Source organism: Pan troglodytes, chromosome 17 (genome assembly GCF_028858775.2).
Source record: "Pan troglodytes isolate AG18354 chromosome 17, NHGRI_mPanTro3-v2.0_pri, whole genome shotgun sequence".
Lineage (NCBI taxonomy): Eukaryota > Metazoa > Chordata > Mammalia > Primates > Hominidae > Pan > Pan troglodytes.
The window spans coordinates 34,749,102-35,010,102 of NC_072415.2; the positions used below are offsets into that span (position 1 = coordinate 34,749,102).

Consider the following 261,001-nt stretch of genomic DNA (forward strand, 5'->3'; position numbering starts at 1 on the left):
AGGTAAGTCTGTAAGACTGTTGTATATGATATTAGTATACTTCTGAGGTTTAAACCCAGGCCCTTACCTTATCTAATTTCTTCTTCATCTCAGCTCCTCTTCCCAACTGAGTTTGGGACTGTTTATGCAGATATCCACTGTCACCACCCACCTCTACAAGTTCTGTTTTGAGTATGTTTCCCTCCCAAATACTCTCTAGTTCTCATCTTCTCCATTTCAGCTATTGGTGTCACTGTTTTCTTTACCTCTTTAATGCTAAAGCCAAAGAAACCTTAAAAATAGCTTTCAGAGTTCTCTCTTGATTACAAAAATGATATATGTTCATTGTAGAAATTAAAACAAATATTTTTTAAAACCAAGAAAATAAAAACGACTTACTTTCTAAGGAGAAATAATCATCATAAATATTTTGGTATATACAATTTCCAACTTTGTCTATGCATACATCCACATTATTTTGAAAATGTCATAGAGTTTTGCTTTCCTTTTTTTAGTCAACATTTCTGTTACAGGGATTTTTTAAATAGAGAACTGTATAATGAATAATTATCAACATTTTGTCATTCTTGTTTTACATGATTCCTTTACTTTTGACCATTGTAAAGCAAATCCCAAAGTTCATATAATTTTATCCTTTAGGATCAATTCAGTATATATCTCCAACACAGAAAACTTTTAAAAATTATAACTAAAATGTCATTACTATTCCTAACAAAAGTGACAATAAATCCTCATTTTCATCTAGTACTGAGTCCATATTTTGTTTTTCTGATCATGTCAATAGAGTCTTTTTACAGTTAATTTTTTTGAATTAGAATCTAAAGTCATCTACATATTGCATTATATATATGCAGATTTTTAGAAAATTAGGAAGATATTGTGCAAAATGTTTATAATCTCTTTTTACTTAAAAACATGCACATTTTCCCACATGTTAAATATTTTTCTTCAGTGATTCTAATTTCCATACAGTAGTCTCTACTTTTTACATCCAACATCTTATTATTGAGCATTTAGCTTATTTTCAATTATATCTCCCATGAGTAAGGCTTTGATGTGCATACTTAGACATGAGACCTGGGCCCAGGGTGAATAAATATACTGGTTAGCTTTTTGATACTGCTAAATTGCTGTCCAGAAGGGTTACATTAATAACCTTCCCATTAGCAGTGTATTAGTTGTAAACACTCATTATTATCATTGAAGAATCATTATTATTTTTACCCAAATCAACAAGCAAAAATAGCTTCTTATTGTTTTTATTTACATTCCTTAGTGTAGGGAAACATGACTTCATATGTTTAATAGCCATTCAGATTTCCTTGAAAAATTGCATGTTCATATCCTTTGTCGTGTTTTTAATTTGTTTTTCATTTTATTATTGATTTGTATGGGCTTTGTACTTTACTGAGGCTGTTATAAATGTTGTAAATATTGTATTTCTGGAGTTTCTTGTCAGCCCTTTCTAGAATTATGTTTCTTCCTCCCTCTCATATCTTTAATCTACCCTAATTTTTAATCACTTGTTCTTTCACAAATTCTTCAATATGTCAACTTCTTTCTGATATCACAATGCTGTGACTCTAACTGAACTTCTTGATGGCTCTTCCTTCTGATTGATTTGTGTGTTTTTTTAACTCCATTCTCTTTCCTAGTCCATTGTGAAGGCTGCTGCCTAATGAATATTTCTCTGATCACTTTCCTCATACTGCTCCTCTATTCACAACTGGACAATGGCCTTTTATTGTACATCAGATGAAATCTAAACCCCTCAGCTCAGCATTTAATAACATCTACGGTTTGACTTAAACTCTCCTTTCTAAACTTATTTCTCATTCTTTTCCATAGGGGCCATCCATGGAGGGCTGGATGGTCTCCTCACTCTCCCATCACACAGCTCTTCTGATGATGTTTTTGCTTGTCTTTCTGGAAGTTCGCTGTGATCCAAAATTACATCTGCAAGGGGCAGCTGAAGTCCATCGGTTCTGTGAAGTCTTCTGGGAGTTGCCTCAGCCTAGAGATCTCTTCCTCCATTTCTCCAAATATTTCAGTTAGCTCTAAATGAACAATTAGCATCTCCTAATTGTGTAACTATTTAATTTTGGTTTCCTCAACCAAGGAGTTAATCCCTTTCTGAGGGCAGGTACTGTCAGCTTCTTTTGATTTTTCTACACTGCATTTGGCCATCCCAGATAACTCACTAACAATAAATTCTTGATGACATGACTCTACATGGTAAGATGGCACTACTCACTTGCCAAGAGCCAAACAGATATTTTGGAATCATTTCCCAGATAGTGATAAAAAATGGGCACAGACCATTTGTAATCTTTCATCCCATCTTCCTTTTGACTGGTGTCATCCCTGTAAACCATGAATGATCAGGATTACATCTCTACATTCAGCAGGAGTAGAATAGAATTTCCATTTGCACACAAAACTGACTCACTGAGAGCAATTTAGTGATCTCAGTAGATGGGCCTGCTGCATGGAAAGGCAGCCAACAGATGGGGAGTGTCCCTATCTTAGCCAGAGGAGGGGAAAGTATGGGATTCAATCTGTTTCTTTAAAAGCTGAAGGATAAACTGAAGATGATGTTCATAAAAACTGTATTTCCATTGTTAAGGAGAAACATAGATAGGTAAGCTCAGCCCTCTTTTGATAAAAGTTGAACAGAGAGGTGAAAAAGGGAATCCATTTGTTTATGCACTTATCCTAAAGAGAACATTGAAAGTCAAGGGGGTATGTCCAGTGGTTTGCAAAGTGGTGTCTCCAGGGGACATTTACAGTCAATGTCATCTACAGAAAGTTGCTGTCTTTGCTATAGTGAAGGGCAAATCATCTCCCAATTGCGCTGCTTTTCAAGATTCCATGATGAGCTCTACTCTTGAAAATTTCTGAATCAAAATAGAATCTTAAGGAGTCTAATTCTAAATACAAACTTCATGTGTAAGATTCTCGCCGTGGCTGTATGGCAGGTTTTTAAAGAAAGTATGAGAATGGTGTATTTTATCCAAGTGCTTGTTGCTGTTTTGCTCACTGGTGTCCTAAGCACCTAGAAAAGTCCTTGGCAGTTTTTAGGTGCACAATAAGTATTTAATTTTATTATTCCTAAATTATTGGTTCGATGGTTGGGTGTATACAAGTGCATATGTGGATATGTGCATTTGAATGGAGAGAAAGAAAAAGTACGTGCTTACTCTCTGTGCTATAATGTCTCAAATATTAAATCATGACATATGATAATAATGGTCATTTTTAAGTTACAAAGTTCTTTCACCATTCATTCATTCAGTTGTTATTTATTGGGTGCCAAATTATGTACCAGGCAGTGTGGTGGGATACCAGGGATACAGACATGCGCCTGCCTGTATATGTTTACAAATCTAGGTGGAAAAAATAGGTAAATAAATAGACTGCTACAGTGGGTTGTGAAATACAATGGTAATTAAAGGGGGCGTAGGGCATCAGGGATGGCTTCCCCAAGGAAGTGCTGCTCAAGCTGAGATTGAAGGTGGAAAGCCCTACCTAAGGGTCTGGCCCAGATGGAAAAAAGACAGAGGTATGTCTGCTCTCCTGTGCAAGGAGGGTCCCTTTCCTGTTCTTTCTTCAAGAATCTGCTGCCCCTACTCCCCACTCTCAACTGGTAAATTCTGCCAATGCCCTTGCTAGTTTGGCACTCCCAGTTCTGGGCAGAGGAGGGTACTGACTGAGGGTGGCTTGGTATATCTGTAGTCTGCCGCTATCTCTCCATCCAGTGCCCAAGACCAGTGGCCATGGCCTGCAGGACTCCTCTACATGCTGGTGGGCAGTGCCACTGTTCCTGCCTAAGTGCTGTCCCTGGGCTCTTGGAGCACCCTGGTGCCATCGTTTTTTAGAATAGTTTGCTTTCTGCTTTAGCCTCCTGAGTAGATGCAGGCAGGACAGTGTCACTAGTGAGATCCTCATCCTTTTCTCTACTTCAGGAAGAATGGGGAGACTAATGTATTGTGCTGAGCTCATTTGTTTGAATTTGAGGGGCCTAGAGTTCTTTCCTGGTCTTCCTTCCCCTCAGGGGTCAATTGAAGCCCTCATGTGGCCTCTCTTCTCAGCTGCTATGTGGAGGAACAATTAAGCAGAATGTGGTCCCTGACTTACCATCTGTCGAGTGAAGGAAACATAATAATAAGGACTGTGATTTAGTGAGCACCTACTATGTGCCAAAAACTTGGCAATCATGAGCTCTAATGATATCAACAACCTAGCAAAGTAACTATGGGTATTAGGTGAGACTCAAAGAAGTGTAGTCATGTGTCCAGGGTGATACTGGGGATTCAAATTCTTCTGCATCTTGCTCTAAGGCTATGGTCTTCGTAGAATGTCATGAGACTACTCACACACCTCATCATACTCCTAATACCTCTTTGCAATGTAGTATAGAAAATGCAACAATAGAATTATGTGTTAGGGACAGTGATAAAAGAGATGCAAGACTAATTATGCCTAGGGACAGTGGAGAATTCACTAAGAAGATGATGCTTGAGTCAGACCATGAAGTATGAGTAAGAGTTTGAGGAGCAAATAAAGGAGAGACAGAACATTGGAGACAGAGTTAGAGTAGAACTCAGGGTCCAGTCCTGGCTCGGCCAACATGGTTTGTATATACAAGAATAAGACACTTGGCTGTTTTGGGTCTCCATCTCCTCTTCACAGACAAAATGTTACAATAGCTACCTACAGATCTTCACTAAGGTCCCTTCTGGTTTGGAACATACGATGCTACATCAGAAAACCCTAGGCCAGTTTTCTTGTTTCCACAGATAAGCATCAAACTCCTTGGCCCCACTCTTCCCTGCAGTGGGAAGGGCATTTACCCTTTCAAACTTCCAGAAGCCCATTTAGTAAATTAATGCTGGAGCTACTGTGGGATTGAATCACAGCTTGCTGTTGTCATCAGCTTAGCACTCCTAGAGACAGGCTCACACCCAGGCTATCCGGCAGCCAGCTTAGGCGAGAGGGGCTAATTGTCTTTCCCATTTCCTCCTCTGATTATAGGGATCCTCTTAATGATGAAGGTGGGAAATGCAGCCATTCAAAAGGAAGGAGCATTTAATGTTGTAAAGTAACATTTCTACATCTAATGGCAAAAGCTAAAGATTTTCACTGTAGAAAAGGATGAAAAGTAACAGCGAAGAAAAGATCACTTGTCACTTCTTTACTATGAGATGATCATGTCAATATCCTATTTTTCAGGCATGTATTTTAGAAAAACATACAGAGAACAATAGTGTGTGATACAAGCTGTTTGTAACCTCTCTTTTTTCACTTGAGAGTATGATGAAAAAATCCCATCATTAGTGCTCCTCTGAGGCAGTATTTGTAATGACTTCATAACGTTCTATACCTTATATGGTTTGTTCTTGATTTGTTTAACCAGTCTTCTATCACTGGGCACGAAGATTGGTTTTGAACTTTTCACAGTCATAAACAACACTGTGATGAACATCTTGCAGCTAAATCTTTGGGTCCATAAATGATTACCCCTAAGCCTAGGAAGGGTGTTAGGCAGGAAGGCTGGATTTAGAAAAAGCCTTGTGCGAGGCTGCAGGAACAGCAGCTTGGTTTAGAAAGCATTGTTTTTCTGGTTGCATGTGCTTAGGATGATTGGCCAGCCCAAGACCCATGGCACACCCCACTGAGCTGCGTCAGTCCTGCCACCTGGCACCTCCCATGAGCTCTGAAACCCTGCCAGGGGGCTGGTGCCTCCCAGTTGAGAGTGCAGCCTCGCAGGGTGGGAAGGCACCATGGGGAAAAGCAGGAGAGGGCCCTCAGCAATTTTTTATGACACCAGGCTTCTGTTCAGTGCTTTGGATAATTAAAAACAGACCCCCACCCAGGCCACATCTTTAGTCTAAAACGTACTGCGTGTGGATTTTGGAATTGGCTCCTGAGGGACAGGGCGGAAGCACGTTTCTCTGGGACATCTAAACCAGGCTGGAAAAAGTGCTCCTAGAGTATTGTGTGGAGATGAATCCTCCACAGGCAGTGCTGGGAGAGATGACCTCATAGGTCCTTCCCATCTGTAATTCCTGTGATGATCCGAACAGATTTTACAGTGTGACCAGATTCAGAACACAGGCATTTAAAAAACAAACCAGCCCCTGTGGAGTTACAGACAGATCTTCCTTCTCTATATTTTCAGCCCGAAAATCACCTCTGCTCTCCCTGATACCTGGGGCTGGCAGCATCCCTTCCTTGGCTTTGTTGGTGGGAGAAGCACTGTCTTCCTGCAGAGATGGCAAAAACACATTCTAGAGTCCACCCTCCCCGGGCCATGGGGTTTACAATCACTTCCTACTGTAGTCCTTCCTGAACAAGGGAGGAGGAAATGAATCCACAGCCCACCATGGCCACCATTGATAAACTGGCCCCTGATATAACTGGGGCAGTCAGGGTGGGGCTGCAGACTTCCTGCTTCTGCCTCTTGGAGGCTTGATAACATGTCCTTGGCTTTTTTTTTTCTCTTGGAGTGAAAACCACAGCAGGGACACACATGTGGTTGTGAGATGGTAGTGATGCTGCAATAATAATATTGGTATAGGCCTGGGCTGCGTTTGTCCAAACTTCATTCATTTGACAAATATTTCTCACTAGAATAGTATCAATTCATCTATGTATCACTAAAGTCTTCGAAGGTAAGAATCTTTAATTTGCTTACTGCTGTATCCCCAGGCTTGTAATTTGCTCTCAGTAAATATTTGTTGAATGGATGAGTGAGTGAATGAGTGAACCATGTCCTATGGCACATCGTTTTGGGTTTCACTCTAGGTTCTGAGCCTTCGTTTCCTCTTCTGAGAAATGGGAATAACAATGCCACCTCCTCGGGAGGTGGTGGTGATGAAATCCCTTGGTCACGTGCCTAGCACAGCACCAGGACTCAGGAGGCCTTGACTGAGTCCTTATCGTCCTTCTCCTGATGCGCATTCTGGACTGTGCAGCTCCCGGAGGGTTGAGCCAGGCTGGGAAGACACAAGAAGGGACGGCTGGCTGTTGATGTGTTCCGCCGTCCCTCCCTTGTACCTGGTGGAGGAAGCTGGCTGTGCCTATACTAAGTCATCAATCTTTTTTCAGGCCACACACCTGGAACTGTGTGCACTGAGAGGCATCCGCTCCAGCAGCAGCTGGTTCGTCTTATAGCTACAGCCCAGACACACGGAGAATTTAGAAACAGGAGGAGGAGGAGGAGGAGGAGGTTTTTCTTCCTCTCCACAAAGTCTGAAGCCCCCACTTTTATTATGTGCACTAGCATATTGGCTTGGCAACTGATGTGTTTCTTTTATAGCATTGCTCTGCATAAAACTGCATAATTCCAACTTATGGTACACCAGAGTTTGATTATATTTAAAAGTCAAACATGCAAGATGTCCATTGTCCACATCAGGGAGGAAGGATAAGCAGCACCATGAATCACTATTCTTTGTACACTTTTATTCCCCAAACTAATTGCTCATTTGCTTAAATAAAAGGCTCCACTATGAGTGTCTGTCATTAGCAAATGAAAGCTGATTATATTTCGTAAGAACATCGGAACTTCTTAAACCTTATATTTCATACCAGAAACCTAAGCTGAAATATTTCCATGTAGTGACACTTCTGATAGAGGAAAAATAATTTAAACAAATAATTAGTCTTGAGAATAAAAGTGTACACAAAAGCACAATTAATGAATTTACTAATTGTTCTTCCCTGCTGTGGACATAGCTCAAAGTTGAATTTTAAGCTCTTGCATAAATATAAACTACTGTACAAGCCACAAAATGGGATGACTCACCATCAGTCATTAATGTTGCCTTAAAGACAAACTCGAGCTCTCGGAGAAAATGCATTCACCTAGGCAGACATAATTTTGAAAATAAAGCAAGTTTTAGATGATAAACTGGTCTTTGAGTCTTTGGGAAAAAAACACACACACGAGAGATTTGCAAGTTTTAATGCCCTATGTAAATATCAGACAGGCAACATTTACCTTACTCAAAATTCCCCATTAGCTGAATAGGAATGAATTTGGTCTGTCCTGACCATGTAGTCAAATGTGTCTACCCTTCCTCCCTATCCCACCCTTTGCTGAAATGGAAGTAAAATGTGAATTGCAGTGCCTTTTGTCTGTGATATTCTCTATTTGTGATGAAGGCAGCTTCTTCCTTTTCCTCCCTATCCTCCTTTTCTTCATCTTCATCTTTTCTTCCTGCTTTAATTCCCACATAAGTAGTGTTTTCTGGATTTGCCTAGAAGGCTACAATGTATAGATTGTAAAATAGAAATGGTTCTCATTTTCCCAGCCTGGGAACAAAAGTAGGAGAAGGCAATAGAGAGATATTCCAGTTAAATTCCTAGCAGAACTGTTGTATATTTTCTTAGAACAACAGCAAAAACTTGTATGATGGTTATTTTTTAAATATGGCTCCGAAAGATTCTTATTTCTAATTGTTATATTTTATGTTAAGAAACACCGGAGCAATCATCTATAAGCAATGCACTTCAAGGCAAACCTACTTATATATAGAATTGCTCACTTATATCTATGACTTTGACATCTTAAAGGACTCCATGTTGACATCAACCCATAAAATGGAATATCCAGACACCCATCACATTGTAGATTTTTCTTTCCTCTCATCTAAACTTTATAATGTAATGAACTGATCTATAATATTATAGTCTGATCTTTTTTTGTTTGTTTGTTTCTTTTTGAGACAGAGTCTCGCTCTGTCGCCCAGGCTGGAGTGCAGTGGGGCGATCTCAGCTCACTGCAACCTCCACCTCTCAGGTTCAAGTGATTCTCATGCCTCTGCCTCCAGAGTAGCTGGGACTACAGGCATTTGCCACCACACCTGGCTAATTTTTGTATTTTTAGTAGAGACAGGGTTTTGCCATGTTGGGCAAGCTGGTCTTAAACTCCTGGCCTCCAGTGATCCACTGGCTTTGGCCTCCCAAAGTGCTGGAATTACAGGTGGGAGCCACCGAGCCCGGCCTTATGGTCGGATCTTAATGGGGAAAGTTGCAAATAAGAAGAGGCCCTGGGATTCTAGAAGTGGCTTAGGAAGTGTAGGGATGGCATATTCTGAGGGGAAAAACAGGAAATGAATGGTCTAAAAAGGAGTTCAACTACTAAACATTATTTGAAAACACTGCTTTGTGAGATTTCGTGGGGTGGGAGGGTGAAGGCTGTAGAGTAGCAGGGAAAGAGAGAGGAGGGCACAGGGTGGTGGGCAGGAAGTGCCTCTTCTCTCTCCAGCCAGAGCAAATCTCCATGTTGTCTTAGACTACCGTGGTCTGGTTCCACGAGGCTGGGGCAGGGAAGTACAACGTAGTAATGCAATTTGCAGGGCTTCATGAAGAGCCCTCTCTCCCCACCAGCATGAGGTTTAGATTAAAAAGTTTGTTCACCTCTCCCGCTTCTCCCATTGGCTCAGAGCAGAGAAGGGAGGCGGGGAGGGAAAGGGGAGGGAACCGAGGAGAAGGAGGTGCTCTTGCCTAGGTCTTTACCAGTGACAGTGTCAACGAGGTCACGATCTCTTCAATTTTGTTTGTCCAGACAGTACAGTTCTGGTGATTTTGGTAATTTCAGCAGAAAAGAGGGCCTGCATGATGTGCACGGGAGGAGGCAGGGCAGGGGAGGAAGAGGGTGGGGGGGATGGGATCTGGCTTTGAGTGGACAAAGGACACAGAAAGGAGACGGGAGAGACAGGGAAGCCAGGGTATTTTTCAATCTTTACATTTTGCTCAGGGCCATCCAAGTCCACCAGTGCAAGTCCCGGTTCCCCTGAGATCTGCTGGAGAGCAAATTTCTACAGGCAGAAAATCTAAGCAGAGAGGGCTCCTCTCAGCTGCGCGCAGCTGGGAGCGCTCCTGCCGCAGAGGTGCCCTGTGGGAGGAAGATGCCCTGGGGGCTCTGAGCATTCTGCCTCAGAGCCGGTGTGGGGGCTGCGTTTGCTGCTCTCTGATGGTTCCGGTACTCAGGATCCCAGAGCAATGGCTGGGTGCCCAGGCTTCCTGCCTCTTGCCTCCCTTCGGATCCTGGCTCCGGTCATCTTTCACCTGTGTGACCTTGGAACACAGTTATTTGACCTCTCTGCATCTCAATTTCCTTCTCTGTAAAGTGGGGGTAACCATAGGACCTGCCCTATAGACCTGCTATGAAGATTAAATGAAGTAATCAGTAGAAAGCTCTAGTAGAGTGTCAGGTACCACGTAACTATCATAAATGTCAGCTAAAATCCCAATTGCTTTCTCCTCCAAAGAGCACAAAATTCGCCCTTGTATCCCAGTGAAGAATGAATCAGAACTGCTTTGATTTTTTTTGTTTCCTGGAATGGTTTCCAGAATGATTTGGCTTCTGGAGAGGGAATTACAAGGCAGCTGAACTTCTCTGGTTCTGTCTTCGACTCATTATCGTGCAGGAGTAACACAGGTTAATCGCATAGCTAATTAAGAGATAACATTAATGGAATCTGAGTTGGTGCCCTGATAAAGCCGAGCCCTGGCAGATAAATGCTGAGGTGGAGCCAAGCCATTTATTTGAGGAGCAGCAGGGCTCCTATCAGGGCACCAACTCTGCTTCCATTAAAGTTATTGATATTACACCCCAATCTACAACTGTAAGAAAATTCAATGTGTCTTTTTTTCTGTTTCTGTTTTCAGAGGCAGCTCAGCATTTGCCATGCTGGCTGAACAAATGCAGCAGAAGCTAGGTGATATAGCCTCTTTTATTGAACAACACACTTAATAATGAATTAACAAATAAATGAATGAATGAACATTAAAGAACTTCATTCACAGCAAACACCACTGCAATTAATATGCTGCCATTCGCAGGGGGCTGTTGACAGGGCATCTAGCAGAGCACAGTCCTCTCTGGATTGATCAGCTAATTTTTTTTTCAGGGCTCTGCCTTAGAGCAAATCAATGAAGAACCTAAAATACCATTTCTATATTTCTCTCTGTCTCCTTCCAGTTAACTTGATGAAAGGGTTTTGGAGATTTCCTCCCCTCCTTGCTTTAATAAATTCTCTCATGGCTTTTTTAATTGTTGCTTTTTTTACCTTTCTGGGGGAATAATGATCAATTACTGCATTCAGCTAGCTGATGGCTGACAAATTCTATTTGACATAATGCAGCCATGATTTAAAGGAAGAGTCATGGTGCTAACTACGCGGCTGCTTCCTGAGGAACAATGGGGATTGGACTGTACCCTCTGTGATGGTGGGGGCTTTAGTATCCTGCAATTAGGCAAGTGCATTTCACCGAAAGCCAAAGATAGTCTCAAAGAGAACTGGACTCTATCATCTCTGGCCATGGATCTGGGGACATCTTCACCGTCTACATCCTCACAGAGTCCTGCACACAAGCTGCTGGTGCCCCTTGTCTCTACTCCCTGAAAGCCCCCACACAGGCAAATTCCCTTCAGAGTCAATAAGCTTCAACAAAGGCCTTCACCAGGCTGAGGGGCGTCAGCCACTGAAGAAATGAGACTTCACTTGGCATTCCTGTGCTAAGAATGTTAAATACCAATTCCATAATGAGAAGTAAACACTGGGGCTGTCTGAGAATCACAAATCAGTACCACACAGGCTCATCCACGGTACAGGCATAACTGTGAGTTGGTCAGAACTGCGTCCGGAGAGCCACTCTGCCACTTTTATAAACCTTGAAGTCTCAGAGGCTTGGGAGAATGTGTGCCTAAAACACGGTGCCTGGAATGGGTAAATGCTGAACACAGTGTAGCTCCTGTTATTATTGCCGTGGTTGTTGTGATGGTCATATGCACTTGTTTTATAGCCCAGGCTTCAGTGAAAGCAAAGCCGAATTCCCAAAGAGTGTCAATTAGGAGGAGAGAAGGAGCTATCCCATCCCAACTATTAACTCAGATAACAAAAATTCACAGCCAGGGGTGGTGGCTCATGCCTGTAATTCCAGTACTTTGGGAGGCCGAGGCGGGAGGATCACTTGAGCCCAGGAATTCAGGACCAGCCTGGGCAACATAGTGAGACCCTGTCTCTACAAAAAAAAAAAAAAAAAAAAAGAGCAAACAAACAAAAAAACCCCCACAAAATTAGCTGGGTGTGGCGGCTCCTGCCTTTTGTCTCAACTACTGAGGAGGCTGAGGCAGGAGGATTGCTTGAGTCCCGGAGGTCAAGGCTGCAGTGAGCCACGATAGCACTACTGAACTTCAGCCTGGGTGACAGAGAAAGATCTTGTCTCAAATAAATAAATAAATAACAAAAATTCACTCTAGACAATATGAGCTTGATATTTTGTATTATGATGTCACGTAGGAGTGAATTTCAATTTAAAGAAAGTTCTGTCATATTTTTAGCTATATAAATTAAAAATAAGTTGAAAATCGAACATTCACACACTGTGTTCTTCAAAATTCTCATTTGCTGAGTCTCAAAAGCAGATATACTCATTTTAGCAATTTGCCAAGTAAATCTGAAAACACCTGAGACATTGAAACTCAAGGGGAAAATTCTTCTTTTTCTCTTGAAATTTTAAGCAGCAATTTTATAATAAGGTTATATGTCATAATTGTGTCTGTATATATGAAGGTCTGTCATTAAGCCTTATAAACACATGATTACATGATTTATTTTCATTGCCTCATTAAACTAGTAAATCCTAAGTATATAAATATGTGATAAAATAGTCTATGAAAACTACATGCAAAAGGCCCTCACGTTAGGAAAAGGAACTTGCAAAATAAAGAAACTCACAATTAAGAATTAAATCTCTAAAGTCTACACACAAAGCAAACCAGAGTTTTATGGAGATGATGACCTACCGTGCCTATGTACTAAAAAGTAAATTCTATTCTGTTCAGCCCTTGATAAATACACACAATTTCCATGTCAAGCTAACTCTAATTACGGACAAAGTCAATATGAGGTGCGTGCCCAAGAGCACAGAATAGCTAGTGGACATGAAGATTTTCTTGATTTTTTTTTTCCAGGGGACAAAACTTGAGTTTTTTTTTTTGTTTTTTTTTTTTTTGAGACCCAGTCTCACTCTGTCGCCCAGACTGGAGTACAGTGGCGCGATCTCGGCTCACTGCAACCTCCCCCTCCCAGGTTCTAGCGATTCTCCTGCCTCAGCCTCCCGAGTAGCTGGGATTACAAGCACCCACCACCACACCCGGCTGATTTTTGTGTTTTTAGTAGAGATGAGGTTTCACCATGTTGGCCAGGCTAGTCTCAAACTCCTGACCTCAGGTGATCCACCCGCCTTGGCCTCCCAAAGTGCTGGGATTACAGGAGTGAGTCACCGTGCCAGGCCAAATCTTGAATTTGTGAGCCCCAAACAGGCCACTGCTTTGTGTGTATGTTTCTCCACATCTCTTTCCATTTAAAGTTATAGCAAGATGCTCTAAAAGAGTGGCTACATTGGCAAAAAGAAGCATCTGACTTCCTAAAAATGTGCAAAACATGTCAAAGTTAGAAACTTGCTACCTGACCTAGTCCGTCTCGCTGCGAGGAATCAAAGCTTCTATTTTCTGTGGTTCTCAAAAGCCTTTATCATATCCATATTTGCCTTAGTTTTCTGCCTTAGTTCATCTCTCTTTTTCACACCTTGACTTCTACAATATGTTATGCACCATCTGTATTCTTTCACCTAATTCTTTGTGATTCCTTTCAACCCAGTTTTTATTTACTTCGTGAGGGCAGAAACAGTTACATTTATTTCTCCCTATTCCCTGAACCAGATGCACAGTCTCTAGCATAGAGAAGGTGTTTCTGAAAGTGTTTATTGAATTGAATTACTGAATGTGGCCCTCTAATCATCACTTCTCATTTCGTGTGTGTGTGTGTGTGTGTGTGTGTGTGTGTGTGTGTCCTCTGGGATTCCTTAATAAAATGGGTCTTAAAAATTACCCTTTCCTAACTCACTGCGAACTCCGACATACCTTTCTTGCAAGTGGTCAACTTCTTCAGCTCTGCTGGGGCCTCAAAATGTCCTCAGTTCCTGTGTGTGGGTCTCTTGTACTTTTCTTTCCGCCATAATTTTTCACTGAGAAATTGCCTCTTGTCTTTGCTCACAAGTGACCTGAGTGGCTTCTGGGCCAACCTTGTTTTCTCCTGTGCCTACCATGAATATGAACTGTTGAGAGACTAAAATCCCAATCTGCTATGGCCACGGAGGGTTTTAACAGTGATTCACAGGAAATGCCATGGACTCTAAGCTTCTGCTCAATGAGGGATGCATCTTGAGCCTTGGTCCTTGCTAGAAGTTATTCTTCCCACAGAAGGAGCAATAGAGACCCATCTTCTCTACAGCATAGGCGGGCTACCAGACCATCCACAAAGTAGAGGGAAACGACTCTTTACTAATAATTAACTGGCTGCAGATATTTTAAAGTGAGAAGGACAAATGCTCTTTAGCAATAAATTAGCATAGTCCCTGTTCTTTTTTTAAATAAAAAAATCACATATGCTCTCTAATTATTTTCTCCAAATAATAAGTGCCTTAATCAGCTGGAATCCAGCCAGAGAAACAGAGCTCATATCAGCTCGATGGAGGGAATTTTATATGGGGTACTGGTTATAAAGGTGTTGGAACAGTTAACAAAAACAAAAACAAACAAACACATAAAAAATGGCAGGAAGGCAAATCAGAGATTTACAACAACAGGAAACCTCTAGGACTTGAAGGTCTGAGTTGAGGCCATGGTGTTTCCAGAACCCAGATGCTGTCTGATGGCAAGTGAGGTCACAGAGGGCAGGCCTGCACCAAGGATCTGGGACTGCAAGGGAGATAGAAATGCCACCTGAAGCAGAAAGAGAGGGAAGAAATACCTTGGATTTTCTTCCTCCCTCTCTAAATTACCAGGCTCAGAACCCAGAGCTTTGCAATGATTGCAATACAAACTTCCTTGGGCTAAAAACCACATGAAATGCATTTCAAGATGCTTAGAAGCACCTGGACAATTTGAGAAGAAAATAAATCCCAACCAAATCAGAACAAACCCTCTAGTATTATCCACAACCATCCATGAGGGTTTTTTTGTTTTGTTTCAATTTGTTTTTTAACCACTCTTTTAATGAGGAATAAATAGAACTTGATAACAGAACCCCAGTATAGATTCATGTATGATTTCTTGCAATAATTCTATTTCATGATTTGCCCCATATAGTTCTCATTTCATAAGCACAGTCATTTCAGTTAATTTTTTTATTGTCTTCATAAAGTCCAACATCCACAGATTCTTCCAGGTATTGTCACAGATAGATATTTGAGTACAAGGTTGTTCCTTGTTGACCAGTACAGAAATAATATTGGTGCCCAACTTAGGCAAATAGGTTGTGACCTTTCTGGCATTTATTTTTGACTAGAAAAGCCACATGTTACACAGCCATGAACACATTTCTCAGTTCCTCTTATCTTTTAGCGCAGGTCACCTGTCTGACATTTCATTCCATTAAACAAAGCAAATGGAGATTTTTTTTTCATCTCTTGAAAAATCTTATCCAAACCTTCATCAAACTACGAGACATTAGAAAGTTCTTATTCTCCTAGAGAGTACCTTAGGTCTTCCTCCAGTTCCCCTTTCCTTCTCTTAGTCTTTTCTCCTTTTCCTTGAACATACTTCTCTCTTCATAACCAAGTTCCTATCTCGGGCTCCAATTATCTTCTATATCTTGACTCTTACTGTTTTCCCTCCAGAAACTTCCTTTTCTTTTCACTAATTAATTAGAAGGGAGTGTCCCCCCTTATCACCCATACCAATCCTACTGATCAGGAATCCTCCCTCTTCCCATCCCTGGGATCTCTACCCTACAAAGTTCTTGAAACTTACTCTTTTTACAGCACAGAGGGAAAAATATCTTGTCATTTGCACTGTCAGAGAAAAAGCTCTTTTTAAGTTTTTTGAGAAATATTGACAAATCAACTTGTTCATCATGTTCAATATTTGGAATAAGCAACCTCCATGGCTTTGTTTCAATCCTCATTTCATTTCATGAAATGGAAGCTGTTCTCTTTGCAGACTCCCATAGTAAGTATCTTCCCCAAAGTACAAATCACAACAGCAAATCCAGGTTAAAGCAAGCTCTGTGGCAATGTGGAGCCTCAGACCAGACCCCAGACTCCTCCAAACCCCAAAACTGGTAGCCAAGGAAGGGGAATGCCCATGATTTCAGGGGCAGGGACCCTCTGCGGAGATTTCTCAGTCTCCTGTCTTAATGAGTTTAACTCCAGAGATGGGCAGCTCCAGGCTCCCCACTGAGCGTAATTACCGTGATGGGGCACCTGGGGAGAGATTGTCACAAAGATAACTGGGTCTCAGGCTATTTAGCGCTTTACAGATGAGAGTAAGGTGGTGACTTGGAAAAATGGGGTCTGGTTCGGATAGGAAGACTGCTATGGTTCATTTTCCTCCCTCCTGTGGAAGCATACACTGTTGTGTTTTTAATTGATGTACGTGAGCCCAGGGCACAAAATGGACTCACGTGAGAAATCACAGGATACCAAGACCGGATGGGACTGGAGGGGTCATCTCGTCTACCCTCAGCCTCAAGGCAGGACTGCTTACAAGCTATCTTGGAAGGAGGGCCGACTGCCCTTTTCATCACTACCTCCGGAGGACTGAACACAGCAGATAACCAAGGGCTATCTGGGCACCAGTGCACACTGCAAAGGACTATTTGTCTGTGTTTATTCTGGCTCTCCTTGCTTAAAAGCCATAGTCAGGGTCAGGATCAGGTCCCCAACACGGGCAGCTTAGAGCAGCACACCGAAATGTCAAAAATTCACCGGACAGCATGAATATACTGAAGAATACACAAAGAAAATATATTGAATCATCTTGTGCAAATTCACACCTCACCGAGGTGCTGAATGAGGAGAATGATCTCTTAACCACTGTCAGACTCTTCCTGTGAGTGCAGCAGGATGGGATAGGATTTCTGCTTTCCCCTAAGAAAAAAGTTCATGGAGGACCTAAAACAGGGAATGGTGGAAGGGGGATTGGACAGCTGGTCCTGAGGCATCTAGATGCTGACATCCAGGCTCCTGCAGAAAGGCAGCACCTAACCATGCAGGTCAGGAGGAGGTAGGGGGTTTGGGAACTGCAGTCCCATTCTGGTTTTAGGGCCTCCCTTGCCTGTATTAATGTAATAACATGGAGAGAGGTTGTGTTTAGGGCCCGATGTAGGCGAGCCACAGGGTGCGGGCTCCAGGAACTGGCAGAGAGAACTGTCCTATGGTGCTGGCCAGACTAGAGGACATCCGCCAAGAAGCCTGGGCACATTCCCATGATGCCAGGGCACAAGGGAAAGTTGTAGGGCAAATGGGCCCTGCTCCCTGCAAAGAACCGAAGTGGAGATTTCTCTCTAGACTGTCCACACCTGAAGCCACTGGATTTCACATGTCTCTGAAGCCTCTAGAGGAGATGAGGGAACCCCTCCTCTTGGCCAGAGGTTCACAAACTATGGCTCATGGGCCAAATCTAGCCTGTGGCCTGCTTTTGTACAGCCCGAAACCAAGAATGCTTTTATATTTTTAAAGAATTGAAAAGAAGAAGGATATGCAATACAGACCATATCTGGCCCACAAAGCCTACGTTATTTACTCTCTGGCCCTTTACAGAAAGAGTTTACCAACCCCCGTCTAGGTCACTGATTCTCAAATTTCCACGTTCATAAAAACCACTTAGGGCACTTATTAAATCTGCAGATCACCCCGCCCGATATCTGAGTTAGTAGATCTTGGACTGGGCCTCCCATATCTGCATTCTAAGAACTACAGAAGCTAATTCTAATGTAGGTGAGCCTAAGATAACCTTAGCAACATTCCCTTTCGACTAATCACTAAGTCTGTATTTTATAATTTCTATGTGGCCTGCACTCTACTGAGTGTGGTGGGAGACACAATTTGTGGATGATAACTCCACTCCACTCCATCACACAATGCACGATCTTAGGTGGGGAGAGGAAAGTCCTTATATGAGTGATTACTCAGGGCCAAATGGCTTGGGGCCAATTCCACATCAACTGAGAGTTTGGGTGCAGGGCCACTGTATCATTGTAGCCGCCCTGAAGGCAACTGGTGCAGAACGGGGTGTTTGAGAAAGAGTAGGCAAGTTTGGGATATGCAGAAGGTTTCACAGACGTTTGCAAAGGCACAGAGCAGGAAGGGGCTTTGGGGACGATAGCTATGGAGGTACAGGCAGAGAGCAGAATGGCCTGACTGTGGAGCACTGTCTGGAGGGCAGCACTGCTGGGCTTCCTCTTCACAGCAAGAAATACTCAGAAAAGCAGCTTTTCTTCCTTATCTCCTGCTGAAGCCTCGTGAGATCCTAAGCCATGGCAATCATGATTCTGTATCTATCTTTCTACCTAAACTGCTTTTGCCACTTTTCACTCTTCCCCTCCTTGCATCCACATATCCTCTCTAAATTCTTAACCTCATTGAGAATTTTTTCATCACGCACTACGAAGTTATGCCTTTATTTCTTTGCAAATGTTATTCTTGTAGACTAGATTGTTCTTTCTATATCGCCTTCTTATTTATAGAGAAAATTCTGTCTCATATCTCAATACTCAATTTAAGCATCATATTCTCCACGAAGCAAAATTTTTCCTAACCTTATTCCTTCTACACAGAGTTCAGTTATTTTTTATTTTGCACCACCCTGGTATCTTGAGCAAGGCAAAAGATAGGGCTTATATGTATTAGAGCTGTTTGTCTTCATTTCTATCTTCTGAATGAGACTATGACCTCTTTGATATCAAAGACCATGTTTATCTGCCTTCATTTCCTTGGTGCCTACAACAGTGCACACAGCAGTGATCAGTAAACATTTCCTCAGTGAATGATTGAATGATTTATGAGCAGGGCATTTTCAGCTTGGGAAAGCCCCTAAACATCAAAGGGGTGTGGCCTTGCTGATGCTATCAGTTCTTAAATAGGGGATGATTCTGTTTTAGGTTACTTATAAAGAAAATAATATGCATGGGAAGTGGGAGTCTAAAGATGATTCGTTGAATAGGTAAGAAGGCTGGAGCTTCTCCCTAGAGGAATACAACCTCATACTTTTATAATAACCCCTTGGCATCCCAGCATCTTTAAATTCAATAAATATATCTGTAGAGGAAGGTCACAGGTGAGATCTGAGCTAGACACTGTCCCATGTATATTGTGCCTTGGCTGGGCCGTGTGCTATTTGATAACCTGAGATTTCAGATGGAATAATATGGGAAGAGCTGCTGGTGCCCTGGAAGTTCTAGAAGACCAGAATAAATTTAAAAATAATAATCACTTTAATATCACCTACACCTCTAATCTCCCAAGTCTATTTAAATTAGACCTTAAATCTGCCCACAATAGGATGTGGTCCAGTAACAACTTATTTACCTTAAGGACAAGAACCAACACTACATGCAGAGAAACTGGAGACGTTCTAGAAAACAACCAGAAAGTACAAAGACAAAGGAAAACAGGTCTATGGAAGTTCTGTAGAAGATGCTAAGAGGGAAGAGATGGTCTAACAGGCTACGTGGAAAATGTCAATGGGCAAATGTCGGTGACGGTTGGGTTTCTAAGCCGTAAAGAGGAGATTCAAAGTAGGTGGGAATGTAGCAATTTTTTTCCAATTGGTGGTTTTAGGATTCTGAGTGTTGTTTGTCAGGGGATGTGAGTATTATTTAGGGGAATATGGTAGAGCCAACTATGTGGAGTCCAAGGATATCCAGCCAGGGTTTTTATTTTCCTGACTCCTCACATCTTCGTGGGACCAACTGGCGAATGCAGGCCAATGGAATGTGAACAGAAGTGGCAGGTGTCACTTTCAGGCAAGATGGTTAACTACCTAATGTGCCTTCCCCATACTCTCTTCTGCTTCTACAGCCACCGGAGAGGCCCTCGATTAAAGTTGGAGACATCTCAAGATGGGAGAAGCCTAGATCCCCATGTCACGGCTTGAAGGAGAGCCACCAGGAAAGCTGCCAGAAGAGAAATATCTTTATTGGTCTCAGCATGCAGGAGAAATTAACTTTTATTGGATTAATCCTTCGAGATTTGAGGTTGTTCCTTACAACTTATTAATTCAGGGTAGGAGGCTAGATTTCCAGGAAATTTTCAAGGGCCTATCAAGTCACAGCCTAAATTAGCATTTTAGGCAGGGCACGAGCAGGATAGGAAAGTCCTGGGTGGTCTTGGGGCAAATAAAAATGTAGGAGAGATCTTGGCCAGCAGTCCTTTTCCCCCATTGATTTTTGCTGGGGGCAGCAGCCTTCGACTCATTGATTTTAGCTGCTGATTAAGTCATGCTCTCCAGCCTGTCAGCAGTCACTTCATTTCCTTTCATCTTATGTTTTCACCTGCTTGAAGCTCCACAACAATCAGGATGTTGGTTTCACAACTGAACATTCAGGAGGGCTTTAAAAATGGCTCCCATCCCTGCATGGCAGTTTTCAGCCCAGACTCTCCCTCTCTCCTCCAAGACAATTGTTCTCCGGGCTGATGCCTGTTAGCTGCAGGAAAATGCTAAAGCCAGAGGCAGCTGGTCTTCACAGAGGCTACAACAGGGCAGAGTTCCATCTGGAGGAAGCTGGAGACCGACTGGGAGTTACCTCAAGACCGAAATGCTCCTTTCTCTTCTGCAGAACTAGCTGTGAAGATACCCAAGACCCAAAGCGAGATTTACAGCAAACAGGAACTAAAGAGCAGACGGCAGGTGGTAGCTCAGATGCCAAAGCAAGCCTCATTGCAGTTGAAGAGGGGCACAAAAGTAGAATCGAATGTGGCCCAGAGTGCTTAGAGTGGGAAAGAAGATTCGAAGCCTCGGGACAGATCTGTAGGGGAGAGAGGGGGTGGAAATATTCTCCTCACTCACTTGCTCTCTCTCTCTCTCTGTCTCTTTCTCTCTCGCATCTGCGGTTGCTTAAACAAATAAACAAAACAAGATGGCTGTTGATGGACAGCTGTCCCCTGCACACCGACAGAAACATCTTCGTGCTAGGTTTGCCCAGCTGAACACATGCCACAGCTGATCCGTCTGTTGAGCAGGCCGCACACCACTGCTGATCAATCTTCACATGCCAATTATGTGATGTGGAGTGGGCTGGGAGGAGCATGCACAGGTGAGGGGGGCTTGGTGCAGGGAGAAAATCACTCTTGGGATTCTTCTCTGTGCCCCTGCTCTCGCCTTTGTCCCTGCTAGGAGACAGTGAGGGGACAGTGAGGGGTCCTTTCCTCCCAGCACCACACCATCTTCTATGTAGTGCCCCACTAGATGATGTTTGGTGCCGCCTCCATCCACCTCTGAGGAGGGCCAATAGAATCCAAACATGAGAGCTTCGGATAGACAGGAGATTGGTTCCTGTTTGTGGCAGATGCAAATTCTGTCACCAGGCTGGAGAAAAGCCAGCCACTGTGCAGTCTTGTTGGGATTTGTTTGTTTGTTTTTTGCTTTTTTTTTTTAGATGGAGTTTTGCTCTTGTCGCTCAGGCTGAAGTGCAATGGCGTGGTCTTGGCTACTGCAACCTCCACCTCCCAGATTCAAGTGATTCTCCTGCCTCAGCCTCCCAAGTAGCTGGTATTACAGGCGCCCACCACCACCCCCGGCTAATTTTCTATTTTTAGTAGAGACGGGGTTTCACCATGTTGGCCAGGCTGGTCTTTAACTCCTGACCTCAGGTGATCTGCCTGCCTCAGCTTCCCAAAGTGCTGGGATTACAGGCACAAGCCACCGTGCCTGGCCTTTGTTAGGATTTCGACAGGGATAGAGATTCGTTTTGTGCCCTCTCTTTTCTTCTTCTCTACGATAATAGGCACACCAGAAGCTTAACTCCCTGCACAGAGGGCTGGACTCTGCTGTCCTCAAGGAGGTCAACTCCCTTGGCAGCCGAGCCCCAGACATACTGATGGTGGTGTCGGTAGGGGAGTGGCCAGTTTAGCACGTGTGTGTGTGTGTGTGTGTGTGTGTGTGTGGTGTGTAGTCAACACATCTTCTCAATTTTTCGTTACCAGTTCAAGTAGCCGTCTGAGGGGCTCCCAGGGAAAGCTGGCAGGACCTAGCACATGAGAAGCCCCAGTGTCTAGATGGCAGTGTATGGAATGAAGAGCTCGTGGAAAGCCTGGGTTATGCTCCTGAGCCCACAGAGCAGCACACTCAATGCATTTCTAAGATTCTTGTCTTCTCCTCTCTAAACCAAAGCCTGCATAGCAACGGCAGAGGTCCTCTTGTCCTTCCTAAACTCAACTCTTCTTTCCTCTCCGTAAGCATTGGTTCATGCATCTTACTTACCTGCAGGCCAGAGTCTAGCCTGCTCTCCCTTCATAATCTCTTCCATCGCCTTAGCCAGAGGGACCTCTTCCTTCTCTCTATGCACTTTATTGTCTGAATATCTCATAGAATTCTGCTGCACACGATGTGGTTTGTGAATGCCACTAGATCATTACTCCAGTGAGTTCAAGTCCCTGTCTTGCACATTTTGGTGTTCCTGCACAGCGCCAATAATAGTGCTATTCAACTACTGGGCTTGAAATATATATTCACTAAAATGAGGGAGTTCTCAGGAAGTGGCAACTTGAAGATTTGCCCCTGCAAAGTATATGCCTCAAAAAAAAATATTAGCAACAAAGACCCTTACATGTATGCCACACTCCCTGCCTTCAAAGTTTCCTCAAGAACCAGGAAGTCCCGTTGACTGATCGGTTTCACAGTGGTTCCCTGGCCATTGCCCTCCTGCTGTGAAGCCACTGGAAACTTCCCTCATTTGCTATTATTTGTTACAGGCCCCAAAGTCAGAATCACTCATTGCTAAGTTTTGGTTTTCAGGCTCATGCAGAAGCATTTTCATTTGTGTCCTTTTTCATCTGACTCTTTAAACTAATCCTTCTTGACTTCAGATCTTTGCACAAACCTCCTGTGTCATCATCGGGGAGCTCTGGGCCCAGAGCAAAGGTAGGAGGCAAAAAGCCCCAAATCTGCACGTTTTATTTCATTGGTACATGTATTTAATCCATCTGCAAACTATTCATTGGATAGCATTGTAGGCTTCCCTCTCTGGGAACACTAAGGTATGTGTATTCAACAGTGGAAAATAAACATAAGATTTTATTACAAAGTGCCACTGCCGCTCCTGGCATGAGTAATTTGTGCACCTGCATTTTTAAAATGTTTCAAAGTTTTTCCCCTTGGTGGATTCCGTGGTAACACACATTAGCTTCCCGGCTGTCACAGCCTGGTTCTTGTAGGCCCCTGTGACTTCTGCCCATGCGATCCAGACGTCATTGTTTTCAGAGTAGTTAGTTAGCAAACAAACGTGATGACTGCCCCTGGAAGCCTTTGAGAGTGCAGGTTCCTCTTTTGTCCTGATAAATGCCTTCCTCCCAAGAATTAGCAAAGCTATGGAGTGGCTTAATGCCAAATCCCAAGAGGTAAAGGACAGATTATCAAGGGAGGAATAAAAGTCAGGCTTTATCCCCAAAAGACATGGGGATGGTTTTAGAGACAAAAGCTGAGTTGATCCCTTCTGCCATGCTCTTTGCCTTGTAGTCTGCTGTTTCTTAAGCACAGAAACCAAGCCACTTGCAGCTCCTCACTGAGGTTCTCCAGCAAATCAGGCAACCCAGTATGATCTAGTCGGAACTGAGATGCCCCATTAGTGATGGAACCTGGCTCCAGGGAGCTTCAGGTTTGGAGAATGGTATGGAAGCATTGGAAGGAGAGAGCAGTATTACTTGGAATGGGACACAGCATCTTGGCTTTCTTTTATCTTTTCCTTTCTCTCTCTCTCTTTCTTTTCAATGATTCTGATTTTTGCAGGTGTCTAAAGTCAGCTTTGTGTACACAGTGCTAACTAAACAATTTCCCCTGTGATCTCTGTAATCTCCTGGAAATGTTTATTGATTCCTTCCAATGTCCCCCACAACAGCCCAGAAGACTGGCAATTTCAAGTCATCTTAGGCATGTTAATACTTTCTTAGAGTCATATTGCAGCATACTGCACACTTCTCCCTCAAACAGTGGGTCTCAGAGGAAGATGATAATGACCCACTGCTACATCAACTTGATCATTAGAGTTTCTGTCTCTCTAAGCAACATCAGGCAGATAACTTGATCTAAAGAATATTTATTTATCTGTCCAATGCTGCAAATGGAGACAGAGAGAGCTCCACTGATAGAATCGCTGGGTGTGAAATCTTCATTGTTCAGTGTGATCGAGAGCAATGGAATGCTTGTTTCATTTAAATAATACCAAGTTTTCCAACACTACACACCATCTGCCTTGGCTGCTGCCTGGCCCAGGCACAGAATTTAATGTGTGTGGCATTTTTAATGGTTTAAATGCAAGTTTGTTCTGGTTTTAGTCCAAAGGGTGGTAGTGAAGTAGTAGGCAGTGTTTTCACTGCTGAGGCTCAGATTCTTCATTCTTGCTGTAGATGAGGGCTTCATTGGCCAACTGTCCATCTCTGAGCTTGACAGTCTAGGAAAATAATTTTCCAAGAATATATTTTTTTTTTCTGGGAGAACAGGAAGAATCTTGCTTTGATATCCTCTGTGATTTTGTACACTAATACTTATAGTCAAGTCCCAAGTTTAAATTCTGGGAAACATTTCTCAAAGAACCCCCTAAAACTTTTGAACCAGGTTCTCTGATTAGTTCTGCCTTCCATGAATGTATGGACCATTGTCTAAAAGGAAAGACTCCTTGAATTGTAACTAAAACCAAATATAAAATGCGCATGCGCACACACACACACACACACACACACACACACACACACACACACACACACGAGTTTATCTGGAGAGAAATCAAAGACTTATTTTGACAGAGACCTCTTGTGCCCAGGTTGCTCATGAATGTTATTTTGTGTAAAGAATACTAGAAGCAGGCTGGGTAACAACACAGGAAGTAAGTGCCACATTCATCTGTATTGTATAGTGAGTAGCATTTGATAAATATACCTTGTCTTGGATTCAATATTGCTTAGGCTCTGTCCACAGTTTTAGGCAAAGAAACTATTTGGACTAATTATTTCAACAATCCAGGGTAAGGATACTGTATCAGTATAAGAAACTCTTAACGGTTCAAATTAACAGCTCTACAATTTCAGCACCTTAACAGAATAATGGTCTATTGTTCCTCCCACCGCTGTTTTAGTATGAGTTGGGGGTAGTGTAAGGCTCTGCACCATGAAGTCATTCAGGGATCCAGGCTCCTTCCATCTTTTGTCACCTCCATCTTTACCATGCAGTCACCAAGATAACCACAGAAAACTAAGAGAGAAATAGAATGTGGAACCTGTACCCTCACTCCTACTGTCTTGGTCCCAAAGCCCCTCCTCGGTACAAAAGGACTGGACATGTAATCTGGGGCCAGTCTTTGCCACACCACATGCCATTGCCTTCATTACTAGATAGTTCGTGTGAAAATATCCAGCTGCAATCATAGGGAATTGTTCCAGTTCTCTCCATCTCATTGTGTCTTGGAGCTGGTGGAAGGAACACTTACAGAGCCCCCCTTCCTGAGGTACTACTTCATGAGTCCTAAGCCAGTGTCCTCCACAGGAGCAATGGCCTCATGGTGAGTGGTTGTGAACGGAGCTGATGACGTCACCATGGCACTCATGCCTGAGGTGTTCTTCCATCAGTTTCAGTGACTCCAGTCTGGTTTAGTTATTCCTTAGAGTAGCAGGACTTCTTTCATTTGCAACTTGAAAAAAAATGCATATCAAAATTAGGCCATAAATATTACTTAATTATATTGAAATAATAAATACGTTAGTAAATCCTAGTTTATAATTTTATAATAAATTAGTAAATTACTATTTTCTAATTTATTTGTTATAAATTAGTAATATTTATAATAAACTAACTTACAATAAATTGTTTATAATTTATAATAAATTCTCAATTATCAATTTCTTATACAAATTTGTTATACAATAGTATACATTTGTTATATAATATTCTTTATATTACTTATACTAATTTATTATTTATTATTTACCATAATTTATGATACAGTATTTGTAAATTTTATTTATACTAGCATAAAATATTTTATTCTAGTGTTAAAGGTGCTGTGTTCTGAATTTATAGCCACATGCAGTACCAAATTCTTTCTCATTGCTCATCGTGTAAGCATTTGAACTTGCCTCTGACCTATCTGCTCCTAACACAATACTTCTGACCTACTGGGCCTACATTGTCAAAAACGTTAATAGATTTTTTTCAGTCACTCTAAAATATTTCTTATATTTGTGACTTGTCCTATTTTTAAAATTGTAATAGAAAACAATAGAACAATGGGATTACTTCAAAAATTTTGCTAAAGGGTATTTGAACCACTTGGAGTAGAAGCTACCTCACTGCGTTTATATGAATCCACTCCCTTGTGCCAGAGATAAATTTGTTGTAGTCTTTGTCTCTATTCTAAGTGTGCTATACAAACAGGGGCCTACTCCTCAGAAGAATAACCAAGCCAAAGATGTCATGTTCCATCTTTGTGATGAAATGCAGATTGGTCGTTAAAAGGCAAAGTCTTCATTTCCAAAAGCTGAATTTAAATGACGCTTTAAAAGATTTTAGCTAATGAAATTTAGTCCCCTCTCCTTCAAAAAAGAGGAATTTAAGAAAATGCTCTGGAACTTAGCCAGAGTATTTAATTTGGTTTCAAAATGCATACATTTTCTTTTACTTCATGATCTCGCCTTATAGTATTTTGTTATCTAGAGGCTTGCAGACAAATGTCAATAGCCTTGTTGAGTTCAGCATTACTGCCTGCTTGGTTTGTCTGATTTATTTCTGTGCCTCGTGGTTAGTTAAGCATAACCTGTGTGGTTTCTGGCTGTTCCAATAGCGAAAGGCTGTATGCACCAGGAATGGTGCTGCCACTCGGCACACTGGGGGTGAACCCATCATCACTCTGGCCAGGTTCCTCCTCTACTTTGCAGCCCTTTTCTTCATCTTCCTTGAACTAATTTGTTCAAGAAGGGATGACAGAGATGCCCTCTTCCTCTCCAGTATTTCTATCAGTTGAGGCTGATTTTTCAGTCTGGACTCTGCTTAGGAGGTTTTAGGTTTTGAGGGGGTTTAAAGATTCTTCCAGGACTCACCAACTAGTCCTGAAAGACTTCAGTTTTGGGAAACCTCTTCCATCAGTTCCTCACAAATGTCCAAGCACGAAAAATCTCACTTGACTCCCTTATTTCTGTTCCCCTGGCTCGGATGAGTCACTATGGAGTTGGGTTGCTGCTGTGGGCTGGCCAAGGAGAATTGGATGAATGAACCCCTGTAACGCCATTCAATATAGCTGCTCTCAAATAACCAAAAGCTCTTATTGGAGTGGTAGCCATGTGCAAAGGCAGATTCTGCTTCCTGAAGCTGCCAGACCTTCAGGAAAATGCAATAAATGCAGTGACCTAGGAGAGACAGTCACTTTCTTTCCTGTGGGATGCTGGAGAGGCAGGCATCACATCTAACACCTTCCAAGTTGTTTTGCTATAAACTCCAGTGTGGCTTTGGAAAATTCAATTTCAACCTGTCCCACGCATTCCTCACCCTCAAGACTATGAGTGGAGAAATTGAACCCATGGATTCATGGTGATGATGGTTGAGGTAGAACAGGTTGACAAAGGTGGTTTCTGCATGTCCAGGTCTCCTCAATGCCAAGGAATGCAGATGAAACATTTGTTAAACTAATCTGGTGGCCTCCAGTGCACCCACCAGCCCATGCCATGGTTCTGCATAAATGCCCGTGGGGAGACAGGCAGCAGTAATCCAGACATTGGAGGATGGCACTCTCTTAAAGTGAGATTATGTAGCTCACCCTGGATGTGAACTTAGATGAGGAAAAAAACTGAATGACATTCGCAACCCGAAGTGATTCCACTTCATCATTTTGTACACATACATTCATGATGTGCTATATGTTATATATAATTTACTAAAGCATGCTTTTAAAAATAGATTTGAGGAGCATGGAGACCCCAGAAGTGTATGTTATTGTACTGGGCTTGAGTTTCTCTTTCCCTCCCACAGGGGACCTCTGAGGGTCTATTTGAGGGCATGAATATGGAAAATTCAGCTCCAGCTCCTCCACCCCACTCCCTGAACAGCACTGCAGAACTGTGCTAAGCTCTTGTGGCTTGGAAAGAACAGATGCAAGAGACATAGTAAGTATAAAAGGAATTTGGGGAATGGGTCCTAAGAATCACCATGTTTCCTATCACTCTCAGAAAATGCATCTATTTTCAGGGGGTACTGTACATCTGTGTGGCTCCAAACCACCAATTATTTTTCCAAGCAACATAATAACAGCTTTCTTCTGAAAATGTCAAACACTCAAATGAAATACAGCTTCAGAAATTTTCACTTAAGTTGATTTGTTCCAATTACTCAGACCTGCCTTGCACCCCTGCCCCCCAACACATAAAAGGCAAGTTCTGTTTTTATCATCCTGTTCACTTTTTCCAGATAAATAAAGAGACAGGAAACAAGAAGGCAGGAAGGAAGGATTGCAGGAAGGAAGGAAGGAAGGACGGAAGGGAGCGAAGGAGGGAGGTAGAGAGAGAAAGAAACCACCTGAATTCTACATATCCTATTAGAATACAACCACCCAGGACAGGAAATATCATTGAAGAAGGCAAAGAGAATACTGTCCCAGTGTATATCTGCACCCCTTTGTCTGTGTGGGCACTGAAAGGTCACAGATACCACTGGCCTTCCTGTTGAGCCACTCTGAATGTAATCTGTTGGGTTTGATTTGCTGAATGTATATGCACGTCAAAGATTGTGAGCATGGATTATTTATAAGATGTTCACTTCCAATTAGTGCGGCTTAAAACGTGAGCTTCAACTTGGCACGCAGGAGCTGCAGCAGCCTGTTCTGAGAAGGTTGGGCAGGTCTGGGGGTAAGCAAGCCTCTTGCTGAGCAATGGTGTGAGCCAGTGGCTAAGGTAACATTTGGGAGCAGCCCTGTTTTGAAACAGATTCTTATTTCAGATAAACGGTCCTGCAAGTGACATGATAAAATACATATAAGGGTACATTTTCCAAGGGATGCCCAGAAAGCAATGCATATAGGCCCAGAGACTGTTAGGTCACTTTGACCCATTACTCCTCAAGTACCCACTTGGCAAATTGATGGAGTCACATTTAGGACCCATGTCCACTTTGGTGGAAACCCCATTTTGTACCTTGATGGAGGCTCACAGATAGTGGCTTCTAAATTCCAAGATCTGGTATGAAGGAACAGCTTCTGGGAAAATCAGTTTAATTTACCCATTTTTAAAACCAAATCTAATTAACCAAATTTAATTAACCCATTTGCTGAGGTTAATGAAACCCTTGTTAACCTGACTCAGAAGGAGGCTGGAAAGGAGACCTTTTAAGCTAAGATTCCTAATAGGCTCCATGCCTCAGGGAGCCACGAACCCGTCAGAGACAGGGCACCAGGTGCATGCTCTGAGGCTGCTGACTCTGTCCTGGAAGCCTGCAAGGGGCTGTTTTGAACAGAGACCAGGATCAGAAGTGTGACCAGCACTCTAGACTCTCGTGAAGTTATTCAAAACCCGACTTTGTTATTTAGTCTAAAACAGAGTGGACCTCCAGAATCCTGACATGTTCCACTGAAATTGCGGCCGGGCACTCCAACACTGAACGGAAATGATTTGGGGATGATGTACACCATCGATTAGCCGACCTGCTGCTCCATGTTATGGGGGCCTCCTTCTCCATCAACGGTATTGGCGAGGCAGCCATAAAGACCCAAAGCTATGATTCTCTTGCCTGAAGTTTAGTGTCAGTGCAGTGAACTGACAAGCTCAGCCTGTTTTGTAGTTGCCAGGAGTCACTGTTATAAAACTCCCCTTCATCTGGCATTGGCCAAAAGCCCTGTCAGCTGACTCAGCCAAGAAGGTTTGCACATCGTGAAAGCGGGTGCCCTTTCCTCCCTTGCAATGGTGTTTCCTTAGCAGTTCTTTACCCTGGCTGTGTTTTCTGACCCTTCGGGGACAGTTATCATGCTAAGCCTGTCCTTGTCTGGAGAGTGGTTCATTTCTTTCCTCAATGCAAAGCTTGTGCTCAGGAGGTAAAGAATGGGCCAAACCTCTGCAGACATACAGAGAGAAGAGGCTAAATAGGCACTTTCTGCAGTCAGAGAACATTCTGTCAGGACACAGAGGAGCTTGAGAGTTCCAGAGGGCACAGTATCAGGAAACCATGGAGGTCTTTTCTTCTCAACTCAAAAGATGGTGAGATCAGTTCAGGACTGGCCTGGCCAAGTGAAAAGATTTGGAGACATCACACATTGCTGCATGCAATGAGCTCAAAATCTAAGGTTGAGAGAGGAGGGGTTCACAGCGGCATGAGATGCACTTCCTCCCACACTGAAAGCTGCTGCTTCCAATTGGACCCTCCGTGCCAGTGACCTTGAGGTAAAAGAGCAGAAATACAAAGTGAAGCATTTCTACTGCTTGAAAGGAATACATTTAGCAAGCCCCTTCCTCCTTCGATCTTTCGTAGGAAGACTGTGCCAAATGCTAGACGAACAATTTTATTCCTGATCCACCAAAAAGGGAAGGAAAAAAAAGCAACTGAGGCTTATAGGAAGGATTTCTACAGAACAACGTCAGTGGGAAAACATTGTAACAAGACTTGGATCAGATTTACAACAGGAGCAGAGCTTTTTCTTTATTGATTATTTTAAGTTTTTTTCAAAGAATTTTCCTGGGACTTCTTTAGAAAAATTCAATGGAAGACATTACTTATTTGCTTATGGGTGGAGATGGCACTTTTTCTAAGAAATATATGTATACATATATTTCTAAATAATATATATACACATATATTTGTAAGTAATATATATACACATATATTTCTAAGTAATATATATACACATATATTTCTAATAAGTAATATATATACATATATTTCTAAGTAATATATATACATATATTTCTAAGTAATATATATACATATATTTCTAAGTAATATATATATACATATATTTCTAAGTAATATATATATACATATATTTCTAAGTAATATATATATACATATATTTCTAAGTAATATACATACATATACATATATTTCTAAGTAATATATATACATATACATATATTTCTAAGTAATATATATACATATACATATATTTCTAAGTAATATATATACATATATTCCTAAGTAATATATATACATATATTTCTAAGTAATATATATATACATATATTTCTAAGTAATATATATACACATATATTTCTAAGTAATATATATACATATACATATATTCCTAAGTAATATATATACATATATTCCTAAGTAATATATATACACATATATTTCTAAGTAATATATATACACATATATTTCTAAGTAATATATATACATATATTTCTAAGTAATATATATACATATATTCCTAAGTAATATATATACATATATTCCTAAGTAATATCTATATACATATATTCCTAAGTAATATCTATATACATATATTCCTAAGTAATATCTATACACATATATTCCTAATATCTATACACATATATTCCTAATATCTATACACATATATTCCTAAGTAATATATATATACATATATTCCTAAGTAATATATATATACATATATTCCTAAGTAATATATATATACATATATTCCTAAGTAATATATATATACATATATTCCTAAGTAATATATATATACATATATTCCTAAGTAATATATATATACATATATTCCTAAGTAATATATATATACATATATTCCTAAGTAATATATATATACATATATTCCTAAGTAATATATATATACATATATTCCTAAGTAATATATATATACATATATTCCTAAGTAATATATATATACATATATTCCTAAGTAATATATATATACATATATTCCTAAGTAATATATATATACATATATTCCTAAGTAATATATATATACATATATTCCTAAGTAATATATATATACATATATTCCTAAGTAATATATATATACATATATTCCTAAGTAATATATATATACATATATTCCTAAGTAATATATATATACATATATTCCTAAGTAATATATATATACATATATTCCTAAGTAATATATATATACATATATTCCTAAGTAATATATATATACATATATTCCTAAGTAATATATATATACATATATTCCTAAGTAATATATATATACATATATTTCTAAGTAATACATATACATATATTTCTAAGTAATACATATACATATATTTCTAAGTAATACATATACATATATTTCTAAGTAATACATATACATATATTTCTAAGTAATACATATACATATATTTCTAAGTAATATATATATACATATATTTCTAAGTAATATATATACATATATTTCTAAGTAATATATATACATATATTTCTAAGTAATATATATACACATATATTTCTAAGTAATATATATTTCTCTATATAAATTTATATTAGAAATTTATATATATAATTTTAATAATGTGGGTGGAGATGGCACTTTCTTTTTCTAAGAAGTATATATATATATTTCTAAGTACTATATAGGTGTGTCTATGTATATATATACCTATATAGTACTATATATGTGTCTATATATACCTATGTAGTACTATATATACTTCTAATATATAGGTATATAGTATATACATTATAATATATAGGTGTATAGTATACACATTATAATATACAGGTGTATAGCATACACATTATAATATACAGGTATATAGCATACACATTATAATATACAGGTGTATAGCATATACATTATAATATACAGGTGTATAGCATATACATTATAATATAGAGGTATATACTATATACATTATAATATATAGTATAGAGTATATACATTATAATATATAGGTATAGAGTATATACATTATAATATATAGGTATATAATATATACATTATAATATATAGGTATAGAGTATATACAATACATTACTTAGAAATTTACATGTAAATTTATAAATTATATACATGTAAATTTATATACATATAAATTTATATACATGTAAATTTATGTACATGTAAATTTATATACATATAAATTTCTAAGTAATATATATTACTTAGAAATATATAATTATATTATATATAATATATAACACCAAACAGAATATATAATATATAATAAATTTAATATATAAAATTACATATGTTTATATGTAGTGTGTGTGTGTACATATATATATATATATATATACACACACACACACAAAAGCACAGAATTTGGCATTACTTAGCATGGTAAATATAATATTTTGGGGGTGTTTTCCTAAAAATGGCCTAGCCTTTCAAATATAAAGCATCCTTTTCTTAAAATGTCTTAAGTTTTAGCCATCTCCCTCATTCTTTTCCAGATAAATGCCTCCAAATAACTTAGTCCTCAACCTGAAGCCAAAGTGATTTCGGTGTACCAGGATTGAAATACTTCTGTGTTCACAACTGAATGGATAAACGGGCACTCCTTGTGGCTCCTCATTGTATGTCCCCTAGAGGGTCAGCAAGGCCAAGAATTGGTTTGTGGAACAAATATCCATTACTACAATCGGGGATGAAAAAGAGTACACGCCATGGATTTTGCTCTCGGGAGTGATTGATTCAGCGAGTGAAATAAGACCAACATGCACGGAAGGGTTGATGATGCTAGAATCTCCCACACTTTGCCAGCCACAGGGAAGTCAAATCAGTATTGACTTTGTTATTCAAATCAGCACCAGACCGGTCACTTTTAGAAGTGATACCATGGGAGGCAATTAAACCCAGGAAAATGCTGAGCACTAGAGTGACCATGCAAGAAGGGGCCTTAGAGATAGATCCTGTACGTCTTCACCTGATGGCGCCAGGGCCAGAACAGAGGCCTGCAAGGGTAAGAGCAAGCTCAGCACCACAGAACTTGTAGGTAACAGAGCCGGGCTCAAGTGCATGCTTCCTGACTGCAATTTCAACACTCCCATTCAAGGTGAGAGTGAAAAATATTTTCCCCTAGGCTTTCTCCAGTGATATTCCCCTATGCACCAGCAGAGCATGAGAGTATGAGACGAAGATGCACATCCTAGCCCTAGCTTTGCTACTGACTAGCCACGTGTGTTTGAGCAACTCACAAAACTTCTCCAGCTTTCAGACTCCTCATCTGTAAAATAAAGTCATTTGATTTGTCCATTGCTCTCCATAGTTCACCAAAGTGCCCCTCGTAGGAGAGTGGAATGGATGATGTTTAGAGTAGAAGCTTGGAGATGTGGCAATAAGTGACCTTGTGCAAGTGAGAAATGCACTCAATATATTGGAATTTGTCTGTCTTAATAATTTGTGTGGCTTCTACATTTTACTTAGTAATATATCTGTGTTTGCTTTCGGGTGAAAATACTGTTTGAAATGTCTTACTATCCATGAAACTTGGTTCACCAAAGAGGGCCTGTTTTCCCTGAGGTACAAGGACTAGAAGGTTTTAGAAGGTTTTCTGAGGCCACCCCCAGCCCCCCATTCATTGATTTCACGTCTTGTTTGTGTTTTTTATTTTATCACACCCTCCTATTTCTGGTTCCCAGAATGTAAGTAGTTCTCCCTCCACAATGTTCAACAGTCCTCAATAATGCCCGGCTATGTGAAGATGGAAAGGTGAGGGAAAATTAGCACCATAAGCAGAGTCTGGAAAGGTACACAGACATTTAACAGATGGAAACAGGAGGGCTGCCATTCTAGAGAGATATGAGGACTGCTCATCAGCCTGGCTTCCGCTAGAGGAGATCTACTTTGGTGTCTAGCCAAATTTTGATCCTTTGCCTTAAATCTTTTCTGGAAAGAGATGAGCTATGAATAAATATTTGGATTTAGGAGGAATTAGTTTAAACATCTCTGAAAAATACCACATTATCTCTTCTTCAGATGCAAATCTTTTGAGTACCTAAGAGTGGATTTTCCTCTCTCTGGAGTCAACCCCAAAACCAAGCCTAACTTTGCCTTGGTTCTCTGATTGTGGCTCCCATCACCTCTGGAACTGTGGGGTGACTGGGAATGGAAAGCATAAAGCTGGGGGATGCAAAGAAAGATGGTTCTCACCCAGTCTCTGGGCATTTATCAGAAGAGAGGGAGGTCAGCCAAGTTCCTCATCTGCTACAGCAGCAAAGGCGATCTCCCCAGTGACTTTTCCAGATGGAAAAGTGCTCTGAGCTTCTGACCATCTCCCAGAGGATAAAGGGAATTTGATGAGGAGAGACTTTTGCTCTTCGAGGCAATTGTGCCTGCATGCATCAAGCTGTTGGCTGGCATCTCCAAGCACCTTGCACATAGTAGGCACATGATAATGATTTGTCAGATGCACAAATCAATACCATTCTTCCACCAAAAAAGAAAAGATGGCAAGTGGTTTATGAAAAAGAACATTCCATTACAACAGAGCATCTCGGCCCAGGTTTAGTGTTCAAGCCTATATGTAGAGAATAACAGACTAATCTAGAAGAGGATGGAACTATTGTGTAACCAAATGATTTCCACTCTGGCTGCATGTTAGAATCACCTGGTACGCTTCTGAAAAATGCTGATGCCCCACTTGAGAGTAATTGAATCAGAAACTCTGGGGAGAAGCCCAGGCATTGGTATTTATTTGTAATTTCCCAGGTGATTCTGGTGCACAATGAGACTGTGAATGACTCATCTCTCCAGGCAGGTGGAATGATTTACCCAGGATCCCACCAGGCTGGTGCGGGGCCGGGGAAGAGAATCCAGGTCTCCCCATCCAACCCTGTGTTCTTTCCCACACACCACATCAACTCTCCTTTGGCCCTGTGGCCTGTGGGATAACTTGCACTTTTCCACTGGGAATAGGGAGCCGCAGTTGACCCACTAACCCCCTGGAAACAAGTGCCTCGGCACCATGGGAATTTTCCTGGTCCTATTTGTGGAAATGCTCCAACCTTGGATGTTTTTCCAGTAAAGGATATTATGAGCAGGGTCCCTTTGGTAACTATCTATAAGCATTATTTGTGAGGCATGGGAAGATTCTGGCCCCAAAATATCCTCTTTGCCTTCAGTTACTTATGCTACAAGGCATGTTATAAGAATATTTTAGGGGGTTAAGAGATATTAGTTATTAGAATGTAAATAAAGCTGTGAGTAGCCCCTTCTCTCTTGCTAGTCTAAATGAAGTGTTGAAGGTTTAAGTACCTAGCACAGTGCTTAGCTTTAAGTTTCACAGTACTTAATGGCAACTACCTCTTATCCTATTCTTGTTATGTTTGAATAAACCATGCAGGGTCTTATGTACATTCTCTAATTTAATTATCACTCAAAACTTAGGAGGCAGTTTATATCCTTGTACTAAAATGAAGACACTGAGGTGCACATTCTAATTATGATGCCTATAGGTTTGAATGAAACTGGAAGTTCCTATTAGCTTGAACTAACCCCTTCTGCTTTACCTACGAGGAAAATGAGGCCTAGAAAGGTGCTGTGATTTTCTCTGGGAATATGTATCATGTTCAATTGTTTATCAGTGATTCATGTCATAATTAATGTATCAGTTCCCTTCAAAATTAGAAAAGGAAAGGCCTTTGAGTCTCTCTGTTTGGTGTTCAAATCCTGGTCTGACCATTTTCTGGCTGTGAAAAAACTTACTTAACTTGAAAGAACCCCACCTTTGGAAGGAAAGGAGGAAGGCAGGGGAAGAAAAAGAAGAGAAAGGGAGGAAAAGAAAGAGGAAGGAAAAATGCAGAGAAGGAGAAGAAAAAGAAAAAAAGAAAAGAGAAGAGGCAAGGAAGGGAGGGAGAGGACCATTCTCTACACAAGGCAGAGACAGAAGATACATGATGAGGAAGTGGTTGGTGGTGCCAAGCCACTGAAGGTCAAAGAGCGCTTGGTGTTGCCTTCTAAAGGATATTTTCTTGAATCCAAGATTCCAATCAGAAGTCCAGAACCTGCTGCAAGAAGGAGGAGAAGGCTTGAAACTGGGATAAACAGAAGGAGGAAAAGTGTAAGTGAGAGTTTCTACAGAAACAGGGCAGGGGAAGAGCTGAATTTGTTCCAGAGAAATTCAGGGACAAGGAAGATGTGAAAAGAAAACGCCAATGTTGGGTTCATGAAGGCTCTGAATGGCTTCCCTATAGGACTGAAGCAAAGGGCGTCGTAGGAGTCCGAGGCATGAAACAGTATATTCCACCAGAAGAATGTACATCTTTGAAGTACCCCGCCCCACCCCCCCGAAAAAGGTCCATCGCGGACTATAGCTTTTGAAGAAAAAAGAAGGAAAAACCGGTGAAAGTGAATCAAAGGAAGTGATAAATCTGTCAGTGACCCTCTCCTGAAACAAAGCACATGATGCTTAATTAATGCATTTAGCTGCCTGACCAGAGGAGCCTGGTAGTCAGGCCCACCTCCAGAGCCTCACCTAGTTCTGGAGCTCTTTGAAGATGAAAAGCACTTTTAAGTGTGGACTCGGACGATGACCACGAATGCTGTTAACTCCATGGGGAAAGAAATAAAAACACATATTAAATGTGTTATAATACTTACGAGCACCCTTTGAAGGCAGTGTCCTCTAAACATAGGAAGGCATACATAAGGAAGTAGAGAAAAATGAGAAGGGGGTTGAGGGAGGTGGAGAGGCCAGGGCAGGCCTGGTAGGGGTGCTCTCTAATGCCACACACTGGACAGGGTGACAAAGAAGGCTTTAGGCAGAAGGAGGAGGGAACGGTGGGAGAGAGGACACTACCAATATGAAATGTCAAGTGCCAGGAACTGAGAAGAGAAAACTAAGGCCACTGTGAGACTGGGCCATGTGAGAAGAAAAGAACTGTGTCATGGTGAGGTAGAAGTCATTAAATGTCTAGAGAAGGTTCATTACCCACATTTAAAGGCATCAAGCACCAAGGCTTTACTACTAGCCTGGGAAAACAGTGAAAGAGGACGTGAACAAGAAATTCTCAAAAAGCAGAACAGCGCTCCTGGATGAGAAACTCTGTAGAAGCTGAAAGCTGCTCCTCAATGGCCTTTCTCTCCCTGTCTCTCTCTCTCCTGCCTCCGTGTGTCTCTGCTATCTATCCAACACTCATCAAAGTTAGCTGAAATGACAATAGGCAATACTCAAAAATGAGGAAAAGCAAAAAGTGGCATCCAGAACAAAGGTAGGGACCTGTTTACATGAACCATATGTATTAGTGTATCTCTTTTTCTTTTTTTTTTCCCCACTTAGGGAGATTTCTAAGGTAGCAGATGGACCATTCAAAGACTTAGAAAATGAGGCCAAAGAGATGAATAAATGGTGAGAGTAATGAGTCTTGCTTTTAAATGGAATTCGTAATTTCTTTCTTTTTTTTTTTAAATTAAATTTAATTTTTTTTTTGAGACAGGGTCTCACTCTGTTGCCCCAGCTGGAGTGCAGCAATGCAATCACGGCTCACTGCAGCCTCAACCTCCCAGGGGCAAGCATTTCTCCTGCCTCAGCCTCCTAAGTAGCTGGGACTACAGACACATGCCACCATGCCCAGCTTTTATTTTCTTGTAGAGACAGGGTCTCGCTATGTTGCCCAGGCTATTTTATTTCTTTTAATTATTTGATTCAAGAACATAAGAGCATATCTGAAGTTTACTCATAAATTTGGGGAGACTTTCATGCCATCGGACTAACCCCGCAGAGGAGAGCAAGAAGAGGCCAAGTGGTATGGCAGAAAGAACATGCAAGTGGCGGCCCCAAGCTCCAACTGCTTTTATTTGCTCCTCTGGGGACATTCAGCCTTGGCCTGTTACCAGATTCTGAGGTTCAGTTTTCCCATTTGTGTCAGAACTATGGTATCTCAAAGACTGGACTCAAGAAATCTCTTTTTCTGAATTGACATATCACCAATACTTTGTGAATAAAATTTTGGAGCTTTGCCATTTTCATTACCTCCTGATACCTGTTTCAAAAAAGTACTGCTTTCCAGGTATCAGCTTATGAATCTGGGAGAAATCGCATCAGCTGTACTTAAGCCTTCCTTCTGCTAACTTCCTGGTCAAGACATTGTTGAGTTTGACGCTTCTTTCTAGGCAGCCCCAGTACAGTTTCTTGGGACGAAGTATGTTCAAGGCACCTTTCCTATTCTACCCTAATAAAGTAAGTGGATAGGACCATCTCTCAAGTGTTCCTGGGCCACCTCTTCCTGTGTACCTTGGACACATCCATTGGGAAGGCCTCAGAGCATGGTGAGGCTAAGACCTGGGTATAGACTAGGCCCTCTCATGCATCAGCCGTGCGGCTGGAGCAGATGTTACTCTTCTTGTGCCTCAGTTTTCTCATCTATGAAACAATCATAGTAAGTGTGCTTCAGAGAGTTGTGAGTGTTAGATAAAATAGTACATAAAAAACACTTGGCACTATGTCTGTTTTAGAGTGAAATCAATAAACGTAAACTATTATCATAATGTCATTGTCATTAATACAATTACCAGGAGCTTATTACATAATGAGTAGCCACAAATTAAATTCTGCTCACTGCTCTCATTGTTCATGACTCAGATGTTTTTTACATCCCCTTTCTGATTCTTATTGCTGGGTAGTTTTTTTTTTTAAATTAAAATATAACAAGCCAGATATTGTTTAACGATAACAGTTAATTCAGGAGAATTATTTTTTCTCTTTTTTAAACACTTTAATTCATTCCACCTACCTTTATATTGGGGTCCTCAGGGTTAATTAGGAGCAACTTTGTACTTGGATAGTTGGTTAATCACCAAGAAGAATGTTGGAAGAAAGCTACTCATATGCTTTTCATCTCAGCATCCAATTCCCAGGAAACCTGGAAAAAACCATTTTACTTGTCTAAGGCCACCTACAGTATTAGGTAATTATTAAAGCTGATTGCATATCAGAGCCTAAATACAGTGCTGCAGAACCGTGCTCCCCTCATGCTCCCCTCACGGCAAATGAATCAGAGACGCTGCCATGTATTTTTGAAGAGTAAATCTTTGTGCTAATTAATTATATTAATATCAACATGTTGATATTGATATAATTAGCACAGTGGATGACACTGATATAATTAGCACAAATATTTACTCTTCAAAAATAAGTGGCAGTGCATATGCATATAATAACGTTAATAATAATACTGAGCTGTTATAGCATCACTTTCTCTGAGGAGTTTACAAAATACATAAATAGCAAATAATTAAAACTCAAACTCCGTTGAGAGCTTTGATAGCATCATTGAGCAAAGTTGAAGGGGTTTATGCAGTCAGAGTAACCTCATAAATACATTCTGACAGGGGCATTTTTTGCCCAAACAGAAGTGACTCTCTAAGCAGCTATCAGTAGGCCTAAAACTAAGAGATATACCAAATTCTGTAACTGAATTGAAACTGAATAGGGCCCTGTCTCTTTCTTTACTCTGATTCATGTTCAACTAATCTAAAACCACAATTATTTTATTCTAAAATGAAACAGAATTGGGTAAAAGCAAGGATGCTGGGATACAAGACAGAAAATATATTCAGGTGTCCTTGTCCCCAGCGTCTTTTACGTAGAAAGACCATGGGCTTGCTAAATCTATCCAGAGGCCATCTCTCTTTTGTTTGAAAATGTAGACTCCACACCTCATCGCATAATTATATGTGGTACCATGAGAAGAGAGGTGGCATGGTGCCTAATGGTTCCATTGGCACTCTCTGCTGTCAGGAGCGATGAGAACCAACTTTCCCACTGTGTTTGTGATGGGAGATATTAATCTCAACCAATTTCTTATTTCTTTATTTCTGAGAACAGGCTAATTGAGTTTCACATTATCTTACCATTACAAGTATATTTACTGCCACCAGCACAGCATATATGCACAGAAACACACACATACATATCTGCACATGCAAACAGATAAACATCACACACAAAACAAAACATAACTGTGAGTTCCAATGAACCCATTGATAAGCATGAAAGATAGATACAGGCCAGGAGACTTTTAAAATATGTTGCATTTACAGAACATTGTGCTTACTGGCAAACATCGGAAAAGTAAAATTGGCTTCATGGACTGACAGAAAGAGACATTAGTTATTTTAACCCTCTTTTCCTCTAAGCACTAACTTCTATAATGGAGCATCCCAGATGTTTTGCTTCTTAGTGCCTCTTTGGATGTGAAGATTGCACAGCAGGAGGCAACATCTGGGGGAGAAAGGAGAGATTGTGTAAGAGACTTAGGATATTGGTGCGCACCCGGTTGTGATTCTTGGATATGTTTCAGAGAATTTTTTAAAAAGGCAGCCTCCATTGTAATTATCATTTATAATTAATTTCTGGGTGCAATAGCAGAAGAGTATTTCAATATTCCAGTTTTCTAGAGAAAAAGGATTTTTCTTGCATTTATGCAGATTTAGAATTTCAGCTGTAAATTGACCTCCTCCTTACCACAAACCATATTGTTTTGCAACCTCTTAATACATAAAACTGCTTTGGTCCTTCAGTGAAAGATGTCATTTTTACCATAATGAGAAAAACTGGAAAGTCTCAGCATCTCATGAACGTCATTGCTCAGACAGTGCTTGGTTCAGGGAGGGTTTGAGGTTCAATCCTGATGCTTATGATTGTCTCATTTCACTCTGACATCATAATTGAGACTAATCTCCACTGATTTTTTCCCTTACGTTCGTTCTTGCTTTCAAGTTTAATCATCCACTACAATTTGGACATAACAGCAGTGGAATGGGTGTTTTCTGAAAAACACACATTGGAATCATTTTGCATTGTAGCTTCAGTTCATGATGTTTTGCTAAGCAGGTATCCAAAGGCACACACTGAAATCATTTTGCCAGCATACTCTTGCCTTTTAATAGCTTCCTAACAGGGTATCTGAAGAAACACTCTTGAAACATTTTGCCCTCCTAATTTTATGTTGTAATGACATCAAAATGTCGTAAAGCAATTACCGTCCCAAGCACAATGATCTTTAGAAGTTACTTTCTCTATAGGCTCATTAACTCCTTTCTAGCTTTAATATCTTGATTGTTTAAAAAAATGTTTAATACTAATTGAGAGGCTTCATTTAGAACTGAATACCATTTATTTAGCACAATCTCTCTCTTTCTCCCTCTGTCTGTCTGTCTGTCTCTCTCTCTCTCCCCTCTCTCAACCAAATTGGACTAAGCTGACAGAACCCTATATTTATAGATACACACACACCTTCTGACTGCTCCAGTTAAGATTCAAAGTGGAACTGATCTGGTACAAAGCAAAAATCAGCCTAGTGGATTGCTTTGGAGTCAAAGGAAACAGTAGATAGTGGCTGTGTCCTTGGCAGTGAGCACATCCCAAAGTTTCTGCACTGCCTGAAAAACATGAGGCTGGGTACTCATTATGGGGTCTGGAAGAAATGTGAGATGCTTAACTGGAGAAGTTCTACGTGGCAACACGACCGTCTGATTCCAACCACACTTAGTTCTAATGACTGAGATCCACCAGGTATATTTCTCCAAATAAAAATGCTAAATCAAGGGAACAAACAATGACACACTGGATTCAGTTATTCTGTGATATAGGCTGTGATTTGCAGCTATACCCTCCTGAAACATCTGTAGGAAGAGTTAAAGCTTAAGTTTTCCTCTGGGCCATTTGAAATAAGTAAAGAATAGCCACCAACCTCTATCACCTTTTCTAATATAAACATTAAAACAAATGTGCTTGTCTCACATGTGCCAGATAATATTCATAACTTAACCTTTAACTGTCTGAGCACGTTCTCATCTGGATAATGGAAGGGTTGGAAATGAGCTCAACGAATTTGCACAACACAATGCCAAGGATGTAATGGCTTCTCTACTCAAATCAAGAGATAAGATGGTCTCTGACTTTTTCTATAGACTCTCTGTCCATGACTAAACAACATAGCTCTGTTCTTGCCAAATATTTTTTTTCTGTTTTAAGCATCCTCAAAGGTGACCCATAGAGTTCTAGCAACCAGTTTGATCATAGAAAAGAGGCAGAATGATTGGTTCAGATGTCTGAAAGTAAAGCTAAAACTGGGAGGAGCTACTTGGTTAATAATAAATAACAAAAAAGATAGATGAATAAAAATAAGCATCTTAATGATTTACCATTGCTATGAAACCAATAGGCTGGTAATCCAATCCGATATCTGCAAATTTGTATAATCCTCAGGGCAAAACAATTTAATGGGCTGTCTCTTTTATAGTTACAAAAGGCCTTTCATGTGATCAATTATACATAAGAGTACAATAAATGTAACTTTCTTCATACTAATCACATCTAACTTAAATTCTCTTGTTGGTCTTTGGAGTGTATGTGGCGTTCCCAATAAAGTTTTTAGTTCTGACTCTTACCAAAAGTTAATCTGCCCAGAACTTCCAAATAAATCCTCAGTATGAGAGCCTTTTTTTTTCACACTAAATAAAACTGTTCAAACAATACGGTTTGTTAGAAAACTGCCACCTCCTCCTGTTCTGGCCCCTTCCTCGACACAACAATCCTGCTGCCTCTGTAAGCCAGTGGGCAGTGGGGGGTTGGTTTGATTGTTTTTCTTCTGTTTGGTTTTGTTTGTATTTTGTTGAAAAGGCAGCCTAACACTGTGTTAACACCGTCACTTGAGGCTAACAAAACTTGGCTAAGAGATGGAGATTTCCAGTCCTCACTCCAGTGACAGGTCCCAGAAGGCCCTCAGACCCTCCCAGATTCGTATAAAGTCTAAATTCCCATCTGTTTTATTATACGTTTAATTGGTTTGCTCCTCTATGGAACAGGAAAGTAAAATGAAACCCCTCATCATGTGCCACTTAAGTTAGGGGTAAAGGTCACGCTGACTCTCAAAGAAGTGTAAAAAATAAGAAATGACTAAATTCCTCCCAGTTGCCTAAGTCAATCAGTTGATGCCTGACTCTGAGTTGGTTGATTCAATAAATTGGTTTTTTAGCTACTATTAAGTACCAGAAACTATTCTAGATGCTGTAGATATGGTTATAAGTAAGAATTAACTCTGTATTTGCTTCCAAGAGTAGAATGGACTTTAAGACCTCCCCTGTTCCTAGACACATGATATACAATTCATTTCACAATGGGAAGCATCTCAGGACATAAAGTATAGGACTGAGGAAAAGAATAGAGAACATCAGTGGGTTATTTTCTTCAAGCATCCAAGAAGAAAAGGAAAGGGTTCTTAGAAAGGAGATTTCTTAAGGTCCTAGTTGGGGGATTACTTAATCCCTAGAGGACCCATTTTGGAGTTACACATCCTGAGAAAGTTGCATGTATGTGAATGTTTAGGAAAATCCAGGCCTAACTACTAAAATAAAAGGTGAGAGAGTTTGTGTGTTTGTGTGTGGGTGTATTGTTTGCCCAAGAGTACCTAAGAAAACATATTCTGAAGGCTCACTTGCTGCCTGCTCCATGATTGTGGCCTTTCAAGTGTGGTTTGCTAAAGAAATCAGGCACAGTACAGCAAATTGGAAAAATGAACTGGAACATCATAATCTACCTCAGCTAGAGCAAAGAAAAAGACATCTGGTAGACCACTTGGAAGCCAGCCAATGACGAAGACTTCAATTAAAATAAAGAACGTGTCCTCAGGAGAGCATCTCCGAGCTCAAGAAGTTATAAGTCCAGTGAGCTACTTGAAAGCCAACTACTAGAAAAAGCCATTTTCAAATAAAACCACCAAAGTGAGCAGGCTTTGAATTCTTCCAAGAAACCTCTTTCTGCATGTCTGTCCTAACTAATGATTTAATAGGAGTTAGACAGGCCACTACTCAATGCTGGAAACAGGCTGTTATACAAGAAGAGAAGCTATAGGTCTGCCTGTAATGTTTCTGGGGAAATTCAAATATTAGCATCCAGTTACAGGGGGTGCTATGGTGCGGCAGAGGGTGAGCTGGACTAGGAATTAGCAGACCTGGGTTCCAGTTCCAGCTTTGCCACTTTTTACTTGTGAGACTTAGGCAGGAGACTTCATCCTTGTGGGTCTCAGTTTCCTCAGCTGAAAATGAGGTTACTAAAACCTGCATCATAGAAATAAAGGGAGAAGTACATGAAATATTCCACGGAGAGACGCTTAACACTAGTGCCTGGCATATAAAATGCTTACAACATGTTAGTTAAGGAGTATAAACCTGATAAAAGATAAAAATCATCTTTGCTAAAAATCAGCTATTGATGTTCATATTGGAGTAATGGAATCTGATATAAAGAGCATATATGAAATAAATACTCTAACCCTTAAGATAATGTGTTTTCCTGAAGAAGAATCATGTGACTATGGAAGGGACAAAAATAATTTTGTAGAGTCCCAGAAACAGAAACAACTGGACACCAAGGCATCGAATCTCCACTCAATGAAAGAAATAAAGGGTCGGTGGTTGCAAATGTAATGAGGGTTCTGTAGACTGAAGTTGCACAGAAATTTTCAATAGACATGCAGTCTACTTGCTTCTTGGTATATCAATAACAGAGTTTTTTGTTAATATTCTTGATATAAAATTTTTAACAAGACCATTTCTATATTATAATTATTCCCAGAAATGCCAGTAACCATGAAGTTAAACATCTGAATGAATTCAAGAGAATTAGCATAGATTATGACCCTAACTCTTTTAAAAAATTTATTTTGACTTAAAAACTGTTTATCATGTATAACATGTTATTCTAAAACATAGTTAATTATTGTATATGGTATGAGATGAGGGTCTAACTTTATTCCTTTGCATGTAAATATCCAGTTGCCCAAACACCATTTCCACATTGTTTAATGGTTAAGTCTACCTAATTAATGTGTGCATTACTGCGCATACTTATTATTTTGTGATGAGAACAGTTAAAATCTACTTTCCTAGCAATTTTCAAGAATGTAATACATTGTTAACTATAGTCACCATGTTGTATGATAGATCTCTTAAGTTTATTCTTCTTATCTAACTTTATTCTTTTGCATGTAGATATCCAGTTGCCTAAACATGATTTAGACACTGTAAAACGTATATTTTGGATATTAACCCCTTAATATTCAAATGTGTAAGGGGTTTTTGGATGTAAACCCTTAATATCCAAATCTCCAGAGGTATGGTTTGCAAATATTTTCTCCCATCCTGTAGATTGTCTTTTCACTCTGTTGATTGTTTCCTTGGCTGTGCAGAAGTTTTTTAGTGTGATATAATCCATTTGTCTTTTGCTTTTATTTTGGGGTTCATATTTTTAAAAATCATTACTCAGACCAGTGATATGGAAATTTTCCCCTATGCTTTCTTCTAGAAGTTTTATAGTTTCAGGTCTTACATTTTGTCTTTAAATCATTTTGAATTAATTTTTATATCTGGTGTGAGATGAGAGTCTAACTTTATTCTTCTGCATTTGGATATCCAGTTGTCTAAACACCATTTATTGAAGAAACTCTCCTTTCCCTATTGTGTTTTCTGGCATCTTTGTCAAAAATCAATTTGCTATAAAGGCATGGGTTTATTTCTGGGCTATTTATTCCATTCCATTGGTCTACTTGTCTCTTTTTATGCCAATACCATGCTGTTTATGCTGTTTGGATTATTAAAGCTTTGTAGTATATTTTGGAGTCAGGTTATGTGATACCTCTAGCTTTGTTTTTTGGGGTTTTTGTTTTGTTTTGCTCAAGATTACTTTGGCTATTCAGGGTCTTTTGTAGTTCCACATAAATTTTAGGATTTTTTCTATTTCTGTGAAAAATGTCATTGGGATTTTAATAGGGATGGTTTTGAGTTTTTAGATCACTTTGGGTAATATAGACATGTTAACAATATTAATTCTTCCAATTCATGAACATGGTATGTCTTTCCACTTATTTGTTCCTTCATTTATTTTTATCAATATTTTATGGTTTTCAGTCTTTCTTTCACATCCTTGGTTAAATTTATTCCTTTTCTTTTTTTTCTTTTTTTCCTTAGATGGAGTCTCGCTCTGTCACCAGGCTGGAGTACAGTGGCGCGATTTTGCTCACTTCAACCCCCGCCTCCCAGGTTCAAGCAATTCTCCTGCCTCAGCTTCCTGAGTAGCTGGGACTACAGGCATGCGCCACCATGCCCAGCTAATTTTTGTATTTTTAGTAGAGACAGGGTTTCACCGTGTTGGCCAGATGGTCTCAATCTCTTGACCTCGTGATCCACCCACCTCGGCCTCCCAAAGTGCTGGGATTACAGGCATGAGCCACCACGCCCGGCCGGTTAAATTTATTCCTAAGTGTTATGCCTGTAACTCTTGAAAAAGTAATTCTTAAATAAACATCAATTAATATTCTAGAGAGAATTTGTTCATTGAGACTTTCTTATTCACTAAGCACAAACAAAACCCATCTCTGCCAGGCCTTCTGTATTATTATAACATTTAAATTGATCTGTGTTTGTGTATCTTTCTCTTCAGCCAGTCAGGAGTGTCTTGTAAGTAGAGGATGACGGTTACTCCTCTTTAAATCTTCAGCTACTATCAGAAAGACTGGCATATAGTATATGCAAAAAAAAAAAAAAAATGTTCAATGAATGAATGAAAGAATTCACCAGGAGCAATGCCTTGTGGAGCGGGATATATAAGTTTTGTGGCTTGTATATCTAGATAAGGGCTGGGGAAGGGGAGGAAAGGGGCATTAACAGAAGGTAAATGATAGAAATAGACTCACCTTATACTTCAGAGTTTAGCTTGGAGGAGATGGTCCTTACATTCCCAAATCCAAACAATTGCTTTATTGGGCTGCTGACCCCAGGAAAGATAAAGTTCATTAGTAAACACTGTCTTCCTATTTGAAAACTGATGGATAAAGTCTGAAATAAAGATAGGCCAACTATGACTCCCAAAACTAATGACTGCTGATTACAATAGAAGAAATCCCCCATCCCCTGCTACAGAGACAGCCTGCCCTCCAGCAGATGTGGAGGAATAATGCCTTTGCTCTCTTGGGAGATTCAGAGGGATCTGAAAACTGTCAGGCCTTGAGAAGTGGGAGCAGGTTTTTTGTGAAGCCAAGGATATGTGGATTCCAGGAGTCTGTGCCAGAGAACCAGGGCCTGACAAAGAAAATCCCCTTAAAAGTGGTAAGAGAAAAGAAACCAAAACCAAAACATGAATAAAAAGCACAGAAAAAAAATGGAAGAAGCTAGTTTTTTCGCCAGCTTTGCAACTGTACTGAATACAGTTGTGAATAATAAGAAGAGGAGGAAGTCTAGGATCCTTATTTGATAAGGCCTTGTAAACATGTCTCTCATTGTTACCTTTCTCTTCTGACTTTTAATGGAGAGAAGCACATATAATAAATGAGTCTGCATCATCAGATGGAGTATTAGCATTTGGGCTGATTTCTTCCTAATGCTTTAACACACATCTTCAATTCAAAGAAGCCACATGTGCAGATGCCTTTTCCACAAGAAAGAAAATTGAGAGAGAATAGAGGCATTGTCCATCCCACTGCCATAACCTTTCACAGCCAGAGATCATAAAAGCCCTTACTGTTGGCCAAATGCTGGTCCCTTCATCTGGGAGTGGGCAGCACTTTGAGGAGGAAGGAAAGATGAAGGTTTCTCTAGGGTATCTCATTATCACACCAATTGGAAGGCCACCCTGAAAGTGAGAATCTACAGTGCCCAATACACACACATGGAATTCATTAATGAACTTGTCTTTTCTATGAAAGTCCCCTTCACTCCATTTTGTCTTAAAACCACACTACCTGCAGCACTGGAGAACAGAAAGGAGCCACACAGTTCTGGGGTCTGACCCTGGCTTTGCCCTTCACTGGCTGCCCCAACTTAGACAAGTTCATTACCTTCTCTAAGGTTGTTCAATCTTTCTAAAGAATACAGAGTGTGTTACCTCTCTTAAGGGTCACCTAGAGGATTGAATGAGCGAGCCTATGTGAAAGTGCCTGGCAGGTGGTGAAAACTTAATTAATATGAGTTTCCTTGATGCTCTTATTCCAGAGCAGAACTACTCACCAAGGGGACCTGTCAGGCTTAGCCTCTTTATTCCACATTTCTCCCCACTCACCACAGTAGCTTGGCCAATATTATGGGACAGAAGTTACCTAGTCCATGATGCCAAATCTCATGTCATTTTCTAGAATGTCTATTATGAAGTTTGTGAGGCCAGGCACAGTGGCTCATACCTGTAATCCCAGCATTTTGGGAGGCCAAGGCAAGAGGATTGCATGAGCCCAGGACTTCAAGACTGGCCTGAGCAACAGAGGGAGACCTTGTCGCTCCAAAAATTTTTTTAAAAATTAGCTGGGCATGGTGACACATGTGCATGGTGGCAGGTGCCTGTGGTCCCAGCTACTTGGGAGGCAGGAGGGAGGATCCCTTAGGCCCAGGAGTTTGAGGTTGCAGGGAGCTATGATCACATCACTGCATCCAGCCTGGGCAACAAAGTGAGACCCCGTCTCTTAAAAAAGTTTGCTCAGCCCAGTTACTCAGGAGGCTGAGGCAGGAGAATCGCTTGGACCCAGGAGGTGGAGGTTGCAGTGAGCCAAGATCGTGCCACTGCACTCCAGCCTGGGTGACAAGAGTGAAACTCCGTCTCAAAAAAAAAAAAATTGTGAGCCCCCAAATTGTCAGCTTCAGGTAAGTATGGCAGAGCTACAAAACCCAACACCATCCATGATTTTGGAATTCTCTTGGCTCTTGAAAATAACATGAATAGTAATAGCAACAATAATGAAATTCTGCTACTTTTAGTAGCTTATAAGTAAGTTAAATAGTTTGCTAGGAATCTTATGTAATAATTATAACTTAAAGGAGTTATTATTTTTGAGCACTTATGTGCCATTGTAATGTGTATTACCTAATAACAATCATATAAATAATAATAGCTAATATTCACTTAAGCTCTTAAAATCTGCCTGGCACTCCCTCCCCCCTTGTATAGGAAGTTGAGGCTCCAAGAAGGAAGCGGCTTGCTTAAGGCTACACAGCTCATAACTGGCAAAGCTGGGATATCAATTTAGGACTAATTCCAAAGGGTGTGCTTTTAATCACTATACCTTGCTCCTTTTGTGAGAAATCAGTTTCAGGTGAGATAACCACAGAACATGGAATGTTCCCAGAGCCATAGAATGACCCTGGAGATAAAGGGCTGCCTTAAATCAGATAGTATCTACTTTGGCCCACTCTAAATTTAGGGCCTCTGAACGCCCCTGCTCTTCAATCTGCACCCTCAAAAACATGCCCCTTAAGGGAGTGGCTACAATCTGAGAGTGTTGTGTCCCTTGATCCAGCCCAGGATTAGACACCATAGATTTGTTTTGGGTGAATACCCTTTCTTATTTCCCAGTCACAACCAACCAACCTACTGTGGGACCTGGGACTGCATCCTGGGAGGACTGTTTTAAGGAGTAACTTTTGGGCTGGGTGTGGTGGCTCACGCCTGTAATCCCAGCACTTTGGGAGGCCAAGGCGGGCATATCACAAGGTCAGGAGATCGAGACCATCCTGGATAATGCAGTGAAACCCCATCTCTACTAAAAATACAAAAAATTAGCAGGGCGTGGTGGCAGGTCACAGGCTCTTCCTCTCTGGAGGACAGTGCCATATTTCTCGGTTTTACGAGAAAACTCCCTGTGATTCTAGGCTCCCAGACCTGTTGTCCCAGCTACTCGGGAGGCTGAGGAAGGAGAATGGCATGAACCTGGAAGGTGGAGCTTGCAGTGAGCCAAGATTGTGCCACTGCACTCCAGCCTGGGCGACAGAGCGAGACTCCATCAAAAACAAAAAAAACCAAAAAAACAAAAAAACAAAAACAAAAAAAAAGGATTAACTTTAGCAATGGCAGAGGTGCAGTCACTTATAATTGTCAATTCCAGGACCTGGAGTAGGTGCAGTCACTTATAATTGTAACTTCCAGGATCTTGATAGTAGCATTCTCATGCTGCTATAGAGAACTGCCTGATACTGGGTAGTTTATAAAGGAAAGAGATTTAATTGACTCACAGTTCCTCATTGCTGGGCAGGCCTCAGGAAACCTACAATCATGGCAGAAGGCACCTCTTCACAGGGTGGCAGGACGGAGTGAGAATGAGTGCCAGCAGGGGGAATGCCAGATGCTTATAAAACCACCAGATCTCATGAGAACTCACTCACTATCAGGAGAACAGCGTGGGGAAACCACCCCCATGATTCAATTACCTCCCACTGGGTCCCTCCCACAACATGTGGGGATTATTACAATTCAAGATGAGACTTGGGTGGTGGGGACACAGAGCCAGAGCATATCAGTTTCTTTTTTCTGAAATGCCTCATCCACCTTCTTACTGTGGTCTGGTGCTTCCCTAACAAGTGAAAAGTCTTCACTGTGGGAGGTGATTGGTCCTGGAAAAGAGAACTTAAATGCAAACCAAGGTGGAAATACCCAGTGTGTTTCTATATTGGAGATTTCTATATTGGGAAGGAGAGGGAACTTGGATGCCTAGAAATGGAAAAGAGAAAAGGATGTACTTAGAAAAGGCCAGAGACACCCCCAAACAATACACCTCTTATAGTCGAGCCAAGAACAGAGCCCACCCTGAATTAGTGTGACAGCCTGCAACAAATGGCTGGGAGCCACTGGATTATAGGAACGTGGCTGAGGTATGGGAGGTGTGACAAGGAAACCAGAAAAGTTAAGAGCCCTGGCTCTGGAATCAGATGAGATTTCAAATCTCACTTTTGCTACTTGACAGCTGTGCATGACCATTGGGAAAGTGTTTTATAGTCATTGAGCCTGTCTCCTCCCTCACAAAATGGAGATGGTACTAATACCTCTCACTCTCTTTGCCAATGAAACAAAAAAATACACATAAAGCATTTCTAACAATGATTGAGAAACAGTTGGTGTCTGATAAATGTTACTGACAATGATACTGTTAGTTAATACCATTAACTTTCGCCAGCCTCCCAACTCTCCCTCATTCAGAGGGAGTGATCTCCCTCATTCAGAGGGAATGATTAGGGAAGTTCATCTTCATGGGTTTGGAGTGCTGACAAATGTCCTGTGGAAAAAGACCATGGAGGAGCAAGGGATCAGGAGAGGAAGGCAGGAGTGTGGATTCCATTAGCATTGGGGTCTGATGACCATGGGGCTTCAGAAGCACTTCTGAGAGCAGCTAAGACTCCAGATGCTTCATTTTTTACAAAGGTGCTTAATGCAGAGCACAAATACTTTATTATTTCCACTGAAAACTCCAAACTTTCTGCTCCTACCTGGTAGGTAAATATTCTCTTCCCCATTTGCAGGGTGGTAAAAACAAGGCCTGACAGACCCTTGCCAGGGTCTGAGTGTGCACAGCGGGTCCTGAGGCTGCTTTGTCCAGGGGCGCAGCCCCACATCTGCTGGCTCAAGCAAGTTGATTGGCTGTCGGAGTAGCTCGTCTTTGCCTCGTTCCTGAGTCCTGAGAAAATGATCAGCCGCCTGAGAGGATGTGTTACAACTCAGTGCTTTTTAAGCTCCCCCAACACTGTTTCTGCAAAAGTTGCTCAATTTCAAAATGATCTTTTTACCAAAGCTTGATTTCTACAGGTTGAAGCCTTCCTGTGACACATGGCAACCAGGCTGGAAGTCAAGTGGTGTTTCCCTTACAAATTACCCAGAATGCTAAGAATGATATATAATCTGTGCCTGAGCCCTCGAGCTGTCTCAGACATGGTGATGGAAACCAGGTAGCTGTCTGCTCGCAGGCAGTCACACATGGCTCTGGGTGGAGCCTTGAATCACAGGGAGATTTCTCGTAAAACCGAGAAATACGGCACTGTCCTCCAGAGAGGAAGAGCACGTGACCTGCTTTATTGCTGTGCCTTTGAGCCCATGAGTCGCCGATGAACTTCAGTGGCTCTTCCTGGCTGACCTGTTGCATGTGGTGTTCATCTCCAAACAGCTTCATAGTTAACACAGGAAATTCATGGTGTTGATCTGTTTGAGAAGCAATTTAAGACTTAAGGTGCCTGTGCTTTCTTCTTCCCATCATCATTTCTTCTGTGGCTAATATACTATCTGCATACTCCCTTTCCTCATGGCACCTGCTGCTTTAGCCAACATTAATTCCTATAAATTACTAGAAAAGAGAAGCCTTCCAAGACAGAACCACTTAGGTCCAACCTAATGCTCCAAGAGGGCAGGGTTTTAGTCTAACTTGGTCACCACTGTCTCTTCAGTGCCTAGCATAGCACCTAAATCAGAGTAAGTGCTGAATGCAAATTCATAATAAACTAGGGACTCTTGGGACTCACTTTCTGAAGGTAGAAGCTACCAAAAATTACCAGGACCAAATTATTGCCTTTTATAAACCAATGCCAGATCTACAGTTTTAGTAGTTAGGCTTCACTTTAGTTAACTACTAGATTTAAAATCGCAGCAAAATGATAGGTAATATTTTACTGCATGAATACTGTGCTATCTCTTAAAGGTTTGTCATTAGGACCTCTTAAACACTCTTGGAAGGGAGCTACTTTAGAACTAGTAGGTCTCTCCTGTCTTCTTCTGATTATTACAGAAAAACTCTTCTCTCTGTATCACGAGTCCCCACACCCCCCCCCCCCCATTGCTTCACTTGACAACCAGAGAACTCTCCATTCCTGCTAACCAGAAGGCAATTCTTGAAAGGCGCCTTGGGTTATACTCATGTATAAAGAAAGTCTGAAATTAAGAAGTAAAAGAACATGTTAAGGTTGCCCAGTGTCAGGTTGGGTTCCTCCAAAACAGACCCTGAGATGAAGATATGTATAAAATGAATGTATAAGATGCTCCCGGGGAATCTGGTAAGAAAATGAGGGAAACAGAGTAGGGAAAAGGAGGAAAGCAAGCAAGCAAGCATGTGGCTCAGCCAAAGCCCCACAGAGGATCTCACCCTGATCTCTAAGGAAGTTCTGGAGCCTGAGTTACGCCTCAGCATTGTCTGCTCTAAGGGACTTCCGTCTCCATCTGTCATTGGTTAAAAGATGCATCAGGGAGAATAGGAATCTCCAGGTGTTTCAATTTCTCATGAATGTGGGCAAAGCAGGCTCTGGTAGCCTAAGTGTGGACCCCCAGAGGACAAGGACAGGTGTGGTGTGTGAGTGGGGAGGGTGGGTGTGATATCCATAGAAGGGGACCCCAGGGGACTTGTGTGGCACAACTACACCCACTGCCTGGGCTTCTGGCTGGTGATCACGACTCTCCTATCATCATGCAATGCAGCTCCCAATCAATAACCAAGTCTTTTCCAGAAAGTCTGACTCTATGGTCTCATTTTCCAAAGGCTGAGCTATCAAAATGCTTTCAGGAGCCGACCAGGAGTCATGGAAGTGGAATGTTTTGAGGGGCCCCTGCTAATTCCTAATTCCTTGCCTGAAACTCCACTGTTAGATATTTCTTTGGCCTAGGGTAACCTGTGTCAAAATATGTTGTCTGGAAGGGGCATTCCACTAATGCAATCACAGCCATGACTCCTTTCATGAGGTTCATTGTTCCAATTCTCCAGTCAGCTCCCCCTAAGGAGAATAAGCCTTGATGTGGTCAGGTGCGATGAAGTGAAAGCGTAATGGGAGAAGTGAGGGTGGGGAAGGTCCCCAGGGTTGAGGTGCTGTCTGGAAGGGAGCCACAGAAGAAGGAGCAAGACACAGGCACCTAATGGGGCAGGGGCAGTGGATGTGAAAGGAAAGGATTTGGGGCAGGAGTGAGTGGAGCACAAAATGATAGGGTGCCAGAGAGGGACAGCACTGTCACAGAGCAGCTTATCCCACATTTCTGTTGGGGGACAATCTGTTGGGGTAAAGCTTATCTCACATTTCTGACTTCCCATCCATTGGAAGAAATGTACAGTCCTTAAACAGAAATCTGGCAAAATAGGTTCTGCCTTCCAGGGATTCTCCCTAAGGCATCCAGATACAGTTACATTCTCCTTTTGTATAATATGTGTTCTCCTCTTCCTCCTTAGTAGGAGAGCCCTGATTCTGTTGAGTGTGCCAATGTTACCAAAAAAGTATTTTCTCCTCCCTAGGCTTCCTTGTAGCCAGGGGTAGATTTGCTTTGGTTCTGGCTATTGAGATGTAAATGGTCATCCAGATAGGGCTTGGGGTAAAGCTTGCTAAAGGAGGCCAACTCAACTGACAAGTCCCTTTTCAGCTTTTGCCTTTGGTTCTTCCCCTTTTTCCTGCCTAGGACTAGATGTGATGACTGGAGGGGGAGCAGCCATCTTGTGTCCATGAAGACAGGAACACAGATTAAGGAGGATGGAGCAGAAAGGCGAAGGGAACTAGGACCCCTTATGGTCTGATGGCACTGCAGTGCTAACTCTGGACTGTCTACATCTGGAACATGTGTCAGTGAGAACAATACTACATTTTGGTTAGACTATTTTTCCTGAGTTCCTGTTACATATGTAATCTGTCTACCAAAGGCTAAAGATGGAAGAAGGGGCTAGGTATTCACGTTTCAGTTCTTTTTGGCTCTCCTCTTTTTTTCAAAGTGGCCTGTCCTCAGGATATAGAGATTCTTTGTTTCTCCTTGCCCCATGCTCACTATGTGGGTTCTACCCCTGTTGGTGGTGACAGGGAATAGTCTGCAGCTAGGTGGGTAAGCTCAGTTCAGAGAGGAAACTGTGAGGAAGCCCAATTGTGGCCACACATCTAAGCACTCTGTAATCTTTAAAATCGCCTTATCAGAGACAAAGCTCATATGTGGCCCTCCATGTGCCTAATTTCTGGTCCATCTCTTTTTTTTTTTTTTTTTTTTTTTGAGACAAGATCTCACTCTGTCAACCAGGCTCAAGTGCAGTGGCACGATCTTGGCTCACTGCAGCCTCGACCTCCCAGGCTCAAGCGATTCTCCCACCTCAACCTCCCAGGTAAATGGGACTACATGTGTGTGACTCCACACTCGGCTAATTTTTTTGTAGAGATGAGATTTCGCCATGTTGCAGGCTGGTCTCGAATGCCTGAGCTCAATCAGTCTGCCTGCCTTGGCCTCCCAAAGTGCTGGGGTTACAGGCATAAGCCACCAGACCCAGCTGTGTCCATCTCTTAATAGGTCTAGAATTTGGAGAAGAATCTTATGCGAAGGTGCTTTGGGCCCCTCACACTCCAGAACCGTTTTGCCAACCGACAAAGCTGCCTTAATGGCTTTACAAACCCATTTCTTAGTAGTCTATAGGTTGGTGCCAAAGTAATGGTGGTTTCTGCCATTACTTTTGCACCAACCTAATAGATCCCATGTATGCCACTGAGAGAGAAGTAGAGATTGAATATGATCTTTCTTATTGCTGTATGCACACCACTGCCACCCACACAAATGCTCAGAGCACATGCAATGCTCTCACACAAATATTCTCTCCTACAACAGCTTGAGAGGCTGTCTCCTGAGAGATGTATGCTTTACAAGCCTGCATGTGGAATCCAGTCCATTTACTAATAGGTACCCACTGAGCATTTCCTTATTAAGTAAGTTCCTCTACTAGATATAAGCTCCATGAGGGCAAACTTGGTCTAGCTGTTTACCATTGTGTGCCCAGAGCCTGGAAGGGAGGCTAAATAAGAAGTGCTCAATAGATAATATATATATAATTTTACATATATAATATATAATCTATGTAATATATATTGATATATGATTATATATAATTACATATAGTTTTACAAAGGCAGTTTAGTTTTGGGACTATATATTATATATGTAATATAATATAATAATTATATATGTAATATAATATAGATAATATACACTTATGTGTATATATAATATATATAATATAAATATATAATATAGATAATATACACTTATATATATATTGCTTAAATGAATGAACAAATTAATGAAGTCATCTCCAAGTAAGCTAAATTATTTAGTTAGTTTCCATCTATCTAAGTGAAAACTGATTTTGGATGATTTCCTCTACTTTTTAGTCAACTCAGCACTGTTCTTTAATGATTCAATATCTTGAAAGTACCTTCTTATGGGCTTGGTTATTTTATTTATTCTGTTTTGCTCAATCACAGATAAATTTGCATTCGATTGGTCCTAAATGGTTGGCAAAGACCGATCCTTGGCTAAGACTCATCTAACCATAACAAGACAAGCTGCATTTGGGCACTTTTCCACAGAAGCAAAAAAATATTTCCCACAAATATTCAATTCTTCATTTATGGGTGGACTGTTCTGCATGAATATTATCTATATGTTTTGAATTCCTTCTTCCAGCTTTCCAGCATTTGAGATTTTCTTCTAATAAATGATTGGAAGGGTACACGAAAGGAGATGCATCTCAAACCAGTTTATGTTGCCAAGTAAAAGTAGTTCAGTTACCTGCAACTCCTGCATATTGAACTCTGACTTCTGCTTTCTCCTTCTTGCATGCATGCCCATGAGGTTCTCTCTGAAATCCAGTCCTCTCACTCATTTTTATATGCAAACTCTGTCTTTCAGGGCCCAGTCCATGGGGTGTTTTCTTCATGAAAACTCTCTGTAGACGGACTTAAATGCTTTCACCTCTCTGCACCCAAAAGCACCAGATTTGAAGGTTTCTTAGAATGGATTCTTCCTGCCTTTTGCACAGACAAAATCAATTCACTGAGACCACAGTATTGCAGTAAGGAAAGAGTTCAATTAACACAAGGCTGGCCACACAGAAGATGGAGTTATTACTCAAATTGTCTCCCGGAAGGCTCAGAGGTTAGGGTTTTTCAAGGATAGTTTGGTAGGCAGAGGTTTAGGAAATGGGTGCTGCTGCTTGGTTGGGGATGAAATCATAGGGGTGTGGCCTATGATTTCACGGTCCTTGGGCACTGTGTCTGCCTCTGGGTGGGGCCAAAGGACCAGTTGAGTCACGAGTCACAGGTCTGGGTGGAGTCAGCTTGTGGTTAGCAATGCAGAAGTCTGAAAAGACATCTTAAAAGTCCAATCTTAGGTTCCACAATAGTAATGATAACATCACTACAGGAGTAACTGGGGAAGTCACAAATCTTGTGACCTCCAAAACAATGGCTTGTTATCATTTAACTATGCCTACATTTTAGCAGAATTTGGGCCCCTCTCACAATCCTAACTTTGTGGCCTTTTGTTAGTTTTACAAATGCAGTTTAGTTTTGGGACTATAAACTAAATTCCTCTCAAAGTTCACTTGGCCTACACCCAGGAATTACCAAAGACAGCTGGGAGGCTAGAAGCAAGATGGAGTCAACAGTGTCAGGTTCCTCTTACCATCATAATTTTGCAATGGAGGTTTCATTAGCACTTATCATATTTTGATGGAAATTCATCAGAGCGATTAAGCACATAGGCTTTGATCCAGACTCACTGAGTTCAAATCCTGGCTCTATGCCTTACAGGCTGTGTGATCTGGGGCAAATGACTTTATCTCTCTCTGCTTCAGTTTCTCATCTTTTACAAAAGAAAAGGATAATGGTAGCATTGAGCCCAGCATGGTGGCTCAGGCCTGTAATCCCAGCACTTTGGGAGGCCAAGGTGAGAGGACTGCTTGAAGCCAGGAGTTCAAGACCATCCTGGACAAAATAGTGAGGCTTCATCTCTACAAAAAATAAAATAATTATCTGGGCATGGTAATGTGTGTCTGTGGTCCCTATTCAAGAGGCTGAGGTAGGAAGAGCACTTGAGCCCACGATGTCGAGGCTGCAGTGAGCCATGATTGGGCCATTGCACTCTGGCCTGGGTTACAGGGTGAGACCCTGTCTCAAAAAAAAAAAAAAAAAAAAAAAAAAAGGTAGTACTACCCACCCCATACTTTGTTCTGATGATTCAATGAGTTAAAACGTTTTTAAAAAAATCAAACCCAAACCACTTAGAAGAATGTCCAGCAGGTAACCAGTGATCAATAAATGTTAGCTTTTAAAAACATTATTATTGCTCTTTTACATGTTTGCCTCATCAACTAGATGGTGATCTCCCAACAGGCCTTGATCTGTGAATTTGGCATCTTTCTACTTCTAAGTCCTAGAGCAGTACCTGGATCACAATTGAAGATCTATAAATGCCAAAGCAATGAATAAAAGCTAGCCATTGTATATGGAGATATAAGTAAGGTTTGGACATTGTCTGCAAGTGAGTTGCATATCTTAGAAAACTCTTGTAAGGGGCTGTATTTCATGTAACTGCATTTATGGCCATGGTAAAATGGCCAGCCCCAGGTCAGTTTTTCTGGGAAAGGCCCTAAGTTCTGAAGCTGGACTAGTGTCTCATCCAGGGAACATGCTCATTGGTAGGTGCTGAACCTCAAAGCCACTCCAAGATAACAAGGACAATTTTGGCAGGTGGTCCACTGGGGTCGATCAGGTGCTCATTGTATTTACCAAGGCATTTATTATGTGCACATAATTTAGGCTGGTGTTCAGAGGGGTTGGGATGGAGACTTGCCTCTGGTTGCTAGTAAACTATATTTTATAGGTTATTCCCAGCATTCCTGTGGCAGAGCTCCATTCTCCCCTTCTTCATTGCCCATAGAACTGTAATTTTCCTTCTTAGGTCAGTGATATGTTTGGCCCAAGACATTGGATCATGTTTGGCTTAGGCCAAACATGGAAATTGCTTTTTCCCTTGTGATATAATCACTTTTCCAGATTCCCCTGTGACTAATGGCCTTATGATACTTTTTAATGAAGTTTAAGAGAAAGTCTCCTGGGGGAGACTTCTAGAAAAACTTTTGCTTTCTTGTTAAAAGGATAGGCACAAGAGAAGAATTATCTGGCACCACCTCTTTCTCTTTCTTAAACACAAAATGTGATCTCTGGAGCTATGGCATCCATATTGCAACCATGAGGCTACAAGCATGAGGATGAAAAACGAACACAAAAAGGATGAGTAAGTGCAGTGATAGAAAGAGCCTGGATCCTTGATGGCATTGTGGAGTTGCAAAACCAAGAGGCAGGACTGAGAGTGCTTGCCTTTGGACTTCTTGTTATAGTTTAAGCTATGGGTTAGTAAGCATTTTCTTAATAGGCCAGATAGTAAATATCTTAGGTCTTTTCACCACAGGGTCCTCATAGTCATTGCTCAAGTCTGCCATTTTATGCAAACTCAACCATAGACAGTATATAAATATATGGGTGTGGCTCTTTCTATTTCAATAAATCTTAGTTTACAAAAACAGGTATTGGCCATGGACCTTAGTTTTCCAATCCCTGGCTCAAGCCACATTTGGAAGGGTATTCTTTTATTTGCAGTTCAATGAATTCTAATCATATATTCCTTCTCCCTAAATTCTACTCACTAGCTTCATTAACATCTAAAATTACGCAGTTAGCACCCTACTTCTTGTTTAAGTGAAAGCTCACTGTCCCTGTTGTGGTATAAATGGTACTAAAGGGAATGAAACACCAATCTTTATCAGATATTTATACCTTAGTATAAATTATTTTAATAAGCCCTTTGTTAAGCAAAGAATGTTGTAGGCTAGATCAGTTTTAAGAAGTATTTACTCCCTCTTCTCACCTCCATAGAAGATGGGCTTGGCCATGTGACTTGATTTGGCCACAGATATGGGTAGAGGGGATAGTGCATCTGTTCTGACCCTTAAGAGCACTGCCTCCTTTTTCTCATCTGTCTTGTGACTTAGTGCCTCTCTATTAGTATAAATACCCCATTGGCCCCAGAATAGGGCAGACCTGAAACCTACCCAAGACAAGCTGAGATTAGCAAAATCTAGTCAATCTGCTGATCCACAGCAGGGCCTAGAGCTCAGTGAGCTCGGTGAGCTTAGGTGCTCACTTCAGTAGCGCCTAAAACCTAGACCGTCTGCCTAGAGTGGAGCAATCCAAGATAGCTGTAGATAAGTGAATAAGAAATAAATGCTTACCATTGCTGCCACTAAGATTTTGTGGTGTTTTTCATGTAGCATTGTTGGATATGGGTAATTAAGGGAGAGTAGGAGATGCTGAAACATAGGCTAACTCTACCTCCTTTATATTTTTGTGAGTGTTGCCCCAAGCTAAGCTTAGAAGGCTCTATGTCTCATGGCCTATAGGAAAAAGTTGCAGCCTGCCTCTATTTGCAATTGTAACACATAGAAAGAGAAATCTTGCAGAATTCCTCATGCATATTTCCCACAGGGGGAAGGAGGAAATTTGGGAGAATCCCTTCTCAATAATAACCAAGTACTTAAGAGACGACTTAACCAAGTACTACCTATGTAAGTTGGAAATGAAACCTTTTGGTTGGAGTCAGGAAGGGAAATAGATTGCTTCAAGCATTGTGAGTAAAGCCCCAGTTCTCCAAAGGCAACATGGTGGAGTAGAAGGTGTAAATCGGAAGGACTGGAGTCAATATGATTTGGTTGGAAACCTGCTTCCATCAGGGAAAATTATGTAACTTTATTGACACAATTTCCGCATAAGCAAATTCAGGGTAGCAGCATCAATCTTGCACAGTTATTTAGAAGAGTAAATGAGATGATCATGTAGATTCTATGGTTCATGGTAGATGGTCAATAATAAAAAAACAGTGATTTGTGGTATTTTTCACCAAATTTCTCATTTTCCCTTTTTACATGAAAAGATACTATAATTGATCTAATGACATAGAAACATATACATATCATAATTTAATTATTTATATTTAAAATCGAATGGTAATCATAGCAGGAGGTATCTGGTTTTCCCAGCAGTGAATAACACTGCTCCAGTCCAGACGAGTTTAACTGGAAGGTGGAGATGCTGTTCCTCCCTTTCTCACTTTGATTGTTACGGAGGAGAGGGAAGGCCTCAGGGAGGCTAAGTTAGAGTATGGAGCAAGTCCTAGGCTTCCCAAGCATATGGAGACTTCTGCCAAGACAAGGCACAGTATTATTAAGATTAACGGTTTTCAGATGGAGTCAGGCTTTTCCACTGACTCAAGTCAGAATGACTGGTAATGATGTTCATAAGATGCCATTTCCTGCCAAACAGTAAGATGTGGAATTTGTTAAATTAAGCCATGTGATGGGTCTGAAATGTATTAACTTAATCCATAATGAATGTCACTCCATTCCTTTTAACATGCTTCCCCAATTAAGCTATGTAGGCCTCAGATATCTAAAGAAATTGAGCTGTCCTGCTTGTTGCCAATTGGTTAATTCCTTGATGATGGATAAAAGCTACCAGCAGCTTTTGTTTTTAATTCATTTTTTTCTTCAGTAATAGCAATCTTTTAATCAGCTGCTACAAAAAAAATCCTTAATATTCCATAAATAAATGCTCAAGAAAGTCAAACAATTAGTAAGATTAATGTAAAGAGGCTGCCTGAGCACCTCTGATGGGCCCCAATAATGGGCTGCCATTACAGTCAACGGGCCACATGAAGGAGCTGGTGGCCATTTTTATTTTATTAGCCCCATGCTGGACACACAGTAGATGTTCAGTGTTTATCAGGCTGAAGTGAACTAAACCCTGGAGGACTCTTAAGGTTTCTGACAAGGGTCTTTCCATAAGACAAGCATTTCTGGATTTCTGGCACTCCTTCCCATTCCCATGGGAAATGTGCTAGAAATTCTTAATAAGAGCAATATGCCTCTGCTGCACCCATAGGAGTTGGGGGTGATTTGGTTTGGCTGTGTCCCTACCCAAATCTCATCTTGAACTGTAGCTCCCATAATCCCCATGTGTTGTGGGAGGGACCCCATGGGAGGTAATTGAACCATGGGGGCGGGTTTTTCCCACGCTGTTCTCATGATAGTGAATAAGTCTCACAAGATGTGATGGTTTTATAAAGCACAGTTCTTCTGCACATGCTGTCTTGCCTGCTGCCATGTAAGACATGCCCTTGCTCCTCCTTCACCTTCTGACACAATTGTGAGGCCTCCCCAGCCACATGGAACTGTGAGTCCATTAAACCTATTTTTCTTTAAAAATTACCCAGTCTTGGGCATTTCTTCATAGCAGTAAGAAAATGGACTAATATAGTGGGCAGTCTTTACATAGGGAGGCCACTGCTTCATGTCCACAAGGGACTTAGGCAGCTTAGGCTATACCTGCTTCAGCCACCAAGGCAGGCATGAAGCACAACAGACATCCAGAGACTTTACCTCCTTTATATTTTTGTGAGTGTCGCCCCAAGCTAAGCTTAGAAAGCTCTATGTCTCATGGCCTATAGGAAAAAGTTGCAGCCTCCCTCTATTTGCAATTGTAACACATAGAAAGAGAAATCTTGCAGAATTCCTCATGCATATTTCCCACAGAGGGAAGGAGGAAATTTGCGGCTTCTTTTGTGGGCAGTGTGTTATTTGCCCACAAAAGCATGGTGCAATCTTGCACTGTGTGACCTATCAACAGATAATAAGGTGAAATATTTCAGCTTATGAACCTCACCTTCAATGGTGGAACATACCAATTTGAAGGAAACTTTTAGATAAATAGTTGTCAATGGTAAAATCACTAACGAATCTAATATTTCTGTTGTTTTGTTATCTTTGGGGCTCACCTGATATTAGAAGACATAACCTATTGCCAAAGCCTCTTCTATATGTGAAGAAGCCAGATGGGGAACTGGGGCAGTTTAGATCAGAGTCAGTATACTACAGCCTGTGGGCAAATAAAGTGTCATTGCAATATAACACAGCCATGCCCATTCATTTGTGTATGGTCTATGGCTGCTTTTGAGTTATAATGGCAGCGTTAAATAGTTGGGACAGCAGTCATATATTTCATAAGGCCTAAAATATTTACTATCTGGCCATTTACAGAAAAAGTGTGCCAATCCTTGGTTTTGATTTTTCAAATATATTCACTCTCTTTCTCCCTTGTCTCTAATAAGATTATGCTTCTCTCACCCGCATTGATGTTGGCTTGCCATGTGACATGCTTTAGCCTCATGGTGGACTAGAGGGCATGTCTATACCCCTTGACTTAGGGTCTGCAGTGGACCAAACTCAATGTTTCTGTCCACTGGCTATTCAATTAACAAGAATATATGCGGCCTGAGAGAGACTTTGCAAATGAAATTAAAGCTGCAGATCTTAAATCAAGAAAAGTAACCCAGGTTGTCCAGGTAGGCCAAATTAATCACAAGAGCCCTTAAAAATGGGGAAATATCTCTGGCTGGTGTCAGTCAGAGAAATGTGGCAGAAAAGCAAGGTGGAAGAGACTCAGTACAAGGGAAGTCAGAGATATTTGAAGCACAAGAAGGACTTGATGTGTCCTTGCTGGTTTTGTAGATGGGGAGGAAGGCATGGGAAGGAATGTTGGAAGGCACTAGAAGCAAAGATGAGCCCTTGCTGGAATGTCAGCCAGAAAACAGGTACTTCAGTTCTGCAAACCAAAGGAACTGAATTTGGCCAACAATCTGAATGAAATTAGAAGCGGATACATTTCCAGATCCTCCAGTAAGAAGCACAGCCCTGCTAACCCCTTGAGCTAAGCCCATGAGACCCATGGTGGACTTCTCATTTGCAGAACTCTGTGAGATAATAAATTTGTGTTTTAAGTCACTGAGTTTGTGGTCATTTGTTATGACAGCCATAAAAAGCTAATCCTAGGTCTACCTTGCTTTTACCAATAGGATGTAAAGAATCAGGATTCATGAGAGACACCAAATGTGCCTAGGTTTCTACCATTGCCATAAGAAGTACATGATGAAGCAAACCTACTAGTCTAAAGAGATACACATACCAAATCTGGACCCAACCTGCAGCCTGGAGTGGAGCCCAACTTAGCCCAGCCTGGATCAGCCAGCCCCTAGGCAACCCACAGATGCATAAGCAACATGACTGTTTTTAAAAGCCACTGGATTTTGAGATGGTTTGTTATGGAACATTATGGTAGATAAATGATGAATACAGGAATGCATAATAGGTTACTTCCATAACGAAAATCTAAAATATGTGGGAGCCGGATAGTAACTGGTGTAAAAGCTACCATAGGGAGCTAGAAAAAAAAAAATGGCCAAAAACAAACCAAAACAGAAACAGCCATGCAAACACATGTTGCAGGAGACTGAAAAACTGAGAGCGTATGGTATGACATGAGCATGCACATGTTAACACCATGGCAAACACTGGTAAGCTATTGCCGGCAATAATCTGGAAGGTTGAATATGTACTTAATGAATTTGTAGATTTGAGGGAGGAGATAGGAAGCAGAACGTTGAAAGCTTGAGCTGTTTTGCCTAGCTGCATTTGACAAACTCTGAGAAGGAGAAGAACTCAGAAAATAGCTGACTATTTTTGCAAGCAAAATTTTGAGGAAATATAGAAAATCCAGAAATCTCAATGTAGAAAATAAAACTGACTTTTTACTTAACCAAGGGTGTGGTCATGATGATAGAGACTATGAAAAAATCAAATCCAACTGCCAAAAAGATATATTCTCAACATAAAAACCAAATCAGAGGGATGGCTCTTCCACACTTTGTTTGAGCTACAAAAGAAATAAGATGGTGTCTAACATGCTTTCTCAGCGAAGCAAAAAGGCTTGTAGGAAGATTAGGCATAGTTCTACAGACATCTAATGAGGCCAAAATACTCCTAGTTGATTCTAGAGAGAGAGGCCTGTCTTGGAAATAACTAAGAGTGAGTTTTGGGCACATGGAATTGACTGGAATCAAATATACAGAAAACCCACACAACTTTTGAGAAACGTACACAGTGGTTTCCTCTTATCTGCAGAGGTTATGTTCCAAGGCCCTCAGTGGATATCCTAAGCCATGGATAGAACCCAACTATATGTATTCTATGTTGTTTGTTTGTTTGTGACGGAGTTTCACTCTTGTTGCCCAGGCTGGAGCGCAATGGTGCGATCGCGGCTTACTGCAACCTCCGCCTCCCGGGTTCAAGCGATTCTCTCACGTCAGCCTCTTGAGTAGCTGGGATTACAGGTGTGCACCACCAAGTCCAGCTAATTTTTATTTTTAGTAGAGACAGGGTTTCACAACATTGGCCAGGCTGGTCACGAACTCCTGACCTGAGGTGATCCACCCGCCTTGGCCTCCTGAAGTGCTGGGATTACAGGCATGAGCCTCCGCACCTGGCCTCTATGTTTTTTTATACATATATACCTACAATAAAATCTATAAATTAGGCACAGAAGGAGATTAACAATAATAAAATTAAACAATTATAAGAATAAGCTATAATAAAAGTTGTGTGCGTATGGTCCCTCTCTCTTAAAATATCTAATTGGATGTAATATTTTTGGGCCATGGTTGACGGTGGGTAACTGAAATCGTGGAAAGTGAAACCGGGTAAGAGAGAACTGCTGTATTGGCAAAAGCACTGCTGGACATAGAAAAGGACTGAAATTGTTTGAGCTATAAACATCCCTTCTCTGAAGAAGCTACTCAGCCTTTAAAAAGAGTTTCTTTTCTTGTCTTCATCAGAAGTAGCCAAAGAAGATGTTGAGAAAAAAAAAGAAAAAAGACCTTCCAGAAGGTGGAGCCAAGAGTGGTGGAGAACAGCGGACACAAGGTCTACCCCTAAGGAGCAGAACTGGGGCCTGGAGGAGAAACATTACTAACCCCAGGGAAGGGCTTGGACACTTTTGCCCAGCAGACTTTTCGTCTTGCTGTGAATGAGAGCAGCAATAGGCCACTTATCCTTTCCTCTTCAAAGAGGAGAGGGCCTGTCCCTGTTCTACCATGTGTGTTAGGCAAGGAGGGAGCACATATCTTGCCTTTTCAGTTCTTTGGTTCTTAAATCAACCCAAACTTGATGTGGTTTAAGAAATCATGGGCTTTGAGCCCGATGCCGTGATTAGATGAGGCTTTTGAGGATCCTGAGATGGGGTTTCTCCCACTAATGGCACCTTTAACTTTGAGTTTGGATTTGACCTTGCAATTTGCTTTGGTCATGTGGGAGACCAGAATATGCCATCCCCAAATATGAAGGATGGTTGGACTGAAGATGATTAGTAAGAAGCAGATACAGGAATGCTGTCTGCCATCCCTCTATTTGCCTTTACTTGTCTAAAAGCAAGATTTAGATTTACCAAGACATGAGGGTATCCTGCCCCTCCACCCTTCCCTTCTACCAAAGAGAGGAAAGATAAACCACTGAAGACAACCTGAGATCCTTATTGGCTTTGACACATTACTAGAGAAATTCACATTTGCTAACTTTGCTAACTAGCCTTTATCTGCCATTTACTTGCCTTCCTCCAAGTTACTTATCCTAGAGTCTCAAAGTCTTTTTATGTCTTGTCATTTCTCTAAAAATTTAACTTTCTTTGTTGAAGATGCTATATAAGCAGGAATTCAAAGCCACTACTTTGAGAACTACTCATTCCCTGGGTGTCTTCCATGTATGTATGAAATATACATGTTAATAAACTTGTTTGTTTTTCTCTTGGTAATCACTTTTGTTACAGGGGTCTGTTCCCAACAAAGAACCCATGGGGGTTATTCTTCCCCTAGAGTTAATAGAATGCCATCAGAAGTGACACAAACAAGAGATGTGAAATGTCCTTGGGTGGTTAATCTTATTCTCCTGTGCTTCTTCCATTACCATGATAAGAGAATGCTCTCACTGGTCCACTGGTCCAAGGAAGATGAGAGACATATAGACCAAGCCTGGTCCCAAACTGAAGTTTGAAGCTAAGCCCAGCTGAGCCCAGCTTGAATCAGCCAACTTCCAGCTGATCCTCAGATACTTGATGGTTGTTTTAATCCACTGAGTTTTGGGTATTTGTTACAGCATTACTGTAGCAAAAGCTAATGATACCAGGATTTCTCTTTTCTTCTTTCTCCCAAGAATTTCATTATGAACACCAGTGGTAAGTCCTGTGTTTCCTGCTCTTTTTAATATGCTTCCCAATTAGTCTTGTAACAGACAGACCTCTACTTTGGGAGCCAGAATACTTAAATACCAGCTCTGCTGTGTACTGGTTGTATGATCTTGAGCCCATAAATTAATACTCTGTTGGACTCAGTTACCATATCTATGAAACAATGATAATCACCCTAACTTCATACGGTTTTGTAAGAATTAAATGAAACAGCAGATTTCACAAAACAGTGTATTGCCTGACATAAAGCAGGGCCTCAATATGAATTGAGCCTAAATCATTGGAATGAGCTACTGGATGCTTTCCAAGTTTTCTTTCAGCTCAACAATACCATGATGTTAAGAGATTTTTGGTTTTCATCACAATACTTGCTCACTGATGCTTGTTTAATGATGACAAACATTTTGATTTCACTCTTTGAGATCATCCTGACACTGGTAAGATGCCTGGAAGGGTCAACGCATTGACTTAAATTTATACTCTATTGTGAAAGGCTAACACCAGGGCACATTTTAATATCCATGAGAAAGACACAAAATATTTGGGTTTACAAATGAGTTCCTAGCACATATTAGGTCAATGTGTGGAAATGAAAGAGAACATGTTCAGTTAGTTTACAAGCCGGGTAACATCTCTATAGTGGCCATAGATATAGATATCCTAGAGAGAGATATCTAACAGCATGTGTATATTTCAGAAAAGACTCTATAACCACTTCAACAAAACACTGAAGTCTAAAGCACCTATCCAAATAAACTAACAAAAATTATCCCAACAACTCATTTAAATCTTTTTAGAAATGCATTATGTGTTGCTAAGTATGGTAAAAATCCTTATATACTAAAATGGAGCTTGAGATTTCTAATTTAAAATCTTTAATTTTTGCATCTTTTTATTCGGTCTTTACTATTGACAAATGTGTGTCATACATAAATTTGCTTTATTTTAGGAAATGGAAATTCATAAGCTTATTTTTATTTTTATTTGTGAATTCTGGGTGCTGCTTGGCCTCTGGGTCATCATTATAAATGGGAAATCTCATAGGTAAGGACTGAGGACATAGAAGGTACCAGAGCTGGGAATAAATCTCTAATTACATTAAATGTCCTGAAAATGAATTTTTTGATTAAGCCCCAGACAACACTACTATTTTCCCCCAAAGCTGAATATAAATAGAAGCAAACAATAGCAAATAAACAAACATATAATTCAGCTTCTTTAGAGATTCTGTTTAACTGGATTTCAGTTAATTGCAGTTTTGCTGTATTTCCTCACAATGCCATTTTCCTTACCATAACTCTGTAGATTACCAGAGTGGACTATTTCATGCACAATTTATTGCAGAGACAGGCAGTATTTATCAGTTCCTTCATGGCAAAGAAGAATCATCTGCTTGAAGGCCATCACTCACACTGCTGTCAGCAGAGTGGCAAAGAGCTGAATAATAAAAGAAAAGACCCCCACAAATACTGGATCTGGGATAACTCCATTAATTTGAGAATAAGAGGACTTTTAAAAATGGGGAGAAAATATCCAACCTTTTAGCAGCATATCCTAGATAAGATAGAGCCCAAGCCTTGGCTCATCCATCATTGTTTAGAATTAGCTTTCATGCACTTGACCTTAACCATCACTCTTTTTGTCAAGCCTGGGTGTCAACACAAAAGAAATTGGTTCATGGATGAAAGTACTGAATGAGCATCTGATCACACTTCTTTCAGGCGCTTACCTTCTCACAGTAAGGGATCAATTAAAACCAAATGGAGCAGATTTCTCTGGATATCTGGGTCGTCAATGTGGAATGCTATGGTTTGGGTAAAGAAGCATTTAACTGAGAAGAGAGAGGCTCCTGGCCCGAGCACAAGCAGGCCAGGCATGTATGTCATAAGCTGCGGGATGTAAACACACTCAGCACTGGACACAAAAGGACAAGGACACAAGAGACTGTCTGTCATGTCATTACCTGAATATCTAGCTGTATTATTTATAAACCAACTTGCAGCAGATGTTGTCTTTTTTAACACAAATTCTCCTTCCAGGGCATTATGCATGAGGCCTAATTGTAAATGCCTATATTGTTTCTTTCCCCTACTGATTTATTGTTCTATAGACATCTACATGGGAACGCAGTGTGGAACTGCACTGTTTTCTCTATTAATTATTTTCACTCTTTGATTACTAATTTCAGAAGACAAACTTTTCACTGTTGACCTCCTCAGGAGTGGATTGTTTTACGAGACTGTATTAGGGAAATGAGTCCCCAGTGAAAGCAGAAGGGCATGAAAACCTTGTGTCTTATTTACATTAACCCAAACACAAGTTTCTCAGTCATTTCCCTCTTAAATCTTTATCTACTCGTGAAATAAAAGTCACAGATCCAGGAACAATGCTTCCACTGGAGTGATGGCAGTTATTGCACAATACTGGAGCTGTTATAATAGAATCAAAGTCTGCAAAAAAAATTACTACTGTTAGACAATAAGACATGTATGCCTATCTCTGTGCCAAAGATGTAAAACCGCCAAGCACTACCCTGGGCACCCAGTAGGTAGGTGCTCAGATATTAGAAGTGTTCTTCAAATTTAGAATCTGACATGATTTCCAAAGTAAGTGTTCATGATACAATAAGTTACAATTTGGGAGAGCCTGGAATTCTTTCCCAGAGAAGATTTTGAAGGCTTTTGTTAAGCCATGGGATTTTGTTGGTTCTTTTGACCAGACAGCCCTCTGTATGTGCAATTGCCCATCCTCCTGCCTACTGGGAGAGAATTGCAGTCCCTGGGGAGCATCCAGGGAGCCTGGCCCTTTCCATCCCTTCCCTCTCACCTCCTCTCAGAAAGAGGGCGCACTCCGTACAAGCCAGGACTAAAATGGAACATCCAGTGGCTCCTGGGGGCCATTGTCCTGAGCCCTGGTGGGGAGACAGAGATAGAGATGACAAGGTGAGCATCTGTTGCCTGTTTCACAGGCTGCCCATCTCTGCCTGGGTCTCACACCTTTCTCAGGAGTCCATTTTGACCTTGGATGAAGTGTGTGCATTGAGAATCTAGAAGGTTGGGACAGACCATCTATTGAACTCAAGTCTCTAAACTGAGCATCAATCCCTTCCATCCTACGTCATTTAAATGACCACCCAACTTCTGTAGGGATGCCTCTAGGGATGGAGACACACTCCTCCTCAGGCAACAGCTCATTCTCTTTGGTGAGAGCTCTAACAGAAAGTCTTTCATTGCACTAAGGCTTTGCCTAGAGAAGACCGTAGTTTCCACCATTCTGTTCTATCAGCTTTCTGGATCCACACAGAGTCCTTAACTGTTCTTCCCTGTAACAGATATTGAATGATTTAATGAGATTGTGCAGGGCTATCAGCCATATTTAATTTCTGTGCACAGGGGAGATAGTTACTTTCTGCCCACTGTGCCTAGTTCCTCTCAACTTTGTCAAAAATGAGCAGAGGTTTTTCCAGCCTGGGGCAGATTGAGTAGCTAAGCCTGGCTAGGGCAGGCAGGGCTGTCCACCATCTGGAGGGAGGATGAGGGCATAGGTAGTATAGAACTAATATTCCAGAAAGAGTTCACATGGATGGTTCATCTTGAAACTTGATTGTTCCCAGGCTGATGTTTCTCATTCTACTCCAGTGGAATTACTTCATTTCAGGTATTAAATATCTGGCCTTGGAGGTCTGCTTCAGTTCTGAAGGACACCCACATGCTCAAAAAGGCTCAAAGAGGCTTTGTACATAGAAGATCTGGTGGCTTCCCTCTTTTCATTGTGAAAGTAGTCACCTGCTCTTTAGAGTAGGGATATAGAGATAAACCATACTGACTCTCAGGGTCCCCAACACTGAAAGACACGGTCACTATTATTATAATCATGGTTGGTTTATTGCTCCAAGCCCTGTTTTTATAGTCAAATGTAGCAACCACACTATATATTCAGGTTCTACCTTCTGTTGCAAACCACTAAGCCATTTTGCTGCAAAAAGGACAACTCTGCCTCCCCTGCCATCCAGATGTTGTGAAAGGTATTTCATTTATTTTAAAATTCATCCAATCATTCATCCAATGTCTACTCTCAGCAACATGTGTGAAAACCATGCTAAATATACATCCTCAGTGCCTGCCACCTTAGTGGGTCTGCAGTAAGTTGTCTATTGAGAAAAGCTTGGGTGCTGTAGTCTTATCGTCATTAAAAAGTGGGCAGGATCTATAAATAGCACCCAAATTTTAAACTACTTTTCTGGAGCAAAATGTTTGCTTAGTCTCGCCATGCAATATTTAAAACTATTTATTTTGAAGTAATTATAGATTGGCAGGAAATGGCAATGATAATATAGAAGGGTCCTATAGACCGTTCACCCAGGTTCCCCTAATGGTAACATCTTGTGTAACTATAGTAGGACCAGGACATTGTCCCAATGTCAATTGCAGGTCTCACCAGCTTTACACATACTCATTTGTGTCATCACACATTTGCTGATTGTCTGGCATTCAGTACACAGCATATGACTTCTATCTGGTGTCTTAGAAGAGCTTACTTAGAACTTGTAGAGGCACACCTTTCTCCTAAGAGTCCATTCATGGTAGCTTCTAATTGGGCTAGTTTCTCAAGATCTCAGAGTCAGTATACTCTCTCTCTCTCTCTCTCTCTCTCTCACTTTCTCTCTCTCTCTCTCTTTCTCGCTTTCTCTGTCTTTCTTTCTCAAGAACACAAGCAAATAGGGTTCTGATGTGTAGCGGTAATGAAAAGATAAGAAGGTCTGGTACTTGTGGCTATTGATTAAAATCTGTGATTGGACCCAGCATAAAGCCAGGAGAGGGTAGAATTATACAAAGCAAATAGGCTTTATTCCAGAGGCTGAGGAGAACCTCCGTCCCTAAACAGTGTGGCAAAAAAAGGAGCATGAGGAAGAGAAGAACTAGTCTGTAACAGGCACATGCTGAATATTTCCCAGCAAGGTTCCATGTGCTGGGTCAGGAGGCTGGGAGCCCAGACAAACCCTGCACCGTGGTTCCAGCACTTTTGAGTTTGAGCTCCCTGCTTGCCAAGCTACTGGTGATCCAGAGGACCTCAGGAAGATCCAGACAGTGGGGAGGGGGTGGGGGGAGAAGAGGTGAGGGGGAGTTTTCCCAGCCAAAACCTACTTCAATGGATCAGCCAGCCTCTGAATAGCAGCTTTTGACATCTCAGTGGGTTGTGAGGGAGGTGTGGTCATCACAAATGAAACAGACCACAGGGGGTGCAGGAGACCTCTGCAGGGCCCCTAATCAATTACTAAAAACACGGAGAGGGTCCTTGGAAAATGAGTGAAGGAGACAGATGCATGCTGACACTCAGTGGTATCGCTGGGCACCAAAGGAGAAACTGGGGGATTTTCAGCTTCACAGAAGATGGGGTGATTGTTTCCTTTCATCAGCCGTTGCCCTCAGAAAACAAAACAAAAACCAGAAGAGAAACATTGCCTATGGAAAAAAAATACATATAGAGGCTGAAAAGGAGGAAATAAAAGGAATGAAATTTGCTTTTACGAAATAATTTAAATAGTCTTGAATGCCCAGAGGGCCCAGGCACTATATTATGTGTTACAGAGAGGTTGCTATCTCCCAAAGGGGATATGAAATGGGAGATGAATATTATTAATCATCCCTATTTGCTATATGTTAGGAAACCGAGAAAAAGTGAAAATGAGTGATTTTTCCTTCAGATTCACATGCTGTGGCAGCCACAGGGCTGGGATTGACAGACAAAAGCATGACGCTCTGCAAAGCAGAAGAGACACCAGCAGGCTGTGGGGGCTCGTGCAGTTGAATGCAATGATGCCCAGGATCCCCATACGCCACCTAGCAGCGGGGTCGTCTGCTGCCTGAAGTACCCTGTAGGAGTGGCTGGGGACTCCTTTGCTGGGTCATGTCCACCAGCAGTTCACCTGCTTGGCTCAGGCTGGCTCGAGTTCACTTAAAGGGACTTTAAGGGATTGGGTTGATGTTGAACCTCATTGATCAAACTGAGATTACAGGGAACAGACTAGAACATCAGATTCACTAGACAGGAACTGTCTTATTTAGTTTACTTCTATATCCCCAGGACCTGGAACATTGTCTGGGGCCCAATCCATATGTGTGGGATAAAGGAACAGATCATATTGCCACTTTCTCGGTGCTGGTCATGGTGACAGGCACTAGAAACAGAGAGATGAATAAGTCAGCCCTTCCTGAAGAATTCTGTGAGCACCTAAGAGGTGTTATGAAGGGGTAGGGAGGAGGAAGTTCTTTGACCAAATAAACATAAGAAGTTTGGTTTTATTTCAGAAGGATTTCTCATAGACTTCAATAAGTGAATATGGCTTGTGAATTCCCAAGAGGGGCATATATTTGCATCCTTTCTGAAGTATAATTGATGTTAAAAACCCACTCCCTGTTCTGCACACACCTTTACAGTGTATACTGGGACTGGTGTTTGTTCCTTGGGGAAAGCATGGCACCTGCCCTTGAGTAGCTCCTGATCTCTTGGTAGCCACTTCCATCCAAGGTCTGCCAAGCAATAACTCAGTCTTCCATGCTCACTGGTCTGAGAGATGACTGGATCACTGTAAGACCACGACTGCCAACTACTCTACCCCAGACATTTTTGCCTACTGTGGTCCCTAGATAGTCGTTACCTGGATTCCCACCCCCAGGCCCTGGAACATATGGGTAGAAGTCCTAATCTCCTAAAGACAGTCAGTTCTAAATCTAAGCATGTGCTCATGATCTGATATTTAAAGCTGAGATAGACTCAGAAACCTTGAAGCCAGTTCTGCTCTCAGTAATTCTGACCTGGTAACACAAAGTCTAAATCCTGCCACCATGCCCATCATCGACACAGGGATGAATAACAAAAGAAAACCGCTCTTTCAACCCCACAGCCAGAACATGCCTTCATAAGACAGAGCCCAGAGTTTGCAACGTGTGGCATTCAAAGTCCCCACATTTCAGCCTCGATCTCCCACGTGGAGGGCCGTGCATTCTCTCGGGCAGTGGACTCTACCCTTGCTGTAGTCCGAATAAATCACCAGTGCCCTGGTACTGAAGGGAGTTAATTGCGTTTGGAAATACTCCAGGTACTGAGGTTGGTTTGGTCAAAGATGTGGGCAAGGGTAGGGTAACATATGCATCCACTTTCATGAAATACACGTTAAGAATAGTGGGCTCTGTGTTGCCTAATTTATAATGGATCCCACACACACTCCTCCCTGCCTTCTTTTCCTGGCGAAGAATGTGAGGAACCATGGCAGTATTTTTCTTTTAGGTATAACAGTCTGTCAGTATCAAATTCTCTCAGTCAGTGGGGAGCATATAGTGTTGATTTACTGAAAATCTGGGATTATGTCTGCTCTGTGGTGAGTAGATTTAAGAGAGGAGAGGTAAGGGTCTCGGAAAGGTGAGGAAAAACACAAATGAAAGCTAGCAGGGAAAAAATAGCTTGACAGTTAAGATACAGTGCAGCCACCATCAAAATCTTCTAGAAGGAGAAGCCCAGGAAGGAACACACTCACATACACATGAACACCCACGTACATCCGTTTCAAGTCCCATGTACTGGAAGGTTTGCAACCTTTTCAATTAACCCCTTTCTCTTTGGGGCATTCCGGATGTGTCAATGAAGGCTTAAATACTGTCATGTTTCACGCTGGAGAGAAATTGTGACAACAGACACAAAGTTTTGTTTCAGTTTTTAAGAACTGGCTTAAAAAAAAAAGATTTGTGGCGAGTAAAGGGAATTCTTTTCTTCAAGGGCCCTTTGACACTTGACTACATTCCCGGACCTTTTTGTCACCAACATTTCATTATCCTGATCATATCCCTAGCCTCCTGCTCTTTCTCTCCTTTGCCTCAAAATAGCTGTCACCCTGTGTTACTTTACCCCAAGACTATTCCCTAGGAGCACCTCAACCTTCCCTTTCTTCTTTTACTCTTCCTCCTCTTTGTCCTGTTTTGAAGTGGAATACAGTAACTAAATAGAATTAAAATGTGGGGAAAATAACACAAACCCCGTGGCAGTATCTGGGTGCTTTTGAGAAGAGATTTTGGTACCTTTCTCTTTTCTGGGGCAAGGCTCCCGGCAAGTGCTGGGAAGGATAGAGTCGTGGAAGTGGTAGCAAGTGGGTGACGGGAGTTCTGGGGTTGATTTCACCCCCTTCCTGCTCCCTGACCCTCACTATCTTCAAGAAAATTTCCTCCAAGGCTTCAGGGTGGTTGGCAGGGGTGCAGTGACTTTTGTCATCAAGCATCCCAGCACTGATGCTGTGACTCAGTAGCTCTAGAAGAATCAGATGAGAAAGGCAAGCACTGAGGCTCCCATCCGATAGCTAGAAGGGATTCAATGTGTCTTTCTGAAGGCCACTGGCAGCTGCAGAAGTGAAGGATGTTGGGGATGGGGAAGGACCACACTTGTAAACCCCGATTGCTGTGGCCACCAAGAGACACAGGCACTGCTGAGTGTCTCAGAGCTTGAAAAGAGAGATGAGGAAAAAGAAAAAGAGGAAAGAGGGGATAAATAATAATAAAGAAGATGCCACTAGCATTCTGTAACTCTAGAAAAGAATACAGAGATATCCAGTTGTGAATGAAGCAACATTTTGTCTCTTTATTTTATTTAAATTATATATTCTTCACCTGCATACTTGGGGTTCCTGTGATTTTGCTAAGTGGACTGTCTTAGCCTGTGACTCTCCAAGACCTGCCTCCGAGTTTAGGGCAGGGGTCCTCTGTGAGGAAGCCTGGGTTCTGCTGTTAGAAGCTGTAAAGCCAGCCTGCCTGTTGAGTCACCATGTGCCTGGAATAACCCTGGTTTATGCCTGTTGTCTCTGAGTGATTATGACTAATACCCCCTTTCACTAAAGTGTCCTGATTTTAATGAGAAATTACATAGTCAGTCTACATATAGACAAATTAAAGACTTCTTTTAATAGGACTATCAACCACGCCTCCCACGTTCATTGAGACTAAAAACTGCCTGAAAAGAGTTACTGCAAAATGAAATTCCAGGGCAAAGAATAACTCCTTCAAGATCATTTCTCCTCCTCAGAGACAAGTGCAATTAGACTTCAGAAGAGGCTCCCATTCACACATACTTGGGCCCTATTTGGATGGTATTTCTCTCTCCCTCTCTCTATTTTTTTTTTTTTTTTTTTTTTGCACATGGATCCAGCTATTCAAAATGGCACAAGAACCTGGTTGTGACCAATGTCATTCACAAAGCAGCATGACAATGACAAGTGTAATAGCGAAATCCTACATAATAGTGGACCAGCAATGGGGCCCACAGGGCTGGCCAGCTTGGGGTTCATAGAGGGCCCTTTAAAAATTTAGCCTTAGGGGTGCCTTTCACTTTATTATCGAGACCCAGAAAGAATGCTAGGGCCTATGAAAGAAACAACTGCAACTCCTCTCAGATTCTCTTCATACTGCATGCTGCAACAAAGCCTGCCTTTTTTACATTTCAAAGAGGCTGCTTTCTCTTTAAAAAGTAGGAGCTACTTGGTCTGATGCGGCTGCCTTTATCAACCATGAAGTTCCCAGCAAGGTGCTGTTAGTGCCTGATTAAACCTCATACCAACCCATGTCCCCCATGGTAACCCAGAAGACATCTGCTGAGACCGGGAGCACTGATTCAGTTTAATTGCCCAGGCTCTCTGTGATGACCGGATTTCTTGTCTCTCAAGGCCTGGAATGGAAATCCATGTGATCAGATGAACTATCCGGGTGTCTTGACAGATCTGAAATATGAATATGGTGATGGTGTTGTGCTCCGCAGTGACTTATGAAACCCCAATGGTAAAATATGATCTGCCATTGAAACAATTTCAGCCGTGTGTGCATGATTCACATAAAACTCATTTTCTAATGGAACACTAATTATTAATAAATCAGACCAAAAATGGAACAACAATGTGTGTATACATACACGTGTAAGATGTACACATATGTATAAGATATACATAAGTATATATTTATACACATATGTCTATTTCTTTACCTATATATAAAAATATATAGGGACCCATTTAGACTGTATCGGTCTTTGTATTCTTGCTTTTCTTGGACTAATAAGATCATAACAACTTGTATTTACAAAGTATCCTACTCCAAGGAATTTGAACATTGATAATATCTGGTTTATTCTCCCTCTTCTGCAGGGAATGAAGAAATAGATGGTGTCACCTCCTTTAATTTCCTAGAAAGAGAAAACAAGGCACTGATGCAGCTGGCGATGAGCAGGAATGGGAACCTGCAATCTCCCTGGAATCTGCAACACATTTCTGCTCTATCAGAAGAAGAAATGCAAGGAAGAAGTCAGGTAAGATGCTCTAACAATCCTTGGGTCACTGGATTCCTCCTGGAACCTCCCTTCCTTCTGGAAAGCCATCAAAAGTAAAGGCACTGGCCCTATAGGACCACAGGGTCACTTAAGGAACATTACAGAGCAATGATTCTTGACCTTCTCAGCTTCAAACTCCCTTCTAGAAATTGCACCCCCTTCCCCACCTCACAATATTTGTTCCAAAGGCTTTTATCTACCAAAGTTGATGGGGGGGGGGGGGGGGGCTCTAAGAACAACTTGAGATTTACTGGTCATACCCCAGAGTCCCTGTGCTGACAGCGACATCTTTCCCATCCACACAAATTATCCGTCATTAACACACGGACTTGCTATATTTCTAACCAAATCAAAGAAATTGTGCTGATCTTTTCTGCAGCCTTATTCTGAGTAAATATGTGATTTCCATTAGGCTTTTTGAAATATGTAAAATATATAGACTCCCATTACCACCTTCACGACCTCTAGGTGTTTGGGGACCTTTACTAGGAATTCACTCCTATGCCCAAAATGAGTTTGAAGATGAAAATTATAGCTGGGGGGGAAAGAACTGTTGGTGTAACAAGATATTTAAAAGCAAAAATTTTTCCCCACCTGGGTAGGTCAGGGCCTAGCATTGGAGAAAGGGATGTTTTCAAAATGAGAGTAACTGCTAAAGCAAAATGTGTAAAACTGAGACATTGGGCAAAGAAGGGAAAAGAAGGGAAGGGTGTTGGCTTATAAGAGAAGACAATTCTACTGTGTTAAACTGTTTCCCCTGAAACAACGTTTCCACTCAGCTGGGAAATTTTCTGGGCTCCCGAAACTTCATTAGGTTTCTGGCAATTACCCCAAGGAGACCCCCTAAAAGGTAGGCAATAGTTACACAACTGACATGCATTGTGTGACAGAAATAAAGGAAGCTGCACATGCTTTTATTCATTAACGTATTTTTTTCCACAGTGCCATAAGGAAGGAAATTGTAAATTTGTAATCAGGCAGATCTCTAAGTTTTCCAAGAATGGCTGTTCTCTTCCCAACTAGGGTTAAAAGACAATTTGTTGCACTCTGGGCAAATCCCGACTTGGTTCCTGTCTTACTTAAGTAAGGTTTCAGAAATAGTCATAAATCTTTTAAAATACTTATTATTAATTCATTTTGGGGCAGCTTTTATGATTCTAAAACTTCAGGATCTGTTTGAAAGTTTCCTGAGTCTCAAGTTTCATGGAGAAAGGCTGACAGGGAACCAAATTCCACCAGTGGTTTGGTGGTGTGTGAGCACAGGCCATCAGCCAGAACATTCTAACATGTCTACAAAGGGCATGATTTGGGGTCGTCTCTGCCGAGAAATTCTATGGACTAGGGGAAACACTTTCTTCTTTCCCCCAGTACTATTTGGACTAGTTTCTAAAAATGGACAGAAACACCCTGTCAGCCTTGTGAGAAATCCAATCACCTTGTTAATAAACAGAAAAGGGTACTATCAACACGACTTATTTTCCACTAACTAGTTAATGCAAGTAAGACAAGCTAATAGGCAAAATTCAGACTTCATTTCATCTATTGCTTTACGCCACACCAAATGTAAATGTAAAAGGCTCCTGAATTGGGTGCCTTATAATCTCGGTCCACTGACAGATTATCTAGAAGCAGACTCACATTTCCCCCAAAAAAGAACCCTGTAAAAATAGCCATTGCTCTGTGTAGATATCAAATCTGTGCCTCCTGCAGGGAGTGCAGTGGATGCAGAAACCCAAATCCACCTTCAGGAGAGGCAGCCTGGAGGAGTAGCATGAAGCAAGGAAAGAAGAGTTGGTGGATGGGTTCTCAAAAAATCTTCCTTACAGCCAAGTCTGTGAGGCCAGGGGATAGTCTCCCAAAGGAAGTGGTGGGAGCCCCACAGTTAGAGGCATTTAGAAGGGGCCTTGATGGAAAAATGGAAATGTAACCCTAGGTTAAAAACTGTGCCCTGAAAAGGGATAGGGGAGACAAGCTTAAAGAGATTCTTTCAGCTCTAATTTCTAAGAATCCCATTAGACTACAGAGAAAAAAAATAAAAGAAAAAATGAAACAGGAAAAAAAGGAAACAAAAGCCAGAAGAGAAAATAATGTTAAGGCACACTGTTAAGAAACACACCAGAAGACCCTCATGATCTCCCAGCTACTGTTCCATCTGAATGCCGTGTAAGGGTTTGCAAGCTGAAAATCAAGTGAGCAGAGGGGAGATCCCTCTCAACTGACTGTGAACAAACCCTGCGAACTCCAGAGCCATTTGTCTAAACCAAGTGCTGAAAGAAAGGAAGCCCGAGATGGGGTAGCCACGAAGATTCATTTCCTTGTGGAGTTTGGCTATTCCTCCTCACTTTTAATCAATGCAATCCTGTCTAAATAGCCTACTTTCCTTAGCAAAGAAGTCTGGATTTAAGCTCTGAGCTTGCTTTTTTTTATTAAAGGCGTGTTGGCAATATCATGGTACATGACTTCCCTGATTTCTAGCAAACAGAGTCATAGATAACCTGAATACCAGAGTGCTAGCTGCTTCACCCCAGTTGAAATCAGCCTAGAATAAACATGTTAAGTCATATAGTATTCCAGCATGAATAAACACGATCTGTGTATTTATAATTGTGTGTGTGTGTGTGTGTGTGTGTGCATCTGTGAGTGTGAGTATGGTGAACAGCAGACATTTCCATGCTTAGGATTTTTTCTTTTAACTGGTGAAAATAACTGTGACCTGAATTGAGAATGAACCAGGCTCCAAAAAGGCAGTTTTCCTGAACACGTACAGACAAAGGAAATAGTTTCCTTACCAGAAAGGAGTCACTTGAAAGCTTTTAGGCCAGACCGTGCTCGGGCTCAGATTTCTTTTCTTTCAGCCCTTTGATGAACAACTCATATGGAGATTCAAGCGTCTTGTGCCTGGTTTGAATTTAAGCTGTTGCTGACTTTAGTGGAAAACTTTCATAAACTCAACTCAGGCTTTCTTCCTTTCCCCACGACTGCTGACCAGGTTTTGATATATCTTTGGATATTCATCTTGAGTCATTCATTCTCAGTGTGATCATTATTATCAACTTGACGGAAAACAATTTTTCTGCAAGAGAGACTGAATTCAGTCTTCTTTCTCTTGCAGCTCTGAGTTCTGTCATTCTTCTGGAGCAGTGGGAGGGTGAGGCGGGGCTGGGAGACTACTGGATGCAGGAAGGAGGATGGAATGGGAGTGAAGCCTGCCGACAGCTGCTGGAGATCGCATATCTCTGTGGCAGAGTTATTGCTGGGACAATACCACATGGATCCCTTCCAGTACCCTAGCAAGAGGGCATAATCTCCACATGCCAAAGCCCTTCTTCAGGAATGAGCTGCATAGAGAGTGTAGTTTTCAAGAAAAGCCTTGCCCTCAAAACAGGACTCTTCCTGTGGCTCACTTGAGAATAGTTCCCTGAAGGATTTCCCCCAATTTTTGCTGGGCTTTTTGGTGAGAGTTGAAAGTTTGGAATGCCCAGAACACTTTGTTCAGGAACCTGTGCTGCCTTCAGAATTGTGCAGTGAAAAACAAGAGCCTTGGAATCAACCCAGCCTGGATTTGGAGCCCAGCTTTGCCACTTACATGGGTAACTTTAATAACAAGTCTTCCTGGTCCTCAGTGTATATGTGAATTTAAGAAATCCTCAATTTCTGGATATTGGAAAGATTAAATGAGATTATGCTTCTAAAGTTCACTGTCTCTGCTTCACTCTTCCTCTCTGACCCTATGCTTTTGTTGATAACTTTGCAAATTCTCCTGGTCCTACGTAACTAAAACAATTGTGTCCCGTCCAAGCATAGAGGATCCAAGAATGATCCCTAGGGTGTGTGGGGCCCGAGGCGAATCACATGGTGTGTCCTCACTCCCTACATGTTTACAAAGACACAATCAGATTTAAGCGATTTTGAGGGCAGGTTTGAGTTGAAAATGAAAAATATCACAAAAAAGGAGAAGTCTAAGGAATATGTGTGGAAGCAGGAAAAGGGGGCATCCTGTTTGGCCTCAGGGTGGCTGTGTGGGGCACTGTAAGATGCTCCACGCCCAGCAGCACTGATCTCCAGAGGCCCCCGAATTCAGCTCAGCACTTGCTCACTGCTGCAGCCATCCTGATTGGCCAAGACCTCTGGGAGTGGCTCTCACAGGAACCCTTCTCTCTTGCAGTTCCTGAACTTCAGGAGGCTCACTTGCCACAGTTCTTGCGTAAACTTTGTTGCAAATGAGCCAAGTAGTTTGTATTTGTTTTTATAATGGTGCAAATCCGACAGGTAACTACCCACACAACCACTTCATTTAAAAATATATAAGACCAAGCCAGGCACAGTGGCTCATGCCTGTAATCCTAGCACTTTGGGAGGCCAAGGCGGGTGGATCATTTGTGGTCAGGAGTTCAAGAACAGCCTGGCCAACATGGCAAAACCTGGTCTCTACTAAAAATACAAAAATTAGCCAGGCGTGGTGGTATATGTCTGTAATCCCAGCTACTTGGGAGGCTGAGGCACGAGAATCACTTGAACCCAGGAGAACCCAGGAGACAGAGATTGCAGTGAGCCAAAAATGCACCACTGCACTTCAGCCTGGTTGACAGAGCAAGACTCCGTATTAAATACATACATATATATCCATTTATATATATATATATACACACACATATATATCCATTTATATATATATCCCATTTTAAAAACCAGGCTGTGTGTGGTGGCACATGCCTGTGATCCCAGCACTTTGGGAGGTCGAGGCAGGAATATCGTTTGAGACCAGGAGTTCAAGACCAGCCTGGACAACATAGTGAGACTGCACCTCTATCAGAAAAATTAGCTGGGTGTGGTGGCATGCATCTGTGGTCCCAGCTGCCTGGGAGGCTGAGGCAGGAGGATCATTTGATCCCCAGATGTTGAGGCTATAGTGAGCCATGATTATGCCACTGTACTCCAGCCTAGGCAACAGAGTGATACCCTGTCTCAAAAAAATAAAGAAAAAAGAAGAGAAGAGAAAGAAGAGAAGAAGAGAAAAGAAAGAGAGAAAGAGATGAAAGAAAGAAAATGAAAGAAAGAGAGAAAGAAAGAACAAATGAACAAAAGAAAGAAAGAAAGAAAAGAAAAAGAAAGAAAGAAAGGAAGAAAGAAAGAAAGAAAGAAAGAAAGGAAGAAAGAAAGAAAGAAAGAGCTATAGAATGTAACCACATAGCTGAGGCTTCCCTTTGAACGTAACCCACTGGTGTACTCATTTCCTAAGGCTTCTCCTACAACTTACCATGACCTAAGTGGCTTAAAACAACACAAATGTGTTCTCTTGCAGTTCTGGAGGCCAGATAGAGGAACTCAGTCTTACCAGGTTCAAGTCAAGGTGTCAGCAGGATTGGTTCTTTCCAGAGCCCCTAGGGGGAGAACACGTTCCTTGCCTCTTCCAGCTTCTTGTGGCTGCTCCATCCCTTGGCTTGTGGCTACATCTACTCCAGGCTTTGTCTCTGGGGTCACATTGCCTTCTCTTCTTCCGGAATCAAATCTCCCTCTGCTCTCTCTTATAAGGACACTTGCAATGGCATTAGGGCCCATTCCAATAATGAGGATAATCTTTCCATCTTGAACTCCTTGATTTAATCACATCTGCCAAGTCCCTCCTGCCATATGAGGTGACATTCATAGGCTTCAGGCATAAAGATGTGAACATCTTTGGGGACCTTTATTTAGCCTACCACAGACGGAAATCCCCCTTCATTAACAACAGCCAGCAGTTGCCTTGTTACGAAGTGTTTCTTGCCCAATAGAATAGAAAAACAATAACTCTTTGGCATTCTATTTTTTTTCCATTCTAAATCTATAATACAGACCAGTATATTACATGGGCGCATCATTTCCTGCTACTGCCATTGTCTCTGCCATCTCAGGAAAGGAGCTGAGAAGTGGATTCTAAAGATAGTGACAGTTCCAAGACCTCATTCTCCTTTATGCAGAATGACTGAACACAAACATCCCAGACCTTTTCCATCATGTTAAAATTGATGATGTGCTCCAAGTCTGGCCAGAAAGCATGTGCTTTTCCAGACACACAAAAAACTAAATGTATACCGCCTTAAGGGACAAAGAGTGGCATTAACGCCGGGAATGGTTGCCCAGTTGAAAAACAGGAGGTTGTAAGGGAACAGTTATTTAAAAGTCACTCTGATATGACCTGTTCCCCAAACAATTCATTGCTGGGTCACAGTCATTGTTGCTAGGTGGCATAACATTTATTACTATGGTGTCCTGGGCCCCCTGGATTGGTAACAGACACATTTATTCCTCAGAGGATGAGCAAAGGTTGATAATGTCCTCTTACCCTAGGCGAGCTGAACTTCAACCGCCAAGATACTGGTTGACATTAAGACTTTGCAACACCTATCATTGTCTGTCACCTCCCGAGATAAACTCTCTCGTGACTGGTTTCTCCCGTCACCAGCCACTGATATTTTATTCTATCTCTTTTGTAGACTGGCTCTTGGGTCCCTGACACTGTCTGGCTAGATTTGGTCATATGCTCAAAGCTAAATTCACAGACCTCCAGACCTCACAGTGTGATGGGATAGGAAATAATCAGAGAGGCCTGGACAGAGTTAGACTGTCAGAGAAACTGCAAATCAGCAAAAGAATGAAAGCCCCTTGACCCTGAGCACATCTGCCACGTATTTAATTCTACGTTCTTGCCAAGCCCTGAAAACCCTGGCTGGGGAGACTTGGGAGCGAATGGGGTTATGAAGTCTAGGAGAACGTAGAGGTGAGAAGGCTGGCAGGTTGCCGGCTGCTGCGCTCCCCTCCTGGGTCAGGGACCAGGCGTGAGATTGGTGGTGGCGAAGTGGACACTGTGAGCCATGAAGATGGTCAGGGACACAAATGTAACCAGCTATGTGCGGGTGTCTGGATGACCCGCCACAAGATGTACTGCATCGATTTTATTTGCTCGCTTCTTTGCCAGCTGGCTCCAGACCAGAGGAAGCAAATGAGCTTTTCCCTGTTCCTTGGGGTTTCTGATCTCAGGGCTACGTTAAGGAGATCCCAACATTTGGGAGGAAGTGAGCCTATGAGTTCCTGAATTCCTGAGTGGCTTCTCATTTCCACATCTTACGGTCAAATTAGAAATGGGTGCAGAAAAGTTTTGTTTGGGAAATGGCAGAGGGACCTTCCTGTTAGGGCTGCACCTACTTCTCCAGCCTCCTTCTCACCTCCTGCAACCTCCTGCATTTTAGTTCTGGGAAGACTGAGGATCTGCTATTGGTTTCTTTTCACTGCTCTTCACATTCCCCAGCTTTCTCATCTGGTTCAAATGTCACTGTCTCTTGGAAGCTTTCCTGGATTTCCTAAGCAGACTTAGATTACCCTTCCCAGCTGTCTTTTAGCATACCTCATATTCTTCACTATGTGAGGAGCTAGAATAATTCATTGATCTATGTTTCCTACTAACCAAAAAGTGTTTGAAGATAGAAATCCCATTATGTTCCCAGTCTGGCACATGACAATGATTCAATAATTGTTTGGTGAGGAGAGGACATTCCTACATTAGACACTAGTTTTCGATATAGACCTGGGCTGTGGACCTTTGGTCATGGTAACAGACTGTGTGTGATGGATACACCACAGGGGAAAATCTATGAAGCCTCAGGGATTTTTAAAAAAGAAAAATGGCCCCAATTGATTTTTTTTTATGTTAGTTGCTTGGGTACATTGTTTTGGGGAGGCAAAGCTAGAGATGCTGGATGAGCACAAAGCAATCGTATATGTACCCAGCACAGGAAACTTGGCCACCTTGGAGATGCCAACAGGAATTCTGCCCAATTCAGGTGCTCCACACTGAATGCACCTATGCAAACTCAATTAAATCTCTCCTTCAGAAAAATAAAGAAAAGTCAAATAAAGATCAGAGATAATAAAGTTCTAAAATACTTTGTGGGCATACCTACTTTTCTTATACTCTCATTAGACTGAGGCATATGATGTTTTCTGGTCAATGGACTGCAACTGGAACATGCAACACTTCTGGGCCAAAGCATATAAAAGTAGGCAGAATTCTCCAAGCACTTGCTTCCCTGCTGTGGTGATCATGGAGGACTCATGTTGAGATGGTAGAGCAAGAGGATCAAAGCAGCCTGGATCACTGAGTCACCGCATGGAGAGTAGCGGTGTCTTGGAGAGTTGCCCAAACCCACAGCAGAGTTTGAGTGAAAAATAAATGTTTACTGTTATGAGCCACTGAGTTTTGGGGTGGGAAATAGCCTATCCTGACTAGAGCAGGCAAGTTGTTCTAAAACACTTTCTTGCATGCTTATGAAATAGACCACTACTCAGTGTCAGAAGGATTCAGCTGATTGTTTCTTCAACTTCACGGTGAGTAATTAGCACTCATCTTTACTTGAGAGCCCAAGGAACCTGGAAGGCTGATAGGCTCAGGGTGAATTCAGTGAGCGTGTTGTGGAAAATTCAGAGGAGAAGCACTGACATATGGGGCTATAAACATCTGTGCACCTTCCTTACACAAATTCTTGAATTATAGTCTCACAAATCAGTCATCAGATGACAGGGACAGAGATGATGGAGGATAGCAGTGGGCTCATATATTTAATGCTTTGGGATACCTTGCCATAGGCCTTCAAAAGCCCCCACCCCTTACACCATTATTTGACCTCTTTTGTGTGTTTATTACTTAATACTTATTAAATGCTTAATAACCACATATTCTTATTTGGTTCAGGGATGTTTTCTTGGCCAGGCTTCTGAATGCATTCATCCCATATGGATATTGCTTAGCCTCCATGACCCACTATTTATTAACGTAAATATCAGACCTCTGAATAGAGCATGTATTCAATACGTATCCTTTGAATGAACAAATCTATTGCACTCTTATCTTACCCCACCTTAGAGCTTGCAAACACAGGATTCACTCAACTGAGCTAAAGAAAGTAATTACCTTTTAAGTAAACAGCTACCTGATTGTCTATTTCAAACTCCATGAGAAATATTCTAGAATTTCTTTTCCTCAAAAATATGTAATTATTACACAGAACTAGAAGGGAAATGGCTTAATTTGCAAACAACCTTAAAATACACAATCTTCTCTCTCTCTTTTCCTCTGTAGGCTCCATGAGGCATTTCCTATTAAAAATTTCAGCTCTGCTTCTTATCACCTTTGCCCTCTTCTCCGCTCTGACTTTAAATTCAGGAGACGGTTTCCCTGGGGAATACAGATCCTAGTGCCATGTGATCTGGCCTAAAGGGTAGTGTGACAGAGCGAAACAAAAGAGGATGCTAACCTTGCCTTTCTCCCATTCACGTGTGCACTTCCCCACTGAATGCCAGAGACCGGAAGCGAGTAATGCTCCACCATCTCAGTAAAACCTATTAGTTTATGTGATTCAATCATTGGCAAGACTGACTCTGAAACAGAAGGGTGACAAGGAGTTAGCAAAATTTCTGGTGTTTGAAACAGACTAGTAAGAAATGTAGTGTTTTAATGGCAATTACTGCTTTCATCTTTTCTTACTACAGAATTATTGCTCATCATGGAAAAAGCAAAAAACATACAGTAAATCAAAAAGACAGAAAAATCATTTTCAATCTAATCCTACAGATACTGCTATTAACATGTTGGTTTGAAACGTTCTCTGTCTCTCTTTCTCCCTCGCTCTCTCTCCCCTTTCTTTCTCTCTTTGAATGCCTGTGTACTCAAGTGTAACTATTTATCTATAATTTAATATCTCAATAACGTTAATTACCTTAAGAAATCAGAATTTCTCTGAATACAATAAATACAATAACATTAGGAAACTGTCTTAATATACTGCTCAAAGTTAGATAGTATGACACTAAAATCACGATTGACAAGAGACAACTAGACCAAAGAGATGGTTAAACTGCTGATACTCAGAGGTGGAGTTGTAAAAATGGAAGAGGGACATTTGGAGCCACTTTAGGGATATCTAACATTCATTTGGACTTTTCTTCTATGTGCAGCTGAAATGTAATTCTTCTCACTATTTTTTCAAATCTCCAGTGCCTTCAGTGATCTTTCTGGAAGACATCAAGGAAAGATGCTTTGTCTCACTCCACACTTCTGGGGTGATATCCTGTGATGTCAACCCAGGATGGCAAAAAGGACAAGATTATCTACTCCCTGACCTACTTCAGCGACTGCATAAGCTCAGGGTCAGAAGCACTGAAGAAAGCAGTAAGTGGCCACCCCTCCATCCTGAGGCCTGGACCTCAGGAAGAGAGTCCCTGGAGAGAATTGGAGAGAGACGGAGAATGTGAAATGGGGTTGGAGTGAATTTAATTTGAATTTCAAAGGGTAAGGTCCTTTGAGTTTCATCTATGTTGCACGTACATAGTTTTAAAAAGTGGTATCATGCTGTTTCTGTTATTTCACACTCTATGGATTTTCACGTAACAAATATTTGAAGGCCATTCATGACAAATATATATATATCTCCATAAACATCATGATGTTGGGGGTGGCTGTGACAGAGACTGACCACTCGGCACAAGTAACAGATGCTGCCTCTGGGCGGAAGGAGTGAAAAGACCAGGCATACTTCTCCAGTTTCCCCCTCCCTGTTCTAGCAATCATGGAAGAGGCTTCGTATTGAGATGATGGTGCCAAAAGATGACAGTGGTCTGTGCTGCTGAGTCATCATGTGGAGGACAGCTGCCTGTAGTGCCATACAGACTTGTGTGGGAAAGAAATACATGTTGTTGGTTAAGCCACTGAGATGTTGGAGTTGTTACTGCAGCATTAGTAAGCCTACTCTGACTAACATATTGGTCACCAAACCCATTTTCTCCTTTTCCTGGTTACTTAGCTAGATGACATTCCCAATTCCTTATAAAAAACTAGATCAGACTTGGTGACTGAATTTTAGCCAATGAACTGTGAGCAAAAGCTAACCATGTTACTTTGGGGGTTGAGATGAGTAAGAAGTATGTGTACCTTCTCTTCCTCTTTTTCTCCTGATGACGATGAAGCCTAGGAGATGAAGGAGCCACAAGTTAAAAAAAATTGTGGATCCTTGAAAGACTGCTTATAAGAGAGCTGCCCACCATTTGGGAACACTTGTGTTGGACGTTATGTGAGTGACAGTAAATTTCTATGGTTTTTGAGCCATTACACATTTTTTGTTTTGTTTACAACAGCAGACCACATTAACTTTTAAAGAAATTTGTATTGTGAAGTAGAGTGCTTTCATAACCAAAACCTGAAATCAATGTCATTTGGCCTAGTGATGGAATGGCAGGAAGTAAAGAAACAAGCGGTATCCTTTCTTTGAAATGAAGGCTGAGTGCCTCATTATATGTTGGCAAAACATTTAGCAAAGTTGTTGCCTGCAATAACTTGGAAGGCTGACCATATACATACCAAGACTGTTAACTCAAGAAAACTGTTGGCAAGAGTCCGTATAAGTATGTGATGGCTACTACTATCTGGTTTTAGCAAGGCTTTATAAGAAAAAGTGATGCTGAGGCCAGAACTGGCTAGTTTTCAAGTGCAGATGAAAGACACTGGAGATAATTCAGTTCTGGACTTAATGAAATAATAAAACTTTTATCATGTGGACATTTTTGGTTTTGTGTTTTTTATAAAATCTATCACTTTAATTAATATTGCTGCAGAGTATTTTATTGTATGACTATCTCAAATTTGTTTAAACAAATCTCTACTGATGACCATTTGGGATGTTTCCAATTGTTTTGCCATTGCTAAAAGCTCTACTTTGGATATCTTGATACTACAGTTTGTCCACTTTTCCAATTATTTTCTTACAATTAATTATTGTAATTGGAGGTGCAGGGTTAAAGAATATGGACATTTTAAACTTAATGCATTCTGCCCAGTATCCCTGAAGAAAATTTACATCATTTTGAAATCCCACCAACATATCCTCAACATCAGAGGCATTATCACTATATGTATCTTTAAAATAGATGAGCAAAACACATGATGTTCCATTGTTGTTTTGTTTTCCTTTTGTAATTAGTGAGGTCTAACATAACTTCATATGTTCATAGCCATTGCATTTGGTCATTTGTGAACTGCATGCACTTCTCTCTTGAGATATCTGTCTTACTTATTTACAAGGACTCAGTTTAGTTTATCTGGGGAAGTCCTACATTACACCTGGTCTCCTGGCATAAGTACAAATAGTACCTCCTTTCACTCTCCAAAGTACTTTGGTCTGAACAATAAATTATATGGGTACCCTGGATATAACCCCTTATTTTGCCAACCTGTTGCTGTTTTTACCCAGCTTGTCATTCATCTTTAAGTTTGATTAAATGTTTATGTTGTAAATTTTGTCCAGTTTTTCTTTATGATTTCCAGCTTCAGTATCAGACTTTGAAAAAAATCCTCATTTCAAGATTTCAGAAATAGGCACCTAGCTTTTCCTGTATTCATGTTATGCTTTTGTTATTGACATGGGAGCACAACGATGCTCTCTCACACTCTTGAGGTCTTCACTCAAATGTCACCTTTCCAGTTAAATTGCATCCCACACCTACCTACTGGGGAAACACTAACTCTATTCATGGCTTTATTTTCCTTCATAATATTTGTCACCATTCAACCTACTATGTATTTCGCTTATTTATTTCACTGTTTCTCTACTACCACTGAAAGGTAAGCTCCATGAGGGTAGGAATTTTCGAGGTTGTTTTTGGTTGTTGTTGTTAATTATTGTATCTCTAGGAGCTGGAACATGGCATATACTAAGTGTTCAACAAAACATATGTTTAATAACTGAAATTAAAGCTTCAACCCACCTGATGCTTATTTTGTTGTAAGTTATAAAGTAAGTACTCAGTTTACTTTAGTCCTTTCCCTTATTGAATTAAAATCTCCTTTAGCCTATACTCCCTCTATCTTCTGGTACTACACATTTTGTTACATTAGTCAGTTTCTCTATTATATACCATTAACCTATTTCACAGTGTTTTGCAAGAAAAATTATTCAATAATCTACTTTATTTTTAGTTTTTTATATCTCTGTCTTCAAATATTTACTAAAAGATAAAACTTACAGACATCTGTCATGTTTCCATTGATACACTATTGGGGATGATTGGGATCATATTTAAATTATATATTGATTTAAAGAAAATTTACATTTCTATGTTTAGCTCTCTTGCCCAGAACAAAGTACAAAGATCCATTTTCAAGGTCTGTGTGTGTGTGTGAGTGTATGTGTATGTGTGTGTGTGTGTGTGTGTGTGTGTGTTTTAGTTATGGTAACACTAATTGCCAAAACAGGTAACTTCTAAAAATGTAGTGGCTTAACACGAAAAGTCCAAGTGAATATTCACAAGGCTGCATGCTAGTCAATGATGCAAGGATCAAAGGTTCTTTCATGGTGTCATCCTGTCCCTCCTCTCCCTTACTTCAGCATCCTCTGCCAGGAGATGGAGAAAAAACAGCAAAGAGGATATACCTGTTTCTTAACCACTTTGGCCCAGAATAGGCATATATTATTCCTACTTTAGATCCTACCCAATGTTTTAAATAAATTAAAGAAAAAATCATAGGAGTAAGAACTGGAAAGGAAAAGATAGGCAGTTATCATTTGTAAGTCACAGGACCCTTACATAGAAAAAGAAGAATCCATGGACTTTACATCTAATGGGTTGCCTGATCTGAGATCAATTTAAAAGAATCAGTAGCATTTTTCTACATCAGTAATACCCAAATACAAAATATAACAAAAAGTTATTTTTCTTAATAGCAAACCAAACAAAGATAAACCCCCACAAAATGATAATGAATACACAAATTGCAGCAAATACCTAAGACCTCTACAGAGAAAAATTCAAAATTCATAGAAGAACATAATTTTAAAGACCTGAATAAACAGTCATTACATGCTCTTGGATGGAATGACTTAACAGTAGAAAAGTGTCAATTCTTTCCCAAATTTTATATGTATATAAATTTTATGTAGCTATTATATAAATTCAATGCAATCTGAAATAAATTCCAGCTACATTTGTTTAGGAACCTGATAAGAGTATTCTAAAAAGCATATAGAGGCCAGGCATGGTGTAATCCCAGCACTTTGGGAGGCTGAGGTGGGCAGATTACCTGAGGTCAGGAGTTCGAGACCAGCCTGGCCAACATGGCAAAACCTTGTCTCTACTAAAAATACAAAAATTAGCTGGGTGTGGTGGTGCACACCTGTAGTCCCAGCTACTCAGGAGGCTGAGGCATGAGAATCGCTTGAACCTGGGAGGTTGCAGTGAGCTGAGATCATGCCACTGCAATCCAGCCTGGGCAACAAAGTGAGACTGTCTCAAAAAAAAAAAAAAAAAAAAAAAAAAAGAAAGAAAAGAAAAAAACACACACCATACAGAGTAATAAAGTTAAACAAATTTGAAAAAGAACAGAAAAACAAAGATAAATTGCTTCATTCTCTATAGTAATAGAGTCAATAGAACACAATGAAGAGCTCAGAGACAGACACACAATGTAATGTCTTATAATGGTGTCATCACAAAGATATAGGGAAAATATAGACAATTAGTAGATGCCATTCAGAAAAATGGATGACTATATGAAAAAACTAAAAGTTAACATCTACCTAACACCATAAACCAATATACAGAGGATTAATAACCTAAGTATAAGCAAAACACTGAAAAAAAAAGAAACCAGAAGAACATGTAGGGCAATACCTTTGTAACCTAGGAGTGAGGAAGAATTTCTTAAACAAAATCCTGAAAGTACTAACAACAAAGTGAAAAGTGACATAACTTGACACCAGTGAAATGAAGGCTATTGCTCAACAAAGAAAACTATGGATAAAACTGACAGATACATGAGACATTTGCAATTTCAAAAACAACCAAGGGCCTTGAATCAAGAAAAGAGATCTTGAAAAACCAACAGGAAAAAGACAGGAACACAATAGAGAAAGGGTTAGATTGACTAAGAAATTTCTAGAAAATGAACCTTAAAAGGTGACTAGTAAATGAAGATATGCTCAAATGTAGTATATTTTGATAACTGTAAATTTAAATGGCAGTGATAGACGTTACACACTCACATTGGGACAAATTGGAAGACTGGACAATGCCAGGTGCTGGCAGGTGTATGGTGATAGGGCAAGCTTCCACCACAATAGGGGGTAGTAGAGACTAATGCAGACATTTTGGAGAACATTCTGTTAACATTTGGTCAAAATATGTGTATGTAAACCCCATGAACCAGCAATCTCACTGCTGGGATACATCTCAAAGAACTTCACACAGTTCTACTTTTCTTTTTCTTGCCTTATTGCTCTGGCTAGGATCTCAGTACAATGTAAAATAGATGGGGTAAGAACAGATTTTTTGCTGTGTTCTTAACATTAGGAGGAAAATATTTGATCTTCTCCATTAAATATATTATCTGTAGGTGTTCACTGATGCTCTTGATTAGCCATCATTTTTTCAAATATATTTTCTGTCCTTTTCTCATTTCTTTTCTTCTGGGATCCCAATTACATGTATGTTATGCTACTTGATACTGTCCTACAGGTCACGGAGTCTTTATTCAAGCTTTTCAGTCTTTTCGTCTCTACATTTCATTTTGCATAATTTCCATTGCTGTGTTTTCAAATCCGTTGATATGTTATTATGTAGCATATAATTTGAGGTAAGTTTCATTCCAGTAACACTTTCTTTTCATATGTTGTATTTTTTAATTTCTAGAATTTTTATTTTGTTTTTTCCATATGTTCTATTTATTTCTTCATGTTTTCCTTTAAATCCTTGAACATATTTACACTTGTGGTTTTAAACATCATTTTCTGATAATTTCACCAGCTCTGTTATTTCTATACCCGTTTCTATGATTGAATTTTTTCTCTCCATTATGGGTCACGGTTTCCTGCTTCATCTCTATCTTATAATTTTTGATTAGATGATTAGATGCCACACCTTATGAGTATTATGTTTCTGAGTATTTGGACTTACTGGTTTTATTTTAAGGAGTATTTGAATTGTGAGAGGGAAACAGCTACATTACTCAGCTTACTCCGTTTGAGATTTGTTTTTAAATTTTATTAGAGCAATTCTAGAATAGCTTTTATGATTTTTCTTCTTTAGCCCTTACTGCATAGTTTGCTTTTCTCATCACACATGGTTTTATTGTGAAAAAAATTTAATATATAGAAAAGCTGACAGAATGATATGCAATGAACAGCCATATACTCACTGCCTAGATACACTGATTATTAAAATGTTACCGTGTTTAATTAACCTATCTGTAATATTCTGTATTTATTTTTTCTCACCATTAGAATGTATTCTTTTTCTCCAATTTTTCTAAATGTTACTTTTATATCTTTATATACTTGCTTAAACCTACCAAACATTGCCATATCTTTTAATCTATTCACTGAACAAATGAGAAAAAATATGCATTTTTTTCCTGCCACTCACCCCCTTGCTTCCTGGTATGTGTGTGCACGTGTGTATTTAGGTGTATTGCTTTCCTTGAAGGTTTTGTCCATATCTATTGTATTTAAAATATTATTTTTATTATATATGTATTCCATCAAAAATTTAAGATTTAATTTTTGTTTTATAATCACAATGAACATAGTTATTTAAACTTAGATTTGTGTTTAAAATGGGATTTGTGATCTATGGATTCCAAAGTAGGCCATGGATTGATTTCCATAGATTTCTGAATAACACCAAGTAGAATGTACATTTTCAGGTATCTGGAGTGCACTTTCTTCTGAGAAGGTCCATGTCTTCCTCAGAATCTCCTAGGGGTTAAGAACAAATTAATTAAGTAATCCACATGCACAGTCCTTTTATACCATAACTTCCTATTCTTTTTTATTCATCTTACACATTGCTAGAAAACTTGTGCAAATGACCTTTTCCAGGAATTGTTCATTGGTAATATACTTTCCAAATTCTTGCTTTTGTGAGTATGCCTTTCTTTTGCCTTTACAAGAATAACAACTCGACGGTTTATGGGATATTTGGCCACAGCTTTCCTTTTAAAATTCTCCTATACTGCTAATGTGAATCCTGGACTAGCCTGATGATTCCCATTGTTGGTTACATATTTTCTCTGGCTGGATATTTGTGACAATAGATGGCATTTACCAAGTACTTATTATGTGCCAAATAACAGGCTAAGTGCGTTTGCAAACATTTTTGTATTTCATCTTCATTATAATCTTGTAAGTTACATACCACCTGCTTAATATCACAGCAATGCAGCTTGTACCCAGGTAATCTGACTGTAGTCTTAAGCAGTGCTATTCTGACTTAAAGGATTATTTTTCTTTTCGTCCTTAAAGTTCTATACATTTGCTCAGAGACACTTTGGGTTTGACAAATTCTTTCCATTTGGCTACAGTGAGCCTTCGCCACCTGTATATTCCTCTTTTTGTGTTTGTTTATCATTTCTAACTTCTGCAGGCACACAAACTATGTGCTGAATCTTCATTGTTTGATTTCCATAGCTATTATCTTCACACTGATCTTTTTGTTTCCTTTGTCTCTCTTTCTTCATTCTGAGTGATTATTTTCCCAGGATAGTTCTCTATGGATTCTAGTTTTTAATGTCAGTTCTGGCTTTGATTCTTCTACTGTAGTTTTAAGTTCCATAATAACATTATTTTTCTCCTTTGCTTTTTTTTGAACTCACCTCAGTAGTTTCCTTTTCATTTTGTTATCTTCTCCCGTTTTTTATTTAATAAGTCCATTTATCCTTTCCTCTTCATAGGAGTGTGATAAAGTTATATATATTTTCATTATATCTTTTTGTATAAAATTTATGTCAAATTATGCCTTTTATCTCTTACCTCTCTCTTATATGTTGAGCTCACTTCCTCCCTTTTCATTGTGTAATTTTTCTAGGTCTCAAGCTTCTGTTTTTATTTGCATTTTCACCTTTGAAAGGGGAACTTGTAGCTCTGAATTTGCCATCAATATAGAGAGAACCAAATCTTCTAAACTCTCATTCCATAGGATTTAATATGGACAGCTAGATGTTGTAGATTAAAATATCACTTTATTCATTCATTTTCCCAAGGAAGTTAGAGAAGGAGCTATGATCACACACAGCTTGGTCCACTGAATTTGATAGACATAAATAGAAACTCTTTTATTGAGGGTCAGTTCTTGGAGGAAGGAGTAAGAAAGAGGGGCTTTGGGTTTTGCTTGTTTTCCTAATACAGTTATTTTTCCCTCCAGCTTTACTGTGGTATAATTTGTTTACAAAAAAACTGTACATGATTATTGTATACAATTTGGTGAATTTGGACATAGGTGTATACAATCATGTTACTATTACCGCAATCCAGGTAATAAACATATCCATCATCTATAAAAGTTTCTTTGTGTCCCTCTGTTGTTGTTGTTTTGTTTTGTTTTAATGATAAGGATGCTTAACATGAGCTCTATCCTCTTAACAAATTTTTAAGTGCATAATACTTTCTTGCTAACTACAGGTACTGTGTTGCACAGTAAATCTCTAGAATTTAGGCAACTTCTATAAGTTTTCCTCCATGGAGCTACAACTTACCATATCTTCCTTCCCCCATTCTCTGATAACCACCATTCTATTGCCTACTTCTATATACATTTGATTATTTTGGATGCCTCTTATAAGAGGAATCATGCAGTATTGGTCCTTCTGTGACTGTCTTATTTCACTTAGCCTAATGTCCCCCAGGTCCATCCATGTTGTTGCAAATGGTAAGATTTCCTTTCTAAGTCTGAATAATATTCTGTTATATGTATCGACTACATTTTATTTATCCATTCACCTTTTATTGGACATTTGGGTTGTTTCCATATCTTGGCTATTGTGAATAATGCTGCAGTGAACACAGGAGTGCAGATATCTTTCGAGATCCTGATTTCAAATCTTTTGGATATGTACCCAGAAGTAGGATTGCTGGGAACTTTGGCTATTCTGATACCCAAGAGCACTTAGGCATTGCATTTGGTCAGTTAGATATTTTCTCAACACAATCATTATTGTCTGATGCTGCCAATCCAGGGTTGAATGTTGTTTTCTAGGAGATTGCCTCGCACTTTTCATCCTTGTTAACCTTGCCTCCAGACCATGCTCTCAAGCTTGAGGAATACAACAAGGAGCCTGAGAACTCCAAGGAATTCCACCAGCTCGCTGCCCACTGTTGAGCCAGAGGGAGGGAATGAGCTTCTGGGAATGTGGTTCCATTTCTTCAGAGGCCCACTCCAATCCCCATTTCCATCTCCCCAAATTGGAAAACGTTATCAGGAATTGACAGAATTGTCTCTGCTCACTTCCCTTAATTCTCCACCATTCTCACAAGTATAGAAATTGTACATTCGCTCCTGGAATCTTCTTTTAATTTGATATAGAATCTTCTTTTAAATTGTAGTATATCTGGTGGGTGTCCCTCAAATCTTAGCAAATATTTATTTTCTAGAGGTAAATGGGTATGATTGATAGGTATTAGTCAGAAAGACTGGAAATGAATTACAACAGTGTGATAAGAGAAGATAGGTAAAACAAGTATTTTAAGACAGAGAGTATACTTATTAAATAATGCAGAGACAACAGGCAGAATAGGAACTGAGAGGAGTCCATAAAATTTATACAACAGAGAGGCCACTGATGAAGCTTGGATGGAGAAGTTTTCTGTGGAATGTCCACAGTAGTGAAGAAACTGCAGAATGTTATTAAATACATTTTAAAACACTGTGAAATAGATGTGAAGAGTATATGGCAAGGGAAATGGCCAATGATCTCTCTGGTCCCCAGTTCCCTTCCCCATAAAATATGAAGCTGGACTTGATAATCTCCAAGGTGCCTTTTGCAATAGGAGCTGCTGAGTGGAAGTAAGGCTCATTCTCCTTGATGCAAATTACCCAGGAACTTCCCCATCAAATCTGGAGAAAGAAGACCACCTCTGAAGCTTTTGCTGAAACAGACTGGAACTGACTCTAATAGAGCCTTTAGTCTGATTTCCAGTGTGCAGGAAATATAGGGGAGGGAGGAACAAGTTTAGGGTACCAACAAGGACTAATAGTCACGTGGGTCTCTCTGCTCCTCTGTCTGGGGCGTTTTTGTGGAACCAAGTGAGCTCACTCAGCCCATGAGCAAGGCAGCCCAGAAGTGAAGAGTGAGGGGTGAGAGTCTGTAGACAGAGATTTTGCATTCCCCAGCTTTGGTGGGACAGCTCTGAGGTGCGTGGTACCCAGGTCTTCAGAGTATCACCAGCAGAATTAAGCCCCAGTTGCCTACAGTGATACACTGCTCATTAATGCATCTTTTCTTGGTCTTTCACCCTCTCCTGCCTCACTTTTCCTACTACCTCATTTTTTTCTTCCTAGCACTACTGTACAAATAAAATGCCTGCCCTCAAGTCCTTATCATAGGGTCTGCTTTGGGGGAACCCCAAATAAAGACAAGGGGACTATTAGAAAATTAAAAATATGTAGGAGACAAAACACTCAAAAACATCATGTGGACATTGATTAGATCTGGGCTTGAACAAACCAACTGTAAAATAATGTATTTGAGATAATCCAGGAAATTTGAATATAGACTTAGCATTAGATGATATTAAGAAACTACTGCTAATTTGGTTAGTTGTGATAATTATATGATGTTTGTAAGACAAGGTCTTTATCTGGAGATGCATAAGGGTAAAATTATAGATCAGTGGAATTTTTCAGTACTTAAAGACAGAAAGAAAACGAAAGGAAAAATAGAATAAATATAACAAGTGTGGCAAAATGTTAACTGTTGAATCTGGGTGATAAGTATTTGGGAGTTCATTATACTATAATATTATACTTCTTATGTTGTGTATTTTCAAAATCTTTCATAATAAAAAGTTTTCTTCTTCTTTCGAAGAGAAAAATTCAAATTCCAAGAAAATACTAACTTTGACAGTAGACTAAATTCCTCAAGAGCATTTACTTTCAGAGACTTAAGTACAGAAAAGACTTTCTACACCACTTTCAGATAAGACAAAAAAAAAATACCCTCCTACTTGCTGCAAAATGACATCCACTGATTACTCATCTTCTGTATTCCCTGCTTGCAGCCTTGCCACATGCCACATTTCTCTCTCTGAAGTATCAAAAAGCAAACAAACTCTCCTGAAATCAGCATATTCCATTGCAAGAGGCCAGCCACTAAGCCGTCACATGAGTAGCACTCTGAGTACCAGAATGGGTTTTGAAATATTCTGGCCAAGAATAGTTCCAAGGGCAGAGCCCAGACACGCCATGCAGCTCATGTAAAAAAAAAAAAAAAAAATTCCATACATTTTCCATGCACTGATTCAAGATACCCATAGAAATAGACCAAGGCATTGCTTAACCAATTCTCAAGACAGGAAGGAACCTCCTAAAAAAAAAATAGCTCTTGGTCTCCTGCAAGGTAAAATGTGTGCCTCAGATCTGCAAATGAAAGAGTATCACAAACATATGGTTAATGACTCATCCCAAATGGAAAAACAGAGTTTGTTATATTTTATGGAGATTTTACATGTTGAAGGTACATCTGTTGCTATTTATGCTGACATGTATGTAGAGATTGGCAAAGCAAGTTCTCTGTAGGGATGAGCGAAATCCAAACCAAACCACAGAACTTTCTAACTTTGAGGCTGGCTCCTGGGATGGAAAACGGCTTCCTGATCCCTTGAAACACTGCCCAGTTGAGCAGGGTGACTTCGAGAGGCCCACATCACAGGACTGCACAGTTGGATAAAGCAACAAAAAGTCCTGCTTTGCACAGGACCTCTAGAGAGAACAGAACAAAGACAGGAAGCCAGAGAGGTGTTGGAGAGCTCGGGGAACAGTGTTCTGATTACTGAACACCTTCTTTGGGTGACTGTTCCAGGAAAAATAGACCACATCTATTCTGACATAAACACGCCACCCAGAATCAGACAAAAGCCCACTCCCTTTAGCTCTGTTAATAACACTCTCTAAGAAAGTGTTCATCTGCCCTGGCCAACTTTTTTTTTTTTTTCCAGTTGGATAGCGCTGATAAGTTTGAAGACTTTTCCTTGGTTATGTACATTTCCATATCTCCCATTTTATAGTTCATTGGTCTTTATTTTTGTTCAGTTGCATGATTGTTTAACCTGTGAATCATGAGTTTTACTGATGTGGTCTAGTCTCTGCCTTCCTTCTCTTCCTTCCCTTCATTGCTTGCCATCTAATAGAGGAGAAACAACAGGCAAATAAACAACTATACAATAAAGTTGAAGGAGAGAAGAAGTGCCAAAGAAGAAGCAGAGAAGATAAGAACATAAATTGTGTCCCCCACAAAATTAGTAAGTTGAAATCCTAACCCCTCGTACCTCAAAATGTGGCTATATTTGGAGACAGGGCCTTTAAAGGGATAATTAAGTCCAAATGGGGTTATTAGGGTGGGCCCTAATCCTACAGGACTGGTGTCCTTATAATCAAAAGAATTTGGAAACAGGCACAGAGAGAAGACCCTAGGAAGACACAGGGAGAAGGCAGCCATCTATAAGCCAAGGAGAGAGGCCTCAGAAGAAACCAACCCTATCAAAACCTTATCTCAGACTTCCAGCCTCCAGAACTGTGAGAAAATTAATTTCTGTTATTTAAGCCACTCAGTGAATGGTACTTTGTTATGGCAGCCCAGCCAGAGGACTTCGGACAGCCACCAGATAGAGTGCTATGAGAATCCAGAAGTGGAAGAGAAGACTAGTTTTCTAGGATTAAAAAACCATCATCTGGAAGAGGTAGAATATGAATGATGGCTTCAGAGACAGGTAGAATTTGCTCATGCAGTAACCTCAAGGCTGAAAAACTGCAGCCTCGACCTTCCAGGCTCTAGTGATTTTCCCACCTCAGACTTCCAAGTAGCCGGGACCACAGGTGCACACCACCACCCCAGCTAACTATTTGTGTATTTCTTGTAGAGACAGGGTCACTCTATGTTGCCCAGGCTGGTCTCGAACTCCTGGGATCAAGCAATCCTCTGCCTTGGCCTCCCAAAGTGCTGGGATTCTAAGTGTGAGCCACTGAGCTCAACCCAGAAACTCAGTTTCTTATGTGGACCTTCCCAAGGTTGCATACCCAGGCCCAGTGAGTTCTCCATCATCCATGGAGATCTTTTGTACACTCTTGTGGCCAGAGTACCTCCACGGTGGTACTCACTGTGCTCGCTTGTCTGATCCTTTAAATAGTCAACTCTACTTTTGGTTCAGATGAACCTACTCAGAAATTACAGAGCTTGTTAACCCTCTGTTCACCTGAATATTACCACCATTTAACATTGGCCAAGGACCAACTGCAGGCCAAGCACAAACACTCACCTACCTCATTTTAGGCATCTCAAAAGAAACTAAGTATGAAAAGCAGAAACTTAATAGACTATAATATAGTATATGTGAGACCACTTCAGTTAACACACACACTATATTTAATCATCCTTGGTACCATGGCTGCTGTTGAGTGTTACATTACCCATGTACTAAATTAAACTCAAGTTACTTTTAATGTTGTCTGAAGTATTCTCATCTAAATCCATTCGCTCAAGGCCTGCATTATGAGACTCCAAGAATGTATTACTGACACTCATGGAAAATGTATTTAACATTCTTATAAATATTATAACTCTTTTTTTTTTGGCAGAGGGCAAAATTGTTCCTTTTGCCTTTATTCAAGTGAGATTTGGCTTCTCAGCGAATCTCTGTTCTCAGCGAACTGAGAAGGTTTGACAGTGTCAGAAGGTAGGTTTTTTGTCTCCAGCATCTCCTCTTGTTTTTAACCCTCAACTTCAGAAAAATTACAGATGTTATTCAGTCAAGATCCTATAAAAATAACCCAGGTGTGGCAGATGCTGTTTCTGAACTTACAGGAGATACAAGAAGAGACTCTCTGGGGTATTAATGAAAAGATTGGGTCCAAGCGGCACCAGATAAGAAGCAATAGGAATGTACATGTTTTTACTATAATGATTACCAAGGGGTAAGCCATCCCCTTTTAAGGCCCTCAAAGCTGTTTTAGGTTTTGATAGAGTCCACCCAGATAATTTAAAATAATCTCCTATTCCAATATTCTTTGCTTAATCATATCTGCAAAGTTCATTTTGCCATGGAGGGTAACATAGTCCCAGGTTCTAGAGTTTAGGATGTTTTCATGTTTGTGTGTGGGCATTATGTGTTAGGTCCAGCTCCTTCTCAAGAACGTTCAGTTTTCAGGACTCCTATGTGCCCAGGTTGTTGATGAAGAGGGGCATAGGACAATTATTCCAACAACTCAGACAATAACATTTTTGTCTGAAAGAATCTAATAGTAGAAAGAGGAAAGATTCCATTTTGCAGAAGTCAAAAGATTTTATTTCTAAATGTGTGTATGTGTGTGTGTGCGTGCATGTGTGTGTGTGTGTGTGTTAGAAAAAGGGTCAAGGAGTATCATCCAGGAATAAAAAGATTTAGAATCAGACCTGCATTTGTTTGGGTTTGTCCCTGTATAGTAGGCAGAATAATCCACCCCCCCCCACCGCCTCCACTGCCAAACACATGCATACACACGTACACACACACAGGAGCACATCCTAATTTCTAGAGCCTGCAAATATGCTAACCTAAATAGCAAAAGGAACTTTGCAGAAGTGATTAGGTTAAGAATACTGAGCAAGGACATGAATAGACAATTCTCACAAGAAGATATACAAATGGCCAACATATGAATAAATGCTCAGCATCAGTAACGATCAGGGAAATGCAAATCAAAACCACAATGCACTACCACCTTACTCCTGCAGGAATGGCCATAGTCAAAAAATTAAAAAATAATAGATGTTGGTGTGGATGCAGTGAAAAGGGAACACTTTTAACACGGCTGGTGGGAATGCAAACTAGTACAACCACTATGGAAAACAGTGTGGAGATTCCTTAAAGCACTAAAAGTACAACTACCATTTGATCCAGCAGTCCCACTACTGGGTATCTATCCAGAGGAAAAGAAGTCATTATACAACAAAGATACTTGCACACACATGTTTATAGCAACACAATTTGCAATTGCAAAAATATGGAAATGGCCCCCAAAACCATCAATCAATGAGTGGATAAAGAAATTGTTGCCTGGGCATGGTGGCTCACACCTGTAATCTTAGCACTTTGGGAGGCCAAGGCGTGTGGATGACTTAAGGTCAGGAGTTCAAAATCAGCCTGGCCAACATGGTGAAACACTGTCTCTACTAAAAATACAAAAAACATTAGCCAGGCCTGGTGGCAGGCACCTGTAATCCCAACTACTCGGGAGGCTGAGGCAGGATAATTGCTTGAACCTGGGAGGTGGAGGTTGCAGTGAGCTGAGATCAAACCACTGTACTCCAGCCTGGGTGACAAGAGGGAAATGCCATCTCAAAAAAAAATTGTGATAGATAGATAGATAGATAGATAGATAGACAGACAGACAGACAGACAGATATGATGGAATACTACTCAGTCATAAAAAAGAATGAAATAATGGCATTTGCAGCAACCTGGATGGAGTTGGAGACTATTATTCTAAGTGAAGTAACTCAGGAATGGAAAACCAAACATCATATGTTCTCACTCATAAGTGGGAGCTAAGCTACAAGGAAGCAAAGGCATAAGAATGACACAATAGACTTTGGGGACTCAGAGGGAAAGGGTGGGAGGGAGGTGAGGGATAAAAGACTACAAATTGGGTTCAGTGTATACTGCTCGGGTGATGGGTGCACCAAAATCTCACAAATCAACACTAATGAACTTACTCTTGTAACCAAACACCACCTGTTCCCAAAAAAACTATGGAAATAAGAAAAAAATTAAAAATTGTAATAAGAATAAAAGAATACTGAGCTAGGAGATTGTCTTGAATTATTTGAGTGTGTCCTGTCAAATCACCTGGGTCCTTATGAGGGAAAGAGGAGGTGCAGGAGAGTCAGAGTAAAAGATGGAGATGGAACAACGGAAGCAGAGGTCGGAGAGAGATGAGAGAGCTGAAGATGCTATGCTGCCAGCTTTGAAGATAGAGGAAGGGGCCATGAGCCAAGGAATGCAGGCAGCGTCTAAAAGCTGGAAGAGGAAAGGGAATAAATTATCCCCTAGAGCCTTCAGAAGGAATCAGCCCTGCCAACCCATTTTAGACTTCTGACCTTCCTGGACTTTGAGAAAATGCATTTGTGCTATTTTTAAACCACAAGGTTTATAGTGCTCTGTTACAGTGCCAATACGAAATGAATATACCCTACTTTAGCACTTAGGAAGCGCTAGCTTACTCTTGAGCAAGTTGCTTAACCAGGTTGAGCCTCACTTTGTGCATCTATAAAGGGAAGTAGCAGTCACACTTATTTTACAGGGCTGTCCTGTAAGGACTGGGTGAGGCCATGCCTGTTAGGATTAATTGCCATCTCAGCCTCCACTGCTGTGACTGTAGGTCACATCCTTCACATCTCTGTATCTCCTCTTCCTCCTCTATGGAATGTGACTAAACCACCTCCCCAGGATGGTTGTGAGGATCAGATGAAGGAATAATGTAAATCGAGTATTTAAGGTGTGATTCAGTTAAGTAAGAGTAATTCTTTCAGCTTTTGCTTGGCTAATGCCCAGGGAGGCTTCACTTCCCTCTGGTTTGCAAGACAAGCCTTGTGCCTCTTTCCATCCCCGCTAGGCCAGCATTTACCACCCTCTACTGCAGGGCTGAGTTTAGGTCTTCCTCTCTCACTGTCCATGAGTCCCTGGAGCATAGCCCTGTCTGATTCATGTTTGCATCTCCAGATCCTTGCTGTGGGTATTTGCTAGAGTTACAGAAGCCATGCAAACCTTCTCTTTCTTTGCCACACTCAATCCCCAGTCCCCTTTTTTGCTACTGCTCTATGACTGAAACTATTTTGCTGTAAACCAGTAGTTTTCAACCCTGGTACACATTAAGATCACCTGGGGAGCTTTTAAAAAAATTACTGGTGTCCAAGCTCCACCCTGGACCAATTAAATGAGCTCTCTAGGGGTGGGGCCTGGACATCAGTAATTTTTTAAAAGCTCCCCAGGCGATTTCAATGTACCGGCAGGGCTGAGAAGCAATTCGACGCTCAGCCAGTCACATCTGAACTGCTAATTCTGAACTCAGAGTTCAAATCAGAAGGGAGAGGTCATTTATCTATTCTTCTCACCAAGTCTCAAACTGTCCTCGTTCTTAAAGATACAGATTCCAACTCTCTTTGAGACAGAATGTCAGAAAGGTGAATGTCAGAAACTATACAAACGATACAAGTGAATGCTCTGCAATCAGGCCAAAGGAAGAATGGCCCTTGTTTTTTCTAGTTGCTTAAAATGGTGGTCTACAACTGTTAAGTCCAGTTTGCAGACCAGAGAACTAGACGCATACACTCGAGGAAATGATTCCAGACAGAGGGGAGAATGCTACTAAATCTATACTTTTGTCTTATCTAAAGAAATATTTCTGCTTCAGCATATGAAAACGGGGAATTGTGCTGGCCACCATGTAAGTGAATTGACAGTCTTCTGTGAGCCAACCCTAACTGCAGCGCCACTGCAAGTCCCAGGACTACATTGTGGGGCACTGAGAAGTCCCAGAAGCCGCCCTGGACAAGCAAATTAACACAGAGCAGGTTGACACAGAGCATTCAGGAGGTGTCCTGGGCCTAGCACAAGGTTCTCCCTTTCCACTCCCAGGCTGAACTGAAACACATCAAATCACCCCAGGCTTTTCTTTTTAATATACAATTTCATTTCAAAGCCCCTTTTGATAGTGCTGGTGACTGTGACACATTGACACAACTATCAGAATGAAAGGTGGTTGACAATATCAGGAATGAAACTCTTCTATCCCTTCCAAGAAATGTGTGCACAACTACATTTATAGAAAAAAAAAAGTTGCTACATGGGAGCTGAATGGGCCAATAACAATTTCCACTTTTATTTCCAGGTCTACTAAAATTGGACTAGTGTTCTAGGACAGAGTATATGACTTAAAGCTCAAAAGCTAACTATGGCTTATGAAATAAACTTCATTTCATAGATCAGCATTCACTACATTTAAAGTGGACTTTTTTGGTGGGAGTTTTAAAAATCCATTAAAGCAATGCGTTTTATATGTCACTGTACATTACTATAAAAGAAGTTTAAAATCCAACTCAAATAACCTCAAGAAAATGCTCAGCCTTTACTACCAAGTCATTGAGTAATAGTCCCAAGATTGTCATCTCTCCTGATAGATGGCTCTTCTCTAGCTCGCAGAGGAATATTTATGATCCCCATTAAATATATATGAGTAAATGATACAATGGCTTGAATGCCAATTAATACACATGAAAATAACCAATAATATATATTCTTTTTGTAAATGATTATAATTTGACAGTACTGAAATAATTTCATCCAGTTCTTCAAATTATGCTAATACTGCTTCCCCTCTTTCCTTCTTTTATTTCTCCATGTTGCTTGGTACACAGCACACACACTCACAAACTCACACACAATGGCAATTACTATCGTCTAAAATTATATGCAGTCAGCTATAAATATACATATGTAAAAAAAGACTTACATGTGTTCTCTCTAATTATGACAGTCCCTAGTTTTCTTTATGTATTAAGTTAAATATTTAAGAAGCAGCTTATTTTTCCTATTGTATTCCATTTCTGTAATAAAACTTTTTCCCTAAAGGTACAAAGTTTAGGAAGAAAAACATTCTGTGCTTGGAGATTATAAATCACGACCTATTTAAGTGTAGTTCAAATGCCAAGAAACATTTGAAATGTTTTTGATAGGTTTCATTTTTTAAAAATATGCTTAATTGAGCTTTTATTCTCTGATCAATCTGTACCTTTGTACCTTTCTCTTTACATTTTAAGGTATACTTTATACATAAAATGCATGTACAGTGTGTCATTTGGCGAGTTTTGATGAATGTACACAGCTGCGTAACAAACACCCCCATTAAAATACAAAACATTCCCATCATCTTACTAAGCTTCTTCATATCACTTTGTAGTCTGTCTCCCCACTACTTACTTCCAGATGTGACCCCTATTATGATTTCCTTCACTATAACTTATTCTCGTCTATTCTACAACTTCACACAGTGGAATCAGATAGTACCTGCTCTTTTAATCTGGCTTCTTCTGCTGTATGTATTACTACTGTATGTGTTACTATGTTGTAATGGCTTGAGATTCATCTACGTTGTATGGAATTAGTAGTTCCTTTTTATTGCTGAGTGTTAGCATCTCATTAATCTGTTAATGAACATTTGGGTTGTTTCAGTTTGGGGTCATTTTAAATAAAGCTGCTATGAAAATTCTTGTACAAATCTCTCAGACACATGTAAATATCTAAGTTACATATCTAATGTTACACACTTTATATGGGGAAATCAAGTAAAGATGTTTATGTCTCTTTTCTGCAACCCCCAGTGCATACCAGGATCTAAAGGGTCTAAAGCAGATAAACACATAGGTATGTGGTGGGGTGCTGGCCAATACAGTGTCCTAGCTCTTTTAGGACTATGTGAGCCCCTTATTTAGCACCTTTTATATACACAGAATTGGTTTTGTTTTCCTCCTGCCTAGTATAGTATCTGGCACATAGGTGAAAAACAACTCATGAATTCTTACTGAATTTTAAAATACATGCATAATTGACTGAATAGGTAGATATAAGAATGAATAAGTGAATGCTTTTTGAAGTTACATATAAGTGAGTACAACTTTGAAGAGGATCGTGGCTATCATGATAAAATCTAGAATGAAGCTTTTTTTCCTGTCACCCAGGTAAGTGTGGTCCAACTTTCTAAAATTCAGAAAAGAATGAATAGCTTTGAACATATCAAAGCAATATAAATCCAAGAATTATACTGGGGTGAGTTGGTTAAATGTCTTCTCCTGATGCTGTTTTAAAATACAAAAACTGACTTAGCAAAATCCCTGGGTACCAAGTTTCTTGGCCTAACTCCTAAGGGTGGTAGATGACTAGACAACATTACCTTCTCTAGGGGTGGTATAAAAAATAAGAAGTCTTCTTGAAAATACTCACTTACCTTCTAGGAACACACCATGTTAGGAGGGAATGCTTCTTTCCCATTCCAGAGGTTTCCTTCCATTTGGAGAGAACACAACACTCCTGGCCTCGTTCCATATTGTCTTTCAGTCTTCCCCCGGGAGGAGGAGGAATCAGTTACCTGGGAATGAGCTGGAGAGAAGAAACTGAGCATATTTCCCAGCCATTTTCTCTCTTCCTGCTCTTGAGAATTAGCAGTCCATAGGAAGCAAACATTTTGCCCTGCTTCTCCACACCCCAAGTTCTCTGGGGCAGGCTCCCCTGGGTGGGGGCCGGTGGTGATCCAGCTAATGTGACCCACCCATAAAGTCTGTCTCATTCTGAGGCTCTATATTATGAAACCGACTTGCCTGCAGATATAAGCCACATTCTCCAGTATCAGGATAAGAAGGTGATACTGTGGTCTCTTGTCTGTCATACTTTTTATTTTATTTCTCGCACTGTTTAGTAACTCCAGCGGGGAAGAAAGTGTTATTTGTTTGCCTCTTCATATTCCCTTGAATCTTGAACTCATGGCTTGCCTCCATCCCTAAATGGCCTCAAAAAGCTATCTGATACATTTTCTTGCTCTTGAAAGAGTCATATTGAATTACTTCAAAAGTATCAAGTAGCCTAAATATATAAAGTAGTAGTGGCATTACATGGCAGAAGAGCTGAAAATTAAATGATTTTAAAGATTTATGGTCCAGATTAAATATTGCCCCTATTGTCATCCCACATATGGAACAGAGGACCTGAGTATAATCTCTTTTACAGATAAAAAGTCAAAGACACGGAGAAGATCATCCAATGATTCTCAGGCAGAGAGGAGTTGGACCATCCTACTTTTTTTTCCTGTTACTTCATCTTTACTATTTCACATTTTCGGCCAACAAATCAAGGTACAAACAGGATTTATTTCACATTAATATATTAACTGGATTTTTTGTCAAATAAATAGGGAATTATCTTTAAATAACCATCTCCTCACTTCATGGCCAGTGCAGGAATGAACTAGAGCAAATGTCAGTGTATCCGGAGGCATGAGGCTTATAGGAAAGAGGCAGGCTAAGGGGCTCCAGCCAGCATGCAGGGTCAGGGGCCCTCATTCCTGGCCCACCCAGGTGGCACAACGGCACAGATATGCATTCTCTAGTTCCAGTAGAGAAGCCCCTTCTAGAGGGAAGAGAGAGGAGACGGAAAGCAAATTCCAGAAACACTAGCAGAAAGCAGGGAGGCTTCCTCCCCAGCCTCAGTGGGCTTGTCCTGATGCCACTCAAGTCCTAGAAGCTCATTTTACAGCCTCAAAAGTCACACGGAGTTGGCAACACCATGACCCAGGACAGGGAAGGGGAGGGTGACAGTGGCTGGGGCCAGAACCTGGCTGAGTGGAATCTGGGCTGACCGTCCGCACATGGTGGCCTTCCCAGGCCAGGCACAGACCAGAGGAGGGAATGTGAACCAGGCCTGGCGGGGGTCTCTGGGAAGACACCTGGCTGGTCTGAGGCAGCTCATGAGGCTGAGTGTAGAGTGGCTGCCAGACCAAGAGAGCTGGACTGCAGTGGATGAGGTGGCCAGAGAGTCCCTGTGTAGGGAGAAGCTACGAGAGTGAAATGGGACCGGGAGGGTGGGGGGCGGGGGTAACGCCCTGTGCTCCTGAGAGCCCCAGAGATGTGAGGGAGGCATGCGGCTGGGAAGCGGAGCAGGGCCTCTCCCGAGGCCAGGGACCCAACTGTCCCCCAGCGCTCGTTCCTGGTAACTGTTTATGATCAGACCTAGAGGAAGAACGAGGCCCTCTCTCACCTCCCCCAGCCCCAGCCGCAGCCCTGAGGGAAGGGGTAGGAAACAAGGACTGGGAGGTAGGCAGGAGGCTGGAGGTAGGAGGCGTCTACTGGGTCTTCTTATCTTCCCTCGGGTAAGATGGCGGAGGATGCTTCGTGGGCATGGAGACGTGGTGTGGTTTGCCTGGGTTATAATAGGTGCTGGCAGCTGCTTTTGTGGCCCTGGCTTCGGCTGCAGGAGTGCAGGGAACATCTGCGCTGACCGGAGGTTCCATGGGCCCAGGATAGGGCGGTGGCGGGGGCTGCACATACCCCATGGCCCTGTCCATCTTGGGAGGTCCTGGATAGAACTCAGGGGAAGGTGGTGGAGAAGGGCAGCCAGGAGGGCAGGGATACATTCCACTAGTGACTGGCGGGGGAAAGACACAAGTCCTGCCAGGCATGTGAGAGTGGCCGTAGGCTCCACTGAGGGCTTCACCCCTGGACGCTTGAGATGTCACCTGGAGCACCTGCTGTCCAGATTCAGTGGCGCCCCCTGCCGTGAAGGCGGACTTGCCGGAAGCAGAGCCTTCCCAGCCACCGCCTGCTTCGGCGTTCACTGTTCCCTTGATGCAGTTTGTGTCAAACACAGGCTGCTTGATCTCACAGGCCTTCAAGAGATAAAATGACATTACGAAGGACTGCATGGCATCCTTCGCCCTGGACAGAAAGATGAAAGGGGTAAGGTAGACGGTGCCTTTCTTGGTCCCTTTGGAGGCCTCTGGCACGTTCTTCATGTCACTGAACGTAAGTTTCACATGATCGTAGGACATTGGGATGCTCTCAGTGTTGTTGGCGATCACTCTGCTGCCCTCTGAGTGACTCTCTTTGAGCACCATAGTCTTTCCGAAAGCAGCCCCGAGATGCCCCATCCTGCAGTTGACCAGCCCACGGTGGTAGCTACATCTTCACAAATGTGACTTTTAGGTAGAGAAGCAACTCAGGGGAATCCACACCCTCCCAAAGAAATCTTGAAGTTAGCCTAGGTCTTCCATATTTAGAAGGTCAGTGGAGGCAGGCCAAGGACTAAGCTTACAAACAAATTTTTGTGTTCCTTTAATGGGCCAGTGAAATGGCTCAGCCATTTAGGGGACCCTCATAGAGAGATTTCAGCTAGTAATTATGTTGCTTAAGGGAGGGGGTGGGGAGGACTGTTCTCCTCTCTTTCCACGCGGTCATTTGCACGTGGAAGTTTCTGCTTTTCATATCTGTGGCAGTGCCACGTGCAGCGCTCTCCTCGGAGTGTCAGCTCTGGAAAGATGCTATTGCTCCGAGGACTGGTCTTTGAATTTCTGAGGGTGAAGGATTGGCTTTGGTCAGCAGTCATCTTCTTGTCACAGTTGGGCACATCCTCAGGCTATAAAATCTCTCTAATGCTAGGTCCCCACTAGTCTCTTTAATGAGATCCTGGACAGACCTGTAGAGAGGCCCCACGATCCTTCTCCAGAGACCAAGGGGAGCTTGGAGGAGAGGGACAGTCCCAAATGCTGCCACCCTACCATTTCTGGTCTCAGTCTTTTTATACCAAATCTCTTATACTGCCAGTACTCTTAATTGTCTTTGCCAGAAGGAGGACGCAGTGGCTCATGCCTGTACTCACAACAATTTGGGAGGCTAAGGCAGGAGGATCACTTAAGCCCAGGAGTTTGACACCAGCCTAGACAAAATAGTCAGACCCTATCTCTACATTTTTGTAATTAGCCAAATGTGGTGGTACACATGTGTGGTCTCAGCTACTCAGAAGGCTGAGGTGGGAGGATCACTTGAGCCTGGGAGGTAGAGGCTGCAGTAAGCTATAATTATGCCACTGCAGTGCAGCATGAGTGACACAGTGAAACTCTGTATCCCAAAAAAGAAGAGACAATTTTTAAAATATTCTTTTAGAGATGGGGGTCTGTGTTGCCAAGGCTGGTCTTGAACTCCTAGCTTCAAGCAATCCTCCCGTCTCAGCCTCTCTAGTAGCTAGGATTATAGACAGGCACCACTGCACCCAGTTTATGAGGAAATTTAAAAATTCCTTTTTTAAAAATGAACTTGATCTCAATATTCCCAGCCAAACATTCCCATCATTTTCTTCGATAGTCTAAATCAGTGGTTCCCCAGCCTTTTTGGCAGAAGGAACTGGTTTTGTGGAAGACAGTTTTTCCACAGACCAAGGTTGAGGGTGGTGTCAGGATGAAACTGTTCGACTTCAGATGATCAGGCAGTACATTCTCATGAGGAGCGGGCAACCTGGATCCCTTGTATGTGCAGTTCACAACAGGGTTCGTGCTCCTGTGATTATCTAATGCTGCTGCCGATCTGACAGGAGGCGGAGCTCAGGCAATAATGCCCGATTGCCCACTGCTCTCCTCATGCTGTGCAGCCCGGTTCCTAATAGGCCATGGACTGGTACTGGTCCATGGCCCGGGGTTTGGGGACCACTGCTCTGCATAATGCAAATTTCAAGCAAAGAGTGAAAAAAAAAACAAAACTTTGACATCAAAAACTTGATAACAACTAGCCATGTTGTGTTTGAGCTGTGACTGAGGTAAAGTAGTGATTTTTTTTTAACCTCCCTCTTTTTCCTTCATACTCCATCACAGAGCTCCTGGCCCAGCTCAGACTAACATACTTGGCCATCTCTGATCCTTTCTCGTTTCCAACTAACAAGCTCTGCTGTGTGACTGCAATTCTCTGCCTGTGCATGAATGTATGCCTTTGGATTCGCTCTGGAAGAGTAACCCTTGTGGGTTACGACCACAAAAAGGAACGCATAATGATTGTGCTGCTGTCTTCTCCATACCTCTAGCTGCAGGCTAGGCATCGAAAACCAATGAAATCAGGCAGCTCTCCTCAGCCCAGAAATTAAGATGTCGGAATGTTAACAGAGACCCACAGACGGAACAACAACAACACTTGTTCATTGTTGGAAAGAGAACACTGCCTTTATGCTCCTTGGATAAACAAACACTGTGCGTCTGTCAGGTGGTGGTGGCCTGGATGTTGTAAGTACACAATCAAGCATAATCTACCAGCAAATTCTTTAACCCAGGGCTTGCAAGGAAATTTCCAGAGTTCCTTCCCCTGTATACATGTTACCAGACTCTTCAGCAGCATCTGCCCTTTTGCCTTTCTGGTGCCGTTTACAAGCTGAAAACACTTCTAGAAGCCAAACCCCCAACTTTCAAGGAAGGTGAGAAATGCTGTTTCTTGCTTGAGGCTCTCTTTCAACTGCCTTTCTCTTCAAGGAATAATAATGACTCCCTTCAAGAAGGCTCTGGCAGGAAGGGTGATGAAGAGAGGTAGATCCTTCTCCCTCACAGAGGAAGTTGAAATTAGCCTAATTAGATTTTCAGAGCACTTAGATACCACAGTGATAGACGCCATCTAAATACATAGACAGATAGGAAGAGAGCACAGATGTTGTGTGAGACCAGTGATTTAGTTCCAAGTCAATACTCTTAATTAACTGCAAACTGTTTAAATATATAACATTCCCAACATGCAGCCAGTAACACCTATATAGTACTCTTCATCTGTGTAGCTCAAAGTAGAAAGCAAAATAACCCCCATATCCAAAAGTGTAAACTGGTAATAATAATTACTTATATTTAATGCTGATACACTGCCTCTAATTCCAGGCCCCCGATGATATTACACACTTTGTAGATAATTGTCTCTTGTCCAAAACAGGAATGCAGCCATCAGTGAGAAGCAAAAACAGCTGCAATCTAAAAGATACCAACTCTTCTGTATAGAGGGAAGTATTTTGTTTTGCTTTAATAGCAACTGGCCTAAGAAAAATGCATCTGCTTCCTACACTGGTTGGTGCCTGGTTGTTGTTAATAGTTGTAGGCCAAGCCCCTTGTCCAAAGTGAAGGTTGGGAGGAGGCTCACTTCTCACTTGGGGAAGTCATAGTCTGTGACCTTCAGAATGAAATAAGCCTTAAGACACAAGCAAAATGCCTTGTGGTCATCAAGCCACATCCACTCATATTTGGGAACCCCTTGCCTGTGGAATTTCCAAGACCACTGACAGTACTCACAGATGACATTCTTTTTTTCTAGAAGTTGAAGAAAGGCACATAATTTGCTTGTAGTATATTCTCTTATTGGTCATACAAGAAACTCCACTGAGTAAATATGGTCCCCTCGCTTGTTGTTTCAGAAGGTGACCAAAAAGCCTGTACAAAAAAATGAGGACTAGCTCCTCAAGGGACAGACCTTGTGATTGAGACTATGAGAATCTTTCTTTTTTAAAGCAATAAATATTTGTGAATGTACACTGAGGAATCAATTGTGTAATTGCAGTAGCAGTCAGAATTTTTATTTAATCATACAACAAATATTTATGAAGCATTTATATTGTGTGAAATCGTGGATGTACAGTAATAAAGTATGTACCTACCCTCGTGCTCACGTGCTGTACATAAAGAAGACAAAGACTAAAGACATAACCATAAACACATCTAGTAATGGTGTTGGAGTCGCTATATAAACCCTCCTACAGATGACGATTATAAAATCTGTAAAAAAAAAAGAACAACTATTTATAGGAATAAGAACACATCCAAAAGTGGAAGACAGAAGGCAGATTACTTTTAAACACCTTGAAGGGGGAAGAATTGGGAGTTGGCAGTTATCCTGCCTGAAGATGTTCCCCAATACCCCTGGCCAGGGCAAAGAAAAATATCAGTCACATTCCAGGCTCAAGGTAACAGAGAACAGAGGACAGGAGAAATTTTGGGGGAAAATCTATAAGATAATTGGAAAAGGATTGAAACCCCCAAATCCTGAGTAAAAATTTTTGCCCACATCATTGGTTGGCTAGTAAAGTATGCATATGTGGGGGAGAATCTGACAAAGGCATTAGAAAAGCAGGCAAAGGCCAGACAGGATTTTAGTCTGTAAAGATAGAACTGCACCAGATGAGTTCTCTGAATTTACCAAGAGGATATTTAGCAGCTGGAAGTCATAAAAACTGAGACAAGATCAACGGCTACACACCACAGAGGAGACTAAGTTTTCTGTTTAAGTTCAAGCAAATTAATTGCTTAATGAAACAATAACACGAATATTTAAGAACATAACTGATTGTAGTCACATTGTATTTTCTACAATGTCCACTTTTCAAACAAAAATTACTAAACATGCAAAGATACAGAAACATGTGACCCATACTCAAGAAAAACAAAAAACGTCAATAGAAACTGACTTTAATGGAGCCCAGATGTTGGATTTAGCAGGAAAGAAACTTCAAATCAGGTATTCTAATACTTTCAAAGTATTCAAGGAAAATGGTCTTAATGAAAGAGCTGTTAGAAAATCTCAACAGAGGAATGACACTATAAGAAAGGGAAACTCTAGAGCTAAGAAGCACCATCACTTAAGTGAAGAATTTACTCATTTCAGTTAAATAAAAAATTCACTAAAATTTAGTTTTAAAGACAGATTGAAGTATCAGAAGAAAGAGTTAATAAACTTTAAATGAGATTAACAGAAATTACTCAATCTGAATAACACAAAGAAAAAAACTTGAAGAAAAATAAACAGAGCATCAGAGACCTATTTATATCAAGAGATGAAAAGTGGTGTAATTGGAATGGTAGGCGGAGGGAATAGGAGAGAAGAGAAAGGGGCAGGAAAGTGTTAAAAGAAAGAATGGCCTATAACTTCAAAATTTTTATGGAAAAAACTTTAAATTACAAATCTAGGAAACTCAGCAAACCCTAGCCAGAATAAATAGTGAAAATGCTGAAAGTCAAAGATAATGAAAAAATCTTTAAAGCAGTCAGAGAAAGATGGCATGTTACATATAGGAGAACAATGATATGATAAATGGTGACTTTACATCAAAGTAATGAAAGTCATATGAAATTAGAATGGCATATTTCAACTGTTGGAGAGAGAAAAAAACTAGCAACCAAGAATTTTGTATCCAAAGAATTTATCCTTCATATATGAAAGAGAAATTAAGGCATTGCCAGATAAACAAAACTAAGATAATTAATTGCTAGCAGAACTGTGCTACTAGAAAATCTAAAGTAGGTTTTAAATCTAATTTTTTTTATTTTCACTCCTCTCAGCTCATACCTATAAAGTAAGTTTTTGGGGCTGAAAGGAAATGACACCAGATGACCTCTCAGATTTACAGGAAAAAATGATGAACACCAGAAATGGAAAATGCTTGGATAAATTAAAAGAACTAAATATGTATACACACACTCACACCCTCACACACACACACCCAACACACACGCATAGACATACACTTTTTTCTTTTCTTCTGTTAACTTCTTTGAAAGACAATTGGCAAATTAAGCAAAATTTGTAAAACTGTATTATTGAGTTGATAACATATTGATTTCATATTCAAATGACAACAATAACACTAAAATAGGAAGACAGGGAAATTAAAATATACTGTTGCAAGGTTACTATATTTTACCTGAAATTATTCAGTATGAACTCTAAGTATATTGGGATAAGTGAAAGATGAAAGATATATGTCGTTACCTCTAGAACAATGCTATTAAAATTTAATAATTAGCTCGATATAGCTAGAAAGCCAGTAAAGAAATTAAACAAAATACTAAAAAATGTTTGATTAACACAAAAGAAGGTAGTAAAGGAGGAACAAACAAGCATCAAGAGAGATAAGACAAGACAAACAAAATAAACAGCAAAATAGTGACCTAAAGTCATCTATTTCAGCAACTGCACCAAATTTAAATTAGTCAAATATCCAATCAAAAGACATGATTGTCAGACTGAATAAGAAATGAAGAATTAATTATATGCTGTCTACAGGAGGTGCCCTTGAAATATGTAGAAACAAATAGGTTAAGAGTAAAAAGACTGAAAAAGTCATGTCATGCTAATAGTAGGCACAAGAAAATAAGATTGGCTATATTAATAGCAGAAAAAATAGACTTCAAGATAAGATGTATTGTTAGAGACAAAGAGGGAAACTTTATAATGGCAAATGGGTAAATATTAGCTTGGTGTAAAAGTAATTGTGTTTTTTGCCAAAACCACAATTACTTTTGCACCAACCTAATATATCAGAAAAACATAATAATTATATATATTTATGTATCTAATAAGACAGCTTCAATATAACCAAGGAAAAATTGACAGAGAAATAGACAAATCCACAATCACAGTTACAGACTTTCACAAATGTCTCAGTAATTGATATGCTAGCTAGACCAAAAAAAAAGTCATTGAGGATCTAGAAGAATTAAGTGACCCTATCAACCACTTTTACCTAGTTGTGATTTATAGCAGACTATATCCAACAAAAGCAGAATATATATTCTTTTAAATTCATATGGTAGATCCACAAAAGTAGAGCATATGCTGACTAAAACAAATCTCAATATATTTCAAAAGATTACCATATTACAGAGTGCTTTTTCTGACTACAATGAAATTTAATTGAAACTCAACAACAATAAATTTTTAAGAAAACCTCAAATATTTAGAAATCAAACAACTCACTTTTAATAATCCATGACACAAGGTAGAAATTATGAAGAAAATTGTAACATATTTTAAACTAAATAGTAATGAAACACAACATATCAAAGTTTGCAGAAGGCAGCAAATGTCCTACTTAGAGGGAAGTTTATGGCTTTAAATGCTGATAGTAGAAAAAAATAGTATAAAATCAATAATTGAACTATCCATTTTAGGAAGCTAGAAAAGGAAGACCAAACTATATGCAAAGTAAGTAGAAGAAAGAAGTAGTAAAGAGTAAAAAGAAAAAAAATCAGAGAAATAGAAATAAACAACAAAAAATATTAACAAAGCCAAAAAAGTTTAGCTTGAAAGAATCAGTAAAATTAATAGTGTTCTAGAAAGATCAAAAAGAATGAGAGAAGGCACAAGTTACCAATATGAGCAGAACTTCACTACATGTCCAACAAACATTAAAATGAGAATATAGAAATATCATGAACAATTTTACACCAGGAGTTTCAACACCGTAAATGAAATTGAAAAATTTCTTGAAAGGCACAAATTTTCAGAATGGAGACAAGAAAAAGTAGAAAATTGAATAGCCCTGTCTTAAAAGAAATTGGATTAATAAAAACTTTTCCAGAAGGAAAGTGGTGAGTTCTATCAAACATTTGAGGAAGAAAAAATACAAATTTTACATAACGTCTTTTGAGAGTTACTTTCCCACTTTGGGAGGCCGAGGCAGGTGGATCATGAGGTCAGGAAATCGAGATGATCCTGGCTAACACGGTGAAACCCCATCTCTACTAAAAATACAAAAAAATAGCCGGGTGTGGTGGCGGGCGCCTGTGGTCCCAGCTACTCGGGAGGCTGAGGCAGGAGAATGGCGTGAACCCGGGAGGCGGAGCTTGCAGTGAGCCGAGATCGCGCCACTGCACTCCAGCCTGGGTGACAGAGAGAGACTCCGTCTCAAAAAAAAAAAAAAAAAAAAAAAAGAGTTACTTTCCAACTCTGTCTCTGTTTTGTTTTTTTAGCCAGCATTAGTTTGGTATAAAACCAGGCTGAAAACCTTGTTTCAAAAAAGAAACTACAAATCAATATCCCTCAAGAATACAGACACAAAAAATTCTTAGCCAAATGTACCAAGTCAAATACAGCAAAATGTAAAAGGACTACACCTTGAACAAATGAGATGTAAAGCCTGATTTAACATTCAATAATAAATCAATGTAATTTGTGTATTTTTAATAAGGCAAAAAAATTATTTCACTAGATGCTCAGAAAACCTTTAACAAATTTCAACACCTATTCATAATGAGAGCTAGTAAACTAGTAATAGGAGATAACGTCTTCCCATTGATATGGAAAATCTATGTTCTTTTTGTTGTCATTTTTTTGAGGCAGAGTCTTGCTCTGTCACCCAGGCTAGAGTGCAGTGGCCCAACGTCGGCTCACTGCAACCTCCGCCTCCCAGGTTCAAGCAATTCTCGTGCCTCAGCCTCCTGAGTAGTGGGGATTACAGGTGTGCGCCACCATGCCCGGCTAATTTTTGTATTTTTAGTAGAGACAGGGTTTTCCCATGTTGGCCAGGCTGATCTCAAACTCCTGGCCTCAAGCGATGTTGCCGCTTCAGCCTCCCAAAGTGCTGGGATTACAGGCGTGAGCCACTGCACCCAGCCAGGAAAATCTATGTTTAAAAAGCCTATACACGAGGTACAGTGGCTTATGCCTGTAATCCCAATGACTCTGGAGGCTGAGGTGGTGGGATCACTTGAGGCCAGGAGTTCAAGACCAGCCTGAGCAACAAAATGAGACCCTGTCTCTACAAATAGTAACAATAATGATAAACTAGCCAGGCACGGTGGTGCACTCCTGTAGTCCCAGCTATTTAGGAGGATTGCTTGAGCCCAGAAATTCAAGGTTGCAGTGAGCTATGATGGCACCACTGCACTCTAGCCTGAGCAACAGAGTGAGATCCTGTCTCAAAAACAAACAAACAAACCCAAAAAGCAAAACTTCTACAATAACATACTACATGATAAAAAATGGAATGCCTTCCACTGAGATCAGGAACAAGCAGGGATATTCACTTTCACCACTTCAATTTAGCATTGTACTTGAGCTCCTAGACATTGTAATAAAGAATGAAAAGATGTAAATAAAAGTGATTGTAACATTTCCTTTCCCCACCAACAGCATGTGAGAATTTCAGTTGTTCCACATCCTCACCAAAACTATTTTCCGTCTTTTTTACATTAGCTATTCTGAAGGTTGTGAAGTGGTATCTCACTGTGATGACTAGTAATTTTGAACATTTTTTAATGTGCTTATTAGCCATTCATATGTACATTGGAAAGAAAGAAACAAAAGCCTATATTTGATAATTCTATGATCATGCACTTACAAAATCCTAAGGACTTTACAAAAAAGAAAGGCAGTAGGTCTAATAAATGAATTTAGCAAGATCAAAGGATTTGAGGTCAATATGCAAACCAATTGCATCCTATATGCTAGCTATGAGTAACTGAAAATTGAAAGAAAGGCTGGACACTGTGGCTTACGTCTGTAATCCCAGCACTTTCAGAGGCCAAGGTGGGTGGATCACTTGAGTCCAGGAGTTCAAGACCAGCATGGGCAATGTGGTAAAATCCCATCTCTACAAAAAATACAAAATATTAGCTGGTGTGGTGCCTGTAGTCCCAGCAACTCGGGAGGCTGAGGCAGGAGGATCACTTGAGCCCAGAGATCAAGGCTGCAGTGAGCTATGATCATGCCACTATATTCCAGCCTAGGCAACAGAGCGATACCCTGTCTCAAAAAAAAAGTGAAAAACATTACCATTACATTTTATATAGCATCTGAAACATGAAATACTTAGGGATAAACTTAAGATATATGCAGAGCTTTCCTATTTTTTTATTTCTTGAGCTCCCAGGAGCACTTTTCACATATTAATTGTAGTAGCTCTTATGGTGAATTGATTATTTGTAGTAATTCTTGGGCAAAGGCTATGTCCTGCTCATTGCCTTATCACCAGTGCCTAGCATAGAGCCCAGCAACATAAATTAATAAATCTCTCTGTATGTTTATCCTAAAAACACAACATGTGTACATGAAAGGAAGTTTTGAAAATGGAAAAATGTGGAGGATATATTCTCCATAGTCCCTTCTCTGTCAATGTTTTGGATTATTTCCTTCCAGCCTTTATTTTTCCCTATAGGTAGAGTTTTGGAATTTTTCTTAACATAGTATTCATACAGTAGCATGTTTGTATAATGATGGTTGAACTTCTATCTTATTCATTTTGAAATTTCCTTTAGTTACAATTGGTTATTTTGATTTACCAGAACACAATAAAATATAATTGGCTGCCAGAAAGAGGCTGTCCTCATAAAAAAACAGTGAGTCGGTGTCTTCATGCAATCACTGGTCTGGTTCTCCTACCTCAACCCCATCCTCACACTCACCTGTGTTGTGTTAACTCTGAGGGGATTTCTCCCAGGTGTTCTTTTGTAAAACTCTAGCATAACTGCTTTTTAGCCTTCCTCATCCAAGTGCACATTAAAACTAGAAAGCCGGAGATGAAGTGTGTGCCCCTTATAGACAAATTGGGGTCATGATCTGAAGATGTCTAATATACTGGATCGAAACTACCCTAAAAAACAATGCTGTCCAAAAAAAGTACCTAAATGCTAAGTAAAATGAGTTCCTGCCCCAATTCCTCATGCATCAAGGAACAATTTAGGTCACAGTCGAAACTCAAAGTTCAAAAACAATGAACTCCATTCACAGAGAAAAATAAGATTCAAACAGGGAAGGACTTTTCCAGATAGACCAATACAAGTGTTTGTCAGCCACGATAAAAATGCTCAGATCACAGTATCAAGCATCCAAGAAATGTCCAACAGCAGTAACAACAGAAATAAAACTCTGGTCATTAGATACAACAGACCAATGGGATCATTGTCTTGGAGCTAAAGACAGAACAAAACCTAGATTGATTGAAATTTGCTATATCAACTCAGAGATACATGGACTTTCTGAAGTAGTACTGCAGACAGATACTTATTAGCCACTGTAAGAAGCAATTCTCCATGAACTCTTTCCTTGAAAATTAGATACTGTAGTTCCAAACTGTGTGTGTTCACTTCTAACAGAGTAGAGATATGCCTAGGGAAAACAAAAGGAAGAAGGGAAAGAGATAATCACACAATTGCCTAACAACCCTTTGCAAAACCCACTCTTCCAGACACCTGGGAGAAGTGGGCTGGCTAGACAGAAATAACCTCTAGGTGACACTTTATATGCCTTCATTGGATGCCAAAAGAAATCAGACAGGAAAGGTAAGGAAAAACTAATTTGATGAAAAAGACCAGCTGAAATGAGAGAGGAGTGACTCTTCTGGTAACCAAGGTATCTGGCCAGCCATGCACCAGAGTTCTTCCTCAACACAATTCTCCTAAGAGCTACCATTTTCAAGACCCTGCAGAGCTCAGCACCTCAGGGCAGCCTGCTCTGGTTGCCTGAAATGTGCTCCTTCATGCACTTCATCACATTGTACTGGAATTGAAGTTGTTATTCTTTGTCTCCCCACCAGGTCAGTATAGTTTGTTGCAGTGAAGCGTTTATCTGTAATGATTCTAGGGTAAACACTATGTCACAGTCATTGCCTTCTGCCAATGCCTAGTATAGAGCCCCGCTAAATGAATTAACAAATACTTACGGTAGTCCCACCTTATCTGTGGTTTCATTTTCTGCAGTTTCAGTTACCTGCGATCAACTGCGATCCAGAATATTAAATGGAAAATTTCAAAAATAAACAATTCATAGGTTTTAAACTGTACGTCATTTCTGAGTAGTATGATAAAATCTCTCACTATACTGCTGCATCCTACCTGGCACCTGAATCATCCCTTTGTCCAGCATATCCATGTTTGGAACATATCCCCCTTGGATAAGGGGGCAATGCTGCACATGTATACTAATTTTAAAGCCAATGTATGTGCATAAAAGGGGCCAGGCGTGGTGCCTCACACCTGTAATCCCAGCACTTTGGGAGGCAGAGGTGAGTGGATCACCTGAGGTCAGCAGTTCGAGACCAGCCTGGCTAACATGGTGAAACCCCATCTCTACTAAAAATACAAAAATTAGCCAGGCGTGGTGGTGGGCACCTGTGATCCCAGCTACTCAAGAGGCTGAGGCAGGACAATCGCTTGAACCCAGGAGGCGGAGTTTGCAGTGAGCCGAAATCGCACCACTGCACTCCAGCCTGGGGGACAGGGCGAGACTCTGTCTCAAAACAAACAAACAAAACTAAACAAACAAAAAAACCCCATACAATATATGTGCATAAAAGGAAATGTTTACACTCCCTGAAAACTGTGTCTTATTTCTTGTTCCCCAGAGCTTAGTAAGATGCCTGACACATTGTAATCACTTCATACCATCTAAATGAATTCAAACTTTGAATCAAGTTCAGGCTCTGACTCTAAACTCAGCAAATGACCCTACCTTCAGTTTATAAAACTGGCCAATAACTGAAACTAAAAATCAGATTGCACATTGTTCTTTGAGCAAAGCCATCTGTCAGGATTTTTAAAAATTAGAATATCTCAGAATGACCGCAACTGGACTCAATTTGGGTGGTGTACCCCTGACCCAATCTCCCCATTATCTTTCAGCAAATTCCAAAGAGCCTGCTTGTGCCCCAATGCCCAGCTGCTGCATAAAAATAATGATGTTGAATCAATCTGGAAGCAGCCACCAATATGAGTAGACTTCAAGAAAGAAGCTCTTCTTGATGTTGTGTTTTCTCCAACTGCAAATGGAGTAGTTTTTCACTATAGCCACTCCAAAGAAAAAAGAAGGACCTGTTAGAAGAACAGGAAAGAAAAGCTAGTGATATACTTTCAGAACAAGAACAGAAAGTAGGTGATTCACCTTATTTAAACCTTTAAAAAAGAAAAGTACCCCAGTCAGAATAGCCATTCTTAAAAAGTCAGAAAACAACAGATGTTGGCGAGGTTGCAGAGAAACCATATATGCTATTGGTGGGAATGTAAATTAGTACAACCTCTATGGACAACAGTTTGGAGATTTCTCACAGGACTAGAAATAGAATGACCATTTGATCCAGCAATTTCACTACTGGGTATCTACCTGCAAGAAAAGAAATCATCATATCAAAAGACACCTCCATTCGTATGTTTATTGCAGCACTATTCACAATAGCAAAGTCATGGAATCAACCTGTGTCCATCAGTGAAGGATTGGATAAAGGAAATATGGTAAATATATGCCATGGAATACTACTCAGCCATGAAAAAGAAAGAACTCATGTCTTCTGCAGCAACATGGATGGAGCTTGAGGCCATTATCCTAAGTAAAATGAGTCAAAAACAGAAGGTCAAAACCCATGTTCTCACCTGTAAGTGAGAGCTAAACAATCAGTACACATGGACATACAGAGTGGACTAATAGACACTGGAGACTAAAGAAAGGGGGAGGGTAGAGGGGTGAAATGCTACCAGTCGGGTACAGTGTACACTATTCAGATGATGGTTACACTAAAAGCCCAGACTTCACCACTACACAATATATCCATGTGTATTAGTCAGGGCTCTCTAGAGGGACAGAACTAATAGGAGACATCTATCTATCTATCTATCTATATGGGAATTTATTAAGTATTAACTTACATGATCACAAATTCCCACAATAGGCTGTCTGCAAGCTTGAGGAGCAAGGAGAGCCAGTCTGCTTCCCAGACCTTCATCCTCTGTCATTAGTATCATACATGTCCTTTGATTTCCCTCTTCTTCAGGAAAGCACTTCAGGATGCTTCTTTCCAGAGCACCTCTTTTCCCTGCACATTGCTCCTCCATTCTTAGTCTGAAGGAACTGAAACTGACATTTAGTCTGACCTAAATTTGTCTCCATTATTTGTCCAAAGGTAAGAACGGCATATAGCTGGCACGTGCACTGCCACAGCCTCTGCCTCGGGTGGCCATGGCAGACACTGCCATTCAATCCTGGTCTGAACACAACCCCCTTCCCAACCCAGCTGTCTACATCCTGCCCGTCAGAGCAGGCACACCATGTGAAACTTCTCTGCCATTCCTTGCCTAGGGGCTCTGTACACAGTGTTCCTAAGGTAGGTTTGCAGCTTTGGTTCCAACTCTCAAGCAAAAAGAAGCTTTATCTCCTTGGTTATTTGCAAGGGAGATTCGAAGAGAATCTGGGGAATAATAGTGTTAGCTTTATTAATAGCTGATGAGCCTATAGGTCTGAGATGCTTACACATGGGCCTCTTCGGGAAGAGGGAAGACTACATTATTACTAAAGTCCCTTCCTTAGGAAGACACATTGCAAAGAAAGCCAGAAACTCAAGAAGTTCGTTCACATTAGTTCTGCCTTGTTCTTTTATCATTACCCAGCTGAAATGTCTCAGGCAGTCATATTAGAGTAATGATAAGATTGGCTTTATACATCATGGAAGTGCATGCAAAACTATGGGATTTAGAGAATTGTAAAGCTAGAAAGAGCCTTAGAGGTTCTTGAATCCAACCTTCTTAGAAGAAACTGAAACCCAGATAAGTGAAGTGACCTGTCGTAGGTTCCTAAACCCAATAGCAACCGAGCAAGGCCTTAGATGAGACCACAGGATCTTGTAGTCAGGTGTATCCTGCTGGGCTCAGTTTCTTCCTCCATGGACTCATGGAGGATCCCCATGTTACATCCTTATTCTGCTTTGTGGTGTGAGACATTCTTCAGTGGGGGGCGCATTTGTATGAAAGAGGGTTTGCAATGACAATAATAACTACCTACACATTTTTGTTGATGAATAGTTCTGGATATGAGTAATTGAAATACAAGGTGACATTGAGTTTGTTATTCTTGGATGGAAAAGGGATAAAACTCTAGATGGCAGCCTTTTCAGATAAAATATATGAAACAAGGGAAAGGTATGATACATGAAGATAAGAAACTAGAATGATTAAATCCATGAAGACACCTATTAGTACCATTTCTTCTAAGTCAGGAAGTGAGACGAAAGGCCTGGGCTCTTCTCCCAACATTCTGTGCCCTTGGGAAAAGAGTGGGCACCCTACGTGGCAATGTGCAGGCAGAGGACAATAAATTCATCCCAAACCAACCCTAGTTCACTTTTTTCATCGGCTTGAAAGGAGCTTTCTATTTGATTGCTTTGGGGAGATAATTAAAGTGGGACACGTGGCTATATGTAACCAAAATTTGTCAACATCGGTTATATTTAAATAAGACTTTCAACAGTGGTCTCACTTCTTGATTGAAATCACACACAAAACTCAGATATTTCCTGGTTTCTTGCAAGCTCTTCCCTTCTCAGGGTGAAAGGGAAGTCTGAAAGAAAACATTTGCATAGATTCAGGCCAAAAGTAGCCTATCTTTGACTTCGTATGAGGGATTAGTGGGCAAGTGTTTATTTTGTTCCTTTTGAAATAGCTAGACAATGTACTGACTTTTCTACTGAAGATTTTAAGCCCAAAAAGCCCATCTAACAATCCCTCCCCGGACCACTACGTTTTTCCTAAATGCCCAGAGCACAGCATTTCAAGAGGTAGGGATGCTGTTAGTCCATTTGTATCTTCCTCTCCACAATTCTGACCTCATGCTCTGTACCATTTAGTCTTAGGAACTCACATATATGCACACACACACATACACACACACGTATGCATGCACACAGACATATGCGCACACGCAGGTATGCATGTGTACACACACGTACACACACACTCCTGCCACGAGCTGCAAGGTTGTCCAGTGTCTCCATCAGATGATCCCCAAGTCCCTCACAGGCTTTCAAACTCTGGCAAGCCACTTTTCACCACAAATTCCAGTTTCTCAGGGCTTTCAGACATCCTGTAGATGTAATGATACACTCTCAGTTACTGCAATAATAATAATAATTTATACGCACGGTAGCCTTTCATCCATGAATGCTTTAACAATGACAAGTGCTACAGGAGCCCAGAGCAAAGCCTCTGGCCTCTCCCTGCAGCACCCAGCCCTCGCATGGGAGACATCACAGATCTCTCATTCTTCATGCCAACACCTCATAACCATTTCAGGCAGGAAGTAAGGAAATCTGTCCAGTCAAAACTGCAGAAAGGAGTTAGGTAATATAACACCTTTTATTTCTCTTCCCCAGAAACTCTGAGAAATGCACCAATTTGCAGAATAAACTACCCCCAGACAGTCCCCTTGGAATTGTTGGTTTTGCCTGGGGATTACATATTTCCTGCGGTAGATTTTCTTCTTTCTTTGTCTTATTTCCACCCAGTACCAAATTTATTTAAAGAATAAGATAAAAATATCTATATGGCTAGGCTATCAGCCCCTCACATGAAGAGTGTGACTGTTCTATATTTGCCTATCATTTAAAGATATCCCTATGAGACATATACTCTTTTCATAAAAGGCAGTATGTCCAATAGACCAAAAATTAAAATGAAGAAGGAGGCAGAAGAGGAGACTGATAAGAAGAGGAGAAGGGAGGGGAAGCAGCACGTACATTCTCAAGAAAACAGCATCGGCCAGGCACGGTGGCTCATGCCTGTAATCCCAGCACTTTGGGCAGGAGTTCAAGACCAGCCCAGCCAACATGAAGAAACTCTGTCTCTACTAAAAATACAAAAATTAGCTGTGGCGGCACACACCTGTAATCTCAGCTCCTCAGGAGACTGAGGCATGAGAATTGCTTGAACCCGGGAGGCAGAGGTTGCAGTGAGCTGAGATGGCGCCACTGCACTCCAGCCTGGGTAACAGAGCAGAGAGAGAGAGAGAGGGAGGGAGAGAGAGAGAGAGAGAGAGGGAGAGAGGGAGAGAGGGAGAGAGGGAGAGAGGGAGAGAGGGAGAGAGGGAGAGAGGGAGAGAGGGAGAGAGGGAGAGAGAGAGGGAGAGAGAGAGAGGGAGAGAGAGAGAGGGAGAGAGAGAGAGGGGGAGAGAGAGAGGGAGAGGGGGGGGGAGAGAGAGAGAGAGAGAGAGAGAGAGAGAGAGAGAGAGAGAGAGAAAGAGAGAACCACAACATGGAGGGGAGAAACACAGCCTGGAGAGAGCTGGTTTTAAATCTTACCTCTATAAACTTTGATGAGGCCACGCTGAGCATCAGTCTCCTTGTTGGTAAATGGAGATTAGAATCCATCTTTCTACAGTTGTTGTGAGGATTAAATAATAATTGGGACGTTTCTGGCACAGAGTAGGTCCTCTTATTCCTGTGAATTCTGAAAACTGAGATGATTTGTGCTCACGGATAAGCTACCAGATGGTATCACTTTGCACTTACTGTTTCTTTCAGATGCTTTCAACCTGCTATTAAACCTGTGCTGTTGCATCGAATTATCCATTCACTGGCTTCAGGATAGTGAAGAGTTGGGTAAATAGGCTTCTGCGTTACCAGGAATGAAGCACAGGGCACCACGGGCAAGCCTGGACAGGATCCCTAACCCAGTCCTGGACGTTAGAGACAAAGTGAGGTCTAACAATTCCTTGACTCCCTTTCTATACCCTTAAAGATGTACCCAAGGCAATTTCTTTACATTCCATAGTGATTGTTGGTTTTTTTTTTTTTTAGTGATTTAAAAAAGCAGAGGGTCTAAAAGCGCACAGCAATGGTTCAGATTTTAGCTCAGAAATTGCTTGAGAAGATAACCAAATGACCAATCCCTGTAACCAATCTATCTTCCTACAATAAATGGATCTTGATGAACCTTCCAAGAAGCCCTAAAAATGCCCGAGTCTTAATTAAACCTAACCATTATTCACCTGTGAGAGTCATTCACTTAGGGTAGGCCAGCTGGGAGCCATTTATCGTTCAAGACAAGGAGAAACACCTGTGTCATCGGTGTGCCCATGAGGCACCAAAGGTAGTTAGGAGGGCAGCTGCCCTTCCTGACCAGATACAGCTCCTTTTATCCTTTCTTTTCTTGATCTCCTTATTCCTTATTTCTCTTCCTAGTTACCTGTCCTGTCTTTTTCTCTCCTTCCAGTCATCTGGGCCTAGAACCTGCAAACCATACCAAGAAGCATGAACCATGCTGTTAAATAGCTTTGACTTCTGTCTTGCAATATCATCACAGCCTTCCTCAATAAAGACACAAGGAAAGCATTGGTGGGATGCCAAATAATAGAACAACAAGCACAGTGCAAACCTGGGAGTGTCCCTCTAGTGAGAGAAAATGCAGATGGCCTGAGATTTGGTCCTACTGACCTGAAGAGCAAGCACACTAACATTCAACATTCACTCAACAAGCATTTCATTAAGCATTTGTGCATCAAGTCTTTTCCATCAGACATGGATAATCATAGCCCACAATCTACTGGGGAGACAGATATAAAAAATAAGTCGTTAAAATGCAGTGTATTGATAACTGTCTAGTCTAACTAAATCCCTGCAGGAAAAAGGGGAGTGGATAGAGAGAGAACCTGAAGCCTCTTCTTCAAAGTCACTCCCACTGATTTATTCTGTGGCCTTGGATAAGTCACTTAAAACTGTGCTCCTATAAAATGTGATCAATGACAACTAATTATAGCTGGGTTATGGGAATGACCATGATAATGAACATGAAAATAATTTGAAGTATTTAGGAGGAAAGTGCTATATAAAATCAAGGTATTTTGTGTTGCTGTGTGGTCAATTTTCAAAGACTAACTTCTCCGTAAAATATGGGTGTATTCTTTATCTCTTGTTAGCAGACAGGTTCTCTCCCTCTTTTCCATGCTTACCTGCATCCGCTGCCCTTCACGTTGGCTGAGTTTTCCCGTCAGCACATAAGTGAGGGCCTCTTGTGGGCCCCACACTGGGAAGGCCCTGATAATAGGGCAGTGAGTGAAATACATGCAGTTTTAATCAAAGAAGTGTCTCTTTCCAGCTATAAACAGAATGTCCTATTTCTGTATGTTGTGTTTTCTTTAGGGTTTTGTGATTTTCTTTGAAAAAGTATGTTTGGGCCATAGTGCTGAAGAGCCCAGAGTATGAATGCCAGGCAGGCCTGGGATTCACTTTCCTCTGGGTAAGAAACTGAAGGCAAATTGAGCTGAGCTGAGGGCTCGGGAACTGCACAATGGCTGCGGGTTGTGTTTTTGGGGAAGGGGTGCAGGCACAGCACCAATCACACCCCTGCAGGTGGGGCTAGAATTTCCCCTGAAAGAAATGGATGTTCCACTGGGAATCTTTCTGGGGAAAGCTGTGTCTTAAGACTGGAAATGGAGACTCAGGAGGTGGGGCTCGGAGTGGGATAAGGAGAAAAACATCCTCCTTGTTCTGCAGCTTGAGGGGCATGGGAGCGAGAGGCCGGAGAAGCAAGGCACACTCCTGGTGGGGCATAGGCCTGCGGGTGCAACCAGGGACAGCTGTTGATGGACCCGGGGCATGGGCCACGGCCAGCCTGTATAGGTCATTATATGTGATTCACTCATTCAGCTGCCCCCAAATCCACAAATCTTATTACTTGTTGAAAGCCCATGGGAAATGAAAGGAAATGGTGTGTCCACCATTGGAGATAGATGGGCCAAGGGGAGGGCAGTGGTCTCCTGTAGAGGATGATTGTGCCCTGCTGAGTGGCAATTCCTTGAGGCCTCTTGGTAACAGGCCCAAGGGGAGGAGGTCATGGATGCAGAAAGACATGCAGAACCCATTCCACGCATGCCTGAGCCGGACCCAGAAAGCGATGGGGCGCTTTAATACAGGGCAAGCTAGCAACAGTTCATGCCATTGTAACTGAAATTATACAGATAATAAGATATGTCCAACAGGTTATGGTAAAAATTACCAGCAAGCCAATCTAATGTATCAAAAAATAAAAATACGATGGTGTCTTTTTGTGCCCCAACAAAAGAGATTTCTAGGAGGAACTGGACCTAACGATAAGATTTGAGAGGAGGAACGCCATGGACAGGTGTGAAGGGTTTCCAGAGAGGAAAGCAGTTGAGGCAGGGGCCCACCTGGAGCTTTCCATGGGCTGTGGTGTGGGGAGGTGGCAGGAGACCCAGGCGGCCCCAGCTGAGGAGAGATGGGGTTGAATATGCGACTCGGCACTAGCTTTTTAAAATAAAGTGACTGATTTCCCTGCACTCGCTTCCTTGGGCTGTCTACCTGGGGATGGTGCAGTCCAAGTGGCTCAGTGTCTGGGGAATTTGATCTAAACAGAAAGCCCATCAGGAAAATTCAGCCTCTGCAGATAGTCCACTTATTTCTCATTAACAGGGGTTTGGGTTTGAATTATGTTGATAATTGCCTCAACTCTCCACTTCATTTTGCCTATAGATACTTACCCTCAGAGGGGTATTTTGAGGATAAATGAGATACAGGCAAAGTGCTTTGAACTCCTGAGATGAAAGGTAGCATATCAATACAGGCCTTCTATTATTAAGATGCTTCAAATTGCCAATACGTGTATATTTATAATACCCATTACAATCATGGGATATCTTTTCTCTCCTTTTTTATTTTTTATAAGAAGAAGGCAGGAAAATCTAATTTTTTTAACCACACTGCTTTTGTGCACTTAACATTAACCTTTCCTTCCAAATGTCATTAGCTGCTAATTAAGATGTTGATTTGCAGATTGTATATCTTGCAATAGAAGTGATTTGTGAATGCTTACTAGGTGTTTATCAACCTACACCACTCATATTGGTTTAGCAAGAGCCTGGTGCATTTTAATTTACCGAGCAGTTTCCCAATTCTCCACTTACTTCTCCATGTGCATAATGAGAAAAAAAAATGATAAGAGAGGAAAAATGGGAAATACTATAAATAGTTTCTAAAGAAAAATACCATAGGAAAGAGTTATGGCTCTAAGTAGGTACTAAAAAACTGAACAGATTGAATTTATTTTCTCTCTTTAATGGGATACTTTAAGACATAAAATGTGCATGTCGGTTATGTGAGCAGGTGTGTACCTGTATGGATGTGTGCACGTACAAACTGATTATAGTCAGCAAAAGGAAAATGATGGACAGACTTTCTGAATTTTCTGCAATGCACATGCTTTTGTTTTCCAGGGTTGGCCTGTGCCTTTGCCATGCACCTATCTGTAAGATTTCACAAAGAACCTTCTTGCTTCTCAAATCACCCTTAAATCAAAGAAATACAAGAATTATTTAGTTCCTGCAAAGGATTCTGCAACATGGGGACATTTCCACAGGACTTTTTAATATAATTTATGAATATTTGCTAGCAACATAATTGTCTTTTCTGCTGACATTTTCAAAGCAACACTGTGATTTGTTGGGTCTCTGGAGAGTCCAACTACAAAACTGATAATTATATTAAATATACATAGACAATAAAGAGTGTGTTTACATAACTATGCCCATAAATATCTGATTGAACAGTCATTGTTCTCAAACCCCTTTTAAGCAGCTCTCTAAGGATTCCAGTTCTAATGACATGATGGTTTAAAAGATGTTGCTCAGTCTTGTTCCATATTTAATTAACTTTCCTTTTTTAAACTTGCGATGGCAGAGACAATAACAAATAGCTCTGAAAAGAGAAAGCGCTTTGAAACATGAGTGAGGCCTTGTCAGGCTTTGTGCGGCACAGACAGGAGGAGATGGGCGTGTGAGCGTCGCTGGCCTGGGACCTCCGGCCCTCCCCTGGGATTCTATTATGAGGCCATTCAGAGCTTTCTAATCCCGTACACCTTCTCTCGCACACATGCATCTGTGTATCCAGGCTTCGTGCACATGCTCTTGCATGTAAGCAGCTGCATCTCTAATGATTTCTTCCTCTGGAAACAAAAAGATGAAAGCAAATTGGAAAACCAGCAAGATCTGAGAAGCAGAGGCAGAGGCAGGGTAGTGTAGTGGAAAGAACAGGGGGCTGGCCCTTGGCGCTAACCATTGCATTTTAATCTTGGGTAAGTGTATTCATTTCTTACTGCTGCCATAACAAATTACAAACTTGGTGGCATAGAACAACACTAAAGTCTTACCTTATACTTCTGGTGGTCAGAAGTCAGAAGTGAGCCTCATAGAGCTAAAATCAAGGTGTCAGCTGGGCTACTTCCTTCTGGAGGCCCTAGTGAAGAATCTGTTTTCTAGAGGTTTCCATATTTCTTGGCTCACAAGGTGTTTCCACCTTCAAAGCCTTCAGTGGCTGGTTAAGTCTTTCCTATATCACATCTCTCTTACCCTGACTTTCCTGCGCCTGTTTTCCTTTTTTGTTTTCTTTTTTCTTTCTTTTTTTTTCTTTTTTTTCTTTTTTGAGACAGAGTCTCACTCTGTCACCCAGGCTGGAGTGCAGTGGTGCGATCTTGGCTCACTGCAACCTCTGCCTCCCGGGTTCAGGTGATTCTCCGGCCTCAGTCTCCCAAGTAGCTAGGACTACAGGCATGTGCCACCATGCCCAGCTAATTTTTTTTTTTTTTTTTTTTTAGGCTTTTTAGTAGAGACAGGGTTTCACCATGCTACCTGGATGGTCTCGATCTCCTGACCTCGTGATCTGCCCGCCTCGGCCTCCCAAAGTGCTGGGATTACAGGTGTGAGCCACCGCACCTGGCCTGTCTTCCATTTTTAAGGACCCCTGTTACTACACTGGATCCATTCAGCTAATCTACAACGATCCCCTTATCTCAAGATCCTTAATCACATCTGCGAAGTCCTTCTGCCTTTAAGTTAACATATTCACAGGTTCCAGGGATTAGGACGTGGACAACTTTGGGGGCCATTATTCTGCCTACCACAGTAAGTCAACTAATATTATCTGTTAATGAGGGAGGCAGTATGAAGTAGATTTGTTCATCCAACAAATTAAGGTCTGGATGACACAATAGTAAATAAGATAGACTCAATCCCTGTCCTCAACAGAGCTTTCAGTATTAAGGGAGAGATAAGCATTATCCAGAAAAAGTAAACACAGCTAATTTCCGCGGTGTGAAAGGCTACGGAAAGAAGTGTAAGCATAAGGAGAGTGTTTTACAAAGCAATCTGGCCTACCTGTAGGTGAAAAGGGCAGGAGCAGTCAAGGAAGGCTTCCCTGAGGAGGTGACATTAAAACAGAGACGTAAGAAATGACTTGGAGTTATTCAGGTCAAGTATGTGCAGAGGGTGGGCCTGGTGGAGGAGCTGATGAGGAACTTCCAGTAAGAGGGCATAGCCAATGCCCGCATTTAGGCTCGGAGTGTGGAGTGGAGGAACTGAGAAGTGCCTGGGGCTAGCACGTAGAGACAAGAAGAAGAAAGCTTTGCTATCTCATCTATTGAGCTAAGGGAGGCAGTGGGAAGTTAATGCTTACAGGTATTAGCCAAAGGTCAGGCACTGCTCCATGAGGTTTATATGGAGCTGATTCCTGTAAGATAGATACTATCACAATCTTCATTTGTAGATAATGAAACTGAAAGTCAGAGAAGCTACATGACCTCCCCAAGGTAACCCATCTGGCAGAACCAGGACTCACACTAGAGTGTGCCCTCAATCACCATGCAATCACTGTCCTGCTTCTCAGGCAGGATTGCGGGACCTGGACATTTAACCATTATTCTAAGGGCAATTGGGAGCCATAGAGGAATTTCAAACACTTCAGATGGAGTACTCTGGGTAATTGATTGGAGACATCAGACCAGGGAGGAAGCAGTAACTCTCAGGTGAAACAATATCAGCCCAGTCTGCATGGCAACAGTATGGATGGGGAGAAATGGAGAGATTCAGTAAATATTGAGAGAGTCAAATCGACAAGTCTTGCTTATTGATGTGGGGTGAAGGACAGAAGGAGGTGTTAAAGATGATGCCCTTGCTTCCAGCCAGATTGTAATAGAAGGAGCCGTCAGTTTTATCCTTCTCAAGCAAAGGGCTCATGTGAAGCTGCGGACGACAAATGTAAACATATGCTAAAACCCTAAAACCAGGGAGGAGCTTCTTACATGAATAAGAAAATAAGCTAGGACTTACAGGTGTGAGTGGATTTCAACTTCTCAATGAAAATTCAGCAGAATTGCTCTGTGGCAGTCCTTCTGCAAGAGGCGAATCCTGCTCACCATCACTGCTATGATTCTGTGTTTGTGCTGAACTCTTTCTAATTGTCATCAATTATGATTCATTTACTTTTAGGTGTCTTGCTTGTCATAATATTATCATTTGTAAGTCTTTCCCTTTGCAGGCTGTGAGAATCTGTTGTGACATCTCAATAAAGCAGTATTCAATCAAGGTGTGAATGAATTGTTAATCTTGTTATAAATAGAAGGTACCATATGTCAGGATGCAAGGGATGTCTCCTTCTTTGTTGCAAACAATGTTCCTGAAACTAAACAAAAGAAGTTTCGGAAATAGCTGGTTCAGCTCACCAAGCTTCCAATTATATAATGGCCGACAAGTCTCTGCAGTGGATTCAGATTTCTGGGAGTCGTCTTCACACTTATTTAGAATCATCATTTGAAAGAAAAAAATAGTGTCAGGTTTGGGTACCGGAACCCCAGGGATCTCCATTCCTCCTGATTTTGACTGTGGAGTTAGCTTTACAATTCTCTGTGTCTTCTAGAGGCACATCCGACGAGCCATTTGATCAAAATATCTTTTTGCTTCTTTACCTTTTCCCCATGGTATGCGGATTTAGAAAAATAGGGCTAAACTGACTGAGCTCCAGCCCAAACCAGTTCATGAAAAATATACCATGAATCTTTTTTTACACGTGCACTCTCAGCGGTGAGGGCTCTGGCCCACTCTGTCCCTGATAACACATCCTAAATGTGCTCCTCAGCACCTGCGGCAGTGTGTTTTCTGAGGAAAGCCTGCATGTGCTCAGAGGTCCAGCAAACGCCAGAACCAATAAAGCTTAAATTAGCATCCCATAATCTAGAGCTATTTCCCCGCTGCTCTTCCAGAGCCCTCCCCAACGCCTCCTCCTCCCCCCCCAACTCCTAACCCAATCAAAATGTGTCTGTACCTTGTTCCATTTCTTCAGGGCCTCTCTAAGTGACTAGCTTGTTAGTTCAAAATAAAGTTAATGGCTAATAATATTTCTCCCCCAGTGCCCAGTGGCATTTCTACTGAGGATCAATGCAGAATGGTGGAAAGAGCTTGGATTTTGGCATCAGCCATGTTTGGGTCCAAGTGCTGGCTTTTCTATTCACTAGCTGAGTGTTCTGGCTGTATTTTTGGGTGTTTGTTTGTTTTGAGACAGTTTCTCTCTGTTACCCGGGCTGGAGAGCAATGGCATGATCTCGGCTCACTGCAACCTCTATCTCCTGGGCTCAAGTGATTCTCCTGCCTCAGCTTCCCCAGTAGATGGGATTATAGATGCCCACCACCATGCCTGGATAATTTTTGTGTTTTTAGTAGAGATGAGGTTTCACCATGTTGGCCAGGATGGTCTCGAACTCCTGACCTCAGATGATCTACCTGCCTTGGTCTCCCAAAGTGCTGGGATTAGAGGCGTGAGCCACCGTGCCCAGCCTGGCTGTTTTTTCTAAAAAGTTTTTGGAGATTATAGCCCCACCTGTAAAATCATGATTCATACATCATGGAGTTGCTATGAGGATAAAAGAAAATAATGTGTGTTAAGCAGCTAGTACAGAAACTGGCCTGTTTATTGACAATTGGGCGGAGGCCAGATGCAGCCCCCTGGATACCCACCTCAGCCATCAGTCACACTGACCATCTGGAGACTGGGATTGTCATTCCCTTCTTCTCTCCAGCATTTTCTCCTTCCCCTCTTTTCTTCCTGCCTTCCTTCCTTTTTTTTCCCTTTCTTCTTTCTTTTCCGGTGGTTCATTGAGCTCCTGCTGGCTTCAGAAGATGCTGTCTCCTTATTTTTCACTGTTACTAATACAGGGTGCAAAGTGCATCATGGCACAAAATATGAGAAGGTGGGAAGTGCCGTGCCTGGTAAAGAGCCATTTAGAACAATAGCCCTTCTGCCCTGTCCCTCCAACATTCACTGTCAACTTGTTTCACAATAGTCATTAAAGACACGAAGGAAGTGTTGATAAGCTCCATGATTCATTCAAGGGCCAAGGTTAATTTTTATTTATTCCCAGGTCATCACAAACAGAGGCAGATGGTGGTGGCATTTCCTTCTTGCTGGGAGCTCAGATACTATCTGGACAGATTTCAGCAGGCTTTGTATCTGCTACCTCTCAGCGCCACAGCTTTCCTGGATAAAGCCCCAGCCACCCAAACTGCAGACTGATTTTATTTAACCAAGATGACTTGCGGTAAGTAATTGAGGTCACTTGGACCTGGCTGGAGGAAAGCCAGCATTGCCAAGGAGAAGGGCTGACATCGTTTATCCTTCAGTGGCTCTTCCTTTAGAGGATTTATTTTTGGTGACCCATTTAGGAGGTAGCTTACTAAGCTGTGACTATCAGTTTATTGAAAAGTGACTTTCTTGGAATTTTACTAGTATCAGGTGACTTTGGGATGGTTTGAAACAACTGGCTGTGGAATCTACTTATGTAGCGCTATAGAAACGATCATAAAGTCATATCCAGAGTTAATTGGTTTCCTGCTACACACGTGTAAGTAGACTATGTGGCTCCTACTTTCAGAGCTTCCATTCCAGGTGAAGACAGCAGTCATAGCATATTCACAAATAAAGCCTGAGACTATAATGTAGTATATGGTTGGTGCATTTGTGGGCAGCGTACAAATGCCAGTCAAGTGCCCATCCTGCTCCTTCAGGTTCACAGAAAACTGAGAACAGCACAGGGAGATAGATGAAGAGCAAAGAGTATCAGCTTTACTCCTGGCTGGATGGAACCCAGTAACTCCTCAAAGCAGAGCTTCCAGTTGGTCTGGAACCAAAGAACAGCTTCCATGTGGCTTCCCCCAAGTAGACTTGGAGGTCTCTCCGGGGAGTTGGGTCTTCACATCAGACTGACCAGCACACTGCAGGGAGCATGAGGCCAACTTGGGCCGAGCAACAGACAGATCAGAAAGCACCAAAGTGAGACCAAATTGAGGCCCCAGATTTGGCTCTTGCCTCTGTTAACGTGGCCCAGTGGTTGCCAGCTTCTCCCGATCTTACCAAAAATGTCACTTCTTTTCTGCAGAGAGGAATAAGTAAGAAGGTGAAGGGAAAGGTCAACTGTTCCCGTGCGACTATTACTCCCTCCTGTGAGTGGGGCTGAGGTTTTTTTTTGCTATGGAAATGAGAGGACCAGAATGAGTATTTATTTGTCTCCAAATTGTAATTTAAGAACACAAAGCTGGAGATCAGAAGGCATCAAGAATGACGAGACTTAGAAGGATTAAGACTAGGAAGCTGGACATATTCCCCCAGTGGGGCATGCTCTGGCTCTTCTGAATTAAACGTGGTGCTGGCTAGGGGAGGAATGTGGGGTGCCTGGAGCATTTGGTGGCAGTTCACACAACCAGACAGCCTCAGAACCATCCAGGCAGCTGGGACAATCAAAGGGACGAACTATTGGCAAGCAGGAAATAATCAGAGAACCAGGTCAATCAGGAGGCAGGCAAAATAGCACTGAGGAGGTCTGACATCAAGTAACAGGATGGAGCTTAGGTCAGGCTGGGCAGGAGACAGGCAGAAACACAATTGTGGAGAAACTGAAACCCTGTAAGGATACTCAAAGTGAAGCTCAGGAAGAACAGGGCAAGAGAAGGCTCTCTACAGCCTGTGAAACATAGTGAGACCTCATCTCTACAACAAATGCAAAAATTGTCCAGGCGTGGTTGGTGTACATCTGTGGTCCCAGCTATGCGGGAGGCTCAGGTGGGAGGATCGCTTGAGCCTGGGAGGTTGAGGCTGCAGTGAGCTACAGTTGTGCCACAGCACTCCAGCCTGGGCAACACAGCATGACCTTGTCTAAAAAAAAAGAGAGAGAGAGTGAAGGTGCTCTAAAAAAAACCTAGAGCATCAGTCAGAAAACAAGCCAGAAGACAGTTTTTAGCCCTGAGGCACCAGGTTTGAGGGTATTGCAACAAGACTGATCTGATACTATTAATAACTACAAGCACTAAGGAATTAAAGCTCTAAAATGTCTTAACACAGTTCCTGTAACCCTTGAAGGATTTAATAAACATTATTATTTTATTTTTTGATTTGATTACAATTTTGTTATTTGATTAAAAATAAATTTTATTATTATATTTATTATTTGATTAAAAAGCTGAAATTAGCTTGAGTACTAATTTTATTATTTGATTCTATTGATTTTATTTTTTATTTGATTAAAAAGGTGAAATTAGCTTGAGTACTAAGTGACGGCTTTCTATTCAAAACCTATTTTGAATGGTGGACTCTTCACCCTTGACACCAAAGGGGTGATCAAATCTGGGTGAACCCAGATAACTTTTGGCTGCTGTTACATTCTGTATCCTTGTGAAATCTACCAAGAAATCTTTTTCCAGCTCTTACTGGCATTTGTTTGGCCATCATCTCCATGCTCAGGAACCAAATCTTGCTGAAATTTATCTTAAATAGAAGTACCTTAAAGGCAGAAAATAAATAATCCTGAATTTTCATGCCCCGAAGCTGGATATGAGGAAGAGGCAAACCTTAATAAAATGTTTCCAGGGAGGATGGTGATAGTTCCTATCAGGTAAGCATCACCAATATTAATATCCCGTCTCACTGGGTTGTTTTAAAAATCAAACGTGATCATGTGTGTAAAATGCCTAGTGCAATGCTGGCACCCAGCGTGTGTTTATAAATGATTGATGACCTTTCATTTGTTTTAAACCTAAAATTTCTAGGACATACCCTATCACCTCCCTATTTCATTATTGCTACCACACACACACATGCTCTGCCACCAGCACATTTAATGATTAGCTGATGTTACAAAGGATAAAAACTGGAATCTACATGATAGAATTGTTACGAAGATGAAATGATTTGTATATGTAAAGGGCTTAGAAGAAAGGACGGCTGACAAGCGGTAAGTGCTCTATGTAAGCGTTAGGTGCTGCTAGTAATAGTAGTAATAGTAGCATCAAACTTCCTCGTTTCTGTGGCTTTAGATCCTACCATACATGATTAAATCAAATCCCAGGTACATTCTGAACACAGTGAAAATTTAGGTTTAAATTTTAAACCTAAAATAGACTTACTACTACTAACTACAACGAAGTAGTAAGTTTATTTTAGGTTTAAAATTTAAACCTAAATTTTCCAGTGATGAATACTACTAATACAAGTCGTAGCAGTCATTGTCATAGTATTTTCTATCAGATGCCCTCTCTATTGCTCATTGCCCTGCGGAGCAGAAGGGTAGATTTCAGAGACGATTCAGGAAGTGAGAAGTTCACTCGTATTGGCAGGAATGGATCCTGCCATGCTCAATGCAGGAACCCACCCCTACATCACCCTCATGTAGTCTAAGACATCTCTCTGGCAACATACCTCATGCATAGTCCACTGCATTTGAACCATGTTCACAGCCATTCCTTTTCCTACATCTATGTACCATTTCAGAATTTAGATGTCATCTTTATGAGAAGTCAGGAGATGAAGAAGGAATCTGGGAGAATTGTATTTCGAGATATTAATTAAAGTGATTCTGGCTGGGCGCGGTGGCTCACGCATGTAATCCCAGCACTTTGGGAGGCCGAGGCGGGTGGATCACAAGGTCAAGAGATCGAGACCAGCCTGGCCAACAAGGTGAAACCCCGTCTGTACTAAAAATACAAAAATTAGCCGGGCGTGGTGGCAGGCACCTGTAGTCCCAGATACTCAGGAGGCTGAGACAGGAGAATTGCTTGAACCCAGGAGGCAGAGGTTGCAGTGAGCCGAGATTGTGCCACTGCACTCCAGCCTGGCAACAGAGCGAGACTCCATCTAAAAAAAAAAAAGGGATTCAGTGATTCTTTAGATGCTTGCATGGGATGAGCTTTGCTAGACTGGCATAAATCTAATTGTTATTTTTCCCCTCTACCTGGCAGATGGGTGCTCATGAAAGTGATCAAGTCAATTAATAGGAAAATGACAAAGCTATCAGTTCCCTGCACCCTTTGATGTATGATGCTGAGACACCATGGATATGAATATCTAGGCTTTCGCCATTTCACCTTATTCGTGTAGAAGAATCTTGGCTCATGGCCCCAGAGTGGTGACATTTTACTAGCTCCATTAATTAGCATCATAGTTTGGTAATGGTTTAGGGTTCCCAGGGATGAAGCATGTACACAAAAGAACAAAGAAATTTAAATTAAGATCTGGAAATTCTTGTGGTTAATGTGCAGCTGTATGTTCCAATATCAATCGATGAAAACATTGTCAGATATTGTCATACTTTTGGAGCTAATGAGTCCTGGCTTTTTTTCCTTGCCTCTACTCTCAGTACGAACCCCAGAGGCAGGTTCCAGATGTGTCATCGTTGTAGGCAGGTCAGTCTGAGCTTGGGTAAAGCTCAGTATTTAATTCCTTTTCCTATTTTTTGTTGACCTGGGATGACAAAAAATGAATGGGTTCATTTTTTGACTCACTGAACCCATCAGTCTCCCTTGCTGTAATCTGACTGATTCCTTCCTTCTCCCAGAATCCAGTCCCCTGTGTCCCATCATGTCCCCATTCTGATACTCCTATGGTCTTTGATCCCCAGGAGTTTGGTTGAGAAGTTCTCAAAGCTGCTGGCCTGTTGGTCTACCTGTCTGCATTGGCTGTGGCCAGTCTGTGGGCTCCTGTGGGGAACCCCTGTGTCCTCCTCAAGGACCAAAGTGTGCTCTTGGGCTGCACTTTGAAATTCAGGAATTTCCAAGTCCCTGGACATGATATCCAGGCAGACCAAACTTTGTCAGCAGGATCCACGCTGCCCAGAGTGTGGGTTGCATATTCGTTCATTAACAACACTTGTCCAGCACCCAGCGTGTACTAGCACTATGTGGGGTGCTAGCAATACAGCAGTGACAAGACAGCCACAGTCTCTTTCCTCTGTAGGGCTTTTGGTCCAGCTTGAAGATTAGGAGCCAGGTTCTGAACCCCCACCTACTCCCTATCCACACACCGTGTTCAGAATGTACCTGGGATTTGATTTAATCATGTACGGTACGACCCAAGGACACAGAAATGAAGAAGTTTCTACTCACAGATCCTGAGAAACAGGAGACAAGGCACACCACACAGGCCACATGGGGAAGCACCAGGGTTGGTCAGGAGCAGATGGAGCAAGGAGAAAACATGGACAATAATTTATTATGTTTTTTCGGGGAGAATAGGCGAGGCCAAGTAAGCAGGTTACGCAGGTTTAGCACTGGCTAGTTTGAATAATTGTAGTGGGCTCAGGGGTGCTGGGGCTGTTCCTAGTTGTCGGGTACTAGGCCCCGGGGTGATTAGGGCAGGTGGAATGTGTTCTCGAATATAGAGTCCCGTGGGAGCCCAATAGAGGAGCTGGAGGAGGATGGGCTCCAATCAGTTGGTTTGCATATGAAAGGCGCGCTCCAGGTGAGTCATTTACTATCTCCAGGAATTTTAGCTAGCTCCGGGAGAGGCAGTCTCTCCAGGGTCAGCAAGGCCCCGGATGTCAAAGCATCAGAATTAAAAGACAAGCTTAATACACACTGCTTTGATGACTCTGAAAATGTGACATGAACTGTGTCCTCTGAACCAAAAGAATTATTCTGATAATTTCAAAAAAAAAGACAGAAATTCATCTTTATTAGCACACAGGCTGTTTCTTCTGTCTGGGCTTGACAACCTAAAAAACTCCTACTGATTGTTCCTCTGCTAGCTCCTCTGTGAAGCCCTGGCTGAAGTCATGTGTACAGGTGAACACCTGGCTCCTGGACTCCCACAGCACCTTTTAAATACTCTGAAGAAGGGGCTGGATGCAGTGGCTCTTGTCTGTAATCCCAGTATTTTGGGAGGCTGAGGTGGGAGGATTGCTTGAGCCCAGCATTTCAAGACCAGCCTGGGCAACATAGAGAGACCCCATCTCTACTAAAAAAATACAAAAAATTACCGCAGCATGGCAGTGCATGCCTGTAATCTCAGCTAATCAGGAGGCTGAGATAGGAGGATTGCTTGAGCCTGGGAGGCTGAGGCTGCAGTGAGCCATGATTGTGTCACTGTACTCCAGCCTGGGTGACAGAGTGAGAACCTGTCTGAAAAAACAAACAATAAACCAAAAATAGTCCCAAGAAGCGTTTCTCATGTGGGTTATTGCTACATGTTGGTTTCTCTATCTCCTGATTATTTGTTGAACTCATTGGATGAAAAGATGGTATCTTGATTCAATTCTGTGACACTAGTGGCATGCATGACACCTGATAGAAACATTGATGGTAAATAAAATTAACAATTGTTCTTTAAACTCTTTATTGCTCCTAGGCTGCAAGAGCTTTCAGGAACATTCTGCTAATGAATAGGAACTAAAATTTATTGAGCGTGGATGGTGCAGCAGACATTGTGCTGAATGATTCACATCCATGTGCAACTTGGCCTTCACAGCAGCCTTATGTGATGGAGGCCTTTCCCCAATGTTAGAGATTAAGAAATTAAAGTCCAGGGAGTTTGTTCCACGATTAAAGTCACACAGTGCTGAAGAACCCAGGACCCCACCCCATTGCCTCCCAGTCACCACTACCTCTCGAGCCAACCCCAACTCAGCCCCCCTCAGAGCACACATGGCCCTGTACCTCCTTTCTCTGTGAAAAAAGTTCCCCAAAGACTTTGTACATTGGCTCTGCCCACAGGGGAACATCCACTTAGGTGCACTTAGGGAAAAAGCCACCAAGTGAATTATGCAGTGGGGACCATTACCTCTATACTCCCACTGATAACTAAAGCATATGGTTGCTTAAACCGAGGTATTCCCTTTGGCTTATTACATTCATTACTTCCTGTCAGTTAGAGTTCACCTGCTTCAATTTTACTAGAATGTGTGAATTGCATATTTCATACGTTACTTAGCAGGAACCCACCCCAAGTCAATTTTTTGCACAGAATGACAGTTATAGGGAAGTTCAGAGATCTTATTTGGTCTTAGAAACAATTATCTTTCTCAATGGAATGCCGAATAAGATGCTAATTAATAAATGTTTAACGTTATTCTGTATGTAGAGACATAATTCTACATCAGTCTTTGATACATAAATATGTATCACACAGATATACATATTCTCATCCTTTTTCTCATATAATCTCTGATTTTGAATCATGCCCACACTCAGCCTTGAGACCCTGGGCAAATACCTTTCTGAACCCCACTTTCCTCATTTGTAAAATGCAGATGTCAAGTGTTCCGAGGTTGTTGTGTGGATTTAGGGAGACACCTATGTAGTTCAGGTTCGAAATTTATTATTTTAACAACTAGCCCCAGAACTTCTCATTTGAAATTCGGGGAGAGAACTTTGTACAAAAGTATGTTGTTAAGCCTCTTAGGGTGGCGACTCCGAGGGTAAACATGTCTGCAAAAGCCAAAGCAACGAAAGGAAGCCTTGAAAATACTGTCCACGAGCAAAGTGGAAGGACTCACTTTTGCTCAAATGTGGGAAGAGGAGGGTGGTTGGGAAGGGTGCAGGAGAGAGGCCATGGGGATGATGTGAGGTCGGGCACCCAGTGGGGAGCAGCTGTGACCTCCCCAGCCACTGACTGAGGGACTCATTAGGCGCTAGTGCTAAACATTGCACTAACTAAACGTTGTTCTGTCTCCCAGCTCACACTCTCCATGCATCTATTCTTCTCAGGAACGCTTCTGCAGGGGTGCCGTTTGCTGTGGGTAATCCAGATGCCAGCCGTTCCCTTATTCTGTGGCTCCTGCTTATGTGACTATGTTTTCACTGAGTGTCAGGCCAGTCAGGCCAGAGACAGGACTCGTGCCCTGTTTTACGCTCCCCATAAAGAGTGAGCTCACTCAGAAGCATTAGCAAGCACTGCGTCTTGACTAAAGATTTTGTGGAGAAGATAGCAGAAGAGGTTTAACGTGGCCCAATCCTCAACAATAACCAAATCAAACCAAACCAAAGCAACAACAACAACACAAACTTAGGAATATGCTCTAGACCCGTCTCATCTCCAATGTCCCAACTTAGCAGCTACACCACCTGTCGCCTACTGTGGTCCTTTCTCCTCCAGAGCTCAGGGTTGCTGGCTTCTCCTCCGGAAAAATGCAAACTCCTTTCCTTAGTTTATGTTCAGCAATTTAGGCAGCATCTTTTGTTATAGGAGCAGACCCTTGGACCCTCACTCTCCAACCCAAGCAGTTTATCAGAATATTTCTTGCTCTATGGCTCATGTCTGTAATCTCAGCACTTTGGGAGGCCAAGACATGGGGGGATCACTTGAGTTCAGGAGTTCGAGACCAGCCTGGCCAACATGGAGAAACCTCGCCTCTACTAAAAATACAAAAACTAGTTGGATGTGGTGGCGCATGCCTGTAATCCCAGCTACTTGGGAGGCTGAGGCAGGAGAATTGCTTGAACCTGGGAGGTGGAGGTTGCAGTGAGCCGAGATCGTGTCATTGCACTCCAGCCTTGGCGACAGAGCGAGACTATCTATCTATCTATCTATCTATCTATCTCTGTATATATAAATATTAATAGATATAGATATATAGATATTTCTTGCTCCAAAATGCATCATTCTCTGGTACATTGATGTTTTCCCCAACAGATTCTCTATGGAAATTTAAAAATGGAGCTGATGTTTGTGTCTTTGGTACTGTGCAGAGCAGAGGCAGCCTGTGTTGGAGTGCGATGCAGGTGTCAGGCGGGGCCATGCTGGAGTGAGAATGGAAGACCCACCTTCTTCCCACCCTAGATTCCCTGACCATGGGAGCAGGGAAGAGGGTCAGATTTGAACTTCCATTAAGCATGGAGTAGTAAAAGTGATCTTCTCACCATCTCAAGAGCTGAGAATCTAATTTGGTATGACAGCAGTACACAACACCTGGACCACAGTAAGTGCTCAATAAAAGTTAGTGGATCACGAGGTCAGCAGTTCAAGATCAGCCTGATCAACATGGTGAAACCTCATCTCTACTAAAAAGACAAAAGAAAAAAAAAATCAGGCAGGCGAGGTGGCGTGCGCCTGTAATCTCAGCTACTCAGGAGGCTGAGGCAGGAGAATCACTTGAACCCAGGAGGCAGAGGTTGCAGTGAGCCAAGATCACGCCATTGCACTCTAACCTGGGTGACAGAGCGAGACTCTGTCTCAAAAAAAAAAAAAAAAGAAAAACACCTCCTCTTCCACCTGCCCCAACCATGATTAACATTGCCTTTGCTCCCCATAACCCTGACCAAAATTAGCCAAGACACTAAGAAACCAGGACTGTGATCAAAGAAACTTCCTTGGGCTGAGATTGACATATACAGAAAGCGTTGGGTACATTTTGGGTACTTGGGTACTCACCCTCTTGTTTCCTTGAGCTAAATGGCATGATGATTCTCAACGGAACCCTCACAATTCTCTCTGGGAAGTTCGAATGTCTCCTGTAATTTAGCTAAACAGCTTCTAGGTATCACAGAGAAATTCGTTGCTCATGAAAGGAAAATGGATCCCCACGCTTTGTTCTGGAGACATTTTAATATCCATCTGGGACTCCTTGGGGCCACGTGGCTCGTTCTGTTCCCCAAACTGCAGTGAAGGGACAGTCAACACGTGAGTTCTCATTCCATGCTGCTGCTCTGTTTACTGCTCCTTTATTTACGTAAGTAGAAATTCAACATCCTAACATGTTTTGCAAGCTGTCATGACATGAGAAGTTAGTAATCTGCTATATTTTGCTTGCTAACATATTTTTGACATATTTTAGCTTTTGATTATAAGATTGCGTCTTTGCCTGCTACCATCTGTCTCGATTCAATGGAACTCTGGCATTTACGAAAACAGTAGGGTGTAGTATTTCTTATAGACTTGAACTCTACCAGAAACATGCTATTTCCAGTCTTAAGCAATATGTCATGCTTTCACACGCAAAGTCTGAAATGTTTGATATCTTGCAAGATCTGCCAGGAATAAGGAACATATCTTCTCATCCAATTTGGCTGGGATGAGAAATACATTAATAAGGGGAAGGGAGCAGTCTCCAGCTTCTAAACAGAGGTGGCCTTTGATGTGGTTTATATCCTCTTGACTATGCTTATCCTTTTATCAGCATGATTAAGATCTTCCATGGAAATACATCTTCTTTTAGACTTTTAATCTCCCAGCAGCCAACATTCTTGAGATGTATTTTCCAGTGTGAAACGGTTATCTGCCAGCATTTGACAATCAGGCATTTTTCTCCATGATGTCCTTTTTTTGTTCCTATCTTTACTCATTAGGGCAAATTACCTCTGGTTTGGCCCAAAGATTAGCTTGGTCCCTGTCTCTGCTGACAGCAGCAGAAGGACTGTGCAACACGGAGAAATGTGACATTGTATTAAAACAATGTGTTGGGGGAAAGCCCCCCAAAAATTCACAGGCCTAACATGCATTTATTCAACACCAAGCTTAAATGAGTTTATTATGCTCCTGGATTACACCCCATAGGCCAAGAAGCTGTCAACTATTGACATTTTCTTTTCTCTCCGTGTTCTGTGTTGAGTGTAAATATATTTGTCATGGGAATATATCGTATGTTTGGTTCAGTATATGCTCATTTCATCAGAAGGAAAGCTCTTATTATCTGTAATCACAGTCAACATCTTTGTTGCTTTAAGGAAAGAATGGGCTACAGCTTGAATTTACATATAGATCTGGTACCTTTCCAGATGCAGTTTTGCACGCTGTTTTAACCTGCATTTTGAATATGTGTAGCGTGATCTGTTTCTAGTGCAAAACTTCGTTCGTGGTAGAGAAATACTTTTAGTCAGTTGGGTGTGGACCACATCTAGTTGATTTTCTGCCTTGCAGCATGCTGCTGACTGTTCAGGAGCAGCCTGGTGCTAAATACATCAACTGAAATCACCATCAATGAAGAGGCCAAAGAGGAAGGCATTATGACTTCCAACTTCAACATCTTATGGCTACAAATCAAGTCCAAGCTGACCTGGCTCCCACATGCTCTTCCTTATCTGGTTTATGAGGATGGTGGCAACTGTTGAACAAGGAGAAAACACTGAGTCTCTGGATAATTGTAATTGCGAATTTCTGAAGAGCAGGGATCTTGTCATACCTCTTTATCCTTTGTACCTGGCTCAGGGTAGGCAAATAACCCATGTGTGTTGAACTAAGATAAACTGAGGACCATATTTAAGCTAGTAATTGAACAATGTGTGCTTTATTGAACTTCAATTAGGTGAAATCACCAAGGATAGTTTAAAAAATAAAACCAAATAGACAGCAAATTCCTCATCCTTGAAAAAGTTGTAATCCAGTTTGAGGATAAATTAGTTTTGTTTCATTGAAGACAAACTAGTTTTGAAGGAAATCGTGAATTGTTAAGCTAGGTTGTAAGTGCAACAGGCATTCAGAGAAAGGAGATAATGTGGCAAATCAGATTTTACGAAGGAAGAGGGGCTTTTTGTGGGACCAGAAGACTGAGCAGGACTGGGTAACTGGAGAGGAGGAAGGAAATGTTTTGCACAGAATGGGAATTGATAGAAGTGAACAATAAAAAAAGGAATGAATTAGATGTGCAAGGGAGGATGATGGAGCATGATGATGGGGCTTGATTGGCTTAAATAGGCTGAAGCAGGATAAGGTATAAGAATGGTGTACAGAGTTGGACAAAGTTAAGACACTCTGGAAAGTCAAAGGAATATTCAACTTCTGGTGGAAGATGAAGACCATTATTCCAGGCTCTCATAGGTAGGAGACATGATAAAAAGTGTAGTTTTTAGAAAGATTACAAGGGAGTGGTACAGAGGAATCAGAGGGGTAAGAGATTACAACAGAGAAAAGGCAGTGATTCTAAAATGGACAGAAAAAGAGCTTGGGTTAAATAAAGACAATAATAGTTAAAAACTTTTCTATATAGGTCATCTAATATGTTTCCGGTATTTCTAGCCACTGATGATAATATCAGCAAAATCCTACCATAATTTATAAGTATACTTATCATTAAATTAAAGAAGGGAAAAAGGGCCTTAGAAAAAGCAAAGTATGTTGGTGTAGGCTACATAGTGAGTAAGTGGCAGGAAAAGATCCAAACTTCATTTAAACTGCATCCTTTTTCACTACATTACTCTGGGAGTCATAGGTATTTATTAAATGAGTAAATGATGTGAAATAAGTGTTTTATAAAGATACATGGTGGCCATACACAAGGGGGATAAGGGGAGAAAGACCAGAAGCAGGTAAATGATAAGGGTGCCCCTAAGGTCTTATCACTGGAAATGGAAAGGAAAGAATAAACATAGAAATATTGCGGAATAAGAACATGGGAGTTGGTGTCTGATGGACTAAATGATTGAAAAAGGAGAAGAAGAACTGGGAAAGGAAAAAAACAAAACCAAACAAAACAAACAAACAAAAAAAACGAAAAACAAAGACTGGGTGGCTACTGGTGACCTTGGCCAATTCATTTTCAGGAAGAGGATATTGCTGATTGATGGAAGCCAGCCTGCAGGTGAGTCAGAAGCGAGTCAGTGGTCAGGAAATGGAGGATGTGGGGAAGACCATAAATTTGAGAAATTTGGAAGAAAATGAAGGAAATAAATAAAACAGTCCTGTTAAGACGCTTCACGGTCAAGCAAAAATATATTTTTTTAAAGAAGTGAAGAAACCTGTGCGCATTTGAAGACAGAAGGAAAGTATGCAGAGGGAAGGAATATATTGAAGGAACTAGAGAAAGAGGGACCTCTGTACATTGAGGGGGTGAAAGCAGCAGGGAGGGGACAGGTTAGAATGGTAGGACTGCCAACAGAACTCTGCACGATGAGGAGAATGTTCTGTATCTGTGCCATTCCATATGGAAGCCATGAACCTCATGTGGCAACCAAAGACATGAAATGTTCCTAGTGAGACTGAGGAACTTAATTTTTTATTTTGCTTAATTTAAATTAATTTAAATAGCCACATTTTTAAATAGCTAGTGGCTACCATATTGGATGATGTAAGAGCCTCAGGGAACCAAAGGCTTTGGGACTAGACTCTTCCACTGACTCAGAAAAAGAAAGCAGAGAAGGAGAGAAGCCAGTGCTGTTCATACTCGGGAGAGGAAAAATGTGTTTGCCCCTCCCAGGTGACCTTGACTTTTTGGTTATACCTTGGTGATAGCCACATTATTAGATCATTAGATGAGGAGAGATCTTTGAAAATTCACATCCCCATGTGGACGTTGTGGTCTGAATCGTACTGTCTGAACCAACCAGATGAGTTGAAGGATGGCCAAGTCTCACATGGCACAGCGCATCACCCTCAGTCTGTCTGCAGCCCTTGAGCAAGAGCCCCTTGTTCATGGAACAGAGATGGACAGGACTCTGGTAGGTTCCTTGGGATGAAGGTCATTTTGGAATGGGGCTTTCCAGTTTCTGAGAAGATATTGCTCACAATAAAGCCATCCTCTGATTTTCTATCCTGCATTCTGCTCCCACATCTCACCGTTACTTTGGATCTAGGCATTTTAAAGCCAAAAAGAGGTGATTCCCCTCAGAGGGATTTTTTCTTAGACTTAGTTGACGTTTTCTTGCAGAATTTCCCACACTGAGAAATGAGTGTATGTTCTTCTCCGTATTCTGCAGGTAAACAAAGAGAGAGCCCGAAATCAACATCCGCGGTTGCCCTGAGATAGCATCACCCGTCATTCCGCCGGTGCGCCCTCCCTGAGATGGTGGCGTGTGTTGTTTGGGCTGTTTTTCATAGCCGCCGCAGCTGGGAATTCAAGATGCTATACTTAGGCAGAAGTCCATGAAGGAATTAATTGATATGAGCCAGAAGTTGATTGCCATTTAAGTACTCAGCCTCCACCATTGCCAAGTTTCCCTCTTTGCAGAAAGAACTGAGCTTGCCTGCAAACTGGCTCATTCAGGATGTGAGCACAAGATGGAATTCAACCTTTAATATGCTGCAACACCTGCTTGGAAATAAAGGGGCTCTGTGCTTTTCCCCCCAAGGAGTTGACAGCTGACTTCATTACAGAGGAATCTGGCAGAGATGGTTGAGGCTACTCCGCAGTCTCAGGGGGCACTCACCCAGGAATGCAGTGCCAACCAGACCTGAGCTTTGGGACTCTGCCAGGAACCCATGCTGGCCTATTTTAGCCTAAATCATCCCTCTTTCTTGAACTCCAGTTTTCAGTGTCTTTGGTAGGCGCTTCCTCCACACAAGGGAGATGGTAAGTGTCTCTGGCCTGCTGAAGTTAAATGGAGAAGCATTTGCAGGTGCTCTATAATGGGATCTGGATTTCCAGGCTTCCTTTCTCAAGAGTTCTGCAGTGTTGCACCCCAACAGGCACAAACAGACACAAAGTCAGGCTGCCATGCTCTATAGAGCAGAACTTGAGGGTTCACTGGAGTCCTTGTCCATGTTCTGGAACTGACCCAGAGCTGCTCTGGGAAGCCTAGCCCAGCCTGTGGGGGTCCCTAGAGGGTCTCTGGTGCTGTGACCTTCCATTGTGGCTGGAACACTGGTTATGCTTGTCAGTTTTCCAAGTAGAATGTCAACCTTGTCACCCATTTACATGATTTCTAAAGCGTATTAATCTGGCCCCCATTCACAACACAGAATTTAGCATTATCTGACTTGCATCAGAGAATATTAACTTTCTATCATTTGTTATCCTTTATCGGTCCCCAAAATCTGTCTGAAATCTGAAGATCCAGAAATAGGGGCAGCCTCATATAGAACACATCCATTCACTGGATTACTCAGTTCAGCATTAAGCAATGTGAATATGAAGGTCACAGAGCAGCTTCAAAACTGCACATAATGCTAATTGAAAACAAAGCACGATTTGAACTTTTATATACAAAAGTCATATCGTGCTTTCAAAACAAACATTTAAAATGGGCTGGAATGAGAATCAGAAAAAAACAAAAAAACAAAAAAAAAAAAAAACAAAAAAACAAAAAACAGTTGATGCCAGAGGTCAAAACTGGCAATCCAAGATTCAAGCCTGGCCTGAAAGTGTGTCTCATATGGCCGACACAGTGGGGGCCAGCAGAGTTCGAATTAAAAAAAAATGGAATAGGTTGCCAACATTTGGAAATTGGAACATAGCATGTAGCCACCCGGATTGCTGGCTCCTCGGAAGGCACGGGGCAATCTGGCACTGGGAGTCTGTTTCCCTGCAGGCAACAGTGGGGCAGAGGAGGGGGCATTTGCTCTCCAGTTTGCTAGAGGCCCCTGCGCCAGTTTTCTCACTTGCTGAGTCTATAATCCCTGGACCAGGTGTAAGGGTGATGGGATTCTGGGTCATTTCTTCCTTTCTCCCTCTTCACAGACTTGCTATTGGTTATTATGTTACTTCAGGGTTAAAATAATCATGAAATGCCCCGTTGCAAAAATCAATGTTGAGGGAAGAGACTAAGGCCCACACCACTTCTCTACTCCTTGAACGTTCTTGTCTAATTTCTAGTCTTGAGTCAGGTACACTCACCTGAGAACGTCAGCTACAGAACCCAGTGGTTCTCAAACTTGGCCCCCTTAGAATCAGCTGAGGAGTTTCTGATGTCGAAGTTGTGCTCTAGACCAGTGGTCTTCAACTTTTTGGCACCAGGGACTGGTTTCGTGGAAGACAACTTTTCCATGGACCAGGGTCACCGGTGGATGGTTTTGGGATGATTCAAGTGCTTTACATTTATTGTGTACTTTATTATTATTACATTGTAATATATAATGAAATAATTATACAACTCACCATAATAAAAAAAATCAGTAGGAGGCCTGAGCTTGTTTTCCTGAAACTAGATGGTCCCATCTGGGGGTGATGGGAGACAATGGCAAATCATCAGGCATTTGATTCTTATAAGGAGCTCTCAACCTAGATCCCTTGCATGCACGGTATAGGGTTTGTGCTCCTATGAGAATCTAAGGCTGCCACTGATCTGACAGGAGGCGGAGCTCAGGCGGTCATGTGAGTGATGGGGAGTGGCTGTAAATACAGATGAAGCTTGGCTCTGCTCCCTTGCCTGCCACTCACTTCCTGCTGTGTAGCCTGGTTCCTAACAGGCCACACAGACCCATAATGGTCTGTGGTCCTGGGATTGGCGACCCCTGCTTGAGACCAATTAAGTCAGGATCTCTGGGGTGGGACTCAGGCAATGGATGTTTTCAAAGTTCCCCAGGTCGTTCCAATGTAAAGAAGTTTGGGCCATTGCAAATCATGTACAACTTTACATTACAGCAATTTCTCAACCTCTGTACTATTGACATTTCGGGCCAGATAATTCATTGTTGTGCGGACCTGTCCTGTGTATTGAGTTTAGCAGCATATTCGGTTGTACCCATAGATGCAGTAGCATTTCTCCAGATAAGAAAACACTGTATTAAGTAATAAAATTATGGTCAGGAATAGTGGCTATTATATTGGTCCCCTACCCATCTATAAGGCCTTGGAGAAATTTCTTTTGGAATTAAGTGCTAGGGAAGCATTTTCTCTCTTGAGGAACTGATATATTCCTTCCTTTCTGGATGTTTTCCCCCCTTTACTACCAGGAAGCTCCAAGTCAATGCTAAAACGCACTCAAAATCGAAACTGAAGCATAAAACAAGGCAACTACTGTAGTGTATTTTCTCCCCTCTGACTTCACATGATGCTGATTTTCCTATTAATGTTTTGTTCATCTTTAAGTTGCTTTTTTATATCCTTAGGGAAGGAGTTAGGATGTAAATATCAACAAGGTAACAAGCCAATGAGGGGAATGACTGCTCCAAGCACTGTTCAGCATTTATGACCCAAAGAACGGTTGGTTTTAAGGAGGAAGTACCTGCTAAGTAGGAACTACCTCCTAATTACTGGAGGATCAACCAGTTTTATGGAGCAAATAATGGTCAACTCCTGCAGCCTCTTGGCTTTGTATGGAAAGAGGCTGAACTGTGTCTGTGCTGAAGGAGCCCGATGCCCAGTCGTGTGGAGGCTTCTAGGGAGAATGGTGAACACAGTCTCTGATGCGTCCTAAGAATTCCAACTCCTGGTGTTTATACTAGAGTCAGGGAAGTCTCTGAGAGGAAATGTTGTTAAAGGCATCTTGGGATACATCCCTGGGTTGACACATTACCTGCTTTCTGTAAATACAGAGCAGCTTACCTTTAGTAAAATATAACTCACTCATTAATAATCAGACATTTTAAAGCTTTTAAAAAAATCATTACTAAGCATGACTATTTCATTCTAAATGCAAAATCCTGAATGGACCAGAGATCTTAATTTTTAAAAAATATAGCTGAGTATTTTAATTATAGATGTACTTGCATATTCTCAGCATACTTCATTATTTATGTAGCTGGTGAAAAAGCTTTTTAATTAAATAGCGTGCTGGCAATCCATTGTGAAATGTATAGATGCAGGTTTTCCTAGCATTATGAAGCTGAATACAGATGTTCGCCAACTTATGATGGATTTAGCCGGATGTAACCCCATTGTAACTTGAGGAGCTACTGAATGTGTATTACTTTTGCACCGTGATAAAGTAAGCTGGGCCAGGCGCAGTGGCTCACGCCTGTAATCCCAGCACTTTGGGAGGCTGAGGCGGGTGGATCACGTGGTCACGAGTTTGAAACCAGCTTCGCCAACATAGTGAAACCCCGTCTGTACTAAAAATACAAAAAATTAGCTGGGCATGGTGGGCGCCTGTAATCCCAGCTACTTGGGAGGCTGAGGCAGGAGAATCGCTTGAAGCCAGGAGGCGGTGGTTGCAGTGAGCCGAGATCGTGCCACTGCACTCCAACCCGGGTGACAATGCGAGACTCCATCTCAAAAAAAAAAAAAAAAAAAAAAACAAAAAACCAAAACAAAACTGTAAGCTGAACCATTGTAAGTTGGGAACCATCTGCACACACGCACACACACACACACAACATTCTGGTGAGCACACATACTTTAATCACTATAAAATACTTGTTTCTGAATAATCTTAAAATTTGACCAAACTGTTTTTATATTGCTAACATAATAGGGTAATTTGCCACCACTCCACTTGATTGCTTATGTTTAATGTATTCAACTAATTTGGAAATATGGTAGGGTAGTGGTTCTCAACGTGTGGTCCCCATACCAGCAATACCAGCATCACCTGGGAACTCCTTAGGCAGTTTTGAGCCCCACCCCAGGCCGACTGAATCAGCAGCTCTGGGAGTTGGGCCCAGCACCCCAGGATGTACCAAGCTCTCTAGGTGATCCTGGAACAGGTTAAGGCTCGAGAACCATGGGATGGGGATTAACTGTGGTGCTGGTAATCTTGGTTTCATCAATGGTTCTCCTGGTGACACGTGGTCACAACAAAGTCAACTGGTCCCTGCTTTTAGTTCCCCACCAAAAAAGTGCTGTGAGGATTCTTGTTTGTTTAAGGTTCAAAGATCTCAGAGCTTAGAAGAGGTCAAAAGACTCACAGTGGCTTAAATATTTTCAGCATAGTTTGCATGAAGGTTGCCCATGAATACCAGGTCTTTACTTACCAATTTTGACTAAACGTGAATATCAGGGTTCACGTTACACATAGCAATTCTTTTCTTCTTTCAAAAAACAAAAAGAAGCCCTGAAATTAGAGCTCTTACTTATTCACCGTTGGATGGCAGGCTGTAGTGGAGGCAACCTTCCAGAGATGCCCCATGCCTGGGTGAAGGCTGATGACCAGGTTCTGTTACCTTCCCGGGCTGGAGGAACCAAGGCTGGGAGGTAAAGGAACTCCCATCGGGAGGCAGTGCCAGAACTACAACTACCAACCATCTGACTCCTTGCTCTGTGCTTTGTCTTCTGAATGAACAATGCTGCTTCTTAAGTACACATAAGCCAAACTGCCTCTCAAATTGCAGCCATCTACTTTGAGTTCAGATTTGCACAGCATGACATGAATTGGGCTGCAAATTATGCAGAAAACAGCCATCACATCCATCTGTGATGTCAGAATCCTCAAGTACAATGTGACCTGTTAGTATGTAACAGAGTAGAAGGATACTGTGTCTGATTCCTTCCCTATGAAGAGTGATGAATATCCTTCCAGATGCATTTGGCCCAGTGTGAAAAGGTTAAATATGATTGAGGTAATGCCTGTGATATGCTCAAGAGCAGATTTCATATCCAAGGGTGCAGGCAATTAGATTTTTTTTAATGGTGTAGTAACTAGAGAAAGAAAACACACAAATACACTCATACCTAATGGTAAACTGAATTTATTTCCTCTTGGAAAACAATTCCAGTAATCTCCAGGTTCAGACTGCAGAGTAAACATTAATAACAGTAACATACAGGTTAGTTCAACTGATTCAAGAATTTGGCTGCGTGAAATCATTAAGGAAAACCTTGAACACTCAAAGCTTCAAATGTATCCAGGGAAAAAAAAATTCTTTGACAGTCTACATAACAACTATTGCATATATAGTGATGCTACCTGTCACATTGCAAGGCTTACAAATATATATATACGGGCCTTATCCAGCTGTGGGGTTCTGTTCTGTGAGAACATCTCTTCATGGTTTGCAAGAATCTTCAGCAATAAAAAATAGTCTTGGATTTAAGCGCTGATATACCAAAAGAGAAATTCTAGGCTTAAGTGTAAAGAAAAGGAAGTCCAACCATAGTCTCATGTATAACAGTTGTTTTTAATCTTTCTTCCTTAAAAATACTTTATCTTAAGCCATTTTGGTCATAGTCTTTTTTTTTTAATCTTGCCTGAATAGGGCCCAAGTCCACTTGTCTTTATAAGACCATTTTAGTATCAGACGACATAATACATGTGCAACACTTTATATACAAGGGGTCTATCCGGTGCGCAAAAGTTCAAACACATGAACATCCAACAGTTTGATAATACAAGTTTTATGGTACAATACAATGTTTCTGAATAATATACATTAACAATGAAAGTTTCGTGCAAAGAGTAAAACATGTTCCCTTTTTGTGCCACAAAAGCAATTCTCCTTGAGAGACTGTACTTGCACTAACTGCTGTGTTGGGTCATTGTATGATTCTGTAAATAACAAAAAAAAAAAAAAAAAAAAAAAAGAGAAGAGAGGGAAAACAAACTTCAGTGATTTCATTTTCATCAGACCAAGCATATATACATGTAATTAATTCATAATGACTTGAACAGAACAATGAGTTTCTGCCCTCTGATGAATAGTGCTCATGGGTGCCCTCTAATGTTAAAAAAAATCTAATGCTTCTTCCCCAGGGGGAAACAGACCCAGAGATCTTCTGAACCTGCTGTCACCCATGAGGGCCTGGAAGGAGAGGCCAGGGCAGAAGCCTCCTTAATGTGAGATGGCTGGCTGGCACCTTGCCTTTTCTCCACCTCTGCCATGCCTTTCTATAATACCCTCCCGCCATCCATCATCTCTTCTTATTAAGATACGACCCAGTGTTCAAGGAGCAGGTAGCACCGTTTTAACAGTTTTATGGATCTGTGCGTGATTTCCATTGGTTACATATGCCTCTGTTCCAATCCCTCTGAGACTGTAACATCTTGACAACAGGGGCTCTATCTGCCCCTGAATATGGGTATGAAATGCAAGAGTTAGCTGGCTGATGATGGACAGTGGGAGCAGCCCCCCTCCTGAGGGTGGGCTTTGGGCTGTGGTCATACCGTGGCTCAGGAGCAGATTACAGTAGCCCGCCAGGTCTCCCCTTGTCCCCGGATGCTCTTTCTCAGCTGACACAGCCTGTGCTGTATATTGGTGGTCCCTGCTCATCTATGCTAGCATGTCCCCTTTCTGAGTGAACACTCTTTCCAAATTGTGAGAGGGTAACTGGGATTGCTGGGCAACTCAGGACCACCAGCCATGCCCTGAGGGTGGACGCCGGGTGGGAAAGTTGAGCTGAACCTCTGGTCATTCAGCCTGTATTCAGGGAGCAGGCAGTTTGCTAGTTGCTGTAAAGGATGAAGAGATAACCTGGCTCGCCAGGAACCAGGCCTGGATGATGGTCACAGATCTGCAGGATATTTGCCTGGAGCATAAGCCTGGAGATGACCTGATCTCCACTCTCCTCCTCTGTGCTTTCCTGGAGCCATGTTCTCTCACTACTCACTTGTATCCCCTGACCCCAATCCCTTTGTATTACAACCTTGGGGCCCAGCTCAAAATATCACCACTTCCATCCTCACCCCATCTAACACTGATCTCTCCCTTCTCTGATTTCCTGCTGCACTTTATACTGCTTACATAGGATGCATCTTAGGTCTTGTCTCATGATTATTTGTAGGCCTGGCTCTCACTCATGCCAATAATTCCGATGTTCATTCATTTATTCATTCATCTACAAGCATCTATTGAAAACGTACATCAGCACCTGGCACATGCCATAGTGCTGCAGTGCTCAGGAAAGAGGGTTTGGCTATCTCAGTGACTGGCTGGCAAGGCAAGGGCTACTGGAGAGGAAGGGCATGGTCCTTGCCTTCATGCCTTCAAAGTGCTCACAGTCTAAAGAAGGTCATGCGGGTACATAAAAGTAAAGCAAGATGGCAAGCAGTCTATTAGAAAAGAACACAGAAATGTCACGGATACACCTAAACCTGCCTAGCCATTGGGGAATGGTTCCAAGTGGATCTAGCACACTGACAGCCGGAGACATGAGCAGAGAGTACAGAGAGGGCACTCTAGGCCAAGGGACCCACATGGGTCAGGGCAATGAAACAGGAATATGCAAGGTACGTTTGCAGACCTGCAACTTGTTTAGATTGGTTGAATTCTTCTGGAGTGTTCTGAATCAACAGTACTCACGAGACATGAAGATGGAGCTGGTTTGGGGCAAGAATATGAGCTGTCTTATCTACCTTGCTAAAGAGCTGAGACTGTCTTGTAGGTTAAGGGAGCCATTGGAGTATTTTAAGCAGAGGGATTCATCTTAGAGATGTTTGTTATCTCTTCATCCTTTACAGCAACTAGCAAACTGCCTGCTCCCTGAATACAGGCTGAATGACCAGAGGTTCAGCTGAGAACCAATTGGGGCTGGGTGCAGAAGTTGGCGGGGGGCTGGAAGCCTTGTGAAGAGGACTTAGGTCTTCCTTGTTCCATTTCAAATTTAGCTCATTTTTGAAAAAGATGGATGACAAATCATGATGCAGACCAGTATTTCACTCTCCCTTATTTAAAACATATCTTAATAGTCCCAGCCTCAGAGTGAATACAGGAAATAGCAAATTGTTTTTATGCCAGCTCTTTTATCTGTATATTGATTTTTAATACTTCTGAAAAGTACTTGTCACCGATATGTAGACAGAAAGGGTAATAAAAGTACTAATGAGACCGAAAAACTTTGCTATTTTCTTAAAAATCAACATAATTCTGTTCGGAAAGGTTATAAACAATAAAAGTTTGATTACTCAAAATACACCACATCTAAGCCTTCTTATACCTTTTGCTATCTCAGAGTCAAGTTTATAGAAAGGTTTTTTATTTTTAAAAAGTCCAAAAACAATGACCAAATAAGTACAAGAAGATACGATAATACAGATCGAGCACCTCCAAATGGGAAAATCCAAAATCCAAATACTCCAAAATCTGAAATTTTTGAGCACTGACATGATGGAATATAGGTGACTAAGCTAGTGACACCTTTGCTTTCTGCTGATTCAATGTACTGAAACTTTGTTTCATGCACAAAATTATTGAAAATATTGTGTAAAATGACCTTTGGGCTATGTGTATAAGGTATATAAGAAATATAAATGAATTTTGTGTTTAGACTTGGGTTGCATCCCCAAGACATCTCATTATGTATATGCAAATATGCCAAAATCTGAAATCGAAGACACTTCTGGTCCCAAGCATTTTAAAAAAGGAATACTCAACCTGTATTTACCTAAATGATAGGACTCTGACAGAAAGATGGGTGTTTTTTTCTTCTTACCAAATCAAAAAAAAAAAAAAACAGTTTAATTACATTATTTTCAAATGTTTAAGTGCTTATGATGGACACTCCACATGTGATTGGATTCTAGGGGTTAGTAAAAGAGTACACAGTGCAATTTTCCTGGTGTTTTTGTATGTGCTCATATCAAGATGCTACAAGAACCCAAAACAAACTGCCCATAACAGTTGGCAATGGTTGTGTGTTGTATGCTTTCATCCTCAATCAAAGCCATACAAGTCTCTTCAGAGGTGCAAGGACATGAACAAATACACATACATCACTTACTACAACAGACTGAAGTTGTTTCATAAAGGAGTTATGTTTTGCATATAAGAGAGAGGAATATAAATCACTTGTGAGAAGGGCAAGGGTATGGCTTGTGAAATTCAAAAATAAAGCAACCCAATGTAAGTAGTATCAACCTAAGAAATCTGGCATGAGAAATGTAAGGGCAGGAAGTCCTCTTGGTGTGGAGATGCCTGCAGACCACGGAGATCTCTTATTCTCATTTTGTTTGGTTTCCCTTTTTTGCTCCAGCCCAACAGAGTGCTATGGCAGGGTGTCCCCAGGCCTGGCTGTCCACCATTGGCAGTGATGCTCATGGTGGAAGGCAGCACGTTCCTAGAGCTTCTTGGGCAATGGATATACTTGTGTTGGAAACAACCCCGCCATGGGATTCTGCTCCATCCTCAAGGGCTTGCCTTTGCCACCTTTGAGGATCCGGGGGATGTGTCTGTTCTCCTCCCCCACGCAGTATTTCAAGTCCACTGGAAATACAAATGGCCTCATTTCATTCTCTGGGGGAAGGAATGGAATATCTGAGCCATGGTTTATTCGATTGGCTTTTAGGTGTTGGTGAGAACAGACGCGAAGTCCTAGTCTCTGGTCTCGACTAAAGATTCTCTGAATAGAGCTTCATGGGAGCACTCAGTGTTTTTTGTGTTTTCTGATGCTCATAGACATTATTTTTTTAGAAAGGGAGACAAGAGGCAAGTGGGAAGGATAAAAAAGTAGACAGCAGAAGCGCCAAGCAAAGAGAGGGTAGGCTCTGAGGCCCAGTTTGCTCTCCCCCTGGCTACTTGCCACACCACAGAACCAGTCCTGAGACAGCAAGGACACAAATGCATATGAGCAGAAAGCAGAAAAATGCTGCCAGGCCATCCACAAGCAGCCTTCTCTCTGTGCAAGAGTTTTCAGCTCTTTAGGTCCAGAGGAAACCACTACACTAGAACAAAGCAGTGGGTAATCTCACCAATTTTACACAGCAATTCACAGTCCCTAAAGTACTTTAATGCAATGACAGGTTATGAGAAAAAATATCTGTTCCAATGAAGGGAAAGTGTTTTACATAATTGAGAAGAACATCAGTGCAACATTGGTGGAGGTGGGGGGTGAAGACAGAAAAGGAAGTAGGAAGAGAAGAAAACTTCTGTAATCCCACAGAGAGCCATATTCTACTCTGCAAAAAGCCATCTCCTGGAGACCCCATATCTAAGTAACTGAAAATTGCAAACCATTAATCCCAGTTATGAACAGTTGTTTTACACGAGGGGGGTTTGTGTTAAAAAAAAATCAAATCCACAACATACCTTAAAGCTGAAAAGAAGATCCATCTAGGTATGATACCTTAATAGCGAGGTTTCAAAAACACTTTCTTTACTGTAAAGGGCCCCATTTGGAAGGAGTGTGCTGTATGTATTTTTTTTCTCTATAAATGTGAAATTAAACTTAGAAAGCTAAAAAACAGACGAGGGCCTTAAAAATTCCCTTCTAGCACTATGTATTTCTTTTTAAATATGAGATGCCTTTCATTTTACAAGACTGGAATTCTCATTTTGGGCTTGGCACTCTAACAAATGATTAATTCAGCCTCCTTTTTTTCTGAGAGCTGACCACATTTGCTGGTCAAACAGTTTAATCCTATTTAAAATGCAATCCAAGAAAAATATTTTTAAGTAAAAATAAAAATCCATGATCCTTTGAAACTGTTCACCTTGGCTAAAGACATTCCATTTTCCTGCAATCTTGATGTAAATTTGAATTTTTGCACCTACATCAATGATGAAATTCAGCTTTGGAGGAAAGCCAGGGGGAACCTATCTTCCTAGAGTTGAAAAATTAAATTCCCAACCCCAAAACTTATGCTCAGAGATGGCCTTCACTTTTCTAATTCTTTGGCAGAGACCATGTCTCGTCTGTGCTTTGTAACACTCTGTTGGCATCGGCAAAATGTTACATATCAGTGGTCATAAAAACAAAAATGGCATTTGAATGGAAGTTTTGTGAAATCTGTTGATTCAAAGATGTTAATCATTTTTACCATGACTTGTTTATTTATAGCCTTTTGTTTCAAACAAATTCTGACAAGCTTTTAAAACTAAGTAAAAGAGCCAGCATGCTATTTTAAAAAGGAATGAAAAAAAATAACAAGCTTTCCACCACTAATTCACTATGCCATTAGAAACCCGAATTTAAACTGCAGTTGTATTTAATTTAAATGAGATGTTTTCTAACTAGATGAAATAGTAGGCAATTGTGGCTCAGAAACAATGCAAGGCGGGAAGAAATAAAGAAATATAAAGATTAAATGTGGCTGTTTCTTTCAACAGATGGTGACAGCACCATGGCAGCGTGTTGTTTTTTCTTTAGTTGAAGAACACAAACATCCGTAATCAATCATCACTGATTAACTAATTATATTACCCTTCCTTTTATCACTTGGGTTGGACCTTTATCCATAAACACTGAGGATAATCGGTATGCTCTTATTTTTCTGGAAGTATATTCTAGTTCACATACAGCCGTGCAGTTACAGGCTGCAAACAGAATTCTACATTACCGTCCACCTTTAAGCACTATTGCTTTTTTTCATTTTTTATTTTATTTTTTTAAACAAAAGCAATTGGTTTCCAACAGGCTGGATAATAAGTCTTTTGACCTGCATTCTTCTTTGACCCATTAAGGTCACCCCTGTGCTCGGGCATATAGCTGACTTAGGAAATGCCTGCAAGTCCTACATTTCATCTCCTGCCCACTCAAAATAAAGCTTCCTTTAAATGTGTCTGTACGGGTCCCTGAAGGCCAAAGAGGCATCCCTGTAGTGGGCAATGGAGGGACAGAAGCTTCTGCCTTTATTAATGAATGCAGACCATTATGAGTCTGGCTGGCTCCTTCCCCGTTCCCAGAAGCATATACTGTACGTGACTTAAAATGCTAGAATATTGACACAAAGCGAGCTGGGCACCCCTAAGGAAAATTACTCCTTGGATATAATGTAGGCTCGTAACAGCTATTAGAGTACAAAATAAAACCCTCCGGGATCAGACTGACATATACCGCATTCTACCTAGTCCTCAAACATTAGAAGAATTTCTTTGTGAAGGCATTCTCAAGGACAGCATTAAACTGACTTTTGTAGCAATCTGCAACAGCTTTTTGGCTTAGAGCTTTTAGTACTAAATCTCTGGTTCGAATCAATATAAGTACTATATCTTCTACATTAATCAATACATTTGGTTCAATACATGTTCTATTAAATTATACTTTCTAATCAAGATTTTTACATTTCCACCCTCTCTTCTTTTCATTCCCAACTTCTTATGCTAGTAAAATAGTTTTAAAAGTGTATACAGCTAATGATGACAGGATCCTGGGTTATTTCCCCTGAACGTTAAGAGAAAAAATAGTCACAATGGCAAAGGGTGATCTTTAAGCATCTTAATAAGGTTAACAGGATGTGAATGTTAATAAATTAACATTTTCAAAGTCCACACAATTACAAAAGTACTCATAATTTTCAACTGATTAAAAGTAAATTGCTACGGCTCTGGGAGTACCATTAGGAATGTTCTAAAAATTACACTGAAGACCAAAATCACCCTCAAGTACCCTACTTTGCCCACCCCAAAGTTTCTACTGCCCACAACTATATAATTCCTGGCTGAGGAAATCTGGGGTAATTGTGTTTTTATGGACCTTACCAGGTAAACATCAGGACCATATCTGTGGATATTGCATTTTTGTGAGCTATGCTATAGTTCAATGCATATTTTTTAAAGGACAAATATACAGTATTTTCCCTAAGTGCTATGAGAATCGAAAAGACATATGCATAGTGGATTTTTTTCATAGCCAGGGAAGTTGACTCATAATCTTTACATTTGTAGAATCTGCTAGAATGAAGTTCTACTCTTTTATTATGACACAGCAATGGCATTTCCAAATTGTCATGTATGCTTTTGCCCCTCTCTTTAATGCCATGAATGTTGCATTTATGATCATGTTTGCACTGACAGAATTTCCCTTTTTATTTTTTCATATGGTAATGTCATCACCATGAACTTACAGAGACAGTGATGCATTTTCTTTTGACATTTAACAGTTCACATGGGCTTGGTCTGACATCTCAAAGCATTTTCTGGATGACACTAAGCTATATTAAAGCAAAAGGTGAAATGGCATCATCAGAAGCGATCAGAAGAATACAAGATATTAAAGAAGGAAAAGGACTATTAGGGCATTTGGTTTGTCCCCTTGTAGGAACATAATTGTCTGATAAAGTTTACACACTAGGCCAGTTTTGAATGATTCTGGCAATGAAGTTGCTATCATACCTCCCATAGGAAACAATTTCGCATTCTAATAAACCTCACTGAAGGACATTTTTCTTGTTGTTCTCTGGACATTTGTGCTAACTACGTCCAGAAAAAGGGTGATCTGAGATAATCCTGAAGGATGAGGACAAGCATGTTGATGAGTTTATGTTCCAAACACTAGACCATGTACCTATAGTATAAAGTTCATCCATCTCATCCAAAGCAACCTAGAAGACTATCCAGTACACCATTTCTCAGTCATTACATAAAACACATCCCATTCACTTGCTTGGTTCCAGAGAGGAGCCTGAAAATAGATTTTAGAAGGCCAGTGGGGCTTGCCTTACACAAGCAGGTTTTCCCAACCTCAGCACTACTGACATTTGGCGCTGGACAATTCTTTGTTGCAGGGGGTTGTCCTGGGTATTGTAGGATGTTTAGCAGCATCCTCAGCCACGACTGCCAACATGCTAGTGGCATCTTCCCAGTTGTGACAAGCAGAAATGTCCCCTGACACTGCCACATATCTCTTGGTGGGAAGCATCTCTCCCACCAGGGAGATATTGAGGAACACTGCCTTATACTGTTTGAAAAACACTTGTGCATGAATAAATGAAAGGTGGGAAATAAGGAGGGTTCTGAATTTAAGGGTTTTGAAGAATTTGCAGGGAGGAACTGATCTAAAGGGGAAGAAGAAATGGTGGCCTATGAGGTGTGTTAAATAGCTGTAATGAGGAGGTCTTGTTAATGACCTGTCTTGTTATTGACAGGTTTAAATTAGAGGTCAGACACAGGAACAGGTGGTCATAAGGAAGGTATATAATTGTTTTGAATTTACTTTGTATTGAAAACACATTGAGCTTGCTATACCATGCTTGAGTATGCTACTTTGTCTTCATTATAAGATGGTATTTTCCCCATTTTAAAAAGAGAACTGCAAAGGGACACATATACCACATGAGACTGTACTGCAGTAAATATATACCGTACTGCAGTAAAACGTAGTCAATGGGTGAACATGGGCAAGTATACAGAAACTGTAGAAAGAATTCTTCCGAGATATATAATGGCATTGTTTATGTAAAGAACCAAGTATTTCCAGAAGTGTTCATTCTTTTAGTGACTTATCCAGACCATCCATACACCATTGATGAACAAAGATGGTACGTTTTAGTGGCAATCAACCAATGCTGCTTTAGGGATATTTGCAATCTAATAATGTTTAAAGGTACCCAAATATTAAACTCTGGAAATCAGTATTTGGGGAATGGAAAAAACTATCTACTTTGAAAGAACTACAGAGCCATCATCCTCAATTTGTTGGTCTAGACTCAATGGCAGGTGAATCAACTACACCTCTAAGTAATACCGCAGAGAAAGAAAAAATTGGTTTCAGAGCTGGGGGTTGGGGGTGGTACACAGCAGCATCTGGTCCAGTATCTTATTTTATAGATGAGAAAATTAAGTCCCAGAGGGTAGAAGCCAACACTCAAGGTCTTAGAGTTAGTCCCACGGCTGGGCCAGCTGTACAGATAAACGACACTCATTGCCACAGCCCAAACCTTCTATCTGGAGAGACAGGGTGCTCTAGGACACAGAGAAAGGGCCCTTCACCTTATGTCAGAGGCTTTGTTCTTGGAGGAGTCACACATGCCTGGTGCGGGAGAGATGAGGAGGCAGAGGTAAAAAGGGAGAGAATGGCCCCCGAAGTAGAGGGAAGAGCAGCAGCAAAGCTGAGAACCAGAGGGCAGAAGGCAGGGGGGCAGAGGGCAGAGGGCAGGAACTGTGTAGGAGCTGAGGCATCTGGTGGAGCTGCAGATATGTCCGGCTGTGCCGGGAGGTAGGGAGTCACTTCAAAAACGGCCTATTTTCACCACATTTTGCTATTTTCTGCAATATCAAACGAGCTGGAAAAGCCCATGGCGGTTACCATGTACCAAGAATACCCAGTTTGACCTTAGTCTAATGTGAGTCTTCAGAAGACTAAGCAAAGACTAATTATTTAAATAATGCTAAGTCCTAGTTGCTAACATAGAACAATTCCTAGTATTTTGACAATTAAACATTTTGGAGATATAAAACAAGCCCTTTAGTCCACCAGCTTCCAAAGGACAAATTCTGCTGTGACGTCATACGTGGGAAATGTTAACATCGTGACAATCCCATTTTCCATTAAGAACTTAAAAACAGTAGTAAAATTGTAGTTGCAAGCTGACCCCTATCTGTTGTGCATACCTGACAAGCTTGAAAATTTCCCTCTTTGCAACTGACAATAGCGTGCACTATGTACTACATTGAGAGTGGGGGGAAAAGGTGCCGAAAGGGAAGAACAGGCGAAAAAGAGCAAAATGGCCACTGGGAAATATAGTAAAGAGTACGATGTTTATTTTTAAAAGAAAACAATGAATTGAGCTGTCTGTTTCCATGCAAGAAACCAGCAGAAAATTTAAATCAAACTATATAAAGCCGGCACCAGTGAGAGGGAGAGTGTAAAGATTTCACTCAAGATTCTGGAATTGCAGGATTCCAGCGTACTGTGGGACAGAAGGCTTTGATAGGCAATACTGTCTAATAAGATATTCAGGGATTAAGTCAGTGCTTCACAGACAGATGTGTCCATGTGCCAGTTGTTGCTAAGCTTTAATTTTTTCCCCTGTAATGTTTAATTTATCACACTGGCGCTTTCTAAACTAGAACATCTGTAAACAAGGTTAAGAATGACCTCCTTCCAATTTTACATCCACGAACAGTGCCCCTTCTTCGTGCTCTAATTTTAGATACCTTAAAGATAAATAAATCTTTGGAAGGAAGAAAAAAGAAGGCTTGTCTGACATTGTAATGTGTTCATCTTGGGCGAATACAAATTTCCTCTCCGCCAGCTCTCGGTGCACACAACCAACTCTTGCTGCTGAAGCTATATTCAAGCATCCCCTTCCCAGTCAAACGCAATTAAACAAACTTCTGCTAAATATTTAACAGCCTTGTGTACCAATTAGCAGCAAATAATGGAAGCTTAAATTGATAATTGCTCAGAAATGTCCTCTTACAAACATTACAAAATTCCAACTCCTCCCTTTTCTCTTAGATTTTGAATCCTGGAAGGTTTTTGAAGAGAATTTAGTCAGCGAAATTAACTATAATCATATCACTTGGTCAAGATCTCAGAGTTAAGTTTGGCTGTTTTGCAGTCAGCTGCAAGATTCCACTGGCATCATTTACTTCACTTCCGTGTTTGAAATCCATTGAAATTTAGTTACACACTGAAAGATGGTGGAGCAGGGCATTGATTTAAAAACTGACTGGCAGGCTTAGGATTTAAACTCTGGTCCACCAGATTCAAAAGGTCATCTGATTAGAATGGGAGAAGCACAGGGCGTTGTAATTTATATTCAAAGGGTAACCTTTGTAGGAAGAAGGAGGGAGCCAAGACTCTTTCTGCTTTTCCACTTGATAGGGACACGGATTCCCTTCAACCAAATTCCAATAATTACAAAAAATAGTTTATTGAACTTGGGCAAAAAGCAAAAGAAATGCCTCTTCCTTGTAGTGTATTATTTCTTTTATTAAAAACACTGCCACACTCCCTAGGAGGTAAACTCACATTAAGAGTAAGTCAAACATGTTATAAATCATTAAGAATAACAGAAAAACATCTTTCCCCACCGTAAGCAAAAAAAAAAAAAGCTTGTCTACTATGGCATATGCTTTGGTAAAGATATATAAAAATAAAACTGTGAAAGGACAATGTATTAATTTAGATAAACTGTGTTAAGTATGAGCCACCTCCTGAGAGGTGTGTGTGCGTGCATGTGTGTGTGCATGTCTGTGCACATGTGTGTGCACACGCGTGTGTGCGTGCGTGTGTGCACACGCACGGGAATACGCCTGTGAGCATGTCCATTTCCACGCCTAAGCGAGTGTTGCGCAGGGCAAAAAAAAGAGTTACATACATGCATTGCTTCTACAGGTAAAATTCCTGGTGTTTGCCTTTGATCTTTCTGTCTCTCTGGGGACTTATTCCTGCATGGAGAATGCAATTAGAAGGAGCCCCAAGTAATTCTTGTTTTAAGATCTAAGCAAGCCCTTTAAAAATGCAAGTATTTCACAGGCCCAATTCTGTTTGGTTATCCCCTACTTTAAATTAAAAACCCAAGTTTGGAGAAGAGAAAACATTTCACACTCAAGTTTAGTGCTTTTTTCTTTTTGCCTGTGTGCTTGCTTTTCTTTCTCTTTTCCCTGTACGTTATTGTGTATTGTTGAAAATTTCAGGTCTCTTTCTTTAACGATCCCTCCCCACCCCCTAAAATCATCCCGGTTTATTAGCAAGTTCATACAGGCACAAAGAAGTCAGGAATGGTTGGGTGCATTTCCTATTCTCTATTAAACCTGTTCTTAAGATATATTTTTATTCTTTCTTGTCCACGATTTCCCATTGTCTTATACTCTTTAAGGTCTTAAAATGGCAGAGCTGCCCCCACTCTCTACCCTGCCAAGAAGAGCTTCTATTTGCTTCAGAAACCCACACTTGAAGTTCCCATTCTCCTCTCACTTCCTGGGCACCTTTTCTGGCTTTACTTCTAGGTCTCTGTGGGACAGTTTCCTCAACCCTTATGGTGCACAGAGCTACTGGAAAGAGAACCCTTTAATTCCTCCACGCAGAGATGTGCTGTAGCTATGGTGAGAGTAATCTATAACCCTCACATCCTTAAATAATTTGCTACTCCAAGTTAATTTTAATTCATTACAATAAAGCAATATAATTTTAAAAATCTCTTTAAAGTGAAGTATTTAACATGATCCTGAAAGAAAGACAGTCCTGACTAACAGAGGGCCAGGCGGCAGGCATGGTGCAAACTCATGCAAATTCAAAGGTGAGCCGTAAACAAGAACACACAGCAACACTGCCATGCATAAAGGGCCAGGCAACGGGAGGCCTCATTCTAATCAGTCCTCAAAGGAACCTGCCATACAGAAGTGGCACTTATTCTAATTTAAAGCCCTCATGCTTGCTTCAGTGTTGCAAAATTTATAAAAGAATAACTTCATTAAACCGCCTGGCACTTCAAACACAAATGCAAACCAGCCACAACACAGAAGGAGCTGGACAAGAGGAAGAGAAATATTCCCAGAGAGTTGTTAGCTCAGATATTAAAATAGAGTCTGCATTGTGGTGCTTCTCTTTCCGTGCAACTTTCCTTCACCAATGACTCCTGCCACCGGGCTCTTTACTTCTGTCACGAGTCCTGTTGCTCCTGTGAGTTTGCTTAATAACACTGAAAATCATTCAAAGCGGTTTGGCGAGCCCAGTCACATGCAGAAATACATCTGGCAGTGCATAAATGAACGCTATTCAATGTTCCTTGCCTGGTCTGCAGAGGAGATTGATTCTGAACACACCACTATTACAGTTCCCATTTACTTGGGTATATATTTCAGACTCACCTAAGTTGTTGAAAAACTAATGGAAGAAAAAATTTCTTCTCCTTAACCCTGGCACTCAAGAAAGAAAACAATAATAAGGGTTAAGTGGAAACAGTCTACTGAATCCACGCACGGCGCAGGAGAAAAGTTATTGTCACATCCTAAAACATATGCTTTAAAGGGAACTTCTTTTTCTCCCCTGAATCAGAGTCCTAGAAACGCTACAGAAAAATTACTTCAGGCTAGATTCCTAAGCTACAATGCAGTGTGTGTCAGAACACACATCATTTCATGCTGAACTGTCAGCATATTTCTCAAAATCATTTTTTTTTGGAATGCAATGTAACGACAAATCTGGAAGCCTGTATAAAACCTCCAAGCCTCTGAGAAAGTATGTGTCACCCACAAGTTAAACTAAGCATCATGATCTTGAGAGATCCCAGTAATGAACCACTCCTTTCCTGCTCAGTGTTTCTCATCACCTTAGTGGGCACAAATCTGTGCTAAGATTTTGCTTCAGAGAACACAGTGAGCGTTCAAAAACCTTGAAAATGGTAATCCGTGGATGAATAAGAGGAAATGGCCTTAGGGTAAGTAAAAGGTGAATCTCTCCAAGGGTTATAAAAGAAAAAGACTGTTTATCCCAGTTGTTTTTCAGAATTTTGGAGTGGGATTCTTGCTGTTGGTTGGAAGAAAGACCTGTTACAGGGTGCTCAGACCAGGCTGACCGGAGACCAGTTCCACGCAATGGATGTGAAACTTAAAGTTGTCACCAAAAATTGCAGGATGATAGGAGTCATATTCTTCTTAGAGTAAACAAATATTGAAATGAATTATCTCTTATCCCTATGCAATTGTTTTATAGTGCTGGAAGCTTTTTATATCCAAATAATGCAATATATTGGTGAAGGTAAGTTTGTATTCTTTTTTCTCTCCATGAATACAATCGAGCTAATCAGATGGAATGAATGAGCCAATTCACTTACAGGCAGCCTTTATTATATAATAAAATATGGATTATTGATCTTGTGGAGTTGGCAATTGCGTGATGCAAATTCAGTGAAGGAAACCTCCAATATTGGAATTTGAGGCTATTTGTATTGACGCTTGAATCTACCTGAACTATTTTCACTTTTGAAAAACCATCAAAATAAAACAACACTAAAACTAATTAAACCCAGTGTTCCAAAAAGGACAAAGAAAAGTTAACACAGAGGCCTGGGATGGAAGGCTGGGATGGCCCCCTTATAGGGTAAAATCCCTCGTTCTATTCCAACGGAGGGAGAAGAAACAGGCAGGCTCTTTGGGCCTGTCTGTGGAGTAGTGAGTACAAACTTATTTGCTAGACCCAAATGTACTGCCTAGGCAACTTGCTACAAATCCTACCCAGCCCTGTAATAAGAGTCAGTGTATTGTTGTGGCTCTCACACTTGTGAGGCAGACTTGTTTAAAATACAACACTGGGCTGTCCTAGCAAAATCCTTTCGTCTCTTATCTCTTAAAAAATGCAGTCATCAGCCCGGGTTAGGAGACAGCTCTGAATTCTGAATACAAGGGTCACATGGCAAGGAAAGCCTACACAGCAAACACTGAAGGGAAGAAAGAACGTGAGCTATGTTATTCAACGTGTATTTACTCACCTCTGTTCTGCCTTCCCGTTCCCCTTATAAATCTGCCCCAAGATACGATGGCATGCTGATTGCTATTTGTGCTCTGCTACAAAGTCCAGGCCAGACTGTCTCCTGTATTCCTTATAAACTTCTCCCAGCTCTTCCCTACAGAGCAAGCACGCCCTTCCTTTTGACAGAGTTCAGGTCCTCTCTACCTTTTTATGGGCCACATCCGCGTGCCCCCCACATAGCAGCACAACACAAACATGTGCCTTTCTCCTCTCTTTTTTTTTTTAAGCGTAAACACAGGCTCTGTGTTTTGGTAGGCATCCCTCCAAAGCATAGGTGAACGTCCATGCGTTATGTTTCCGAAAACGACGCCAATGAAAGGGAGGAATGAGAGATGCTAAACAATGCCGCACCAAAGTTGCAGACTGTTCGGCTACAGTCCAGAAAATGAATCCAATTTTTCATTCTGTCATTATAAATATTTCATTGCAAATGGTACTGATTTTCTGCAACTGTGGTTAAGCAGAGGGCCTCTGTGTGAATATTTAAGAAAAAAAAGAGGAAGACAACGAAGAAGAGGGAGGGGGGGAATTAAAGGTTAGCAACCAATTAATTTCTCACTTGAAATGTAAAAGATTCTGGGAGAAATTCAACAGTGATGTAGTGTGTGACTCAAAGAAGAAGAAGAAAAAAAAACATTTACTCTGCTCTTCTTCTGACAGTTTCTCATAAAATATCTGCAGTCCATCTATCTTTTAGTACTCCAGGCTCCTCTGGAGAGCAGAAAATGGTGGTTTAAAGCTCACTTCAGTGCCAGTCTGCGGGAGATTGCTTTCCACAGGACCCCCGCTGATGGAGGCCTAGGGGAAGAGGCCCAGGAGTTATTCAATCAGCCCGAGACTCTGGGGCGGCTGGGGGTCCTTTGAGGGCTGATTATAAAGCTGCCCTCCTGTTGCCTGCCTCGGAACAGAACGAAATGAGCAGCCTCTTGCTGCGCAGATTCTGCAAGAAGGAATTTCACCTGTCATGGAGTTTGTCAGAATTTCAGGATTTATCTTGGTGCAAAATTAATAAAATACCAACCAGGATTTCAGGCTGACTACTCAGCTGTGTCATCTCAAAGTGATCTTTCACCCAAGAAAACCTGGACAGTGAACACGGCCATTCTTGCCCTACTTTTCCTTTGGAGAATGAACGAGACGATGTGACTAACGCCACCCAAACATCAGAATGAGACCGTGAGCCAATTACACGCGAGGCAGAATTATGCGTGGGTGCTGCTGTCTTAATGCATGACCTCTCACCCCGCCGCTGCAGTTCTAAAGCCCCTTTGGAATAAGTGGAGTCTAAGGCATAAAAAGGCCATTTCTGCAGCTTATAACACAGTAGGTCCCCTATGGCATCACATCTGTTAAATGCATACACTGGTATTTCAGACCCGGATTTGATTTATCTTTTAAAAGGAGTACTAACAATGGAGTATGGCAAGAACACATACTATGAAATGTTGCAAATTAATCTTGGGTTGGCTATGAACGAGGTGCAGTTTCATCCTTTGTTTCAGCACACGCCCTCCGCATGTCCCATCACCTTCTGGGCTCCCAGCAGAAAGTGGGAGTGCAGAGGGCGGGGGAGGTGGGAGAGAACACAAGGGGATAGGACAGAGTGGGAACAAACCACCTATTTCTGTGACCCTCTGCCGGCTCTGGGCTGCAACAAATTTGACCATCTTGGCTTCTTTCGCTTTAGACTGTGGCTTGCATCGCACAAATCACCACTGCTCTTTTAAGTGAAGTTCTGTACAACCCAGGGGTTTGATCATTTTGAACTGAGACTTGGGGAGCTCCAAGGCAATTAGTTCTGGTCCTCAGAGTGGGTGGCATCGCATGGCAGACGGGGCCAGCGCGTGGGGTCTGGATTGGCGCTCATGCCACTGGCTGGCCCAGGCCAATGGACAGAGTGGGCAAGCAGTTCTCAGGACCTTGGTCTCACTCAAGTTCGACTTCCAGGACACTGAACTCAGGTTCAGCACAGGGTTGGTTAGTTTGGGTTGTGATGCACACCTTGTTTTGTGTCCCTGGCCTCCATCCACGCTCAGGCCATGGGTACCTCTTACTCATCGATGATTAGCAGCACAGCCTCGGCTCTCAGAGTCAGCGACGGGTTTAAGGCATTGCTGCTTCTCTAATTTCTAATCGACATTTTCTAAATGAGACATTAAACAATGCTGTAATACATTCTCCCGAGCTCTTCCCCTAGTTAAATGACAATTCTGCTTTGGAGAACCAGTTTTACAATTCAGTAGCAGTCTGACTATACTAACACCAAGAGATCTCAGGAAAAAGTAAGAGAGAGAGAGAGAGAGAGAGTGAAAGAGAGAAGACAGCTAGGAAGTGAGCGCACAGATGGTGGGGGGGGACGCAGGGTGCTCTCAGCAGGCTTCAGGGGAGATGCATTAACTCCACAGAGGGATAAGGGCTTCCCACCAGTACTGTCATGAATTATAACTGAGTATGGGAGTGAAGTCTTGGTGCCTGTCTCACAGCAAATATACTGTTCCATTTTCCTGCACAATCACCTTTCACCCTTATAAACTCAAAGCACAGCAAAGCACACTGCTGATATTTAATGGTATCACAGTAGCCTTTTTTATGTCTAGAAGGCACACAAGCTTAGCAGATGTGCCCAGTGGTGTAAGTCAGACAATTATAAAATTAAGTTTTGGCAATGTGAAAAAGGAAGTCTTTTATGGGCGCTTTGGGTTTCCAGTGAAGGATGGTCTCCTGCCAGCCAGGAGCTGCTATCAAGGCAGGGGCAGGGATCACGCAGGAAAGAAGCTGTCCTCCCAGACATGGAGGGGCCCAAGGAAAAAGCCCCGCTTTTGCAAACTTGGCCCTCCTATGGGAAAGCAGTTCCTGGCCAGTTAGTTTCCACTCACTCATTCAATGAAGTTATCAATGAAGGAGACCTGTTATTTTAGGCAGTTTAAAATTTCACCACTATTAAAGGACTCGTTTACCCTGCCCTTCACTCCCGTTTAAAGCCTCGGAGTTGCTGTTCTAAATGACAGCACCGCAAGCACAGCTTTTAAGCACTATTCATCTCGCCGCCACATCTCAGGCTTTTACAGAACACTACTCTCTCTCTCCAATAAGGGGAACTTACTCCTTCATAGCTGCAGGGCAGAGCCTGTTCCAAGCTGTAGATTCGTTGCAAATATAACAATAAAGGATACAAATGTGAATTCCTCTTAAAATACACGTTTGGCTCTGAAGCTGCCTGGCCTTAGCAAACTCGATCAAGAGCAGCCTATCAATCTTTCTCCAAATGCACAGCAGCAGCTCATTTCACCCGGCTGTCCGAGGGATCGCCACATTGATGGATCAGGAAGACGCTGGAATGGATTCTTTGCTCGTTTCAGGGGATTTATAGTGGAAGCCCATGATTACTATCTTTCTTACCCTAATTGTCACAACAGCTGGATATGGAAGTGGTGTTTCCCAATAGTTAGAGGAAAGTTTGTAAACATAAAGGGTCTATTCTTGCCACTTTGTCTCTGCTAATGTGAGGAAACTGATCCATGTGTGGTGCAAACATCTAAAATAGAAACAGGTGGCAATTCCATGTGCCTCTCTAGATTGCAGAATGTTTTGGAAATTTGGATTTCTGGATTTCTCCAAAGGATCCGACTACAAAGGCGCTGAGACAGAGCTCTGTCTTTACAAGACAGTCACACATGCAGTCTTTCCTTCCTAATGGAGGCAGATCTTCTGGTGCTATGGCAGCAGGCTGTCTTGGCGACATGGAAAATGGCAGGGCCAGCAGAGCCCAGCCAAAGCAGAATGTGGCAGAGGTGATGAACATTTCCAGGGGGTGGGAGGGAGGGGGCTGCAGAACTGGCCACAGTGCTCTTCAGTACACCCTGGCTGGATGCTCCATAAACCCGCACTGATGGCAGTTCGGAGATGGCCATCTGTCGTCAACTCTGGGCCAGACAAAAAAATAATGTAATGGCAGCTCGCTAACAACAGGGCTGTTGGAGGAGGAAACGAGTCCTAGAATGAAGAGGTGGTGCTCCCTCTTTTAATAGCGAAAATCAGCCATCGATATGAACATCAAGAAATTAATGGATGGAGAATTTTTAAAAACTGAGCTGGGGTGCTGTAGAAACAATTCAAATGCAAATAAAGTGGTTTCAGCTTATTGCAATTACCTCTGTTGCCCTTACTTCAGTCATATTAACCACTTGATTCTTGAAAATTTGACTACCAGGACACATGGTGAAGCAGGAAGGGCCAAATTTAGAAAAAGGTGAGCCCAGGTTGTGCCTCCAAGCATGCACACACAGATTAGGCATTTATTGTACAAAACAGGTAATTGAAAATACATTTACTCATTTAGTCCAAATGAGTTCATTGTGATAATCATGCTTATCTTTCTGTATGCTTGCTTAATTTCTAGATGCAATTTTATTAAAAAGCCAAATAAAACTATCTTACTTTAGACGCATTATGAATGCTATACAACTGCAACTTCCCTCCTTTGCTTAAGAAAAACTCTAGTCTTTTTGCTACTGCATAGATGATGGGGGGTTGGAACGGAGAGAGAGAATAACAAACTGAGGTTAGCTTAGCCATGTCCTGTTTGTGTCCTATGTGATTAACTTTCTGCCTTCAATGGTAAGGCCAATCAATCCTGATTGAATTATCCAATATTAACAGCTGAAAGTGATCAAAACTAATGGTGAAAACATAGCACCAATCAATAAATCAATGCAAATGATTCGGCTCCTGGAGATCCGATCAAATAAAAGAGATAGATCAATTTAACCACTGAGCAAATTAAGTGGAAGTTGCTGTAGCACCAATTTACTTCCAAAGCCCTGCAGGCCCACAAAGCAAAGAAATGAGGTGATGTATGAAATGGACCAGTTCCAGAACCACGTGCTCATTTGACACAATTTATACTCCTGTGAATTTTGAAGTCTTTGTGATGTGCTTAAGGGCTGCGATTTCAGCCCCAAGAACAAGAGATACACAGGGGCACAGTGGATCTAAGGATGTAAAGAGCAAAGGAATGAGGCCCAGACCATCCAGGAAGGGGTGGGAATTACAATCCCCCACACTGGCTTTCCTCCAAACTGATCAGTATAGGACACGGATATGCCAGATCTAGATGTGGTGATGGGCAAATATTTCCAACCCAGGGGTCCCAGCAGAAGAACACATGATAAGAGGCAAGACATAACAGGGTTTTGAATTTTATATTTTGTGTGGGGATAATAAAAGAAATTTTGGCCTGGTGTGGTGGCTCACGCCTGTAATCCTAGCACTTTGGGAGGCCAAGGCGGGTGGATTGCCTGAGCTCAGGGGTTTGAGACCAGCCTGGGCAACATGGTGAAACCCCATCTCTACTAAAATACACACACAAAAAATTAGCTGGGTGTGGCAGTGTGAACCTGTAATCCCAGTTACTTGGGAGGCTAAGGCAGGAGAATTGCTTGAACCTAGGAGGCGGAGGTTGCAGTGAGCCAAGATGGTGCCATTGCACTCCAGCCTGGGCGAGCGAGCAAGACTCCGTCTCAAAAAAAAAAAAAAAAAAATTAAGCTCTGTAGGAAATAAAAAGTAAGCCCTTGAAAAATACGAAAAAGTGAGAAAACGAGGATGAGGGTTACTTCCTTTGGATGTGCTGTGAATACACACCCTTTCATTCCTCTTGTTTGCAAAAGAGGATTTCAGCCTCGCTTGGAGGAAAATATGAAAAAATAAACTAAAACTTTTTTCCAAACTACACTCAGATTCTACCTTGTCTTTCATGAAGGGGTAAAATAAAACCGTTTGTCTTAGCCACACCTCCGTAATTGGATGAAAGACAGGGGAGTGTATTAGTTTGGAATACATTTCTGAAAGCAAGTATACATGTTTAGTTTTGTAGTTAGAGGTTAAAAACCAAAACAAAGCCCAAGACTCCTAATCACTTGAAAAAGACAAATGTTTAAAAATAAGAATTTTTACCTGGAAACTGATTAACATGAAACCATGTCCAGATATGACTCATTGCAAAATTATTCTCGTAAGCTAGAACAGAGAACTCAGGAAAGTTCTGATATGTCTGAGGTAGAGATTTTGTTTTCAAATAATGATGAATCTGGATTTTGTTCACTTAGGTCAGCACTAGGAAAGCAGCAAGAAGGTCACAGAGCCAACGTTCCGTGAGTGTCTATTATGTTCTCCGAATTCCATAACCATCCATCCAAACCAGCAGGGGTGCCTCCCACCCAATTCTCCCAGCTGGAGAAGAAACACCTTTTCTGGGAAGATTTATAACAATTGATGACATATCACCTCATATAGTAGCTATTTCTTTGCCTATCTTCTCTTTCCTAGTAGATTGTAAATATATGTCTAATTATTTTAAGTATGTCTTGAAGCGTCTGGCATCATGGTGAATTTAAAAAGATGGAATTATATATTTATATATATATATTTTGTTTGTTTGTTTGTTTGTTTTCTTGAGACAAGGTCTCTCTCTCTCTCTGTCGCCCAGGCTGGAGTGCAGTGGTACAATCATGGCTCACTGCAGCCTCAACCTCCCCAGGTTCAGGTGATCCTCCCACCTCAGCCTCCTGAGTACCTGGGACCACAGGCACCTCAACCTGGGTAATTTTTTTTTTTTTTTTTTGGTAGAGATGAGGCTTTCACCATGTTGTCCAGGCTGGTCTCAATCTCTTGGGCTCAAGTGATCCGCCTGCCTCAGCCTCTCAAAGTGTTGGGATTACAGGCATGAGCCACTGTGCCTGGCCTGTAAATATTTTTAATAAGTATATTTTCTTAATAATGGCATGGGGACTATAGCAGTATGTAATATAGCAGTTGTAATTCTGACTATTAACAAGGACTCCTAAAGGCCTCATCACGTATTATTTAATAATGTGAGACAGATTTTGTGTTATACTCACTGAGAAGCTAGTTTAGGACCAGTAGCTAAGTTAGCAAGTGACCCAGCAAGCCACTCAATGGTGACAATTTAATGCTGTATTGTTGTCTTATACGTCCCATCCCATAGGCAGTAATTCATTTTTCCTTCAGCAATATGACCATAACACTCAAGCACCAGTTAAACTGTGGTATGAAAAATATGCATCAAAATCAGGTGATTTGGTGGAAAAGTGATTTGAGAAGAAAATCAAATAGCTATAGTGACAATTACACATTTAAACCTTAGTGATTTCTGAAAGTCTCGGTATATCCCTCAAATGTCAAATTACTACTGCACTTTGAATGTAGGAAACACTGCACTCATGACTTAATGAAGGGAAGGGCTGGGTATTAAGATAATCTTTGATTCAAAAGGAATTGAAATACTAGAATTTCAGAGCCTAAAGTTCAACTAGACCAATTTCTTCTACCCGTACTGCAGGAATTCCCTCAATCTTCATTAAATTTATAACAAGAGGCCTGACAGAACTTTCTATGTGGACACATTGGGAGAGAGGATGATTTGATCATTGCCATCCAATAGTAGCTTTTCTGGAGGCACCAATTAAACAGCAATTAGTGTACTGAAAGAATGTGGTCTATTCAACAGGATTTTTACAAACACCACTTGCTCACACCTGCATAAACCACTTTGGATACAAATATGCATTGTAGGATATTATTCTTGGACCATACCATCCTCTCTCAAAGCAGCTTCCTTAGGTTCTGCTGAAAAATTTTGAGGTCTATTAGGAAAACATGTGAAACATTGAACACATTCATTCACTTAAAAAATAATAAAATGTTCATTGAGTTGAAATAATGGACTCTTATTCCAAAGCACATCTCCTCTCCTGGCAGCATGCTAGGTGGCCTTTGAAGTGTATTAGAATTTCTTGCAAAAATGGAGGGAAACTCTGCCAAAAGAGAAAGGTTATATCTTGCTACAAATTATATTATATTTTTATGTGTATATATATATGTATAATATGATATAATTTTATATTATACACATTATATAAAATTTCAGTCCAGATACATATCTGTATATGTAGAACATTTGGTCAGCAAGGTTTATGGGTTGTGTGATGAACATAACTTCTACACTGGCAAAAAGTGTGACTTAGATTAAACGTTTCATAGAAATAAGGGCTTCATCTGGCCTAAATCTTAAAGGACTTGTGGTTTGTGATGTTCAAAGGATGGTGCCTGAGTGCTTGATCTCCTAAAGATGAACAGTGTACAGTGAAGAATTATCTACATTCTGACTGGCTTTGTAGGCAATGCAAATGAAGGTAACACACCACTATATATATGTGTACATACATAGTATATGTACACACATAGCATATATACACGCATGTATACATACTTATACATCCCCATATACATATGTGTGTGTGTGTGTGTGTATACATATATGGTGGCAAGTAATTTTCGTGAACATTCCCTCATATATATATATATGCATATATATGCATATATACACATATATATAAATTCTATACCTAAGAAAGCACTTCTATCCACAAAAAATCCTTCATATTTTCAACTGGGCATAAAGCAAAAGAAATGTAAGTTATGTATTATGGTCATAAAATCATTTATGTACATTTAAAAGATATCCATAGTGATGATGTTGATGGTCAATTCCAGAATGCTTATCCTAAACTTAACCTATTATTCTCATCTTGATAGAAAAGCCAAATAAATTGTATGCTTTAAAATCTCTAATAGGATTGCAGTTCTTAGACATTTAGTTTTATAGTCTCTTGTGAAAAGTCCTTCTTATTTCTGAACTTTGGTGGCATAAAAAAGTAGGTGAGTTCAAGTGGTTTAAAATTTATATTTATTTTGCACACCAAGGCATGAACTACAGTGGCTGATAAAATGGCTTCATTTTTCTACTCTGTGGTTATTTTGGTTATAGATCCTATTTTCTATTGTCACCTGAATTTTAGAAAATGTTTTTTCACTTGTCCTAGGAAAATAACAGAACTGTTTCATGGTTTTTGTACACTTACCATCCCATTTTCTATACAGCAAATAAAATAAATCAATATTTTAAAATGACATTAATTCCATCCTCTAAGCACTGGTATAAATGCAATTTGGATAATGAAAGCAAATGCAAAGGACCATGAATGCCAAAAGTTAAAATATAAAAATAAAAACACTTTCAAAACTAGAAAAAGTCAAGTTAACTCTGATCCATTTTTCTTAATGTGTTGAAACTAAAGCCAATGACATTATTGAGGATTTCAGAAACTAGACCCACATAGAGATTCCAATAACTATGAATTATAGTTTTGTGAAATATTGACTGTGTAGTCAATATCTCATCTCAGATTCATAATAATTATCACATACTCACCATAAATACTGTTCTTATCTAAGGAATGATTCACATATTAAACCTGAGTATTCACATCAAGAGCAAATATATATAATTTCGAGTTGTGGGATTAGAAATATAAGGCTCATAGTTTTGGATTACAGAGTAAGTCTCTGTTTGGCCCAGATGACAATTTGTATGAGCGAGTCAGAAATGTTTTGGTAGATGTTTGACCAAAAAGGTCACAAAAACTCAAAAAGAGTTGTGTGTTCTGCACTAAAATTTCTATGCCAGTGGTTCTCAAAGGGTGGCCCAGGGACTTCTGTGGTCTCCTAAACACTTATGAGAGGTCTGTAAGGTCAAACTATTTTCACAATAATATTAGACATTATTTGCCCTTTACACTCTCATTATCTCAAGAGGGTACAGTGAAGTTTTCTAGACGCTACCTGATATGTGATGACATCATATCTCTGACAGCTAATAGAATATGTGCTTGTATTCTTGTATTTAATAGATTTCTCAGTTTTGATTTTTAAGATGGAAAATGATAGCAACTCACATAAACCAAAGCCTTTTGTGGTCCTCAATAATTTCTAAGAATGTAAAGGCATCCTGAGATGAAGGAGTCTGTGATTGGTCTATACTAATCGTAGAAAAGAGTGAATACTGTATGTTCCACATAGAATAAAACCTGAAAATACATCATCATAAAGGAAACCTGGAATCTTGAAGGATGTGATTAATTGCTTAATTTTGTCTGCTCTACAATGGGTCAGAGGCCACCGCTGCCATAGTGCTGAGTTCTTCTAATGAAACACATTGATGGTACCGCCAGGTAAGAATCTACTAATACAGTACAAAAGTGGAAGTTTGTTGCAAACATTTTTGTTTTCAAGAACACTAGGTAGGAATCAGTCTCTAAAGAAACTCTACAGCTTTGATTTTAAACGATTACTTAATTCTGCCTCACAGTTTACATACTAATTAACAGTATCACTAGGTGTTTTGGCCATATCCTTTATAGATTCACAAAACCAAAATGACTTATGCTTTGATACCTATGCAATAAAAATGTATCATTTTTTCAAACAGAAATTTAGATTATTTTAATAAGATGTATTTTTAAACAATAGTCTAACTTGGCCCATCTTCTATACTCAATTCATGAACACGTGACAGAAGAGCATTTTTAGAAGCGATACAAGGTAAGATAGTAACTTTAATTTGGATCCACTGACACATTATGACAACTAAATGGGCTCACCCATTCTTTCTTATATTTTGTATTTTATCTCCTTAACTTACTATTTGTTCACTTTTAGAATGATAACTGAGAAGATAAACTGCAAATTCCTTATTTTGACACATAACTCTCATAACTCTCGTTCCATCAGAGCCCAAGGAAGCACAAAGTTGCCCCAGGACCCTATGTGGGATGGAAGACTGAGGAGTGGGTGGGCTCCCAGTCCCTCAGTCTTGCCTCTCCCAGGTCAACCAGATCAGCTCTTTCATTTGGTTCAGGGATTCACTGTGAAAATTAACTGCAACCCTCATTTTAGGCTAAATACCTGTGTTGTTAATAATAATACTCAAAATAACAGAATAATTTTCTTTTCTTTTTTTTTTTTTGAGACAGAGTCTCGCTCTGTCGCCCAGGCTGGAGTGCAGTGGTGTGATCTCGGCTCACTGCAAGCTCCGCCTCCTGGGTTCACGCCATTCTCCTGCCTCAGCCTCCCGAGTAGCTGGGACTACAGGTGCCTGCCACCACGCCCGGCTAATTTTTTTTTTGTATTTTTAGTAGAGATGGGGTTTCACTGTGTTAGCCAGGATGGTATCGATCTCCTAACCTCGTGATCCTCCCGCCTTGGCCTCCCACAGTGCTGGGATTACAGGTGTGTGCCACCGCGCCCGGCCAACAGAATAATTTTCAGTTCGACTCTATTCTCCTCCATGGGAACCAACAAGATTGAACAAAAAGCATGTTACTCTCAGATCATTTCATCAGAAAAATAAGGATAAGACATTATACCCATTTTCAAGGTGAAGTAACATTAAAAAATAAGTTATTTTCCTTTATAATACATGATACTTCTGGAATAGAATCTAGGTCTCTGACTCATTTTTTTTAAACTACCAGTCTATAGCTAAGAAAAATAAGAATAACCAAATCTTCCTATGTTTATATCTTATATCCATACCCATCATTTCATTTTCACTGTATAATAGCCCGGTAAGTGTGATGTTTGTTTATTTCTTCATATCTGAGGTTCAGAGGACTTACAGTCCAAGGTTAGTCACACATTAATCAAGTGGACCACTCAAGGCTAGATTCAATGTCTTTGGGTGCAAAATTTTCAACTATAAGGCTTTGGTTAAGTAATAGTTATTCTATTCCATTAAATGGAAGATATACATACTGGACAAGAGTACGATTTCTTTCTTTTCTTCCCCTCTCCCTTCCAATTTTAAGCCCCTCAGGACAACAATAACCTGGACATCCACCCAGCTTGGAGCCTAGTGGGAACAGAACATGAATAAAACAGGATTTGGGAGAATGAGTCATGACAAGCGAGGTGAATGATCCCACAGTCCAATAAACCTGACCCCTAAGTCTATCACACTAGGTCAGAAGGTCCAATTATAGGTCTGTTCTAGTTCTTTTTATGATTGACAGCAGCCAGAGGCAAAATTACTTTGGTGTCTATTAATCCAGGCTCTAATTTTCCCTTTGCCCCAATACACACAAAGCATCATGGTGGCCCAGGGTGAGTGATACTGAGAATCCAGATTTAAAATGCCCCTGTTTCCTATAAGAATAGCAACTGAGTTCAATCCCAGTCCTCCTCATGAGGACATTACCTGCAGCTCTGTTTGGAAGAAAAACTTCTGTGGACATTGTGTACAGTCATAGATCTTGTCTTCTTGTCCATGGGCAGAGAAAATATGCTGCTGCAACTTGTTTGCTTGAACAAATACTGAAATGATAAAAGAATGATGAACTTGGGTTATTTTGTTTCCGAAATGCCCTCAGTCGATGACTCTGCATGAACAGACAGCAGGCCGGACCGCACGCCTCCCAGGTGTGACTTACTGCTTGAGACCTGGGGAGAGCTGAGTCACATTTGCTCATGGTTGGGTCTCTGGCTTTTGTTAAGATGCACTCTACGGAGCACCTAATTCAACCCAAACAGCTCCAAAGTAAAGGTTTATGGAGGCCCTGCTCCCTATAAATCTTTAAAAAATAAAGCCGAAAACTGTCAAATGCATAGCTCTGTCTCAACAGAAATGACTCCTATTTCTCAGCAACCCACAGGTTAAGAAATCATAGATGCCAAAACCCTGTTTATTGTGTTTGCCTAAAGTTATAGCTAGCAAACAGTTCTCTATTTAAATGTGTTAATGCTAAAAATCATATCCCACAGCTACTCTGGGGCACTGTCTATAAATGTGAAACAGAACGGCAGGTAAATTCTCTTTGGATACTTTAAGATCAACTCAGCCTACACACTGAATGCAAGGGTTTCAATAATATAAACATGTTCAATTTTAATGACTACAAAACAAGGCCCTAAGACTGTGTAACAGTTTACCTAGGAGACACGCTATTAATAATTAAATTGTATATGCCAGAGGCAGTGTTTGGGTTGGCAGAACTGACTTCTGATGGATGCCTGGTGCACTGTGACCTAAAAAAGTTTGCATCTACAATATTAATCTGTATAGGCAGGGAAAGGATTTATTAAAGATGTTGGCATTTGACTTTGACTCCACTCTAATCATTAAAATTATTCTAATTGCCAGCCAACCTAAAATATTAGAATATTGTTCTTGTGAGTCATACATTTTAATCACATTTCTCATTACCTTAAAAAACTGCTCAGATTTCCTTTCCCACCTAACACACTTTATATTGGAAGCATTTAAAAAAAAATGTTATTTCTAAATTACTTCAAGATACGCTAAAACAATTCATGTCTGTCTGCACAGAAAATGCAGACTGTGCACGATTAATGCATTTTTGTCTCTTTATCCGTATCAACAAGAAGAAATGAGGTTTTTACACAGATTTGCAGCTAATCTGCATATAACTCAGTACATTTTATGAGGCTTCTGGCTACAACATGAAAGACCTATTTTATTAGGGGGTCTTAATCGTGAGGTGACCTATGACCCAGTCCTCCTTTATGAAGACTTATGAGCTTTTATAAAGAACCTAGACTCTTGACTCGTTGTATCTTAGGATATATACTACTGATGGTAAACCATAGCAGTATATATTTTTAAGTATAAACCTGGAAGAATAAAAAGAGTTCCAAAAGAAGGATGGAGAGTGGCTGATGGAATTATTGAATGAAGGAGCCAAACAGGCAACTGTTGAAGGCAGAGCCATCAACGTACTCAGTTAGTAATTGTGCTAGCTGTGCAATGAACATGGCCCCTCTTTATCACAGAATAGAAATCTATAGGCTCAGTTCAGTGAAGGTAAATAATCAATGCTTGGAATTTTGCTCTGCAAACAAAGAAGTCATCCTTGAGAGAAGGATATATTCTCCCTCCTCCAACAAATAAAAAGGCATTGCTTGAGGGGCTTAACTACTGAGTCCAAAACACATGCAAAATAATCACAAAGGATTTTCCAAAATAACTTTGTCATTGTTAGGGGAATATCAGAAATATGTGTGATCATATTTCAACCTCCATGGGCTTCAAATGAGAGTTTCAGATTTCCTTTTTTTTCTGCTAAAATCTGTAATGCTATCATATCTGTTAAAAAATTTCTTCTTAAAAGTGTAAATGTAGATCAACTTCTACTCTAAAAATCCAATTTCATAGGCAATAAATGCCTCATCTAATCTGTTTTCCATGTCAGAGAATTTGGGGTGAGTTTTAATACTGTCTTTGTATTTCTGGTGGAGAATGTTATGAAATTCTCCATGTTTAAGTAGCAGACATGTGCTGACAACACGGCTGCACTTTTAGTTGAACATCTTGTGATTAAAAAGCAGCTCTATACAGGCAGCCTTACCCTTTGTAACCTTTAACATCGAGAGAAAAACAAAAGTGAACACAACATGTATGTAGTTTTCCAAATGGAAAAGTGCAAACTTCTGAGAGAACTTGAAATGCCTTTGTTCATCCTGACAGTTAACCTTCCTGCTCATGTGAGCCTTTAAGTAGGCTGCAATCAATAATGCTAATAAAGCAGAAATCAAACATCTTCCCCCCAAATTGAACTGAAGTCATGTCTGTAAAAGGCCATAGCAGTGGGAAGTAATGCTTTGGTAGGAAAGACATGATGTGGCCATCAGCCTCTCCTGTGTCTTCCTGAAATAATCTTCCCACCTGTAAAGCAGACTGGACACTTGAAGGTGCCTCCCATCCCTTCGAAGCTGTGCTCTATCAGGTGGCACTGGAGTTTGGCAGGAGAGTCAAAGGTCTGGCTGCAGAGTTTGCATTCATGGTTCAGTCCTTCATCTGTCAAGGAAAATACATGAAGAGAAATGGTGAAAACCTGTCATATCTTTAATACACTAGAGAGTTATCTTTAATTGCATATATTAAACTATTTCCATCACCTAATATACATATGTAGTATTATATATGGTTTCTGGTTATTTCACATTATTCATGAGTTTATATCAATTTAAAACAGTTCTGGAATTTAAAATCCAAAGATAATCAGAAGTCAGATTTTATCTTAAGGCTAATGCATTTTATTACACTTTTAAAATATAATTGGTATATCAATAATGAGGCATTTCCTTTTCTCTAATTACCATGATTTTCTGGGGTATTTCCAAAGCCCTAAAATAAAAAAGTGTGGACAGCTTCTTCCTCAGTGATTCTCCTCTGGCTTATCTAGAAGGTCCTGGAAGTGTCTATTTCTAACCATAGGTCTTCAGTGGTATTCAGTTGATACAAACTATCTTTTTCTATTTCCAAGAATTTCTGGCAATTTTGAAGTATCATTAATAGGACAGTCTCTTACAAATGCCCTCTTCTCTGCTTCCCACCTCCAGTCTCCCATATTCTTCCTAGTTCATCTCTCCCTTAACTCTGGAAGACAGTTTCAATTTTACCCCCAGAACCAGACTCTGCTTCTGTTTCTCCAAAGCACTTTTGTGACCTCCAGGCTCACTTGACTAGCCCTGAATTTTTCTTGGATATCTTAAGAACGAGGGGGCAGAAAAATATTTTGATGTCATAACATTGCTATATAAAGTGGAGAGTTTGTGTTATACATAGACACTGTTATTTTAAACATTTATGGATTTTAAACATTTAAAATTAAAATTTAAAATTTAAGTTGAAAATGTAAGGATTATCCTAACTTATTTCATTGTGCAATTGTAAGGTATAAAAAACCAGGGGCACTAGAGCTAGCAGCCTAGCTAACACTGATTTACTGTTTGCTGTGTTTCAGAACTGCTCAGAGACACAAATTCATTTAATTGCACTAAAACCCTATAAGAAAAACTACTATTAGTCTCATTTTACAGATGAGAAAAATGAGGCGCAGAGAGTTGAAGTAACTTTGCTCTGAGTCACAAGGACTCATAATTGGAAGAGCCAGAACTTGAACGCAGGCAGTCTAGATTCAAACCTGGGCACTCTGGCCTCAGGGGCCATATCTTAATAGATATGGTGGGGCACACACCCACTACTTCCAAGACTACTTACTAAAGGGTAGCGGCTGCACTTTAACCTGGCTTGTTATCACATTACACTTTGATATTCTCCTATTAGCAATGATTAAAAAATGCTACTAAGACATTCTAGGTCTAGGGAATGAAAGACACCGTCACACTACAAGGGTAACAAGTCTACACTGCAGTTATTTTCTTTCATTCAAAGACAACATGCATGTGTAAGTCCTTTGCCAGCTGATATTACTGGTAATACCACGTCCCAATTACAAAGTGAGTAATTATTAGCTAACTGTGAGTAAAATCACTCTATTTGTATTCCTAATCTTTCTTCCCATACAAGTATGAGTCTTTAGAAGCAGAGGATTGGAATTTGTAAAAAGAGAAGCAAAGCACTAATTAAGCCACCCAGTACTGTCTACATTTCACAAGAGATAAAAACCTACTCTGTATCTGGGTGGCACAGTAAATTCCTTGATTATAATTATGTAAGAGGGAGTTTAATTGTGCATACTGACATGACAAGGGGTTATACAAAAAGCTTTAGGGATTATATAAGATCAAGGGTTTTTTCATCTGTTTCTTTTTTTTTAAATCCTGAAGTCACCAAAAAATTTCCAGATTTTAGACATTAAGAAATATAAAAAACACTATTTATTGTAAGAAATTGGATTGGCAAGTGCATCTTCAGAAATACCTGCTAACTTTAAAAGTTCTCTGTTTCCTTAATGCTACATAACTTTATTTTGAATAGTAAGAAGGTTACTAAGGGTTTTCATCTCCTTTTAAAATTATGTGTGCTTTGCACAAGAACCAAGAGATGGCCCATGGATATGAACTGATATACACTTGTTCCAGAATTTTAAAACTTGCAATAGGTGTGATGTAATAGATCTGGCAGGTTTTCCTGGGGATAACAATTGACTGTCACATGAGCATAAAGTGAATTATGCACGTTAGGATGTTCTGTAATGTAATATTATCTTTCTTGACTATGAGTATTTTGTTTGGAAAAATAAGAGAAGGAAAAATAAATAAGACATATGTGTATGAGTGCAGGGAAAATGTACTCATTCATTTTTATGTATTTCTTACCCAAAGAAAAGAGAAGCTGCATCCCAAAATGTTAAATAATCCAAATTCAGTCAAGTGAATTCATAAAAAGGTGACACACAGGCATAAAGGTATTTATGCATTATTAGGGAAGACTTATTTTCTACATAATCTATCTTTTATTTGTGAAAGCGCTAAGTGACAGCAATGATAACAATCGCATCTAGCATTTTCAGAACTCTTTTTACAGCTTAAAAGCATGTTGTAATGTTAAAAAAAAGTTGGAAGTTCTACCTGCCTTTTATTTTTAAGTTACACTGTGAGGTCTTTCCTAGTTACTGATCTCCTAGTTATTTCCATAGGAGAGAAAATATATATGAATTGTTACACAGCACATTATAAGATGAGCAAAAGCCAATAAGCTCTTAGGTGGACATTTAGAGTCCCTCCTTTTCTCTCACCTTTGTTCATTTCCCTACTCCCTTCCCCCATCTTCACACTTGCTTATTACCTCAAGGTCAAATGTATAATGAGAAAGAGAGATAGTAACACAAAACATTCTAACAACTGGTTAATATAATTCATTTTGTATTTTTTTTAATTGAGGGCAGCACAGGTAGTAAAAGAAAATGAAACTTATTTATAATAAGAATTTCAAAAGTTTATCCTTATTCAGAGTCTTTAACTCTTCTCTTCTAATTCCATATTTACCTTTCTATGGCTGAGAGCCATGTCTGACTTTTCAAAGAATTCTTGAAAACCCTTAGAATTGGGTGGGGGGGATCTGGCTGAGTTAAACCCCATCTCTTTTCAAAACTCTCCTTTCTTCCCCCTATCTGGTATAAGGTAGTAAAGAACAGTAAATGTAACTGCTGTTTTATTTTAAAGCCAATGTTCTTGATGGGATACTATCAGCACCTCTATTCAGGATTTTGCCCACAAAGCATAACCTGAATTGTGTCTTTCCTCCTCCTCTTCCTAAAGGTGCCAAAAAGCTTAAAAAATTCAATCAAAATAACCATTTCTGCTCTCTGGAAAGGTAGCAGCTGACAGTAATTGGATAATACAGCCTGACTCATTTATTAAAAAGAGATTCAGAGTCAATTGATTTAATAACCATTACAATATTCCATTAAGGATATAATAGGCTAGTACAGCCCAATTTTTTAATTAAGAATTATAGATGGGATCTTCGAACGAAACTTCTAGATTTTTCTTCTCCTTTTTGCTTATCTATATTCTCCAGATTTTCTACAATGAGCACAATTTGCCTTGTAGGGTACTTTGAAATTAAAAGAGAGAGGGAAAAACCTACCTTTTCTAAATCCTATTAATGAAGACTGATTACAACACTGAAATTTTGCTAGCTAAAAAATTAGATAAGAAATGAGCAATATTATGAAGTATAGAAAAACTCCAGTTTTGCCCAATTAAACTTAAAAGTATTCTAGCCACGTATGTACAAAAACAAAAATTAGCACAAGGAAAGGGAGAAAGAACTATCAGAATGCAATTTAGCTATATGAACAAACATGGAGCTTTCTGTATGAGCCTGTATCTTTCCAGAACACACAGAATACCCCTCTCTGTTGGATACTGAGGGAGGTATATGTGCCTAGCAATGGGGGTCCAGTGTCAGAGTGGGGCCTTTACCATTGAGAACATGCTGGAAGCCAGCAACTTCCTGTCTTGTTCACCCACTGGAAAGGCATGACCAAAGCTGCTTTGAGTATAATTAAGAAATCATTTCACATGTATAGAAATTTCATCTAAAATAATTATTTCCATTTGTTAATCTTCATTTAACTGTGAACATAAATGTAAACAGGAATCAAGTCTACATAAAAGAGACTGATGCTAATGTAAATATTTACTCCAATATTAAATGTTTCAAAGGAAAGCGTCTGCATACATAATTGGACTACAACCTCACTGACTTAGTTGGAAACGTGATAATCACTTACAAAATTTTGTGCTCTAAGAAAACCATCTGCTTGTCTAAAGCCAGTTCAAAGATGAATGACAACTTCTATACCTCCAATTTATAAAACCTGGACCTACATAACTATTTATTAGCCTGTTTTATAACAGGAGAAATATTAGTTACCATTTGGATGCTCAAGCACAGGTTTAAATTATGAGCTCCAAGGTGGCAATTGTTAGTTTAACACAAGACACTGACATTTCAATATAAGCTTTAAACAAGAGAAACCCTTTAAGCAGCCTCCAGACTGTGTGTCCCATGTTTATACTCCTTTTCCTTCAATAAAAACAAAAATCTAGAGTGGCTACAAGCAAATGTTCAGTGGCTGACTTACATGCTGCTGTTATCCCAGGAATCACTGGGGGCCCCCTTATATCGTCTGATCAACGCTACAGCCATTACTGAGGGCCAATTTGTAACAGTTTATAAGTAGAACTCCTTCTCCCTTTTACCCTCAAGACTGGCCAGAAGGGTCCTCCAGCCTCTTCCACTGCATAAATCTATAGGCTAAAGTCCACAGATAGAAACCCCTCCTGCTATATCACCATGTGGCCGGGGCCATACTTAAAAGCTCTGATCTGAGTGGGAGTAAACTCTGCCCTCAGAATCCAAACAGAGGAATCAAATGCCCTACAGTTGTAACTTATCCAGTTCGAATGTGTGTTACCACTATATCCTCATATATATTTTTAAATCTAAGAAAACTATGCCCTAACCCAATTCCCAACCCCCCACCCTTTACTTTGCTTCTCCTCTTCCTTGAGTTAATTTCCAAGCACACATTTATAAGCTAGGGGTCCGAGGAGTAACAAAGAAAAGCCATACATGACAAAACTCACCCCTCGGCTACATTGGCTCGCCCTAGAAACCAGGAGTAGAAAAATAGGCAGACTGCAGTGTAATTTGCCATGCACACAGCCATCACATTCTTTCCAGGGCCATAGCACTCAGCCACGATAATTTGTTGTATTATATACAGCACATATTTCATGACTGTAACATAAACACACTGTGGTGCTAATTTGGCAATGGAGAATATGACTTAGGCTTCAAACTCTGCCGGTAGATTAGTCATTAAGCCCCCAAAGTAAGGCAGAATTTGAGAGAATTGCATATTGTGTGAACGTTTTTTCTCATACCAGTTAAAAAGTTCTGCCCTTATTTTTTTTGAACAAGTTGCCATGAAAATGAATGCAGCCTGAAGACCGACGCTAGCACCTTCTAGGAGTTTTGTCACTGGCAATATGGGAGTGTCTGGCACTGTCAGTATTTCTATGCCACATGAGAGAGGAACAGAAGACACAGGCATGAGACTCTTACAATAAGAGGAAAAGGACACTGGGACATGAGGAAATGAGCTCCAGGTTCCTGGACCCTGACTGTGTGCACAAAGTGCCTAACCCTTAGGTATCTCAAGAGCCGCAGGATACACATCCTGTGTGCCTCAGTCAGAATCTCATTTCCAGGAGATCTACAGGTGCAAGCTTACCTTAACTTAGTTACTGGCTGTTTTTAGCCAATGGTCTAAAGGCTACAATGCTTTTGGACTTTATAAGCAAAGCCACTGATATTGCCACTGTTATTTCCTGCCTTGAACTTCTCATTATCAGCAGGGCTGGAGCAGGAAATGATTCAACTGGGGTAGGCTGCATGGTACCCAGCAGATTTTAAAGAGCCCAGGGGCTGCCTAGAGCCCCATAAACATCAGCAGCTTGGAAACTAGCAGGAGGTCCAGGTGGGTAGGGAGAGGAGAGGCAGGCAGTGGGATTTTAGATGCTCTGAGATGCAATATCGTCCAATTCCTTGGCTATTATTATAGGTTGTGTGAAGTACTTATTAGAATATTCTCATGTAGGAGAAAACATTGGAATGTTGTTCAAACAATAAACAGTAAAACAAACAGCCCACCAAAAAGGTGGCTTTCCTTCAACTGAGGGGACTCAGCAGTGGTATTTTGGCACAAGTAGGGAATGGGGATAAGCACACAGACTACAATGTTTTTCAAACCTGGCCAGTACATTAGCTCCTCTAGTTCCTTCTTTTCTTCTTCACATTCTGAATCTAAACATGGACCCCATGGTTGAAGTCTCAGAGAAAACATGGTGTCTACAAATAGCTTCAAAGGTAAAACTTTGCCCTCATTTTTTTTTTTTATTAAAAAAAAACTGCAAACACCAGTTTTGGAAGGGCACTGATAAAATCACTTTGATTCTTCCTCTCCCCATCCCAAGAAAAAAATTGTTAGCCAAGAAAAGAAGAAAGTAGTGGATATTTCTTAGTAAATATTCTGGAAAAGGCAAGGGCAGGGATAAGGACGGGAGTGAGGACTGAGACCAACTAAGTCTGATGTATGTCGTCCAGGTTTGATTAGATATTGGAGTTGCTTTTAAACAACTTGGATGTTGTTAACACAGTGCCACTGTGTTGCACTGAAAAGGATCCAGTTTACTTGAACAGTCAATTCTCCCCCTCATTTATACCCACTTGAATACAGGAGAGTACATTTTTTCTTTCAAAAAATTTTTGTCACCTAATCTTTAGTGCTGTTCTGTTCTCTGACTTGAAAGAAAGTTTGTGGGCACGCAAATACAAGTATAAAACATTTGTTTCCATTTCACATAACAGACTAGATGAATGGAATGATTGAAGACAGCAGTGTTTCCAATTCAGCAACGCATTTCAGTTTTTGCCTTGCCTACAAAGAGTGGTGTGTGGCAGCCCTGACCATCTCAATGCCGTAAGAGTGTTGAGAACTCAGTTTGGGGTTATTCACCTATTCTTGCTACAGTGCAAGTTCCAGGAGGGCAAGGGTATTTGTCTGTTTTGCTCATTGATGTACACGAAGTACCTAGAACAGTACATGGCTCATAGCTGGAACTCAATAAATATTTATTGAATTCATGGGAAATAACTACTTAGCAAACCCTATATTTAATTTCATCAGAATAAAATGCCAAGACTGATGGTAAAACAATATCTACTATTTGTCAGTTGGGTTTCAAAATTTCGCTCCGTTCCCTTGTGCATTAAACCCTGTGCATATAACATAGCGGACTGGCAAAATCCACCTTACAGTGCTTGGCTTCTTTATTTCCCAAAATAAGATGAAAATACTCTGGCAAATAAAGCATTAACAAAGTAGCTGTCTAATTTGCCAACTTATCCCTGGCAAGAAACTGATAAGCCAAAACTGATCCCTTATTTCCAGAAGAAAAATATTATTATGTATCTTATATCTGAAATACCAAAAAGTGCCATATCAAAGAAGGGATAATTACCTTTTATTTGTCCCAAGTCATAGAGAAGTCTCTATACCGTACATCCATGACCAATAAACAATTTTTATTAATTGTCTGTATTCTCATGTTACAAAGCTCCATTCTTTTAACTAATTGGTTAAATCAGATGTATGCATTTATTATACTCTTTGTTTAAAATTTCTCTTGTTTGATATCAAATACCTTCTATTAATGCCCTTACATCTGGGACTTCCGGCAGTAGTGGAAGTACAGGTATATTTACCTTTGAGTACTGTACAAAACCCCCACAAATTGGTAAGATCGAAAGAGGATAGTTCATGCAGCATAAACTAAATGTAACCTGCTTTAAAGTTAAATCTATTGGGAAAACATCTTTGAGAACTGAGACAGTGCAAGAGTCAATATTAATTCCACACAGCGGGGGGCCCGCAACACAAGCCATGTGCTGGACACGGCACTCATCAGGCATGTTTTCCTGTTGCTGTGCTGAGTTTATGGCAAGGGTCAGGGCCTTTTCTTTTTTTCTTTCTTTCTTTTTTTTTTTTAATCTTCTTCTTCTTGGCATAAAGCCACTAGTTATCTGAAGGAGAAAGTCTCCAAACACTGAAAAGCTGTTTATCCTTGCTAGAAAGCACGGCTTGCTACTGCTGATGATTTTTTAAACAACAAAAGCAAATCAAACAAACACAAGAAATTGAGTGAGGTTCAACAGCTTCTGCAAATGTTATGGTCCTTGACAACCATGGGTTTTAAGTGCTCACAGGTTTAGATGAGAAACTAAGTCAAGCATTTTCAAAGCTAATTATCTTTCTAAGAAACTATATTATTGATTACTTATTGCAAAGATGACATCTTCTCTCCTTCTGATTCTGTTTATTAATAGAATCACAGTTCACCACGAAAGCACACGTCATATCTGCAATGGCACATGGGGGTGTTAAGGGGGCCAAAATCTCTCTAATTTCCAAGGGGCTCAATCCTGCTCCTTTCACTTTGTGGCAATGGTAAGAAAACCATTAAGCAGCAATGCAAAAATCACAATACTGCATGCTATTTGCAAATGAGTCACATTTTTATTGTTCTATTGGTGTGACCTTAGAAACTTGGCCTTGAAGAATTAAAAAAAAAAGGTAATGGCACAATAAACGCAATAAGATTTCTAAAAACAGTTTATTGGAAATGTGCTGTGAAACTTGAATTCTTCTAATCAAACGATGCCACCCCTTAGAGAAATTTGCCTGTGCATTATTAAAGTGATATACTGCAGTACTAGTTAGAGCTCCATAACCTTTAAATTGCCTGATTGTAATTAAGGCCACTAGTTTTATTTAGGAAGGTTCAAGGAGGCTCAATTTAAGTTGGCTTAACTAGTGTGAATTTAATGTCATGCTGCCAGAAGGCAGAGGAGCATTCTGGCCTGGCTGTTCTGTGGCACATGCAGCTGTGGGGTCATGTATTCTAAATTAAACCCAGATTTTAAAGAAACTACAGATATCAGTAAATAGCTGGATGTGTGTAAATAAACGCCCCCATGTTTGCATGTGTACATCATTCATTCTTTCATTCAGTCATTCAGTATGCTGGCAGTTTTCCAATTTAGGAATCTAAATACAGTTGGTCCTAGAACAACATGGTTAGAACTGTGTGGGTCCACTTACCTGCAGATTTTTTTCAACCAAATGTGGACTGAAAATATAGTACTCACGGGATGTGAAACCTGCATATAGGGGTTCCACATATACTGCGGGACTTGTGCATGCATGGATGTGGGTATATGTGGGGGTCCTAGAATCAATCCCCTGCATATCCCAACGGACAGCTGTACAGCTGATCATTTACAGAATGAGGAGAAGGGGTTTGTAGATGTTTTTAAGGGCATGATGACCTCTTTCACAGAAAGCCATGGCTTAAGGCAATGTCCAGTCAGCATTAATGATTTAAAATGAAATGTGCATGTAACAAAGTTGTAAAGGCAGGAATCTTACTATAAATAAATTCTAGGAAGGAAAATTTATAGTCAGGAATATGAGGAGAAAAGAAAAGGTATTCTTTGGACAGGCCACTGAATGGAGTGCTGAGAACAATATGTAAACTTCACTGAAAGGGCAGCAAATCAAGGACTGAAACAAAAGATGAAAGAAAATGTAGGTACTCAAAGCACAGACTAGCAGAAGCAAAGGGAAGCAGCAGGGAGAAAACACTTACAGATTTGACCCATGTTCAAAATTTTACTGGATGTGAACTCAACAACATTCATCTCTGGATAGAATGCTGGCAATTTTCTGTAGCTCCAACAGCAATAATGATAAATGAATTTCTTTACAGCCAAGTGGCTCAAGCAGCCAACTACGTTACCACTATATAATTAATAACAATAAGCAATTAAAGAGAACAGCAGGTTACAACTATAAGGTGTCAAAATATATTAGCAAAGGAAAATACAGCAATGATACACTTAAAAGAAAAATAAATGTACAGCACATGAATCCATGTAGTGTCTTCTTCCAGACTATATTTTGGATAAAGCTTTTATGTTTGAAGAAAAATAGACGATGGCCTAAAACTACTATAAAGCAATTAACATCCCTCCAAAAACAAATAACACTCCTAATGCTCAGAGAAATCTGAAATGTAATATGGGACACATGACTGGGAAGGCACACAAGAATTGGCTGGCTACTATTTGGCATTTTTTTTTAATTAAAAGATAATTTTTTAAATTAAAAGACATTCTAATAAATACCTCACAAAACTGCATTTTTTGGCTTAAGTATTTTCAAAGATTTTCATGTAAAATTGAGGAGAAGCAAGCAACGAGGAGAGTGGAGGAAAAAAGGGAAAGAGTCAACATGGTACATTTGGCTGAACACTGGAGCACTGGATAAAATTTAGAAGGAGCTTGGAGATGCTCTAACTAAGGACTTTTTTAAAAGATGAGAAAATTGAGACTATATATATATATAATTTTTATTTTTATTTTTTAGAGTAAAGGGGTCTTTGCTCTGTTGCCCAGGCTAGAGTACGGTATATGTGCTCATAGCTCCCTGCAGCCTCAAGCTCCTCGGCTCAGGCAATCCTTCTTGAATAGCCAGGACTACAGGTGTGTGCTGCCATGCATGGCCTGAGACTATAGATATTAACCAACACACCCATGACAGAAAAGCCTTATGGTCATGGCCAGCACCAGAATTCAGGCTTCCCGAATCCAAGATTATACTGTCCCACCAACCTTCACTTAAAAAAGAAGTTATTTCCTCCCTTAGTACAATGTAAGTTGTCAAGGAAACAAAACAGCAGTTACTGTTTTCTAGATCTCTTATTGATGTGCAAGGAGCTATTTCTATTTCCATGCCAACCTGGTGACGCCTTTGCTCCCTGACAAATCAAGGCCTGAATTTATTCAAATCCACCTCATCCCCCTATGTCTTAAGCAGCTACTGTTAAAGTCTCTCTCACCCCTTGAAAGCTTTTCTTCTCCTTTTAGGGAAGGGAAGCCTAAGTTGATGTGATGCACCTGTTGGAAGGCTGGAAAATTTGGTTATAGGAAGTTAAATTTCCCATATCTAGAGATGGAGATATCTCTAGACATGGGGAATTTTATCTTCCTAGATGGTGCTCCTAGAGGGGCTAGGTAAAGCACTTGGGTCTGAGCTGTCAGTCTGAAGGAAATCTTCCCGATTATACAACCTGTGATGGAGTGGCTGAATGCTGATGCTCTGGATGACAATAACCCAATGATTTGCTTAAACTGTTACCCAAAACCCTGTGGAGGCTGGGCTTGAGTGCTCCTTTATGGAGTTATAATTACTCAAAAACAAACACTGATTTCTTAATTCTATTCTGCCTATAGCTAACTGTACTTCTTCAAGTACCTGGATCATTCCCCGATATGGTGTTAAATTGAGTGTTTGGGAAGAAACCGAGACTGCATGCATAACCCAAAGTGTGTGGCTTACTAGAAACATAACCCCATACTTATGTATGGAAAATAGGTCAGCTCAATATGTTCCTAACCTACTTTTCTCTCTTGGGCACCATTCTGGATACACTAGCACATCTAGACACTGTATGCTGAAGCCAAGATGTTACTGGCATATCAATGAATCATACTCATTTCTAGTTCCTTCTGCTGTTTTCTGTCAATCAAGAGCTATCTAAGTGAGAGAGTTGTTATCCTCTGTGATGGGAAGAGAGAAGGAGTAAGGGAGGGAAGAAAGAAGGGTGAGAGGAAGGAAGGAAGGGAGGGAGGGAGGGAAGGAGGAAATAAGGAAGGGAGGGAGGAAGGGAGGAAGGAAAGACAAAAGACTGGTGGTAAGAAAGATTTCTTTCTCATTTCTACTTAGTTATGAAGTGTGATGAAGAAGTAGATGTCTCTGGGTATTTTTGCTATGTCAAAAACCAAAGCTAAAGACTATGAAAAAGGGCCCAACAAAAACCATGGATTAGTTAATAAGTCTATCTGTTAAATAAAGAATGAGACATAATAGTTATGGAGCGCTCTTTCTCAGATGATAATTCCTTATATTACCTTCTGTAAAGCTATTAAATATTTCTAAGTCTATAATGCCAAATTATAAATATGTTTGGGGCACAATAAATTTTTAATCCCCTATCTTTATGACAATTTTTCTAAAACCTGAACCAGCTCATTCAAGATCCACTTAAAAAATTTAAAAAGTGTACACTATGTCAATATAAAGGCTGATAATGACTCTCCTAACACAAAAGGAAATCTACTGACATAATCTCACTAAAATATCTGTCAATGGCCTTAAAACATTTTATATATTTAAAGGCTCTGTTTTGCCTTGCATGATATGTGATACATACAATAAGCACAGAATTCCAATGCTGTCTTAAACAATCTAAGTAGAAGTCTGATGCCAAGGACTGTAAAGTTTATTTCCTTTCTGAAAGCAAGTCATATTTAGCTCACTTATTGGTTTCATTCTTGGTAAAGAAATCATAAAAGTCCAGGACAGAAAGTGACCTATGGGGGTGACCTGGCCTCTTGCCCTTTCTTTGCTTCTGGAAAGCAGTAGCAATGTTTGGTTCCTTAAAGACAAAGATTAGCATGAGGATTTTTAAATTTGACCATCTGGAGAAAAGCGAATACTTTTACATAATTTTGTGGAACTGTAATTGTTGCGTAAAACAGGAGATGTAGGGTCTGATCTGAACCAGTAACAAAAGTTCTCATCTCAGAATACAGGAGAAAAGACAGTTCAGAAATTAAAACAAGAGTGGGTAAATAGAGATTAGCATTGTATGAATGTGCAGAAAATAAAAAAGTGAATACATAATTTCAGCATCTTTTCAGCCAATTGCAATAATTCAGCATGCATAGATACTTATATTTAGAGAAAAATGCCCAGGCAAAATAATTTTTTTTCTCTGGGACGGGAAGAGACGTTTTCTTAATTAAATTTTGCCCTGGGCTATTTTAAAGAATTAAAAATAAAATAATTCTCAAAGAATTAGACATAACTATTGCTCTCTCAATAGGACAGCATGGGATTGATGAAGAGACAGACTGGCATTCTGGCTCATGTAGTTCAGTCTGAATCTTCTTCTTCCTCTACCAGATACTCACAATTCAGCTAGACACGTCTCCAAAGGGAACATCGAGAGGAAGGGGAAGAATGCAACCAGTGACACACAGGACCTAGAATCTAGGCATCTCTCTTTTGACATGAATATTAGAAATTCTATCTTAAACTGATAACAGCAGGGAAATTCCAAATCAAAGTAATCACTATGGCCTTAATTCACCCGAGTAGGTCTAAATATGATCTCATCTTCTGCAAAATATCAGACTTTGTGCTTAGGCCAACTTGACTTTTAAGCACAAGATGTTGAAGGAAGTGTCCACACAAGTCAAACTCATGGGCATGTCGAAGGCCCCATAAAAATGAGACTCTTATTGTTGCTAAGATTATGACAATGGTACATTCTCCTCCCCTTATCTCTGAGGATGATTATAAATATAATAGCTACTGTATTTATATAGCCCTTTACAATTTTCAAAATGTGTGGGTGTGGGTTTATATACATCCATTCTCAATTAATCTGCTCAATAACACAAATTTCTCCAGGTAACTCAAGTCCTAGGAAGAGCTTTACTGATTTGCTTGAAGTGATATGGGTAGTTACTGAGAGCCTGGCTCAAATATGGATTTAGATTCCAGATTAAAGAAAAGAAAACAACTAAATTTCAATATCAGAGCAAATTTTTAGTTAAATCGTGTATGATGCTTAGTTTACTGGGTCCCTATGCCCAGGAGGATAGGAGATCATCCATCTACTTGTGTTGATAACGTATGTTTAGTTAAGGCAGTGAACAGCAATAAAGAGAAAATTAGAAAAATATACTTTCAGCTTGGGCCTTTCTGGTTATTTTGATGGTTTATTTTAGGGCCCTTTTAAGGTTTCATTAAGGCCAAAAATGTGGTATTCGTTTTGTTGTTGTTGTTGTTGTTGTTGTTTCTGAATTTATCAAGATTTAATTTAAAACTTGGCATTAAAAAATCTGACTAATTCATGAAGAAATAACCTATTTCAATTTTGCTCTTATGGGTGAGAAAACTGATATGATTCATTTTATTAACAAACTGTTTGAAAATCCAAAATGTCATTATTTTCAAACTGTGTGAAACAAGGCAGAATCATTTGTTTCCCAACAAATGGTACCCGTTGCAAGGTTGTTTTCTCTTCCTCATGTGGAGAGTTTCACATATACTGCTAAATATCACTTACTGAGTTGATTTGGAAAATACCAGGAAAACCATATACTGTACAGCTCAAATGATTGGGGTTAACAAAAACAAACAAACCCTCCCGGCCCCTAGAAATGTAAATAAAAAGTTAGATTTCCCTGTACTACATTTGATTGCATTAATTGATGTTTAAAAAAAAAATCCGTTGAAAATAAAGCCCAGCAGTAGCATTTTTCTTTCCTAAATCACAATAGCAGCACATTACAAACATTACCAAAAGGTCCCCTGGTGCGATTGTAAAGTTCTACTCTGGCAGTAAAATGCTTCTACTGTGTGTTCTCCATTTTCATCTCCACCCTCCCCAATATATAAGAAAGCAGGTCATGAATGCAATTAAGCCTGCTTGTGTGTTGCTTAAATATTAATTTCTGATGAATGCTCAGATACTGGATAGTCACCCACTACATCTTTTAAAATATATATATTTTAAAATCCTCTTATTTTAACATAGGGTTTGAGCTTGGTTAGTAAGCAGATCATTACTACTGAGTCCAGTTTTATAATCTGTCATCTTTTCTACTGTCATAAAAGTTGCTTCCACAGTGGGAGGGAAATTCTTGGTATACAAGGCATGTACTAGGCCTGGTATGTTAGCAAACACGGACCTCTACTACAGATGTAAAGTAACTTACACTATAGTGTACAGAAGAGACAGTATTTATAGAAATCAGCACAGGCATCATCCCCAAAGCCTTTCTTCCCATGCGACATGGTGGAGAGGTTCAAAAAACAAAGGCTTTGGGATCACTTAGCGGGTGGGATGCCCAACCCTGCCACTAACAAGCTGAGCCATTTCACATAGGTTATTTATCCTTGCCTTCATCAAATCATCTATTAAATGGGAATATCAAGTACCTATGTCATGGGACTGTAGAAGTGAGACTCAATCAAAATAATATATATCAAGTATCTAGCATAATACTTGGCCTATGGTAACTGCTCAGTAAATGTGAGTTATTCTTGTTATTAAGAATGAAACAAATGTTTGTTCCTTTGTTGAAATATCTTTTAACACTCAGCATTTTTACTTTCTTATTATCTAGGATACAGATCTTACTCTTTTTTCCCAACACTTCAGCCAGTTATTTTAAAAGATTAAACAGTTTTGATGCATAATTTTTAGATCTATACTGGAAGACTTTCTCTGAATATCTACTCATTTATATAATCAGAAATGGAAGTTATCATATTCATCCTTGTAAATATTTTCTTTGAGTTTTTAAATAATATTTAGAATACTCCAAGAGTCTTCAAGCTGGGTATACATGGAAGGCAGCTATGTGTACCACTAAACTGTGAATGCACAACCTGAGTGTACATAGAGGCTTTCAAAGAAGTATGCAGACTGCGGTAATAATTCAGAGGGAACTGATTTTCAGTGTTAAAACTCCACATGGACTCTTTCCTAAAACTGATCTGCCTGCAAGCAGCCTGTGGTCTGCTGGTTCCCCTATCTCGCCTCTCCTTATACTTAACCTTGTCCTATTGTACAAAATGTGGGAGTACCTCCTGCCCTTTCTCAATCTTACTCATGTTTTGTCCTGGGCTGCAAAAATATTCTGGGGAATTCAAAAACTGGATACCTGCTGTGGAATAGATCCGCAAGGGTGAAAGCAAAATTTGTCATGGTACAACATGCTAAAGAGGGCAGTGCCTTTTTCATCCAGGTGGGAGACTCACAAGGCTTGTGCCTTCTCCATCTCTCTTAGAGCTAGAATTTAGAAGTGAGATTATTGTCACAGGAATGCATATTAACACTTTCATTTTCAAGTCAAAGTCAGACTTTTTCTGACATTAAGTGTAAGTTTGTTTTGGCTTATGACTTTGACAGTGAAGACTGGCTTTGTCCTTTAAATTACATGGCAAGTATCTCATCCAATTGAATGAGATAAATGTTAATGATAAAAATATACTTAAAGTATATGCAATATACAGTGCACTGAAAGTTGCATCTTTTCAATGACTTAATTTATGATTTAAAAATTTTTATAGGTGCCAAATTAAAAGCATGCGAGGAGATATATAATTTTAAAAGTTGTTTTTGGGGTTACACAAACAACTTTGAAGATGTAACATATATGGTATAAGTTTTTCTTTTTTTTCATGTTTTTGTCTTATCTTTTTACTGCTTTTACAATTACCATTTTAGTGCTTTATCATTTTGGCAATTTTAGTAATAATAGATATTGGAATTCATAGTTCTTATTCCATTTTAAAACCTGTTTCCCATAGCTGCAAACTATGAAAAAAATAAGCAGGGGGAATTTGCAGTTACCAAATACAATAGAGCTATGGTTAGAAATTTGATATTTCTTTTTCTGAGACAGAGTCTCACTCTGTTGCCCAGGTTGGAGTGCAGTGGCTCGATCTTGGCTCACTGCCATCTCCGCCTCCCTGGTTCAAGTGATTCTCCTGCCTCAGCCTCCTGAGTAGCTGGGACTACAGGCGTGTGTCACCATGCCCAGCTGATTTTTATATTTTTAGTAGAGATGGGGTTTTGCCATAGTGGCCAGGATGGTCTCAAACTCCTGACCTCAAGTGATCCACCCACCTCAGCCTCCCAAAGTGCTGGGATTACAGGTGTGAGCCACTGCACCTGGCTAGATTTTAAAAATTAATTTATTTGATTTTAATTTAATTTTTAAATTTTAGATTCAGAGGGTACATGTGCAGGTTTGTTACATGAATATATTGCATAATGGTGAGATCTGGACGTTCAGTGTACCCATCACCCAAATAGTGAACACTGTACTCAATAGGTATTTTTTTAACCCTCACGCCCCCAACCCTCCCCTACTTTGGAGTTCCCAGTTTCTATTATTTCCATCTTTATGTCCATGTGTATCCATTGTTTAGTTCCCACTTATAAGTGAGAATATGTGGTAATTTGATTTTCTGAGTTAGTTCACTTAGGATAATGGTCTCCAGCTCTATCCATGTTGCTGCAAAGGACATGACTTCATTCTTTTTTATAGCTGCATAGTATTCCATGGTATAAATGTACTTCATTTTCTTTATCCAATCATCCATTGATGGGCATTTAGGTTGATTCCATTGCTTTGCCACTGTGACTAGTGCTGCAATAACACAGGTATGCAGGTGTCTTTTTATATGATTTCTTCTCCTTTGGGTAGAAGCCCAGTAGTGGGATTGCTGGGTGGAATGGTAGTTTTATTTTTAATTATTTGAGAAATCTCCCAACTGTTTTTCATAGAGGTTGTACTAATTTACATTCTCACCAACAGTATATAAGTGTTCCCTTTTCTCTGCATCCTTGACAACATATGTTGCTTTTTGACTTTTTAATAATAGCCGTTCTGACTGGTGTAAGATGATACCTCACTGTGGTTTTAGTTTGCATTTCTCTGATGATTAGTGATGTTGAGCATTTTTGCATGCTTCCTGGCCACTTGTATGTCTTCTTTTGAGGAATGTCTGCTCATGTCCTTTGCCCACTTTTTAATGGAATTGTTTGTTTTTTTCTTGTTGTGCTGTTTGAGATCATTGTAGAATCTGGGTATCAGTCCTTTGTTGGTGGCACAATTTGCAAACATTTTCTCCCATTCTGAAGATTGTCTGTTTATCCTGTTGACTATTTCTTCTGCTGTGCCAAAGCTGTTTTGTATTTAGTTTGAACTATACCAAGTGTTTTTAATCTTTATAATTCTTATATTGATTTTCTTCTTCTATATTCTTCCTCTTCTCCTCCATATAGGAAAAACAGAGAAGGAAGAAAAGGGAGAAGAAGCCATAGGCTGTGGGGCAGAAAGGGACCCTGCTTCCAGGAGTGTGTTTAGACAGGAGAAAGACAGGAGACAGCAGAGTTTTATCAAAGTGGGTTTCCCATCTACAGTCAGTTCCGTCAGCTGCCCCAAAGCAGTGGTGGGTCTTGCAGGATCTGGGAGGTAAAATTGAGGCAATGGCTATAAGGGCTGAAACACCGAGTCCGCTCAGCAGAATGCTATCAGCGGGACTGAGGAGGTTAGAACAGGTGGGCCTGCGCCTTGGGTCCTGCCTGCCCCCTTGCATCCTGCCTGATCCAAAATCCCAAAAGTGTGGGTTTTTGTTTTATATGGTTTTTGTTGTTGTTGACTGAATGAATGGAAGGAAGGAGACCAAAAAAAAAAAAAAAAAAAAAAAAGAAAGAAAGAAAGAAAGAAAAAGAGGGAGAGAATGAGAGAGGGAGGGAAGAGACAGCTTTGGTGAAGCCGCAGGGTTATAAGGGATTTCAAGTCCACCCATGAACGAGGTAGAAGCACATGGTTGATTCTTCTTTGTATCCTCAAATAATTCAACATGTCGTCAAAGAGATCTTTTCAAATTCACACCATTCCTTTACTTGTGACAGGCTTCTTGCCCAGCTATCTTACTTTTGACTAGCCCAAAAGTAAAAAAAAAAAATCGTGTGTTTCAAATATAGAAGCACTGTCTCCTATATTTATTTCTATCTAAAAAATAACATTTCCCCCTCCTTTTTTTTTGAGAGAGAGTCTTGCTCTGTCACCCAGGCTGGAGTGCAGGGTACAATCTTAGCTCACTACAACCTCCTCCGCCTCCCAGGTTCAAGTGATTCTCCTACCTCAGCCTACAGAGTAGCTGGGACTACAGGCACCCGCCACCACGCCTGGCTAATTTTTGTATTTTTAGTAGAGATGGGGTTTCACCATGTTGGCCAGGCTGGTCTCGAACCCCTGGCCTTAAGTGTTCCACCCTCCTCAGCCTCCCAAAGTGCTGGAATTACAGGCGTGAGCCACCACACCTGGCCTATTTTCCTTTTATTTAGCAGGGCCTCCTTACTGCCTGCTAGTGTTCTATTTTCTCGACAAGCAGAAAAACGGTGCCCAGCTTCCTCCCTATGCAGTCTACATTTGGCTGCTACCATTTTCCAGGTGCTGACCTCTACTTGGCCTTCCCTGCAAAGTTTTCTTTATTTTACATTTTAAGAATGAGATTAAAAGAATGGTCTGAATAAGCACTTCAATGCTACTGCATTCCACTTGTCCCACACTGTCCTTACTAATCTATGGGCAATCACAATTTCTTTAGAGTGCTGCTACCTCATTGTAACCTCTAGAAACCAGACGATATTAGAAGTCATTGTGTTTAACAAAAATTCTGAGGACTCATGTGATTTTAAAGGCTCAATTAACTTAATAGTTACGAGGGAAAAATACATTTTAAAAATTCAGTATGAAATATCTGCGTTGGGTGTTTGCATCATACTAGTCTCTCAAGAACTTTACCCTCTTTGCCAACTGCTACATAATACCTGACCAGCTGTTCTCAAGTAAAGCTGACGCCCCTGGTCAGTCAGTGAACAATGCGCAGACAAGGAAGAGGTGCACAGCACCCTGTGTGCCAATGTGATGCTTTCCTTCTTTTTAAGGGGCTAAACTGCCCATTCATTAGCCTTTGCAACTCTCAATTTCCAAGGCACAGGCTCGAGTCTTCTCATTAGCACTGAATTCCCTGCCTCTAAGAAGAGCACAGATGTCAAGCAAGCCTGACCCAGTATCTGGCTGATCAGATGCTGTTTACTTTCATAAGCCCGAGGTTTTACTGCATCTTGAGACGAGGCAGTGGGATTCTTCTCTGGCCCTCCTCGGTGTGGCGGAGTAATGGAATGCACAACAAGCTCACAAATGGCCTGTGCCCACAGCCGCAGATCACTATGAGGAGAGAGCTGCTGTTTTCCGTGGGAAGCTTCCCTAAAGGACAAAGGGTCCAGACTGCTTCTCTGGAAACCAAATCTGCAGGAGGCTCCAGTCCTCTGAAACAACCAGGCATGCTTTGGCACATTCAGCCTGGGGCAAATGGCCTACTCTCCTGTCCTCTTCAGAAAATGTTCTTTGTATGGAGTTAAATAAATAAATAAGTGCATGCATACATATCTGCATACATACATACAAATATGAAATGAATCTCTTTAATAATCTCCAGATATCATCTCAGCTCATGTATGAGGCAGTCGCTAGGGGCCCGTGACAAAGGGGCCTTTGGGTTTTCTCTTTACCTTTGATCTGCATTATGAAATGTTAATGTTCATCCCATCAGGGCCCCTTCCAGAAACACACCCTTTCTAGAAAGGCGTACCCCTGCCCACTACAACTTCCACTCAAATTCACCATTTATATTTAAGTGCTGACTCTGAGCTCATGCCCAGAAGCACTGACATTTTTAAACAGGGCTAGCTAAACTGCTAAATAAAATTTATTGATGATAAAGAGCACAGCTGAGATTAAATTGTGGCAATTTAATAATAAACACACTCCCATCCAGCGCATCTTGCCATTCTGCATACACTTAATGTATGAACCTTGACTCCAAGCGTTTTGTCTGTAGTAGGGAATGTGGGGTGCGGGGGGGCAGAGTCCATAGAATCTATAATTTTGTGTTGATTAGGTAGGAAACAACCACAAGCACATATTTTGATATCTCTATTAACAGCCTGTTCGTGTCTAACTGCAAAACTTGGTTGCACTTCTTTCACCATCTTTGCCCAAGACAGACCAGTAAACACAATTCCTCTCTCTATAATTAGCCTTTTCTCTGAGGGCCCTGAAGTAAGTCTGCATGCCGTAGATTTAATATCCAGTGCTATATCCATATGTGCTGCCCTTGCCTGGTCCCAGAGCATATAAACTCCCCTATTAGCAGCCTTGACTGCTTAATTATGCAGATTTTTTTTGTACCCGCCTGCCTGTAAAATTACTGTGTCTAACCTTTTTTTTTTTTCCTCTTTGCACCATGCTGGCCATTCTAATGAAATCGGCATAGGGGAAAGGGCCTGATTTGCAGTTATGGAGGCTGGATCGCACTGGCAATCTGTCCTTAGTGGGAGTTACAAAAGAAGTCAAATGCCTTCATCTGGCTCTACCCTATCATCCCCAAGGTGATTGAGTTCACTTCCCGATGCTTCCCAAGTTTTCCTCAGGCTGTCCAATCAGCAGGTCCACCAGGGAGCCCAGCCTAGCTTGCAACAGTCTCTGTATCTAGTTACAGCCCCACCAGGGACAGTCAACCATCCACCCCCAAGCCTTCAGATGAAAACCTTTTCTAACAAGGCCGCCCAGCGCCAATGAAATAACACACATCTGCATATCCACTGGGTCCCATGTTTCTTGTGCTCATGGATTATGTATCTTGCAGCCTCTAATAAAGAAATGCAGTTCTTTGTTTAATGTTTATCTTGTGCTTGTTAAGCAAATGCTAATGTTGTATCAGAATGCTTTAGTGCTATTTGGGTTTTTGGTGATTTACTACAAGACAATCTGCTGTGAAGTAAATTTAGAGAGGGAGAAAAGGGAAAAAATCATTCTGGTTGAAAGGTAGAAAAAGAAAAAGGTTTGACAGAAAAATCAAGGAAAAGGGAATGAGATAGCGTGGAGAGAACGAGGAAGTGGGAGTGTGCTAGAGACAGCAAATGCCTGAGACAGACAGGCAGGCAGGCAGACCGAAGGACGGACACACACACACACACACACACACACAGAGAGAGAGAGAGAGAGAGAGAGAGACGGGGGAGACAGCAGGGCCTTACAGAAATCTTCTAGCCCCAGGCTGACATACTCACTCTATCACTGGACAGTTTGAGACTGGAAACTAGAGAATAAACCCAGTACAATTTCCTAAAAAGATGAGATGATAACTTTCCCTTCAGTGATAAGGTAAACAGTGTCCTGAAGGGTAAACAAAAAATAAAAAAGCCTTTTTTTTTGTTTTCTGCCTTGTGCCCTCATGGTTAGCACTGTGCACTGTTATTCACAGACCACAGGGAAGCCCTAAATTTAATTGTTCATGCCTAGCTCTGCTAGAAATAGGCAAAAATAATCAGAATCTCCCTCCTCCCAATTTCAGGGAGGGGTGGGGGCTGGGGGAAAGAAAAGAGGGTGGCAGCTTGAAAGCTGATGAATGAATGCCCTTTATTTATCCTTTGGCAAGATGGGATATAGATATCCACAATGCAAACCTTTCATGCCTGCTTTCCAATGCTGCAATACTGGTGGAAAAGAGGATGTCATTTTTATACCAAGAGATTACAAATTTCCCCCTACTCCATATTTTTGATAGGAGTGGTCAAAATGCAATTCTTTAGAAGTCAAATTGGGGAAAACTGAGGTCTATATTTTTAAAAATTACAGCTGTTATAATTTGTTGACAAATTGTGAGGTTAATGAGGTCTTAGATTTCTGGTTTATAATATACAAAGACTAACTGATAAGAGATGATGGAGAGAATAGCATAGTGGGCAGGATAAATAAGTATTTCACTCAGGAAGTACACTTGTCACAAATCATAGTCCTTTTCTTTTCCTCCTCTCTGCACTCCACGAAATAAATCAATAAATTTCCAAAAGGATGAAAAAACTCTAAGTGGGTAAATGAAAAGCAAACACCTACCACACAAATACTCACTCTGTCAAGTGAAAATTACATCCGCATAGGAGAATGCCATGTTAGCTTTCTTCTTGGGTAAACATCTCTATCCTTAACACACTATAGAAGCTAAGGATAAATTTAGTCTTTGTGATTAATACAATTAATTACAAGTACTCTGGTTCTTCAGAAATGCCTCAAAGATGTCACAGAAGTTTTCATTAAAAGTGTCAGCTCCTGCTTCAGAAAATGTATGTGCAACATAGTTTATTGTTCTTTGCTAATATTCCTTTTGTAAATTCTTGTTTTATTTTTTTTCCTATGAATATTGTTTTCCTTTATAAATTTGCTGTTTTCTAATGGTGTCCTATTAACACACAAAAGCTGAATTCAGGGCCCCTTTCTATGCCAATGGAAGGGAGTAGAAAAGACAGTGAAGGTATCCATTTGTTACTTGAATAACTGGAAATCTATAGTCTGGGATTCTCAAAAGCACTGCCTCTTAAGTCACTGAGGGCTCTCTGCAGAGAGTGAAGCTTAATTACTACCGTGGACATAATTTGGGGATCTGACACTTATTCTTTGAGGGCTGACCAGAAGTCATCAGCTTCTTTCCATGATTTCATTTCACTAAATAATACGATCATGGCAGACTTCATTTAGGCTCAAAGCAAATCCTACTGCTGAAAGGTCTTTTTTCCCATTGTCTTAGCCACTTAGTCCCCATTGGGGGCTATTATTAGAATTGGAATTTAATGTATCTCTTTTCCCCTTTAAATTTAACGAATAAAAAAAAAACAGAAAAAGGAAATCAATGGCACTTTTCATTAGCTGGTTCTTATACCTATGGCAGGGCATGAATCATGGGCTTTGCTGTTCATAAAGTATTATATAGTAAAGACTCTCTAAATAATAAATAAAAGTAACATGCATGTTTAGATTTGTCTTCTCAGTAACTTATAGTGCTTTCCATTCTCATATCATGAATTCACATTACATTCCTGTGAAGCAGTTGTGTTCTGTGTATTACAGTCTCCATTACATACTTAAGAAAACAGAGTTACTAAATTACTAAAAAAAAGTCATTCAGTGATGAATGTTCAAGCCCCAATCTCCTGCCTTCCCCAGGGGAGTGGGTTTTGAGGGAGTTGAGGCTGCTCAAGGCTGGTTGTCTATTCAGCCACAGCTTGCTTTGAGGCAGGGCCTGACTCCAGTGAGTTTACAAAGAGCTTGACCTCAATTTCTCCGCCAGGAAAACCTCAATAATGCTCTAGCTATCCTGGCCTAGACACCCTAATATTCAAAGCAGTATATTAATAGAGATAAGCACTTAGGGTTAAGGTGGTAAAAAGACCAAATATTTGAATAAAATGACATTTTTATTCTGGAACTTTCAGTGACCAGGGTGGCTCAAGAACAATGGGTGACTGAAGCGATCTGTTGTGATGGTATTCTCCTGTGGCACTGGAGCACTGTAGAACTCAGCTGCTAAGAGTTTTAGGCACTCCAGGAAGAAGAAAATGCTCTTATCAGTGGCCCTACCCAGAAGCTGTGCTAAATGATCACGGGCAATCTGAACTGCCATTGGAATAGAATCCAGGGTGAGAAAAAGACAAGGAGTTGATTGGAGAAGGTGGGTTAGAATGAGAAAGTGGGTTCTTTGGAAGGTGGTGGTTAGATTTAGATAATGGGTTGCATTGGGGTTGAGTGAGACTCCAACTGAGGGCCATTCCGGGAATCAGTTTATTTAAAAATAAACAAACTACAAAAACTAACAAAAGGTAACCCCTTAAACATGGTTTAAAATTATATTTAGAGTACATTAAATCTCCACATTCTCTAGGATCACCCTACACACTAAACCTTGTGGAATGGGAGTGCCACTTGGATTGGCAGAATAAACTCCTACTAGAGCAAACCTCTTGCAGATAACTACTATAAATTTCAGACAAAAGACAAACAATCATCAACCTGAAGGCATTAGCATGTGAATAAAAGCAGGCAGAGTCTGGAGAGTCAACACTTGGATGAAGAAGGGAATAACACAAGATGAATTTCCTCCTTTTTAAAAAAATCATATTTTATATGCATGTGGATGTCAGTACTCCAATAGAAAGCTTCAGTTATGTCTGACTTGAAGAACTAGAAAACATAATTTGGGGCAAGCATAGCCACTGGAAAGTAAGGGGAAAATCTGTTACATATATATATATGTTATATATAAATATATGTTATATATATATGTTATATATAACACACATACACATATATATACATACACACACACATATATATACATACACACACACACATACACACACACACACACACACACACACACACACAAATCCTTAATTAGATTGCTTGCAGTCAGTCCTGCTCTTGTATGGTTCAGAATTTGGTCAGGGATTTATGAAGAGTTTGTATACAGTATGTGTTTCCCCATCTCTACCAAGCTCTTCCTTTCTAGTGTTTTCCCTCACTCTCTCTCTCTATATAAATAGAGAGAGTGCTGACATTTGAGCTGTGGTCCAAATGATGGTTTGCAGTCTGAGTTCAATCGAGTTACCTGTCTGCTAAAACAAAAATATCAGCCTCCTCTGGAAGAATGTATCAGAATCCATCGTATCCACAACATAACATTTACAATGTCCAAGATACAATTTACAAAGAAAATAGACAATGTGACCTATTTTTAAGAGAAAAGACAATTAACTTACATGTTAGAACTAGCATCCAAGGATTTTAAAGCAGCTATTATAACTATGCTTAATGATATAAAGGAAAATATATTCTTCATGAATGAAAACATAGGAAATCACAAAAGAGGAAAAATAGCCTATAAAAGGGTACCAAATGGAAATTCTTAAACTGAAAATTATAATTTTTGAAATAAAATAATCCCTGTATGGGCTTAACACCTTAATGAATATGATAAAGGAAAAAGTCAATGAATGTGAAAATAGACTAATAGAAATAACTCAACAGAAATGAACAGAGCCTCAATAACCAGTAGGATAATATCAACACATGGGTAACTGTAGTTTTAATGTGAGAAAGAAAACGGGAAAAAATAATAGTTTAAAAAATAATGGCAAAATGTCCCAAATTTAGTGAAAGATACAACTCTACAGACTCATGAATCTCGCAAACTCCAAGAAGGAAAAGTATAAGAAAACCACATAAGCATATCCTAGTCAAATAGTTCAAAAGCAATACAAAGGGAACATTTTAAAAGCAGGAAAAAAACAAAAAACAAAAAACCTCTCCCCAAATAAAAAACAAAAACAAACCCCAAACTCATAAAAGCATATTACACAGAGCAAAACAATGATTTGAATGATTTCTGTCTTCTCACTAGAGTCAATGGATCTCAGAAGACAGCAGACTAATGCCTTTAAGGTATTAAAATACTACAGAAATCTGTCAACCTATAATTTTATATCCAATAAAGAATATCCTTCAAGAAGGAAGGTGAAATTAAAATATTTCCATATAAGAAAAACTAAGAGAATTTATCTTTAGCAGAACTGAACTATAAAGAGTTCTTCTTCAGACTGATGGGATATTAGACCAGATGAAAGCTTGGGTCTTCAGGGAAGAATTAAGAGCAACATAAACAGTAAATATCTAGTATACATTAAATAATTATTTTTCTTTTTAATTTCTTTAACAAATGTATGATTACTTAGAGCAAAAAATTATAGCATTATCTTATGGGGTTTATTACCTATGTAGACATAATACATATGAAATCTATATCACAGATTGACATATGGTTACAAAGTGTCTACATTTAATAAAAATAAAGTGGTAAGATATTAACTCTAAGGAGACTGTGAAAGTTAATTATATATATTAAAATCCCTACAAAAACCACTAAAATAATAAGGCAAAGGGATACAGCTGAAATGCCTACAAATAAATGATAATGGAATTATAAAAACTATTCAGAAAGTCCAAAAGGGGGAAGAAAAGGAAGAAATGACTCAAAAAAATGAGGCAAATAGCAAAGACATGGGAGGCCTAAATCTAACCACATTAATAATTACATCACATTATAATGTACTGAACACTAATTAACAGAAAGATTGTCAGAATGAATAAAAATGGAAGCTCTAACTATATGATGTCTATAAGAGATACACATTAACAATAAAGAGAAGTTGAAAGCAAATGGATGGAACAAATACATACTACGAATACAGTAAGCATGAGAATGCTAGAGGGGCTACATTAATATCAGACTTCAAGATTATATTGCCAGAGATAAAAAGAGATATTTCATAATGCAAAATAAGCCAACTGCTCTGGAAAATATAACAGACATAAATGTGTATGCACCTAAGAAGAGTTTCAAAATATATAAGGCAAAAACGGACAGAATATAATGAAAAAAAGATAATCTTAACAATTATGGATATATGAACGTCTCTCTTAGCAATTAAAAAGACAATCTTATAATCACATATAAATATTTGAACGCCTGCCTTAGCAATTGATAGAACACTAGCTCCCTGCCCCCGCCAATGACTAGACACATAGATGATGATTTCAACAACACTCTCAACCACCTTGACCTAATTGATAGCTACAGAACATTATACTCAACATCTGCAGAATGCATACTGTTTTCAAGTGCACATAATACATTCATCAAGATTGACCATATGTTCACCCATAGAACAAGTATCAATAAATTTAATAGAATTAAAATCATACAGAGTATGCTCTCTATTCATATGGAATTAAATTAGAAATTAGTAACAATTAGATATCTAGGAAAACCTCAAATATTTGGAAATTAAAATTAAAAAATTAAAATTAAAAAAATAATCCATGGGTCCAAAAAGAAATCACAAGGGAAATTAGAGTATACTTTGAATGGAAAGATACTGAAAATTCAATATTTTAAAATTTACGGGATGCAGCTAACACATTTTTTAGAAAGAAATTTAAGAGATACAGATGCTTGTATTAGAAACATAAAATTGTCTAAAACTAATGACTTAAGTTTTACCTTAAGAAGCTAGAAAAAGAAGGGTAAATTAAATGTAAATCAGTATAAGAAAAGAAACAAAGATAAAAATAGAAATCAATGAAATACAAAATAAACCATGGAAAAGTTAATAAAATAAGAAAATTGATCATTTGAAAACATCTGCAGAATTGACAAACTTAGCTAAACTGATTGGAAGAAAAGACAGTACAAATTATCAGTATATCAAATTATCAGGAACGAATAAGTGGCACTATTAATCCTATAGATATTTAAAGGCCAATAAGAGAATATTACAAACAATTTTATGCCAACAAATTTGACACAAAATTAAACAGAAAATCTGAACAGCCTTTTTTGTCTATTAAAGAAATTGAACTTATTAAAAAAGGAAGGAAGAAAGGTAGACACAATTCCAGATCAGATGGTTTCATTGGTGAATTCTAACAAGCATTTATGGAAAAAATAACACCTATCTTAAACTCTTCAGAAATTCCTCTTATGAGGTCAGCATAACCTTAATATCAACCCCTTAAACAGATTTTATAAAACTTGTAGGATCAGGCCAGGCATGGTGGCTCACACCTGTAATCCCAGCACTTTGGGAGGCCAAGGTGGGTGGATCACCTGAGGTCAGGAGTTCGAGACCAGCCTGGCCAACACGATGAAACCCCATCTCTACTAAAAATACGAAAAATTAGCTGGGTGTGGTGGCATGCGCCTGTAGTCCCAGCTACTTGGGAGGCTGAGGCAGGTGAATCACTTGAATCTGGAAGCAGAGGTTGCATTGAGCTGAGATCCCACCACTGCACTCCAGGCTGGGCAACAAGAGCAAAACTCCATCTAAAAAAAAAAAAAAAAAAAACCAACAAACAAACAAACAAACAAACCTAGTAGGACGGGCCTATAACCATAGTTCAGTCAGCCACATGAGTATACTAAACGGGACATTGATAGATATAAAAAAAAGGAATAAAAATCAAATAAAATTATTTTCCTTTTCTTATTCTTATTACTGTATCTATTTAATAATAAACAGATCAACCCCTTTAGAATTAAAAACTGATCTGTGAACAAATACCTTGGCTCCCTTCTTCTCACTTTTGAAGCAGTCTTTTCTCATTACAGTCACTTTCACCTTCACTCTGCAGTAAGACACTGGCAGTGGGGGCAACACAGCATAGACCTGCTGTTCAGGAAGGTGGTAAGAAACCTGGTTCAGGTCATGGGTCATCTATGCTCTCAAGTTTATCTTTCTCAGTAGTAAATTTCATAGTTTGGTCAAGAAGTTTTTGGAGAAAAATCCAAAGCAAAAAAATAATACTGAATTTGTTTTTCCTTAACCCCTAAAAAATAGAGTGAAAGGGAAGAAGGAGTATTTTTTTTTTTTTTTTTTTTTTTTGAGACAGAGTCTCGCTCTGTCTCCCAGGCTGGAGTGCAGTGGTGCCATCTCGGCTCACTGCAAACTCCGCCTCCCAGGTTCACGCCATTCTCCTGCCTCAGCCTCCCGAGTAGCCACCGTGCCCAGCCTTCTTCTTCTTCTTCCTTTTTTTTTTTTGAGACAAAGTCTCGCTCTGTTGCCCGCGATCTCAACTCACTGCAACCTCCGCCTCCCAGGTTCAAGCAATTCTCCTGCCTCAGCCTTGAGAAGCTGTGACTACAGGCGCCCGCCACCATGCCTGGCTAATTTTTGCATTTTCAGTAGAGACGGGGTTTCACCATGTTGGCCAGGCTGGTCTCAAACTCCTGACCTTGCGATCTGCCCTCCTTGGCCTCTCAAAGTGCTGGGATTACAGGCATGAGCCACAGCACCCAGCCAGAAAGTCTTAAAAAAGTGTTAGATGACATGAAATAACTGCATGTGGAAGTAGAAAGCACCCAGTAGAGTGACCACCATCCCCTTCCCCACCACTGGAGGGGGACAGTGAAGGAACAACAGGAGGGGCTCTGAGAGGAGAAAGTACTGGGTAGAGTATGCAGAAGGGTGTCGCATCAGTAGTGCAGAAAAATTAGCCCTAAATTAAAGGTTGCTCTGCAACTCCTCCCCCCGAATATAAAGAAGGCCTCAAAGGATCAAACTATTACAAACTAACTTAACTGCTTCCCAAAACAAAGCTCAAGAGTAGTTATATAAATACAAAAATATCCAGTACCCAGCAAGGTAAAATTCACAATGTCTGGCATCCAATGAAAAATCACCAAACACGTAAAGAAGCAGGAAAATGCAACACATAGGGCAAAGCCAAAAATCAGTCAATATTAACTGACACAGAAATGACACATGATAAAATTAGTAGAAAAAGACATTAAAAAAGCTATAACTACATTTCTGTGTATTCAAGACATAGAAGAAACACTGAAGGTGTTCAATAGAGACATGAAAGAGATAAAAAGATCCATATTGAACTTGAAGAGATGAAAAATACAGATGGATTTAACAGCAGATTAGACATTACAGAAGAAAAGATTAGCAAATTAAAGACAGAGCAACAGAAACTATCCAAAATGAAACAGAGAGACAAGGTAGTGAAAAAAAAAATGAACAAAGTATCAATGAACTGTGGGACAATTTCAAGTGGCTAATATACCTATGACTAGAATCCCTGAAGGAGATGTACAGAAAAATATTTGAAAAATAGGTAACTGTCAAGTGACAGAGTGTCATGAACATTCAGATTATTTAAGTTATAATTTTTGGTATTTTCATGGTTTTAAGTATATACTATATTCTGAATATTGTACCTAAAATTATATTCTACCTGGAAATGTCTAATATTTATTTAAAAACAAGCCCCAATGTAAAATCTAGAATTACATATATCCTATCAAATAAGCGAGTGACTTTTAGAATACATTCAAGAAGTAAAGTGAACTTCTAATATAGATTTATCTCCACTTTTTATGGACCTGAATGTTGATCTATTACTGATGAAGCAGTTAAGAAATTTAATGTCTCACTTCTCCCTCTGATTGGAATGAAGGTAGCTTGTGAATGTGAAGAAAAGAAATAAATTTTGGTTGTGGGTGGCACAGAAAAAATTGGTAACTTGTAGTATAAGTATTATCAAAGAAAGAATAGAAACTGACAAGTTTTAGATCATGATGAAAAAAAGGAAGGAGAGAAAAAAACATCAGGAACTAGCTTACAGAATGGGACATGAAACTTGGTCCAGTGTGGCAGTGGGGAAGGTGTAATTCACACGCACTCAGCCAGTCACAGGTGTTTTGGTTTGGTCAAATATAAAGCCCTTAACTTAGGATGAGATTCTATCTGCTTCTTAAGCTAGATCTACTGTAAGTGGTGACCATTATACCAAATATTAAAAATATAAACTAGACATTCCTCTATTTGGGATTTGGAAGATTATTACAGAGATGTCTAATAATTATCTGTACTTACAAATGACTCATTATATAAGTCATTTGTAAGCACAGATAATTATTAGAACAAAGAAGTAAGAGAAGCAAACACTGTTTTGTTTCGTTTTGTTTTTGCCTCAAAGATTCACTTACAGACCACATCGTCAGGGAACTGTTGTAAAGCATGCTATATTTTTTCCATAGTCACAATGGCATTACTGGGGACTAAAATATTGAGTCAAGACTCAGTTTAAAAGAAAACACAGAAATGATAAAGAAAATGACGTAAGGACAAAAGGGAAAGCGACAAACCTCCTCGCTCAATGGAAATAATTCCGTGAAATAAGATTAATGTTTTCCAAGTCAAAAACCTTTAGAGCTAAAGTACCTTCAAGCAATCTCCTCATTTCCTGATAGTAAAGAGATTAACCTAGGTGATGCAACTATTTACTGTAAAGGAAGAAACTGAGTTGCAAGTCTCCTCAATCACAACCCTGAGCCTTGGTTGTTGCATTCTCCAGTTTCCTTGCAGAGGGAAGGGAGGGAGAGTAGACTGTATGCAGTGATTTTACAGAGGACTCCAGTGCACTTTAAAGTGCGTATTAACATTCATAAAAATACACTTTCTAATATAACCTTGACCTACCTTGACCTAATGTGCTTTCTATAAGAAACATGAATTCCATATTTAGTTACTAATGGTTTGGGGTTCTCAGAATTTAGAAACATTTTTGCCAGATGCTGGTTTGGATGATTGAGGATTTTTTTAAAGATCTTCTCATGAAAGAAATGATCCCTTCTTTAACCTTTTTGATAAACCATCACCTTTAGCTTTGTAAACAATTCAAATTCACTCGACTGATTGTTATTTCCATAAGCCATCATTCCAGTATCTTGTAGAGATATACTTGTGGGACTGGGAGCCAAGAAATCTGTGTCCTGGCCCCAGTGCTGCTTGGAGCCTGCGTTAAGTGATGGAACATTTATGGATCTCAGCTTTCTTATGAAAACAAGAAGCCGACAGAATGCTCTTTTCTCTAAATTTCTATTATTTTCAATTGCAAGAGTGAGGAGAGCAAAAATATCTAGTCATCTTTTATTTGTAACTGGGTAAGTTTTTCTTCTGTTCCCCTTTCTGTACCCATCAACAAGTAGAAGGATCTGTGAAGAGATACAGGATGAGGAGGAGGTGGGGAAGAACTAAAGTAACCACCCTAATTTTGTATACCTTATATTTTTAACAACAGCTCCAGGCCTGCTTCATTTTCTCTCCTTAGCTTACTGGCCACTGGGTCTTGCTTCAGAAACTAAGTAACACATGAATAAAGTCATGGCAATTGACTGCTTTTCATAAGCAGATCATTTGGTGAAATGATAAAAGTTGAAGAATTGAGAGTGCCTTTATGAATTTACAGTGTAAATATAAGCTAATTTCAGAACCACCCTTTACTTTTTGCTGCTTTTATTTGAACTGAATGTTTCCCCCTTTTCTTGTCCTTAACTCTTACTCAGATTTCCTTCTCCATTTCTGTCGTATTGCTGTTCTTGTGTTGTGCAAACTTTATCTTATTTTCAATTGGAGAAACAAATAAATGACTTAACTGTGCTGACAGTTAAAATGCTAGTAAAAATTCTATTTAAGTTACATCAAATAAGCAGAGATATTTTGTTCCAAACAAATTAACATCTATGTCAAATACACTCCTCTAACAGTGTTGATACAGCTTCCAAAGCTCCTGATTTTAAACCATAGATATTAGAAAGATACATGTGCAAATGTTTTGAGCTATATAAATCCAAGCTATGCTCACAGTAACAACTAGTTCTACTTCAAGTAGTTTTATATTGCTTATGGAAGTGTTATTATGGCATTATGTTAAAACATTCAACCAAAATTTCCTGGACACCATTTATGAGCACAGTATATATAAAAGTGATTTCAATTAGTTGATATTATGTGTCTACTACAAGTACCTCAAAGAGTATGCATGGATCCGATAGTATCCTGGAGGTATAAATTCACCCTCCACATAATATTTGATCCCATAAATCTAGCAGTTTATACCTCAAAGGAAACGGTGGATTTTCTTCTGTTTTTATTTTCAGTGAAATTTGAATCTTACCTAGCCACATGGGAATATGATAGACAATAATCCATTGTTGAACATTAGTCTTATATTTATCTAATTTATTAATTGAATGAAATGAGGTCTTTGATTCAATTCAAGAGTTTGGCATTTTACACTTTTCAGTTTATAGAACTGTTTGATTAACAATAAATTTCAAAACAGTCTATTCATATTAAGAAAATTAGGCCCAATACTAACAGATATCAAGACATACCTCATGTTCAATTTGTGGTTTAATCTCTCTTCCTAAAATGAAACAGTAATTGGTAAACCATCTTGAATAGGTCTTGTGTGTGTATGTGTATGTGTATGTGTATGTGTGTGTGTGTATGTTGTGTGTATTAAACAAGTTTGATTATGGGTTAGTAGGATTGCATCAGCTATCTCTTTGACTATGTGGCATCCAATAAGTGGGCACTAATGGTGTGTGTGTGTGTGTGCGCGCGTGTGTGTATGTATGTGTAATGGTGTCATACACTTTCTCTAGGGAATTTCTTCAGGATAGATTTAGTTTTCAAAACTGCTTTTTTTTTTTTTTAAAAATACTATAAGCAGAAAGGTATGATTTGGTTGTGGTTTTGCTATTATTTCCAAGAAATAAACTTGCTTGCTATCCAGTAGTGGCTGGCACTTTAAGTTTTAATGTGGATATTAGTCCACATTTTGCAAGAATTTGGCCATTACTCAAGTATGAAGTTAGGAAATTGTATATTTTATCTGACATTCTATTTCTAGTTGTAGCAAGCTTTTTGGCATTAGAATATTTGTGCACCATATTCCCCTTCAATGGTCCTCATAAATGTTATGTTTGCCTTTATACAGTTTTTAGTTAGGAATTTGGATCCTAGGAAGAGCCTCAAGAAACCAGATAGACTCCTCTAGGACATCTCACAGGAATGAATAACCTTGAAAACTTGAAAGTGGTTTCGACTACCTGGTGACACAGACCACATGGTAATACACCAGCAATTTTCTCTAACCCCTAAACAGGTCTCACAAGCAATCTTTGGTTTCTCAACACTTTTTTCCCAATTAAATTGACCAGAAAATATCCTTCTTTCCTTCCCCAGCATCTAACTTTGTAAGTTGCAAACTCATAAATGAAGTCAGGCTATTGATATTATGCTTACATTCTACACAGTAATATTATAAATTTAAATGAAGCAATATCTACTCTGTGTTCTAGTTCCTCAAATGAATAGTTTATTCCACATAAAAAGAGGGATTATTAATAACAACATTCTGTTTTTCTATTCCCTCTGTAGTTTCAATTAGTTATACAGATATTTACTTCCTTCTCTGTACCTGTGTCATATTTAAAAATCTTTATTCAACTGAAGAAGCAGCTCTGTTTTGTGAAGTAAGTAAAGTCACTCATGAATAACGTTTACCTCCTGGGGACTATTAAAGGACTGAATAGGAGCCACATACAACCATTCTAGAAATATCTATTTAAATGGATAGAAGTCTTTTTATACTTTAAAATTTCCTATATTAGAGATAAGCACAATAAGGTAAATCTTGGAAATCAGGAGAAAATTCTACTTCTAATACCTACAGTGATTAATGTATTATTTGGAATGTAACACAAAATTAAAAATTAAAAAAACCAAATAATTAAATTATTGTAATTACTGCACTTGTATTTTTTGGCACTGCAGGAAAGGACATCTTAGTCTGATAGCCTCCAGCACCATAAACTTGGATAAGCCAGCTGACCTCTCCAGGACTTAGTTTATTCATTCGGGCCAAGTGACACATAAGGTCTGTGCCAGATCTAAAAACATCATGGGTTTGTATTATTGGTGGGGAATACTTTAATAAAGCTCAGATTGACAAATGTTGCAAAGCTATACTTTAAATACAAAGACACGCCATACCATTAATGAGTGATTGGGCTGGGGGATGCAATTGAGGGAGGAAATATGATGTGGAAGCTGTTTGGGGGAAGTGAAATAATCAGTTTGAAAAGGAGATTTTTGTGTGGGTAGATAACAAAAACCTTACAATGGATATAAAGGTCAGGTTGTTGAAGGTCCTGAACTTTAAAATAGGGGATTTAGATTTTGATCTGTAGGTGACAGTAGTAGGACAAGATACAGGGTGGGATAAAGAGGACCGACATAGAGACTTCCTAGCAGAGTAATAGCATTAATATTAACAATGGCTAGATTTTATTAAGCACTTACTATATGCCCAGCATAGATCTACATCCTCTACATGTATTAACTCATTCAAATAATGGAAATAATAACTTTAGGATGTTAGGTACTATTATTAATGCTTTCGTTAAAAAAGGAAACTGAGGAAAAAGGAGAATTTATGCAACTTGCCTAATCAAAAACACAATAATGTTTTAGAAAAAGACCTAAAAAAAGATACGATCCAGAATGATTTGGAAAGGAGCCAACAAGTATGAATTTATATTCAGAAATTTGAGTTTTGGAAAATATTGATTGCATTAAGAGAATATGTGTACATTTCAAGTGTGGTAATCACTTATTATAATAATTTTGCTTTTGAAGAGCATGCATGGACTGTTTTATAGTCATGTTTGTGAGTTTAAGAGTACATGCATTAAAGAAAAATAAATTAAAACAAAAAAATTAACCCAATCCAAAACAGACTTGGTTGATTTGGTCTCTGTGGAAAAGAAAATAAATAATGGATAACGGAAAATAGTGAAATGTATCAAACATCGAAGAAACAAATGACACCAATTCTCTAAAATTTGTTTCAGAAAACAATCAGAGAGAACATTTCCCAACTCATTCTATGATGCCAGCCTTTACCTAATACAGAAACCAGACAAAGACATTAGAAGAAAGGAAAACAATAGACCACTATGCCTCATGAACACAGATGAAAAATATTCTCAATAAAATATTAGCAAATTGAATCCAACAATACATAAAACAATTATACCGTATGACCCAGTGGGATTCTTCTAGGTATGCAAGGCAAGTTCAACATTTGAAAATCAGTTGATGTAATCTATCATGTCAAGAGACTAAAGAAAAAAAAATCGTATCAACAGATACAAAAAAAGAATTTGACAAAATCCAACATCCATTCATGATAAAAACTCTGACAAAACTAGCAATGGGGGTAACTGCTTCAATTTCATGAAGAATATCTACAAAAATCTATAGCTAACATCATACCAGTGGTAAGAAGCTAGAAGCTTTCCCTCTAAGATCTGAAACAAGGCAAAGATGTCTCCTCTCAACATTCCCTTTCAATATCATACTGAAAGTTGTAGCTGATATAAGAAAAAGATAAAAAATATACAGACTGGAAAAAAAGAAATTAAAACTTTGTTTACAGAATACGTGATTGCCTACGTAGAAAATCCCAAAGAATCAACCACAACAAAGAAACTCCTGGAACTAATAAGCAATTACAGCAATATTGCAAGATACAAGGTTAATATACAAGTCAACTGCAGTCTTACATACAAGCAATGAGCAATAGGAATTTGAAATTGAGAACACATCATTCATATTAATTTCAAAAAATTTAAATACCTACGTATAGATCTAATGATATATGTATAAGGTCTATATGAGATAAACTACAAAACTCTGATGCAAGAGATTTAAAAAGATCAACATAAATGGAAACATATTTCATGTTAATGGATAGAACAATTCAATATTGTTAAGATGTCAATTCTTCCCAACTTGACCAATAAATTTAACACAATCCCAATCTAAATACCAGCATGTTATTTTTGTGGATATTGACAAAAAGATTCTATAGTTTATACAAAAGGCAAAAGAACCGGAATAGCCAAAATGATATCGAAGAAGAGCAAAATCAGAGAACTGATGCCACTCAACTTCAAGACCTATTATAAAACTACAGAAATCAAGATAGTATGGTATTAGTGAAAGGACAGACAAATGAATCAATGAAGCAGAATAGAGAGCCCCGAATTGATTCACACAAATATAGTCAACTGATCTTGGACAAAGAAGCAAGGGTAATCTAATGGTGAAAGTATAATTTCCTAAACAAATGATGCTAGAACTAGACTTTCACAAGGAATAATAATAATAATAAATAATAAATTAATGATTAATCTGTGTCTAGATTTCTAGACACAGATCTTACACATTTCACAAAAACTAACTCAACATGGACCATAGATTAAATGTAAAGTACAAAATCAAAACTTCTAGAAGACAACAGGAAAATCTAGGTACTGGGTGTTTGGCAATAAATTTTTAGATAGAACACTAAAAGCATGATCCATGAAAGAAAATTCAAGAAGATAAGCTTCATTAAAGTTAAAAACTTCTGCTCTGCAAAAGACAATATTAGGAGATTGAAAAGATAAGCTATATAATGAGAGAAAATATTTGCAAACACATGTCTGATAAAGGACTTGTATCTAAAATATGTAATAGTCTTAAGATCCAGTAATTAGAAAACAAACAACTCAATTAGAAAGTGGCGGGGTGGGGGGTATGATCTGGACACTTCACCGAAGAAGATACACAGATGGCAAATACGTACATAAAAAGATGCTCTGCATCATGTGTCATTAGTGAATTGTGAACAAAAATAATGATGAGATAGCACTCTGTACCTGTCAGAATGACCGATTTCCGAAACACTGACAAAACCAAATGCTGGCAATGATGCTGAGCCACAGAAACCCCCATTTATTGTGGTGGGAATACAAAATGATACTGCCTCACTGAAAGACAGTTTGGAGCTTTCTTATAAAGCTAAGCATAATATTAACATATTATTTCAGCAATTGAGCTCTTAGGTATTTCCCCAAATGATTTGAAAATGTATGTCCACACAAAAACCTGCACACGAATGTTTACAGCAGCTTTAGTTATAACTGCCCAAACTGGAAGCAACAACTAAGATGGCTTTCAATAGATAAATGAATAAATGAAGTGTGGTATGCCAATTTAATGGAATATTATGCAGCAATAGAAAGAAATGAGCTATCAAGTCATGAAACACATGGATGAATCTCAAATGCATATTGTAAGTAAAAGAAGCCAGTCTGAAAAGCTACATCCTGTATTATTCCAAGTATATGACATTCTGCAAAAGGCAAAACTATGGAGACAGTAAAAAAAAAATATCAGTAGTTACTAGGGCTTCAGGGAAGGAGCAGAGGGATGAGTAGATAGAACAAAGAAAATTTTTTGGGCAGTGAAACTATTCTGTAAGATACTATAATTGTGGACACATGATATGCAAAATCTATAGAACTGTGCAAAACAGAGTGAACCCTAATATAAACCGTGAACTTTAATGGATCATTATTGGTTCATCAATTGTAGCAAATGTACCATACCACTGCAAGATGTTAATGATGGGAGAATAAAGTCATGGGAGGAAAACAATATGGAAATGGTACTTTCTGTTAAACTCTTTTGAAAAACTAAAACTGCTCTAAGAAAGTTTATTCATTAGAAATAAATCCAGCCCAGGCACTATGGCTCACACTTGTTATCCCAGCACTTTGGGAAGCTGAGGTGAGATGATTCCTTAAGGCTAGGAGTTGGAGATAGGCCTGGGCAACATAGCGAGACCCCATCTCCACAAAAAATTAAAAAATTAGCCAGGTGTTGTGGTGCATGCCTGTAGTCCCAGCTACTTGGGAGGCTGAGGTGGGAGGATCACTGGAGCCCAGCAGTTTGAGGCTGAAGTGGGTTATGATCACACCACTGCACTCCAGCCTGGGTGAAAGAATGAGATCCTGTCTCTAAAAATCAATCAATCAATCAATCAATCAATCCTACACAATCCAAAATATATCTTTTTTTCTGATTGGAGAGTCTCCATGGTATACTTATGTGGAAAATGAATAGTGTAATCAGAAAAGTTTGGTAGCAGCCACAGAGAACCAAAGGGAAGAAAGCATGAGAAAGAGAAGATTGCTTCTTACTGCTCCTGTGGCTTCCAACAGTGCCCTCAATCCACTCTGATGCCAGAATGACCCTGTTACAAGAAAATCTGAACATATCACCCTCGTGCTCAAATTTCATCAAGAAAACCATGGGCTGCAAGATAAAACTTAAAGTCCTTGGCATGGCATACAAGGTTCTTGATGGTCTGGTAAGGCTCCATCTCTCTGTCCACCCTGGATCATTTCATTCCATTCATCCCACGTACAATTTTCCCAAGAAGTTTTGTACACACAGGAAAATCCTTCCTTGGCCTTGCAAATTCCAGCTCATTCTTCGAATATTAGTTAGGGAGTTCTCTTCCTAACGAAGTGTCCCCTAAGCTTCCCAGGCAGTCCTTGTCAAATACTTTTTCCTGTGCTCCAGTTGATCATGGTACCTAGCTTTCCTAAGACAAATATCTATCGTGACATAAATATTCATTTGCATGTCTGGTGCCAAATTTGACCCAAGCTCCTTTAGAAAACCACTGTGTTGCATTTGTCTTTATATCCCTCGTATCTAGCCCAGAGCCTTGTACATAGTAGGTGCTGAATAAATGCTTGTTCAGTAAACATCGGGAGGTGAATCTTCAAGCTCTGATTCACCACAACCTCTACAGTAATATCCTCTAGTTAGTATTTTAATAGTTCACACTTCTCTAATTAATTCTCACTTGTATATATAGTGAACTCTTGATTATGCACCAGAGGATTATTCCACATTGTAGTTTAGTGTAGCAAATCTTACTTTTAACTTCTTGTTGACATCACCAGCTGTTTACTTATGTCCTTCATTGACATTGTCACCAATTCCATCTACTTTTACTCCTGTATGCAGCCAAGAGCATAGCAGAAGCTAGAAAGAAAGGATTTTTTAAAAGTTACACATACTTATTTGCCTCTCCCTACCCAAGATTCTGGACTTAAAGGCACAAGAGATCCCAAAGTCAGAAAAAGGAGGTTATCAAGGTAAGCCAGATAAAAACAGTGATGAAAGGGGCAGCTACTTGAGTGACGGTGTGAAACGGGAGTACGGGGAACATTTTTCTGGGAAAAGGATCTTCATCACAAACTACAAATCTTTGAATAACTTTTAGGATATGCTCCTCAACAAAGAATCCTACATTTCCACCTACTGTATCTTCTAAGCAGACTAGTGTTTTATAACTTCTAACTTTTTCCATTTCCTTGGAGTCACTAACTTGATGACTGCAATAAATGGTAGGATGTTTAGGAATAAAACATGAGCAACTGCACACTCCTGAAATAATCATCTATTAAACACTGTCTTCCATTTCAGACTGCTAGTAAAGAGAAAAATAAATACTTTAATTTCAGGCACAATTTTGTTTTGTTTTATGTTTCCCTGACTATGTGATATGAAACTATTTTTTAATGTCATTTACATTAAACTCTGGCACTGCTGACTGTGCTTTACATTCTTCTGAAGGCCCCCAGTAGTGATTCCTCTTTTAAATTTAAAAGCCTAATGAACCCAGATTTTAAAAAGTAGCTAATATTGGGTTGAGGGCCAAACAATATAATGATGCAGAGCTACTTGCATTATTCCTGGAGCTATTTGATTTTGACAAGCCCACATTTGGTAATTAACATGAGAATGCCCCCTTGGGCCGTTCTCCTGTTAGCTAAAATATCTTATAAATTACTGTAATAAAAGGGGAGAAAAAGGAACACGCTGCCTGTCAATGTTTCAACTTATCTAGCAAGAGGAGGAGACAAAGCCCCGATCTGGAAACATACAGATGCCAAACGGGAGCATAAATTCTACCGTCTGCCCCGATCTGAGAGTGGAACCTATTCAACAGCAGGACATGTGTGCGGCATCAGCTGAGTTCCCGAAGCAAAAGGTGTGTTGGTCTGTTGGATGGGCAGTCTTGGTAGGTTTCCTAATTGCTGCTTAGTCAGTGATATCACATCATCTGCTAAATGCCAGGTCAGTGGACACAGTACCTCCAACTGAGGAAGCAGCTTCATATATTCCATTTCAAGGTCTCTTGGTAGAGTTCAATAAATAATACCATCTACCAGTATTGTCAAATGCAGTTGAATTTATTATCCTAATCTAGACGAATGTATTAACATGGCCTAATATAGATTCTACGTGCATTTGTGGTTAAGAGTCAAATGTCTCCCTTCACTACTTCTGTTTGCTCCCATCTGGCTATGAGCTTGTAATCAGCTAAAGGAACTGGAAGTGGACAAATGAGCAGGTTTTACAGTTCATTTTCTTGAGGCTAAGATTTGGCAATGATGTAATTTTAATTCTGGCAAGAAGGAACAATCTGTGACTATTTCCTTAGAATTGACTTTTCAAATTCTTTAAGACCTCACTTTCTTTTCTCTTTCACCCACATAACCATTTATCATCTGATTATAGACATATAAGCCACTAAAAGATAATTATGATACAAGTAATAAATTCTTCCTAGGTAATGGAGACTATTGTGTTTCTAAACATATCCATATATGCAACAATGCATACAAAAATAAACTTTATTTTCTCACACTATAGTTTTACCTCCTGTTACCAAATCAACTTTATTATCATCAATTTATTTTAATCTAGGACATTAACCACATTATTTTGAGTCGACAGCAGCTGCTGATTGAACAATAGTTTTCAACATTCTATTACTTAGGGTCTCTTTTTTTTTTTTAATGTTTTAGTTAAAGGCCTGAGGGAATCAATGGGTATAATGTGTAGACTTATTGATAAAAATTCTGAGCCTGCAATAGAATATAGCTCAAAAATAGCTGTGTTTAATCCATAGCAGACATAATTTGCTACTAGGGCTGAATTTTAACAGGAACAGATCCAAAATCATGTCAGTGTTCCCATTTTTGTGCCACAGAGTAATGACATTTAATCAGGAATATTACTACACTCTTTTGGTGACAGCTGAGACACAAAACCAGCCAGCTGATGCAATTCCTGTCTTACTGCTGGCGGCCTATAAACAGCAACTACAAACAGGAAGCTGCCTTACCTCTTGTATCCTAACAGACGGAATTTTAAAGAACAAGGCTTGCAGAGTGGCTGCAAGTACAAGCCATCAGGCTTCCTAAAGACTTCTGGAACCATCCCACAGTCTCCACACATCCCTGTGGCCAAAGGAAGCTTAAGGAGGAAACTGTTCTAGATCTTTTGATGTAATGGCGCTGCAGTCACCAGGTGTGAGGCAACATGAGATTTGCAGAATATAACCACCATAGCTACTGCTCAGTTAGATCGATGGCCTATAATTACCTGGGAATTACTTGGACACAAATCAATGGTGTATTGTGTCCCATTCCTAATGAGCAGGGTAACTTTTGCCTGGTCTGTGAACATTATGATAAAGACAATATTCCCATCTGCTTACTCTGCCTTCTACTACCTGCCCAAACTGCATCTGATGTAGCCCAGCAAGACTGGGGATGTGGGAAGTGGACTTCAGACAGCAAGGAATTGGGGGTGATGTGTTCCAACTCCAAAAACAATTTTTATTGCAGCGGTTGCAGCTTTTCACTCCATCCCAATCTGGACTAAGACTGACATCTCTGAGATAAAAGGCTCCATTAGATGTCTTCAGTTTGGCCAGCCTCCTTCCCTGGCCACGCCCCAAGGGATCCAGGCACATTCTGATGACATCCATCAAGCTCATGATTCCAGCTCAACACTTTGCAGCAATTTCTCCATCTTCCAGCTACCACAAAAAGAGAGGTGGGAGGAGAAGATCCAAGCAAGTGGTGGGGAGGGGGTGCTTAGTGCTATTTGATCAAACACTGAATGTACGGCCCCATAACTAAGCTGCCACAAACACACCACTCTATCCTGTAATACTTCTTAAAAGTAAAGGAACAGAGCTGGAGTCCTGCTGGATTTCCCTTAGCAACCTGACAGGAGCCCACAAGGTCAGCTAGCAGGAAGCGTAGAAAATTATACAGTGGGGAATTATCAACTAAATTATTTCACTATACTCAGGATTTTTACTGTTCTTCCCAAGACAGTGGCCTCTTGCTACCCAGATTAGAAACATGAATAAAAGGACAAGAATGACAAAAGGAGGGGGAAAGAAAAGAGAAACATTTTAAATGGCTTCTTTATCTTATTTTATATATGTACACATACATACATGTATATGTATACGTGTGTGTGTGTGTGTGTGTGTGTGTGTGTATGTCTTTGTTTTGTTTTAATGCAACTCCTTGAGGCTACTGCCCAGAAATCCAACCTGCTTGTTTTCCTTCTCTGGCCATAATGTTTCTTATCCTTTTTGTTTGGGGTGGAAGGATGATGGGGGTTGGGCTGGAGACGGCTCCATGACCAGGTTTGCTACACAAGCCACAGCAGCAGGAGCAAGCATGATTTATCAATTAACAGGTAATGAAAAAAATTCTCTGCAATTAAAGATATGATTTTGCTCAAACAGGAAGCAGCACCATACAACTGTGTACCCCTCTGAGGAATACTCAGCTCCCGTCACTAATGTGGAGCACAGCTAATTTTAACAGAGTGTGTGTGGGCCCCTTGGGGGACTCCTTGTTGATGAAGGAATATACAGTAGGGAACCCCCAGAGGACCTAGCTGATTGGAGAGCCCCAGGAAAGGTGTAGGGAAATTACATTTCCTGTTTCTTAGGAGAGTTATTAAAGGGAAAGGCAGCTTTAATCACTGAAAGACCAGTTGCTGTATTATTTTTGATTTATATACCAAAACAATACCCTTTATTCCTTGGTTGCTTTTTAATATATATGTCAGCTTAGTCAATATTATATTTCAGTATAACATATAAACAGCTGTAAGATCTTGTTAAAAACGTGAAGGCTTTTGAAAGATTATACAAGATAAAATACATTATTGCTACTCAACAAAAAAATCAGAGAAAATTAAAGTAGACAGAAATATTCCCCTTTTTCCTTTCACATAAATCAATAAGCTATTTTGTTAAAAGAAATGCACCAAAAATTTTGTAATAATATATAAAAAAAGTTGTTGGCTTCCCAATGTTTTCTTCTTCTGGATATACAGTTTCTTTGGAAAGAAAAATTTCATTTCTATGCAATTAATGCAGAAAGTGCATAGTGATTTGTTGATATGTCAATTGTTTAAAATACTTCTATATAGTCCCTATTTTACATCAATATTTTAGTAAGCTTTGGAGATAGAGGAGTTTTCAGACCACCTAGTTCAACTCTTTCACATTTCAGGTAAGAAAACAAGAATCAGAAAGGCTAAGTATTAAAAACACAACAATAATAACAACAATAATGTCTAACACATGGGTTGGGTAATTACTGTTAGGTGCTGCTCTGAGCTCTTTGCATATGTGACCTTATTGAATTCTTTCTATAGCCCTTTGAGGTATTACTATTATTATCAATGATCACTTTTATTGTTTTCATAGAAGGAGAGGTTCAGGTTGAGAAAGGGTGAATGACTCACCCAAGACCACGTGAGAAGGGCAGAAGCAGGGAGTGGGAAGAGGGATTCCTGACTCCAGGGACACCAGAGTTAATCACTAGGCTACGCTGTCTCTCCTGTCATGCACTGATTACAGAGGTGTGGGCACCAGACCCCAGATCCTTTGTTTTGGAGTCTAGTAATAAAACAGAAAATTATTTCATTCCATTAGATTATGCTGAAATATTCTCCGCCCCAAAAGATCACCCACAGAGCTGAATTTCAAATTGAAAGTTCCTATATGAATTTGAACTGTTAAACCAAATGGGACACCACATGTGTGTGTGAGTGAGTGTGCCGAATGTGGTTGTTGGACTCGGGGAATACGAGAGATCTTGGGAAAAATACAGGCAGGGAGGCCTGGTTCCTGCTGCTGTGCCCTCTGACCTCCCAAAAGGATCCTCCTCTGTCTCCTTGTAACCCCCAGGATGAGTCTCGCCACACCACAGTCCAGTCCAAATCCGATTACGTCTATAAAAACAAGTGTTCCATTTCTGGTGCTTTTTAAATGTAATTGAAAGACTGCGTCTTCCTAAAACAGCCAAAATCTATAACCCTTCTTGCTAACGTCCTTCCTGAAAACTCCTCTGCTTGCCAAAGCAGTGTTAAAGAACAACCACAGTGTATGGCATGAGTGCAAATAACTTTCCTTTTAAAACACAAACCAAAATAACCTTTACAATCCAGCAGCTATAAGTGGTGGAGAAGGCTCCTTCAAACCCTGCCCCACAGTATCACCTCGGGCAAAGGTTTCTCTGCTGTTAGAACTGGGATATTTGGAAGTAGGCTGCCCCTACAAGCTTTGCTCTTGTTTCTTTGGCGGATTCCTCTGACAGTTCCTAACTGTATTATCAGGATTTGTCTCGCTGGTAATGGCCAATTCATTTGTATTACCACATTTAGACCTTCCACTAAGCTGACAATCACAGGTATGAAGACTGGTCCCATGGAGTCCAGTGCAGCTGACTGATCTGACTGGCTCAGAGGAAAATGTCAGCAGGAAATCAAGTCCGTCTTCTTCATTTTTCCTGTCCAGATTCTGCACTTCCTTATGGACAAGCAGACAGACAGAGCACATGTGTGTGCACACACACCTCATAAATCCCAGCAGTGAGCCTCAACCTCATTGGGGAAGAACTGGGACAGACATCGAGTCCAACGCCTTCATTTAACAGCTGAGGAACCAAGTCCCAGAGAAAATAAGAGACTTCCATGTGTTAGTTAGTAAGTGGCAAAGCTAGGGTTTGATCCTAAGGATGCCTAATCCTAAGTCCACTGTTCTTCATGCAGCACTGTTTTACTAAAAGCAAAAAAAGTCTTTATTAATGGGGGTGTTCAGAAACTCCCTTTCTGTAAGCCCTTGTTTAGTGACTCCATTTTACAAGCGATCAATTTCTCAGGTCTTTCTTGAGTAAGGACTTCCACACAGACATCCTCACCCACTGGGATAGGGCCTCCGCTGGTAGAACCAGACACAAAACAGTACCAAGGACTTCCTGGGAGACTGAGGAACCAGCAAGCCCAACCTTGCCCACATGCTTCATACTCTGGTCCAGTTCCAGGGCTGATACCTCCCAGGGATTCAACTGCTATGCTTGGAATACAACTGAGAATATTAAAGGCATCTACTCTCTCAGCATCTGAAAACAGAGGGTGTCAAAGACCTCAACATATTTCAAAGAACTTGTGAAGGAAAACAAATATCGGAAAGTTATTTTGAGGTTCAAAATTTTGAAAGAAAAAAGATAACCCTGAATAATATTCTAATTTTTATAGGTACAATTTGTACCTATCTTTCCGTAGATGAGAGAGGTGGCACACGAGAAACGGATCATTAAACAGTAGTGTGAAACCAGGGAAATTAACCAGCTGCTGTGAAAGCCACCTCTCTTATTCTCTGAGAAAGAGAGTAGAGGGTGGGGGTGGGGAGGACAGAGCTCAGGAAAAGCAGGAAGAAAGGAGCTGATTTCATCGATAAAGCATTAGCTTAGAAGTCTGTGGACCATCTCAAAGCTAATGAACAGAAAATGTATGATCAAAAAATAATAGTTGCAGGTGACAGATCTTTCATACTTTTGAAATTGTAATAATTTTGTCCTGGAAGAGCCTTAAAGACCATTTCATTCAATGCCCCGATTTAACATAAAAGGAAACTGAGGAACTGAGGTTGAGAGAAGAGAACTGGCTTGACCTCATTTCCACGTATCAATTTGGTGGCAGGAGCCTGGCCTTGTGATTCCCATCCTATCTTGTGCTCTACCCACGAACACTGCCTTACTCATTCAACAGGCCACAGGGCACTAGAGGGAACTCTGTTAAGTCCAGCAAGTAAGGACATTGTACAAGATGGTTGGGTTTTAGCTGCTGGGATATTTTTCTGTGCAGAAGAAAGGCAGACTCTTTTCTATATCAAGAAGAATCTATATGCCTGTTGGGTTGTTGAGTAAGCGTTCCATGTGCCTCCACCAAGTTAGTAATACAAAAAGACGCTGGGCACGGTGGCTTACGCCTGTAATCCCAGCACTTTGGGAGGCTGAGGTGGGTGGATGACGAGGTCAGGATTTCAAGACCAGCCTGGCCAACATGGTGAAACCCCGTCTCTACTAAAAAGAAAAAAAAATTAGCTGGGTGTGGTGGCAGGCACCTGCAATCCCAGCTACTCAGGAGGCTAAAGCAGGAGAATCGCTTGAACCCAGGAGGCACAGGTTGAAACCAGGAGCTGAGATCACACCACTGCACTCTAGCCTGGGCGACAGAGCAAGACTCTGTCTCAAAAAAAAAAAAAAAAAAAAAAAAAAAGACAATAAGCCTTTAAGAGCAAAGGAATCTGTAGCAAAAGACCATACAGGAAAAGTCAGTGCAGAAGAGCTGTCCCAGGGAAATATCCTGGTCTTACAGTCCACAGCCCTTGGGAAAGGTATGACACAGAAGGGAGCTGCCATCTGCTGAGTGCCTCTAGTAGAGGTGTTACAGCCCTTTTCAGGTAAGACAATCAAGGCCAGAAATGTTACCTGACCTGCCCATTATTACACACAGAGAGCCAATATTCTAGCCCAGGTCCACTCCAAAGTCCAAGTTCTTTCTTTGGAACCTAGTTTGATTCCTTCAATCTACAAGTGCTCTGTGTTAAGTAATACAGCACTAGGTCTTTGAGTGCAGTGGACTGAATGTGTATGTCTCCCTCCCAACTCATATGTTTAAATCCTCTCCCTGAAGGTGGTGGTATTAGGAGGTATTAGGCCTTCAGGTTCTGAGATTGGAGCCCTCACAAATGGGATTAATGCCCTTATAAAAGAAATCCCGAATAACTTCCTTGCCCCTTCACCAAGTAAGGTACACGGAAACAAGCCACTGTCTATGAAGCAGGAAGCTGGCCCTCACCAGACACACAATCTGCAGGTGCCTTGATCTCCAACTTCCCAGCCTCCAGCACTGTGAGAAATAATTTTCTGTTGCTTATAAGCCCCTAGTTTATGGTATATAGCAGCCCAAATGGACAAAGACACCGGGTGAAAGGAGACCATGGTATCAACTCATCATTTACATGAATTTGCTTCATCAAATCACAAATCAGAAATTTCTATCTACTCCTGAATGAAATGAAAAGGCAGTCCCTTCTTAGCTTCCCTTTCTTATTCCACTCAGATACTTGGAAGAACAAAAAGGAAAGCAGCCAACATGAAGAAAAGTAACATCTCTCGGCTGAGATTTCTGTGCCAAAGAAAGAGATAAAGCAGGAACAAAGTAACAAATTATATTGTCAGAGAAAACGTGAACTTTTTGATTGGGGATGACATTTATTTTAAGTGTGCAATGACGGCAGGAAATCTGTCAGGGTAAGACATGGCAGAGGTTTCAGCGTTTGTTAAGAGTGTCGTGGGAATTTAGCTAAAACTGTTAAAACTGACACCATTGGCTTTTGTTAACACATTAAGCATGGGAAAAGTGCCAGTCAGCATATCCTCCATAGCACCAGTTCAGTTAAATCATCTGGAAGATGCATAAAACTGGGTGGGATAATAATGGCTACATTTTTCAACACATGGGGAGACAGAGGGGAGAAGGCCAGTGCCGTTTTGATAAGAATGACAAATGATTCCTTTAAGATATAGCTCCCAACAAGGGAAAATGGGAGAGGGAGGGCATTTGTATTGGTCCTGTTATATTCCTGAAGATTTTTTAGTGTAGAAAACAAAGTGCACATACAACTGTGATGATGCCAAGTTTACAGAATAATCGCTGATGCAAACACATGGGTTTGGCTGAAGTAAAATCAAAGGCCTGCTTAACATTCTGCTTTCAATGGACTCAATTACTTCAGAGACAAGCTAAGCGGCAAAAAGCAGAAACACAGATATTTACCCAACAAGATGAACAAAATCAAATGCAAAGGCACTCTTGCTTCTTCAAGAAATCTTCAAACAGACCCATTACACAGAATCTTGCCTCACCTGATTCCTCTCAAGAAGCAGATCGAAAGAAAAGAAAACTGAAAGCTTAACAATGACACGTGCCTCCAGCAACTCAATGGGTTCCAGCTGTTGGTGACCAGAACAATGCTTTAATGAAATGGAACCCTCAGCTTATTTGGACAAATGTTTTGACTGAATTAGAGGAATTTTGTTCTCAGCACCCTCTGAGTAGTAAATTAAAAATTACGTGTTTGTTTCATGAAAAAAGTTAAGAAAAAAAGCTGGCTGTTTATTTGTGACGTGCACAAAAGGTGTGGTGGTCCTGCCAAATTGTGCTAGAAAATGCAATACCTTTTAGTACCACACTACCCATATGCTTTTTAAGACCTTAGGTAATGAAATAGTCTTTGGAAGTTAGGGCATCCCCTGGGGGCCATTTTTCCTTAGAGCACAGAAAATGGAAATTTGGTTCTAGAGTTCCCTTAGTGGTTCTACATGTAAAGAAAAGTCTTCAGTTGAATAAGTCTCTATGAAGCGAATAACTTACTGCTCTTTGCCAGAGATGGAAGCCTGTGTGTACTTTTACTTCAGGATTTACACTCTTTGTAGTCTACAGAGGCTCAAAGGTGTCTGGTCATCTGACTTGGGATTTTCTGGTTAGTTTTCGGGAGAGTGTTTATTGTCCACAGGTTAGGGTGTGTTTAATTTAAAGCCTTTCTTGCCCTCCTGGTTATCTTGTAAATGATTACTCCATGCTCAGCTTTTTCAGCAATACTCTAATGAGTAAAAACAAAATAAGCCCCAGTTTTCCAATTATAGAGCCATGACCCTCTCCAAAACATCACCATATGACTGTCGGTGACCAGTGTAACTTTCCAACATTCCATGCGCTAGGAAGTTTTTGCTCATTTGCGCCTGTCTGGTTTAGCTGATAAAACACAGACACAGAATTAAGGGCAAAAACATAACAATTTGCTGCCAAGAACTGTCTTTCTGCTATGCAAACATCATCTTGTGTAGCTTAAGACACTAAATGTTTTTCCTAAAGGGCTGTTTCCACCCTCCTCCCCCATCACACCAAAAAGGGAACATATGGAAGAATGAGCTTGGACCAAAGGGATCCTGTTTTTTGGCTCAGCAGTAGAGTAGTCACAGAAGCACAGCACCTCATCAAATAAACCAGACTGACACCGTTTGGACTTTACCAACCTAATTTCCTAGATCTTTCAAGTTCTCTCATCCATCTCTGGCTACTACCAAGCTCAGGCAGCTCACCAGGCATAGCACCTGGGTTATTCAGATGCATCACTACTGACTTTTAAAATTAATTTTAAAAAAGAAGATCAAGCAATTGCCATAAGCATTGTCTAGATTCAAAAATGGCTTCTCATTCCCAAACAAAACTGATTGAAATAACATCATCAGAACTGGCCTCATTCTCAGTGGCCTTCAATGGAATGACAGCTAATTAACACACAACCTAATTCTTAATCTGCTTCCTCCCTGCCTACCTTGTGAGTTCTTGGGACTTCTTTTCTAATGACAAGGAGAATAGCACTTTCATGGAAAAGATGTGGCTACCAAGTCTTAGAATATCTAAGCAATGGAACCTTGAGAACCCAAGCCTAGAAGAGAGAAAAACTAGAGCCAGCTCACTACAAAATGCCACACATTTTAACCAATATGTTGAAATTTGATTTTTTTTTTAGATTTTCATAGATCCTGTACATTCCCTTTTGTAAGTTATTTTTTGCATCTAAGAAAGCTAGCAGAAGTATTCATTAACACTACTTTGTGATAATTTCTATTAGTTTTAGAAATAAAATTCAGGAGACTGTTACTTAAGAGATTCCTATTTCACATGTGTCCTTTGGTTCGGGTTTTAAAAGCAATTTTAATGAACTATTCTAACAGGTTATGGTAATTCAGTTCCAAAGATATTAATCTGACTATAAACAAAATCACACCTGCTAGAGATGTTCACGTTGTTATCAACAGATATGCAGATATACTTGGCATTGACCTTTCCTTGACACAGACTAACATAACTAGAGGACTTAATAAGCATCAGATGCTCCGCAAAACTTTGAAATAACACATCTAGTGTCAGCATGTACTTTTTATCATATTTTCTACATTTATACTCTTTTTTTAGCATTTTGAACATAGTATCAAAGAGTGGATTTTCTCTAAAGCTAGTTTTATAGCAAATATCTTATCTATGCTTTGTGACATCACAGGAGTTTCCCTAATAACTGTGAATGCCTAAACAGAAATTTATTATCATGTCAAGCTGGTAAGAGATGGGGATATAACTACCAATAGTTAGAGTCCTGTTTTTCATGTAGATGTTTGCTTTCAGGAGTAAAGAGATGAAAAATTAAGGAAATATGAAGTGTGTAAGTAAATGAGATAGATTTTCTTGTGTATCTTGTAAACTGGCTCTGAGGACCATCAAAAGGTCTTGTTCTGGGCAAGGATGGTTTTGTTTAGAATAAACTGCTAGCCTTCAGTTTAAAGTTCACCATCATTTTAAAATTAAAAGTGATATGACATATATAGTATTTGTAACTATCTTCATGAAGCTTTCTTCAGATACCTTGTAGCAAAGATGCTAAGTAACAAAAATACAAATTTCTATTATTTTATACATTTCTATTATTTAAAAATTTAAAAAAGAAACAACGTGTTTTCCCCAATTAGAAGGGCCTGTAGAGACAGAAAGTTGCCATAACTATCCATAATAAATTCAACCATCAAATTTCACAAGACTAGAAGAAGCAGAAATATTTTATGAGGCAATTGTTCAATTTGTCCTCTTACTAAGTGATACAATCAGTTATACCAATAAGCTAGTAAATATTTTCACTGGTACATGAAACAACCTTTTGGTTGGTTTATAATTACAAGAATGATGCTAACTGAATCCTTTGCTTTGTTTCAGTATCCCTTGTTAGTGCCATAGACCTCTCTGTCTCTCTTGTTTTTCTCAAAAGCAATTTAGAAAATGCTTGTATTTTAGACAAAAGGAGAACATTTGGTGAAAGAAAATTCATCATTAGGTATCTAGAGGTTTGTTAATAGAAAAGGCAACTCCCACAGTGTATCCTAGTGCTCAAGCCAGACACACACGCTCAGGACCAGCAAGCTGCCTTCACAGTGGGCCAAAAGTCATTATCATAATTTTATATTACATAGACTACATTGAAAATTTAATATATCCCAGCAAAAAGAGACAAAAGACATTTTGCATAATGCTTCTGTGAGCGCACTCTCTCTTGCTACTCTTTTAGCCACCCCATGCAGATAATCACACCAGGAAAAAGAAGTTCATTACCTAAGCCAAATCAAAATTAGGCTTTTCTTTTTGATAGGGAACTTCATTAGTAAGCCCTGTCTTATACAGCTGGGAGATTTGATGAATCTATCTTAGAGTAATAATTCAGCACAATCAGCTACAATTTTACTTTAAGTTTCATATCTTTATCAAGAAAAGTAGAAATATATAAACTGGATACATATACATGGATTTTTAAAGATGCTAAATCAAGATGCTAACTGAAATCACTTTTGGACATTTAAAACATTCCAGAGTGATAGAACAAACCCAGGTAAGAAATGCAACTCATTGCCATGTAGTTATCTATGATTAAGGCTTTAAAGAAAAAAAAATCAAAGAAACCAAGGCTGAAACACTTGAAGTTGAGGAAAGCAGATATTTATTGAAACTATTCAAATGAAAACATCTTCACATTTTTAAAGTTAGCCTTTGCTTAACTGGAAAACGCAGGAGGAAAGAGTGATTTTAGAATCTCAAGATAAAGGCTAAAGATCTATTGTCCCTACATGCTGTCCAAGAAAATATCCACTGCAGTGCTAAGCCCCCATTTATATCATACAAAACTCAGTTATCCCACAGACATGGAACAAAGAACTCCATTCTCCCCTTTGTGTGACCCACATATGTAAGTAAGTTCACCAGCATGCAAGAGCTCTGCTGGCTGCAGATGACTGTCTGTGGAACTCCTCCAAGATCGCACCCTTTCATGCTGAAAAAACCTATCTCCGTAGCCCTGGTTGTGGACATAGTTTTCCACACTGTGCTTGAAGCTAACCTTGACTTTTGTAACCAGACTGAGGTTTCAATATCATGCAGGGCTTTTCTGGCCATTGTCCACTATGTGTTCTCTTAACTACACAAAGCCAGTTAGCCATCAAGAGAAATATCAGTCTCCCTTTGCCATTTCTCCCCCTCTTTATTGACATCCCTGAATTTCCCTAAATATTTACATCAATATTACTGAAAGGATGAGAGTACTGAATTCTTGAAGGTTAAAACTTTTTAAAACAAATAACTTAACCTCCTAGGCCTCTTTGGTGTTATCGATCTATAGTTTTTGTTTACTCTCAACAGTGGCAAAACCTATGGCACAACCACCACCACCACAACCATCAACAAAATGAAAATAAAAAACAAACCTCTTCCACTTCATCATATCGGATGTCACTTCATCCATATTTGAGTGGTAGGAGTGCTCAAAAGACAAATTCCATTTGACTTAAGCTTGGGTCTGTCACTGAGCACGAATGACCCGAGTGACAAATCCTGACATCCAATATTGTGATGCCCAACAACCTCTTTTTGAGCAGGGACAAAAGACTTAAGAAGTACTTGGTTTAAGAGTTAACAAGACTAAATACTTTCTTACACTTCTACCTATTCAAAACACACTCTGAGCCTTCAGAAACAAAAACAGCATTCGAAATTCCAGCTTTTCCATAGGTTTGATTTCACTTTTACAAATTAATAATATCATCTAATTTATTCCCTTCTAGTGTTTAATCTTCTTCTGGAAAACGCTATAGTTCCTAGTGCTTAGAAAGTGGAAATGAAACTGCTTCAGGCCTTCTAGGACATGACAACATGGGAAACCTTTAGAAAGAGAGATGATGACAACAGTTACCATTTATAAAGTCTTAATTGTGTACCAGGCATGGTGCTTAATGATTTTAATAGATTATTTTACTTCAACCTTCAAACAACCTTATTAGTTAGCTATTATTATTCCTATTTTATGGATTAGGAGACTGAGTCTTTGCAAGGTTGTGTCACTTGCCCCATGTCACACAGCTAGCAAGTGCAGAGTTTTGGCTACTTGTTAATCTAACACTCAGGCCTGTTTTTCTAACCACTGAGCTTACTAACCCTCCTAAGTGGATAATGAACAATAGGCAATTCCAGGAAATTTCAGGAAATCAAAAGAGTTGCTTAATTCTCATAATTGTCATATAAGCAATTTATAGGAATATGCAATTCCAGGAAATCAAAAGAGTTGCTTAATTCTCATAGTTGTCATATAAGCAATTTATAAAACTACCCTTCCAGGTGTCCTTTGGGGCTAGGATATATAAAAAGCATTTAGCGACAAAGAAAACAAGCAGGGAGCCCTATAGAAAACTAGAAAGGATAGAGAAAAATACATAAAAATGAGCATCTTTTATGCCATGACATTGGTTTCTCTGAAAAAAGGCTACTCCACTATCTGCTTTTCAAAAAAAGCCCCCCACCTTTATTAGAAAAACTGTTTTTCACTTTTATAACCCTTGCCACTTGGCCTGGTTAATCGTAACTATTTCTTTAGGGTCTATGAAAATTATGCCATATCATTGTTTAGTTCTCCTTTCCCTAACCAAAAAATAGTGGTGTAGATCAAGGCCCAGTTCAAGTCCTCTTCCTCCTTGATGACTCGGTGGTATAAAATGCATTGCTCTCCACTGTCTTCACAATTTATCCTTCTCATATGATTTTTTACCCATGTTTTATTACATTGTGATAAACCCTTTATACCTAGATATAGGTATAAATATCCCATGCTCCTTGATAGCAGGAGTCACATCTTACGTGTTTGTAAATAAAACAAAACTGGATGCTCAAAAATGTGTGACAAAGATAGTAGGAGTATGATTACATAGGCATCAGATATAGGATACACAACCACAGGGTTTTCTGCTTTGGTTTTCTTTTTCTGAAAGTTTGGAGGATACAGAGCAGGGCAAGTATTTTAAAATTTGAGGTTTATAAACACAACAATGCATCCCAGCTCACAGTTAACAAGCCAACTGCAAGGACAATGATCAAAAACAAATCAGTCAACAAATGCCAACAATAAGATGAAATATAATAATAATGGCAACATTCAACAAAACCAGTCATAACAAGGGTCTTGAGATTTACCTTTAATACTGAAGTGTAATAATAGAGTCTAAGGGGGCATTTTTACATATTTTATAAGGAAGTTTTAGGTTATATGAACCTTTAATACTTGGCCATAAAAATGAATCAATCACCATCTTGCAAGGGACCAAACTATAAATTTTCCAAATTCCCCTCACATTTGACTGCAGGTTAGTCCAAGTTCAGAAAATCCGGTTCAGCTATTTTCTTTTTCAACAGATTTCCACGTTATTAGAAGTACACAGTTAACCAGGTTTCATGCAGTAGACAAAATGGCATTGTGGGATTACATTAGTTCGACAGCTGCTTTATGACTATAGCTTCCAGACCAATTTATTTAATATTGATCTTTAAACAAACATCAGTACAAATAAATTTGAGCACTCCAGTCCTGAGATTTTATATCTATAAAAGAGGCCTATATTCAGAGAAACAGGGCTGCTTGTATTTCTCCCTTTGATTCTGTTTTCTTTGATCCTACCAGGTATCAAATACATCAATGCCAAATTAAAACAAATCCATCTTCAGATAACACTCTGTTTATAATCTTTCGTGCAGAAAGAATTTTTCTATCAATAACTTCCAGCAAGCATTTTAACTGATCTTTTTATTGCTTTATTCTGACTACTACAAAAGGCAGCCATACCCCGTCCTGACCGAACACCATGCCTGGCTCTACCTGGAATATCTGCTAGGAAGGGCTGAGTTCTATCCCCATCTCCATGCAGCTTGCTTTCTTTAACAATTCCAAGCCAGCAGCAGGGACACACCAAGATCCAGCTGCCCCCTACTGAGAAAATTGCTGCACAAAGCTAGGGGTTCCGGAGGCCAATCTCAAGACTTTTATGAGACAGCAGTTGACCATTTGGAGAAGGGGACAGCTGGGTGCTAAATATAAATGGGAAAAAAGACTTAGATAGGGAAATAGATAATGAATCCTGGGATTAAACACTTGATTCAATTAGTAGGGCATGTATGAATGTGAAGCATAAATGGACCCGACATAATTATTTGCACAGGACTTATTTATGCCATTCTTAGTTATCCTGATTGAGTATAGATACGAGGCTCACCAGAGGATGGATATTCTTGTGGTCTGGAAATGGGATAAAGTTCAAAGTTTTTGGTCACTATGTATTCACATCTGTCATCTATTTTATGTTCACTGATTTCTATGCATTGAGCTTTTAAAAAAATTAACGTTTCTGTTCTGTTCTTTTCCTTCTCTCCTTCTTCTTTCCCTCTAATCCTCCCTTCCTGCTTTCTTTTAAGTATAAATATTCTGGAAACAGGCTAGGTCAATGGATAAATCCTTATGAGAAATTAAAAAGCCCTTCAGCAAAATATTCAGTTTATTTCCAGATACCCTGAACCTGTACTAGCAAAGGGAGGTCTACCTGCTGTGAAACTGTAAGATAACTGTGTTTTGTGAGTGACAAATTTCGGTCATAGTCAGTGAAGGATTGGTTTTCAGAGCATCCGAATTAAAAAAAAAAGTCTTTTCACTTGTCATAAATTAGGGCTCAAGGAGAGATTGGGAAGACATGATATTTTAATGCTTAACATCAGAAATGCCTAAAAGATACAATTATTTAAGACTACTATTCCTTAGTCAATATAATAGCTTGGTGCTATAAATATAGCAACCAATCTATTATTTATACAAGTACCAGCTTCTGTTATGTCCCTTTTCAGTGTGCTCACATAAATGAACTCGGAGCATAAAACAAATGTACAGAAGAGGAACTGTACCCATGATGTCTTCCTAATTTGAAAGGAGTTTTCTTTTTTCACCACATCCCTACAACTATTGATAGGTGAAGATAGGTGAAGGGTGTCCACTGGCCAAATATAGTCTGCTGTCTTGCCTCTGGCACACAGGATGAAGCATTAAGGCACAGGTCTTTGTCCACGTAGCTGCTGAACCTTAAAGACAGGAGGCAGACCCTCCATGTGGTCTGAAGGGGAAGACAGGTGCTACTGTGTAACTTCTAAGGTGCTACGATTGAATCAGCCATAGATGTAGGTCTTCTTTCAGTCTGTGTGTGTTATGGGTAGAGAATGATTCTTTCCTCATAGAACTTTCCTATAGTGAGTATTAAATGGTAAAACACATGTAAATTTGCTTTGATAACCAGAAGATGTGGGGCCAATATATAAGGTTCATATTCTTATAATTATCTATGATGTCATAATTATCATAGATATCTGTGCAGGCAATGATTTTATTAAAGGAAGCCCATCTTTTATGGCTAATAGAGACCTTCATATTGGCTCATGTTTAAACCAGACTCAAGGCTGACTTACATGGAAGAGCTGGTCTCATCTCTTGTTGCACCCCGATGTTCTATCTATAGATGGTTAACTGCATTCCCACAGGCAGCACTCTCATTGAGAATGCTATAAATTTTGTATGACATTTCTGTTGCAACCTTTACCTCACTGATTCTTAAGAAGCTGGGGGCCACAGCTAAAGTGAAGCTATGCCTCACTTCTGGGTGTTCATATCTTGTAGTAGTTCATAATGGGTGCTCATATCTTATTAGAGTCCATAATGAAAGATGAGACAATGGTGCTCATGAGACTCTGCCACCTGGGTGAGCAATGATAGCCGATGATGTCAGTCACAGATATCAGATATGCTCTGAGCAGAAAAAATTCTGAGAACCACCCCTCTACAGACACCTCCATCAAAACTTTTATAACAGAGAGCAATAACTATTCTTGTTTTTGGTCTTTTTGCCTATGGATCATGAGCTCCCTGAGATATGCTCAGTATATCTTTGTACCCACAATTAATGAAAGTCCCTGGCTTATATCAGATAAAAACTAAATGAGTACAGGTTAATAAAAAGAAACAAGTTAATGGCATTCACAGCAACCTGGATGGAACTGGAGACCATTATTCTCAGTGCAGTAACTCAGGAATGGAAAACCAAACATTGTATGTTCTCACTCATAAGTGGGAACTAAGCTATAAGGATGCAAAGGCATAAGAATGATACAATGGACTTTGGGGACTCAGGGGGTAAGGCTGGGAAGTGGGTGAGGGATAAAAGACTACAAATTGGGTGCAGTGTATACTGCTTGCGTGATGGGTGCACCCAAATCCCACATATCACCCCTAAAGAACTTACTCATGTAACCAAATACCACCTGTTTCCCTAAAACCTACGGAAATAAAAAAATTATAGGTAAATAAATAAATAAGTACAGGCTAAAGGAGCAAAGTTGGAGAAGTGATGATGGTTTTGAAACCATGACATATAAGCAGTGTTTGAAGAGACCAGAGGATGTTGATCTTGGAGAAAAACCAAAAGAAGAAGATGTCAGCCACAATAAAATACATGAAGGACTTTATGGTAGAATAAGGACTTTTTTCCATGTGGACTAGTGAATGGAAATTTCAGAAACAGACTCAGAGTATCCTGGGATCCCTTCCTCTCCTTTATCTTTCACATCTATTGGGTCATAACTCCTAAATATTTCTAAATTCCATTTCTTCTCCATTTCCATTCCCATGGTTTTAGTTCTGATCCACCTCTAAATCTCTTGGGCTAGTTATATTTCCCCCCATGTGGTCTCTCACCCCTTCAATTCTACTCTCCAGCTGGCTCCAGGTCTTTTTTTTTCTTTTTTTGAGACAGAGTCTCGCTCTGTCACCCAGACTGAAGTACAGTGGTGTGATCACGGCTCACTGCAGCCTTGACCTCCTTGGCTCAAGTGATCCTCCCACCTCAGCCCCCGAGTAGCTGGGAAGTGATCCTCCTGCCTTGGCCTCCCAAAGTGCTGGGATCACAGGTGTGAGCCACCACACCTGGCCCTGATCCAGGTCTTATGTTGCTCCCCTGACTAAAATCTGTTCAAAGCCTCTTCATCGCCCTAAAAATAAAACCCAACTTCCTTGGCTTGGAAACAGGGTCTCTGAGGAGTGAGTGTCTCCCTGAATCTTTTAGAAATCCATGCTTTAGACACACTATTCCTCTGATTCATATCCTTCTTCCTTGGCCCTCCTGGGACTCTGTATTCATCACTGAAGATTCTGCTCAGAAGTTTCTTTGATAAACCTTCTTTGACCCTCTTAGGCATGTTCATTTAATCACTTCTGGTCATCTTCTAACACCTTGTGACTTACCAGATTTTAATGATTTATGTTGTTACTATTATTACCTAGAAGAAAAATAACATTCTGTTTATCTTTTTACCCCCAATGAGATGTTGAGTGAATAAATGATTGACTGACTGAATGGCCCACTCTTTAAGCAGAACTTTGAAGACTGGACCAGGCTCTTTTGGGAGGTGGTGAGTCTTTAGGTGTTCAGCTAGTAGTCTGGACGAGACTTCTATCGTTTCTTTCAACTCTTTCCCTCTGCACCCTACTCCCTTAGGGCTTCTCGCTTAGCAGTAGGGTAGGAAGGAGTCAAGGCAGGCATCATGCAGAAGTTGAATCTGAGCTTGCTGTTCAGACAAGCAGACTAGTGAGAAACTCACAGCTCTCTTTCACAGCCCAGGATCCAGGTTTAAATACTAGAAAAGCCCCCCAAAAATAAGCTAAGACTGTCAATCAGAGTTAAAGAGGATTTCACTTGAGGATTCATGTTGCACAAATAATGAATGACTTCTATGAACAAAAGATCTAAGCAAAGTCCAGTCCTTTCTTATGGAACGGGGGTTGGCAGATCTCTTGATGCTGGCTTGAAATGGTTATTTTTTTACATGAGAGAGCATAAGCACTAACATAGCATTCCACTGCCTACACAGATCTCCCAGAGTATTAATGAGGAATGATCCCAAAAGACCGTTTTTATGAACCCTCACTATGGAATCTTTCTACACATTTTTGAAGCCCTAGCCACCCGGAAGATCAGAATACCTTTGTTTAGACATTTATTTAGTGCACTACAAAGGCAATTTAGAAAACTATCCTCTAGGCTGGGCATGGTGGCTCACGCCTGTAATCTCAACACTCTGGGAGGCCGAGGCGGGTGGGTCACTTGAGGTCAGGAGTTTGAGACCAGCCTGGCCAAAATGGCAAAACCCCGTCTCTACTAAAAAAACAAAAATTAACCTGGGTGGCGGCGCACACCTGTGGTCCCAGCTACTCGGGAGGCTGACGCAGGAGAATCACTTGAATCTAGGAGGCAGAGGTTGCAGCAAGCTGAGATTGTGCCACTGCACTCCAACCGGGGCAACAGAGTGAGACTCGGTCTCAAAAAAAAAAAAAGAAAGAAAGAAAGAAAAGAAAGCTATCCCCTGGTGATCTCCAAAACTAAATGCCCCTCCCTAAGTGTCTAACCAATTACCGAGGGATTTTTACTGCCATAGAAAATTTAACATTTTTTTAAAAGTTTTACATCTGGTACAAAGGAGAGGAAACCCTGGAAAATTATGATATTGTGTTATGGTAAGCGGAAAAACGCCCGTTCACAGAAAACTCTCTTGACTACATACATCTTGAAGTTTTGCAGATAAGTCTGAGATCTGCTACAGGTTTAATTTCATGAGGAATGAATTTAATCTCTTTTTTCTGCTCTTCCGTGTTGTCTTCTATTTTTGATACTTCGCTGGCATTAATGAAAACAGTGGAATTACTAGAGATAAAGTTAAAATGCAAAAGTTACAGAGCTACTGCTTTTCTACAAGAGTCTTGGGGATGGCCACCATGGGATGGAAGTTACTCTTCCTGAAATCTGACCCCAAATACCCCCCAAACACCATAAAATGTATAGATATTTGTCTTAAAACATAAACCCTGTGATCTTTATAAAACAGTTACTGACAAATAGTGAAACAGCTAGGTTTAAGGTTTTAAATGTATATTTTCTAATGGTGCTGATGGCTGTGTTTACTATGTATTTTGGTACATGAAGTACTATTACTAAGTGGATCGTAATGCTGTCAGTATGGAGAATGTTGGTCAGCTAAACTTTCAAGTTGCATATAATTTACACTAATATTTTAAGTAATTCACTTGGTCATGTAAATGGAAATCATGTTACTACAACTCTCTAATAAAAATCTGTGCTTTCAAATTAAAAATTTATTTCCTACACTGCCTATACACATTTCATCGCAAGCAGGATTTATGAAGTCATGGGGAAGCCTGTTCTACCCTGCCCCCTCTCCTATTACCTTCTGGTACTGGGATAATGAGAAGCTTGACAACATGGCTTCAGGTTGGAATTAAAAGCCTCAAGCTCGTCCCACTCTGATTTTATGGGGCCTGGCTACTGAGACTTCACAGGGCCTTGCTGAAATGGCCTGTCTACTTCAACTCCACATGGTCCCAGTCTGGCTAGGTCTTTGGATCAAACTCTTCTCGTGTGAATACAGACAGCGTCTGGGAAACTGCACTGCGGATGTCTCCACAGAGAATCACAGATGCTGTCAGGACCGAACTTCACACTCAAACATTTGATGCATTTTAAAAAGGGATTCAGCCTCAGACTCAAACAGGCAGATGGATCGTCTAACACTTCAAAGGCTTTAGCATGATTGCTTTTTTTTTCTTTTGTCCTATAACCCATTCCTCTTCTCCTCCTTCTCCTCTCCAACATGCCTTTGCACAGTTCTAAAGGAAGCGACAAAGGTTCACCAGTCGTAATATCAAGAACACAACAAAACAAGCACAGATACTTTATCTCCCTCATACAATCCTGAGTATTTCCAGTTCTAATGTCAATGGTTCTAAGAAATCAGGAATAGGGCAAAAGGAGAAGTCACAGAAACAATGACAAGATTAAAGAAGCAACGAGGAAGTGTCAAGTTCTGTGTTCTGTGTCCATTCAGATGGTTTACCATCTTCCAAATCTGAACCTACTCTGCTCTAATAGTCAATTCCATTAGTAAAATGAGGGTATCCTGGATGGAAAGAATTGTTGATTTCATTCTGGTTCAAGCTATTTGGGGAAAAAAGTGCCAAATTCAACATGAACTTTTTCTTAAAAGGCTTCCTTTCTACAACTATTAAAGCAATTATTAAATTAGAAACATGCTGTGACCCGAAGCTGCTAATCTCTATACCAGTTCTAAAATTGCTACTGCTGTTTCTCCATTAATTAATTACCAAGGTTTATACAAGTTGGCCAACTGACATGAAATGTGGACAAAAAGATTTTTCTCAGAGACATCTCAAAATAGGTGAATACCTGAGTCATTCACCTGGCTCTGGTGGGATGGTTCTAAGGAACCATCAGGTAGGGGTGAAGGAAAAGAGGCAAAATAGGCAAAAGTGAACTTCAGAAGTTTAATCACTCAGTCAACAAATTCTTAATATAAGTTGAGGTACCAACCTCATCCCAAGTGCTTTGGGGGAAGAAATTTTATTAGCCTTCAATACCCTGAAATTTAATAAAATCACCTATAAATAACTCAAATAATCTACCTGTAAATAACTCAAATCAGATGAGCTAGAAGCTAAAAGGTGATAGAATACACTTTTTGATAAACTCAGAGAAGGGTGAGCTGAACAAGACCTTAGAAATTGTCTAGTACACACCTTCTCTTTAAAAATAAGATGACTCATGCATTGATGAAGACTTAAGTTCTTTCCATATTTTGGCTATTGTGAATAATGCACAATGAACACAGGAGTGCAGATATCTTTACGAGGTGGTGATTTCATTTTCTTTGGGTATATGGCCAGAAGAGGAATTGCTGGGTCCTATATTACTTCTATTTTTTATTTCTTTAGGAGCATCCATACTGTTTTCTATAATGGTTGCACCAACCTACATTCTCACCAACAGACAAGGGTTTCCTTTTCTCCATACCCTCATCAACATTTGTGATATCTTGTCGTTTAGTAATTGCTATCTTACCAGGTGTGAGGTGATATCTCATAGTGGTTTTGATTTGCATTTCCTTGATTAGTGATGTTGAGCACTCTTTCATGTAACTGTTGGCCATTTTTATATCATATTTGGGGAAGTTTACTTCAAGTCCTGTCATCTATTCAAGTTCTTTATCCATTTTTTAATTGGGTTGCATGTTTTCTTCCTATTGAGTTGTATGAGTTCTTTATTAATATTGCCTATTGACCCATTCTCTGATATAAAGTTTGCAAATATTTTTTCCCAATCTAGCAATTCCCTTTTCATTTTGTTGCTTTTTTCCACAGCAGATTATTTTCTGCTCTGCAGAAGTTTTTTAGTTTGATGTAGCCCTATTTATTTATATTTGTTTTGGTAGCCTAGGGTTTTTAGTGTGATATCCAAGAAATCATTACCAAAGCCAATGTCAAAGAGCTTCTCTCCAATGTTTTCTTCTAGGAATTTTATGGTTTTAGGTCTTACATTTAGGTCTTTTATCCATTTTGAGTTTATTTTTGTGTACAGTGTAAGATAAGGGCCCAATTTCATTCTTTTGCAAATGGAAATCTGGTTTTCCCAGTAGCATGTATGGAAAGGCCTATCCTTTCCTCACTGTGTCTTTTTGATGTCCTTGTCCAAAATTAGTTGTCCATATATGTTTGGATGTATGAACAACTGGATAAACTGTAGTATAAATACATGCAATAGAATATTATTCAGTCTTAAAAAAAGGAGGCAATCCTGCCATTTGTACAACATGGATGAACCAGGAGGACATTGTGCTAAATGAAATAAGCCAGGCACAAAAAGAAAAATATTGAATATTCTCACTTACATGTGTAATCTTAATAAAAGGTTAAATAAAATATATAGAGAATAAAACAGTGGGAAAGATATTAAGTTTAAAGGACATAAAGCAAATATGTAGGAAGAACAAGTCAACAGAGCTAATGTACAACATAAGGACTATAGTTAGTGATAGTGTACTGTACTCAGAATTTTTGCGAAAATGAGGAGATTATAGCTGCTCTGACCACAGCAGGTGGAAATGGGTAACTATGTGAAATGATAGATTTATTAGGTTTTCCCATTATTATAACTATTTTACTATATGTATTTATCTTGTAACATCATGTTCTATACCTTAAATACAGACAATTTTAAAAAATAAGGGGAAATGGACTTGTTTAATGCCACTCAATTAGAATGGCAGAGCCAAATTGAGAGTCCAGTTCCCATCAGCATCCATTTCTATGAACTTCCCACAGTGCCTTTCCTCTAGGTACTTGCATTCTGTGCGGGGGATTTCACTGCATAAAAACCTATACATCAGTGTTCTTTATTTCAGAAGAAACATTTTCTCATGCTCATTCATCTCTTCAAAGCAGAGATGCAAAATTCACACATGTGCATATATATTTCAATACACTTTAAAAAGTCTAATGAGCAAAGTAGAAAGACTGGACCTGGTTTAATCCATTGAAATCTTGACTTAAATTTTACACATTACCTATATATACAATCCAGGCAAGAGTATTTTCTTCATCTGATGACCGTTGTAATTTGCAAAGGCTACTAGTACCCCATATATATGTAATTGTTTTTCATATATATGGAAAATCTATATGTTACATTTAAAAATACCTAAGAATGAAAAATATATGCATATTAAACACTACTAAAAAGGTAAATAGCAAATAAAGGGAAAATAGTATTCTGAAAGACAAAACGTCTCATAGTCTTAAAACGTGAAGAGTTCTTAGAAATCAATATCAAGACAGCAAACCAATTTTTAGTGGACATGAGGCATGAAGGAGCTCTTGCCAAAATAACAACAAATAGAAATGGCAAAGGTGGCTCATGCCTGTAATCCCAGAACTTTAGGAGGCCGAGGCGGGCAGATCACTTGAGGCCAGGAGTTCGAGACCAGCCTGGCCAACATGACGAAAACCTGTCTCTACTAAAAACAGAAAAATTAGCTGGGCATGGTGATGGGCACCTGCAGTCCCAGCTACCCGGGGGCTGAGGTGGGAGAATCGCTTGAACCTGGGAGGCGGAGGTTGCAGTGAGCCGAGATTGCACCACTGCCTCCAGCCTGGGTGACAGAGTGAGACTCCATCTCACAAAAATAAAAATAAAAAAAAGCAAATAATCAATCTCACTAACAATAAAAAATCGAAAATTAAAATGACAGATTGTTGCTACATATCTGATGGAGGGTTTAAAATGTAAAATGTCTGTTTAAAAAAGTCTACGATTTAGTGTGGTCAAGTTTATGAGGAATGGGTATTCACACACAAAGATAGAGATGTGATTCAGTATAACTTCAGTGATCAGAAATGGGAAAGTTCAAATGAAGAGCATTAAGAGTGTTCTTTTACTTTCTTACTCACAGAATTTATCCTAAGGAGATAATCAGAGATAATACTATTAGAAGAGCAACACGTTGGTAACAATTCAGTGTCCAGTGTAGACCGTGCAAAATGTCTAAGTGGATTGCTTAAGCAAAGATGGGCACAAGTGTGTGAGGAACTGTCTTGCAATCATTAAGGCATATAAAGAATATAAAGAAGGAGTCCCTGTGTCTCAGTGATTTAGAACACAGTCTCTGAACTTCCAAACTGCTCAGTTCAAATCCTGCCAACTATTACCTGTGTGGCCTTGGGGAAGCTACTAAACCTTTTTTTTTTTTTGAGACGGAGTCTTGCACTGTCATCCAGGCTGGAGTGCAATGGTGCTGTGTTGGCTCACTGCAAGCTCTGTCTCCTGGGGTTCTAGTGATTCTCCCGCCTCAGCCTCCAGAGGAGCTGGGATTACAGGCACCTGCCACCATGCCCGGCTAATTTTTTTGTATTTTTAGTAGAGACGGGGTTTCACTATGTTGGCCAGGCTGGTCTTGAACTCCTGACCTCAGGTGATTCACCCACCTCGGCCTCCCAAAGTGCTGGGATTACAGGCATCAGCCACTGCGCCTGGCCTACTTAACCTTTTAGTGCTTAGTTTTCTCTAATATAAAATGGGGATAACAGTAGTACCTATCTCATAGAATAGTTGCGGTTTCGTTAAATACTTGATATCTTTGAAGATATTTAATGACAAAGGGATAGGTGTATTATGTACTAACTTTGAGGAGGAAAAGCAGAAACCATTTAAAATATTATATTGTATATAGTAAGATCACATATATATTTAAAGTATATATGCATGTGCATGTATATTTGCATAAATTTTTTAAAAGGCTGAAGAAAGAAAAAACTTGAAGAAAACATTCCAAAATGCTACAATGTACCACCTCTAGTTTTACAGTTCTAATTAATTTTTTAATTAATTTAAATTTTAATTAATTATTCTGCATTTTCCCAACTGGCCATAATCATCAAAAATACAGATTATTCAAAGGAAATACAGGAATAACTTCTCTATATTGTTATTCTCTGATTTTTAGGGAAGAAATCTTCAAAGGAAAAGGAAACACTATTATCCATGAAACCACGAAAGCATGAAAAGAGACACCCTGTAAAACAGCTGAGGATGCTAAAGAACACAGGGAAGGAAGAAGAAAAGGAAATGAAATGAGGTAAGAAGAGGAAAAAATACCAGCCGGGTGTGGTGGCTCACACCTGTAATCCCAAGCACTTTGGGAGGTCAAGGCAGGTGGATCACTTGAGGCCAGGAGTTCAAGACCAGCCTGGCCAACATGGTGAAACCCCATCTCTACTAAAAATACAAAAAATTAGCCGGTGTAGTGGTGCACGCCTGTAATCAGAGCTACTCTGGAGGCTGAGGTAGGAGAATCGCTTGAACCCAGTAGGTGGAGATTGCAGTGAGCTGAGATTACACCACTGCATTCCAGCCTGTGCGACAGACTGCGACTCCATCTTAAAAAAAAAAAAGGGTAAAAATACCAAACAAAAAAATGAAAGAAGGAAACATCCAGCAAACATGTAAAGTGTGAGAGGTAAATAAGAATATAAAATCACAGAAGACTGCTTTATCCAAGTCTGCCCGTCAGAGTGATTTGCCCGGTCGCCCCCATTCAGAGTCTTCTTTACAGTGAAATGTAAAGTGCTGCAGCTTTAGGATACGGTTACAAGAAAATGGTTAAAGGTAACTGAGAAGCTGATCATTATCAATTAAGTTGTGCTCACTTGGCATGGTGGGGTGTATTCTACAAAGTGAGGTAAACAGTTTCTTCTGTGACAATTTTCTCTTTATTTTCTTCACAGTACATTTATTTGCTATGTTGCCCAAAGTTTGGATAACCCCAGCATCCAGGAATACCCTGAGGGCAGGATAGAAAGAAATTGTGATCTAAAGAAAGACATACAGATGTTTAAGTTTTCTGCTATTACTGGCCGAGAAAAGAATCTAAACTCGGGAACATGTGAAAAACAGGAGTGTTGCTTTCTGCAGAGGAGAAATGACTAACACTAACAAAAAGAAACCATAGATTTTTTGGGTTGTAAGACTGATGACTAAATAATGATCACATCTGTTGACGATGAGGGAAAGTCCTCCAGCTAGGTACTGATTGAGTGGGTCACTGCAAAATTCAGAGTAGTTTGGTAGTTACACAGTTAATACTTGGGAGAGGAAAGAAGCTGTGAACCTTGATAGGGCTGGACAGAATAAGGGGGCCACTTCACTGTGCCAAATTTAGAAATGTCACATCGGGGTCAACAAAGTTACACTCACTAAGAAAGACTCAGGATATGTGGCTTTGGACAAGCTACTCAGCATCCTTCGGCCTTGGTGTTCTCAGTGTCACACCAAGATAATAGTACACATGGTTATGCGGGTGGAGTAAATGAGACAATATGTGTCATGCTAAGCTCAGTGCAAGGTATTCTACAAATGACAGCTGAAAATAGCCTAAAAAATGCCAAAATAAAATAATGTGTCGTTAGTTTGTAATCATATCAGAAAATGCTTAAGGAAATACTCTGGAAGTTCTAGAGATGGGAAGATGAGGGTATGCAAAGGCACCAGACAACTCACCTCCCAGGACACTCTTCTGGTTCAAGGTGGAATTTTGTTAGGCACAATCTGGATTAGCCATCAGGGAGTTATTTTAGCCACGTTTGTTACTACTCTATTCGTCTTTACTGTCAAGACAACATTAAATGAAAAAGTCATGAAAATGAAATTGGGTAAACGTTTGCCTGTCAGAGGATAGAATAGTGCAGCCACCAGTGCACTCTGGGAATTTTGCCTGTAAGATGTTGACCTAGATATGTTCCCTGGTGAACTGATGCTTCTCTGTCCCTCTTACTGCCCAGAGGGTGAATGAATGATGCACATGTGGCCAAATTCCACACTACGTGATTAATTTGAAGCAAGTGATTAAAGGCCTCTTTTTAGGAATTTGGTTGCAAGAGCTAAGACTCACTCATGGATTCTTTCATACATGGACACACTGCACTTATGCACACACACACACACATTACACATATACATACACACACATCACCACTCATTCAGATGAATTTTTGTTTACTATCTTCGTTGTCAGGTTTAGAAGTAAAAGTTCCACAGATAAGTTCGCGCATATGTGTTCTCTAGGTTTTGTGTTCTTTACAGCACTTTGTACATTCCCGTGGTGAGAAGAAAAACAAATCAAGGTGAGAACTTTTCCTCTGATATTTCTATTGCTTTTCATGTGAAACAAACAAGCCGTATGCCATAATGGGGATGAGAGATGACATTTGGGGAGGTTGACAATTTTTAGGGGGATGTGTGTGTGTATATGTGTGTGTTTTTTCTGTTAAGAGATGCTACAGTAGATAATTCCAAATAAAATTCAGCAGGTTCTGATGTTAAATTTTGGGCACCAAACTGAATTTAAGGAGAGCAGAAGTACCAGGCCTCCCTGAGGACCCAGTCTGATACCTCCTGAGGCCCCTGGCTCAGCTGCGGCAAGCTAATAAGGTGACCCTGAAGCAGATGCAGTTGTTAATACAGATGTGGCATGAGACCTCCTGAGGCAGGTCACAGTCATGATAACTCATGGCAATATGCAATATACTCATTATGAAGGCTTGTGACGGGAGCACCTCAAACCAGAGGCCTCCTAGTACGTCACACTCCCTTTGTCTCCTTCTCCCTCAAAGCACCTGATGGAAGGCAGGCTCACTAATAATTTTTCTAAAACACACACATACCACACACACGGTGGTTGGGGGCAGTTTTGTTTGGACACATTTCCGTCAACATGAAGGATTTTAAATTGTTCTAAGGCAATTAAGGTTATTTGGGAAGTACATATAGAAAATCTCATGGAAATCAAGTGTGACAGCTGCTGTGGGGGTCCAGAAAAAGAAATGCCACTTTTTATGGACACAATGGAGGGGAATGGTTGTTGGCAGCTACTTTTAAGGTTCATGATGTGTGATGAAATGGCCAGCATTGTGAATGAAGGCTGTTTGTAAGTAAAATGGTGTGTTTCCTCAATTCTTCCCACTAGTCACAGTCTAAAATAATTATTTGAAGACAGATATAAATGACTAGATTTAATTTCACTTAAAACTCTTTTGAAGACAATGAGCTGATTTGAAACTTACAAAATCACAGAATCTCCTGAATGAATGGAAGACTGCATGTACATCACACACTGATGCGTTAACTTTTAAAACGGCTTGCTGGTCATTTGAGTTAATGCAAGAAAGAGCTGACTAATGTACAGCGAGTAGGTTAAGCACTAAAATGATGTGATTTGTTCAATATTTTCAGACTAACAGGGCACTGCAATCTTTTTGCTACTAATATTCTGATTTCTAGCCCAGAAGACAGACAAGCAGGTAGACTTCTGAAATTCCCCAACCACTTCATTAACAATGATGGCGGGTTAAAACATGATAAGCAGTAGTTCCTGGGCACATGGGAACTACCTTCTGTGGGATTTTCAAACTTCCTAGTCCTCAGGGGAGTTGAGTACAGGATAGAAAATGTAAGAAAATTTAAATCTCCTCTGTGACTCATGTTTTCCCAAGAGAAACTCCATTGCTGGGTCACTCTTTTAGCTCGCCTGAACCTATTTTCCTTCCTCTGTATGTGATCATGAAGAGAAAAATGACTGTGTTCCAACCTGAAATCAAATGTTCAATGTTACAAATAGTCGTTTCAATGAAGTTAGAATTGATGGAAAAAAAAGGCCTTAACATTCATACATGGGAATAACTATCATTCTAAGATACTTGCAAATGAAGACTGCAAAAATAGATAAGGTTCAATCAAACTAAAGATACAAAATAAAGATAAGAATAATAATTGAAGGACATAAAAGCAAGATGAGATTTCAAATTTATTATTATAATGTATGGATACGGAATTCTATAATAATTTTCAGTGTTTCTAAATAACTAGGGCATCACTACATCTATTTCTGCAACACACAAAATTATCATCTAAGTTTACTCATTCATTCAGTTGATTAATCAATCATCCAACAAACTTCTCTTGCATGCCAATACATTTTTAAATGTTTTCTATAAGACATTAGAGATTGTAAAGCAAGTCCAACGGGGCTTGGCCATCAGACCAGACAGTCTGTTATTTGATGTAAAAATGCAGTGAAAATGACTGCCGATGATGCTTCAGTGACAAAATTCATATCCAACTCAGGCATGGATTTGGGGTTGGATGTGGTTCCTACAAGAATAAATAGCAGTAATTGAAATAAAGTAAAGGAAGTGATCTCTGTGTCTGGAGTATTTTAATCACAGAACAAGACATTTACAATTTAAGCATAATTTTTAAGCTGTATCTTACAGGAGGCATTAGGTTAGATTTTTTTTTTGTCTGTAGTTAACAAGCCCTGTAGGGTTTAATATGCTAAGACTGGATTCACCTAAGCCTTAAAATATGTTCATTATTTAACTATTAATCTAAGATCAACATAAAATGGCACTTGCATATATTTTTCTCCATTGTTCCATCTGTATTTTGCTCTTTCATTTGCAGAGATGCAGGCAAGAAGAGACTATAATTCAGGATTGCATAGCTAGTTAGTAGCTGAATTAGATCTAGAATGCTTGCTTTCTAATCAATGAACCAAGGTTTATATACCTTAGGTCCTACAGCTTTGATTGATTTTAAATTATCAAAGTTAGCATAGTCAATAATATCAGAGGAGAAAACTCAGCACAGTATGATAAATAAGATGGATCCACGTATGTTCTGTGCAATGCAAGTATGGCCTGAATCAAACAGTGCAATCTCAACCACACAGACAACTGTCTTCTTCCTATTCATAATAAACTGATGGCAGTATTTTTTATAACAAAGATGGCTCAAAGATTTAAAAGTTGCTGGACACACTAATTAGAATTAAGATTGGCCTGGTTTATATCAAGCCCCTTTTTAGCACCGTGTTATTGGTTTGGTCGGACACCATCCCCTGCAGTGTGTGGAGACAGGCCAGGAGTGTGAGGGCTGCAGAGCAGAGCAGGAAGAAAATCAACTGTGAAATTGGTAATTTTATTGAGTTTCACGGGGGGCTTTGTTGTTAAGACACAATGCAATTGGAACAGAACGCCTGTGGTAACACCATGTACACAGTGCCCATTTCATGGCTAAAGGTAAACTGCCTCTAACCAAAAGTTACACATACACATACATTCCTGCTCAAAACCATTTTGCCAAGTGAAAAAAAGAAGTGGATCTGATGCAGGATGAATTGCTGTGTTGCAGGTATGGGGGCTTTTTGCCAAAAACACAGGTAGAACAGTGTGTGTGGGATGGTAGGTGTGTGTCTTTCCCTCGCGACATATCAGAAAGTTCCTTTTCGGAACAGGGCCTGCTGGTTTGGGTTTACAGAAAAGCCGTCCTTTCACTACAAATGATAGGAAGGTCCCAGAAGGAGTATGTGAGAAAGACAGGGGCAGAAGGAGAGGACAGATCGAAATGTAATGCCTGAGCAGCTGAAATCATTTGGTACTCTCAATCCCCCAGGTAAAATAGGAATTAAACATAGCTAACAGGATATTACTCCCAGTTGGAAAAGATCTGCTTGCTGGCAATGTGAAAGTGAAGCTAACAATTGGTATTTGTTCTAGGGTGGTATCCCCCCCCCACTTCCCTGCCAAATAGCTTGAAGTAGGAATAGTTAAATAAAGTATGCTGGTTAACTGTGTAAATACTCCTGCAGCTTCTGTGCCTTGCAGGGCTGTCCCTGGAGTGGGTTAACTTGCTTTCAGATGGAAGCATGTCTAAAGATGTCCAAGTAGTCATGACAGGGCAGGAGAGCCAACCCCAATAGATGAGGTTAAGTGGTGGTCAAAGATGGAACACCTTCATTTTGCAAGAAGAAAGCCTGTACATGAAACACTTCCTCCCAGGCCAGCACCTGAGTCCAAACAGCAAGCTACCATTTCAAGAAGGTTTCATATTTATCATGCATTTTGACCACATTTTTGCACGGAAAGAAACTAGGAAGATCAAAGTAGTCATGTGTGTTACTATCAGTTTAATTTAAACTGCATGCGGGTATAGCAATGCTATCCTTTCCTATTTGGGAGCATATCTCAGGAGATTTTTGCCCTCGCTCTGGGACTAAGTTGTCACGGTTGGCTTCTCCCCATACAAGGGAAGCATTTGGGTCAGACTATGTGTGAAAAAGGAAGGAAAAGGTGGTTAGAGTGCCAGGAGATCACACTGCTGCCCCTCCCTGGGCATCCCCAGGAGGGGGGCACTCAATTCACTATTCATGCTGAAAGTGACAGAAGATGACCAGCTGGCATTTTTTACTCTTATTTGTTTTTGTGTAATCAGAATAATAGTTATACCCACTGGCACAGTATAAATGCAATACACCTGGATAGGTCTGCCCCTCCAGAACACAGAGGAAGGGGTATTAATTCATTTTCAATAGAGATAATAATGAACACCGATGTCGTGCTCTTTCCGAAAGATATGACTTTTGTGTTCGTGTGTGGCTAAGTATGTCAGAGCATCTGTACACACCAGTTTCACTTTCAAACATGCATTTTAAACTGAAGCACTCTTTTAACCCTGTATGGTTTTTCAGTTGTACTGTATTCTATGCTTCTTTTCTTTTTCAAAATGCAATTAATATGGTTGTGTGTTAAATGATTCAGTGAAAGTAAATCTTTTATATTCAGGTAAGCAATTCAGCCTTGTAAGGTTTTATGGGAATTAGATTTTTTTGAAGTCTGGGTTGAGCATGCCCATAACTCTGACAGAGCCCTGCAGGCTCTTGTCTTCACCTTCAAATCATAAGACAGAGAAATCAAGCTCCCTCTGTGCTCTCAATTATACCAAAAAACACGGAGCAGAAGTCTTCAGTAATTCAATCCCTGTGGAAGCTTCTTCACACTGTTTGCGCTGTTGGAACTGCTGACAGCAGCAATCCCACCGTCCCCCGGTAGACTGTCAAAGTTCCTCATACAGTGTGAGCAGCTCTGTTCTGTCCCACAGCTCCTTCTCCAGAGACCTCAGAGCACATGCATGACTTTTGATGCTTGCTTGATACAGTGGCCAAGAGGCCAAAAAACATCACAATGAGAGTTCTCATACTCCTACAAGGTGCTTTGTACTCAAAGTAATAAGTTCTGTGGCTACATGTGGGCCTGAGTTGGTGTAATTTAATCACAAGTACAGCTGCATAAACACTGTACTAAGGAATGTCTGCCTGCAATTGGATTCTTTCTTTGAAAACACACTGTAGAAAATTCCTGAGTGCCATTTTCCATATGGTTAATGAGCAAATGTATCATGACCAGCTTTTAAAAGTAATTTGAATTTATGAGTTGCACTGATTCTAGCACATGTGCATAAGAAATCACACATACGCTGGGCTCTTCCTTATCAGGCAACACCATTTCATCGTTTTCTGCCAAACAACACCAAAAAGAACCACTCTGTGTGTTTAATTGGCTTAAATCATCAGTTACAGCCTACAGCCATTATTTCCAGAAACCACCAACCGCTTCTAGTCTCTCCTCTCAAAAAGTCTTAAAGGTAGGTTAGTCCACATATAACACAAAAGTGCTATCCATTTTTTAAAGTTTTCCTTTATAAACACAGATTTGAAAAAAATCTTTAAAACTCACTTTCTCAACACAATCTCTGCTGTTCCATCACATTCAAGTTTTTCTACTCTTTTTAATGAAATAAAAGACACAGGGTACAGATTTTTCTACAAATCAAACCTGTTGCTATATACTTCATTCTCTACCCTTTGACTGTAGCTCAAGTGGGAAGCATAAACAGAATGAATTGCTATCACGATATTCAAAATTCCAAAGTAGCTGAGTAAATTTGAAATTCACTAGATAAATAGAATTTGCCTCAATGTGTGGGCTGAAGTTAACTGGATTTTTTTAAACAAGATTCTTGTTATTTTGCCATAGGATATATTTCTGGTTCTAGATCATTATGCCTGCACATTAAAAAGATTGCAAATCATTATTTTTAAAGAAGAGATAAAGACACATATGCACACATTACCCACTGACGTAATAGAAATACACTTCACTATATTGTACACTGTCAATCTTTCTTCTTTCTGTTGTTTGTAGACTTTTAATACAAAAATATAATTCAAATCTTTTCCTATGTAGGAACATAGCTGCTTCTGCCTGCAATCCCCTAAATCATGCCACAAACATCCATGTTTCTGTTAACATGAATTATTATAGAAAACATATAACTAGACAATTGGCAGAATTAGCTTTCTTTTATAAGACAGCGCCACATATTTAAATATTGATATTAATGTTTAGTCCAACTCCACCTATAACTGTATGATTACTGGTGCAGTATTTGATTTAGTTCGTACATTAATATTTGTTGAAGATATGGATTAACTAATATTATTGAGCTAATATGCTATTAGTGTTGGAAAATAATGATTACTTTTTTCATTAACTAATAATAAACTTAAATTTGCTTTACTTTATATATTTCTCATCACTGCTTTTCTGCTGATTCAGCCTTAGCCAAGCACACATTCCTAAGGCTTAAGAAAGTGATGTTTAATTGTTCTCTTCCTAGCACAGGTAAACCTAGTTCATCTGAATGGGTACTTACTGTCTCACAGGGAAGTGGTCACCAAATGGTAATCAATATGGTGCCATGAAAGTTCACCTGGAAGCCCTGTCTTAAGTATACTTTAATTTTTACAGATTCACATTCACAATTTTCCACATTTCTGTGGGCTGCTTGTCTCTTTACCAGCCCAAAGTTCACAGAATCTTAAAACATACAAAAAACACTTGTTTTATGTAAGTGCTTCTACAGTAATAGGCTGAATTTTTAAAGGCAGGTATCAGTATTAATACTAATTCTAAAGGTAAAATACTCCAAAATGACGGAAGTGTTTTAGGAATAAAATAAATCCAGTAAAATTGGAAGACACAAAACTTACCTGACCAAAATTCTTGAAGAAGGACCATATTGAGTAAATCTGTATTTTTGTCTTATTTTTGGACAAAGGTGGATGCTTGTTATTTTTGAAACCTCAAAAACCTTCTTGGTCTTTTTATTTAAAAAATGCTTTTCTATGGCCAATATGAAGAAATGTC

General features: G+C 40.1%; 2 protein-coding genes and 2 long non-coding RNA genes across 13 annotated transcripts in view; 1 reads left to right on the forward strand and 3 right to left on the reverse strand.

The window, feature by feature from the left end:
- Positions 1-24,090: 24,090 nt before the first annotated feature.
- On the reverse strand, positions 24,091-110,775 carry LOC104003107 (WW domain-binding protein 2-like). 5 transcript variants are annotated; one of them, XR_001711285.4, is made up of 5 exons: positions 50,898-50,987; positions 47,600-47,673; positions 41,050-41,127; positions 39,638-39,766; positions 24,091-25,697 (listed from the first exon to the last, which is right to left on the reverse strand). XR_001711285.4 is itself a non-coding variant. In XM_054672216.2 (3 exons), the coding sequence occupies exon 1, from the start codon at positions 110,700-110,702 to the stop codon at positions 109,899-109,901; it is 804 nt and encodes a 267-aa protein (XP_054528191.1). In that variant the 5' UTR covers positions 110,703-110,775; the 3' UTR covers positions 24,091-25,697; positions 39,638-39,766; positions 108,012-109,898. The 5 variants fall into 5 exon arrangements, 3 of the variants coding, with proteins under 3 accessions (XP_054528191.1, XP_054528192.1, XP_054528193.1); XR_010152058.1 differs by lacking the exon at positions 41,050-41,127 and having other exon boundaries at positions 47,600-47,670; XM_054672216.2 differs by lacking the exons at positions 41,050-41,127; positions 47,600-47,673; positions 50,898-50,987 and adding an exon at positions 108,012-110,775.
- A 44,613-nt stretch (positions 110,776-155,388) lies between these two features.
- ZNF521 (zinc finger protein 521) overlaps positions 155,389-261,001 on the reverse strand; it is a 293,245-nt gene continuing 187,632 nt past the window's right edge. For all 6 annotated transcript variants that reach the window (XM_016933478.4, XM_016933474.3, XM_016933475.3 and 3 more), the window contains 3 exons: positions 185,378-185,509; positions 182,894-183,009; positions 155,389-156,201 (listed from right to left, as the gene is read on the reverse strand). In XM_016933478.4, the coding sequence (XP_016788967.3) occupies positions 156,172-156,201; positions 182,894-183,009; positions 185,378-185,509 (278 nt within the window). In that variant the 3' untranslated portion in view covers positions 155,389-156,171. The remainder of the gene's footprint in view (positions 156,202-182,893; positions 183,010-185,377; positions 185,510-261,001) is intronic.
- Positions 156,206-180,511, reverse strand: LOC134808588 (uncharacterized). Its single transcript, XR_010151874.1, has 2 exons — positions 158,171-180,511; positions 156,206-157,054 (listed from the first exon to the last, which is right to left on the reverse strand). It is a non-coding gene; the product is annotated as an uncharacterized LOC134808588 (long non-coding RNA).
- On the forward strand, positions 180,781-183,280 carry LOC129137821 (uncharacterized). The gene is made up of 3 exons (XR_008540614.1): positions 180,781-180,869; positions 182,505-182,607; positions 183,066-183,280. It is a non-coding gene; the product is annotated as an uncharacterized LOC129137821 (long non-coding RNA).

Bases quoted from the DNA above. Each gene is read 5' to 3' on its own strand.
- LOC104003107 (XM_054672216.2), bottom strand. From the start codon at position 110,702: ATGGGGCATCTCGGGGCTGCTTTCGGAAAGACTATGGTGCTCAAAGAG.